This window comes from Denticeps clupeoides, chromosome 19 (assembly GCF_900700375.1).
Source record: "Denticeps clupeoides chromosome 19, fDenClu1.1, whole genome shotgun sequence".
Classification (NCBI taxonomy): domain Eukaryota; kingdom Metazoa; phylum Chordata; class Actinopteri; order Clupeiformes; family Denticipitidae; genus Denticeps; species Denticeps clupeoides.
In genome coordinates, this window is record NC_041725.1 from 11,416,446 (window position 1) to 11,700,390 (window position 283,945).

Consider the following 283,945-nt stretch of genomic DNA (forward strand, 5'->3'; position numbering starts at 1 on the left):
ATTGTTACTGATAATGGGCCTCCGTAAATTCTACGTAAAAAAAACGAATCATTTCCTAACTTTTGAACAGTATTTTACTTTATTCTTTCCTGCAACTCTCTATATGTACCACTCCAATCGATCATTGATTTCTGGGATTAGCATGCTCCTAAAGATTTTGAGGTTAGATTTTTTTGTATTTTTGCTACTCAACGTGTATGGAAATCGATGGTGTGATCTGTTTTTTTTTTTTCTGTCTTCCCTTCCACAGACCACCTCCCTCCTGCCCTCAGCGCTGTGGGGGTGTCAAAGAGTTTCCACACGGCAGCTCACGCCTCCAACACCGGCCTGCTGCATCACGACTTTTCATGCACATCTGAAGAAGCGCTTTCGCGCAGCAACCCTCAGCATGGTAGCTGCCATGCGCTGGAGGTCATGATGCTGGCCGCGTCTGTTTTAGGAGCATCTTGTGCGCCACAGGCAGCCCACTCTGGTAACGCGAGCCGGGGCTTTGACAAGAGCCTGATCCCGAACGCGCCAGGCACCGTTCTCCGCGTTTCCGTTGAGGAGGAGCCGCCGCGTTCCAGCTTCCGGATGCGAGTGGGCCAGCAGCACATGTTATCTGTCACCCACCTCTCCTGCAAGGCTGCTCGTGCCAGCCAGGGCCTGCCGCCGGCTCATTAAACTCTCTGTCACCACGCAGCCCCGGAACGGGGGGGGCGCTGCGGCTTGGGATGGCTGCGCCTAACTTGTTTATCGTTGGATTACAGTCGAGCGCTCCCAAGCACGTTCTCCAGAGGGCTGTTATAAGATTCTCGAGGAGTGCCAGGCTGAATTAGGGTCACGGCGCCGCCACGTCCCACTCCTCGCACATCCACCGACACATCCATTCTCCCCACACAGGGGACAGGGTTTTATCATCAATTTGGGGCTGACTATGGACCAGCAGGAATCTATACCACATGGTTAATTTTCTGATGAATGGTAATGGATGCGTTTAATGGCCGAGGCATCTTTTTTCACCATGATCTGCTGAACTTGCACCATACAAGCATATTTGCCGCATTATTATTACAACCTTCGCTGTTTAAGGGACAGACTCCCAAGTACAGATGAATGGCTTAATGGTTTATGCACAGCGCAGGACTGAAACCGGTTGCTTTAGTGACTTTTGGATATAATGAGCCAGAAGAGCCAGTATTACAGGCGACGTTGGAAAGAAGAACATTAATCACCCTGCTTTCCGTGCCTCACAAGCGAACGCTGAGAATTAACTGGTGACATAATGACATGTGGGCACTTGAGATTTGCTGGGAATTTTGTCGGACAGGAACGTGCTCGGTGCAAATTCCGTGCCTCCTGGAGGTCGGCCACGGAGCAGAAGACTGTGAAAGTGAATGGGGACGGAGGTCTGAAGACAATGTAGGAAAAAATAAATCAGAGATAATAAAATCGCCTCTGGCCACAAGGTTTCCAGAACAGACAGTTTACATGATGCGATACTGCCACCTGGCGGCGAGGGTGTAACTGCACGTCTCGATTCGTCAGCGATCTGTTACAAGCCTTGAGAAGAAACGTTGTCAGCGCCTTCACACTCGACTGGGTGTGAATATAACACCAAAGTGTCCCGTGGAGGAATCAGCAGAGGCGAAAGGTTCACCATATGCTGCACTTTTTCCGTGCCCTTCCTCATGACGTCGCACCCTTCATGCTGATGCCAGACCTCAGCCGCCCCTGCGATGGGCTGCAGCTTGTGGTGTGGTGTGAGTGTGCAGAAAGATGCAGAAACATTTGCATTCCCTTGACGTGAGGAGCTGCACAGAGGCATCGGCTGCGATAAAACCTTGCCAATAAATCCCAGTTAGCGGCCCACAGAGCTGGCGGAGAATGAATCATATTTACATAACAGGTGTCTTTAGTGAGAGCGACGGGGTTATTACAATCCCAGCGACGAGCAAACGGAAGCAGGGGACGGTTCATTTTCGCGGAGCCAAAAAAAACTGATCTCAGATTTTGTTTTGTCATTGTGAGACACTGCAGCGCAGCACACGGTGACACAATGAAACGTGTCCTCTGCTTTTAACCATCAGCCTTGGTGAGCAGTGGGCAGCCATGACAGGGGAATCCCAAACCGCCAAGGGGACCTCAGTGGCACCTTGGCGGTTCGGGATTTGAACACTACGAGTTACGAGTCAGTTTCCTTACCCGCTAGGCCACCACTGTAATCGTACGAGCCTCATGCAGGATAACTGTGGTGATATAGAATCCCTGCATATTGATAGATATACAAAGTTGTGGTGGCCAGTGGTGGCCTAGCGGTTAAGGAAGCGGCCCCGTAATCAGAAGGTTGCCGGTTGGAATCGTGATCCGCCATGGTGCCACTGAGGTGCCACTGAACAAAGCCCCGTCCCCAAACACTGCTCCCCGGGCGCCTGTCATGGCTGCCCACTGTTCACCAAGGGTGATGGTTAAAAGCAAAGGACACATTTCATTGTGTCACCGTGTGCTGGTGTTACACAATCACTTCACTTTCACTTTCAAAACATGATTTACTGCATGAAATTAAGTAATAAGATTAGACTTGGGGGAAAAAAATATTTTGCAAATATTGTAATATTCCCATCAGTCACAACATTAAAACCACTGTTAGGCGAATACACTCAATAACACTAAAGCAAAAGTTGGTGTCAAGGTTTATGTGTTGGGAGCAGCAGCAACTGTAGAGCGTTAATATTTCACTGCAAGACACAAATGGGACAGAACAGGCTTGATGGGCAGGATTGCCTACATAATATCAAGCAGGGGTTTTTAATGTTTTATGGACTAAAACACTAAAAAACAGTCTGCATTATTAAAGAAAGTGCTTGGACTAGTAACAGCATAATGGAGAAAGTTGCATTTTAGAAACTTAAAATATGAAAAAAAATTTAATGAACTAAAATTAAATTCACAGAATGTGTTTGTGTGATAAAAATACTTCACATATAAAATGGCATTGGTGAAAAAATGTGACATACGTCTGTCATTTTTATTTCTCCATATTTCATACATATTTTGATGTTTTTAAAGAAATCCTTTTCATCAGACAATCGTAGTCAATCTTTTAAAGCACAATACACCTCCTGTTACCAAAGTGTCCGGTTTCTTATGGTAGAGAAACATCAAGGGGTGCAAAGACAGCAATATCAGCCTCCTGTATTGATAGGCATCTGCACAGCAGTGTCTTCAGAAACCACGTGACATTGAAACCTTTCACTAAATGCCTGCAGTAAGTATGGAGTTGCTTCTGCAACCGTTACGTCTCGTCCCAGCTCCTGGCTGAGGGATGTCACGCCTTTACCCACAATCCCGCAGGGCACAATCTTCTCAAACCAGGACAGGTCAGTATTACAGTTCAATGCCAGGCCATGGGATGTTATGTACCTTCCACAATGGATACCTGCAAAATGCAAAGCAAATAAAGTGAATTCAGTGGTAACTAAAAAGTAAAAGTGAAAGTGATTGTCGTTGTGAGACACGGTGACACAACGAAAGGTGTCCTCTGCTTTTAACCATCACCCTTGGTGAGCAGTGGACAGCCATGACAGGCGCTCGTGGAGCAGCGTGTGGGGACGGTGCTTTGCTCAGTGGCACCTTGGCGGTTTGGGATTCAAACCGGCAACCTTCTGATTACGGGACCGTTAGGCAACCACATCGCATCACTGTGTGATGATACATAAATATGCTAAAGCTTCCAGTTCGAAATAACAATTTGGCAATTATTAGAATAGTTAGATATGACTGGATGCTCGCTCACCTATTGCACAAATTTTGCTGTCTCCCACCCAGACTCCCGTGTCCGGCGACGTGGAAGCGTCGAGGCCGAACATGCTGCAGAGGCCGATGACGGTCTGCTCAAGCTCACCCACGTACCACCTCACACTCTTCTTAAAGCAGGCCAGGCTGAGAACGGGGTAACACACCAACTGTCCCGGGCCGTGGAAGGTGATCAGGCCGCCGCGGTCGGTGCGGAAGAAGTCCGCGCCCAGCAGCTTCAGCCGCAGCTCCTCCTCGGGCGGGTAGGGCTGCTGCCGGATCCCGGTCGTGTACACGGGCCGGTGCTCGCAGAGCAGCAGCGTGTTCGGGAACCTCGACGACGCCTCCAGGTGTCGACGGACGCACTGGCGCTGGATCTCCAAAGCGCGGCCGTAGGAGACGCGTCCTAAGTTCACCACCCGGACCGTAGTCTTTCCGGCGGCCATCTTCACTGCTACGAACACCGAGGCGTGTGTAAAAAATAGCAGTTATTGCAGCGATCGCTCCACATTTTTGTTATTGGGAAGGCGGCGTTGGTGGCCTCCTTCCCCACCTGTCATAACTTAATGGTAAACGTTTTACTACGACGTGGTAACGTTCAGTCATTCCGACCGCGTTCTGGACGAAGAGAGGACGTTTAAAGATCAGCGGAATGGGCGCTGACATATTGATAGAGGCGAACAGTTCTTCTTCTCTGGCTGTATATCGCGAGATTTATTTTTGCTCTCTAACTTGTCGCCACCTGCTGGACAGGAGACAAACCTCACCTATGCTGGACAGGCGATAATTTATTCTAGTTGTCCAGAGCAATCAGAGCAAAAAAAAATTATTATCCCTGTAACTACTGATTCTAAGTGGGGTTTGAACCTGGGTCTTCTGGTTCATAGAATACGACCGCCCTACTACTAGACTACTACTACCAATAAGATTCAGATATAATTATCAAATGACAGGACATCAGCCTCAAAAAAAGTCAAGTGAACAATAAAGACAACGCTGCTTTTCCCCTATTATTTATTCACACTGTTTTATGTATTGCTTGTAATATTCCTATGTTTTTTAGTATACAAGTCATTATATTTCATGAAAAAGTACATGAAATGAGTTTGAATAGTAAAATTCCCACTACCATAGCTGACAGTTAACAATGACAACATAGGTATGTCTGGATGCAATGTTTCTTTTTAAATAATCTTTTTTTTTTTAGAATACAAAATTGTTTTATATCAGGACTAAAGGACTTTAATCTTTTGAATTCTAGTGTATTAGTCATTGGTATTAGATGTAAAGATACAATAACACACATATCTTTGAATTTGAATACTGCTTTTATTAAATAGCTGCATGGTGTTCATGGAGTTCAAAACAAAATTGCAAACTCTCTTTTTGGATCCTTATGCCTGTGGAATTACATTACTGTCATACCCTTTTCTCTGGATTCCAAATGTAGGAGCTTCTTCTGTCTGTTTTAGAAATCAGGTGAAACTAATTTCCTGGCTTCTTTATTCCATCACTGTCACATGGTGGCAATGACAGACAGACCTTTGAATTAAGGCAGATGGTATTAAATTAGTTTAAACATGACGTGGCCCGCTCATCTGACTCTGTTGTGCATAATCACATTTAGGAACTGAACGTTGCTGCGTATAACACAGAAACACAGGAGTGTGTCTTCTTTTATCAAAGCAAGCTCTCACTTAAAAACCTTGGCATCTCAGACTTCGTGGCATTGCGGGAATTCTACGGAACGTGAAACATCAGAGGTTTATCATGTCTCGTCCATATTTTCTCTTCTTCATGCTTTTGGGCTTTATATTCTTAACTGGTAAGTTTATTCGTGGTCATTTTAATATTTTTGAATTTGTAATCATGTGCCTGTTTTAGACTGCACTCGGCCTACCTGATCTTCTACTTGCATGGCAGATGCCGCAGCTATGTTTCCCTGGGGCTGCGCAAATTACAGTGGCGTGTGTCGATCCCACTGCCTGCCGACAGAACTTATGTTTGGTCCATACGGCTGTGAAAAGGGGTTCGTGTAAGTCTACCTTAACAGTAACCTTAGGTCTGGATCAGCTCCAGTACTGTTTATGAACATTTTTTCAATTTCTTATTTCAGATGCTGCGTTTCAAAAATTTAATGGAAAGGAAGGAACGGACAACCAAGACTTTAATCTTCATCACAGCGATATCACTACAGAAGAAATGCAGCCTCCACCCGTCATCCACCATTGCCGTTCTTGTTATTTTGTGCGCCCTCTCTGCTGATCTAAATATTCATACATTCTTGGCATTTTGGAATTCATTAATATCTTCAAATGTTTATCCTTTTAAATATCATACCTAAATATTTTGGCCTAGCTTTTGAATTAAGTAAATTAGATTATGTCAGCATTGCTAACTGTGTGTTAATGTAGTTAATGGACATTTAGACGTGTGTGGAAGCTCGGAAGGGTATCAAAATAAACTTCAGCAATTTAAGTAGTAATTAATCATGAATACTTATTGTACTTTATTAATAAACAACCGCTAACTCATAAAAAATGAATTATTTTCCCTCCATGATGATTCAGTTGATTGAAGAAGATTCTGTGATTAAGACATAATACAAGTTCAAGGTACTAATCAGCTGGATTAATATAAATCAATGAAGAACAATTACTTCTATAGTATTATATGGGATCATCCCGATTGGGATTTCTTGCCACACAACATGGCATTTTAGCCATAGATTATTGATTTTCATCCACTGGAAATTAACATGTCGAATACTTCACTGTCCATAGAATTTAATTGAAAATAAACGTATTTTGCTGCCACCGTCTAATGCAACTAGAAGGACAAAGCAAAGTGTGTTTGATGAATGTCTCCTCTTTTCCTTCATGGCTGCTTTGTTCGCCGTTGTCACCATCAAAATCCGATTAATTTGATGCTCATTAACACGAGTGAATGGGGAGAGCGTTGAGGAGAGAAGCTGCCATGACAGCAGAATCTCCCTGGTTTAGAGTTGACTTTTTTTTTTATTACATGATTGTAATTTTTTTTTGTAATGTAAAAAATAGACTGATAGTCAAATATAGAATTTATGATTTTTTTTTTCACCTGACCCCTGACCCCCGACCCCCATTCATTCCTCCGCTGGGCGGGGTTTGTTTTCAAAACTACGCGCAGGGAGAAACCAACGAAAATGGCGGCCGTGGGGTCCGCCAAATCCGTCGGCGGCTTAGCACCGAGGGCCAAAAGCGGGCCCGCCGCGGCGCCGCGGCCGCCCAGCATGGACGACGTGCGGTGCCCGGTGTGCGCGGACATCCTGCTGGAGCCCGTGACCATGCCGTGCGGCCACTCGGCGTGTCTGCATTGTTTCGAGCGCAGTTCGTGCTGCCCCCGCTGTCGGCTGCGGGTGTCCAGCTGGGCCCGTAAGCGGTCCCGGGAGAAGGGCCTTGTGAACGCCGAGCTGTGGGACGTGGTCCGGAGGAGCTACCCGGAGAAATGCCAGCGGCGGCTGGAGCAGCGCGACGGGCAGGCCGCGGGCGAAGGTGGGCGACTTTACTCTGACAGCTAGCGCCCGTTCCTCCGCCCTCCTCCGCTTACGCGTCGCTAGTAAAAGTAACTGCGCCTTCGTTACTATTTGTGACGTCCCGAAGCGCCGCTACGCCGCCGGCGTGTAGTAAGAATGCGCGGAGAGTTGTACTAGTTACGGTACTAGTCGCGTCGTCGCCCCGCTCTTCCCTCCGGGAGGGTGGCTGGCCCGGGCATGTCCGCTGACGCGGGCGACAAGTTTGTAGGTGACTGCCACACTACTGCGTTGACCGTGGTGGGGAAGGGGGGTATTTGTTGTTTGCGTCTGTCACGTCTGTTTTGAGTTTTTTTTTTTTTTTTTTTTTTTTTTTTTTTGCCTCATGTTTCTTTTTTTCCCCCTCAAACAGAAGTATTTCGTTCCCCGGTTCAAATCCGCAAGCAGGAGTTTGAAAAACAAAAGATGAAGGTGAGATTTTTTTTTTTTATATAGTGGCATATGTATTAACGTGCATTAATTATGAATGGTTTGTTTATTGATCATTATTAAAAATTAACGTCTCTTTGAGTAGGTAAGACTGCATTGTCTGCGTTGCAAGAAGGCCCTGTCCACACGAAAACGATTTTCTCCAAAACGAAAAAAAAAAACAAAAAACCCTATGTCCACACTGAGCTTTATCTGAAAGGAGGCAGGGAATATCCTGAATGCTGTTTTAATGCCCCTCCACACCTCTTGGTGGCGCTGTAACTCCCCACTCGCGCGTCTACTTCTAGTTCCGCAGTGTGTCGAACTGGCAGAGCACGTCTGCAGCCTTGCCTTTTCATTAGAGAGGATTTCTTGTAGTTGCTTTATGAGGTTCTGCAGCCAGCCATGAACGTGTTATCCACCTTTGTTGTATGTATGACGCTCGGGGTTATAGGTCAGGTTGGAGGTTTGCTCCCCCAGTGAGGTACGTGGCACTAATACGGCCGCTCTGCAGTCCACATGGAGATGCGGAAAAGAGAAATTTGCTCTGGAACCCGTTTCAGAAAATAACCGTTCTGGGCCCCTGAAACACGGTCTCGAGTGGACGCAAGGCCAGATCGAAACGTTTTCACGTGGACTGCGTTATGTTGTTTTTCAGGTGGTGACCAGTGAGGAGAAAGAGGACAAGAAAGATAAAAGAAGAGTTCTCCTTCAAAGAAAAGGAGAATGCAGTGCTCATAAACACTTCCAGGATCCTGTATGTCTTCACTCATTTTTATGAGTTTAGATCTAGAAGCTGAATGTGTACAGTCAGGAAAGACATTTTTAATCCCAACAGAATATTCATAAAGGAAAAAACCCACCATGTAATGGATTGTGGAATTGACATCAGTGAGTCTGGAAATATGTCGTTCTTTTCAGTTGTATGGAGTGCTGTCAGACTCTGAGAACGAGGAGCCTATTGGAAGGAGGACCAGGCACGTGTCTGCATTTGTTCGTAAAACAAGAAGCTCTCCAGCATTCGTTCGAGGGTATGGTCACTTGTTTATGTGATGTGTTCATATCAGCTACAGCTACTTTTTTTCTACAGCCATTACATTTAAAAAAAGACTATCAACAGTACCATCAAAAGTGGGCGTTTTCTCTTCTAAACAGTTCACTTTTTTTAAACGGCGTTATTAATCACAATACTTAGTGCTGAGTAAGTAATTGGTCTTTGTGTGTAAACCACAGCACTGATTAATTGATTAACCTTGTGATCGTGCAATATAACGTGCTACAGAAGTTTTGTTTCGCATCAGACTACAGAAGACCGTGCTGCAAAGAAGCCGCAGCTGCACCGACTCGGAGGAGATCAGAGGGAAGGTGCAGAGTTTTCCACAGCTGCCGGTGCTGGACAAGGTGGGACTTGCAGCAGCGTTGTTTCAGTATTCCCATATTTGCAGGTTTTAATAACTTTGCTGCTTTTTTTTTTTTCCCCCTTTCCTAACAGTCGAGCGCTTCATACAGCTTAAATGCGGGAATTTTGCTGTCGTCCGAGAACAGCCGGTCGCTCTCGGCACCGGTCCTCGTCTCCGAGCGCAGGCATCACTGGCGGAGTGTCCTGGCTTTTTCCACCCCATTCCTGGCACCCCAGTCCAAAGCTGAGCGCTCCATTAGCCCCGAGAGCAATGACAGCATCTCGGAGGAGCTGAACCACTTCAAGCCCATTGTTTGTTCGCCTTGCACCCCTCCAAAGAGGCTGCCGGACGGACGTGTGATGGAGCCCACCATCGTGAAGTCCACCCCTCGGAATCTGACCCGCTGCCTTCAGAAACACACCAGCTACGAGGCCAGCCCAACCATCCTTCAGAAGTGGAGGCAGATTGAGGTGGACCGACAGCTTATTACAGTGACCTCGAAGGGGACGGTCACCAGTCCCTTGGCTGAGGACCTTAGCCTCAAACCAAACCTCCTGGAAGGGGAGGACGTCCATAAACTCTGCAGCTGTGGTTTAAGGAAAAAAAACGTGGCAGGGAGCTTGTGCACGTGTGGTGGAAAGGTGAAGAAAAATGTTTCAAACAACAAGCGCAAGTTAATATTCGATGCGTTTGTTGGCGAGACGGGACTCCCGCTTAGGTCGGCGGACGATTCGTCAACGTTACGTGCGGATGAAATCAGTAATGAATGTGTACGCAGAAGGCAGTTGGAGGAGCATGCTGGGATGAAAGCTCCTTCTGACCCTGCATCATGTGAGCAGAACACACCAGTACCTAATGATGGCTTTGCAGAAACTAGACATGGCAATCAAAGACTGACAGACGCACAGGGCCACGCCCAGAACAGACCTACCTCACAGAGGGGTAAGAAGAGGAGCCAGAAGACAAAACATCTAGTGCAGGCAGAGAGGACGAAAAGGGTCAGATCGGAGGAGCAGGAGAGCATCAGTTTTGGGGAGGTTGGCCTGTATGTGCAACGGCTACACCAGGAAAGAGAGGACCGTGAGATGGCGCTGAAGCTCCAGAGACAGTTTGATAGGGAATATCAGAACATGGACAGGCAAAAATCAACTTCAGACCAAAACAGGGACGGCAGGACTCAACAGAATCCGCGCAGATCTGGAAGAATCTCTAGAAAGGTGGAGCACTTTAAATATAACAGCTAAGAAGACTCTTAGACGAGTGACTCTCTAGTCATTTTGCTTTTTTTTTCTCCTTTTTATTCTGAAATTAATTTACTGTTCACACTGTTGCTGAAAGAAAAACAGGGCAGCATTGCGTAGCGTAGTTATCTATTGGAATATCATCCTTTAAAATCACATTCCGTATTATGGTGCTTGGCATGTTGCAAGATGTACATTCACTGACATGACACCAAATATATCTTCTGCATTTTGAGCTGGTTTGAAGCAGCCTTCAGGTTGAGCAAACCTGAATTTGACCTTCAGATGCAGCCTCAGAAGGATGTGGCATAGCTAGTGCCTGGTGTGATTCGCATGGTGTGGTCAAATTCCCTTTTTTAAAAGAAAAAAAAATATCTCATGAGAATGAAATACTTGGTACAACTGTGTTACACTTTTATGCAGAATTATATTTGCATGTCTTGAAACAACATGGAGGTTTCTTGAGGATCATAGCAAGACGACGTAATGTTGCTGAAACTTTATTACATTTGTAGCCTGTTTGTATGCCAGTTTTTGGAGACAAAGCCCTTCTGTGGTGTTTTGCACAAACTATCTTGCCAAATAAGACGACACACAGAGCGTTAGAATTTGTGCTTTTATGTTTGTTTTTTTTTTCTCCTTCATTTGATTTATGCAATACTGTTTCACTGTACTTTTAGCAATAGGCTGAATATACTGTCTGAATAACCTGTCCAATCCAGATGTTCAGGGTGGCACTTACTACGTACACAAAGTCCTGGGTCTTCATTCAGGCAAGAATTTCTGAACATGCTTTTTATGTTCTCAATAATTATCTCAGATATATTGCAAGCTTTAACTTTCACATTGTTCATAGCGGAAACTATACTGTGTGTCATGGCGAACAGGAAAATGAAGTACGATGCTTAATGTTGCTTAAAGAGGTCGCTCTTTTTAGCCAATCAGAAGTTTCAAAGGGCTACTTTTTTCATGTGAGAGTTTATTTTTATAACCATAGATTACTATATTTTCTAAACCACAAATGCCAAAAAGGAGCAATAGGCATGTACAGTATCTATAAATTACCTAGCTGGGTTGAAGTATGGCATACATTTATTGATATGCACAGTGTATATGCATATGCGTGCATACTTACCATGTTTCCCTTTTTTAGATTAGGGCCATAATATAGTGGCAAAGGCAGTTCTTAGTTTCTGTGCCAACCTGACCCTTCTTCTCTGTTATACCTTCTGTCTTGGCTGTCTTTTCTTTATATTACATGTTGAATTTATCCAATGTGTGGTTAAATCTTACTGGTTTTATGCAGTACTGTACATGAACTTTTTTTATTTTTTTTAAACAATTCAGTGGTGAAGGATCTGTTTTTAAAGTTTCTTTTTTAAAAGCACTTGGCTTGTCAAGTGTTGAGTAATTCTGGCATGTAAATTGTATTTATCAAAAGTATTTGGAAAGGTTAATGTTTAAGACCCAATATAGAGTTATGTGAGAGTATATATGTTTTTATTTATAATTCTTTAACACTTGAAGTTGATGTAATATGACCTTAATTTAGGACTTAAAAATATTTCTGGCTTGATATATACTAATTTTTATTATTTTGTGAGGCATGGTAAGACATGTTGCACTTCAAATTATGCTATTATGCAATGTACTTCAAAAGAATCATGTTTTCCCCCCCAGGTTTGCCTAACCTTGTCAATCAACACGTTCTTTACAGTTATCACTGGTGATCCTTTCAAATAAAGCTGTTGTTTGTTATGTTGCCATTGTTCAGTTCTTAAGTAATCAGATATTCTCATGGCTGTCAGATAAAATTAGGGCATTTCACCTGCAGTAACTCTGGTAACATCAGAAGTCTGGGAGCTTTACAAAAGGGGTTTCCATAGTAGAGCAACTGCACGCAAACCTCCCGTCACCAAGATCAATGCCAAGATCAGAAGTGAAGTTGCGTAAAGCATGCCTCCACTTTACTCCGGAGCAGTGGGGATGTGGGCTTACAGTGTGAGTTGGAAGAATATGACCTGCCTGGTGGAGGAGGAAATTGTATAGGGTCCCTTATTTCCAGCGTAGGGATTTCTTTATGCTTCAGCATACCGAGACATTTTAGACTATTCTTTGCTTCCAGTTTTGTGGAAACTTGAACCAGAGGCCTTGCCCGAATCCCACTGGAGACTTGTGGGGTTAGCAGAAAACATTTTGTGATTAAGTACTTTGGTATTCGTGAGCAAAAAAACAGTACAGGCCAAAAGTTATGACACACCTTCTCCTTCATTGTGTTTTCTTTATTTTCATGACCATTTACATTGGTAGATTCTCACTGAAAGTATGAAAACTATGAATGAACACGTGGAGAAAAAGGTGAAATAACTGAAAACATGTTTTATATTCTGGTTTCTTCAAAATAGCCGCCCTTTGCTCTGATTACTGCTTTGCACACTCTTGGCGTTCTCTTGGTTTCAAGAGGTCGTCACCTGAAATGGTTTTCCAACAGTCTTGAAGGAGTTCCCAGAGGTGTTTAGCACTTGTTGGGGTCCAGCTCACCCCAAACCATCTCGACTGGGTTCAGGTCCGGTGACTGTGGAGGTCAGGTCTCCACTTTTTGTTAAGTACATAACTCCACATGTGTTCATTCATAGTTTTGATGCCTTCAGTGAGAATCTACCAATGTAAATGGTCATGAAAAAAGAAAACACATGTGAATGAGAAGGTGTGTCCTGTATATGTAAAATTAAGAAGCAGAAGTCTTCTGACTCACGCGTCTTAAACAGCCGAGGAATGATTTACATTTCCGCAAATACAAATTTGGGGAGACCGTCATGGGGCTCGTGTTTTCGAGCCCGCTGTGCGAGTGTTGCTTAAGTGTTGGCTGTTGCACAGTCGCGAACGAAACGAACCACTTGGGCTTCAACGTAATGCCGCCAAATACGTAAATTCAAAGCGAAGGTGCTTTTTACAGGACGTGCGTACGCGCGGCTGCGCCTCTGCTGATTGGACGGTTAAAACGTGGCGCTGGCCAATCACGTCGTCCCAGGTCACAGCAAACCACCAGGAAGAAAAGATGGCGGCGAGGAACGGGAAGAGTGGTTTGCTGGAAAAAGTAAGATTATTGTCGTTTGTAACTCGTCGTCGGGTTTTTAGCGTTTCCGCGTTTGCCGTAAAATTCTCCACCCCTGATGCATCTCGGGCTCTTGTCTTGTTGGCCGTACCGCACCGGATAACGGCCATTGCCCGCATCGCGCTGGGGGGGGAACTTGGCCGAAGACGTGTAGCTAACCAGCGGCTGTTAACGTGCCGCCGGCGTGGAGGTCCGGATGGAGCGTCCGTAACGCGACGGCGCGTCAGCCCGATTAGCGTCGCGTTACCTGCCCGTCGCATCCGGCCGCTTCTTCCCGGCAACAGCGTGCGTGATTGTGCTGCTCTGTTTTGCAGTGGAGGATTGACGAAAAACCTGTGAAGGTGGACAAATGGGATGGTGCAGCTGTGAAGAATTCCCTGGATGATGCAGCCAAAAAGGTCAGCAGTTGTCTGCATCCATGCATCTAGTTGCACAATTGCAGAAATTAGACTACTATTCAAAACCTTCGATTCGAACCACTATGGTCACCTGTAGGTTTGGCAAGCCGAACCTTTAGCAGCAAAACATGTAAACATATACATTTGTGCTTCATTATTTTTTCACATTCACACTTTTTCACACATTTGTTCCTTTGTTCACAGGTTCTCTTGGAGAAATATGGCTACATGGAGAACTTCAGGCTTGTCGATGGCCGTCTCTTCATTTGCACAGTGTCCTGTGTTTTTGCCATTGTAGCTTTAATATGGGACTATCTTCATCCATTCCCTGAGTCTAAGCCGGTCCTGGCTTGTTGTGTTGTTTCATATCCTTTGCTGCATTATGTTTAATGCTTCTGTGCCTTCATATTTGTTATCAGTTCCATATTGTTCTTTAGGTCTAACCTTTTGCACTGGTGCAAACAAAAGTTAGGTGCACCAAATATGCAACGGCATCACATTTAACAACAGTTTTACAGGCTCACTTGTTTTTTGAAGCACAATTCTGCAAGAAAGGTCACTACTTAAAGTGCTTCACTGAGCTGAAATTAAATCAAGTTAAATGAAATAGAAAGAAAATCGAGATTAAAAGTGCAAGTTTTTTAAGGGCTTGAACTTTAATATCATCTCAGCCTGATGATCTGTTGCTGAAAGGCATCGGGGAGCGGGAACGTGTCTGTGTCTTGAACCACAGGGAGTTTATGGAGAATTTTTTTTCATCTGAATGCCTGATCGTGCCGCTGTAACCTCTGTGGATTTTTTTTTTTTTTTTTTGTCTCTAGAGCCCTGTTCTTGAATGTTTTGTTTTCCCTTCCTTAACGGAGCCTCACATATTTTATCATGATGGGCATTCTTACGCTCTACACATCTTACAAAGAGAAGAACATCTTTCTGGTTGCTCTTCAGAAGGACCCGGCCGGCATGGACCCAGACCACATCTGGCAGCTCTCCTCCAGTCTTAAAAGGTGTGCACGCTTTCTCTGCTCAGAAACATGTTCTCTTGACAACATAATGCGTTAATTCATGTCCTGGTATAGCCTTTTGAAACTGATATGGCTATCAAGTGGCGAGACCTGATAATTACCCCACTTTGACCCACTATATGATAATATTTTCTCACATAAACCTTCATATAGCCTGCCAACTCATTTTTTTGTTTGTTTTTGTTGTGGGTCTCATGGGCTTTCATCTGGGGTCACCCTGAAAACTGTTCTTTGTGAGATGCCCGGACTAGAGCCTATAATGGCCTGTGAAGTTGTCCTGGCCAGTCACATGTGATTGGCAGTCATGGGTGCAGGGTAGAACACTAAGATTGTGGATGAAATTGACACATGCATAGTAATCATCGTCATTTTTAAATTTGCACCTCTTTTCAGGTTTGATGACCAGTACATGTTGAGGGTCTCCTTCAGGGATGGCAAAACTAAACGGTCGCGAGAGAGTGAGTTTACGAAGTCTGTGGGGGTGTTCTTCGATGAGAATGGAACGCTGGTGATGGACCAGTATGAGAAGTGTGTCTCAAAGCTTCACGACAGCCTGATAACAGAAAAGAAAATGAAATAGTAAGCATCCGAAGTTGATTGATGGTACCAGCTTCACTCTAGGACGATACATGGTTTGTGAAACCGGAGCAGGTCTGTTTCTGAGTTTAAGTTGTTTCATTTGCATAAAAGTCTGCAAAAGTGCATTTTGGTTGCTTTGTTTCTTATTGCTTTTATTTAATTTCTGTTCTTTTTATTTGACCAGTGCTTATATTTAAAAAGCTTAGTTTCAATCTGTGAATGTGAAACTGAACCCAATGCAATTCCTGCCAGACGCTTTCATGTCTGGGGACAAGAAGAGCTGAGTTCAGCCAGCATTGGATTGTTCTAAAAACAAGCATCATAGCCGACGCCCTCCACTGCCGGCTCATTCAGAAGAGAGACGCTCTCCTGAGTCCTGTAGTATTAAAGTGTTACAGCGATACTTATGGGAAGATTTCATTTTAAATTGACCCAAAACAGCATTTTTTTTTTGGTCACCAATGAATGCAACGCCTTATAAAGAAAGTGAGTTTTGTGTTTTCTTATGATTTTTGTTGTAAGAGCCTTATAAAATTTGACAGCCCCTCCCCCCCTTTGTGTGCATTTCGCTATATTTAAAGAGTAAGCAGCTGTAAAAGGGACTGGATCTATACACGTCCAACACTCTCCTCCCCATGCGTCTTTTGATACATCTAATTTTTATTCTTGTAAAAGGTTACGAAGATGGTTTGGAACAGTTAGCCACACTCAGGAGTGCATGACCATAAGTTTTCCAGTATTCGGGGGTGTAATACGCAGGCCGCAGGTTCTTAATCATGGAACTTATTTTGTAACTGGTAGCACCTATATGCCTGCATACGGTTTTCTCTCTCTCTCTCTCTCTCTCTTTTTTAAATTTTTTTTTCCCTTCTGTGCAGTGTTCAAATTAGTTCGTTAGAGGACTCTTGCAAATTCTTTGTAGACTTTTGGCTTATGCTACTCTTATTGTATGTGCCTGTTCCCAAAAAAAGGTCTAATAAAAAAATGGCATTTTTACATCTGGTGTGCTTTCCTGTTTTAAATATAAGTAGACAAATTATATATATTTTTATTATTACTGTTTATTGCATGTAATTTTTCGTTTGTGTGATTATATATAAAAACAGACACCAAGTTCCTGTAGGAGTAAGTTTAGCTAAAATCTCCTTAACGGATTAACGTGCACGCAATCTAATTTGGCTAATGCTCTAACACTTTACCCTTTGCAGAAGCGAGGAATTCCCTGTGAGGGTGCAGTTCAACATGCTGCATGTGACGTGTGCAGATAAATATGCCCGCCACGTTCATCCACACCCCCCTGCCCTCCCTCTGGACATCACGGGTTGGCTGGGCTTGGGTGAACTGCAGATGTTATTGTGGAGACTGAGAACAAAACTCCCGTAAACAGGTCTGCGTGTTTGTGTGTGAGCGTGGAGGGGGGGGGTGATGCTCCATTGTGGCTGTGTCACGCTGTGCTGACCCAATTGCAGAGGTACAAAGATGGGAGCGATAAACCAGAAGACAATGCAGCGAGCGGCTGAGCTCGTGCCTGTTTATGGATGCCATGTCTGGCTTCACCGTTATGTCTTTTTTTTTTTTTTTTTAAACCCCACTCAAGGCAGGGCTAGATATCATGAAATGCCTGTTAGAATTTTCAGGACAGTATTGGAAATATTGGATGCCATGCAATCTGTTTAAATTTGTTCTGCAAAGGGCTTAGATTTTTTTGTCACTGCACCTTCTTTTGTCAAGCAAAAATCCGCCGTTATCTATTGTTATGCAGCCATGTTGATATCACATCACAAATGTTTCTCAAGTTTCTGAATATTTAGAATCAAGCACTGTTTGATTAATTGAACTAGTGCTGTCATGTAACAAGTTTTTTTTTTTTTTTTGTATTTTGTCCTGTAGCTGTACAGTCAACCGACACAAGGACATCAATCACTGACATTTATCTAGTAGTGACATGTATTTAATATCTACATGTTAGGGAATATGGACTGAACTGCACATTAAGAACACGAGCAAGATCATTCAAGACAGCCACACACACACCCCAAGAAAACTGTTGTTAAAATGTTTTAATGAGTTTTCTAATATAAAAGTACAGTAAAAGTGTTAATGTGGCACAAATTGATATGAGACGTAACACAGCAAAAATAGATAAGAGTAACATTTTGAAAAATCATATTTCACAAGGGAACAAATCAGTCATGAGCGGCGGCAACGGTTAAAACCGCATCGCACAGCATCTGTGAATATAGTAAAATGGAGAAAGCTGTAAGTGTGAAGAACTCAAAACACGCTGCAACGTGATGTCATGTCAGGCGGTGTGTTGTAAAAAGAGGGTGATGTACCTGTATCTGCGAGGGCAGCCATGGTAACCGACCATGTACTCCTGGGCGTAGCAGTACTTCCTGCAAAGGCCCCTGTACCCACAGGTCCATACCTGTACCTCTGTGTCGGTGGCTAGAGTAACACAGAATGGATGAGTGGTCAGTAATCAAAGAGTATGCACATCACACACACACACACACACACATCTGGCTGTGTTAACGTCAGCAGACGATGAGCTGCACACTACCTCCTCCAGCTGTCAGCAGCAGCAGAAAGAAGACCACCAATCCAAGTCCCCCCATGTTGTTTCTGAAACTGGGGGGGCCAGCCAGGACCAGCCTGCATTTATACTGTATTTCAAGCCCAAAGGGGGAGGGGTCAGTGCGGGTGAGTGAGCAAATTCAAAAAGCAACCCCTTACAAAATCCCACCAAATTATGAAAGCTATTTTGTTCTTATTTTGTATAACTTAACACCTAAATTAGGAGAGAACACGAGAACAAGTTTCTTTTTACTAACATTAATGAATGTAAAAGCATTTAAAAACATTTTTAAAGACGTTTAATTACTGTTAAAAGTTGGGGTTGGAAATACAGATATTGCATGTACTTTTATTGTCATACAGCATTGAGTGTGATCTCAGATCACTTCAATGATCTGAGATTAAATAAATTCATTGTTATTAATGCGTTATAACAACAATTTTATGTAATGGAAATGTTCAAATTGACCTTTTGTTTACATTTCAGCTACAAACGAAATAATGTTTCTTTGGCACCTGATGCTAATTGTGACATTTAAAAAAAAAGTGCATGTGTGTGACACAGACAAACAGAGCTACATAAACCGGGACACAGGCAGTGCAAGAGAAACAATTTAACAAAAACATAAAGACAAACAGTGAGACAGACAGTGCTAAAATATATCAGAAATGAATGATATAGGTGCAAAGTAAAAATAGTGCAATAATAGATAATATTACTCAGTATAAGAGAAGTAGTGCGAGTGTGTGTCAGTCCAGAGTGGACAGAGTGTTCAGGTGTCTGATGGCCTGTGGGATGAAGCTGTTGCAGAGTCTGGCAGTGAGGGCCCGAATGGTTCGGTACCTTTTCCCAGATGGTAGGAGGGTGAAGAGTGCATGTGAGGGGTGTGTAGGGTCCTTCACAATGCTGGTGGCATTCCAGATGCACCGTGTATGGTACATGTTCATCGTGGAGGGAAGAGAGATCATCTCAGCTATCTTCACTATGCGCTGTAGGGACTTGCGGTCCAATGCGGTACAGACTGCCCCATTTTGGAATAAATGTCACAGGGTTCTAAAAAATACTGAATGCTATCGGCCATAGCAAGCCCTATCAGCACTGTTATTTTTTTATATGAATACTGGTAAAGGGGTCGTATCACAGTTTTAAATCAGACAAGAATACCTGAGAGCAATCTTATGTTGGCTTGAATTGATTGTTGAAAAAATATACATATTTTTTTAAATATTCTGTGCCGTTTGTTACCATATTCTTGCGTGCCGCTGAATTCAAGTTCAGAAAAAAAAGCTGGGGAGAACGCAGAAGTGGGCCGGGACCAGAACTCTTGCAGTTACACCGAATAGTCGCGGGGAGGAGCAGTGAGCACAAAATCAAGCCCGAGAATGAGAATAAGGCCTCGGTTAACCTCGAGAACCGTGAGCTTGAGACGTTTTACCTTTTTTTAAAAAAAAAAAAAAAAAGTTTTTAAATCAGTCGTGTTATTTAACAAAGAAATAAAAATGAAAAACATTAATAACAGCCACGTGGCTTCGAACTTGGCCGCAGTTAACGCCGCGGCCGGTCCCTCCTCTGCCGTGACGTCACCGCGTATGAACGCCGCGCGCAGGTCGCTGGCGTGTAAACAATAACAGCGCCAGATGAGCGAGGCGACCGGACCGCGCTGAAGGAAATGGCATGTCTCATGGCGGCCTTCTCAGCCAACAACACCACCGTGACCAACTCCATCATCATGGTGAGAGAATGTCACGCTTTGACTGCGCGGGTTAATTCGCGAGTCAGCTCCGCGGTGCGCTGCGAGTGACCTCGAGTAGCCTCAACGTCTGCGTCCGAATTTCACTGCAATATTCGTAATTAAAAAAAAAAATCCGCTAAATCCGTCGACATATTATCGAAAATAGCCATTCATGAATTTTTACTTTTAATTGTGAAAATGTCCTTAATTCTGCTATTTGAAATGGCGCGTTAGGCATTCATTTCGTTTTCGTAAAATACTCATTAAAACTACACTGTGCCTAATGCCATCGTTTGTTTTTAATACACGAGATTCTTAAACGCAATGAACATGCTTTCACTGTTTTTTTAATTTATCCATGTCTATAAATATAAATAGATAAAGCTGACATAAAGCTGAGCACTCGTGCATGTGCAGGGATTTTAAATTCAATTTGAAATATACATGCATGTCTGATGTCAGTACAGCGTGTCCGATAGTAACCCCGTCTGCTTCTGTGGAAAGAAACGGATTAGATGATCCCTTTATATATTTAGAAGACACTTTAACAAGAGATTCAAGTTTACCACAAACAAACAGAATATCTCAATTCTGACCACAGGAATGGAGTTTTACTTGAGTAAAATGTATTCTATAAATCAGCATATAGTTGTTTTACTCAATTGGCATAACATTGGCAAAATACATTTGGAACGGGAATCCATGCTAAACCTTTTCCACCAGAACACCAACGGACCTCCAGATCTCATGCTGGACCCCAGGACTGTGTGCGTTTCCATTGACGAGGCGGTGTCCCATCATGTGGGCGGCCAGCAGACACCGCTGCTGCATGGACACCTCAAGAAAGTGGAGAACACTCTAACGGAAGCCCAGCGGTTTTCCTATTTGCCACGCCGCCCGGCAGTCAACATTGAGTTCAAAGACCTGTCATACTCCGTTCCAGAGGGACCGTGGTGGAGGAAGAAAGGTAAGCACATCAAATATTACTCACTTCAATCTAGTTTATGGTCTATCAGCTCACTGCAAACGGTAGACTTTCACATGCTCACACTTGCATTAGTTATATTTATCAAAAGCGTATATGCCATGTGGCTGCAGAAGATTAAACACTGTCCCTGTAAACACAAGGCAGCCATCATTTGTTAGATGAGGAACATCTTTGTCAGTAACATGCTGTTTCAAACTTTGTTTCAAACAGCTGTTTCAAACTTATCTATCTGATTCATACAATGTGAATAAACAGTCGGCTGTGCTAGGATTAATGAAGACGTCCTCAATGTGGAAATAGTTGGTGGTCCAGAGAAAAAAAAAAAAAAAAACAACAACACAACTACACTTCACCCATTAGCACACTGTCCTCAAGAGACCCCTGTTCTTATCACACCTTTCATCTAACAGCTTACATTTTAGGAATTTCTCTCTTTGGAGATGCCTTCTGGGTATTAGATACAGTAGAGGAAAACTCTTTACCGAGGTAATCACACACTGTGTGCAGATTGGGTTTGTCTTGCTGAATTGTATTATTTAATTGTTGTGGATCATGGAAGGATTGTCCATGCCCATGAGAAGACTTTATTCGTCAGCCAGAACTGAATGGCATCCATCGCTTGCTCAGGTACCCGTAAAAGTATGTGCTGAATTTGGGTTCTATGTTGACGTAAGAGAACAGCTGGCTGCCCTCTCTTCACTGGAGGCTACTCCATCACTGCTTGGTTCATTAGAACATCCATCTGGAAGATTCTTCACACTTTGCAGTCCTCCATTTTTGTTTTGACCTCTTCGCCCCCTTGTTCCTCTCAGTGTTCATTTTTTTCTCCTCGATGTCCCATCCTGTGCCAAGCCACTGAAGCTCCTTAGGTTTGGGACACCCTGAGTCTCCCAAAGCAGATTTGCTCCTGGCCGCAGTGCTGCTCCAGCTATCATCAGGCAGGGCGCAAGGGAAGAGTGTGGCTGCGCCATACCAAGGATTAAATTGGACAGACGGCTGTTCGGTTTGCTGCTGCTGCTGTTGTTGTTTTTTGTTGCTATATTAAGCTACCGCCGCACAGTTTGCCTGGTTCATGTCCTGCAGCCTGTAGCACGGATCGAGACTTGACAGAGAGACTTGAGGAGCTGTTCTTGGTGCAAGTGCTGAATATACAGCCCGCCCCCATTGGTTCTGCTCGCTTATTTCGTTTTTGGCCAAAGATTTATTTTTTTTTGCTCATCATGTAAAATTAGCCACAATGATGTTGCTTTATTTTTTGCACCGATAGTCACATTTCTCATGCTCTGCTACACTTATCTGCCGAAATGCAAATTTACTCACCAATGCCACGATTTTAGTTGCACCCTCACAATGCCTTCATTTGTGTGTTCCACAAATTTCAGGATAACAATCTTTGCAAAAAGTCACGCGGGAAGGTAACAGGATCTAAAACCTGGCACTACTTTAATCCAGCTGTGATTCGGCTCCCAATGTTAATCAGCACAGAACCGTGCTTGTTAAAGATGCATGAGCAAGCTCTCCTGTGCTCCCTCACCGTAGGTGTCCGTTCTTATGACATGAAAAGGTTGGCCATCAAACTTTTTTTTTTATTATTGTAATTTGCCCTTCCCTAAAACAGGCGCTTCCAAAGGTTTAACTGCATGCATTATGAATGCCGTGGAACAAACAACGCTGCGGGCTGCCCTGACTCAAAAACAAATGACTCTGCCCCAAAAAAAATGAATAGAGCCAGCGTGGATTCACATGACAAGACACATGGGTCCAATGGGTCTGATACATGCTAAGTATGACATGAAAATCACAACACAACATTACTTCTCAAAGATTAATAACAGTCATTATCACCTAACATGCTTTATGTGAATAAACAACATAGGTAATGGGACAACATTTGTTCGCTTTAGAATTTATTTCATTATACTAATTGTACGTTTTACTTATTTTTTTGTGTGGCATGGTTTTTCCGTATTGCATATCGCAAATTGTCCCTTTTGACTTTCACCTCATCATTGTATTAATTGCAACTGAGCTGTCACTTCCAAAGGCACCCCGGTGGCCAATTGTCTCTGGGCCGCCTGCAATTGAAACCAGGCTGCCCAATAAATCTTTGTAATCCATACTTAGAGCGATGCAACAAGGTCTCCTCTCTCTCCTGAGCCGCTTCGCTGCAGCAGGAGCCAGGCTGGACGCACAGCGCTCAGCCGGTTACTGTCGGTCAACAAACTAGAGTAACCCCAGCAGCGAGGGGGCGGGGCTGCCATGTGAGGATGGAGCCGAGGAGCTGCGCAGTCTGTGAGAGGCTGCATGAAACAGAGGTGCTGTGCAGCATCAACGAATGAAATGGATTAATTTTTTTCTGGAAGCTGCCGAGGGTGTCTGTATCTCAGAGACAAGCGGCGATGACATGCATTGCGTTGCCTCCTGTATTAGACATTGACGCAAATCCGTACATACTGGAAAAATAAAGTCCAGTTGCCATGACTCTACTTTCAGACAAATTCACCTGGATGACTGAGAATCTTCACAGACAGTTGGAGTAAATTTGAATCTGCGTGACTGCTGTCACTGTTTGCCGAATGACCCAAAGCAACCATGTGCCATTCGTCAGCGATTTGACCCATCCCTGCAGCCCATCTGTCTAATGACCAGGAGTGGGTATCGCTCTCAAGCCATTAAATAGACATGTGGTCAGCATGACCGATGCGCCACATGACTTTTGCCTTGTGTGAATCCAAAATTGACCCATTTTTTTTTCTAAATATTATCCAGCTTATCCTGGATAATTGCTGAACTAAATATTTTTTTTGTTAATCTCAGAACATTCAAATGAGATGTAACATATGAAAGGTACGAAAGAGATGTATTATATGTAAAAGTCCATCAGAGGTGGTCCATAGCAACCTAGCAATCCAGACAGTGGTCTTCATAAGGTGTGTATCTGGAGTGTGTAGGCCTCTGTTGTTGTTGTTTTATTTATTTATTTATTGCTGTGAAGCTATTTGTGTCCCTGTGTTTCTGCGGTGTCCTTTTAGAGCCAAGCAGAGGATTATCATGCAGGGACTTACAGCCATAAGCTGATGTTCCCTGCCATAACTTCAAATAGCCTTTTTAGTAAGTTTGTGTATTGGCTACACTTTCTGGCACTTAACAGAATTTGCAGCACTAAATCTTGAAGGGAAAACCTGGCACAACATTTTGAATTTCTGCCTAATGAGAAAGAGCAGAAAAATCCTTGTGCTAAGGTGTCTGAAGTGTGGCAACTGCTGGTCTACAAAGTGACACCTATGTCCCCTCGATGCCTCCCAAATTCACTTTCCATTGCTTGATAACTGTCAGATGTGTGTGCATGTCTGGCAGGGTGGTAAGTGGAGACTTGACCAGTGTCCTTGGATAAGCCCACTGTTTAGCAATAGAGAACCAGCCTGTGGAAGATGCATGTCTCAGCTGCCAGAATGTGTCTCCTGTTACCACAGAAGGAGGCCAGACAACTCATGCACCTTCCCCATGATTTCATCCGACTCAGTAAAGATGGCTTTTTCCCCGGGGGCCGAGCATCGTGGAGACCCCAGGCAGCAGCTGCCATGTGCAGCGCAGTCTGACAGAAGGACTCAGCACTGCAAGCGCCCAGGACCAATCCCCCTGACACGGATCCAGGGGCAAAGTCGTCCAGGAAAGTGTGCAGGGGTCCCGCTTGTCACCAAGACTCTTCTGTTTTATTTTGTGGCTGCCAGTGCTGATTACACTCCTCGGCTGTGCATGGTGAACCCAAAAACTTTCCTTAGAGGGAAGGTCATGATGAATATCAGTGTGTACTGCTTCATAGCTGCAGCACCGAGATAAGGCCCAGCGCCCCAGGATGGTTTAGGCCATGCTGTAACATAAAGGAAACATGACAGTGTTCTGCTGCAGGGTCTTCAGTTAAAAAAAAAGAAAAGTAAAGACTCATAGGGTTCAAAATTATGCAACACAAACACTCTCAGTTGACAAACATTTGATTAACCATCTTTGATAATATTTGATAATACATCTACCTTTAGAATTTGGTGCAAAAAATTATAGTAATATACATTAATAAACAATACATAAACAGTCAGTTAATAAAAAATTATAATCTGCCATAAAAAAATGGTTAAAATGGTTGAAACCTAATTTCACTTGTTCCAGGATTAAATAATTAGTTTCAGTAATATTATTTAAGAGACAAAAGTATTTAAATTACCTTATAGGGTGGCATGTTGTTTAGTAATGTGACCTCACAGCTCCAAGGTTGTGAATTAAAATCCTGGATTGGACTTTGTGTGTGTGGAGTTTCATGCTCACCCCATTTTGCCACAGGTGTCACCCGGGTTCTCCGGTGTGTGTGCGAATGGTGTGTGTGTCACCTGCCCTGGGTGAGTCCCCACCCTGCTCAACTCAATCTGTACACTATAACTGATTATTTATTGCAGGCCTCTTAGCACTGGAATTCATTCCTGTATATTTAGCCAGAATAATCTTAAATAGTACAGGTTAAATAGGGAAAACCTAAATTAAAACTCTTGTTTCACCCTCCACCATTAAACTTAGGACAGGTATTGGTCACAGAAAATTAAGGCACAGATGCCTGGATGTTTGCCTGTGTTGTGATGGCTGTAGAAGCAGCTTCATGCAACATTAAAGGCTTCTTTTGCTACATTTGCTGGAATCATAGATTTTGACCCAGTTCTTGTAGTTATGTGTCAATACTATTTTAAATCTGTTCTAAGATGCTGACATTATACTAATGAATTGTCGCTGTATCATTCTACAATTATATTTCTATAAATAATTTTTACATTGATTTGAGATTTTAGTTAATTCTAGCTTTTGGTTTTGAAACACCAATCATTAATAACATTATGACAAGCCAATGAATATTGAATAGGTTGCTCTGACCCATTGAAGCATGGGCTTCACTAAACCTCTGAAGGTATGATGGGAATGGGGGTTCATTCATAAATCTGACTTGTTTTCCCAACACATGCCAGAAAAGACGATATTGACATCTGGAGAGTTTGAAGGCCAAGACAACTTCTGAAACCTGTTGCTGTTTTCCTCAAACCATTTTTGCTGTATGATAGATATTCAGTCAACAAGGCTTCCATGGGGGGTGTACTTTGTCAGCAACAATGTTTGGGTAGTTGTACGTGTCACCTTCTTCCACTGCCCAGTGGTCCTGCTTTGTTTATATATATAATTATGTCACACACACACACCCACATGCACTACAATTTGACCACCCTTAGTAAGCAGTGGGCATCCATGACAGAGGCTTTGAAAGACAGTGTGTGGGGGTGGTACCTTGTTCAAGGGTACCTTAATTGAACCTCAGGATTTGAATCTGCACCCTTTCAGTTTCGAGACCCCCTCCTTACCTTCTAGGCCACCACTGGCCCACAGAGGACAGATTTCAATTCTTAAGCATGAAATAATGGCAAAACATGAAGCTGCTGTGCAACGTGCAGAGTTTAAGCAGAATCTTTTGACTTTATCAGACCTGGAAGTCACTTCTGCTGAGATCTTGCATGATCTGATCAGGATTCACTGAGTTAGGCTCCGCTATCAGTGGGGTTTAATCTGAGGGAGAATCCTGTACAGATCCATCCAAGGCTGGCAGCCTGACATCTCTTCATCTTTGCCAGCGGCAGCAGGAAAGCTTGATCCTCTCTGGGCATCTCCAAACACCACAGTGCTCTGTGGTGACCCTCACGCCGATGCTCCCTCTCTTTCCCTGACTTCACCTTTGTCTTATTGACTCCTTCTGCCCTTTCCTCACTGTTACAAGGCTGAGCTTTGATTCTAATTCTGTAGTGCAGTATACAATATAATGATGCTGTGAAAAACATTGTGTCATCCCAAAAATCTAGAACAGATTTCTTTAAAAGATGACAAGTTTGCCCTCTGCTTTAACCGACAGGAAGTCAGTTAATGTCTCATGTAGACTGAACCGCATGTGGGAGAATAACCTCTGCTTTTTTTTGTTGAGGCTTGGTTTAAAGAGGTCGCACGTGAGTTTCAGTTATCTCTGCCTATGTACTCACGGCCCATTATCTATCAGTTGCGTACACATTTTTTGCAAGTTAAATCCCCTACTGTTCATCTGGATAACATTTACATGAGCACCATCTTTAACTCCAGATTACATAATAATATTTTTACCTGCAAATACACTAGGCTACTAGAGTGCATCGTGCTTTCCCCGAGAGGAAAATCCGCACTTCTGCGGCACGCTTCAGGAAAGGAGGACAGGGAAGGTCGGAGGTATTTGTGTATCGCTCTGACAGATTATAACTGAAAATCCAATTAAGTTGGCAGCCACTGCAATCAACTGGATTAACACGCTTCTACCATTAGATAAATAACAGGTTACCATCGGACATCTCTGTTGGGGCTGTTTGTCTTTTTCAATAACAGTCTTTTGCATTGCATATGTCGGTCTGTTTTTGGCCTCTCACATCTGTTTAGAGCAAATGTTGAGACAGTGAAGCGACTGGTAATGCACACAGGAATGCTTTATCCAAATGGACAAAGGAAGAGGAGGAGGAAGGGCAAAATCATAGGTTCTGCTGTGGTTCCAATCCCTGGGAATTGGTGATGCATGAGAAGGCCTTTGGACAGACTGGGTCACAGAAGGGTGAGAGCTGGATTGTGGTGTAACAGGCACACCAGCAAGCAAGCACATTCATCCAGAAAGACAAAAGGAAATGCAAGACACAAGTGCCCACCTTTCTCTCCAGAACACAAAGGTGCCTTTATGTGCAAAGGTGGGACCAGGGAATAGTTTGAGCAGGTACTCTGTGGGGCCGAGGGACGGAGGGGAACCAGGTCTCCATTTAATGTTCTCCCACTTTTGTCTTCGGTTGGGTTTCAGGTTACAAGACCCTGTTGAAAGGGATCTCTGGGAACTTCACCAGTGGGGCCCTGGTGGCCATCATGGGACCCTCAGGAGCCGGAAAGTCTACTCTGATGAATATCTTGGCGGGGTACAGGTGTGTGTCTGCGATGAAGCTAAACTCTCCCTGCTGACAGGTTGTGTCTGTGCCATAAGGGCAGAGTGCTCTGAGAAGGTATGGAAGCTTCTGATATGTTCTGTTGCCACTCAGTGCAACAGATGTAGTAATTTATTTAAGCTTGATATTATTAACACATCATAAATGACCCTATTTGTTGCATTTATGTCAAAAGCTAGATGCTGTTAATCAGTCTCATTATTCACATTGCTTCTCTTGAGCACTTGCTCGCTTATAATGCTTGTTTCTATGGAAACCTTCTATTCACCTAATAAAAAAATAGGCAGCACCAAACCTTTTGTCTTTGCGTGAAATCGCTGTATCATGCAGAACCACAACTGATATGTAACAGGCTTTTCAACCTTACACACAAATGAGCTGCTAATGCAGCTTTGGCAAATCAACTAATCTGAAGAGTATTAATGGACAGAATTCAATTTGAAATCATCTTCACCTTCTTCTCAGGGAGACTGGGATGAAAGGCGAGATTCTGATCAATGGACAGCACCGGGATCTTCGTTCCTTCCGGAAAGTATCATGCTACATCATGCAGGATGATATGCTCCTGCCCCACCTCACTGTGCAAGAAGCCATGATGGTGAGGTGGTCCCAGTGTTAACACATGTGACAGTTATTGTAAGGTTTTTCTGAGACTACCATGATAATATACCTATTAGTCACAACATTAATACCATTGAGAAGTAAAGTTAGTAATACTGCTTAACTTTTTAAAGTGGAACCAGACAATCAGTTTGATGAATTATGTGGGAAGATCTGTCAGATCTTTAAGCAAAAATGGACAAGTGTGAGGATTTGAGAGAGGCCAATACAGCATGTACTGATATGCAGTGGTTAGTACCTACCAAAAATGGGCTGTGAAGGCTAGTCTGTTTGGTCTGATCCAAAAAAAGACCTTGATGATGTCAATGACAGAACCTTCTGAAAGCATCTGAAATGGGTATGTGTACATCAATACTGGACCGTGAAAAGGGGCCTAGTCTGATGATGTCACCTGGATTTTCACTTCAGTCTATCATCTGATATGTTGCAAAATGGATTGATTATTGGAGACCCCACCTCACAACTAATATCTTTGTAATCAGATACCTTAGGATGCATTGTGGGATAGATTAGTTGTGGGTTCAGAGCGATTTTAGTGAAAGAAGGATGAGCAAACCAGTGATTTTATTGTTGCTGCTGATATAAGAGGGTTTGCTCTCAGCCTAAATCTCTAACTCTACCTCCCTCAGGTGTCGGCTAATCTCAAACTCCAAGAAAAGGAGGAGGGCAGGAGAGAGATGGTAAGGGTGCGCCATGGGAACACCATTCCTTTCCCAGCTCTGGTCGGTTACCTTAACCCACAGACCATTGTGTGCTGCTGTCAATGGAAACTAGGTCTTTCTGGCGTTTTCTTTTGTGGCCTTCTGTTAAAAAAAGAACTTCCTTGTGTGCGAATAGAACTTTTCTAATGCGAAAAGGTGTGTCTCCTGTGGTGAAAGCTTCTATGTTGACTTCAATACATCAATGCACTTCCTTATCTTAATAAAAAATTATGCATCAGAACTGGTATATTTGTGTGTTGTAGGTAAGCGAGATATTAACTGCACTGGGCCTACTCGACTGTGCCAAAACACGCACATCCAACCTGTCTGGCGGACAGAGGAAGCGCCTGGCCATCGCTCTTGAACTCATCAACAACCCACCCGTCATGTTTTTTGATGAGCCCACCAGGTGAACAAACCACATGCCGCACATTAACATTTGCCTTGGTGACTAGAACTGTGATTTTGTATAGATGGACAGGTCAAAGGGTTTATGTAATCACATGATATCATTATGTGCAAAGAAGCATGTTTATGTCATAAAAATACCCACAGATTATTCCACAAGTGATCTAAATTTACTGATGGTGGATTACTTCCATAGATAAAACAAATCGAAAAGAGAACTCCAGGCACATAGTTGATGTGCCAGGCGCATAGTTGATGTATGGTGTAGTAGTGGAATCACAGTAATCAGTAAACGGTCCTTTTCCTTCAGTGGCTTCTCATGTTACCCACAGGGACCGCCTCACCATGTAAAGCCGCACACTCTCTCCCGGGCTCCATAACCCATGGGAACGCAAAATTAAAATTCATTTTCACTCCTTCTAAAAATGCTCCAGTGCCTTGTGGTATATGGGGTGTAATTACTATACTTTCAGTGAGGGCCACACCTGTGTTCCTTTACATAATTGTAATTTTGGTTTAGCTGTTGATAATATTATATTATATAATAATTCTATTTATTTATGTTGAAAAACAGGAGGCACAATGCATTCACTGTGCAAAGATGTAAAACTATATATTATTATGTGCAGAGGTGGTCTGGCGGTTAAGGAAGCGGCCCCGTAATCAGAAGGTTGCCGGTTCGAATCAAGGTGCCACTGAGCAAAGCACCGTCCCCACACACTGCTCCTCGGGCGCCTGTCATGGCTGCCAATTGGTTAAATGCAGAGGACATGTTTCGTTGTGTGTCACTGTGTAATGTGCTGTGTATCTCAATGACAATCACTTCACTTTCACTTTTTCACTGCACATCACTTTCACTTTCATATGTATTAATTATTCATTATGCAATACATAATAACTAAATTAAACTAAAATATCTAAACTGCATAGCCAAGCTACTTTTCTGATGTGGTGATCAAAGATATAAATATCTCAAAATTTATTTTATATTTTAAAAATTCATGGTTCAAACAACACAATATTTGTGTTGTTTGATTAATTAGGCATTGTACAACAGGGGTTGCTTTAGTCAAGCCCAATCCCCTGACAACCTTTAAGAAAGGTGCTTTGAATCCATCATTATCCCCATTGCTATCCACCTCTCTCAGCTTACCAACACTATGCTCAGCCTGGCTCACCAGACAGACTCCTAATCTATATGATTTTTTTTTTACATCCTAACAGATGAACTGAAATTAACAATGAAATTACAATCCAGTGAAAACAAAACCAGTTTTTCTAAGATGTAAGCAATTTTGTTAGTGATTTACCTAATTTCCTTATTTTCAATGAACAGTGATGTTATGTGTGGAGAGAAAGAGAATCGGTTAACTTATTGTTCTCTGAGCAGCAATTCAAACTTGTTTGCCAACTTTTGCTTATAGGAGATTAGTTGGGAGAACTGTGACACCTTGGTGACCCTGGACCAGTCATAATAAGAACCCAACCAGTTCTTCTAGATAGCGATAGTTTTTCTCAAATCAAATTATTGGCACTTTCACCATAATCATTTTAAATAGTCTCTTTCTGAACAGCTACTTTTTGGAAGATGAAAAACCTTTCACTAAAAAAAGTTTCACTACTGCATACAATTTACTGTACTGTAAATAACTAATGTATAATGAAAGTGAAGTGATTGTTATTGTGATACACAGCACATGGTGCACACAATGAAATGTGTCCTCTGCATTTAACCCATCAGCTTTAGCGAGTAGTGGGTAGCCATGACAGGCGCCCGGGGAGCAGTGTGTGAGGACAGATCGGGATTCAAACCAATGGTTATTACACATATTTATGTTATGTTGTGTGTGTATATACATGGGTGAAAGTGAGAAAGTGAAGTGATTGTCATTTTTAAACCTCAGCCATACAGCACAGCACACAATGAAATGTGGGGTCTGATTACAGGTCTGATTCTTTATCCGCTAGGCCAACCACTGCCCTAATATGTGATATATGGGTTGATGCCTCTGAGCTTTTTATCTGATTCATGATTCAGATACTATTTTGCTCCCTGCAGTGGTTTGGACAGCTCCTCCTGTTTCCAGGTAGTCTCCCTGATGAAAGCTCTTGCCCAGGGCGGCCGCACAGTCATCTGCACCATCCACCAGCCCAGTGCCAAACTCTTCGAGCTCTTTGATAAGGTAATGTGTGAGCAAAGCACCCGGCTGTGAACTGTGAAAAAAATTTTGGGGGGGAATTTGTCTGAATACTGTTGCGGTTTTGCAGCTCTACGTTCTGAGCCATGGACAGTGCATCTACAGGGGAAAAGTGTCTAACTTGGTCCCGTACCTCAGGGACCTTGGACTCAACTGCCCGACATATCACAACCCAGCAGATTTTGGTAAGAAAACACTTTAAAAATCATTGACACTTTTTGATTTAAAGGTTGCTAATGCTTATCATGTCCCTGTTCCTGCTACCCTCAGTGATGGAGGTGGCTGCTGGCGAGTACGGTGACCAAACCGCCAGACTGGTCAAAGCAGTTCAAGAAAAGAACTGTGAAAAGGACTACAAAACTGAAATGAACGGGAACGGACCACTCAGTCCCTTCCTGTGGCACAGGCCCTCTGATGAGGTACAAAACCGGGCCTTTGTGACAAGCCCCCAATGCCCATGTCTATTAATCTGCTACTATTAATCTGCTGCTTTTCACTCAACAGTCTTATTTTTTGCAAACATCTTGCCTTCACAGGACTCCTCATCTACAGAGGGCTGCCACAGTTTTTCAGCAAGCTGCCTGACTCAGTTCTGCATCCTTTTTAAGAGAACGTTCCTCAGCATCATGAGAGATTCGGTGAGGAGGATAGAGTGCCACCTAGTGGCAGCAAGTGGAAATGCTCACCAGATAGTAAAAAAACTGATATTAAATATAGATTTATTTTTGTTTATTGACAGGTACTTACACATCTGCGGATCACTTCTCATATTGGTATCGGAATCCTGATTGGACTCTTGTATCTGGGCATTGGAAACGAAGCCAAGAAAGTGCTCAGCAACTCTGGCTTTCTGTTCTTCTCCATGCTATTCCTCATGTTTGCTGCCCTCATGCCTACTGTGTTAACCTGTGAGTGGGCACCCCGACCTTCATCCAGTAGCACAGATATTACAGCTCCATAGCCATGGTACTATTTCAGTGTTGAGAAAAAATGAGTTTTTCCTTTGTCTCTACATCAGTTCCTCTTGAGATGGGAGTGTTTCTGAGGGAACACTTGAACTACTGGTACAGTCTGAAGGCTTACTATCTTGCAAAGACTATGGCTGATGTTCCCTTTCAGGTAATATATACATATGTATGCATATGTATGTTTGCAAAGTACGATTCACATGACTGCTAAATTTTGGACACTCAAAGGGGATTATCATTTGGGTCAAAATAACATTCCCCTGATTTAGACAAATCCCGCAATATTATTGTAGATTCTGGCCATTTTTTCATGCAACAATAACAGTAATATTTATTTCTTATTTAGCCCAAAATCGATTTGTCTCAATGGGCTTTGACAGGCCCCACAGTTGACACCCCCACACTTTATGCAATTTTACATAAACCCTTTGACCTGTCAATCTATAAAAAATTACAGTTCTTGTCACCAAGGCAAATGTTATGCAGGAAAAACTCTCATGGAGGAGAAAAAAAATTAGAAACCTTATGAAGGAATGAGTCAGAGAGGAAGACCCTTCCAAAGTAGAGTGACCCTGCAGTAGGTGTCAGAGCAGGTTTGGTATTGATTTGGTCAAGAGAACAGTATCAGCTTCACAGTATTTTCCCAATTATTTCACCTCAAATTCCATTTAGTTGTTCTTAAAAGCTTGCCTGGTTAAACAAGGTTATTATTTACCCAGTTTATTATAAAACAATCCAGTGGGGACTATGCGTGATGTACAAGTGACCCACACAGGATAAAAACATTTCAACGTAAAGATTTCCATTTTTTTTCTTTACAGATAGTGTTTCCAGTGGCGTACTGCAGCATCGTGTACTGGATGACGTCTCAGCCATCTGATGCAGTGCGCTTCATACTCTTCCTGGCTCTGGGGACACTGACGTCCTTAGTGGCCCAGTCGCTGGGGTTATTGATTGGCGCTGCGTCCACGTCGTTACAGGTGAACTCAGCCTGTTTTCTACAAATTCTCTCAGCATATATTCTGACAAGTTAGATCATTTGCTTTCTGGGCAAGATTGGCATTTGACACCAAAGTAAATCCTGATATTACAGCATTACAACATCTTGCCAAGCTACACGTTTTCACCGAAGTATAAAGTGTTTTTTTTTTTTTAGGTCGCCACATTTGTGGGTCCAGTTACAGCTATACCTGTACTTCTATTTTCTGGCTTTTTTGTCAGTTTTGACACCATTCCGTATTACCTTCAGTGGATCTCATACATTTCTTATGTCAGGCAAGTGTTTAAAGTCGTAGCCTGTTTTTTTATTTCACTCTTAGTGTTCATAGTGTTCGTTACAGTTATCTCAACAGTGTTTCCTTCTTTTAGGTATGGTTTTGAGGGGGTCATCTTGTCAATCTATGGTCTGGACAGGGAAGACCTCCACTGTGACAAGGATGAAACCTGTCACTTCCAGAAATCCGAGGCCATTTTGAAAGAGCTAGATGTGGAGAATGCCAAGCTGTACCTAGACTTCATTGTGTTGGGCATCTTCTTTGTGTCACTCCGTCTCATTGCCTACTTTGTTCTCCGCTACAAAATCAACGCTGAAAGGTAGACGTGGACGATAAGGAGCGTGAGGAGTGTCTGGATTCAAGTTGACATGGTTGTGGAGAGGACTGCAGGGCCCAAGCCAGTGGCACTCAAGCCCTAAACTGTGAAAAAGGCAACAATATTTAAAGAACCAGCTTTTGTCTTTAGTAGAAAGAGGTTCTGGAGAGCACCTTTTGTGGTGTAAATGACACCCACATTCAGCTAGGAAAGCTCATAGGAGAAGACGGTTGTTTGTGTCACTTTGGGTGACCCAGTAATTTTTTTCTGCTGGCCTGTTGAAATCCCAGCGATCACCATGCACTGTCCCCCAGTCAGGACACAGGGCACGTTCATGTTTAACTCTTCGCATGTCTTCAACTATGTAGGTGACAGAAGTGCAAACTGGGCAACTGGCTGAGGGGGTTTTCCATGGGGACCAATAGGACAGAGATGCACAGGTATTCTCCACATCTATTGTGCTTACTGGGGTGCTGTCATTGTGTTGCTGCCTCTCTTTCAAGATGACTGAAGGGTGACAGCAGCAGTGCGCTTGAATAGCCTTGCAGGGCTTCAGTGGAGAAAGAGCTGGTCTCCTCTTCATGGGTCTAGCTAGGTTTTTTTTAGGTTGCCTCAGCGTGTAGGATGGCACAGGACATTAGCCTATAAAAGGACGAAAGGAAGCATTGTCCTCAGTGGGTCCATGTTACAGCTGCTTCACATGTGAGCACGTTGGGAACTCTGCTCCCGTACGCAGTGCATGAATCCCACTGTTACAGGCTGTGAATGTATTAGTGCCGCTTATCATTGACTGGATTCACTGGTTACACACCACTTCGTACCTTTCACAGGTATGTGTAGAATCACGCTGTAGCCCAAATTTCAGATTTTACATGATGTTGTTTGAATTCATATCAACAGGATGACCGAACAGGAACGCATTTTTATGAATTTGGGGTGCAGATGAAGGGCTCAGCTTTTTGTATTTGGTCAGTTTTTTGATTAAATTATACGAACTTGTGGCAGCTTGTCCATATTCATGGCTTTCATTTGTTTACCTAAAAGGAAAATGCACACTGGCCAGACTTGTAAACCTCGAGTGCAGACAGATTCATCACCAAAGGAACTGTGTTATTAAGAAAGGAAATTACAACTCTGCATGTGGTCTAGAAAATAAAGAAAATTCAACCTAATCTCCATAATAACCAAATTTCTGGCAATGGTTTATAGCTTTGGTCAGAAATATTTCCTTAATATGTGTTTTGTTAAAATTATTTCTGTGCTTCACACTGCCTTCTGTTCCCGGTGAAAAAACTTTACAGTCCACATGGGTCTTAGCCAAAGGATTTCAACCATTCTTCGCACTGACTCATGTTTGCACTCTGTTTATCTGGATGAAACCTTGAGGCATGCAAGTCTGTTTCAGATTATTTCAGCTTTTCAAAAGTACGACAATGAGCATTGGTCATTTATTGGGGGCACTGATTCATAAATGTGATGCAAAAACATGACAATGCAGGTGAGCTGTTAACTTATTTTATAAACCCCTAGCAATGTAATCTCATGTAGCTCAGTTCAGGTCCAATAAGCAAACATCAATGCAATCATTTAGTGTGCTTCAGTTAAATATAATTTATTTTGTATGTAATGTGCTGCAATATTGCCTAAAATATGTCATGCTATACTATAATGTTAGGCCCCTGATCCTACATGTGAAAACATTTGCTGTGTTATCTGAGAGTTAAGCTATCATTTCAGTGTTATGAAGATAAAGAGTACTCTTACTCCTGAGGACCTTCAAGTGGATGTGGAACATATTAATGCCATGTAAAAATACTTTTATGTGTTGTCGGGTAGATACATTTCACTGACTGATTTACATAGGAGACAGGGCATTATAATAATTATTATTATTCACTTTTTTTGTACTTTTTCCCCTTAGTTTTACTGGGTATTCACCCAATGGATCATTTTAATTTCCGGTGTTTTACTGTATATAGCATATTCATTTTAGAAAGTGTTACGTGTTAAACTTGGCAGACCAACTAATAAAATGTGATATTTTCCAATAATTTGTATCGAATAATTTTTTTTACCAATGATATTTTGTAGAATGAGGGTTGATGTTGTCCTGTGTGGACATATCTGGAAATTGCAGCATCATATGTTGCTCCCAAAATATGTACATATAACTTGCTTTAATGAAGCATCAAAGCTGAAATGCACAAACTATTAAAGTTCAAATGTACAAGGGGCTGGATACAACACTGATTCCTGCACCAGAATTGCCTCATCTGTTCAACAGGGCCTGATTCTCATCAACATCATTATTACATTTACATATATGGCATTTAGCAAACGCCCTTATCCAGAGCGACTAACGATGGTTACAGGGACAGTCCCCCTGGAGACACTAAGGGTTAAGTGTCTGGCTCAGGGGCACAATGGTAGTAAGTGGGATTTGAACCTGGATCTTCTGGTTCATAGCCTAAACTTACAAATAACCTGGTTTTCAGTCATTATTAGAACGTTCCGCTCTCGCCCAACGTCTAGAATTAAAACTACATCTCCCAGCATGCAAGGTTGGCCTTCTGTCCGATGCAGAATTCCGTCCGACTGGTTACAAAACTGAAAAAAGGATGTCCGTAGACGTCGCTAAGTCGCAGTTTAGTTTAAATAAAATCCGTAAATTGGGAAATACACGCGCGTGTAACCTACACCGCAGGAGCAATTAACTTTTAGCGTTCGGAACGCCGGAACGAACGGCGATATCCGGAATAGCGGCGGCCGCCAGCTGCCCGCCCGCCCGCGCATCGGCGACCGCTGGCCGCGTCGCGGAGAGACGGCGCGGCGGCGTGTGGATGTAGCTGGAGGGGGTCCGGGGATGTTGGGTTATGTGTGGCCCCGGCGGCGGGTCCTGTCCGTGGTCGCCGTCCAGGTGCCGGGTGGCTCGCAGTCCGCGTCCGTGACCGGAGGTCCGCGTGATCACCGCGGCCGCTCGGCTTATTGCCGCGGACAGTTGGGCAGCCTGCGAGTGACCTCGTCGGGACGGACCAGATGGGATTGAGTAGCTTAGCGCGCTAAATTACTGCGTCTTTGTCACTTGCCACCGACTCGTCGCCGAGGGTAAAGCGCGGCCGAAGACGAAGTCGTGCGTTAACTTATTATATAGACTTATATATCATTTTCTTTCTGGAAAAATCCGCCGTCATGGGGGAGAAGAGTGACCTGAACGCAAACCTGTGTTGTCATGCAACTGGAGATCCTCAGGTGGACACAGCGGTTTACCAGTGGATGACCTGGGACAGGGTAGGCGGCTTGTTTTGGGGTGATTTCTGTGATTTCTGCGACATTCTGCACCATCTGTTCGCGTTGGTCCAGGTTGTCGCACAAGTTAGGAGAGGCCATCAAAGTTTCTGTGTCAGGGTGATAAGGAAATATACGACCACGGCTTATTGTCTTAACCTCCCCATATTACTATTATCTGCAACATCTGGTTAGAGAACATAAACTGCCGCCATGCAGAATTTTGATGGAGTGCCTGTTATTTAGTGTGTAGTTATGGACCGTTTTATATTTACTGCTTATTTTTCATGGCTACTATCTCTGCTTCAGCCACGTTTATGATCTCAATAGTCCTCAGTCAAGATATCAGCCGCGATGTACATTGCACCACGCACCATGTACATTAAGCGTGCAAGCACCCATGCACCTGCACACTTTTGTATTTTGATAACGGCAGAAATAAATGAAACGGCATATTTACAATCATCAACTTGATTCCTAATGCTTATTAGCATTGGAAAATATTTAATGCATTTGGTACCAGATTGGGGACTGTGAAGGGGACAATTCTTCTTTTTTTTTTTTTTTTTAATCTGCCTGTGAATGTTTACTCATGCACGAGGTTGTGAGCCACTGGAGCTGGCTGACCTCTCCCACTTAAATGTCAGAGTCACCAGAAACAGGCCTTCACATGCACCGTGCTATTCTTCATTAGTGCAGCTCAGTGTTCATTTGCCGGGCGAGTGACGCCTGTGAAGCAGAAATACAACGTGAAATTCACTGGAATCTGCCCAGATATCAATGATCAATGATATATTATATTATATTATCCCCGGATGAGACTGTTCAGAAACGTTTCAGATCAGAAACCAAGCGTTTGTAATTTCACACCCTTTAAATAATTCATTGGCTAGAAGCTAAAATAGGTCTATATTCTCTCTCGTCCGCCTCCCCACCGTTTAAGATCCATTTTTGTGCCTGATTTCCCCGCAGAATCCTCAGACACGGGCCCAGATCGAGTCTCTGGTTAAAGCGGGCCATGTGGAGGAGCTGAGGAGGAGGCTGTGCTCCAGGATGTCATTCGGCACGGCAGGCCTGCGGGCGGCCATGGGTGCTGGCTTTGCCCGAATCAATGACCTCACAATCATCCAGTCCACTCAGGTGAGCTGCGTACGGTTTGATACGAGAAATTCAATATACACGGGTAATTGTAAGGGAAGGTCGGGGTTGGGTCTGGGAGTGAGAAGATGGGCCGTTCTAAAATGGTCGCAGAATTACATTAATAATGAACAGTCTTCCTGTGTCTACTGAGATTAATGTAATGTTTTGCTTTAGTCGTTTACTAAAGACTTGCTTTATGATCACAAAATCTTTGTACCATATTGAATTTGATTCTAGATCCATCCTGTAGTAGCACAGTCCCAGTTCAAGATTATTATTTATCTTCTTTTTTTTTTTTACTCCATAGTTGGCAATTCACTGCTCTGCTGCTCTACAGTCACGGTGAGCCATTTGTAATGAACGCACTGTGTTTGTTCATCTTTCACAGGGCATGTACAAGTACTTGGCCAAGTTCTTTCCAGATCTGGGCAGCAGAGGCCTGGTGGTCGGCTACGACACTCGAGCGCAGGAGACCTGCGGCTGCAGCAGTGAGCGGTAACCCACCACGCGCAGATTCTTTCCCTTTAACCTTAAAAAAAAGAGAAGTCTGTACCCTTAATGGGGACGGGTCCACATTAATTCTAAAATGCATGCATATTTTTTTTATACTACATTTGTGCATGGGATCCACTGTGATTTTTAGAGTTTCTAAAATGGACACAGTTGGCCCACCATCACCAGTGTTTGTATTTTAGACAGCGAGTCGCTCTTGTTTTGTGTTGCTTATCGTTTTTTCCTTTCGACCTCCAGACTTGCAAGGCTGACTGCAGCTGTTATGCTCTGTAAAGACGTTCCAGTTTATCTGTTTTCTACATACGTGCCCACCCCCTTCGTGGTGAGCTTTTACTTTCGCAATGATTTCCCGTTAATTACACTTGTGTAAGGGATCCATCTCCCACCCGGTGTTCCTGTGTTTGTGGTTAATGTAAAAAGCGATTTTACGTTTTCTAGCCCTATGCTGTGAAGAAGCTGGGTGCTGCTGCAGGGATCATGGTCACTGCTTCTCACAACCCTAAAGAAGATAATGGCTACAAAGTAAGCAACATGTCTCCCACTTTTTAACCTAACGTTATGCAGTTTAGTAACCTTTTAGTCCTGAATGCTTTTTCTGTTCATCCTAAAGGTCTATTGGAACAACGGAGCGCAGATCTCCTCACCACATGATAAGGAGATTCTCAGATGCATTGAAGAGAGCGTCGAACCCTGGCCGGACTCCTGGAATGAGAAGCTTCCGGACAGCAGCGCTCTGAGGAGCGATCCTCTACAAGAAATCTGTCACCTTTACATGGAGGAGCTCAGCTCTCTCTGCTTCCACAGGTACACAAATCGTGCCTCTGCTGAGTACCGAAAAAGTGAACCTTTATGCCCCTCATGTACTGAATTTAGAGTGACAGTGATGAAAACATATTTGTTTTGGCTATGAAAGGATTTGCAATTGTGACTTCTAAGAAATTACTATAGTTTTTCTTATGCATAACCACTCCTGAACCAGAAGACTTACTGAATATAAGTCACTCTGGATAAGGAAGTCTGATAAATGCCATGAAGGATAATGTACTTTGCATCGTTGGGAGGCCAGGTGGCGCTGATGTCAAGCAAGAACTTTGTTTAATTGGGCAGCTTTTTCGGAGAATGTTCTCTTGGCGGGTGGGCTATGCCGCTGGTGGAGAATGTCTAACACACCAAACCCAACCGCCCCACTTTTGAAGCCACTGTGAAGTTTGTACCCTCGCTGTTTGATGCATTCATGATCAATCTAAATATTTAGTTCATTAAATTGGTTTCCCCACCCTTCTTTTCCAGAGAGTTAAATTCCAAGACTTCGCTGAAGTTTGTCCATTCCTCCTTCCACGGCGTTGGCCACAGATATGTCCAGCAGGCCTTTAAGGTGTTCGGCTTTCCTCAACCCATTCCAGTGCCTGAGCAGAAGGATCCAGATCCGAACTTCTCCACAGTCAGCTGTCCAAATCCAGAGGAGGGCGAGTCGGTCCTGGTGAGTAAGTGTTTTAATGCGCCATTGATGACAGTGTGGTGGTAGTAGCCTAGTGGGTAACACACTCGCCTATGAAGCAGAAGACCCGGGTTCAAATCCCGCTTACTACCATTGTGTCCCTGAGCAAGACACTTAACCCTGAGTTGCTCCAGGGGGGGGACTGTCCCTGTAACTACTGATTGTAAGTCACTCTGGATAAGGGCGTCTGATAAATGCTGTAAATGGCTGAACATTGCTTATCCTGAGTGTCTTACAGAATAGAGAGAGATGTGACTTGTTGCCCCTAATCAGAATATAATATGTAATTATCTCTGCGCTCCATTGTCCTGTATAATTTTGCTGTTGTAGGAGCTTTCCCTTCGACTTGCTGAAAAAGAAGGGGCTCGGGTCGTGGTGGCGACTGATCCTGATGCTGATCGCTTGGCCGTTGCAGAGCAGTATGACAAGTATGACTTTTGGTCTTATGTCGTGTATCTTTTGAAGCAGTCCAACACATGAGACAATATTACAGCTACTTAAAAGCACGGTAAACCATATTGAGCTGCATGGATCTGTGAATGTTTCACAGTAGTACATCAACATTTGCACACAGTGCGTTTCCAGGTATATCAAAGTCTGAATTGCGCTGATTTAAAGTGTAACATCGACTCAGTTTTATAGATCGGTCTAGGTGAAGACTCAATTGTCATTGTTTAGTAAGTAGTTCATGTCATGTGTAATTGCATTTTGAATTCACGCGTTTGTCGTAAAACAATAACCATAGCAACTGTAGCCAAACCAGAACAGGCTTTTTATTGGCAAGAATAAGAACCTAGCTGAAAGAGTCTAGTTGGCATCAGTGACTCTTTATGTACTGTATTTTACATCCTAGCATGAAAGGTTTTTGTATGGAAAGATTCTAGTTTTGTTTTTCACCGTGTCAAGGTGCAAGTGGAAAGTGTTCACTGGGAATGAACTGGCAGCGCTTCTCGGCTGGTGGATGCTGTATAACTGGAAGGAGACACACCCAGAGTTCAAGAAAGTATACATGCTGGCCACCACTGTGTCCTCCAAAATCCTCCAGACCATTGCAAGGACAGAGGGTTTTCACTTTGAGGTTAAACCAATAATTGAAAGCACTTATATTGTTCAACGGAAACTGTCATGTAGATATGCCCAAGTTTGTGGCAGAGTTCAAATTCATCGTTTTCTCCTTAGGAAACGTTACCCGGATTCAAATGGATTGGTAATAAAATTTGTGACCTGACTAAAACGGGCCATGAAGTCATTTTTTCTTTTGAGGAATCTATTGGTAAGCCAAATTCTTCGACTCGATTTTATTTGATAAGGACAAAAATATGTAGCGTTAAATATTCCGTCTGAAGGGGAAACATATTAGTAAAGTTGGTGGTAGTCTGAGCAGTTGCGTTGTAATGTGTGTGGCTGCAGGGTTCCTGTGTGGGAGCATGGTCCCAGATAAAGACGGCGTGAGCGCGGCTGTGGTCGTCGCTGAAATGGCCGCATACCTCGAGAACAAAAACCTAACCCTGAACCAGCAACTGAAGAACATCTATGAGAAGTGAGCCTCAAAATTGTACTTCAGATGTTTTCAGATGAATTATGGAATATATCGGTATTAATTTCCTCCCCTCCCCAGCTATGGTTACCATATTTCTAAAACCTCCTATGTCATCTGCAATGACCCACCTACTGTGAAGAGAATATTCAGCCGCCTGCGCAATTTTGGGGGTGAGAACCTCTACCCTATATTGTGTGGGGGATACAACATTGTTCAAGTAAGGGATGCAACCACAGGATATGACAACAATCAACCTGACCAGAAGAGTGTAAGTGTGCCACAATTTATTTTATTAAATTGTTTTGTGTACTTGTTTATGATTTGATCATTTGGCCCTAGAATTGTTCTCCTTGCTTTTTCTCATAGGTTCTTCCAGTGACAAAAAGCAGCCAAATGGTCACCTTCACTCTGCAGAATGGCATTGTTGCCACCCTGAGAACCAGTGGAACGGAACCGAAGATTAAGTACTACACCGAATTCTGTGCACCGCCTGGAGAGAGGTCAGTGTCTCGTCTGTGCAATCAATATTTTGTGCATTCAGTAAAGCAGTATTTCATAATCGGCAACACGAACTCACAAAATATTCTGCTCTCCAAGTACCACCATTTATAATGAGTGAGTGAGTGAGGATATTACTTCTAATACACTGATGACATTAAGCACAACAACTGCACTGCAGTTAAACACACAGCAGCTGTGAATGTTATATAATAATATTAATATTAATCTCAGTATCCAAGCATGCCACAAGATGGAGCCCAAGTACCATAACCCATCCTTTGAAATCTGGTTTTATAATCATGAAGCACCTTTGACATGCTTCACGTACAATTATTCCTAGTCTGCAGTAATATAATTTGTATGTTAAAGCACATTTTGTAGTAAAACCCAGTTGTGGGTGTGGTACACATCTCATAATGTATATTTTCTTGTGGGTTTCCAGTGACATCTCGAGTTTGGAGGAAGAGCTGAAAAGAGTTACAGCTGCTCTTGTGGAGGAGTTTCTTGAACCCGACAAGAACAACCTGATTCCAAGGAGTGTCTAGCTGTTCATTCACTCTGACATGTGGGACCCTTGTTTTTCCACCTCCTTTTGTTTCAGTGCTGTGTCCATGAAGCCTGTGATCACCTGTGGATGTATCTCTCACTGTGAATTCCTTTTGAAAGGCTCCTCATATTACAAAGTGGTCTTGGCAAAGACGTACTGGTTAAACTTGAACACTTTTCGTTTTTCCTTTCAAAGATGCCCCTTCTTTATTGAGCAGATTATGCTGCAAATGTTTTACTATGGGTTTTTTTTTTTGGCGTACACAAGCACATTCTGAGTCTATTTCAACTGGATCTCATTCTTGATAAATGCTATCAGTGTAGACGAGAAGACTAGTCTTCTTCTCTCTCTTCTTTCATATACCTACTGGTTATGAATGATACTCTAATGAGCCTCAGATGACAATCAGAAGACCTTAAACCTGGAACTGCAGCGTGTCTCCAGTTCTAAACTCAAACGGTTGTACCTTACTTTAGTCTTATTTGGTTTAAGGCCTGTTTATGGTTACATCCCCCCCCAGTCCATAATGGTAAGAAGCAATGGGCATGTTGGATGATGGCTGGATTGAGCTGTGTTCATACGCTGCTGTAAGAACTACCGTTCAGAGCATAAACCAAAGCTGTTCTGCATACTGTGTGCTGGAAAACAAATCTGATTAGTTACTCCCCTCTTAACTCCATTGAAATATTGTCTCTAGGTTTTATTGCTATTTCTTTTGCGGTGCTTTTCTGAATATATTTCTTGAAAGATGTTTGTATTTGTTGTAAAATATACCTTTTGGCATTGTTAGAAACCGTATTCACAAGCAAAAGGTTACTATACAGTGCAAAATGACTGCTACCAAATGACCTATTTATGAAAGGCTTTGCTAACTGTAATGCAGTTATTCAACTTTATTTTGGAATTGTTTTATGCTATGCTATGGACATGTACTTATTTTCTTTCATAAATACAATTAACAAGCAAAGGAGCTCTCAAATGCAACATTGAAATGCATTTGGCAAGTCCTGGGAAAAAAAATATTTCTGAATTAATATTTCAAAATTACAAGTATATCTATTTTTAAAATTGAGGATCAAAATTCACTGGGACTGAGCAGTTTGTTTGCCAAAATCTTTTTTGTCAGCTTAAGTCTTATTTGTTTTAACTGAATATTGGTTAAGACCGTCATTATAAAAATATATGATTATTAGAGCACTTATTTTTGGGATATATTTTTGGAGTAAAAAGAAAAAGATGTTCTTGGTTCATTTTGGAAAAAGGTGGTTGATTTATTTAATACATATTTGCAGCCTTTTTCTCCATTTGTCATAAGGCAGATGACATGCCAAAACAGTTGTTTATTCATTATGTTTTACCCCAGGATTAAAACAAGCTGCATTTCTTGCTTTGTGTTACATTTTAGTATTTTTTTTTTCCTCACACTCACTTACTGATTGACATCGCTGGTTTGCTTGTATGCTAATCTGGGCACTTGCAATAGGCGACTGCCAACCATATATCATTTAGCAAATCAGAAAAAAATGGTGGTCAAGTTTTTTGGGGGGTGTAATAAGAATGCAATTAATATTGGATTGGAATATTGGAACAGGGGAGCCAGAAGAATAAACTGCTGGGCCAGTGCGTTCTGTGCCATGAGGGCCTAGCTGAAGAGCACATCAAGCACTGAGGTAGTGATAGAAAGAGTAGGTCTGCCCTCGGCCGAATCTAAGCAAATATGCACAATCCTAGCGTAAAATAAAACAATGAAAAGCCCACAAAGGATGTGAGCCGCAATGTGGTCCACTACTCCACACCAGATTTGCCACAGAGGTTGTGCATCCTTGCTTCAGTATGGATGAAACATCTTGCCAGTGCAGGAGCCGCAAATTGGTATAATGGCAATAGCTGTAGGTCCAGGAGCAACAGCGCAAGGGTTCACAATGGTGTGATCACATAAAGTTCATAAATTACCACGTTGCAATTCTAAGCCATTAATTTGTGACTTCAAACCTCACCGATGTGTAAATGGCATACACTTGAGTCAGGCACCCGTGGTATGTAATAACCTGCACACCGGATAGAAGGTCCTGCAGGAGAGACCATCTTCTATTCCCAATAGACAGAACACACCAGATATGAAGATGAGTCGTCCATATTCAGTGGTAAAACAATTTTAAGATGTCCTGTGAAAAGCATATCATCCATTCGAGAAAAGCGAAAGATCCATTCCAACCATATGAATGGTGAATGTTATCTGCTCCATTTATTAAGGGTTTTGTGGAGTGGAACCAATGTTATGGAGTGTGTTGTTAGGGGGAGGGATTGGTCGAGAAGATGGTGGCATGAGAGACACGAGCTAATAGAAGTATGTGGCTGTTTGAGTTCCCCAGTCTGTTATTAAAGGACCAGAAAAGTGAGTGAAGGACTGAAATATTTTACTCACCACCCATCAGCCAGAGAACCCACCTTTGGAGCAGACTGGTAATCAGGTCTGGTATCCCACACAAACATTTTTTATATTATACAAGCATGAAGTCAAAGGAATTGTCTGCAGACCACCAAGACAGGATTGTCTCAAGGGACAAATATGGGGAAGCTTACAGAAAGAATGCTTTGAAGATCCCAATGAGCATATCCATTAGTGGAGGAAGTTCAAAACCACCATGACTCTTCTAGATCTGTCCGGCCTCCTAAACTGAGCAATGACGGGAGAAGGGCCTTAGCAGATTAAGAAACCAATGGTCACTCTGTCAGAGCTCCAGAGGTCATTTTTGGACAGAGGAGAACCTTCTAGAAGGACAAACCACCAGTCATGTCTGTATAGTAGTGTCCAGAGGAAGCCACTCCTTAGTAAAAGGCACCTGAAGGACTCTGAGACCATGAGAAACTAACTACTCTGGTGTTTGGTATAAATGCCAGGAGTCATGTTTTTAGGAAACCAGGCACCATGCCAATCCCTACCGTGGTGGCAGCATCATGCTGTGTGGATGTTTTTCAGCTGCAGGAACTGGGTGACTAGTCAGCATTGAGGGATAAACAGGGAGTGCAGGATTATTAGGCAAGTTGTATTTTTGAGGAATAATTTTATTATTGAACAACAACCATGTTCTCAATGAACCCAAAAAACTCATATCAAAGCTGAATGTTTTTGGAAGTAGTTTGTTTATTTTTAGCTATTTTAGGGGGATATCTGTGTGTACATGTGACTATTACTGTGCATAATTATTAGGCAACTTATAATTATTAGGCAAATATATACCCATTTCAATTATTTATTTTTACCAGTGAAACCAATATAACATCTCCACATTCACAAATATACATTTCTGACATTCAAAAACAAAACAAAAACAAAACAGCGACCAATATAGCCACCTTTCTTTGCAAGGACACTCAAAAGCCTGCCATCCAGGGATTCTGTCAGTGTTTTGATCTGTTCACCATCAACATTGCGTGCAGCAGCAACCACAGCCTCCCAGACACTGTTCAGAGAGGTGTACTGTTTTCCCTCCTTGTAAATCTCACATTTGATGATGGACCACAGGATCTCAATGGGGTTCAGATCAAGTGAACAAGGAGGCCATGTCATTAGTTTTTCTTCTTTTATACCCTTTCTTGCCAGCCATGCTGTGGAGTACTTGGACGCGTGTGATGGAGCATTGCGTGTGATGGAGCACTGCTTGAAGAAGGTGTCTTCCAGAAACTAGCAGTAGGACTGAGAGTTGAGCTTGACTCCAACCTCAACCCGAAAAGTCCCCACAAGCTCATCTTTGATGATACCAGCCCAAACCAGTACTCCACCTCCACCTTGCTGGCGTCTGAGTCGGACTGGAGCTCTCTGCCCTTTACCAATCCAGCCACGGGCCCATTCATCTGGCCCATCAAGACTCACTCTCATGTCATCAGTCCATAAAACCTTAGAAAAATCAGTCTTGAGATATTTCTTGGCCCAGTCTTGACGTCTCAGCTTGTGTGTCTTGTGTCTTGGCCATGTCTCTGAGTATTGCACACCTTGTGCTTTTGGGCACTCCAGTGATGTTGCAGCTCTGAAATATGGCCAAACTGGTGGCAAGTGGCATCTTGGCAGCTGCACGCTTGACTTTTCTCAGTTCATGGGCAGTTATTTTGCGCCTATGTTTTTTCCCACACGCTTCATGCGACCCTGTTGACTATTTTGAATGAAACGCTTGATTGTTCGATGATCACGCTTCAGAAGCTTTGCAATTTTAATGGTGCTTCATCCCTCTGCAAGATATCTCACTATTTTTTACTTTTCTGAGCCTGTCAAGTCCTTCTTTTGACCCATTTTGCCAAAGGAAAGGAAGTTGCCTAATAATTATGCACACCTGATATAGGGTGTTGATGTCATTAGACCACACCCCTTCTCATTACAGAGATGCACATCACCTAATATGCTTAATTGGTAGTAGGCCTTTGAGCCTATACAGCTTGGAAACATGCATGAAGAGGATGATGTGGACAAAATACTAATTTGCCTAATAATTCTGCACTCCCTGTATGACTGCAGCAATGTACAGAGAAATCCTGGATGAAAACCTGCTCCAGAGCACTCTTGAACTCAGACTCAGAACTCATCTTTCAGAAGGAAATGACCCTAAGCACATAACATCAAAGGAGTGGCTTCAGGTAAATTGAATTTCCTTGAGTTGGCCCATCCAGCCTGAAGCTTGAGAGGTGCTGCAATGAGAGATGGGTGAAACTGGCCAAGAATAGGTGTGCCAACCTTGTGGCATCATATTCAAAAAGACTTGAGGCTGTAATTGCTGCTAAAGGTGCATGTGATTTGTCAGTTTTTTTATTTTTAATATATTTGGCAAAACCTCAGGTATCGTTTTTCACGTCTTTATGGGTAATGTGTAGAATGAATGTAAAAAATGAATTTAGTCCATTTTGGAATAAGGTTGTAACATAACAAAATGGAAAAAGTGATGCACATTGAATACTTTCCAGATGCACTGTACAAATCAGGCTTTCCCCTGATATAGATATATGTACAACTCTGTGCAGGTCTGAAAGGTTCGTGCAGTCAAACAGAAGTACAGAATCTGCATTATGGAAAAAATTCCTTCTACAACATCAGGAAACCTACATCCACATGCAATGCACATGTACGCACACACCTTCAGTGAGAATCTACCAATGTAAATGGTCATGAAAATTAAGAAAACACATTGAACGAGAAGGTGTTTCCAAATTTTTGACCTGTACTGTATGTATTCCATATATTAATTGGTTAACCGGAGGTGGCAGGACAAGAAACTGCGGGGCCAGGGTGTTCTGGGTGCTCAGAGGTTTCGATTGTGAGCAAAATGAACATCACCAGCAAATGTGGTAGGCAGGTCTGCGTGAACTTATTTCTGGCCTTAACGGAATCTACACAAATGTGTGCAATCTTGATGTAGGACCACAAGATTAAGAGAGCCTGTGAGATGTAGTGATCAAACGGCATATGGTACCGGGCCACTGTTGCACAAATATGCCACTGTAACCACATATTTGTGTACCAGTTATACAATGCCACCGTCTGCCGCTGCTTCTGTTCATTCTCTCCGAGGCACTGAATCAAGCGTCCAGACCACCTTCAGAGTCCAACAAAGAGACCACCAGAGGGATCCTGGTCCCTGTTTATAAGCTGCTGATGAGACAACTCAGCATGAAAGGGTCAAGTGTGGGGGTGTCAAAGCCCAAAAGCCCATACTGTGTGTGATTATGGCCTATATGAAAAATAAATGTTGTTATAATGATTACTTCATAAATGAGAGTTATCGAGATAAACTATATCATTTTGTTGTTTTCCAGTTCCTGCTTCCAGACAATCTGAAATCAGAATGTTCTTCTCATCAAATATACGTTGAAGTGTCATTTTGAAGTCTGCCACATCAGACACTTCAGTCTCTTCATCAGGCTGCACTCTGCATTTTAAACCATTCAGCCTCCCCAAGAGCTTCATGGAAGAGGAAGTCCGTGCCCTCAAAGGTGTGCTAATTAAACCAGCAAGGAAAAAACAGAAAGCACATAACACAAGAATAAACCTAAACAGTTAGTGAACATGGAACAAAAAAACACAGTCCCTTCTTTTACTAAATAATGCTGTGCACGGGTTCCAAAATAAACTTAAAAGCTGGGATACTTCAAGAAAAATTAGGCCCTTGGTCATAAAAAGACAAAAATGGCCTAAATTAACTACATCTAGGAAAAGCAAAACAAATAATGTGATTGAACTGAATGCAATGCTTTAATAAATAGCTTAACACATATTTCTATGTAGCCCTTGCAGAGCAGAACGGCAAGAGCAACAGATAAACTGAATACCCATATACTTCATTTACATGCACAATTCACACAATTATCAGACAATTAAAAACAAGATAATTCTTCATCATCATAACAAATTTTTATTTCATGAAACATTATCTTCTACATCACTGAAATGGAACAACTGCTGTCAAAAATCAACAAATTGTAGTGAGCAGTTCATGCACATGACTTGAACTGCTAAATATGCTATTTTATATTTTATGATTACACTAATTATACAATAAAATCTTAAATGGAATGTTTATAATATATAATCCTAAAATGAAACAAAACTTAATAAGACAAATTCAGGTTAAATATTTAACATTTTTTACAAACATATGACAAACATTTTTTACAAACTTCATCTACTATTTTAAGTAAGCAAGTTAACAAGTTCAACAAGTTCAAACCTAGATGCATTTATATTAGTATTACAAGACAAAGAGCGATTGAGATGAAAATAATTAACAAACTTACAAGGACATGGGGACAACAGTATACAATAATACAAATTTAGGCCTTCCCTTAATTTTTCCCTTCATTTAAGAGCATTAGTTTTAAACCTGAACATTCTCAGAATTCTATTGCGAATTGGTCCTAAATTTATTCCATAAATAATAGGATTCAGCAGAGGAGGCACAACGAGAAACTCAACAGCCAGGATGTTGCGGAAAGCCTGTGGAATCTGTTTGGAGCCATAGCGGGCGTACAAGACATCAAAAACCAACGAAATGGTAAAATTAATTAGGGTGACCAAATGCGGAAGGCACGTCTGGATGAACTTCCTTCGCTCTGTCTGAGATCTCATGCACGCTTTGATGATGTGCACGTATGAAATGATGACCATGATTGATTGTGAAACATGATACACTATCAAGACGTAGCCGTACAAGTTGTTAATAGTGGTGTCCACGCAGGAGAGTTTGACAACAGCCCAGTTAGCACAGTAAATCTTGTCAATGTCTCGACCACAAAGCGGAAGCCTGGCGGTCAGAACTACACCGATAGTTGTTTCTATGTGGGAGAAGATCCATGAGAACAAAATCAGTCTTTTCACCTTCTTCAGAGTCATGATGGAATGGTACTGTAGCGGCTTACAAATGGCAACATATCGATCGTAAGCCATCATTGCCAGGGTGGTGAATTCACAAAACGCATAACTGTAGTTTGTAAGTATTTGTAAGAAACAACCAACATGTGAAATAACATGAACGTCAGACAACAGATCGGCGAGGAGTTTAGGGTAGAAGCTTGTAGCGCCATATATTCCGTTGATGAAGAGACTACACACAAAGATATACATCGGCTCGTGCAACACCTTGTCCAGAAGAATGACAGCAGTCAGACCTAAATTCACAAAGACGGTGAAAACGTAAAGCATGAGAGAAAAGCTGAAGTAGAGCTGTTTGTTTGTTGCTGTGTCATTCAGTCCATTAAGAACAAAGAAAAAATTCTCAGTAGTGTTCAACATTGGAAGTAAGATGTTCTTCAATAATAATTAAAACAAATGCTCAAGCCAAGAAAAAAAAAACAAGAAAAGCCAAAAAAAACCCTCAAGATGCATGAAGTTCTTTCATCATCTTACAGGGCATGGTGCCATTGTCTATCTTCTGCATCTCTGCTTCAACAGCTCTGCCATTTATAAGCGTTCTTCTGAATCACGTAGAAGCCCTGGGAGATTTATCAAGGTAGTTCCCCTCCCAGTGACTGAGCAATTATCCCACAGAGAATATAGAATTAGAAAAATATGTCCTGATGTTTTATTTTAAAATATCGAACCTACATTACTATTCCAAATGCAACATTGTTTTGAGAACAGCTGCATAAAACGCTGTTTGTGTTTCTCATCTCTTCAGCATCTATATTCTAATGAACGTCTATATTTAAAGAACAATTTATAACCCCTGATTCTTCAGTTGGGTCACAAGTGCTGCGGCCTATCCTGGAACTTCAGAAACAAGGCAGCAGGTAAACGACAATCTTTTAAATCAAGATGTAATCAAATCAATTAATTTAATGTGAAAAAATACTATGAAAAGATAAGATGTAAGATAAATTAAGATGATCCTTTATTAGTCCCACAAGTGGGAAATTTACATTGTCACGGCAGGAAGTGGACAGGACAAGATAAGAGCAGCAAAAGACAATAGCACAGACACTATGTCGACTGTATAAAATGAAAGTTCACTGTACGTATAAGCAAATAAATAACCCTAGAATAGCATAAATAAAAGTTGAGTTGTAAAAAAAAAAAATATGTCGGTACATACATTAAAAATATATATTTGTAAGATTTTACATATGTACAGAGTGGGTAGATATACACTTATTGCACTTGAGAGAAGTGGAGATGGTGTACTGGATGTGTGTGTGGTCAGCTGTTGTAAAGCCTGACAGCGGTTGGCAGGAAAGACCTTCTGAATCTCCGTCCCACATCGTGGGTGCCGCAGCCTGCCACTGAAGGAGCTGCTCAGTTCTGTCATTTGTCACATACATAGTTCGACTTAGTTTTTTTTTTGGACTTTGTCATACGCGATATGATATGCAGTGAAATGCTTTTAGCGACTGCTACAGACCACAGTATTGCAAATGTTGCAAGTATACAATGAAAACCAATATACAAATATTGCAGACATAACCAAATATTACACTTTTATGTCTTTAACATAAAATATGTGTAACAGGTAGGGTGAGGGTGTGCAAATTAGTTAAAGTCAATGTATGTGTGTGTGTGTGTGTGTGTGTGTGTGTGTGTGTGTGTGTGTGTGTGTGTGTGTGTGTGTATATATATATATATATATATATTCAGTGTGTGTGTGTGTGTGTGTGTGTGTGTGTGTGTGTGTGTGTGTGTGTGTATATATATATATATATATATATATATATATATATATATAAAGTCAATGTGTGTGTGTGTGTGTGTGTGTGTATATATATATATATATACACACACACACACACACACACACACACACGCACATTGACTTTAACTAATTTGCACACCCTCACCCTACCATATATATATATATATATCCTCCACTGGGTCCAGAGGGCATCCTAGACCAGAGCTGGCCCTCTGAAATGGCCTGTTCAGTCTCTTTTTATCCCCAGCAGAGATGCTACCTTCCCAGCAGACCACCTCGTAAAAGATGGCTGAAGCCACCACAGAGTCATAAAAGGTCTTCAAGAGTGGGCCCAAAAGACCTGAACCTCTGCAGCAGGTACAGCCTGCTCTGCCCTTTCCTGTACAGGGCATCAGAGTTGTTAGTCCAGTCCAGTTTATTGTTCAGATGAGCACCAAGGTACCTTTAGCTCTCCACAGCCTCAATGTCCATACCCTGGATGTTTATTGGTTGTAGTGGAAGATGTTTGTGCCTGTGGAAGTCTAACACCAGCTCCTTGGTCTTTCAAGCGTTGATGAAAGTGAAGTGATTGTCACACGTGATACACAGCAGCACAGCACACAGTGCACACAGATCTGGAGGTAGTTCTGATGGCACCAATCCACAAAGTCCATGTTCAGTTCTATGTAGTCCTTGTCATCCGCATTTGTGATGAGGCCAACTATTGCATTCATCAGAGAACTTCTGTAGGAAGCAGTGGTGAAATAATCAAAACATTCACATTTTGTCTATGAACTGGTCTGTTGAAAGCTAGAAAAACGTGCAAGCCATTCATAAAAACGAGTTAATTAACTTTTTATAAATTTATTTCTATTGAACAATACATTATACACATTTTCATTCTATGAAATGATTATTAGAGCTGCCTACAAACTATGACATAGTCCAATGTGGGGAAAAAAGCTCAGACAGGGAGTGATAGGAAGATGATCTGTTCATTTTTTTAAAGAAAACAGTGACAGGATAGTGACAGGATATTATTCAGAGCAAATCTCTTTGGTTCTCTCAATTGTTCTGTGACATGGTACTGTGCTTGTTTTCATATTTTTATCTGGCAGCACTCGTTTTTCAGACGCAGCACACACACTATAGCCGCGTGTCTCTATTAAAAAATAATGTAAATGCACATGTAAAAGATGTCATCTGAATTGGCCCCAAAACTTTTCACTGACTGACAACATTTTTATGTATTTGATAACATAGAAATGAATCTCAACAATCAACTGTCACGCTGGTTGGACATGACTAGGCAGTAGGAATGATGGATGGAAATGACATCACGAAACAATGACCAGACCACAAACAGATACGAACTGGGAAGCTTTATACAATCATATACAGATGAACACAATCAGGAAAACAATCCGGATTCCAGACCCGGAGTTACCCCTTCCAGACCGGATCATGACAGCAACAGCTATAAGTTGCATTATATATAATATGTTGCTCACTGTGGGACCACTGTGAGATTTTATCAGTTGTGTCATTAACTGATTTCTCAACTCATATTGATTACCCAAGACAAAAAAAAAAGATTTTGATGGATTTTCCAGTATTAAACTGTGCAACTGTGCATAAACTGGATTGTTCCATCACCTCAGGACTGCAACCTTCCAGCTATGGGCAAACTAAGGGCAGATTCTAGAGCTGAGAAGGTTCCTGCATGGAACATGCACAGAATTCCAGGGTGTAGTTTCTAGTGTTGCTGTGATGTAGCTCAGTCCTCCCATTTAATACAAACATTAACCAATTAAGGTACCCTTTTTCCTGATTAAATGTTCATCTCGTATTAGTTCACTGGAAACGAAATGGAAATGTTTCATAACACCACATTTTACTGTGATCACACCACTTATGAGAATAAGATTTGCCAGTCAAAAGTTTCAACTCATCTAAAATACGGAGATTGAAATACAGAAATAACCATTTTATGGTTGACAGTCAAAGTCACAATCACTACATTGTCAGAAGTTTGAAATGAGGATTAACTATGGTTTTGCTGACTGGTATGAGGCTGCCTGGACTGCAGATGACAAACCAAAATCCAGAAAATAACTAGATGCCACCATTATTGGCAGAATTAATCATTATTATTTATTAAAGCCTTTGGAGGCACTTTGAGTTGCACTACATTGCAGAAATAAAACCGACATTTTAATAATACCCAGATTTGATTCATACAACATTGTTACATGAATTAAAATGCAATTTAATCATTGATTGTTTAGGGATGTTCCTTCCCCTGCTTGCTCATGATGATTTATTTTCAAACAATTTCCAGTGTGGTAGTTGAGCAGGAGTATAGATTCACATGGAAAATATTTATGCATTAAATGCATTTAGATACATTTTCAATGTCAACAACATGCATTTAAACAAATATATTATATGTAATAAATTATGTAATAATCTGTTTTTAAAAATGCTTTTAAAAATGTATATTATTGCTGTTCTGCATAAAACATGATTTCATTTTAGACGTTTTATTTTGTACCTGCACAATTTCAGTATTTTGCTTCGAATCTGACTTAAAGCCATCCCATAGATGACAGGGTTTAGAAGGGGAGGAACAACCAGAAATTCCACCGAGAGAATGTTCTGCAGAACCAGCAGACTCTGCCTGGCGCCGTGCCGGGCGTACAGACTGTCAAACATCACGGATGCAGTGAAGTTAATCAAGGAAATTAAATGGGGCACGCACGTTTGCATGAACTTGTTTCGCTGCGCCTCAGACTTCACCACTTCCCTGATGATGTGGAAGTAGGAAATGATGATCAGTGTGGCCTGAGAAACATGGTAGAACATCAGAATGTATCCATACAGATTGTTTACTGTTGTGTCTACACAGGAAAGCTTGACCACAGCCCAGTTGGAACAGTAAAGCCTTTCGATGTCTTTGCCACACATGGGAAGCCTGAGTGTCAGTATTAGTCCAATAGTGGTCTCCAGAACAGGAAAGAGCCAAGTGAGTAAAATTAGTTTCCCCACCTTCCAAGGCGTCATGAAGGAGCGGTAATTCAGGGGTTTGCAAATAGCAACATAACGGTCATGAGCCATTACTGATAAACTTGTCAACTCTGCAAATGTGTAACTGTAAATGACAAATATTTGTGCCAGACACTCTGCATACGAGACAACATTTAGTTCAGACCACATGTCTGCAAGGAACTTTGTGTAGAAACAGCTTGCACCATATATTCCATTAACACAGAGATTACATATAAACATGTACATGGGTTCGTGGAGCGCTTTGTCCAAAAAAATGATCACAATTACAATTAAATTCACAAGAATGGTGAACATGTAAAAGGAGAATACAAAGGCAAAGAGTATATGTTTGGAGGCAAATGTTTCATTCAGCCCATGCAGCACAAACCCAAAGGAGCTGGAATAATTCATCCCGTCCTGCCTTTCAGATGGAGCTCATGAGTGTCCTGTTTCAAATAAAAAAGGAGCATCAGCTCATTTCAAATATCATCTTCAAAGCTAAAAGAAAATGTTCTTTCTTCGATGACACTTCATGCATTCAGTTCATCTCGCTTTGCCGGTTGATTTTCTCCTGTGCGAGAAAATGTTCAAGAAGGATGCAAACCCTTCTTCATATTTATATCTGTCTCGGAGCCATCTGAGATTTGTCAAGCTGCCATTCTTTAGGGGCCGACCAAATACAATGATGGGTAGTCTGCTTGCTAATTAGAGACTGGAATTGGAGTTGTTGCAATGTGGAATATATCCACACGGTGGCTCTTCATTTTGTATTGTGCTCTCCACACATCCACACTGCTCCTACTGGAGAGGAAGGGGGTCAGTGTAGCCCTGGTGGTTTTAATGCAATATGTGGCCATGCAATTTAAGTAGAGTGGTGAATAAAATGATAGGCCTTGCCGCTTAGTCCACTGACAGGTTTTAGGTGTCCCAGGACACTACGTGCAGGACATTTTTTAAATTTGCATGCAAAATTTGTGATCATATTTCTTATATTCTTTTCTTATATTCTTCTGAGGTTAGGTGATCTTCAGTAAATTATATCAATCAGTTATCACTATTTACATAACTACTAGTAACAGCCTGTTCACATTTAATTTTACCATTAAAAATAAAACAACAAATTCATTTGTTCACTTAATTTACATAAATATCAGGACATCTGTAAAATATGTCAGTTAACCTACAAGTGATTTTCAACAGATGAAATTAAAGATAATCCAAGATTAACAGATAAAACACAATCAAATCCCAGTTTGATTGTGGCAAACTCTTAGAAGTTTTTTTTTTACACCCTGTGAATTTTGGAGTCACATTGAAATCTTTTTAAAACCCTGTGCAAATGTAAATGTGAATATGCCAGTAATTTAATTTTGAAAAAAAAATCAAGTGTACAGATGGAGAAAATATTGAAAACAGCAAATATTTCCCTACACACACGTTGTTCAATAAACATAACAAAATTCTGAAGCTGCTTTGATAAATCAATATTTATTAAATTAACAATGCTGGACTGTGCATATAAATTCTTAATTGATAAATGTATAGTGTCCCTGCATTATGTTACCATTCACTCCAGACAAGTGAAAATAGGTGAAGTGAAGTGAACTGAAGTATAGTACAACCTCCAAGTGTTTTGAATATAGAGTAATTCCTTATTTGGAGCTGAACAACGACTGAGAAATTTGGCTTCACTTAGGTCCGTCACTAAAGAACAGGACAAACAAAACATATTCTACTACACCTTTCTTTTATTTCCATATTTTTGCTCTTTTGAGATGCACAATGTTGAAATACAGTTATTCCGTACTTGTGTACAATGGCAAATCATTTGCAAGAATTAATAAACACCACATGTACAGCATTTAAACAATTGAAACAGCAGTCCAATGTTTTGACATATTTTAGACATCTAGTGCATATATTGCATTCATGGGATTATGGGGTTGTATCACTTTTTAACCATTTATGTAGATGGCTTTAAAAAAATCAGTCAAAATATTGCAGTTCTTGGTTCACGCAGAATAGTCATGGAAGTCTTCAGCTTTTTGCTATTCCATAATTTTTATAAAACACCTTCAACACCACATTTCTTACTTTAGTCAGCTGGAGTCCATATATGAGAGGATTTATCAGTGGAGGAATGACCAGGAACTCTATTGCCATGAAATTCTTCAGGTTCTGTGGCAAATTCCGTGATCCGTATCGGGTGTACAACAGGTCAAACAACAGGGCGATTGTGACATTGCATAAAACAAGGACATGTGGAACACACGTCTGCATGAACTTACTTTTGTCACCATTTGACCTCCAACATGTTCTGATTAATCTGAAGTATGTATACAAAATATAAAGAAAGCAGGAAAAATATGCAAGCATCAAAGTGTATCCCATAACATTCGTAACAGTGGATGGAAAACAGGACAGCTTTACAATAGACCAGTTCTCGCAATAGAGCTTGTCAATGTGGAATCCGCATAAAATTAATGTTGAGCTTATTATAACAATAATGGATATACTGCAAAGTGGAACAATCCAACACACAAGCAACAATTTGGCAGCTTTCTGACTCGTCATTATGGTGTGATACTCCAACGGTCTACATATAGCCACATACCTGTCATAAGCCATGGCTGTTAAAATAATGTAATCACACTGAACTGAAGAGTAAATGACCATTATTTGAAGAAGACACCCAGAGTATGAGATTGTATACAGACCAGACAACAAATCTGCCAAGAACTTTGGATAGAAGCCTGTGGTGCTGTAGACACCATTAATGCATAAGTTGCAAAGGAAAATGTACATCGGCTCGTGGAGACTTTTCTCTAAGATAACCGTCAGTACCAGGGTAATGTTAATAAACACAATGAGGAAATAGCAAACCAGGCACACTGAAAAAACGAGGTGCCTGTATTGCATTGTCTCATTAAATCCAGAAAGGGTAAAAAGAACATCAGAAGATGAATTCACCATTTTGGACCGGATCTGTAAACACTGAAATCTCTCATACAGGCCCAATCTGCATGTTGCTCAATGACAAAGCTGTTAAGAAAGCCAAGAATACAGCATTAAAAAAATAGTAGTTTAAGCAAACACAGCTATAATATCTAATATACACATGCAAGCTGAAGAGGTCTTACTCAGTGCAGTACAGCACATGTCATTTTGGCAGGGAGGCTCACAAGGCCATTTATATAATCCTACTATGCTTGGAGGATTGGGATCAAGCGTATGCAAAGATAAATCCCAGGTGGTGCTCCTGCCCCTAGATAGACAGATATATTTTTGTTTTTTTATTTTCTAATTTTGCCCCATAACATTGTGTTGTAATAACTGATAACTTCCTTCGAACTGTAATTCCTTGACTTCAACCCGATTCATGTCCACACTTGACCCAGCCGCTGTTGTCAAGTTTTGAATTTGTTTTTGAGGCTAGAAATGTATGCTGATATTAAGTATTCTGCAAACCGGGCCTAATTTGGTGGCTCTAAGTCAGACAAAGAGCTACAATTTTTCAGCATTATAGTTAAAAAAAATTACATTAAAATGACATTATATTACACTACAGTAATCTGCATCATGCAATGATATAAAATTAAAATGTATCTGCAGTAAGAGCAGATTAATTTTACAGCTGAAATACAGTTTCTTGCAATTGTGCTGTCAGTTGGTTTGATTCGTTCAGTGCCTTATTCAATCATTATTAATTTATTATTTTTTAACAAGCAGTGGTTGGTCTAGCAGCAGAAACAGAGAGAGATGGAGATAATGAGACAAACGTAATTCTCCAAAAGGCTAAGACGAAGAAATATTACAAAGTGATTGGCCAAATTGTGAAAACAATGGGATATGAAACGCCATACATCCAGGGGGCTTCACCTAGGCCCACACCTGGTCCATCCTCCTTAACGGCTACCTGGTGGTCGAGCCCTGTCAGGGACCTCCTCCTTGGGGCCCTGTGTGGCTGTGGCTTCGCCACCTGGTGGGAGAAAAGAAGGAAAGTGTGGGGCGACACACTGACACAATGTGTAGGAGTGGGTGGCGGACAGTGACGACTCCGCTGGAATACCAGGTGTGTATGGAGAGCTGGTATCATTGGCTGCCGGAAAGAGTAGTGGACACTCTTTGCAGAGTGCCGGGGCACTATTTCTGCGCTGCTGTCCTGCTGGGGAACATCTGGTCTCCCCCTTCCCTTTTCCACCAGCTTACCCCAGCACAGCACTGCCTTCTTCCTCATCGTCAGCCTCACTCTCTCCTTTAAGCACCTTTACGGATGGCAGCAATCTCTTTGATTACGGGGTTCGACAATCCACCATGGCTCACCTCGCTGCAGCACAACACTCTCCCTGGGCTGGCCGTCACACACTAGCAGTGTTGAGAAGATTACGTTGGAAACTACAAGTTACCGTATTTAAAATGTAATAGTAGTGTAATTTTTTCCATTACTATATAAAAGTAATGTAACTAATTGCATGTGATTACTTTCTGATTACTATGAATGAAAATTCGTAACTGATAACAATTTTGAAATTTTGTAATTTGGCAGCATTTACCTTATATAGCAGTACTAAACAATGACTACTGCCAAGCTCCTTTCAAAAGAATAACATTATCATAATTTATCAATTTAATTAAGACAATATAATAACAGCCACCACAAGATCAGACTTCAAGCGGGTGTGTTTTTTTGTAAACCACTGATAAATCAAATATTCAAGAGCATTGAATATTAAGAGCATTTGAGAGCACTGAACAATAACTTTATGGTTGGTTGGGGTCCACTGCTCATCTCACCTCTGTCACCTCTGCCACCCCACCGCTGGACCAACAGGGGACCAAAGGGAAGCAGGCGCCAGGTTTAAAGCTCCAGCAGCCATCTCACAAGCTCATTATTGTTTTTCCTTGTTGTAGTAAGTGTACCAGGACAGAAAAAAACTCATACCGACTGATTGCCCCTGACTCTTCTCTTTGGATTGCCCTCACCGGAATCTGTCTTGGTTCTCATGTTGCCAACAGATTGCTTCATCCCTGACTATTCTGACTCCGACACACGTGCCTCCACTTGACTATTCTTCAGCCTGCCATCTTCTTCTACAACCAAGCCAAGGATGTCCCAGAGCCCTGTGCATCTCTCCCACCATGGATCAACAGCCTGAATGGGCCCGTGCTCTGGAACGCGCTCATTCACAATCCCCTCCCCACGTTCCTTACCTGCTGCATCTCCCCAGCATTAGCTGGGTCTGCATGTGCCCATTCACAATATCTCCTGCGTACTCTGGTAAGATTAATTAAACCACTCTGTCTAAATACATTTACATTTACATTTACGGCATTTGGCAGACGCCCTTAACCAGAGCGACTTACAACGTGCTTAAGTTACCATCGATGAAGAGATCAATTCCGGTTCACTAGGACCCCAACTATGAATACATCTATTTTATTCACTCTGTTGTAGATTCTGTACACAAAGTTCGACAACAAGAAAATTACAATTTAATCGAAATATTCTTTAAAGTGGAAGGTCTTGAGCTGTCGTTTGAAGGTGCTCAGTGACTGAGCTGTTCTGACCTCGAGGGGAAGTTCATTCCACCACCAAAGGGCCAAGACGGAGAAGAGTCTAGATGAATGTCTTCCTCATACCTTCAGAGATGGAGGGACCAGGCGAGCAGTACTGGAGGCTCGGAGTAAACGAGGTGCAGTGCGAGGTGTAATAAGGGCTGTGAGGTAGGATGGTGCTACTCCATGTTTGGCTTTGTAGGCCAGCATCAGCTACTGGGAGCCAGTGGAGGGAACGTAGCAGAGGGGCGGTGTGGGAGAATTTGGGAAGGTTGAAGATTAGTCATGCTGCTGCATTTTGTAGTAGTTGTAGAGGTCGGATGGTACATAGTGGTAGACCAGCTAGAAGGGAGTTACAGTAATCCAGTCTAGAGATTACTAAGGACTGAACCAGTAGTTGGGTGGCCTGGGTTGACAGACAAGGGCAGATTCGTCTGATATTGTAGAGAAGGAATCTACATGAGCGTTTATCAGCATTTATCAGAGTGGTTTAATTAATTACAGCATTTATCAGACACCCTTATCCAGAGCGACTTACAATCAGTAGTTACAGCGACAGTCTCCCTGGAGCAACTTAGGGTTAAGTGTCTTGCTCAGGGACACAATGGTAGTAAGAGGGATTTGAACCTGGGTCTTCTGGTTCATAGGCGAGTCTGTTACCCACTAGACTACTACCACCCTACTACCACCCTATATCTCTTTACTTTATAATGGCAGGTGCTCATCTGTTATTGTGGATCTGTGCTTTGACTTGCAATCAAGTTTAAGGCTCACTTTCTAAGGTTAGGATATGTTTGTTCAAGCAGTAGGTTCCAGAAGTCTCCATTCATGCCAGGTGCCCTGGATTTCATCTCAATGTCATTTTGCTGTGTGATAATCTGATTCTTAACAGAGCTATCCAAGTGGGATATTGATATTGATGGATGCAACAAGATTCTGATGTTCCCCATAATGTGCCAGTGTTTGCCCTGATGTGTGGTGTTCTTCCTGCATGTGTGGAAAGTTCCACAGGTCACAACATCCCACCAGACAGCAGTTGTAGTCGCTTTTAAATGCATGCACAGAACTGACCATGTTGATTATCTGCCAATCCTTGCCCTGCAGCTCTATATTAAGATCACTGAGAAGTTCATTAAGATCTCTCAGAAAAGCTAGATACAAAAGGTTGTTCCCTAGCTGTGCATATTCGTATTGGAAAGTTTCAGGGTTTTTTATTTCAGGCAGCAACTCTGTTCAACTCAAGCGGCACTACTAGCCAACCATTGGTGGAGCACCATCCGCTGCGATGGAAAGTGTGGAGAGTCTTCACCTCTGTTGTTTCCTTTTAATTGTAAAATGTTCAACAGCTCTTCTTTGGCACTTAAATATCCAAAAACCATTTGGATGAACACACAAAGCTTTGCCACATTTAACAGATTCATCAAAACAGCAAAGAAACACTCACATGTGTCAATGCCCTCTGCCAATCCCTCGTATTGGTGTGTAATGTGTCCCAAGATAACTGCACATCCATTCATGATCTGTTCTGTTTTTAAAGCCATTAAACAGTGCACCTGTAGCAAGAATGTGGCTATCCTATCAGCTTGGTAAAAATTGACTGCTGTGCTGCTAACTGACTTTTCAGTTCTTGCACTTTTAGAATTTAAATTTGATGAAACAAAAAATGATCCCCTTTCCATTCTGATATGTGTTGAAATCATCAGTACATGATTAAATGCACAAAAATGATGTCACTTTTACTTTATTATGTCACTTTTACTTTAAATGCCCTTTCAACAGCTAAAAACATATGTTAGAATAAGAATATATATCGCTTTCTTTCGTTGTACTTATTACAATGACAATAAAGATATTCTAATTCTGATTCTCTACATTATATTACTCTTTATGTGTAAAGTAGAGGTGCCTATAATGATGTTAATTTTATCTGTGTATTACAATAAAACTGATGGCCCGAACTACTAAACCATTAATGAACTACCCTTCCTTTGCTTACAATCCCCATAAACTCCAGTCAAAACCCAACAATTATAATACTTTTTTAGAATTGTTGTAACAGAAGTGAATGTACATACATTACGTTTAAGTCAATATTCAATAAAGTTACAGTCAAATAATGTAGACATCCACATTCAGACCATCTACATTTCAGTGGACAGTATAATGATTGACCATTGAGACCTTCCTGAAAAGGTCCTGAGTTTTGCGCATTGATATTCAGACATTCACGTATTTCACATATTTTCAGGTAGAAGGCATTTGGGAAACTGATGTAGCATGCAAGTTAGAGCTGTTCACTGCATTTCATTACCCCCCCATACCGTATAATGTGGGGTATCGATGATGCTGCTGAAGATATTTTCATGATACCTTAGAAGCAGTACAAATGAAAAGTAAAGAAAGAAAGAAAATATTTCAGATATTCATGCACTGATTTAATATAATTAATTTGATACATGTTGCTTCAGATTTTTGACATGCTATGTGGATCACATCATGAACATATTTTGATGCCATTTTGCCTTGCTCTCAGTGGTTCCTCTAGTGCATTTCCTTATGTGGACAAATCAGTTTCTTAAGCCTAGTACTCAACTCTTGCAGTTTCAAGCCGTATATTATCGGGTTGAGTAGAGGAGGAATTACTACACCTTGAATAGACAGGAACATGCGATAAAGGTGGGGTACTTCTGAGTCCAGTCTAGTTTGCACCATCTCAAAAGTGCAGTTAATTGTGTAAATCATGAAAACCAACACATGCGGCAGGCACGTCTGAATTGCTTTTCTTCTCAGTTCAGGAGAACTTTTAATGACAACTAGAACAATCTGAACATAAGAGAATATTACAAACATCACTGCAGGACCAACCATTAAGGCTAAAACAAGCAAGCCAAATATGGTATTGGCATTGGTGTTTGTACAGCCCAGTTTGACAACTGAGTAATTATCACAGTACAGTCTGTTAAGGGTTAATTTGCACAACGAAACACTATTTGACAGCATGACACCAATAAAATTGCAAACTGAAGGTACAGACCAGGAGCAAAGCAGCAGCTTTCCTACAGTGTGCATGTTCACAATGGTCACATATTGCAGGGGTTTACAAATGGACACATACCTGTCATAAGCCATAGCAGTCAACAGCGTAAACTCTGATACAGCAAATGTGTAAACCAAGAAGGACTGTAATTTACACGCCGGATAAGAAATGAGCTGCTTTTCCGAAAGTAAATCTACCAGAAACTTGGGATAGAAAGCAGTAGTTCCCCAAAGGGCATTAAAACACAAGCATGCGATGAAAATGTACATTGGTTCGTGCAAACTCCTGTGGATGTAGATGATCGAAACAGTGACTGCATTACAGCAAATGATGAAACTGTACAGCACAAATGTTATGACAAAATATAAATATCTGTACTTATTTAATTCGACAAATCCATCAAGAGTCAGGTATGACATATGTGATCCATTCTCCATTTCTGTGCTACAGAATGAACTAGAAAATACAAAATTATTTCAGAAAATGACCAACATGATTTCAGCAAAAAAAGTCTGTGTGTATTTAAGGAACCCACCCACTGAGAAGATATTACCTGACATTCATTCCTTACATTCTGAATTATGAGCTCTGATGTTGGCTCAGCTTTTATATCTTTCCCGACAGGATGGGCATCCTTTAGAGGCCTCATCAAAATTCACAAAAAAAGAAATTTTAATATCCATTGAGGCAAATATGCAAATTAAGGCACATGGGTGTGTTTGTACAAGCCTAAACTACGCAGGCTGTCTCACGGGGTAGTAAGTGATTTATTGCTCAAGTTTAAAGTGAGAATACATTAAAATACTAGTACTGAGAAGTGCAAGAAAGCTTCATTTTACCATTCTGTTTTTATGTTTAAGATTTATTTTTGGGTGATGTTTCATGGATCTTTCAAAAGTACAAAAAAAAAGCTTTTTATTGGTATTTGTGGAGAATCTGAATTTCAAGAAGAAAACACCCATCAAAATGTGAAATAATTGTCATTGTGATAGACTGCAGCACAGCCCACAATGACATGTGTCCTCTCTTTCTAACCATCACCCTTGGTGAGCAGTTGGCAGCCATGACAGGCGCCTGTGGAGAAGTGTGTGGGGACGGTGCTTTACTCAGTGAATCGGGATTCAAACCTACAACCTTCTGATTACAGGGCCACTTCCTTAACCGCTAGGCCACCACTGCCCCCGCACTACTACACCACCGGTGGATGGATTATGCTTTTGGCACAGGGAATGTGCCACTGGGTAAGGGGTTTCAAACAAGTACCTGAACATTTGGAAAATCTCACCATAACAGATATGAATCAGTCCCTCACTGGTTCAAACCCCACTTTCTCTGAGAAAACAGGGAGTGTCCCTACCATAAGTCATTCTGGATAGGGGTCTGCTAAAAGCTGTAAATGTAAATGTATTTTAATAAAAAAGGATGAGTCCTAAAACTAGGTAATGATTCAAAGCACTGATTCTACAAGAATTTTTTTTGCCAAGGCCCTCAGAGTCTGCCGACCCAGGCACAACTGAGAATCTTCTGAGAACTTTTTATTTTGTATTTTGTGCCCGTAACCCACTTGTTATTCATCCCTGCCAACTTGTGGCTCAGGTTTGATTAGCTGTATGACCTATCAAACAGAGCTTTGTCCACTAAGGCCAGATGGTTTGCATCATTTCACTAGCTGTAAGATCATTAACCAATGCAACAGAGTCAGTCATTCACTAAATGTTGGACCTAAGGCCTCTAAATGATGCAATACTGTAAACATGTTTTTCAAATAATGAGCTAATGGAAAACATGTTTAGCTTTCATTACCCTTTTTAGCTAATGAGCTTTTTTCATGTCCTCTGCTTGACACATGAGGTCAGTTTACCACGTCTCAGTGGGGACATCAAGCTGTGCAGCCATGTCATCAGGACCATTTTAATTAAGTCCCTCTGGTCATGAGGTCAACCAAATCCTGTGTGGTTAAATTAACTGATGAGGGTTGTTGACTTGACACGTGTTGTTTAGCTCTATATTTGAATCCAACATTTTTCAATCAATCATTTTTCTGCCTTTGACTAAGCAATGGCATTCAAATGTTTCATTATTGTAATTGATCATTTTGAATGTCTAAGTTTTATGTGCATTCCAACATGTGTGTGTATAGGAGCTGCACAGTTCTTAAAACATATATTGAAAAATGCATATAGATCGAATTGATACTTATTTATTTTGACCAGATTATGAGTTCACTGAGCACATCTACACTAAAGTGCTGTTCATAAAGAAACACAGCAAAAGGTTAAATAATACAAGTAATTGTAGAGTTCAGAAAACCAGCAAGACAAGATTTACCCATTTGGTGAGCCATACATATCAACGTCCCCTTTTCCTGTGTTTGTCCCATATTCCGAGCCAACTCTCCGGCGGTTCTCCTATTTTTTTATTTTACAAGGAATTACAATGTCATTCACAACCAAATATAAGTACATATATATAGTATAAGTGTTACAACAAAATATAAATATCTGTACATTTTTAATTCATAATATCCATCCATCAAATTAAATCCATACTCCATTGTTGTTAAGGTGCATGGAAGGTAAATGACATTATTTTACCATGAGCTCTGAATACACACACACCCACACACACAGATAACCAGAAATGTTCCAGTTACACCAGCAGAGAGTTGATGTCTTGGAGTTTATGTGTCTTGCAGGGGAGGTGTTTGGGGCTGGGGGCGAGATTGGGGCATCATGCACAATTGTGCAAAATGTACATGTACTTAGATTTTGCCAAGTGTGTCAAGGTTAAATCAGTATTTTTTGTGACAATTACATTGACATTTCACGTTCGTGCAATTTGGCACGAACAAGTTTATCTGGCCTTTCTCAGGTCAGAAACACAATGGTTTGAAATGAGGTTTTAATCTTGAGGTCCTCTGGATTGTGTTTTACTCACTAGGCCCGATCAGCGGCAAAACTTCCAGTTTCTAGGGAAATTGAAACTGTAAAAATTAGTAAGTAAAGGTGTGGTTTGTTAATTGTAGTGGTGAGGTTGTACTTTTATATTCTTTTTCAAGCATGTAATAGAACCTGCAGTGATCATCAGGCACTAGAAGTTACTTTAAATGCAGGCTCTTAATATTGTTCATGACGAGGGTGGCAGTAGTGGTCTGCTGTCTAAGGAAACATGTGGGTTTCAAAATGTGGGTTCAAGTAGTGAGCTGAGGTACTGTCCCCCCACACTGCTCGCCGGGTGCAGGTCACATTGATTGCAATGGGTGAGGGGTCAAATACAGAGGATAAATTTCACATCACTTTCACTTTTTATTCCTGTAGCACAGAAGAATCCATCATCATAATGTGTTCATAATCTGTTGCAAAGCTGTGTTCATTTTTTTATATTCTACATATGTGAATTATATATAGGATGTTGATGTTACGATATATGAGTGATGACAGATTCAACTTATATTCAACTTAAACTTATAACTTTTAACTGTGGTGAAGATAGTTTCCAAATTATGTAATCCTGTTTTTCAGCTTTCATAAGCCCTGCAGCTCGGTTTGTTACATCTAGGTGACCTTGATTCATGGTACCAAAATTATTTTTAATTACCTCCCTCTGGTCATGAGGTCAAGCAATTCCTACGAGGTTGTTATTTAGGTTTTTATTTTTAAAAATTGCATTCAACAACATAGTATACAAACAACACGACGTTGAATCATAAAATTTAATGCAGTATGAAAATGAAATATCCCAGATCAGATAAACATCTACATATGAGCTTTGGACATCAGTTGACTAAACATCCTTCCCCAGTCAATCTTCTCCCCTGTGAAAAATGGAACATTAAGTGCGTGAGTGGCCATCAGTGGCCAGACCACAAGGGAAAAGAAGACTATCGCTTTTTATTCAGCAGGGATTACATTAAGGACAATAACATTTTCTTTCTCAAATGGGCTGTGGTGTTGAGGACAACTGAGGTCATATTTACTATGCTCATCAATTAGAAACAGAGGGTTACTAACTCAATATTGGTTCTGTCAATTACCCGTTGCCATAAGCAGCACAAATTCTAAAATCATTGCAGCAGGGGAGTAAAAACATTATCACCTCAATTAATAATTATACTATATTTGATACAAAAATGAATAAATGCATTATTGTGAAGAAAAATAATTAGTTTAATATTTTGGCTGGGAGCGGGCCTGATATGTTTAAGTGAGTAAAACCGTAAGGGCAACAGGATAAATGTAGATGAACGACAGTGTGGACAGAAAGTGAACCCTAGACTGAAATGGAGTTCAAAATGGGAGGACAAGCAATGTTATGTTGTGATTTGCTAATCATTGTCAATCACTCTAAATCAACCGTGGCAGCTTTGGCCCAGTGGGTGGGTGACCACCTGTCATGTCTAGGCCGTGGAGGTCGTCTCTTTGGTCTCCTTGGCACTGAACGTGCTGGAGAGCATAAGGAGACTTCCTCCACTTCTCCTCTGCATTGGGGGATTTGTTCTATCACATTTGTATCTTGGCTCAGGCCTTTGTCTTTCTAGTCTAGCTCCTCAGTTAATGTTTCTCCACAGCAGAATGGTTCTAATTGGGAAATTAAATTGGGTGAGCATTTTAAACATATGAGTATCGGAGGTTATGAAGGTTTGCAGAAACAGCAACAGGACCTGCCATAAAACAACGGCTTTCATCATGACATCTACTCACTGTCACAAACCCAAAGTGTACATCCTCACAGGCTGACCATAAAACAAATTATGGTCAAGACGTCTATACAAATAGACATCCATGGCCAGAAGAAACATGCATATATACAACGTGTCACTATAGCAACCAACATCTAGTGGTTAATTATGTATGCAATAAACAATAAAATCCGTTTATAAGCCGAATTTTTACCGCTTTCATCACATTGTTTTTCATTTTTATTTTATTTGTGAAATGCTCTGGCATATTAGAGGCTATAGGCACATGTGCATGTCTACAATATAACTTTTATTAGCAGAACACAACTTAAAGTAGCACAGCAAGAGCAAAAGGCGATACAGACCAATGCGAGAGTCACAGACAGACCAGACAGGGAGGGCAAGATCCACTCAGGTCACATCCACTTTATTTCACTTGTAGTGTTTTTAGCACTTCACAAACAGCTGCATTTTGGTGGAAAGTCACATTTGAATTTATTGTATAATGATGTAGTGATTTGACCATTTTATTAGCTTGCACCAGGTATATTTAAACTCTAATCAAATCTGATCAATAGATTATAAAAATATTAAATTCTGTCTTTTACACAGACAGATCATTTAGACCTTTTAGTTTCTTCATTAGTTTTGTATTATACACGTTGGAATTATGCATCACATCTATTATATATCAATTATATTGTAAATGTTAAATAATTTTGCCAAAAGATTTTGGCTTCCCAAAAATATAATTATTCTTTGATAGTAAAGTAAATAATATAGCTAGATCAATTACATTTGCATTTCACATCCAAGCAAATAATTTAAAACTTTCATTTTGGTCAAAGCAAGTCACACAAAGGTTTGTCAGAATAAAAAAAATTAGCTCATCATTTATTGACATTGCATTTATTGATACTGAATATAAATGAGACAAGGATACATTCATGTGAGAAAATGGTGAACTGTTACAAATAAAAACATGTCTGTTCAAATATATTTCAAATCTAATAAAATATTTTTCACTTTATGCAAAACATATTTTTGGCAGAATGACAGATTAAGACATACTGCAACCTTTAAAAACGTGGTGGTCACATCTAGGCCGCACAACTGAAAATCCTTTTATCTGGGGTCACTGGAGACCTAAATTTCAGTATTTCAGAAGTAAGTGAAAAGACCTTCCTTCGTATGATTTTACACATGCTTTTCCTTATATCCTGAGTATTGATGCCATAGATCACAGGGTGCAGGAGAGGGGGTATCAGAATGAAGTGTAAAGACATTAGTACATTAATCTCCTTGGGCATGTAGTAGTTAATTCTGTTGTAGCCAACGGAGAAAAAAACTGCAGAGGAAAAGTTAATGAAGGTTATTAAGTGAGGTGCACACGTTTTTAACGCGGTCATCTGTGCTTTCTCAGACACTCTGTAACTCACCATTAAAATCCTAACATAGGACAGAATCACAGAGATGAAGGGGAAAATGGCAAGAAGAAATACAAGGAAGAGACCATATATGTTGCCTACGTTACTTTTTGCGCAAGACAGGTTCACAAATGCTAAATTATCACAAAAGAGTTTGTCAATGGTGTACCTGCAAAGGGGCAATTTTGAGGTGAGAAAGACTTGCAGCGAAAGACAGATTATGGGGATTAGGTATGCCACAGCAAGAAGGATTCTGACTTTATTTGGAGTCATGATGATGTGGTACTGGAGTGGCTTGCAGATAGAAACGTATCGGTCGTAGGCCATGGCGGCCAGGATGGCGTAGACGCAACACGCGTAGATGTTGATGGCCAGCACCTGCAGTAAACAGCCCTCGGGAGAGATCTCCTTCATATCTTTGATAAGGTTCTCCATGATCTTTGGACAGACAGCAGAACTTCCGACCAGGCCATTAAACGCCAGATTGAGTAAAAATATATACATAGGTTTATGAAGCGCAGAATCTAGCCATATTACCAGCATAATTGCCGCATTTGAAATGAGTGTGGCAATATAGACCAGGAGAGTGACAAAAAACACTCCATAATTCTCAGGACCCGGAGAACCGTAAGCAGTGAAAATCAAACTGTAATTGTGAGAAGACATTAGTCCTGTGAAAGAAACAGACAAGATATAAATATGTACTGATTGGTTTACAAATCATACATCTCAGATTAAACCAAAAAAATGTTTAAAATAACACAAAAATATTTTAAACAGTTTAAAATAGTGTGTTACAGAGACTGACTCTTACCTTGTGTGAGACTGTAGAAGTTCGTAATGATACCCAATGATGATGGGTCGTATAAATATATCTCCTCAAGTCATCATTTGACGTATAGTGGCTGGAAAACAACAGATTTTTTTTCTTCGACGTCATTCCCTCTGGGATAAATCAGCCTGAGACAACTGGTCAGCGCTGCATTGCTACAGCTTTTTTCCAGAAATAACAACTGTGTACTTGACTTTGTTATATCATATGCTACTTATGTGTTTATTCAAGTACAAAAAGACTGATATTAATGTTGTTTTTATTGCATGATTGGCACATTACACATCGCATATGGCGCCAGCTGCTCTCAGCAGTGAAGATATTTTTTCATGGTGTCGAGTCTGAAATAATGCATGACCTGTTTTCCTAGTGCTATGTAAAATGAAAGGAATGTTCACATGAGTCAAAACAATAAAGATAACAAGCATGCAGTTTTTCTACTGATTAATGCACATTCAGAAGCCCTATCTGACGCCTTTCCATGCCCACAGACGATGAAATGCGCATCCTCCATATACAGTGTCCTATAAAAGACTGTCACGGCTGGCCACCGCTGGGCACTCGGCCAGCGCCAGTCCGCCTGACAACGGCGCCCTGATCACGTAGAGCTGCCGCTGATTAGGCGTCCGTAATTATGTCCCTGTAAAAGGACAGAAGTGGTCCCTGTACTTTACCATTCTGATTTGTTTCAGTTCCTGGCCTTACGCCACACACCTTAGGGTTTGTTTGAGTTTGTCCTTTTTCGGCCCTTGTGCCAGTTTCCTTTGCTGTTAATAAATCCCTTTTTCTTTCTTCCGTAAATCCTCAGCCTTGAGTCGAGACGAAGACACACCCAGCAGGTGAAGCACCTTCATATTGTCATGTCTCTAGACACGTATAATAGATCAAGTTTACAATGGGAATATTTTAATCAACCAGAAAACAAAAACATGGCAAGGCAATAACTATAAAAGAAACATCATCCAATGACACACAGCACCTCATATTGACAGAAAAAAGACACAATTGTTGTCATTTTTGAAGATTTATTGACAAAGAAAAACTGAAATATCACATGGTCCTAAGTAATCAGACTCTTTGCTGTGATGCTGTCCATTTCTTCTGATCATCCTTGAGATGGTTCTACACGTACATTTGAGTCCAGTTGTGTTTTATTATACTTATTGGACTTGATTATGAAAACAACACCCCTGTGTGATAAGATAAGACCTCACAGCTCACAATGCACGTCAGAGCAAATGAGGATCATGAGGTCAAAGGAACTTCCTGAAGAGCTCAGAGAATTGTGACAAAGTGCAGATCTGTCAAAGGTTACAAAACATTCTGCTGTACTAAAGGTCCCTAAGAGCACAGTGCTTGAATGGAAGATGTTTGGGACAAACAAACCCTTCCTAGAGCTGGCCGTCTGGCCAAATTGCGATATTAGGGGAGAAGAGACTTGGTGAGAGAGGTAAAGAAGAACTCAAAGATCACTGTGACTGAACTCCAGAATTGAAGTTGGGAGATGGAGAAAGTTGTAGAAAGTCAATCATCACTGCAGCCCTTCACCAGACAGCAGTGGTGGAATGTAACGAAGTATCTGTACTTCGTTACTGTACTTAAGTACATTTTTACGTATCTGTACTTTACTTAAGTAAAAATAATAATGCATACTTTTTATTTTACTCCACTACATTTTGCGGCAATTATCTGTACTTTCTACTCCACTACATTTCTACAATTTATGCCGTTACTCGTTACATTTTATGAACACAATTTCCTCAAAATCTTGCATGAAAAAATAGTTCGCCTATCGCGTTCTGGCGTTGTTTGCCATTTCCTACCAATCCAGCTTTATTATCTCCAATGATGGTAGACCGGTTTGATAAACATATAGAGGTAAGCTATGCTATGGTATGCTATGCTTTTGGGTATGTTATGACATGTTATGATACTATTATCTAGCGAAATGCATGCTGACATACAGAAATAGTATAAAAATCACGCCAGTGTAGCTTCATTATTTTTTTAACACGGTGGTAGGATAAAACTGGTTTATTAGCTCAGAGAAGATAGCTTAATGTCTTTGCTAGTATAATGTCCAGCTCAGTGTTGCGCCAGTTCACACTGAAAAAGAACTAGTTTACGTTCATAGTTCATTTTTTAAAATTTTGAACCAAGTTCACAGCTCAAAAAATGAACTAGTTCACGTTCGTTCTTTATTTTTATTTTTTTTCGGACTCGAAGCACCAGCCATGCTAGCCTGTAATCAGCAAGCTTTAAAACGTGAGCGGCGTTCAGTCTCTCCAGAGTGTAAACTAGGAAAAATAGGAACGCGTTCATTGAATTCGTTCATGCACAACACTGGTCCAGCTTGGCTGGAAGGTGCTTTCGCCTGTTTCACAACCAGTAGTCATCTCTGACTAGAGATGTGATCACAATAGACCAACACTCCTGTATTTCCTGGGTTTCTCACATATTTCAGGATCCCCTCCAATTTGGTTTTGTATTCACTTAAATACAATCTCTTGTAATGATAAGGTTTATATACATAGTTTAACACAGTAAATAGGCATAATAATATACTAGACTGTGCTATTTACTTTGTTACCACTGGTGTTTGGTTACTGTTGTGTTTCCCTTTTACTGCACTTAACAGAAATGTTGAATAGTTTTGTAAGTACATAAATGATTTAAATATATATCATGTCCTAATTGGTTTATCTTAATGGTATATTAGTGGGTAATACCTTGTCATCCACATAATTCTAAGGTACACACAGTATTGCAGAGTGCACGCACAATAAGCACACCAAACTTTCCAATACACATATACTGTATAATTGCTTGTGATTATTACGAGCAATGACATCAGTACAGGCATAAGTCAGTTTATGTACTATGCTTTTACAAAATGGCACACCCCAGATGTTGAGACATACCATTGTGTGAGTACTTTTACTTAAAAAAATACTTTAAAGTAAATTTAAAAGTAATTACTTAGGACTTTTACTTAAGTAAGATTGTTGATGTTGTTGATTTTCTGTTCTGATGAGACCAAGACTGAACTTTTTGGCCTTATTTCTAAGCGGAATGTGTGGATAAAACCAGGCACTGATCATTACCTGTCCAATACAAACCCAACAGTGAAGCATGGTGGTGGAAGCAGTTTTGCAGCTTCAGGGACAGGACAACTAGTTGCAATCAAGGGGAAGATGAATGCGGCCAAGTACAGCAATATCCTGGACAAAAACCTTCTCCAGAGTGCTCAGGACCTCAGACTGGGCCAAGAGTTTACCTTCCAAGACAATGACTCTGAGAACACAGCTAAAATAATGAAGCAGTGGCTTCACCACAATTCTGTGACTGTTCTTGAATGGCCCAGCCATTGTTGCATATTTCCCATAAAGACTCCTGGCTATGTTAGATCACTGAGCAAAGGGTCACTGAGCAAATATCACCATGTGATATTTCAGTTTTTTGTTAATAAATCTGCCAAAATGTCAACAATTCTGTGTTTTTCTGTCAATGTGGGGTGCTGTGTGTACATTGTGTGCTTGTGCATACAAATATTGCACCAGACCAACATTGTTGCATTTTATTTCTTTATTTACACATCAGAGGAATTTCATTTTGTCAGGATTGACGGCACCTGGCTCTTATCACCTGTGCCCAATCTGGACAGTCTATAAAAGACTGGAACTCCACCCCTTCTGGAGTTCCGACATTTTCTTGAACTTTACTTTGCAACTGTGTACATATTTTTGAGTTCTGGCAATCGCCACACACCTGCGGGTTTGAGTTGATTTCGCTTTATTCCCCATTTTTGGCCACCGCAAAAAATGTATTTATTGTTTATTTATAATAAAACGCCTTTCCCAGAATGTCCCGCCTCTGCGCTTCCTTCCCCCATCAGCTCACCGGCGTGACAGAATGTCGGAGCTCTACACAAAAGTGCAGAGGAAGAAAACAGAGGAGAAGAAGTGCCACGATTGACGCAGCCCGGCGTGTGGAAAGCGATGCCAGGGGAGAGACGGATGATGGAGGAGCGCTTTCTCCCCGAGGAGACATGGTACGTGGCGCCGCGTGATGACGTCACCCCCTGGGAGAATCCGCAATACCCGGGAAGCGGCAACTTCGGCAGGTGAGTGGGCGGAGCAAAGACGATGGTGTCGGCAGCAGCGACGAAGTGACGTGGGCAGCGAGCTCAGAGGATGCAACCCCACTTTCAGGGGTGTGAGAAGTGAGCTTCTCAGCAGCATTCCTCCAGCGAGGAGGTGGGGGGGCTCCAGCCCAAATGGCCAGAGTACATTTACATTTACGGCATTTATCAGACGCCCTTATCCAGAGCGACTTACAATCAGTAGTTACAGGGACAGTCCCCCTGGAGCAACTTGGGGTTAAGTGTCTTGCTCAGGGACACAATGGTAGTAAGCGGGATTTGAACCTGGGTCTTCTGGTTCATAGGCGAGTGTGTTACCCACTAGGCTACTACCACCCTGTGGTACTGCCCATGGGAAGTGATCGTGACCTGGGTCCAGGGTGGATGACCCTCAGAGTCACCTGTGGGAGGACACGGATGACGAAAGTGACGATGACGTGGATTTTCTTTGGGCGGTTGGGGCCGGGATGGCTCCACCCATCATGCGCGTCTGAGATCGGCGCGACGTCCGTGACGACCCACGTGACTTCCAGGGGTATGAGGAACGAGGGAGAAAAGGACGATGACGAGAGTGACGAAGACGCGAAATGGGCTCCGCCCAGCGTGCCCGTCCCAGATCGTCACCAGGTCCGTGGAGAACCACATCCCTCCTGGCAGTGTGAGGACAGCTGGTGGAAGAGGGCGACGGGAGGTCGCCAGCCAGCAACTGCACTGCCGGGACTGCCTCGCGGAGAATACGCCTTCCCAGCTCTGGTCGCCGACCCGCCTTCCCTCTGCCCGGACATTCCCCAGCTGAATGGCAATGCATCACCAGCATCCCCGCCTGCTGGAGAAGATGTCCATCACCCTCCACGCCACACGCCCACCACCATCTCCAGCTGCGCGCCCAGCCCCATGTGGGACCTACCAATGTTATGTCCCTTCAGTGTGGCAGCAGGTACATGGCAGTCTTTTCTAACATCTGTGGCGTGTACTTTGCTGCTCTTCCCTCCCTCTCAGACACGGATAAGATCACCACCATCCTCGCGTGTCTGACTGGGTCAGCATGGGGCTGGGGCGCAGCCCTATGGCAGCAGGGAGAGACAGACTGAATGGGTTTTCAGGACTTCCTGGAGAGACTGAGGGTGGAGTTTGATCGGCCAGAGCCTTTCCGGCTAGGGATCGAACTCTGCCCCTCCACCACATCCAGCGGCAGTCAGGATCCGGGGCAAGAAGACCCAGCACTGGCGGACGTCGAGAAGGTTGCACCTCCCAAGATCCTGGCTGTGCCATCTGAGGAGTTCCCAGAGAGGGAGCCAGATGACCCTCTCTTCTGTTTGGCTCTGTCTGTGTGTGTGTGTGCATAGCATTTGTGTCCATATATAGCCCCCACTTCCCCTCTTTTTGTCCATCAGATGGCGACCTAGCCGCGGAGCCGAACCCCAGGGAGGAGGTTCCTGACCCAAATGTGATGGTCCAAGGCGAGGTGGACAAGCCCCAATGTACACCTAAGTCCAGCCGGGGGGGGGGTGCTCCCCCAAAGAAATTGGGGGAGCTTTCAGGTTTTTCAGGTTGGGGGCTCCTCCTGAGGGGAGGGTGAGTGGGGAAGCAATGGAGCTGGGTCCTCCAGTAGCCGGTGAGTAGGGGGGCCAGGCATGGGTCTGCGTTCGCCTCCAGAGGGGTGGAGTGACATAGAGCCCCCTGCTTGTCCCAATGGACGCAGAAGGGGCTAGCCGGATGGTCTGGCAATGCGCCCCCCTTGGCACCAGGGGCGTGAAGTGAGAGGGGCTGCACATGCCAAGAAGGCACCAGCCTGGGGTGCCTGGAATGGTCGCCGGAGGCTCCAGGACCGCCTCCCTGTGCGGTGCATGGAGGGAAGCTGGCCGCTCTGCCAGCAGGGACATGCAGCGAGAGGGGCTGCATGGTCCCAGAAGGCACCAGCCTAGGGTGCCGTATGTTGCCGAAGGCTCCGGGACAATCTCCCTGCACGGTGCAGGGGATGACACAAGACATGTCAGAGGGGACGTGAGGAGACAGGGCCCGCGCATACCCAGATGGATTGGCCCTGATTATTGTGTGTAGGTCCGAGGGTCCGGGGCTGACCATGCATGACCATGCCAGGAAGCCAGGCCGAGGGGCTGGGGCTGCCATGCGGGACCATGCCGGGGAGCCAGGCCGAGGGTCCAGGGACGCCACGCTGGGGAGAGAGCCCGAGGGACAGGGGCCGCCACGCCTGACCACGCCGGGGAGCCAGCCCGAGGGACCAGGTCCTCCAAGGGGAGGATACAGCAGGGCAGAAGCCCTGTGGTTGCCGCCATCCGCCCAGCCGCCTCCACTGGTGGTACTGCTGGGGCTCCGAGGACGTAGCCCTTGGAGGGGGGGCTCTGTCAGGATTGACGGCACCTGGTCTTATCACCTGTGCCTTAGCCGGACAGCCTATAAAAGACTGGAACTCCGCCCCTTCTGGAGCTCCAACATTTTCGTGAACTTTACTTTGCAACAGTGTACGTGTTAGTCTTTTGAGTTCTGGCAATGGCCACATGCCTGCGGGTTTGTTTGAGTTGATTCCCCTTTATTCCCCATTTTAGGCCACCGGCAAAATGTTTATTTATTGTTTATTTTATTGTTTATTTATAATAAAACCCCTTTCCCAGCATGTCCCGCCTCTGCGCTTCCTTCCCCCGTCAGCTCGCTGGCGTGACACATTTTAACACCTTTTCAGAAACTTGCTCTGTGATGAGAATTGAGCAAACACATTTAACATTATTATTATTAATATTATTACTGATGACCTCATCCTCAATCTGCAGAAAAAAATCTGGTTTATTCATGCAGGCATTATAGAAATATTACAGCTTCCCCTTTCCTTTATAAACAGACAATCTGTATTTTTGGGAAGGCCTTGCACAAGATTTTTTTTTTGTATCGTTGTATAGTTGTATTGAAACAGAAACAGTTTAAATCATATAATTGTGTATACATTATGAATATTTTAGCCCTTGACTAAAACTATGGTGCCAATCCTAACTGAAAAAAACCCCAACCCTTACCACTTTATTATCTCCACCAAACTTTTCTTTATCTGCACAATTCAGCCAGTCAAAGGACCATGGAATACTAAGAAGGGAAGAATTATTGCAAAGGTGGAATCCTACGACTACCTGACTCATGTGCTGACCCACAAGGATCTCTTCTTCATGACTGAGAGCTTCTTGTTGTATGAAAGTCTTGAATACTATTATTAACATACTATTACCCAATAATGTCTCTACATAAAAATGCTATTTGCAGTTATTAAAGCACTATGCCACTTGTAGCTGTTTACAGTGATTTTATGATGGTGCTGGGAAAGGGAATTAAAGTGCTTTGGTGACGTGATTTTGTTGGCATGTCTGTTGATGTTGTGGTCACGTTTTTTCTGTTTGTGATATTTCAGTGTCACCTAGTGCCAGATCTGTTACACTGCAGGTTGGAAGATTGGAAAAGTTATTACAAAGAACATTTGCAAATGAAGAACCTTGGAAATTAGTAAATATGGTAAATGTGTGTATATTTACGTGCTTTTTAAATAACATTTGTAAAAACATAAATTAATTATACATCTATCAGTAGTGGCACAGTGAGTATTTTTTTATCTCATTTCTAAAATGCTAAAAAGAGCTTAATCAGACACATATATTAGTTTATTGAAAATGATGCAAGCTTGTGGAATCTGATCTTTTAATACACAGTTTTATATTTTACAGCTATATTTGCAAGCACTATTTAGCACAAACACCTAATGGATGCTGTACTATAAGTTTCATCCTGAGGGTGGCACTATAGCAGAAAGGGTGTCTTCTGTTCAAGATAATATCTGTTTTGCTGATATTAGAACATATGCATTTTCTGATAATTGCATATGTATCTTTAATCTATTTCAGATATATTTATAAACCTTATAGTATACTAAAATATAATTTAAATCTTAAGTACAATCCAAAATATCCACGAAAATATGTACTGTTGCTGTTTGGCCTTGTTCTGGAACGCAAACCGTTAGCACCAGAGATGCCACAACAAAGAGGACCGGCACGAAGCACAGCAAGGCACCTTTACCAGGCCTGGCATGGCTTTCTCAATGAGCTGAGGGTGGCAGCCTGATCACCTGATCAGCAAGTCTACAGCGAGGAAGGAAAAGTGTATCTGACCATTAAGCGGGACTAAACCCCATCAAAATCAAGAAAACTAAAGATGAGGAGAACAGAAGGCAATGAATCACACTTGAATGACAAAACCATAATGAATTAATGAGGGAAGAACAAAATGTCCAGAGCTAAACTCTGTAGACATCAACACAGGACAGGAATAGATGTAAATTTGAAGATGCTATGGCTAAGTTTATAGATGATATAACTAAGGACTTTACACCGGTACAAGGTTTACATCAACCCTTTTACTAATTTTGTAAATCACAATAAATCTTTGTAAATTTTTTGTATATTACATCGTCAGGGAAAAATGATTTGAACCCCTGCTGATTTTGTAAGTTTTCAAACTGATCATTCTATAATTTGAATGGTATGTTTATTTGAACAGTGAGAAACAGAACAATAAAAAATAATCCAGAAATTATGTTAATCCAAAAGAGTTCGAAAATAAAATAAGACTTTGATCCCTTTGCAAAATGGGCTTTGATACTTCATGCTGAAACCTTTGTTGGCATTCACAGACGTCAGACATTTTTTGTAGTTGGCTGCAAGGTTTGCACATATCTCTTTGAAGTGGGAACCTTCAGCTCCCTCCACAGATTTTCTATTGGATTAAAGATCTGGATACTGACTCGGTCACTCCAAGACCTTAATAAGCGTCTTCTTGAGCCGATCATTTGTTGCCTTGGCCGTGTATTTTGGATCATTGCAGGAATATCCACCCACGACCCACTTTCAATCCCCTGGCTGAGGGAAGGAGGTTGTCATCCAAGATTTGATGGTACATGGCCCCATCCATCCTCCTCATTCATCCAGTTGTCCTTGGAAGAAAACCACCCCCAAAAGTATAATGTTTCCACCTCCATGTTTGATGTTCTTGGAATCCAAGGCAGTATTTCTCCTCCTAAATTGTAAGTGTAAGTGAAGTGATTGTCCTCTGCATTTAGGGTGGTAGTAGCCTAGTGGGTAACACAGAAGACCCAGGTTCAAATCCCACTTACTACCATTGTATCACTGAGCAAGACACTTAACCCTGAGTTGCTCCAGGGAGACTGTCCCTGTAACTACTGATTGTAAGTCGCTCTGGATAAGGGCGTCTGATAAATGCTGTAAATGTAACCCATCACCCTGAGTGAGCAGTGGGCAGCCATGACAGGCGCCCGGGGAGCAGTGTGTGGGGACGGTGCTTTGCTCAGTGGCACCTCAGTGGCACCTTGGCGGATCAGGATTCGAACAGGTAACCTTCTGATTACAAGGACGCTTCCTTAACCGCTAGGCCACCACTGATTGATGCCATTTTAATATTATCGGACCACAACGCTTACACCCAGTCCTCCTCTGAATCATCTAGAAGTTCAGTGGCACTGGAGGGTTTCGTCTTTCACAGCGAAGTGTGTTACCAACTGTTTTCTTGGTGACTATGGTCCCAGCTACCTTGAGATCATTGGTAAGTTCTTTCCAAGTAGTTCTGGGCTGGTTCTCATTATTGAAACTCCACATGGTGAGATCTTGCGTGGAGACTTAGGGAGATCGGCAGTTACTTTATGGTTCTACTATTTGTTTCTTACCCAGGTGCTTGGTCTTTGGTCTCGGCCATGGTGCAGATTATGGAATTTTTTTTGGTTCTATGGACTGTTGTCTTTTATACAGGTTATACAGTTGAGAAGCTCCCAATGTCAGCTTGTTACCAGGGATCAACTGGGATCCCCTACTGATTAATAGGGAATCAAATACTTCTAATTCACAAAAATGCATATTAATTTATAATAAAAAAAATGTGTATGCATTATTTTGGATTATTTGGGTTATTGTTCTGTCACTGCTCAAATAAACAAACCATTAAATTGATAGACTTGATCAGTTCTTTGTAGGTGGGCAAAAGTACAAAATCAGAAGGGGTTCTAATTATTTCCCCTGACTGTATTTACAAGTTGAATATCTACTTTGGGCAAATCGAGTAAATTTTGGAACGACTTGTGCAATGAAACCATGTCAGTTGTCAGTTTCTCATTAGAATCCTGTTATTCTAATGCAGGTATAAAAGCAGCAGAAAAGTTCAACTGTTCAATGGTACAGCATTCAAGTCAACATTTGTATAAAAGAACGATATGCTTAGTTATTAAACATAGTGAATTTATTTCAGTCAGAACAAAACAATTAAAAACACAGAGCCACTTAAAATGACATCTGACATGACATCTCTTTAAAAAAGCTCAACGCATCAAAGCTCACTGGCCTCCTGCCAGCTTCTGGAACAGCTGCACCGAGCATCCAACAGTCAGGAATCGGTCAGAATCTGTGGAGCAGCGAACCCACGCAGGACTATGGGTTTGCATGGTTACGTAGCGGGAGGTTACATCGCATGTCGATGGTGAGACTAAAAACTTGAGACAGCACACATCAATACACAACACACACACACGCCTGAGGAAATCCCAAAAAATACAAATAAAACGAGGGGATTTATGTGCTCCAACCTTTATGTGCTCAGCACTTTTGTGCATTAGCCAGACATGTAAACAAACTAGAAGAATTATTGTTGTAAAAAAAGAAATAGAAATAAATATATAAAATCACATAAATGGTTTAAAATACAGTGCAGGGCAAATATGTATTTGGACTACAGTGCACAACACTTGTCGTTATTTTAGAGACAATTGTCTCTTCGGTAGCAGCGTTTAAAAATTAAAACATTGTTAAAATGCTTTTAAAATCTCTGCTTTTTGGTGTATTGTCATACTGAACACTGACAAGCAAGCACTGTCATGAAAAAACAAATATTAAAAAAAAAAAAAAAGAAATGAAAACTCAAATTTTCCAAACTTGCACTTTTTCAGCAACCACACACCAGTTGGAATGGTCCAGGCAGGAGTAGAGGACGTGAAGCTCCTCCACGTGGTTCTCGACCAGCTCTGCCAGCTCCCCCTGTTTGAACACGTGGTAATAGCGCAGGCAGGAGTCGCTCATCTTCTCTCTACTCCACCCGACCTCACCGCTTCCCTCCACACACGCTGAGCTGCCCTGCCTGTGCTCTTCATGGCGCTCCACAGCTCCATCCTCTGCACCTTCAGACTCCGACCAGTTCCTCTGGTAGGAGACCAGGTCGGGGAGAGCTATGGTTGAGCACTCCTCTACCAGCGAGACGGGGTGGACCTCTTTCTTTGTCCCGCAGGCCCCATGCAGGTCAGACGAAGAGTCGAAGACGTCCTCCTCCAGGCTACTCCTGGAAGAGAAGAGGTTCGACACCTGCCTCATGAGCCTTCCACCTTTAACCCTAGGACCAGGCGTACAGCCATCCTTCTCCTCGGCTGGGGTGCATAAAGAGCTCAGCTCTCTGGAAGAAGAGCGCGACAAAGCCAGACTCCCGAAGTCCAGCACAGAGTCCAGAGACCTGGAGAAGAACCACAGTTTCTGGCTGCTCTGCTGGGGGCTTCCCGTGGCCTCGCCTTCGTCCAGCATCGACGACGTGCTCTTCACCTTCCTGTGCTTGTCACCGTCCTCGCTGACGCTAGGCGCGGCGCGCCGCCCGCTCCTGCGGCCGGCCTGGTCCGGCGTCGGGGAGGAGGGAGGGTTCGGGTTCCAGGGAACAAAAACGTCCTGCTTCTCGAACCTGCGCCTCTTCTGCTCCATGGCCCACACGTAGATCATGACGCGGCCTCCCACGCGCAGCGTGCGCGCCATCTCCTTTATTGCTCGAACCCGCCGCTCTTTGGTGGACAAGTGATGGATAACTGTGAAACAAGACAAGAACGGATTTTCATTTTAAAACATTCCTGACACCATCTGACCCAGATAGACTTGTTTTTCAGGAGCCGCTAAATCTCATAACGGTTACGCGAGCGATTCCCCGAAGCCTCACAGCGTTGCCAGGTGACCCGGCACAGGAGCAGCCCCCCCCCCCCAAAAAAAAAACTACATCTGACTGCTGTAACCTGGTAACGCACCTCCTTTTTCCACCCCAAGCACCCTTCATTAACAGGATACGAAGAGTGATTCACCGTGACAAAAGGTCTGACTGCACGAGTACATGATTACGTGTAAAAAAACGGGTTAATTACGGCGCAAATCTAGAGTTTGGGCTCATTTTTTTATTCCTCCATGACAATAGTTACTAAAGTGTGTCTGAGGTGGTTATGCTGAAAAAAAAAAAAAAAAAAAAACGTGTTAAGCTGGTCAAACTCGCTGGTCCACCAGGTTTTACCCCCTGAACCTGGTCATGCTGCTTGTCTTCAGCAGGAGGGTGTTTTACCAGCCAGTCGTCACTCGAGAGCCGTCCCCTGCCGCACGACCGCTGATCACGACCGTTTCACAGGTTCGCCTTTATTGATAAATCAATACTCCATACCAATGTATTGATAGTGCATCACCAAAGGAGGCGTCACAATAAATTGCTGTATGGATTAGTTGCCCCACCCCCACCCCACACGTGACCCTACGTGCGGTAAAAGTAACTGTGTTTTTGCGCGAACTACCTGAAATGGAAAGGACCGCATCGAAGCAGCCGTCTCTGTACGGTAAGCGCAGCCCGTCGCACAGCTGCACTTCGTGTCCTTGGCACCAGGCGTAGTCGACCAGCGGGCGGCAGACATCGCACCCGAGCTTGAACGCGCTTTCGTTGATGTGCAGGTACTTTCCGTTGCCGCAGCCTGCAGGAGACGGTGTGAAAGGGAACGTTTTTAAAAAAAAAAAATAAAAAATTATATATATATATATATATATATATATATATATATATTTTTTTTTTTTTTTTTTTTTTTTTTTTTTTATAAGTAAAGCCTGGTGAGGGTGCAGCGGGCGGCTTAATGAACAGCTTGTTGCTGGTTTGATGCCAAACTGCCGAGGCATAATTCAGTTTCATTTTATTCCATTTCTTCGCCGCATTTAAACTCCAAGCGGCGCCAGTAATGAAAAAGCACGAAGTGCGAAGCTCTCGGCAACACGACGCCACAAACAGAAGCACTGCTGGTACATTTCGCTCCCACTGGTTAAGCATTTAAGCTCCGACCCCACCCGCCCATCCATCTCCTAAACCTACTGTCCATCTTCGAAATCTAGGCGAGGTGGACGGTGGAGCCACATGACCTGCAGGTTTCTGGACCTCTACGAAACGCACCAACCGCAACATATGAACACGGATGAGTGAAGTTTGATGAATTGTTTGATTCAGATATGTGGGTGGTGACATGGGGGCCACTGTGCTGTATAAAAACCTATGCTCGACGTTACGGGGATGTACCCAAGCGAAAGGTCAAGGGTGGCAGAGGTTTGTTCAGCGAATTGAGTCCGGGGATCTGACTCTGGGGGCGGTACTCCGGTTCCGCGTCGTGCTCCTGATTGCCCTGTGGCGTGTTAAGAAACGTATGCCCGTTGGATCATGGCATCTTGTTATGTACTGGTCTGCTATCGCGTTATGTGTATTAAGCCGCGTGAAGGCGTCCATTCCTGTACCACGTTCCCGCAACACTGATCCACGTTAAATCTGTCCGCCCACTTTACATTTACAGCATTTATCAGACGCCCTTATCCAGAGCGACTTACAATCAGTAGTTACAGGGACAGTCTCCCTGGAGCAACTTAAGGTTAAGTGTCTTGCTCAGGGACACAATGGTAGTAAGTGGGGTTTGAACCTGGGTCTTCTGGTTCACAGGCGAGTGTCTTACCCACTAGGCTACTACCCACTTCAAACGGTCTTCACATCATATTCATATCCAGAAATGACTAAACTAACATTTTAGATTGTACCAAAGTAGTACAATGGGGGGGGGGTTTAACACATTCCGTCTGGAACCAAAATATCTGTATTCATAGGTACAAGAGTTCTTGAAAATATGGACTTACCCACATCAGCCACGATGCTGCCTGGCCCTTGCTCCAGCAGGAACTGCCGCACCTTCGGCCACGCCTTGTAGCGGCTGTCGTTGAAGTAGGGCGCGATCTTCTCGTAGACGCTGTGCACGTGGTCCCTTTCCAGCTGGTTCGCGGCCTCCTCCATCTTCCGGCCGGACCCCGAGTCAGCCCGGTGGCAGGGCGGGTCACTCTAGCGAGAGCGCAGTATTTACTGCTGGCGGGCCACCCATGAGCGGTGACAGCCGTGACCGATACTGACCCGTCCGGGTCACGTGAGGCGAGTTTCAGAGCACGGAAGACAGATGTTCCAGACCTGGGAGATCAAGGCACATCAAACAGAGCTAATTAGCACCGCCATGTATACGGCGATCCGGTGGCACAGCGGCGCTGCATAAATCACCTCCTCATTTCACAGACAACAGAATCGCAGCATCAAGTGAGCTGGTCAAGGACGAAGCTCTCGAGCGTTAGACCGATGTGAAAGGCAGCGGCATGAAGCTCCGGCGAAGGCGGCCGGATGCTTCAAAGCTACTCTGCCCGGGCTGGACCAATCGACCGGATCCAAACGGCAGGAAGTCAATCCAATCAATACTGCCGCCAGACCCCGAACTTAAATATGCGGACCGGCCCGTGGAATTTCATCACGGGGTGAAGCCATGGAAACCGAGGGGGTTGATGTGTGCACAAGCTCGGGACAGTGAAGAAAGAAATGTAAAAAAATAAAGATCTTATTAAATGCATGATGTCTTTATCCGGACCTGCCTGTTCCGGTCTGACCGATGAGGACTTGTCCCTTGGGCGATGTGTCAGTACGGCCCGAAACAGGCCTGTGGGTCTTGTCCTTGTAACAGAGTGCATTAAAGGCCGCCACGCCGTCCACTGCCACAAATAAGTACAGACACACCGGAGCGTTTGGCGCGGACCTCCGACATTTAAATTCCTGAATCCTGTATTCAAATCCTGCAGCAAACCGTCCGTCCCGGCGGATCGTCCCAGAGATCCTTTAATACGGCGGCTATTTTTGGACCACGATCATTGTGTGTACAGGGAACAGAAACCTTACGTAACGTCCACACTGTACGGTCAGCCCGGTAAAAAACAGCCCAGACATTCATCACACAGCGGGGATTATGTAATCAGACATGATGCTCGTGGCAGCGGCCTAACACGCGAGGAGGCAAAAGGATGGGTCACAAAAGCCATCGCCTTACGTTCTTGATGATGTTCTAATGTTCTAGATGGCGACCAGACACCCACATCTATGGTGCATGAGGACAGAAGACCAACTCAAATGGCTGATATTTAAACACACACACACACACACACACACACACACACACACACACAGATATTTGCTACAAACGTGTGTTTAAAGGCTTAAAGGGCATTCGGGGATTTACAAGTAAATATGAGTGTGCTTCAGTATTAAGGTGAGATGGTACAGTCCTGTCTACTGTAACAGACAGAACTTGCTACCATTTTCACCGCCATGGCCGATTTCTGCTGCAGCGGAAACTCGAACTCTAATAAACCTGGACGTGCAGCCGCTTCCTAAACACGGAGGCGCCTGAGGGATGTAAAGATGACCAGACGTGGACCAGACCCGGACCAGACGTGGTCCAGACGCGGTCCAGACGTGGACCAGACGCGGTCCGGCCGTGGACCAGACGCGGTCCAGACGTGGACCAGACCCGGACCAGACGTGGACCAGACCCGGACCAGACGCGGTCCTGACGTGGACCAGACCCGGACCAGACGTGGACCAGACGTGGACCAGACCCGGTCCTGACGTGGACCAGACGTGGACCAGACGCGGTCCTGACGTGGACCAGACCCGGACCAGACGCGCGCGCGCGCTGAATCCGAACTTGCATCGCGCGTGACCGAGACGCGAACACTTACCCCGCATGGCCAGCTTTTCGCAAAAGTTTTTTTTTCCACGCACTCAGCCGCCGTTGCCCTGAGCCGCGAGTTGACCAATGAGAGACATTAAATCTGAAGGGAAACGCCAATCAACGACGCGAGCACCCGGTGCGAGATACCGACGGCGTCGGCTTCGCCCGTCGCCGGCAGCTCGGGAACCGGCCAGGCGGCTGCCATGGACGCGGAAGGACGGGCGCGGGGCACTTTCTTTCTTCCGATCGTTCTTTCCACGGCGGGGAAGCGAGGAGCGAAAGATGTGCGGAAAAAAGCCTAACGCGTCTGCACACGCGCCAATGCTATTGGCCGGCGGCGTCACGTGACCCCGTCATAATAGAACGTTCCATGACACGAGTGCAGAATATTAATTTCCTCCACGTTCCGCTCTGTAAACACCATTATAGAAAACAGTATGTGTGTGTGTGTGTCACCCACAGCCCCATCTTTGTTTGGGAGACAGGACTGTCAGGATTGTTTTGTCCCGGGGTTCCCTTGGAGATTTTTATTAGAGATGCTGTTATCTGGGAATTTGGAGATGTGTGCTACGGTTATTGCTCTACAGATGTGATTACAGGAAGGAGTCTTAAGCCAAGTGAACAAAGTGTGTGTGTGTGTGTGTGTGTGTGTGTGTGTGTGTGTGTGTGTGTGTGTGTGTGTGTATATATATATATATATATATATATATATATATATGTGTGTGTTATGTACTTAACAAAAGAAACCATTTCAGGTGACGACCTCTTGAAGCTCATCGAGAGAATGGCATGAGTGTGCAAAGCAGTAACCAGAGCAAAGGGCGGCTATTTTGAAGAAACTAGAATATAAAAGATGTTTTCAGTTATTTAAGTACATAACTCCGCGTGTTGATTCATAGTTTTGATGCCTTCAGTGAGAATCTACCAATGTAAATGGTCATGAAAATAAAGAAAACACATTGAACACATTTGGCCTGTACTGTATGTGTATTTATATGTGTGTGTATATATATATATAATGTCTGTATATTTAAGTTTTAATTCCAGCTTTAATTTGATTGAAACAACAAACAACTAAATGTTACCCCTTATAATCAGTTACTTAAAAAAAAACTAAAAACAATCCATAGCATAGCAATTTCTGGTTACTACAATAGTTAGTTTAAATGTCTATTGATTAGCAAATTCCGATTCGCGTTACATGGTACAGTGCCATGATTTACAGCATATTCATGAGCTCTAAAGCAGCAAAGCAGCTCTCAGTCCTGCATAAAGGGGTCAAGTTACACAATCGAACCTCTTTGTCAGTTGTGTGGAAGCCATCTTAAATATAGTGAATGGAAGACCCTGCTTTTGATATATGAACTAAAATTTACAGCATTTTCACCCCAACAGACATTTGCTCCTTTGAATAATGAGTGAACATGTCGTTCCTTCCAATTAAATCTGTGTTGCAAACACAGATTTCCTCAAAATACCCAGGCAAGTGCATATTTATATAGAATACTTTATTGTTTCAGCAGACTGAAAAAGAAAAACTGATTTGAGATTAATTTGCATTTTATTCCAACGCACAGCCAATATTAAAACAAATGCTCGTCCTTGTACCTTGCTTGCTATCCATCTCAAAATACTGATAAAAATCAATACTGAGCTGTAAAATGTAACAAAGACTTGATTTCCATCTTCAACAGGTGTATGGGTTTTTTTTAAGTTTTTTTTTTCCCCAGCAGAGGCACATTTGCTCATGCATAATATTATGCACACAGGAGTACACAAATGAAAAGGTTTAAAGTGGAAATAATAAAAGGACAGACAAATAAAAAAAGAACTACAAAATGGTTTCATGTTTTCACAGTACAGAATGATACATAAAAAACACTTGACAGGTACAGTACTGCTAAAAGTCAATTCGCTCAGCTGGTGCCTTTTTAAAACTGGAGGATAAAAGCTATACAGTCGCCACCCTAAACTTGGGAGGGGAAAAAAAAAAAAAAAGGACCCAGACTATTTACATTTCTTTAAATTGGTTAAGATCAACAGAGCTGGCATACATAACAATGCAAAATGAACCACAAGTCATGGTTGATGTGACTTGTGTGTGTGTGTGTGTGGAAGGGGGCAAAAGCGTACGACAAAAAGACAGCAAAGTACAGCTGAAGCAGATGCATGGTTCGGTCAAGTCCCATATCGTCTCCCCTCGGCACAGGGGGGCTTTCTGCAGACCATACCAAACAGGGCGTTTCCTCATTGTCACTGAATTGAGCTCTCTCATCTTCTGTCTCTCCGCGTGGTCTTCCGCCGGACCTGCAAATACAGAGGAAAAAGACGGATTTGGGGGCGAGCGGCACAAACCGACTCCAAATCCCAGCGGTTGTAAACTGAGCTGGCCTTACTTTAGGTGAGCTGTTTTGGCTCTTGTCTTCCTGCTCCTCCTCCTCCTCCACGTTCTCCTGGGACGTTTCGGCTTCCTCATCAGACTCTTGGTTGGATGCTCTGGAGCGCCCGCCACTAATAGAGGGAATACAATTTAATAAATAATACCCCCCTAAAAAAAATGCCTTAACGATCAGTATGCACAAGCATTGCACAGATCTTAATGAGGCTGGATTAATCTGACTTGACTCCAGCAATGACAAAAACGACAAGAGAAATGTATTTACTTTGCTGCATTTCATGTTTGCAATGATGCCCTCCTTTTGTCATGGGTCATGCCTGCTCATTTATTATGTTTTATATATAAAAATGTGTATATATATATATATATATAACCTTTTACTTTTATTACTTTCATATTTTATTCATTTTCAACTGTGTAGTTCTGAAGAAAATCCAGTTAATGCCAATAGACTGGTTGTTTCAAAAGGTCAATGAGTAATTATATAATTTTATAATTACATAACATGATTTACATTTTGGCAAAAATAACACTCATTTGTTTTTGGCAAAATTGAGCAGCCCTAGTGCTGAAACATGTGTTCCCAGTAAAGGTTGCCAAATCCTCTGAACATATCCCTGAGAACTCGAAGGCAAAAGATACATTTAAAATGAGGGATAATGAATGAACGTTAAAGCAATGTATTTAATATAAATAAATGAATGTTGCTGTAATGATTCTGGAATAGCGTTCAAGATTAACACAATATTTTGTCAAAGTGAACAGCTTACAGAATTAATCCATGTGTTCCACTCCATACAAAAGAAGTGCTTTGCACTCGATGCATTTTATTTCCCTGACTCCGCCTTGTTCATGCGGCAGAATTGAACATCATTTTTTAGCATGTAGTAAGGCCCTTTGATATTGTATCATGTACATTGGATTTGCATGTATTTGACATGTTCTAAAGTTTTGTAAAATGCAGAATGACTGCATTCTATAATATGTTGAGCACTGGTACTGACTTTTTCTGTTCTCGTTCCTAAATGGTTGAATTCAAATTTTATTCAATTATAAAAATGAGGAGGCAACAATCACACACATGCAACAAATGAGAAACATACACAGGTTTCTTAGCTGGCGGCGGGTTTTTGGGAGGTCGTCCTCTTCTTTTCTGCGGCGTGCTTTCGACTGCTTCGTCTGCTTCCTCAGCTCTGTAATGAGAAATGTTTGGGTTGAGAGAGAAACCAGCTACTCTGACGGACCATAAAACCAGCTGATTCTGAAGCGGACAGCAGAGGAGGCGGTTTTTGATCTACACGAGCGTTGCTGATGTAACAATTACTACAGACGGGTGACAAGTTTACAAGCAAACAAAGTATTTCCAATTACATTTGGGAAGTACAAACTAGCAGAAGAGCTTTAATTTGACATTTCAGTCTCGATTTCTCTGTTATTCAGTAATGACAGGCCATATTTTAAAACCAGCCAGTAATGCAGAATTCCAATCGTGCAGAATTATGCAGAATTCTGAATTGATTTCCCCCTGTTTGGCTAACTCACCTGGACACAGCCCTCCGTCCCCTGCCTGGCCTTCCAGGTTTGGCCTTGACCTCTGTGTTCTCACTGCTGGCATCTTCATCTTCCTCCTCTTCCTCTTCCTGATCCTCCTCCACATCCTCTTCCGGGGGAGGGGCAGCCTTTTTGCGACCCCTCCTGCCCTTGGGAGCAGTGTCTTCTTTTGGTGCGGCAGATTTTGGCGGCCGTCCTCGGCGCCCCTTCTTGGGCGGGCTGTTTTGTTCGTCCTCCATCTCCATGGTGGCTTCGGCGAGGCTGCTGTCCTCGGTCCACGACTCCTCAGGCTCCTCCATGCTGGTGTTGGCTGCCTTCTTGCGGCCCCGCTTAGGTTTGGAGTCCTGTGATTTGTCCTCCTGGTTTGAAGCGGGACCGCGCTTGCGCCCTCTGGGCTTGTCCATGTCAGTCTTTGTGGTGATGTCCTCGTTCTCACTCTGGTCCACTTCTGTGTTGTCTAGCCTGGAAGGATTCATAAACCAGTGTCAGAGATCAATTTGCATGGCGCTTGATATAGTTCCTCTTTAGTAGAGCATCTGCAGGGACGAACCTTCCTTTGCTGCGGCCAGGGGAGCTGGGGTTGGAGTTACTGCTGGCGTTGCTGTTGGTCTCCATCCGTGACAGTTTGGTCTGCAGTTTTCCCGTAGCTGAGAGGGGTTTGTTGACAGCTCCCAGGACATTTGCAGCTTTGGGCTGTTCAAACCGGCAAACAAGTATAAAGGAATTCAGACATAAACTATTTTGCACAAGTAAGCTTTTGGGGAGGAGAAATAAAATTACCTTTCCTGGCGTGAAAAAAGACTTCATTTCTGGTGGAAGGTAATTTTTTGTGTTACTGAAGTTCTGGAAAATATAAAAACAGAGTATTAGGAAGCAGGATATTACAGTTACTGTACAATAGTAAGGGATGGTGTTAAAAATGGCTGAATCACTACCTTGTCTGGCTGCGTGAAGTAACGAGCTGGTAGGACGGGATCCTTTGGCGACTCCAGACTGTACGTGGTACTCTTGGAGATGACTATGTTCATGGCCACGTCACAAACAGTGTACAGTTTCTAAGGATACAGTTAGTTAATTAATTCATATCATGAAGAGATGCATTTGTTCATCCATAGATGGACAAGTTGTTAATGTTTAGTACATACTTCATTAATCTTGGCATCGTCCGGAGCTTGACCATCTTTCGTTTGTTTGATATTCTCGACCATTTTCCTTATGAACGCATGGCTGTTATTCTCATTCTTAGCCATAAGAATTTCCAAAACAAACCATAAGGACCTGTTTGAAGGACAATGACATGCACAATTGCTCATTCACATTTCAGTGTGTGTGTGTTAGGTCAATTAACCATTGAGAGGAGACTGTACTCACTCTTTAATGTCTTTGAGCTGTTCGAGGTCCTGCACCTTCACATAGTCAGGGTCATGGACCAGCAAATGTATGGCGTATGGCACCACATACTCTGGCAATAGCGAGATCAGCTTTTCTAATAGGAGATAAAACAAAGTCGTTAGTACATGGCATTATGGAATAGAATAGAATGCATGTACAGTGAGATATTAGTGTACAATAGAATTAATCCAGGCTGACCTCCATGCATTGGTGTGGCATGAAAATAAAACATTTCTAATACAAACACCTTAAACACATTTGTGTGCCAGCCTTTTAAAAATATATAATGCTTATATTATTTATTGGTGAAAATAATCCTTAAAAACACACAGACACGCGCATATTCTCACCACTGACAGCTGCATGCTGCTTCAGGTACTCCCTCCGCAGATTGATGTTTTTGACCAGGCACTGACGGGCATGTGCCCGCCGCTCCTTCACTGGGTCTTTGGCACACAGGGAAAACACGGCCAGGTATTCCAGGGGCAAGCGCAGCCGACACAGGCCTTTATGGAGCTTCTGAGCGAAGGCCTGACGTACCTGATAACACTCATCCTAACATAAAAAAAATAAAATAAAATTCCCGCATAAAATAAACCATTTTTGTGACCTGGTTTTACATTTGAACTAGTGCCTTCTCAAGCACTGTGATGTTAAAATGAAGAAATCAGGAACCATGGCAACCTGATTAACTAAGAGCAAAAGCCATTATCTTCTAATGGCCTTTAGGACAAGGGAAAACATATCCATTTATATTAACGTCTAATAAACACTATATTAAGCATGGCTGCAAGCTCCTCTTACATTGATGACGAGAGCGCAGAGTTGATACTGCTCCAGGGTGATTATCTCATGGTAGCAGGGCTCCTGGGCCAGTCGGAGAATTGCACAGCCGGCCGCCAGGCGCAGGCGAGACATGTCTGGTTTTCTGCATGGACAAAGATCATTTCTGAGAACTACCACAATCAATCACAATTTGACTTCTTATTAGTGTTTCCACAGTGCCAAATGGCAAGAATTAAAAAAAAAATAATAATAATTAATTACCCCATCTTTCCCTGCTCTGTGAGGTCTCCATCGCTGTTAAGGATGGCTGTTAGCATTCTCAGCGTGGACGTACCAGATTTACTCTGGTTGTTCTTCACTCCAAGAAGCCAGCGCACCATAAGCTTAATGCCCTGGATCTGAACACAAACACAAAAATGGTAGCTCAGCCAGAGTTGCAGAAAGACAAGATGAACAGTCATTCAAAATCCTGTCCTACCTTTGCCAGCGTTTCGGGAGAAACCTCATCATCTGGAACCCATAACTTGGTTGTTTTCTTGCCGGGAGTCTGTTTGACGCACATAAACATCATGAATATCCGCTTCCATGCAGGAGGCATACAGACAAACAAGCCAGTCAAATAACTGCACAGTGCTGCAGAAGGGATATTAAAATGTCACCTCAACATAAATCAAACAGGAGAAGGTGCGTATGCCCACTCTAACTCAGAGCCCCAGCCAAAACCAAACCTCACCCGGTCGTTCATGAGCAGGTCCTTGACTATGAAGTTTGCCACCAGAGATTTCAGCGGCCCCGCAAACTGTTCTGGTGCCAACATGGCCAAATGTCCCAGAGTAGTAAGAGGTGTGGTAAGTGCTTCCATGTTGTCAGAGTCCAATGTCTTGTGTAAAGGCTGTAGCCAATGCAAAAAAAAAAAAAAAACAAGAGAATGAAAACAGATGTAAACTGCTATCAGTCTTCAAACATCGTTTTAGTTCTCTGATGCTTTAAAAAAAATAATTACCTCAAATATCTGTGCAAAATGTGTGTCTCTGTTGGAAAACATTGCATGGATACAATGGATGGCATATTTGGCCTGTCGAGGAGGGCCTTTCTTGGCCTTGTGCTGTAGTACGGGCAGTAAGACTCTAGGGGGCAGTAAGAGAAAAAGAGAAAAATTATGCACAATCCCGGCACTTTTGCTGATTGAAGCATTTTTGTTTCAAGTTGCAGGCTCATGCTACAAAGAATACACACTTATTGAATAATTGAATGTGGCTTAGGGACAGTCACTACTTCTTCACTGTTAATAATGCACATTGAGAGACTCACGATTTGATGTGTGGGAAGCTCTCCTCTAGTTTCCCCCCGGTGTTCTTAAAGATTTGCAGGGCGGCTTCAGCAACCTTCTCATCATCCATCTTTAAACAGCCCAGCAAAGACTCAAACGTCTCGGCCGAGTGGAAGGACACAGGGTGGGTGAAGGACAGTACCTGTAACCAATGGAAGGTCCATAAATACTTAAAAGATATTATAGATTTCCCACATTCTGCCTGTCACAATATAATAAATTTACTATGCGTCTGTATGAGGCGCCCCCCTAGGCCACATAACAAGAAAAGCTCACACATACACTACTTTATACACACTGTATGCTTCAAAAATGGAATGTGTGATGTGACCAATAAACGACGTGAACGTGTGCGCAGCAGAAGTAGTATGTGGCTGAAAAAAAAAGTGGTGTGTGCAAGGTAATAGTATAATGAGGACTGTACAGAGAGCACTGCCATTGGCCAGCCCACCCGGTTGGTCCCTGCCCACGGTTCTGGATATCCAGACAGCACAGCCACAGCTGATTCTACCATCGTGGGAAAATAGCAGGAAGCACTCGAGAGGAAGCACCAAGTCAAGCCATTAATTTAATTATATATGTGAATACGGTGTAGGGCAAGACAGGTACTATTGGTAATATTTCTAATAGTTTACAGAGATCAATACATACAGATTTCTTATAACGCTCATTTCTAAAATAGATTTCCTGACTGTAAGCCTCACTGAACTTCCCGTATTAAGGGTAATGCAGCCCGCCTAGCGGCATTTAAAGTGAAATACGCAGTCACTGTGTTGTCTGGATGTCCAAAGCTGGGCTGGCCAATAGAAATGCTCTCTGCATGGTCCTCATTATAATATTAGCTCTCACACACCCTTTTCTTTGCAAACATATTACTTCTGCTACGCAAGCATTCACATAATTTATCGTGCACATCACACATTTTTGAAGGATATAGTGTGCATGAATATAGTGAGTATAAAGTAGCGCATGTGTGAGCTTGTTGTGTAGATACGTGAGAAAGTGCTCTATGTGCAAACTTGTTGTTTAGATGTGTGAGGAAAAGTGGTGTACGTGCGAGCTTTTCTTGATTTATGGCCTCGTCTCTCTGGTCTCCCTTAAACCCACAAACGTTCACGAGTCCTCTTATTATACTGAGACGTGGCTTTACCTTCAGCAGCTCTAGCCCCGCACGAATGGCTTGCTCAGTCGGCACGCCTTCATCTTCATCATCGGCTGTTCCTTCGATGGACTTGTTAACTTGTTTGATAAGGGCACTGGGGCATGAGGGATTGGGGGGGGGAGTGTTGAGATAAGTAGGGCATACAGGCAGTCTGTGCCCACATAACCTTAAAAAGACAGTAACCCACAAAAACAGTACCTGATGGACTCGGTGTCGATGTGCACAGGAGCAATTCTTTCCAGCAGAAACTTCACCATCTCCAGGAAAGGGTTGCTGGGTTGTTTTGGGCTACTGAGCTTCTTTGTGATATCTCGCTGTGGGAAGACACACACACATACATATATATATAGGTTAAAAAAAAAAAAAAGGCACATCAGGTGCATGATGCTTTGTTCTTTTTGAACATTAGGACGTTCGTACCACACAGCCCTCAGCCTGTTTGCAGGAGCAGGCTGGGCTGACCAGCGTCTCCAACTGCTTCCGGATTTTCTCATCCTCCTCCAGCACCTGGGCCAACTTCTTCACAAAGTCCTGTGCCTTCCCAGGGTCTGGCAGATTCCCTGTTTAATAAAAGAAAACAGACTTTAAAAAAGCTGATTGTCCAAAAACTAGGGTTCAAAGTAAGCTTCGTCTAAAGTGTAACCAAGGACAGGATAAAACAGCGCCACACAGACTTTATTAGAAAAATTATCTGAAAAAAAGGGAGACGCACTTGTGATTACCATGACCTTTGAGAATACCGCCTTGTTGTACGACTCCGACTGAAAAAGAGAAGGGGAAAAAAAAAATGTTTTCATCAAAACTAAAAGAAATCTTTGCATGCATGGCTGGTGAGCTCTGCAGTGTGGATGCTAACGAATGACCTCAGGGAGGCTTTTCAATGATTGGCTACTTGCTGTAATGATTCAGTCAATGACTTACCTTGGGCTGTTTCACCAGATCCAGCAGGTCTTTTACATTATGCCTCAGCATGTTCTGGCACTTCCACATCTCATTTAGAGCTCTGCGACACAAATGTTATCAACGAAATCATTAATATTATGTCCAACAGGAGGACATATACATACAGGCAATGATTTACTTTGCTTACTTGACTGCATTTTGGTCTAGAGTGGCATACAGGTAATAGAGACACTTCATCCGTTCTGTCGTCTCCAGGTTGTGAGGGACCATGTACTGAGCAAAGATTCTCTCAACGAGCAACCTGTCAGGAAAACACATCTCTTATTCCATGAAAATCGCAGAACACTGAACAGCTCCAAACTAAATCCAAACAGGCTTTTCTCTATTCACTAAAACGTTCTAGTGTAGTCATGAAATTAGTGCACTGCTGATGCTCCCATTATAAAACTGTTCCCACATCAGTAATGAGGCACAACAAAAGCACTATTATCATCTGCCGTGGATTTAATAGGCATTACAAATGTTGTGTAGACCCTTATATATATATATATATTTAATTTAAAAAAAAATTTTTTTTAATTACTTTTTATTTTAAGGAAAGCACTTGCCTCACACAGAGAGAGCACATCGTAATAAAACTGGATGGCTACAGTGCTTCTCAAAAAATGCTCCATTGGGGACACACCGAACGGACATCATTTTCACCAGAATGTATTAGAAAAAAAAAAAATTATTCTGTGTGAACCCGACCTGGATTTGAGGCTCCCTAAACTTCATTTAACACGGTTAACACCACAGGGGTGTTTTGTTCAAGGTGTACAGATCCAGCATATGTGTGCAGCAGACTGATGAGGTCAGACACTGGCATCATCCCCATCAACATCATCATTTTAATCCTCACTACATCATCACTGCTGCTGCTTTTAAACTGCTGCACAATCTTACTGCACTTATTCACCAAACCAGATACGGAAGAGGAGCCATGATTATTCCATAATGTCACACCGAGTGGGGGTTTCAGGGGGGGATAAATAAGAGAAGAGTGAAAATAAATAAATAAATAAATAAATGGGAACCACATCTCCAACAGTGCTGCCTGCAAAGCTCACCCACCTGTCGTCAATGCTGTTCTGGTAGTAAATGTGTAGTAACTTGTCCTTGATCCAGGAGATCTGCTTGGCTGCCTCCTTCCCTCCCTCACCTTGCAGGCAGTATTTTTTGTAGATCTGAGCCAGACCCATCATGGCCTCTTTGCGCACCCTCCACTGAAATGGCATGAACGGTCAAAAAGGGAATTAGAGAGGAGCAGCATTTAAGTGTATAGCAATAACAGTCCTGTGCATTTGTTTGCATTGGACTGAAACCTAAGCAGGTTTATATTCAACGTAATTATTGTTAACTATAAGAGAGGGGAAAAAAAATTACACGAAATCCCATCAAAATATATTGTATATTTTTGCAGACCATTTCAGTGAGCCCTGGGATCACATGCTGAGTTAATAAATGTGCTGCTGAAGCTAATGTGGAGTTAATGCTCCACGAAAGCCAGCCGTGTATTGCACACCGAGATGAGTTTATGACAAACCATTCATACGTGCATGCCAAATTCAATTACGTTTTCCAGCAAAACCTGTCTGACAATGTCAGAATGTAAAGAAATGAAAGTTCTAGTTCAATTTCCTCCTCCTTTTGGTGGGGGAGGGGGAACTGGGCATATTGTCCATGATGGAACGTAACCTGCTATCTTGATCTAAGAGTAGAATGAGAAATTATAAAACGCTTTTCCTAGTACACATATTCTATTATGTAGTGACGCACTTTAACACAAAGACATACATCACGTCTGGGAAAACTGTATTATATAACAACTGATGGATTTGAGCACAACATTTCCATTTTCACTGAGGCATAAAACTGGAGCAGGAAAAAAAACTACACACTGACAGTTTAATTTAAAGTATTCTTACACAGAAATGATTTGCAGAACGAAAGACTGCATAGTTAAAGAATTATTGCCATTAGTAGAGAAATGTTAAAATGTTAAGAGGTTAAAAGAAAATCCCAAGTGCTCCATTTTTAAACCATGAAACCCGAATCAGACATTATCGTTCACCGCCAGAAAACAGCGTGACATTTCCATCACACTATTATTCGGTGCAGTTTTGACGCAGAGCAGGTGGCTTATGAATCGCTCAGAATATCTCTGAGGCCCTCGTGCCTCGCCGTGATTTTACCGCCGGCGCAATAAATTGAGGAGGTGCCTAGCAGACTTCTGGCAGCATCTTTCAGTAAAAACGCCTCAAAGATGCAATCTGATGTCTATTTCCACACACAGGTCTGCATAAATCTTCATACTTTACTGGGTCTCAGGAAAAACTGAATATGTAAACCGCATCACAGAAGCAAGGCGCTGAATCTAAAACAAGTGCGTGACTGCTCGGAAAACGGTGAAACCGCCTGCACGCCATGACGTCTGCTCCGTAGAAAATACTCATAGGCAGTCAACATTAATCAATCAATTAATTAATTAAAAAGAAAGAAATATGTATTTTGACAGACACATACTCTCTTGTCTAGTGTCCTCTCCCTCACAAAGTTCAGCAGCTGATCATTCACCAAGGACAGGTCTTTTTTGCAAGCGGTCACAATGGACACGATCACATCATGTCTGATTGCCTCTTCGGGATCATGTGACCTCACTTTCAGGTATTCTACAAACCAAGAAAAAAAATCTCTTTCAGTTACATACAACAAAATCTCTCGTGAACCTCTTTACATTAGGATAATGTTTGGTCATTATAATCGAGATACCTGTGAGGTCCTTTGCGAGATCAGGGTGGTTCATTAAGCAATGACTGGCAAATTTCACACATTCCAGGCGGATGGGAACATGAATATCATTAAACCTAAAGTAAAGTAAAAAAAAAAAGTAAAATATCAAAAATGCCTCCTATAATGCTTAAACAAAACCAGGAAGAGGAAAAAAAACATTAAAGCGATAATCTTTATGTTAAAAGTTTCTCTCAGGAATTCCTAACACACATTTTTATAACAAACATTCATTATATCTATTCAGCACCTTATTTGGGATATTAATTGAGTCAAGGGGCTCTATTCAAGTATTGAGTTATTTTCAAATCACAACCACAAAACACGTAGGTGTTTTCCAAGCCATGCGGCATGCACAAAGGTTGTAGGCGACATCGTTGTGGGTGGAGTGGGGTATTGTGTAATTTCCAATCAATAAGATGTAATGCTTTTGTAAAGACTTTTGCCAACCGCTACCTGCAGTTTGAATTTTCTATCATATTTCATGATCATTTGATCATTTCAGTCTACATGCCTTTAATTACCTTTCATTCAATTATTTCATATTCATTACAAAGTTCCTGAAAATATTATTTTGCCACTTTTCTGAAATAAGGGAACATTGGGAACATTGGCAGTTTTGTTTGAAGTTGGTATGAAATACAGCTTGCACACAGTATACCCCTATCCTTACGTGGATGGTCACTGCAGGTTTTATAAGACCCATACAGTGCAGTGGTGACATTTCCATACTACATTCCCTCCAAAATCACTTAAGATTAAAGAAAATACATTTCATTTGAACACGTGATTCATATTATACCTTCCAAGATAACACTGCCAAAGGGGTTTGTTTTGTGTTGCCAGTTCAGAATCCTTTGCTCCAAACATCTTGGCCAAAAGCTTCACAACTTGAAGACGCTCGTCATTGTCATTGCTCTGAATACCAAAGATGGAATAGAAAGTAAAATCACATTTTCAACAAATGTATAATATTTATAAGAGAGGAGACAGTAAAACAAACCGCAGACTGAGGCTTATACCAACTACAGGCAACAGAACTGTCTACCACAGAGAATGACAGCACCTTGAGTTTGAACTCCAACTGTGGGAGAACAGACAGCAGGAGATGGCTGTCAATGTTGTACAGCTCCAGGATTAAGTCAAAGACGTGTTCTGACAGGTCGCTCACTGAAGTCTTTCCCAGCATCAGAACCTGGTTGAAAAACTAAAGAGGAAGAAACGTCACACATCCACGGACTGCCGCGAGCAACAGCTCTCTGCAGAGTTCTGAGCCGTTTCCCACACAGCATTTCACAGTGAACTAACTTCAACCACCAGGACACGAGATCTAAAATAATGACACTCTCTTTTGCTTTACACTGGGTTTAATGAGCACTGCGGGGAATACGCCCGAAGGTGTGAACGGCGCGTGTTCCGTGGGGTTTAATGATTAATGTGCCCGGGCGGAATGCAGTGCTTCACAATCAGGCAATGAGACACTCAATCAATGCTCACATCACCGTGGTGCAGTCGGTACCATATCTGTATATTTTTCTGTACGGAAATCTACCACCGAAGAGAGGAAAGAAGAAAAAATAAAATAAAATAATAACTCACATTGGTAATGTAGGGCTCTATCGCCTGAGCAGTCCTCTTCAGTAGTGCTTTGGCCAAGTCATATGCTTGCTTATTTAAATTCTGTGCGGTCAAAGACAAGGCGTCGGTTATCTGGAAAAATCTCTCTGATGAACCAATTTCCTCGTAAATCCCAGCCAAACTTGCAGAAGGAATTGTCCTGTGTACCTTATGTGCTGGGACGAGGTTCACCAAAACGGTATCCAGCAGCTCTTGAGAGACCGAGTCGCCCTCGCAGATAATGGAGCTCATGAGGTCCACCATGTGCATATGAACCTTCTGGTTATGCCCATTGCTAAAAAGGAAAATAAATGTTTTTATTATTAATGAATAACACATTCTGAATCAAATAACACCACAGCATCCAACGTCAGTACTACTAAAAAAAAATAATCTCATCATTATTCTGCACACAAAAGGAAAAAGGGGACACACAGGAAACCCTTCTTTTTCCAACCAGGGTCGGGTTTTAAGAGGTAACTTGCATTCATCTTTACAGCAATAAGCCCCTCCCACCAGGGACCCAACAGCATCAGCGCCATCTGATCGGGCCGAGGAAAATAATATAGCTGGCAGGCGAGGGGATGACAGCTCATTAGAACATAATAAATAGCTGGCTGCTTTCATTTAAATACAGCAGCTATACACTTGTGGGCAGCGGCGCCACGCTACGCACAGATGCACACATCCGACATCTTCGTGGCGCCCGCATGCATCCCGTTTTTTTGCACGGCCTACTTGTGAAAGATAAAAAATTTATATATGTACACTTACTTAATCACTTGGAACAGGGTTCTGTAAAGCTGCGTGAAGATCTCATTACTGTCTTCCAATTCAAAGCAGATGTTGTAAGATTTCACCCAAGCAATATTCTGTTGGGGAAAACGAACGAATGAGGAGAGGAAAAAGGTGACATCCAAAACCAATGATGTCACTCAGCACACACCTCAAGAAGGTAGAAGTATCGATTGAACTGGGCACTTTTGGTGTCCTCCAGTCCTTTCAGCTGCCGCGTAATGAACATGAAAATGTCCTGTAACATATTCAAATAGATAGAAGTTATGTGGGTGGAGGAAAGTTGTAAAAAATTATTCTATTTTACCTTGAGCTTATCAGGTGACGTGTAGGGTGCCTCTGGGGCATAGATACGGAAGATGTCCGCAAGGCAACAGGCCACCAAGAGTCTCACATCCTTGTCGGGATGCTTGAGAAAGAAGTCGGAGGCAAGGTGCAGGGCCAGGTTGAGGTAGAGCTCTTTCTCTTCCTCGGAGTCCTGGTCCATATCCATGAAGGTCTTTACCACCATCTGCACAAACGAGGTGCATCTTTTAAACTTGCGCTCATTTACATCAGTGCTGCATGGAAACCGAGCGGTCTTTCCAAATCCCTTACAGGGTTCTTACACATTTTTACAAAACTATTTCCATGACTTCTCAATAACTCTTAGGCAAATTTTCATGACCAGATGTTCTCGGAAATCTCGGAAAGAGGAAAAAAAACGTCAAATTTATGACAGAGTCGAGCATAGATCATCAGCTGTAATCTCCATGAGGAGACACATGATCGTACTTCACTACATGAAGCCAGAGTTCAATGACTTTATATGTTTATTTTGTATTCCAAAAATGTTCAAGACCTGGAAAATTCCATGACTTTTAAATGAGCGTAAAAACTCGGTCTGTAAATAGAAATCTGAATGCGCTTCGGTTAAATACGTATTCCGTCATTTTGCTGTAAACAAAAAATGGAAGTTGTTTTAGTTGATTTTCCTGTCATTGGGTCTCTCACCTTCAGCCTCCGCACCATCTCCTCTTTGGAGATTTTATCAGAGATCTCCTTCACCCCCGGAGGGTAGGTGATCTTGCCGTCGGTGGCTCGATTCTTGGAGTGAGCCATGCTCTCCGCTCAGTGTTCCCACTTAAAAAGACAGAAAGCAGCAGGGATGCGTCATTCAAACGCACAAAAACAACACTCGGCACTGTCGGAAATCAAAATCAACACATCACGCTATGGGAAAATATTACAGCCATGCGTGCAGGTGTTGAAGCGCTCAGCCATTGCTCGTACAGAGTCGGAAGGAGAATAAACCTGAAAGGATTCATTTGCAGCCTGACAACTCTCTTTATCGCAGCGGCCGGCTGCTGCCACGGCACACCAGGAAATACGGCGTAATTACACAATTCAGCACCAGTACACAGACAGTTCACTCTGCAGTATTCCAAGGGCGGCAATGTTAAAGTGGTCATTTCTTCAAAAAGGCAGCGATATAAAAAAAAAAAAAAAAAAAGTCAAAATGCATTTTCCATTGGCTAATTTAATAAAGGGTGGGGGGTGGGGGGGGTTAAACTGTGGTCAGATATTTAATAAAAATGAGCTCTAATTGCCTACATTACGTCATGTGCGATTCAGGATTCTCGTGAACACTGGGAAACAATAACCAGCCTAGAATTAATGACCTCACATCATATCAGTTTTTTTCAACCATTTTTGACTATTTTATTAGGACCGTAATAACTTCCAATTCCAATTCCTAAAAGCACTCGGGCAGCGGTCACTGTTCTTGAAAAACAACTTTAATAAATGTTCCGATTCAGGACAAAGCCAATGAGAACAACTGGATTACCGGGAAACACTTCCCAACCACGCAACGCCAAGTCTCATCCGATGCCAGGTTTAGCTCATCACGAACAAATAAATGTCCCCACTGGATAAAATTTATTTCTCTTCTACATACGTATCCAGAGCGACAATCGGTAGAGACTCTGGAGACACTCAGGGTTATGTGTCCTTCTCAGGGACACCATGGTAGCGAGTGGGCTTCGAACCTGGGTCCATTGCGAGAGTGTTTTACCCATTTTTACTATCGTTACCACTTAATGTGTCTGGAGTTGAGGTATCTCCGAAGGTAGAGACTCAACTGATACGACGATGGTATGAAGCTACAAAACAGAAACGACTCCAGTGGGTGTCAACACACACACACACACACACACACACACACACAGGACGTTTTTATCCGTGTGTGTGAGTGTTTTTATCGTGTGTGAGTGTGTGGCCGCAGAAGCCCCAACGCCCACCTGCCCTGCCCTCGGAGTTCAGCGCCGGACCCCCGTCTTTACCCACATTCCCACCGAGCGGTCGCTGCGGGGAGTCGCGACATGACAGCGACACCGACGCGGGCCACTTGTTTGTCGAAACCGGGACGGAAATAAAGCGGAGCGTGACAGCCGCTGGCCGAACAATAGCCGGGCGCGTTTGACAACTCGCGGCTCGCTGCCCCCTTCTTCCCCCCCGCCAGCAGTCGCGAACCGGGCACGACTCCGCGGTCTTAAAAAAAAACAAAAAAAAACACGAACCCGTATATCCACGGAGGGTGTCCGGGCGAACAGAAAGCGGCGACCCGGCCCCCGCGGACGAACTGGCGCCGACGGCGAGGACGCAGCGCGGGAGACGCGGGGCAGCGCTCCGGTCCAACCCGTCGCGTCTCGCCGAGAACATTCGGCCACATTAACCCGCCGCTAGTTAGCCGTAGCCAGCGGCTAGTTAGCGGGCGAGCGTGGCCGCTGCTAGTCAGCCCGCGGGGCGAGTAGTTATAACCAGCGGCACGGTCGGCTACCGCTAGTTAGCACTGGGGGGTTCTACGCTCGGCAACGCGCTCCCGTCTGAATGAAAACAGGTACCCACGTTTATCGCGGGGGGAGCCAAAAACCGCCCCACGCTGCCGCGTCCCACGCGAAAAAACGCGCGTCGATTTGCCCCCACGGCGCTCCGGACGACTCGCCCGCGCGGGGAACGTGTCACGGGTTCGCGGGCAGCCGGAGGATGGACATCGCTGGTACAGTAATGCTAGCTGGCTACACGGCTAGCTTCCCCCCCCCTCAAATAAAAAAAAAAAAAAAAAAGAAGCGAGTCCTGCGCATCGGATCTGCCATCAATGCCGCGTTTTTATCCGCGGCCACAACTCGCGCCGGGTCGGCGACGCCGGCCGCTGTCAATTCGAACGCGAATTGTCAATAATCGGTACCTTATTTGATGAAGTGCCGCCAATCGCCTCTTTTGCCACTTATGATCCTCCTTTCGGCTTCAAAATGGCGCCAATTTGTCCCTGGCTGCACCAATCCAGCCCCGCTTCGTAAAAGCGGCACAACACTGACTCCTGCAGGCATGTACCGCCAGCCCGCGTCCGCCGATCCGTGCGCAGGATCAACGCCACGTTTTACACTCCAAAATGTATTCATGTAAAAATTTTATTGCGTCAAAACACTGTCCATGAGAGAGAGAGAAAAAAATAGATATATACACATTTACATTTTACACATACAGAATCTATCCAGAAAAATACAAAATGCTATTTAATGAAAAAAAAAAAAAAAAAAATCAACCAATAATAAAATCCTGCGAGATCAAACGATTGTGTGTTACTGTAAACGTATTGTTATCAAGCTGGTCGGTGGTTCAGTCTTGGTCGGTTTTAGTAATCCTGCCACCTCGGGTCCTGCTGCCTGGGGGGACGATCCGGGCTCTTGTGAGGAGGTTTACACGAGTTCAGCACAATGTCCACTGTCATGGGCGCCTCAAAGCACTCGAGCATTTTTGCTATTTTGTCCCTGGGGACGCCATGCGTGTTCCTCCTAATAAGCAAAGGTACGAATGAGATTACAAAACCATACCTCCTTCATATTTCATGCTCATGTGTATGCAGTTTATACGCCAAATGCCTCAAATGTAAATATACTAACATGTTTCAGCAAGCATAATTAAATATCTTACCTTTCCAACTCAATTGGATCACACTTCCAGCTAGTTTCTGGCTCGTAGAAACAGACATTATATCCTGTTTCTAAAGCCTTGGGAAATGCAAAAATACAGCAATCACATTCACGAATGAGCACATTCAGCAGCTACTTTTTAATATTCCCTGTAGCTTGGAATTTTCCATGTCTGTTGGGCATACTGTACTCACAGTCTCAACGTAGGGCTTCATTTCCCAGGCATGAATGTTGGTGTTGTCTATAATAACAGGGGATCGGCCTTCACACATTGCTTCTCGTGCTAAAAAAAAAAAAAACACGTAAAAAGCCAAAAGCTTTGAGAATTACACAAAAAATAATACTGGTTTTCACAAAGTTAATATCCAAAAACCCATTTCCACTGTATTTCAGCCCTGCCACAAAAGGACCTGCTGCGATCATTTCAGTGATCCTCCCGTTAACACAAGTGAGAGTGTAGAGGAGCACAAGGCTGGAGATCATTCTGTCATGCTGACTGAGTTAGAATAGCAGACTGGAGGCTTTAAAAAGGAGGGTGATGGAGGATGGCCTGGTGTCAAGAAGGGCCACAAGGAAGCCACTTCTCTCCAAGAAAAACATCAAGGACAGACTGATATTCTGTAAAAAGTACAGGGATTGGGCTGCTGAGGTCTGGCGTAATGTCATTTCCTCTGATTTGGCCCAGAAGTTGATTGAGAGCATGTCAGGGCAAATTGCAGAGGTCTTCAAAAAACAATGCAAATACTGACCCTTTGCATGAACTTGATGTAATTGTCAATAAAAGCCTTAAATTATACGTGTATTATTTAATTATATTATACTAAAATGTTTGTAATTATACTTAATAAACAACAGAAACAACTGATTAAAAAAAAGATCTAAAAACACTGGAGCAGCAAAAAAGTGAAGTGAAGTCATTGTCATTGTGATACACTGCAGCACAGCACATGGTGACACAACTAAATGTGTCCTCTGCTGGCGCCCGGGGAGCAGTGTGCGGGGATCGGCGGATCGGGATTCGAACCGGCAACCTCCTGAATATGGGGCCGCTTCCTTAACCGCTAGGTCACCACTGCCCCAGTATTTATGTCATTCTCAAAACTTTTGCAAACAAATTAACACGACTGCGATCAGCAAATATGACCTCATGTTTCATCACTGTCCCATTCGGCCCCATATTGTAATACCTCGATTGTGATTCCAGTCATGGGCCTGTCCAAGGAAGCGTGGGTCATAGTGGTAGCCGTCCTCTCGGAAAAAGTAGTCGTCCGTGCTTAGGATCAGCCCGCTGGGACCGGAGGACAGCAGTTGTCTGTGACGGCACCAGATGTGGCGCAATAGAGAATTTTTTTCATTAGTACAGCTCACAGTTACATGTATAAACCTATGACAATGGGTTCTCCTTCAAACTCACGTGGCCAAAGTCGACTTCCCAGACCCAGGAGCTCCTCTCATCAGGATTAAAAGGAAGTCGTCACGGTATCCTGATTCGCGGTGATAATGCTGAGGCGCTTCAGCGTTCGGGCTCCAGTCAGAGCACGTCTGACCACCATGCTGAGGCCTTTCGTAACCACTATCATACGGGTCTCTGTAGCCATCAAAGTAGCCCTGGTAGAAGTCATCTACCGCCATGTAGTAGTTTTCATTATGGCTGCCATGACTCGGTGGGTACTGGTAGTCTCCCAGCCGTCGCCAGTCCCTGATGTCCCTTTCCCTACTGAAGTCCCACGGTCCAAACTGATGGGGAAAAGGTGTGTCCCTGGGAGGAGGTGGCACGTAATTTGCATATCTGTCAAAGAAAAACCCGTGAGGTCTTGTGTGTGAGGGGACATCAAAAGAGGACCAATGGTCCCCAGGGTGAGGATACGGGCCCCACTGTGAGTCACGTTGAAAACGTGGCCTCGTGTGTCCGGTGTTCCTACGCTGATCCACAGCTGAAGGGCGTCCATGGCGAGACCCGCTCTCTTGGTTACCGACACGTCCCCTGTCCTCACTAGATTCCAGCTTTTTGTCCCCATCGTCATTGCGACTGTCTACGCCATCTTCACCGTCAATCCGTTCGAGCTCTTTATAAAACTCGCTCAACTCATCTTCAATGTGATCTGGTTTACACAGGGGACCAATGAAGGCCGTGCTGCTGACGCCTATCTCTTTAAGTGCAGCGTGTTTGGTCTGACCATCTCCACCTGGACCTTCTGAAGTGGCGACCGGACTCGGCCCCTCACTTCCAGCCCCCGCGGACCCCGGATCGGTCAGCGCACATTCCGACTCGCGTGTTTTGCCGTAGGTGCTGCGTGTGTTCGTTGCATACGGTACACCGACCAAATCCTGCTCCGATTCCGACGGTTTCCGTCTTTTCAGAGGCGGCTCTTCTACATGTCCACTGTCGCGTGGATTAGTAGAAGCGTCAGCATCAGCATGTGGCATCTAGAAACGGGAAACTGTGCAGATTTACTAAAACGCACGCACCGCTTGCGCGAATGTTGCTAAGCTCGGCTAACCGTCACGCTTTGGCAAGTGTGATTTATAAAATCCAGCCGCCGTGCTACGTAACGGCTGCAACCAACCTCTGTGCTCTAAAATCTATTCTCTGCACAAAGACGAAAAGCGAGAGGAACATTACTTGTGGTCAGAAGGCCTCTGTGCTATGTGATCACCATAATCTCGTAGCGATCGGGACACACATGTCGGCCATAACAACGTCACCGTTGATCCGACGCTGCGAGCTGCTTCTTCGGTCTTAAACCAAAACGAACCACGGGGAAATAAAACCACTATCGCCCCCTACTGTCGGTAGACGGCCGGTGCGTCAAAAAAAAAAAAGGCCCGAATCTAATAAAACTAGTAAAACAAATTACTCGAATACGTGCATAACTTTCTGAATCCTTAAAATTATTTTATTCATGCATTTATTTCTGAATATTTAAAATGGTCCCTTAGATTATAAAGGTGAGGATTTTTATTTGGGAACAAACTCACATTTACAATGCTTTGATTTGCCTGTAGCTTGGTGTAAGAGTTCCACTCTTTTACAATTTTAAAATGCTCATTTACAATATTTATTGATGCATACTGGCTGGAACAGGTTTCAATCAAGAAACAAATGCACATTTTAGCAATGTTCTCTACATTGTAACATATATATATATATATATAAACAGCAACTATAAAAGCGACTTCTTTACATTTATATACAGCATTTATGAATGACACATTAATTGGATGTCGTAGACCTGTCCTTTTCACGAAGTCCATCCAACAAAGCCTGTGTGTCAATCATGGCCAGCTCCTCGTCGTTCACCCACTCATCCCGAACAGGAGGGGTGACAGCAGAGCGTGGGGCTGCGGTAGAACAGGCCGGCTCAGACCTCCTAGGTGGATGAAATGTCTTATTTATCCGTGGAGAGGCCAGTGCTCCCAGTGGGTTGAGTGGAGGAGGGGAAGGAATACGGGACAGGTACTCTAGACCTCTCTTTCTCTTCAGGCTTTTTTGGTCTTTGCCTTCAGAGGTGCTGCCTGACTGAGGTGTTCTTTTGATGAGAGGGGTCAAGAAACCAGAGTTGTGCATTGGCTGTTGTGGTGTAACCTGTCATAGAAAAAAAAAAAAAAAAAATCACATAAAACATGCTGATTATTTAATACAACTGCTCAATATATATTATTTACTTGAAATAATGTCTCACATCAGGCCTTCCATATGGTCTAAGTTCTGCTTTCCAACTAGGTGTTTTTGGTGATACCATGGACCTTAAACCATCTGAGGATAACAGGCTGAAGAGCTTTTCCTCTGCGGTCTTAATGAAGTGTTCTTGACGCTGCGGAATTTTTAATATTGAAATCAGATGCACACACACACTTTTATGCTACTAGAAAAAAAAACAAATGACAGTACCAGGACAAAATTCCGCAGATAGGCCAGCCTTTCCTGAAGATGCGTGTCCTTGGAGTTTGCAGAAAACAGAGTGAGGTCTCCAGCATACAGTGCCGGTATGGGTGCTGAGACCCGTCTGATCTGCGCATTCTTTAAAGCCAACATGACCTGGGGCTTCACCATGTCCTCAACAGCAAGGTGGGGCAAAGTGCTGCAGCAGCGAACAGACACAAAGTCCATCTTCTCATCAGCCAGATACAGCACTGGTGATGGACCTGTGTGAAGAGCATGGGTCACTTTCAGAAATTAAGTTATTCTAAGATAAGATGGTCTTTTACTAGTCCCAAAAGTGGGGAATTGTCTGGGCAGGAAGTGTCACAACCAAAGAAATTAATGTAGAAAGTATAGATAAGAAGCAATGTGTACCATGTTGGTCAACAATGGAAATGACACATCCCACAATATCGACTTCGGAACAAGGAGAACAGAAGGCTGGATTCTGCAAAGCTTTAAATAACACACACACTCGTGCAGTGAAAAGCTCTTGCAGCCTTTCAGGCAGCACCTACAAGAAAACGATATAAAACACACATTTAAGGTTGGACAAGGTATATAAAGAGTTGCTCTAAATTAATCACTTTTATTGTTTGTTAATTCGTATTATACCTATACAGAATAACCTCCCATTAATATTTATCTATGGAAGTGAAACAAGGCAAAACCTAAAAAGCGTTATGCTTAATTTCTGTGACCACTAACATCATATTCAGGCAGCATCTGACCACTTTTAAACAACGTAATATGGCCATGTATTTACTGCAACACATCCCAGATCTCATGTAGATGTGAACAGTAGGCACCTGTGTGTGCTGGAACTGAGTCTTTTTGGTTGTGCTGAGCTGGAGGGCAGCGCTACCAGCTCGTTTCCTGCCCTCCGACGTGGACAGATGGTAGGCTTTGTATCTCTTGCCTTCCTTAAGCAGTGAGCGCAGCTCCAATGACGGTCGCCATATGTTTAAAATGTACACTGAGGATAAAATATGCATATTTCTTATTGTTTAAAAAAAAATGAATACGTCAACAACGAGAACAGTACGTTTACCACTGTTGCTCTGGGCGTCTCCACAGTCACAGACGCACAGCTTCCAAACAGGGTTGACCTCTCTGTTGGGGCAGCTGCCTTCACCATCTTGGGCGTCCATCAGTGCTTGCCTGAAGAGTTCCTGGAGCCGAGCCTGCTTTCTCTCTTCCAGAGAGCGCCGGTAGTTTGCCAGGGCCGCTAGCTGCTGCTCGCTCAGACGAGCCTACAGAAAAATAAATAACCTTCAAATGTTAATACACTTTCCCCTCTACCCACTGAAAAATCCCCCCCAAAAAAATCTATTCATATTGGATTCACATTTCTTAATAATCTGCGACAGTAGTAATAAAATGAGTTTATTTGTGGTAATAATAATAAGATTGACTCGAATAAGATTGATGAAGTGCACCCAAAACAAAACCCGTAATCCGGGCGTTAAATTTAATGAGATCCTAACCCCAGGGACGCACGCAGCTACGACGCGTTTGGCTTTGAATTCGTACCTCGGTGTTAACCGGGTCGCCCTCCGTGGCCTCATGCAGCTCCTCGCCATCCTGCAGGCTTTCAATCTCGCGCCGGCTGAGACTCCTCCTGGGGCCACTCGACTTGGCCTTCCCTGAAAAACAGCTCTGCCTTGAGCTACTGAAACCCAACAGCGGTGCAGACGTTACAGAAGTTTACACATACCGCTTTCTTTTTTCTCAAACTGCTCCTGAACCTGCGCAAAAAGTACTTCCATCACTTTGTGCTTTTTATCCTCATGCCTCCTGACCTCTTTCTCCTCTGCACGTTCGTTACGGAAAATAAAGGTCCCGTTTGGCGTCTTTTCCATCCACTGTTCAAAGGAAAAAAAAAACAAATATATATTCTTTTACTTTACTGCTACAAACCCACAGGGAGTGGAAGATCATGCATGTGGAGGCCTAATGGACCTGGGTAGGGTAGCTTCTTAGCACGAGGATGTCCACACAGCCCACCGGACCCCCATTACTATACAGGGTGGACAGCGGGAGTTGGAAAGGGCGGGGGTCACGGTAAAACCCCAGCTTGCTGTCCCACCGGGCATGCCTTGTGCCGTTTGCTGATATCTGGATACGTAAACAGCATTAAAAAAAAAAAATTAAAAAATTGCCACACGACTTAATAATTGCATGCGTATCATCACCTTCAGCATTAGGGAATCTGGCGCCTCCAGTGGAGAACAGGCCTCGTGAGACCCCACCAACTCTGCTCCGTGGATCACCAACTTCCCCCCGACCGGCAGACGGCCCTTGCTCAGCGCGGCGGTAAGGGGCGTGTCCAGGAGACCTCTGATAGCGTACCAGCCGTCAGTGAGCCAGATGACCCCTGCCGCAGACTGCGTCCTGGGATCAGTGTTCCGTTCTGATACACCACAGCCCTCCGAGACAATGCCACACACACACAGCACCAGAGTCTTGGCCGGGGTATCATCTCTCTCCATGATCTTCCTCAGAGCCGGTCTCTTACTGTTGTCAATCTCCACATCATACCTTGCACACAAGTGGCAAAAAGTGAATTAAACACATTTATTCATGCATTATTAAAAAAAATTATTATCATTATCAATTATTAATTAATCTCATTAAACATTTGCATGCCGAATGGCTCTGGTACCTGTACTTGAGCTGCAGGAGCACCTGCTCTGGAGTCAGACAAAGGCTGCCCATCTCCATGGGAAAGGCTCTTTCCATCGATGCCCTTTTCCACACGATCCAGCGGTAGTGGTTGTGAACCCAGACATCACTGATCAGCTTAGGGTCAACGCCAGGCGTGTCACACAGTGCTCTGAATGGGCAATCGTGGCACGATGGAGTTAAACAGAAGGCTGATTTCCCAGCTCGGCTTTCTAAACTGTAGAGTACCTGTAGAATTCTTCTTTGCCCACAGTTTTGTTGACGTCCGGGACCAGCCAGCCTCCATCTGCCAGCTGAATGGACCCAGTCTCGGCAAACAGCTCGGCTTTGAAGAAGTCGTCACACCGAAAGCGGAAGTGCTCAGCATTTGAAGAGGTGATTCTGGAAACGTGGCGGTGCACGCCGTACTTATACAACTGAAAACAGAGAAGGTTCAAAATACTGGCCGGCCTGTACAGACTATTTCAATGCCTTAAAACGAGAAAGAAAAACTTCTATTTACTAATAACACTACATACATCTTCCTCTGTGTACTGGGCCGGGCACTTATGCCCGACGGCGTCCAACAATGACACCCGGGCCAGCCCAGGTGTTTTAGCGAGAAAGAGGCTTCCTGGTAGAGGTCTGACAGTCTGTCGGTTCTTCTTTCTTATTCGCATGTCCTGGAGGTCTCTGGCCAGCTGCACAACATCCTCAGAAGCTGTAAACAGAAGCTATTAAAATGACCTGTACGGTTGGAAGTTGTGATGCCAGGTATTTTCAGAATTCATCCGATTCCTACCGGATTGTCTGGGAGACTCAGGACTCATTACGACGCTCTTGTCATCCGAGCCGCTCAAAACCTGCAGTTCGGAACCCTCACTGGTTCGAGGGACTATCTCGTCATTAACAGCAGGGAAGGAAGAGCTTGCATCCGTACAAGTTTTTGAGTTACAGTCGCGCTGGTTTAATGGACGCTCAGCTGGATTCTTTTTGAATGGAGGAACAAATAAACTGGCCGCTCTCCGCGTTTCCTGTTTGGGACGGTCCATCTGGGCACCGGTCTTTGAATGCTTGTGAAAAGGGGGCACAAACACTGGCATTCGTGGCGTAGACGGCTTGCCTGGCCTCGATTTTGCCTCAGGGGCAGCAGACAGCGATTTATCAATCACGCGTGCCGGCACAGTCCTACAGGTCGGACGGAAACAGTACGTTATGTGAAATACATTTTTTATGCTGAATTCAAGTCCAGTCCTACCTGTTCGGGTGCGTGATGTTTGGTTGCAGCGGCACTTTGTGCCTGAAGACTCTCCTGTCTTGCATCACACCTGATAAAAGTAAAAAAAAAAACTACTTGCTTCGGGTACATTTGAAATGAATCTGACTGAATTCTATGCAAATTCCAACTGACCACTGGGACAGGTTTTTGCTGGGTTGAGAGCACGTCTTTCTGAAGAATCCGTGGTCCTGTCAAATTCTGCCAGGAGACGTCGTTTTAGAGGCGGGTGGTCTGACAAAGTTCAAGAATGTTTCTGAACAATCCAATGAGGGGGAAAAAAAAAAACAACAACCAAGAGTGAATACCATGTAGACTACTTACTGTCACTTAAAATCCATTTCCCTTGTCCCCTCTTCATTACAGCATCCTTGTTCATGGGACTTTCATCAGACGTGACCTCGCAGAGCTCATGAAGGTCTTCATCCTCCAGCAGGGCTTTGGTACATGCCATGGCTTCCTGCTGAAGGTACTTCTGTTGGGTGATGGTGCACCCACTCAGACCAAGAGCTTTAAAGTCATTCAGAGACGATTCACCTTGAAATGATCCGGATGGAAATAAAGTCTTTGCTCTCTTTGTCTCTTGTAAGACAGCTCCAGGTCCTTCATGTTGATTGGATGGTAGTCCTGGCTTGACACTCTCATGAGCCTCATTTTTAGGCATCTTGAGAAGAGGTTCATCGCTGCAGTCCATAAACTTGTCAACAGCATTCTGCAAAGCCTCCTTGGATACAGGGACACCTTTCCCACTCACTGTGCCGTATCCAAAACTGCTCAATTCAGGTCTATAGGCCAGATGTTTTCTGCTTGGATCCTGGCTTTTCTGGGCATCAGGTTCAACCGAATCATCAAAAACACCTTTTGCCTCCTCTGAGACGAACACCTCTTTAGCGCTGGCTGTGGAGAAACCAAATCCTCTCTCGAGCATATTCTGTTCTTTGTCGAACCTACATTCATCCAGAAGAGTCCTGGCCTTCTGCAGCGCCGATTCGGATACGGACACCCTCTTTCCGCTCGCAGTGCTGAAGCCACAGCTCTTTCCTTGTCCAGCACGGCCCGTTTCAGAACTGCTACTTGCCCCTTTCAGAGCTCGTTCCCCATTTTCTCCAGACGAAGCCTCCCGCTTCCTGCAGGCGTCTGTGTTGGACCTTGCACTTGCGCTCGCTTTGCTCCGATTCGTCTGAGCTGAAGGGAAGCCCCCGCTCAAAAACGGACCAGAGCAAATGGAGTCATGGTCACCGACTTCACTCATCAGGCTCCTTGCTTTCATCAGGGCCTCTTCTGACACCAGCACCCTTTTACCCCCCGCTGTGGTGAAACCGCATCTCCTCATCCCAGGATCACAAAGACTTGGTTGGACATTCAGTTCTGATCCAAAGTCGCCACAGTCTTTGAAACCAGCCTTGGCTTGCTGGAGGGCTTTTGTTGAAACAGCTACTCCTTTGCCACTTGCTGTCTTAAATCCCTCAACACCGATCAGCCGCGAATCTCGAACCAACTTATTTGCACAGGTTCCCACAAATCTGTCGTCACGACAACTATAACCTTCCAGTAATCCTCCCGTAGACTTTTTACCATTTGCTGTAAGAAGGCCACGTTCATTTTGGACCCCTAAAACATCTGTTTGGGGTGCAGGAAGTGAGTCGATGGTTTCCTGAGAAGCACTGGTCACCATGGCACATCTACGAATGTGTTCATTATCTCTGGACTGGTCGTCAAGGCCAGCATCTTCAAAGTCACAGTCCCCCAGAAGCCGTTTGGCTTTTAGAAGTGCAGACTGTGACATGCGTATCTTCTTCCCCGCAGCGGTGCTGAAGCCATGGCAACTCTGGACGGACTCGGGCCCGAAGCCAGGGTTTATAGCTTCGTCGTAGAGAGCTTGCTGTATTCCACCTGCCTCAAACTCAACACAGTAATTGTCCATCGGGGACCCAGTGTGGTCGGGGACATTGCATGCCTCCCGACCTTTGATCACCGCGCCGCTCCTCGTGTTCAACGTTTCTGCGCCGCCTGTGTGTTTTTCATCCAGATCTGAGAAAATGTCTCTTGCTTTCATGACGTTTTCCTCTGAAGTATGTACTGCTTTCATCGGAGCGCTTTTAAAACCCACAGATTTTGTGGCGTCCCCGGTATCCCTCAAACATCTGGATGAACTGCAGCCATCAGAGCTTTTATCTCTTTCACTGGTGTGGTCTGAAAGAGACATGTGTTTGTCTGCAGTGTTCATCTTGACTTGGCTCCGCTTCTCGACGTTGGAACTAAAACTGTCGTCAAAATTGATGTCGGCTAGAAATTCAGGGTCCCATTCGTCTTGGCTCTCTGAACTAAACTTCGCATTCTTGGCTTGCGTGAAATCAAATTGGCTGCCAGCTTCTTCTAAGAGGCTGCAGAGCTCTGTGACATCTGCCCTCTGCGACGCAGTCAGGGTGCAAGGGGGTTCAAGGTCTTGTTTAAGAAAAGACGGTGAGCGAGATGGTGACACATGGTCCTCATTTTCCAGGTCCTTAAACATCTCTTTTGCCTTCTGAATGTGAACAGAGGACAGGGTAATTTTCCTATTGGAAGCGGTCTTAAAAGCACACCCGTACGGCGAATGTGATGAGGACACTCCCTCAGGTGTGGTTTTGTTCTTTCTTTCTGGAATTCCGTCAGTCTGACAATCCGAGTTCCGTTCTGTTGGTTCCAGAGTCTTGCTTACGTCATTCTTACCACGAGTCTCTATGACCGCACTGCCGCCAACGTACTCATCTAACGAAGCTCTCGCCCTCGTCACTGCCTCCCGGGGCACAGGTATGATCTTGTCACTTGCGGTTTTAAACCCAGAATGGGACTGAACCTCAGGAGCTTTGCCACCGTTTGAAAAAGTGCGTGATCCTGATGTACTGTAGATATGAGATAAAGCAGCTGATGCAAGGTTAGGCGTTTCAGTCTTGCCTCCTGCGTCGACTGCTTCGGGCAGACTTGTCAGCTCTCCCTTTCCAGCATTATGAAGGTCAAGTTCCTTTTTAATGGTGCAGTTTTTGGCCTCATATGCCACTTTTTTGTTCTGTTTTGATACAGCACCACATACGCGATCCTCAGCAGCTTCACAACTTTTGAGTGACCTCTTTAAGATGGACTCCTGGCTGAAGTCTTCAGCAAACGCCCTGCAAAGCTGCGTCATGTCCACATCATGGTCCCTACTCAGGTACTGCGATGGGACTGTCTGAGATGTACCTCCTTGCTCTCTACTTTTTTTTTCCGTAGAAACTGCAGCGTGTTCCACTCCTTTTGAAAGAGGTGTGCTCTTGTGAGGCAATTTTCTATTTTCTGCCAAGATTAAACATTTAAGAGTAATTATGCAACACAAGGTTCATGTACCGTGTTCACTTGGACCAATTAAGAAAGATAAGGGAAAATCTTACCAGGGGTTGAAGCTGATGGGTTGTCACATACTGTCTCTCTGGTAGGATGAGCCTTTTGTAAAGAATACACAAACTTCCTTGGTTTCTTGGAGAGAGACAGTGCAAGTGAGCTCTCCTGTGACATGAGAATATGCTCTGGTTTGGTGTTTGGACAAGTTTTCTGTCCATCATGGCTGAAGCTCATGCTCTGTCCTACATTCGTAGGTTCTACAGTGACCCCATTCAGAAGGACAGACTCTTTCAGTGACATCTGACCCACATAAGAGTCTGAAATCTGAGAAATACTTAACGGAGACCACTGGGTCATCCCACAGTCTTTAGCTCTCAGAGGGCTTTTGGTTTTTGAAGGGACAGTAGTGTCACCATGGATATCCTCAGCAGCTGCATCTAAGTCTGTCTGACTTTCACTGGTTGCAGGTGGAGTGGGTGGATTCCGTCTCTTTATCCTCTCTCTGCTTCTCACTCTTCTCAGCGTGGAATTGCTGTTACTGAATAAGAAAGAAAGCACATCCTCTGCCCCATCTAGGACATTTTCCACCGTGTTACGGACTTCTCCGTCTTCAATGGCAGCCGGTACCTTCTGCTTCCATCCACCCCTGATCTCTTCAAATGAGACATTTAGAGGGCATTCAGTCTCTCCTCCCAGACCACCTACATACGTTTCTGATTCAAGTGAGAAATATAAAAAATTCATACTATTCGTAATATGCACTGACCTTGTTATTAAATGGGGGGGGGGGGGGGGAAACACTCTTACCATCATGTTTCACAGTAGATCTGTCGTTTTGTCTTGATTCAGTTTTGCTTTCACTGTCCATTAAAACGGATGGGAAAAGGCGGCGTACAAACTAGAGAGCAAGACTCATGTTAATGATATATTCAGTTCTGGCCATTAATGAATAAAGAATAAAAAAATATAACAGTAGCATTGAATGTCACTCACAATAACATGCTTCTCTGAGGTTATACTGGCTGGATGAGTCTGTTCCACTTTTTTGCCTATTTTTTTTTTCAATACAATATTAAACACAAAAATTTAGTCTGAAATTTTAATAGTCTGAAGAGTCAACTATAAAAAACATTGACTGGTACTTACACAAAAGTACAGTAGGTGACAGCAGTGATGGTGTGTTGAGAGAACTTGTCCATGAGATATCGGGATTCATATCTGCACCAAGACTTTCAGAAATGCGTTTGGCCGACTGATCCTTGCATAAAAAAAAAACGTTATTATTTTTTCCAGCATATTTAACCTGTTCTACTAATATATACACACACACACAATTCTATATATTTTACCATTGTGGTGGCTGGTGTGTCAGGTAGTTCTGCAATTAAGAGGCAACAAAATGATCAAAAATATATATTTAAAAAAAAAAAAAAGAAAAAAAGCCACAGAAAGAGATACCTTACCATGACCCTTCTTTGCCTGTGGTCTGCAGAGGTCACAAAACGGGTCGCTGCATTTAAAAAAAGCATCACATTACAATATGTTTTTAACGTACAGTTAAATTTGCATTAAAGACTCCTGTACCCTTCTTTGTCAAACCTGATAAAACATGGGCTGGAGTCCGTCCATGGTGACTTTTCTGATAAAAAAATAATAATAATTAAATAGGTTTTAAATATTTAGGCATGATAGCACATTAATTCGGGGAAAATTGAAATTTGTCAGAAATGAGGCTAGATGAACCTGTTTGAGAAGGAGAAGTCTGTTGGACTTGGTGCAAGTTATCGTCTGTCTGTCTCCTGAAGATTTTAGGTGTAGAAAACATCTGGCTGTCCGGCGTTGGCCTTCCCAGTAACGGTTCCGAGTGGATTCCTTGTGCACAGGGTGCTCCGGTGCCGTGGTCTTCTTCGTTCCCATCACACCCATTATCTTCAGCAGCTTTGGCGGTGAGCTCCTCAAACCAGTCAGGATTCAATGGCCCCAGTTCTGGAGGACAGGGTGAAGAACTCCATTAAAAAAAACACTAGCCATGTACTGCCAACATTATCGCGGCTGAGACCTCATACCGTCTTCAACGTCCTGCACGAACTCTTCAAACATGTCGACAATTTCTCGGCAATCTGCTGCTTCTTCTTGGACTGAAAATCCCGTTCACACACAAGCAAGTTTGACAGTGTTAAAAAGTAACGTGCAGCTGTCGTGCCCGTCGATGGCAGCAGTAAACATGGTGTTGGTTTTGCTATCAAGGACCAACACGGGAAGGAATCAAACGTCAGACCTTACCTTACGAAAGCACCGTGTCATGTCGCCAAATCATTCGTAACGCACATAAATAACCTATATTCAGACCAAAGAACACTCGAACGACGTCAGCGTGTTTCTGATTTAATAATTGCCGCCATCCTTGACTTGCTAACGTGCTTGTTTTTCTGTTCTTCGTGACCAGAGCCTCCTTGAACACGTCCCGCCAGACAGACACGTGATGCGGGCAAAAGCGCTCATTGGCTGAAGTGGCAAAGAGGGAGGGACTTGAAGCGGAAAGGCTGTATCCCAAATATCTACCAGTCCACTGAATAGCGCATAAAGCACGATGGTCTTGCATGTAGGAAGATCCCTTATAGCGAGCGCTCTCCCTCTTTTCTCGCTATGCACACAGACTTATTTCAAGATACATGACTATAATATATTATAGATGTCAGTTCATAGGATGTTCTCTCAAGAAAAGACAGTAGGTGTGACAATTGTCAAATGTACTGTTTTGTGGTACTTAAATACATGCACTGTAAACAGCCGTCCATACATTTTTATTGTAACATCATTTTAAACAACACAAATGAAAGAACACAAAAGTAACATTATTTACAAAATATCAGAATTTCCTATTTGGATTATGTGCATATGTTACATGCACAACATAAAAATAAACTCTTATAAGCATCAGCAATAAACTATTTACAATTGTAACATTCATTTAAAATAGAGTGTATCTTTTTATATCCATAAATATTTTTTAAAGTACATGTATTTGCATGCTTGGCAATTAAACAGATGGAACACTTTCTTTTCCTTCTATAAAACAATTTTTAAAGCATGACTTCATAAATAAATCTATAACAAGCCAGAAAAAAGACAGTAAGAGGCAAAATCAGTAAAATTACAAGAAATACACATAAAAATGTGTGAGTCATCCTGAACTTTCAGACGGTACATTTGCAGCACGTTTAAGTAGCTCTGTGTGTATATGCATAACTTAATGCACTGCAGTGTTTCACTGATGGTAGTCTAGAATATATATATATATATATAAATTCAGCATCATATTCTCTACGATTTCAGTTCTTCAAGTAGCCAAAAGCACTGCGGTTCAATAACATTCTTTCAACAATACAGTAAAGGTTCACTTGCATGAACCATTGCACGTTTTCCCTTGACATTTAATAGAACAGACATCTGAGAAAGATGAGTTAATTTAACTTTGGTATGTCCTTGTTATGAATGGAAGTCTTTAATCTTGTTATCCTTACATTTTAGTGCAATAAAAGCCAAAGGTCAATTGCTATTGCAGTTTCACATTTCCATTCATCTCTGCTGTATTGCTTTTGGTTGCAGTGGTGGCCTAGCGGTTAAGAAAACGGCCCCGTAATCAGAAGGTTGCTGAGTTGAATCCCGATCCGCCAAGGTGCCACTGAGCAAAGCACCATCCCCACACACTGCTCCCCGGGTGCCTGTCATGGCTGCCCACTGCTCATTAAGGGTGACGGTTAAAAGCAGAGGACACATTTCGTTCACTTCACTTTCACCTAACATTGAGTAACAGGAATTTACATTCTGATAACACTGTCTCTATGTCAGGACAGGGATTGGTGCCTCCAGGTCTGCTGAAAGAGCTTAAGGAGTATGCATCAAGGACAGCAGCATGCCAGGTCAGGAGAAGACCGGGGCTGGGATAGGGCGAGAGAATGTTCTATCAACAGTTCTATCAAAGACTAATGCCAGACACACTGGAGTCTGGGAGGAAGGCTGTAATGGCCCTGTAACCCTTGGCTCTCCGGATCATATCCCGTATCTCGCCATTGAGTTCCATTAACTTGACGCAGATTTCTGACAGGTCTTTATTGGAGCCCACCAAGGCAAAAGTTCCCGTCTGGCCAAGAGTCTGGTGCCGGAAGTAGATGTTGAGTAACGTCTGGACCTCATCCTCAGAGGAACTGCCAAAGATGTCACTGGGCCACATTTCCCTGTATGCCATAAAACACCACAATCATTAGCATATTGCATATCAAAACAAATTGCAGCAACATTAGAGTCTGCAGCCCTCTGACCTGCACTCCCGTATGTAGCAAATGGCTGTAGAGAACTCGTTGTTCTTCAGACTCTCCAGGATAGCCTGCACAGCAGCCTCAGAGGAGCTGAAGGTAGGCTCTGAAGAGGGACTCTCCTCGCCAGCTTTTGACCTTGATGCTGTCCTTAAGCTGTTCTTCAGATCACTCAGTTCTTTTGACATGTTCAACAGCTGAGAGCGAGGCAAAAACAGTCAAATTGAGCAGAAATCAAGTAAATTAAAAGTATACTTTACTATTGTCTATATTCACTTACCTCAGGCACAGAGCTTATTGCATGGACCTGACCAATCAGCTTACAGTAAGACTGAAAAAGTAGCAGCAACTGAAAGTGGAGTTTGTACAGTCGCTGACACAGCTCCAGTTGCTGGAAAAGAACATACAAATACATTTAAACAAACTGAGAATATGACCTTCACTGGGTACCCTTCAGTGATTTATCATAATACTGCTCTTTGTTAACAGATGACACAATGCCATGATTATGCAAATTAGGCAAGGAATGTAAATAACATGCTATTTACGTATACATGCTTAAGTAGTGATGTATGTTTGTAACCATTAAAGAGCTCAATATGTACATTTTGAGCCTCATCATAAATTTAAAAATAAAGTTCATGAGACCTTCTTGACGTTATTTTAAAATCTAAGATATAGAAGGATTTAGCCATTTTTGACTTACTGCAAGAGATTCCATTTGCTACAGAGCAGGCATTTCACAAGACAAGAGAGAAGTGAGAGGAAGAGAACTTTGAAAAACCAATGGAAAGCATGCACCCGTTAGCAAGCCATTCTAGATCAGTCTTAGCGATGATTTGTTTAATTAATGCATGCAGGACGGTGAAGTGTGTCATGAGCCAGGCAGCAGGACAGCATTGCTTTTTTAATTTTTAATAATGCAGTCACTCTGCTGGGATGTCAAAAGACGTCATTTCCTCCTTTTTCCTTGTTTCCTTTACAGTCCTTTGTTAAAGCAAGAACACAAGTCAGGTGGTCTGTTCTATGGCAAGTTTTATTTTGCACCTCGCCGAACTGCAGCGCAGGTAATCTAGGATGCTGCAGCATTTTATTTCTCCTTATTTCTTCTCAGTCATGCTAATGGCTAATGGCCTTGTGCTATTATCCGTAAACTTGAATTACAGGCGAGATTCTTGTTGCCTGACTATCAGGAAAGAAATGAAGGGAGTAAAGGAGTTTGTTGACTTCGCTAGGTTGATTTAAAATCAATAGCGTAAATCTAATAACCCAGCAGAGTTCGGAGGTCACATTGAACACTGGAATGAGAAGGTCAATGTGTGGCAAAAAAAAAAAATGCTGAGACACAGGCCCAAAGCTTGAAGGTTGAAGAGATAGTTTAGAAGTATGAAAGTATTTCACTCACAGAGCTACCACAGAGTAATCGAAAGAGGCAGAAATTGTAAAAGAGCAATTGAAATGGAATCTGAAATAACTAATAAATAATAACATCAGTTTCACTCACAAATGAACACAAAGATGTGTGGTATTACACTGACCCCACAACCAACACTAAGTTTTTGTATGTGCGTTACTTTTAACGTGGGCACAAAAATTAGTCAATATTAGTCAGTTAGCTTAGCATCTAAAGGAGTGAAGCATGCACTGATGCAACATCGTCTCTCACTGCTACTCTAGAAATATAGGGTAAGGATCATTTAGTGGTTTGATCAAGGGCCTACTCAAGCAGCGAGAGGATTTCATACCTTTTCCTCATTCTCTACTGGCTGGCAGATGATGACTCCATCCCCAGAGTCTCGTGGGAAGGTGGCCTTGCAGCTACGCAGCCACTGGGGGAAAAGACAGAGAATGACGTGTTTTACAAAATGACAGAGAAACATCGGCATGGACACTGCGGGACAGTTTATTCATGACATACAGATATGGCTGCTTCCTTTTTGTTGTTGTAAGTGTCAAGGTACTCTTGCAGCTCCAAGACGCTGAACTTCATCTTTTCCAGGAGGCCATAAGAAATTATCTGCATAAAGGCAAACAAACATTGATCCTATTTAATATCTCTAATGTGACCAGAATCAACCAATCAACCAAACTCATTTTATGTAAGCAGACTGTTGCGTATTTATGTACATATTATGTTGTTGTATTTAAGATACTCACTGTATCTGCATCTATGAACAGTGTGGGACATTCAGAGCAGGATGTCAGCATCTGTGAAGACTTCACAAACTTAGACCCAATCCCACGTAGACTGTCCCCAAGGTAACCAGCAGCATCACAGGTTAAAGAGCAGAACTTGCTCTGAATACTCTGTAGAATTATCAAATGAAAAAATACACACGTTACAGGTTACCAAATAATTCAGCAACCTAATAATTCAGTAAATAATTGTACTATGCAGCATCATTAACCACTTTGTAGACAAATCTTTATGTCTACATGAAAGGGTACTGTTTATGTTCAACTTGCTTTAAAATGCTTTAAATGCTTTAAAATGCTTTAAATGCTTTAAATGCTTTACCTGAAAGAGTGAGGCGAACACATGGAAGGTGTAGACGGCACAGGATCCATCTGAGTCAGAAACCAGCTGGTTGATGTGGCTACGCCAGGCCTCCTCAGCATCATCGCATGCGGCTGGCTGAAATGCAGCCAGGATGGCTGAGAAGAAGGGAGACGGCGGTGGAGAGGTGCGCGACTCCAACAATTCCTCTCTGTCCTCGTCCATAGGGCTGGAGTGACCCACAAAACTGCAACCAAAACATTTTAAGTGGTTTTGTATACGGAAAACATTAATTCAAAATTGTAATAAATGAAAATATGCAACAAAATTTGTTTGTCACATAAATTAACCACACAAACCTGGGAAGACAGTTAGGCATGAAGTCCAGCCCCCCGTCATCCTCAGTTGGAACCAAGTCCAGAGCAAAACTGTCACTGCTGTCAAACACGGGTGGCAACTCACTAACAGACAAAGAGATGTCTTCCTCATGGATTATGTTCTCTTCATCATCTGCTGACATTTCAGTCTGTGAGAAGAGGAAGGGAAATGTCTCATTTTAGAGTGAGTGGAGACTTAACTTCTGATATCTTCTGAGCTGCAGGATCCAATAATTCATCAGCACATTCAAAATCACGTCTAACATTTACCATGAAAAACCAAACGTAATACACTGACCTTTTCAACGAACAAAGACAGTCCATGTGCAGGTTACTTTAGATAATACTTTTGTCCTTGATTTTTTTCAAGTGATTAAATTTGGTCAATTTGAAGTTTTCTTTAAAGTAGCAATATGTAGAGATTCTTTAGTGTTTTGTGTTCTCATAGCTTGCATGCTGTTGTCCCTGCCACCCAAGAAGAGTTTCTACATATTGCTTGTATGAAATACCCCAGCATCAACCATCCCATAGAAGTCACAGAAGTAATTTAAGTTAGGTTTCAAATGAAAAACAGAGATTTCTCAATGGAAAAAGTCTTGGTGTAAAAGTCATGCATTTATCCATCAGTATATGCTATCAGGAAAAGTTTGAAGCAGCATCATTTTGTTAATAGCAATCAACAATCAACCCAACACCAGCCCAACATACTCAGCACAGGACAGGGCAGGACAGGACAGGACAGGAGAGAAATTAAAGACAATTCTATTTTGCAGCACTGGTGAAGAATTCGAATACTGCATTGCGACAGGAATAAGCGCGTCCCCATATGCGTGACACCTGGAACCCCATATTCACCCGCTGGTTCGAGTCTCCAGGCTGTGAGAGCTCGAAGCTGGGCGTTCGGCTGTGCAAGCAGGGCAGCTCTGCCGAGGTTGTGTCAAAGGATGTGGACAACGAGTCCATGTTAGTGAGCTCCTCGGTGGGAGAGAGATTGACAGTCTGCAACAAAACACATACACACACCCTCCCAATCAGTCCAGCCTACTCTCAAATAATAATTAGAAGCAATTAGACATGCAGTCTACAGAGCCAGCGCGGACCGCCTAATGAAAAGCATTCAGGAGGCTGCTTTTAAAATAGTAGTGCAGTGCTGCATGTTTGCTGCCGTGAGTTTATGCTGATTAATGATTTTAACAATCAGGAAACTGTTCTGGAGAAGCAGCAAAACGGTGTGAAAGCTAGGAATCAGCATTAAGGTGGCAGTATTTATTCTCTGTGCTCAAGCTGAACACTCAAGATTAAGGCTTGGATTTTCTGAATTTGTCTGTACTAATAAAAAGCAGAACATTTGTATTTTTTACTGGGAAACCCGTGACTGCTGCAGACTTACAAGACGTGAGTGCGAGAGGATCTGACTGACTGTGAGAGAGTCTTCTTCAGACGACTCATCCGAGTCTTCGTTCGTGATCTTGCTCAGGCTGGGTGTGCTGCTTGACAGCTTGCTGTCCTCCAAAGGCTGGAGGTCGCACTTGTCCAGCGTGTCCATGGAGCGTCTCCGGGCTCCCCAGTTAAAGCTATCCACTGTCTCACCCTGTGAGGAGAACACAACCTTGAACTGCCTGGCACTGGGTACCGCACCCAGCTCCTCCCTCACACATGCACTGAAGGTCAAGGTGACCATTTGTCAACTCAAGCACTTCATGCTGTCTAAACCAAAGCCAGTTTTACAAAACAAAAATGTTAAAACACCATAGCTAGGAGGATTGTGGAACTGATGAAATGAACTGATGGTAATTTAGAGGAAAAATGTTTTGAATGAGTTTTTGAAAGCTGAAGAATTAATAGCAAAATTGCAATGCCTTACCATGGATTAAAAAATGGACTGAAGTTGCATAAATACAATACACATGACTATTAAGCACTTCATTGTGTAATTATCCTTGTGATAACAGTAATTTGAATTCTTATACAGTATGTAGTTGACAAGGAAAGGGACTTTAAATTCATTAAGCAAATGAGAATGATGTGATGAAAGGTTAACAAAAAACCACAAACAAGGGACCCTTCAATTTGTTTAAAAAAATTATAACTAAGAAATGATATTGCTTTGGTATGGCTTGAATTCAGAAATGGTAAGAGAATGTAGACTCAGTCTAAAAATATATTGATAAGCAATAATTAAATCACAAAGGCCTGGGTCTGTTTTTATTTTCAGAGCCAAATGTCCTTTTAATCATGAAAGGAAGCCGGACCTTGATCTGTCTACTTTCACATTCCTCCTAGGCTCCACAGCAAAATTTCAAACAAACAATTTCCTGTGGTGTCTGGCTTAAAACAAGTATCTAATAAATACTTTTACCGATTTTACTGTTAATTTTACATTTCAATTTCCAGATGTTTAAATTATAAATATTGTTATGATAATTTAGAAAAATAAGAGAAAAATGTGCTTCTTGTTTAATTTAATTTTTTACTTTATTTAACCCATTATCGTGAGATTTTGTCATGATGGCTGGATGGATGTATGATTTATTGTCTCATGATCACGTATATCAATATCATGGAAAAAATATTTCTTATGTACTGATCCAGAAATAATATCATTAGAGAAAATAGGATGAATAAAAGCTCCTGTTGTTTAGCCCAACACACATGCTACACATAAGAAAACGTGCATGCAGTAATCAGGGTGTAATATGTTCAGCTTCTGTTGAATGAAATGCAAATGGTACTACAAAACGGTCTCTCTGCTTTGAAGCAGCATAATTAAGATGTGCTGAAAAAAATCTGTACTATTTGAGTCACTGAGTATCAAACTAAGAACACTACTGAGGTGTCAGAGGGTAAGTACTTTGATATTGATAATCTACTCACTTACATATTCACTCACTCACTATCCAGCCACCTTATCGGCCTATATGCCGTGGGGCACACATACCATTCACCCGCACACCAACACCTATGGGCAATTTAGAGTCACCAATACCCAGTGTGCATGCCTTTGGATGGTGGGGAAGGCATGCAAACTCTGCACTCACAAAGCCAGAGCCTGGATTTGAACTCACAGAGGTGTGAGTTACACTAAAGAGAAAGTATACCCTCTGAGCATCATGGTGTGATAAAAATGATAGCAAAGACTAGGATTCAACCAAACAAATGTGAGCATGCGTACAGTTATCACTTTTTGCAGCTACACTACAGTTCTCTTCACTGTATAGGCGCATTAACACTGCAAAATTGCTGGACTCACCTGTAGCTCCTAGGTGGCACAGACAAAAACAAAGAAGGGAAAGCACATTACAAGAGGAGTGACACAGGCAGACCAGAAACAGAAGTCATGAAATTGAGATTTCTTAAGTAGTTTTACAGTGGCTCATAAGGGCCTTCTTGCTTAGAAACTAAGTGAACAATGCTTTTTGCATTAATATCCTCAGAGATATTCTGAACAAAATTCTCACCTCTCCATCCTCCAGCTCCACATCCAGAAAGTCAAAATCCCGGAAAACACGGAACTGTTGCTCAGAGGTGGTGTCGTCCATGTTGTCCAGGTCTCGTGTGCCGTCCTCTGATGGGACTAAGCTTGGCTGGTGCTCTATGAGGTCCAGCTCCCCACAAGAGGAGAAGATCACCTGAGATTTTAGAATGTCAAACATGTATTACCCTGAGACAATCATGTCATCATGATGAACAGAAATATTTTCCATAAAATGTATAGAACATAAATAGCACTTAATAAACGATAATTATGAAATACTTTAGTGTATACTTTGTAGTGTAATAAATACTTTTGGACAAAACTCTTTTTTAAATCAACATTTTATAAACTAGTTTCACAGCTTCTGTTGATGGTAAAAAATGACATATCACTGCTAAATATCTTTAATTGTATGCACCACCTCAACAGTAAACATGTTACTATATTCAATGTCTTTATGATTTTAATACAGTCTGGGCTTCCACGAAATCCCTTTGGATGATAATTGTACTGATTACAGTCAATATCAAGTTAGGAAGTAATGCTTTACTTACGGAAGGGTTTTTTGTGAGTCCAACCTCTTGTCCACACAAAGATAATACATTCACAAGCTTCTCTCGCGTTCTCTTCTGCAAAGAGGGACAGTTCAGATTCATGAGCAGGGCTTCAACAGAATGTTCAACATTAATATGCTGTCATATTAATGTATCTAGTCTACAATGGAGAATGAATGCTACACAATCCAGACTCAATAAGAGCTGTGGCACTCAGTGTCTGCTTAGTGTCTCACAGCTAAAAATACACACTGTACAAAGCCCTACGGAGACCAAGACATTCTGGAATCAGTAATGGAACTGCTCTTATCCTGGACTCACTTGTGATGACTGTGGCCTCTTCCAGCTGACAGGCACCAGCACGTTGTTGGAGGTGGAGCCTGAGGAAGTAGAGGAACTGCATGTCACAGCGATCGTTCTGCTCTTCCCATCCCGCCCTGGGGAGCCATGCAGGTCATCGTATCGTCTGCCGATCACTGGGGTCTGTCGGTAGGAACACATGGGAACATCCACCAAGCATGAGTAATTTGCAGCAGAGGTACAAACGGCATCCACAGGCCAACGTTTTCAGCAGTGTCCCGTAACTTTTCATGTTTAAGCCAGCTGTGTTGTCAGGCTGAGGCTAATGGTTTGAAAGCTTCATCTATTTTTCATCAGCTGCTGGGTGGCTGTAAGAGTTTTCCCATCAGGGGCTTGTCTTCATAGACAAGAGCTAGCGAGGAACGGGCTGTCAGGCCAGCTTTTATTAAATCCACCTGCAGTGAAATTGCACAAATTCTTCCTGTTCATGGAAACAAGCCCAGTCTAAAAATAACATGAAGGTATCTGACAAGAACTGCGCGCTCATGCTTTCCAAGAAGCTGCAAGACGGCTGCTGTTTTGTCGTCTCTACCCCCTGAACTCTCACTGGTCAAGATACAAAGGGGAGGGTGGGATGTAGACGGCCTGACATCATTTCCTGGAATTCATAAACCACACAAATAGCTCACTGTTTTTTTCCCACACGTCCACCACCCAGTATGGCTATGGAATTTAGCGCAGCCTTATTGTTTTAGCCAGTGTTCACTGTTTGAGGTTGTAAGAAAAATATTGGCGATAAAGAGAAAGCAAAATCTTTTCCTTCTTAAAGGAAAGTGCAACCGGCTCACAAAAACCTACTTGGATAAAACCAATGCTGCTAAAATGCATGAAAACTGGACCAAATACGAAATGAAATAGTAAAAAGACAAAACAAAGTTCCCTACAGCAAATGAAAAGAATGCAGCAGGGTGATAACAGAGCTCTTACCTCCGAGATGTCAAAGTGGAAATCCAGTGTTTTCCCTGGCAGGGCCTTAGAGCAGCTGTCCCACACTCGATGCGTATCCAGGTGGGAGAGGTGGCCCTGTTGGTGAGACGGCAAGACCAGGCTGGCAGAGCGAGACACAACTAGCTTCAGGATGTTCAAGGCTTCCTTCCAGTGTACGGTCTGAAATTCACACACACACGCAAACACACATAAACACACAGAGACTTGCACTATTTAATGTGGACTGACATACCACCTTCAGCCAGTCAAAAGGAGGCACTTACTCTGAGGCCAGGCTGCCCACATTGCAGAGAGAACAGAGGGATATGGCCAGCAGCCAAGCAGGCAGACTGTTTATACAGTCCTCTTTTGGGTGTGCCTTTGAATTTACTGCAAGGACGCGAATATGTGCTCTCTTCCAGAACAAGGGGTTGAGGAGTAGAAAAACAGCCAGAAGTAATAAAGATTCTGGCATTTGCACAACCTTTTACAGAAGTAGTTCATTTTAGTTTAATTCAAGGGCAGTATCTAAGGCTATTTAAGGGCTATTTAGGTCTATCATGGAAGAGCCTTCAAATAAATTTTGTATATATACAAGTATATTAGCCTATAAATGCTTCTTACTTGGACAAACTTCTCTATTGTCTTCATCACTTCCATGTTAAATGGCTTTGCTTGCATGGTACTGAGGTCCATGTGGCTGAGGAGGCTGTAGATAATTTGTAGAAGTGTTTGCTGCATGCTGGGGAGACCTTTCTCCAACAACTGTTAGCACAACAAGGAGGCAAACATGTTAGTAATGATTGTAAGTAAAAATTGGAACAAGATAAGGCGAAGTACACACACCTCCGCCATGTAGGTCACCATGTTGAAGGTGATGTCCGGAAAGGCCTCATGTAGATAACGACAGACTACGTTCACCCAAGAAAAGTAGTCCCGAGTGTAGGAGTGTGTTTTGTAAAGCATCATTACATGGGCAAGGTTGGCCAATTTTGGGTTCTTCTCTTCAACACACATCTTAAAAATGAGATGCATGCATGTTATATATCATAATGTAATTCAATAGACAGTATTAAGTCATGTTTTTTGGATGGTCAAAAAGCAAACCTGTGCTATTTTTTCAGCCACATCTTTGCAAAACTGAGAAGGGCTGTCAAAGTTCTGTACAAGATGGGGAAGGAGACATAAAACATTCAGTGGGAAACCTACAATAACACAAAAAAAGAAATGGTTAGTCCTCAAAATGAAATCCAGATGACTTCTGGACATTTTTGATACTCAGCAAACATACCACTTCCAATATGCATCTCAAGCACTTCACTATTAATCAGATTTTTTTCTGGGAACCCATTTTTACCTATGGCCTGAGATGTGTCCACCACTGGAACCCGAGAGACTGGCGTGAGCTGGCAGAATAGCTGCAGGGTGAGGTCGGTGGTGGTAACTGATGTGAAGCCCTTCAGCAGCAGCAGCTGGAGTCCAGAGAAGCTGCTCCACTTCAGCTGTGTCAGCAGCTTCTCCAGCTTGTCCCTGTTCTCCTGTTTGTCCAGAGAAACATGAGCTAGCAGTTTGTTCAGCAGCCGCAGGGACATCTGGTACTCAAACTCAAAGTCAGACTCCATCAATGACACTGCTGCCCAGAAGATGGTGGCAAGCAAGTTGCTAGGGTGGTTGATGCTGGATGGGTCATTGACGCTGTCCCTGGAAGTCATGGGGCTGTGAGTCTTAGACAGGCCACCCTGGTGGGTACAGGCATGGATCCTGTCCAGTGTGGCACTACGTGGAACTTCTGAAGACCTGTCAACTACCCCAAACTTCTTAGGAACAGAGTAACTTCTCTGATGCCGGCTACGTTCATATGTTCCCGAACCAGTGATCAGGTTTAGTTGCCCTGTACTCTTTCTGTTAGATGTAAGCTTCCCATTGGCCAGGAAGTCTGGGGAGGTTGCCCTGAATGATTAAAAAAAATTGTATTTATGATTAGAAAAACAGAATTCATGAATTTGATGGGCCAAGAGAAATACAAAACATCGGACCTACCGTGTCAGGATGACCATTAGATCATTGTTTTTCAGTAATTCTACCAAGTTGTCCACTACAGATTCCAGAGTGAGAAGCACCTCCATCACATAGCCCTAAAAATGTAAAAATAAAAGACTAAGCTGCAGCAAACAGGACAAAAGCCTATGAGTGCATCTGAGCCACAAGAATGACACACGTGCATGCTCAAGATAAAAAAAAAAAACTAAATGCACACACAGTCTTACCAGCACCTCATCCCCATGCTTTCCCGCCACCTCCGCCACGCGAAGGAGCATATCAAAGACAACGTGTGTTGAAACTTACAGCCACAAGGCTACAAATAAAACTCCCTCACCTCAGATGAAACAAAGAGCGGTACCTGCACTTCTTCCCCATGTTCCCCGACTACTTCCACCAAGCGTGAGAGCAGGTCGGACAAAGCACGGGCAGACAGGGGCTGGCGCAGGGCCCTGAAGATCTGGAAGGAGCGTCCAGCATAGTGACGAGAGGAGCTGCACAGAGCTGTCTGCATGGCCACATCACTAAGCTGCTGCTCTAGGTGGAAGTCTTCAAACACCATTCAGAGGCATTAGGAGCAGACAGTCAGCATTTTTTTTAAATGGTCATTCGTGAGAAAACACGAAACAACAGTACCAAGTGCTGCATTGTCGTACATGGTGCTCACCTGATTTTGACTCCTTAAACACAGACACAACATGCAGCAGGAAGTTAGTTAACTGCTCTGTGCTTCTTAGGTTCTGGTTCTTGGGTGTGATGTCCTCGTGGCACCACAAGGGCCCATAAGATCTACAACAGCATGTCATAATTACAATATTTACAGATCACAGAGTCTTACAGGTTCCATTCAGTGACAAGTGTGCTTACTGATACTACACATTAGCCCAGTACATCCCAGTCCTATTCCTGGAGTTGGTAGTAGCCTAGTGCGTAACACACTCACAAATGAATCAAAAGTCACAGGTTCAAAACCCACTTAATTCCATTGTGTCCTTGATCTTGAGTGTCTCAAGGGGGACTGTCCCTGTAACTACTGATTATAAGTTGCTTAGGATAAATTCCAAAGTGACTTATAATTCTTAAATTCTCCAAATCAGAAAAAGTTGGGACAGGGTGGAAAATGTGAGTTAAAAAAAAGAAAGCAGTAATTCACAAATTTCCCTTAACTTTTATTTCAGTGCAGACAGTGTGGTCAACATCATTTGATTTGTAAATAAACATCCTTTCTTTCCATTCAGGCTTGCAACACATTCCAAAAAAAGTTGGGATGGGGGCAATTCAGGGATAGTAATGAGTTATAATAACTGAATAATGTGATTTGAAACTGGTGATGTTAACAGGTGATTGCAATCATCATCGAGGAAAGGCCTACTTCTTTAGGAGCAAAGATGGGCAGAGGATCGCCAGTTTGCCACCAAGTGCAGGCAAAAAACTTTGAAATGATGAAGAAAAATGTTTCTCAAAGAAAGATAGGAAGAGATTTGGGCATTCCTCCCTCTGAAAAGAATCAGGCAATCTGGAGAAATTACTGTGTGCAAGGGCGCAAGTGATATAAGTGGGCTCAGGACTACTCACTCTCAAGCACTACAGTACGTAGTTACATTAGGAAATGCAAGCTAAAACTGTACTGTGCCAAAAGGAAGCCCTACATAATGTGTATTGTGGTCAGACAAATCGTTTTTTCACATCTTTTTTGGAAGACATGGACAGCGTGTGCTGCAGACCAAATAGGAAAAGTCCAAAATCCAAGTCCAAAAGCCAGGGTCTGTCATGGTATGGGGTTGTGTCAGGTCCTTTGGCGATGGCCAAATTCAGAGAAGTATATCTCAGTTTTGGAGGACGATGTCTTTTCCAGGGACACCCATGCTTATTTCAGCAAGACAATGCCAAACCACATACTGTGCGCATAACAAAGGTATGGCTGCGTAAGAAGAGGGTGCGGATGCTTGGCTGGCCTGCCTGCAGCCCTGATATGTCTGCTGTAGAGAATGTTTGCCGCATTTTAAAATGAAAAATGCATCAACGAAGACCCCGTACTGTTGCGCACCTAAAACGTTGTTTGAAGGAAGAATGTGACAAACTAACACCAGCAACACTTAGTCACTTGATTTCTTCAATGCCTAAACATCAAGTGTTGTTAAAAGACAGGGGAACTGTACAAAGTTGTAAATGCTGTACTGTCCCAACTGTTTCTGTAATGTGTTGCAAGCCTGAATGGCAGGAATGGATATTTATTTACAAATCAAATTAAGTTGACAAGAAAAAAACATGAATTATTTTGTTTTCATACTGTCTGCAATGAAATACAATTTGAGGAAAGCTTATTACTTGCTTTTTTCTTTTTTTTAATTCACATTTTCCACCCTGTCCCAACTTTTTCTGATTTGGGGTTGTAAATGTAAGGGGACAGGCTGGAATAAAAAAAATGTCAGCGGGGCATCCAGGACCAAGATTTGGAAGCCTTTTGACTGTATTAACAGCCACAGCCACAAGGTGGCATATGTTGTTTCCTGCCTATTCAAACTGCACATTCCTAAGATAATAAGCATTTCCATTTTTTTTTTATTCATCTAATTAGACAGAAGAGGTTTGTATACTAGCAGTGCATGGCGTTACCTGGTGGTGAGGAACTCTATGAGTTTATTGGTCTTCTCATCTACTTCAGTGGATGTCTCCAGTTCATCTACTTCCTGAGTGATTTGGGGTAGGTTGCTACTGCTGCCACCCAAGCTGAGGCTGGACGAGGTGGATGAAGAGCTGAGGCCAGAGTCTGGCACTGGAGACACTTGGCACTCCCGGAGGAAGTCCACGCCTCCTGCAGAGAAGCAGAGAACACTGAGAACAGAAGAGTGACACCCTGTTACGCCCTGTAAAAATATTTTGTATTAAAAGTCTATTAGCCTATTATTTTTTAAAGAAATACATTTTTGTATTAATGATTAAAAAACTTTTTTGTTGTTTTTTGGGGTCCATGTTGACATGTGGTGTTGTAAGAACCCTCCCCCACACACCAAATCTCAGCCCACGCAGATGGTCCTTTTTGGGCAAGATGGCAGAAAAAATGCTCAAAGGAATGCTTTAATCAAAACCTTCCATGTTCTCTGTACATACCATTATTTTTGGAAAGACTTCCACATTTTCTTTTCAGATAAGCACTGCACAGCACTGAAAAGAATCTGGGCTTAAGGCATTCCAAAGTAAAAACCGATATGTGAAATAGCAGAGCCAACGTTTTTAAGACTTTAAGCTTAATTTATTAATAAGTAAAGAACAAGGAAATTTTTTAAATACATCTCCCTACAATATAAATGTCAGTGCATGTCAGAACATCACAGTAAAAAAAAGGAAATCTTATCTGAAATGAAACAGCAGGCAAGTTTATGCCCTGTAGGAAGGACAGCTCCTTTCTCTGTTCACCTGTGTAGAAGAACTCGGGCTGGAAGGTTGGTTTTATGGTCAGGGTCTTGCTGCTAGTGAGCTCTCGGTTTTGCAGCAGGACAGAGGCGATGACCTGGAAGCTGCTGCTGCAGGACAGTGTGATGAGCAGGTGGAGCAGGAGACGTTTGCTGTGTTCAAACACTTCCGGTCGATAGTGATCCATGCCTGCTCAGAATCAAACAGACAATGGTGTGCTGATGTTTTTCTGAATAGGGGTTATTGCTGCGCATGAATGATTATCATTTTTGTGTGTGAGTGTGTGTGTGTGCGCCTACTTACCAAGAAAGAGAGCATGCAGAATCAGGGGCAGGTGAAGGGCCCAGTCCTCCCTCACACTGTGGTCAACTACTAACTCGGTCATGAAGATCACTGCAATGTTACACCTATTCAGAGAGAAACACATGGGACAGAATCACAATTATCAAGGTCTTTTTACTTTTCTTACTCACTTATCTTATTAATTTTGGGGGAAATTGCAGAAAGTGTCCATACTAAATAATGCTTCACAAAAAAGACAGCTATGTGCTCTATTTTGTTCTTCAAAGAAATCCTGCTGGAATTTTAATAACGCTATCAAATATATTTTATCACCGGCCTCACAACTGCAACATGAAAAGGAACACCTGCAGGGATTAGAAGATAATGATCCCTTCCTCATCAACAAGCCTATTCATGAGATTGAAATGTTCAGTTTGATGGCCTGTTTGTCTGTAATGCTGTGAACATGTTCTCTTACAGCTCACTGAATCCCACACATGTCGGCCTGAACAGTTATATAAGATTATGATATAGGCGGAGGCGGTTTATGTTAGGTGCTGGGAGCTGGGGAAAGCAGGCTGTTGACTTTCCAGTCTCAGCTCCCTGCTCTTTTCTTAATAGAAGTGTTGACTCACCGGTGTAGTGGTCCTCTGGGGGTAATGGTCTCAGGCAGGTAGTCGACCAGTGGTGCCCAGCATCCTCCATTAACAGGCATGGGCAGAGGCATTGGCTGATTGGTCTCCAAAACATTCAAAAGCCAGCCAGCATAAGGGGGTAAAGGTTCATCTGGATATTAAGCAAAATAGGTACACAACCGTCTGAGATGCACCCTCTATCAGAGCTCACAGATATCAAAATACTGCAATCCCTGGCATGCAAAATCACACAAACACACATGGCAACACAGTTAAAGTGTTCAATTGAGAAATTCTGTATCCGTTCTTTGCGCAATATTATGCATAATTCAACTCAAAGCACATCTCTGTCATCACTAATAGCAGGCATGCCTTAGTACTGAGGTTTCTGCTCTACAAAGTAAGCACAGGGAGTTTTTGGAGACAGTTTCTAGCCCTGTGGTGTGTAACAAAAGCTCTTTTTGGGTCACTGGCAGCAGCTGAGATGCTCTTTGGCCAAGACTCCCACGTGTTTCCATTGCAGTCCTCCCACAGTAGTTCTCAGAGCTTGAAGCTACAATTTCACTGCTTATTCATTATTGTTAAGCTTGACTACCTCAGTACTTATCCATCAGCATCACACATAACTGCCATTTCATTTTGCACGTGAGTGAGTGCTTGAAGTAAATCTGTGTTTGACTCACTTTTTTCCTCATCGTAGGAGCCACCTGAGCTGTTGCTGTAGCGGGACTCTAGGCGGTTGTGAGCCCGCATGATGCAGCTGAGCCTGCGGCAGCACATGACAGTATTAATCTAACTGTTATTATTAGACGTGATAAATCTCAGTGGCGGCGGAGCTCCTACCTGTCCTCATTCTCCTTAGCGGCTTTCACTTCGCCCATGTGGGGGAAACTCTCCTGACCTGCAATAACAGTGTTGCTGCTGGATGTTGTGCCTTAAAATTCAAATGGAAATTGAAAGTCAAAATTAGGTGTTATGAAAGGAAAGCCTTCTTTATTAATTTAGATGTAATTTAGAATGAATGTCTAGTCCCAAACCTTGCAACCCTGCAAATGCAATGTTGCATCTAAGCCTATCATTACCTGACATGGTGGTGGCTGTGGCAACCTTGGTTCCAGCAGCAAAGCGGTAGAATGGAGGGTTGTCACAGTGCAGCACCACGGGATTGACTGGATCTGTTTGCTGAAGTTCAAACAGGAGCTCCTCCATGGTTTGCAAAGTGTTGTGCCGACAGAGATAAATCAACACTTTCTTAATCTGTTGAAAAAAAACCCATGAACATATATATATGATGTGTTGCATAATCAGTACATATAAATTCAAAATGTGAAATATATTGGCCCATGACCATATCAGATCTTTGCCGTGGTCCATTCATCTCACACTCACGTAGGGCAGAAGAGTAGTGTCACTGCTGACGCCACACAGGCTGATGAGGAACTGGAGAGTGGTTCTAAGGTTGTTACGCCATTTGTTGTTGCTGACCAGTGCATTCCAGGCATTCTCCATTTCTGGACCAGGAATATCATCTCCATACTAACACAGATGTACACATAGGCAGGTTATTTAATATATTTTATAGAACACTGAACTGCAATTCAATATAATAAACAACAATGTTTTAATAATATTTAAAAATTACAGATTAATTGCAGGAATCTCTTCCAGTACCTTAGCAGTCATGAACATGAGGTTGTTGAGCACCAATGAGGTGGCTTGCATGGATCCCCAGCCTGTTCCCCTTAGGTGATGGGATGCCCCTGCATGGTCAAGGCGCCCTTTATATTCTTCATCAGGTGTGGAGGGGCCAGAGATGGAGGGCAGTAGTCCACTGTCCACCAGCTCGATGTTACTCAGCCAGGGCAAAAGGTAAGTGAGCATTATCTGTCTTCCATTGGAATGAGTTGTAGGGAACCTCTGGCTGATCTCTACAGGTGAGACAAACAAATATTTTAATTTAAAGCTGACACTATGAAAGTAACATATCCATCTTTGGAGTTTTTAGTTAATTGTACAATGTGTTGTTTTTCTGTCTTTTCTTTCTTTACGTAACTATAAAAATCATAAATATTTCATTTTTTTCCCCGTGAGCAACATGATCTGGCATGAGATCATAGTTCACAGTTGCCATGGTAATAAGTGAGTCTGAATTACTTCTGGAATTAAGTGAGTGGGAGGCCATGGAACAAAAATGTGCAAACACACAGCAAAGAAAAAGGAGCGAAAGGAAAATGAGAGATAAGAGACGACTGGAATCATAACACAGACACACACCTGAAAACAGAGGCAGTGTGAGCTCTGGGTACATTCTGGCAAGCTGGCTGGACAGCTGTGATAGAGACACACTGTACAGTGGGGGAAGGGGACCGTGGGTGCCATACAAGATACTGCTGGGTTTCTGCTCAGCAACCTTTTTGGAATACACAGCCAGCTTTCCTTCAAGAATCTGTCAAACAAGCAACAGTGTTTAGTGTAGGACATGCTGAAATAACAATTGTAAAAGAACGTAAAAGAACATTAATTTCTCACCCGCATTAGCTGCATTGAAATTTCATAAACATCTCTGTTGGTGTCAGAGGCTTTAAAGAGAATCAAATTAAGTAATGTGACAATGTCACAGGGGTAGTTTCTGTAGGAAAAAGATCAAATAAAAACATGTTCTTAGACTTTTGTCCATGACTATAAAAGTGTATGATGAGGAAGGGGGTCTCAGTGATAAACAGGTTTTAATCAATGTTGATTATGCACAATATGCATAGAAGTCTTCACTCAATGTATTTGTCAAAGCTAAATCCTGCATAAATGGATGTTATGACATTCTATATAGGCAAAAATGAATATTCAGTCTGAGGTTTCGAATGTAAAGTGCATAGTATGCTTTGATGCTTTTAAAAATACTGATTTGCAGTACCTGCTTCCATAGACAGCAGCTATGGCTTTGAAGCACCCGGAAGCTAACTGGCATGAGCCTGTGAAGCAGCGGTCTACAGCCCAGTTAAACAGGTTCACTTGGTCTGGGTTCAGTTCCAGCAGCAGAACCACCACCTCACAGCCCAGCTGATGCACCTTTGTCATTGCGTGTTAACAAAAAACAAGATAAAGAGACAAAAGCAATAGTAAGAATAGCAAAACTCTGGAGTCATGGAATTGTTCTACACATGCACCATTAATCAGCAAGTGGGAAAAAGGATTAAATGTACTCTTGACATGCATGGCTTGTAATGGTCATTCTGAATCAAGATATCTTTCCATAACTAGGCACTGTGAATCATTTCTGGGAACACTGCCTCGCAATTAGACCAGAATAAGCTGGCAGAACAATGTAAACACGAACGTTAAATACAGAGGCCCGGTTCTGCAAAGAAGAGAGAATGATACACTATCGACACACAGTGCCAGCTTTTTCATCTGGCACAAGGCCCGGTTATAACATTAAACACATCTATATGAGGTCAGCTAGCAGCCTGTTGTCCTTGGCAACACTTGAACACAGTGCTGCTTGGGACATCGGTCCAAGTCTTCACTTTTCAAAGTGAGCAAAGCTCTGGAAGTTTATTTGGGACATCTCTTTGTCAAAACTGAGCAGCATGATGAATCCCTGGCAACATACCCGTAAATCCAGGCAGGCTAGGATATTATCCAGCCACTTATAGAGGTACCCGTCTGGAGAGAGACCCACATTGTCAAAAACAGGCCCACAGCACAGCACTGCAGACATGGCCTAAAATGACAAAAAAAAAGTTTTTTTTTTTATTATTAAACAGTTCTCTGAAATGGAAGTGCCATAACCATACCATATATCATAAATCCAATGCCCAGTCCATTGTGAGGCCACATAAATATTTACACAATTCAAAAACCATACATTATCCATGATTTTCATCCACATTTGTATATGGACTGAGAGAATTAGCTACATTATTAAATGATACCACTTTTACTGTGGTGGCTCCAGTGAACCTGTCAGTCATGCAGTGTAGTAGTTTGTTAAGTGGGAACAATGTCAACATATTCTGGACCCGCCTGGAAATTTCCAGGCTGTTTCATGCTCAGATCTGCACACACCCACCAGACACCTTTTGTTTGCAGATGGCACCACTGACTTCATGGGCTGAGAGGGCTTCCTCACGCCTTGACCAATGCAAAGCAAACAAGGAATGTACGCTGGACTCCTATTTATCCTGACATTTCAAGGTCTGTTTACTGCTTCTGTGCCACAGCTACAAATGACTGGTATGCAGTGACTGCATTTAAACCAGGGTTAACATTTAGCAGAAGAGAGTGGGCTTATTAATGCCTGTGACCAGGGTAAATTACATTGGATTAAGCTTCTGCAAATGCCCTTACTTTACCTTAGAGCTCAGAAAAGAAAATGTAGCTTTCAATTTTAGGTGTGCCATTTAGTATAAATGGGTTAGACATAATCAGGTTACTGATGGCTGGCTGCTGGTCATTTGGTACCTTGAGAGCACAGTACTGGTATCTGGTTATCTGGTGGTTCCTGTCACTGTAGCGGTCGAGTGGGGTGAACATGACACTGAACGGACCAGCCCACTGGCTAAAGAGGATGAAGAGGTGATGTCGAAGGCTCTGCTGTGGGAAGAGGAAGCGCCGATGGTGCACTGAGAGAGACAAAGTGGGCATAAATTAAAAAGAGCTTATTCAATCTCTAAATATTTTACTAGATTGCTCGAAATAGAAAGTAGTTTCTTTGGGGATAGTCTGGGGATAATGAAATCTTGATGCATTAAGAGCTTGAGCCAAAAAATGAATAATCCACCTCCCTTGTTTTTGTTCTGTTCATGGGCTCTGCTATTTTTGGTGGAAAACTGACACCAGTCAGTGCTTCTTGAATTTAACAGGGAAAACCTTCTAAATCCTAGTTAATCATATCAGCCCAACCCTCCAAGTAAATGGTGTAAGGTACAGGTAAAGATTTATTTATGATTGAAAAATGAGTAATGCAGGAGTGAGAAGTGAGAATTGTATATGTTTGTGATTTACCAGGCACACACTGGATGAAATTGGCCACCATGGCACTGAAATGGGCTCGGATGTCTTTGAGGATCTCTAGATCCTTATCATTCTCAGCTTCCAGCAGCATCCGTGTGAGATCCACGTACTCCAGGAAGAGAGCTCCCAAGGCCAGAGAGTCACGTTCCAGGGCACCATTAGTGCTGCCAGAGAGAGAAGGGTGAAAAAAACGGTCTTCATCTGCGTACATGTGATTGATACATGAAAAGGAATGACACACAAACCTGTCGCTGATGACACCTGAGTCAGCCAGCAACTCAAAGATCCTCAGCAGCTGCAGCCTGAGCAGGTCTCTCCTCTCCCGTCGTTTCTTATTCTGAGGCAGACAGAGATGAAAGTCCCATGAGCTACTGACACCTCAGCAAAGAAACTCTCAATGAAAAATGCAGATTTACCTCAGGTCTCCTTTCCAGGGCCTCCTTCATCAGGGGGTGAAGTTCTTCTATGAGCTCCCTGAAGGTAGATAACAGTTTATATTATTTTATCACAAAAAAAGACAAAACCAAAAGTAAAAAACTGACAAACAGTCTGACAATCTGTTTTAATCCTCTCTGAATTCTCACAAAAATAGGTAAATGTAATTACATTAGACACTATTGCAGTTTACAATGCCACCTCTGGCTTTTTAGAAGCCATTGTCCTGATGCAGTTGATATTCAATTTGTGAAATTTGAAACTGTATGTAAACAGACAGATGTCAAATGCTGAACCATTGGTGAATAACTGAATGTTAAAATTAATATCCAACAGCAGTACCTGAAGATAAGGGAGTTAGTGCGTCCAAATCCCAGAACAAGAGATTCTGTGATCTCAATGCTCTCTGCCCTCATTAAAGGAACCAGCTGTTTCAAGAGCCAGGCCACAGATGGAGTTCCGATCACCTGATAAAGTACAGCATGGATTTTTTTTACTCAGTTGTTTCTTTTTTAACCTATTAGACTAGTAAAACTTGATATGATCAGTATCAGTATAGAGAAAATCAGGATCAAAATAACAAATGTAGGTAAACATTCCACACTCTTTCTGTTTTGATAAAAATTTTATCAAAAATAAAGGATACATATGTTCTTCCTAAATATCAAGTCAAATGAATCAAACAAGTAAAACCTTATTGTCACAGCTGATGCTGCCATCCGATGAAGATGTCATAATTTCAGGAGTAGAAGCTCTTAGGTGCCCTGGGCTCATGATGCTGGGTTTGGCAACTCCAAAGCACAGAATTAAGTAGTTCCTCCACAGAGTCGCATAGTTGTCCCCAGTGCCTGCTATGCTGGTCTTCTTTGCATTGGCTGGGTTGCTGTTACATTCAATAGGAGAACGGATTTCAGGTCACATGAATTGAATGTTTAGAAAATAAATCCTGTAAAGAATGCAAAGAAATCCTGGTGTCAGTGTATTCACAAGCCGTACTCACTTGGGGTCTACCAGTGGTATGAGGAGCTGGAGTCGGGTGAAGGCGTAAGGCCATGCATAGCTGAGGGCTGTCGGGCAGTGTTTGGGCAAGTGTTCCTGCCGCAGGAAACTATAGAGGCACAAGACCCAGGGGTCCTTTACAGACTGGGCGAAGATCCACACGTGTGAGGGGCTTCGGACGTCATAGTGGCTGTTCACCAGCACTGCACTCCACTCCACCAGCCACTGCAGGTCAATGTGATGCCCGACTGGTAACATGGCCTGAGAAGAAGAGGTCAGTGGTAAAGAGGGTGAAAGGTTAAGCCACTAGATCACACAGAGGTAATAGGTGGGAATAATATAAAAACAAAATTGTATATCTCAAATTTCAAAGCTATTAAAAAACTGGTCAAGTCACAAATATCTGACACATTTATGAAATGTGCACATTGTGGCTAACAGTGAGGGCCTTCAGTTTTCTCCCAGAGAGAACTCAAGACACTAAACTGCAAAATTAGACAGTGAGAAGCACCCACCGAATCAGAAACAGACACGTGGACAAAGCTCTCCAGCACCACTGAGCTGAGCTGGTCCATTACATCGATCATTGGTCTGTCATCATCCTGCAGAACATTCAGTCCATTAAACAATACTCAAAACCAATATACAACAGCAATATTGGACTATTGCAGCCAATTTTTCTAGGGACAATAAGAATCAAAGGACAATTAAGCCACTGGGGGCAGTGGAAGATTAGAGAATAAGAAAGTGATCTTGTAACTGAAGGTTGCAGGTTCAAATCCTGAATCGCCAAGGTGCCACTGAGGTCCCCTTTTTCACTGTGTGCACCGTGTGTTGTGCTTGCTATGTAAGCAATGACAAAGAGTGACATAACTACCACTGCAGTACCCGTATCATTATTACCTCCACTTGTCCGATGATGAGGAAGAGGAAGCGAATCTCCTTGAGGATGGCAACAGCTACTTTCCTTGTGGCGACTGCCGATGAGCAGAGCAGCAGCAGGGCGAGCCCCTCTATGGCATGCAGAGCTGCAGAATGTGGGCAGCGCTCTGCTGAGAGTCTCTGGCTGGAACCTGACTGCATTAGCTGCAACATAAAGTATATACATGATCGGTAAACATTTCCTTACAGTCCCAAATTGCCACAACATTAAATTACTGTCGGGTGAAATGAGGTGACACTGATATTCTCATTACAATGGTACCGGTAGAAACCGGTAGGTGAAGAACAACGTGGTTGACTTTTTTTTTTTTTTTGGTTCATGTGGACGGTCTGGTGTGTGTGCAGCAATTATCTGGGGAAGTGTAGTGGGAATGCTTTGGGAAACATGACAAAGAGATAAAGTGTTGACCTCCACCAAACCCTACAAATCTCAATCCAATTGAATATCTGTGTGAAGGATTTGGAAGACCTCCAATGCTTGGTCCACCGTGCTGCACATTGTTATATTATCTATTATCTGAATTGTTTTACCACAGAGGCTGTCTCATGTGTCTAAACTCTCAAATATGTAATTATACACCTTTTTGTATGAAAAAAAGTGTTGTACCTCAGCAGAGCAGATATTTGCAGTGTCATAGGCTTTGCCCGAGTTTTGTAAAGCTAGCTTCCACTGAGTGAGGAGCTGCAACAGCAGTTTCAGGGAGCTGTCGAGCAGGCTCTGGTGGGTGTCATGCACCTCCCGGAGCAAGAAGTTGGCAAAACCAAATAAGACCTCATCCCTCCAGTCATAGAAGTCCACCAGCAAGCTCTGCAATGAATTCTGGGCGATGAGTCTCAGTTCATCATCCATATGGATAGTAAGCCTGGAAGGAATGACAAATTCCATAAATAAAATGTATAACTAAGTTTGACATAATAGTGATTTTTGCATATATAGCATTAGCTCAAACTTTATTTGGTTCAGTTGTCCATGAATGAGGGTCTAATATCTGCAAATGAGATAAGCTTTCACAGGTGAAAGAAAGATCAAATTCAGACTGGCCCTGCTGAAGACCTAATGGCTTAAACATGAGGAATTGCATCTAATTATCTAAATCCCCACAGGTCATATTGCACACAACCAGGCATTTCAAATTGGTCTGGGAAGAATCACATTACCAGGGTTTTTGGAAAATGTGATTGGTCGATTTATGCGACTGAGCTTCTCGCTCACACACATACACACACTCACCGAGCAAGCAGGTCTATAAGCTCTGGCTTGGACATGCCATCTGGTAGGATGCGGGGAATGGCAGCCACACACGTCCTGAACAGGTCAATTTTTGGTTTCCTCTCACCCCTACAATTCCCAAATTAATATTGAGTATACAGAAGACAAAATTTGTATAGCAAACTAAATAGAGGCAAATACCTCTCAAAATACAGTCAAAGCAATCAAAAAATTTTTGTATTTTTACAAAATACATACGTGATCATGTCCTCTGGCTCTTTATTGAGCATCTGCACACTGGTCATCATCATGCAACGGCCCACTTCTTTATCCAGATGTCTTAATACATTGTCTATAGCCTTCCTAACTTGGGAGTAGTACAGAGACATCCCTATAAAAGAAAAAAAAAACATTACATTTACGTGGCATTTACAGGGACAGTCCCCCTGGAGCAACTTAGGGTTAAGTGTCTTGCTCAGGGACACAATGGGGTCTTCTGGTTCATAGGCGAGTGTGTTACCCACTAGGCTACTACCACCCATAGTCAAAAACAATCCTAAAGCACGTTTTGGTATTTTCTCTGTCCTGTGACTCACCAATTACTTTTGCCTCTTCATCAGTCAGTGTCTTGCTCAGGTAGGTCTTTTTCACCCTAAGAGTGTTGCCAGAGGGCAGGGTTGCTCCAGTGTTGGGCATGGGGGGCTCACCATCCTTCTGCTGCAGCTTATCAGCGATTACCAGGAATGCTCTGAGGCCTATGTTCATCCTCTGGAGATCAAACCCCAACAAAACCAAAGTTAGAACACATCTAAATGTGTTCATACTATTACAAAAAAATGCTGATGAGGGTTCAGAAATCAAAAAAGAAAAGTCATTGGACTGTACCTCTGGATTAAGACTAAAGGCTTTTGCAGGCTTTCCAACACACAGCAGGTCAAAAATGATCTCTTTCATTGCAAAATCAAGTCTTTCCTGTGAGATTAAAATATAATGAACATCAGTTAATATGGCATTTTCTGTGTGTGAGTGGTTTCTATGATTTAAAGAGTTAATTTCTTTGAAGATGAACAATGTCCTCAGAATATTTACACTGTATTGTTTCTACAGTTTGTATTTGGCTTAGAGAGAAAGACTGTTTCCTGTTTACCTGTGCAATAAACTGAATGATCTTGACAAAGATATTTAGGGGCATGTCTCTGGGAACCACACTGCGTGACCCCTTGGGAAACAGTGTGGTAACAATAGTGTTGAGACGACTGCAAGGAGGAAAAATAAAGTCAGCTATATTCCATCAAAGTGAGAAAATCTAACATGTCTAGCATGGGCAGTGACACACATACACTAATAGTTGTCCCATTTCTTTTAAAGTGTCTAATTTTAAGACCAGCTTATTTTGAGGCTAATTAAAATTTGTCCCAAACCCCCCGTGATTTAAGATGAGTTCGTGGCCTACAGTGCTGGTAAAACGGCAAACCATATGTGCCTGAGATACTGCACTTTAATCCCCACTTTTGCATTAAAAATCCCATGACACCTCCAATTCATTTAATTCATTTCACATCCAGTCCCAGGACAAGGCCACGCTGGGCTCACCCGGCAGGCTGTGGCACAACCTCCAAAAGAACATATTCCCAGTGGAGTCATGACAACCACCCACAACCCCACATCCTCCCTTGCGAATGGCACAGTCAACAATTAGGCAACAGAGAGGGAGAAGCCTACTGCTCACTGTAATGGGTCTGTTTTTGTTTATGTGTATTTCAGATAGAAACTTAAGGGCAGAGCCGTACACAGGGATGGTTGTGGTTAAAGAGTGACATATTCAAATGCACTTATTCGCACCCTCTGAATTAAGAAAGATACTATTCATATCCTGTAGTTTTTATGTAAACAGACTTCCTGCAGGTCTTGCCGTATACAGCTCCCGGGGGGGATTCTGACATGTTCCTTGTGGTTTTGAGCTAAAAAAACAACCCTGGCTAAACTGCTGCAGGGTTCACGTATATTTCAGCCATATAGCACATAGTTATTCATTCATAGTGGTAATGCAAATCTGAAACACATACCCTTGTGTTGCTGTGTTGCTTTCACACTTAATCCTAATCATGTATACCCAGAGAAGACGGTAGAGAGACTCCAAGGCAACCCTGGCCATTTTCGGGTCCTTACTCTGCAATTAGACATGCACCATTATACATTATACCATTCAACTGTTAAGCAGAAAACAACTCAAGCCTTTTATGCATATTCGTTTGATTTATGTATTTATTACCAAATTATATTTACCTTAAGATTGGAGAGGCAATTACTGAGGAAAACATGCCATCTGTTGAGGAAGAACTGCTTTTGGCTTACACACAGCAAACATGTCACCAATGGGTACAGAGCCTAGGAAGAAGAAGTCAGTGATTTACCAAATGTATAATATTATTCTAACCATCATAATATTCATTATGCTCTTATTATTACATTTAACCACTGTGTGCGATTAGCCTTGAACCATGATTACTAGTGTCAAGATGGTGGCTCAGGTGGAAACCAAATTACCGTTCACACCTCATATAACTGATTTACTGTCCGTGACGGCAACATGTCATTTCTCAAGAGCTGTCCGGATATTAAATGAGCCACTTTACAAGTGATATTGCACAGGGTTGACCTTGACTGGCTTTTTGCTGAAGGTCTTCTCTGCAGTGTTTGCCACAGAAACTCCAGAAGAGAAAGACTATACAAAGTGGGAGTTATGCCCATGGTGACTAACCAGAGAGTGCTTTTTCCTGGTGGACAAGTCCAAGGTTGTCTCATATAGGCTCTCCACAAAGTTCCTCAGACAAGGCACGTTTACCTCGTTTTTCACAGCCTAAGTATTCAGAACAGAGCCTTAAGATTAGAGCTGACTAAGAGGTTACGGGACACATATTGATCTCAGTTATGTTCAGCACAATACAAAACAAGACTTACTGCTGCAACCGGAACCAAAATTTCCACAAAAAGTCCAGCCAGGGCATGCTTTATATCTTTGTCCTTAACTTCCAGGAAATACTGTGCACATTCCTGTAATAAAGAGAAGCACATCATTGCTAAATACAGGGTGTCTTGTTTCTTCCTACTGACACTGTAATCTATATTGTTTACCACGAGATGACAAGTTTAGCTGTCTGACCAAAGGAAACTAAGAGCAAAGAATAAAATGACAATAAAGTATGCAGAAATCATATTTTAGGCTATAGAAAGGGGTTCCTTTTTTTACCTGCATGAACTGAAAAGAAGCCTCAAAATCTTCCACTGGGTACATTTTAACACGGAAGAACTTGACCCCCATGATGAGGCTGACAGTGCTTTGGACTACGTAGGGGTTCTGCTCTTTCTGCCTGAGCTCCTTCAGCTCTGTCAAGAACTTCATTTTAACTACAGGAAACCTGAGGCACAAAATGGCAATTTAGAGTTAAAAATGTACATGGCATGTCATTCCACCTAATCTGTCACACTTTGTCTCATTAATTATTCATGGGAAATATTGGGACAGAAAAATCAAACAGGTAAGTTAAAACCAAATTGTTAAAGACCAAAGCACTTGTTAATGCAGGTCAGCGAATGGTTGAAAAGCATTAAAACATTTAATCAGGATGTGCCATGTAATCCTGTTTGAGGGCACAATATGCTGCTCTTCCTAGCCTATTATACCATACACATTGCATAATCCTGTAAAAGACCTTCAAATAAACTTGCTTTCAAACACAATTTCTGATGAGACCTAAGATAGACAAACACTTGATGGAATTTATCCATATGAATTTGTACATGTAAACATATTATCAATGAAGAGTTGGATCTCTAGCACAATCTCTTTTAACAGAATGCTGACTTTGGCAAACAATGCATGTGGTATTTAAGCAGTAAAACTACTGCTTTAACCCCTTTAATGTAAAAGTCATTTAAAACCCTTTACACAGATATTAACATTTAAATCTAACTGCTCAATCACACAATGGAAGAGAATCTGAGCCACACCATGTCCCATGGCCTCTGTGACCACAACCATGCTCCTAAGGTGTCAAACACAGCAGGAAATAAAGCAGATGCTGACACAAGGAGAAGGGAATGCAGGGTGCTTAGCATCCTGGTTCTGTTTTAGGATGTGTCCATTGCTCCTACGATCTGGAAATCTCAAATAAACAATAATATGATTTCCACTCCTAGTATGGACAGAGCTCCTATGTCTATCCCATGACTTCCTGGCAGTCTAGAGAGCCTATTTTACACTGAGTAGTGCAGCATGGTGAGATGCATTTATAAAGTCATGATTGTGGATAATTGCACAGCTGTATAGGGGGCAGGAATTTACACATAACTGACTGGCCACAAGAATATCACATGCCAGGACATGCGTCATCCTGCAGATCTTATTGTCTGCATTTCCCAGTCGCACTTTGATGTTTCATCAGAGCACTTTCACAAAGCACATTGAATTTGTCTACTTTTAAACCGGAATTTTTATTTATTTATTTATTTTTATTATATTGATTTACACTGATGAATTTTACGCAGGATTGGAACAGGACTTTTCAACCTGCCAAAAAATGTATTAAAAACTAAGGGTTTTCATTCGCATTTATGTAAATTACATCCTTAATCCTTAAATTGGAGAAGTAGGGAGAACAATATCACACAAAAAGTACATATGTAGTATGTAGGTTTTAACTTACTTTGCTTGGGCTAAGACTCCAATGACCTCTGCATAAAGATCTGCTACAATGTGCATGTTTCCAGTGTTGGGACCATGGTACCTAACGGAACAGAGCATTGTTTCAGAGGCAAACTGGGACAAGAGACCGAACTAACATTAAGAAAAGTTGAAGAATTGATTGGGAAGGCCTGGCTCTTACCCTTCTTTGTATTTAAAGTGCTTAAATGCCAAGTTAATGACTTCATGGACTAGACCATCAAGATCAGGGTGTAGAGGCATCTAGTCATGGGAGCAGAAAATCGTGGGAAGAGTTATACTTGTTACTGTTATGATGACACAAAAAGTGACAGCTGAACAAACAGACACTTCCCTGCAAAGCAAAATATTGCTTAAGTACCACACACTCAGTATGTCTGAGGACACGACACATGCAGGGCCTGTCAAAGCCAATTGAGACATACTGTATGTGATTTTGGGCTATATAAGAAATAAATGTTGTTGTTGTTGTTGATATTGATATCAAAGTGCAAATACCTGCTTTAAAACTTCTACTAGGACAAGAGAGAAAATGAAGTCGATGGCCAAATCTCGCCTCTCAAGCAGATAATCTCTCTGCTGCTCATCACTGAAAGGCATGGTGAGATTAAGTTAGATAAACCTGATCCTGCCAGGAACAGATTAAAACTCATTTCTATGGTTTTGCATCACATAAATGAATGGAAAAACAGGTATTACATTATTGGTAATATTTGGGAACCTTTGCAATGAAAACATTACAGCGCTCTTATAACCTCATTTCACCACACATCACTCTTACTTTTTTGACTTTGTGTTAGCTCTTGGTCTGTATTCATGAGACTCATCCTCCATCCCGTTCTGCCTCTTGTACCAGTCAAACAGTGTGCGCAGGATGGACGGCAGGCAGTATTCTGCCAGCGAACTCATTGCACTGATCAACTGCAAACACAAGCACATTCATCCATTCTAATCATCACCCCCCCAAAAAAAACTTGTGAACAGTAAAATAAAGTTTGCACCAAAACAAAACCTTCACATTTCTTGTTAGAAAAAAAACAAATCAAAGTTAGATGGGTGCCTGGATGGAGTGAAAAGAGAGGAAAAAAGCCAACAAAAGAGACAAAGGGTGAGGGAGGAAAGAGAACTAAGAGGATACTGTGCAAAAGATTGCAAGGGGTGAAGACAGAAGTGTAAAGGGGGTGTGCTGGGCCTGTGCAGTAGGACAAGATGCCCGGGGGTGGCCTCCGTCTCTGCAGGAAGGAAAGGCGGGACAGGGACGTGGCCCAAGCCCTGAGCACACAGGAAGGGAGGGGAGCCTGGGTGGACCTGGGGAACACTGCGGCCCCTTCATTCAGCACTAGGGTCCAATAAGAATCCTGGCTCTGTGCGCCTGATGAAAGGCCACAAACTCAACACACAAATGCACCCCTGTCACTCTGAATGGGCAGTCTCTCTGGCCCAGCCAAACCTACTGCGCACACCTCTGCCTAAGCAGGAGTACTGAGGAGTACTGAGGAGTACTGAGCTCTTGGTTTGTAGCTTGGCCTGTGCTGAAAAGTCCTGTTAGTTTCAAATATTAAGTTTTCCTGCATGCACAGTGTTGCTACTGTTTCCTGTTCCATTTTGATTTCAGAGAAATAAGAAGCTTATAACAAACAAATGAACCCAAATCAGACTCATAATATTCAGCTATCTCAGTGTAGGTTGAAAGCAAAAACCTCATACTTCACTATTCTTTGTTATCTGAACTGCTACTTAAACTAAAACAGAAATATGAGGTGTAATGGTGAGTAAACAAGCTCAAATGGTATCCAAATATGATATAGTACCCCAATTACCTGGTCAAACTGTGGATCCTCACCCCTCTGAAGAGACTTGGTTAATGGCTTCTCCTAAAAAATGCCAATCAAATCAATAATATACATATGGGATACAGAACCGTGTATCTTATAGTTTTCTTGTTTTACGTAACAATACCCTTTAGCAATACCCGTCACTTTATATTCTGTATTGTGCGGTGATGACAATAAAATTTACTTTGACCATTTAGTCATAAGCCATGTACCCTAAGACCATCCTGAACTAATCAAACATAACATAGCATTTATGATATAATAACAATATTCCAAACAACAAATATCAATGACATTTACAACATAAATGTGTGATATTACATTTTGTTACATGGTACTTATATAAATATAGTGTAACAAGGACCTTTAAAGTAATGTGTGACCTCATTTTTGCCTCTTGAAAAAGTCACATGGTATTGCACACTGAAGTATTTTTGGATGGTGTCCAGTGAGTTGATGTATCTGATGTCAGGACACCCTTGTCCATGATATTGCAGTGATCCATTAACAACAGTCCGTCCAACTGTCATCTGAGCTCATTCATTCTCCTCATCTGACCTCTTTACAAATCTTTACACATTTTTGTATATAATGGATAAGGTCTTTTAAGTAAGTAACGTTCATCATTAATGAACTTCAATCAGATGTGCACACATTCAGGGCACTGGCATTTCAACCATTCAAAACATCTAAAGAAAAGCTGATCTATAACATCAGGAAAATGGGAAGGAATTCCATTCAGCTGATAAATGTGACACCTTCTTTTCCACAAGCCTTATTTTTAACCCGAAAGAGAGACCCATGTTCTAAAAACAGTCGACAGATTAATTGGCCAATAAAATACGAGTCCCTTTTTTTTAGAAGTGATTTACTGTGCTGACCCTAATGTGTAAATAAGATCTCACCAGCTTTTTCACCGGACAATCCTGCGGGATGTCTTTTCCATTGGGCGAGACATCATTATTGATGACAGATCATTATTGATGTTTCCACACATGCAACCACACATGCCCCTAAATCAAAGTTAACAGCAGATATATTTTAGATGGTACGGGTCCTTTGCAGATGCTTGTTTGTAGGAAGTTAAACTGCAGTTCAGATAAGCAGTGAAATCTCTCAGAGACTCCCTTCAAGCTGCTCGGACACCAACATCTTGTTACCAATACACTAGAAGTTCATTAGTGAGAATGCCCATTCTTACCATTATCTGAAATTAAAGAATACCAGAATTCTGACAGAGATCTAATAATGAATATACAATTAGACTTTAAAGCACTTTCCTTGGAGTGTTTATCTGGGCCATACTCGAATATTCCTAACACCTGTTAACACCCTTGGGCTGTGCATGTTAACACAGAGTGCTGACGTCATCTGACAGTTTTACGGTGTGGCTGGCAAACAGCTTTATTTCAACAATATCTGAACTATTGAACTGATGTATCCCAATGCACTTCAATATATCTGTTCAAAAACGTCCTAAATGGGTTTCCAATTTTACATAGTTTTAACAACAGCAGTGGATAAACTACAACCACCATTCACCTACATGCTCAAAGCATACACGTAAATATCTGATGTGTATATAAAAAGCTCAGACTACAAGGGTTAAACAAGGTTAACAGGTTGATGTCATTTCACCACTTACCAGAGGTTCAGCCATGATGATGCGTATCTTGCGTTCGGAGAGCGTGGTGAAACTGACAAACAGGCTCTTGAGGATGTATTCGCCTGGCTTGCTCTCGGGGTCAATACTGATGGGCATCATGGCTGGGAGACCCTTCTCTCCCAGAGCGCAGTAAACCGGCGGGATTGGAGGCTTGCTGTAGCCCGGAGATGCTGAGGATGCACATAGTAAAACGGGGAGTTAGACCTGCGGTTTCCTTTAGAATCTGATGTTACTAAACATTAGCGAATACGAGATTACAAATCTTCCATTGTGCATGCTAGAAGTTTAAACACTCATTTATGATGGGCTGAAAGAGTTAGACAGCATTAAATCTGCTGAGTAATTCTCAGACAAGACTCGCTCTACTCTCTCAGTTTATGGGCACTGCAATCAGATGGCAGCAACGCGGCAACAGCTGAGACAGCTGTCTATTGCACAAACATGCGTCTCCGGCAAGTACCAATATTAATACCGGTATAGTCACTTCAAAGGGCATACTACCATATTTTTAATACACTAAAAAGTACAGAGAGTCCAAACAAATGATCAGACACTGTTCCGCTCCTCGGGTAGCACACTAAGAAGTTCTACACTTCTCAGATCAGGTCAAAATACAGATGGGGCCAAAGATGAGGGGCATTCATCCATCTCCTGCACCTCCGGAGCGTATGAAACTTTCTGCTCTGCCTGCATAACCTGGCACATCCACTGGCCTGGCACAACACTAACCTAACCAGCCCCGAAACGCACCTACCCAAGTCCTTGATCAGGCTGACAACACTTGCTTTGCTCCAGCAAAATACAGTCCCGTCCATGCTGACGAGGTAGGGTATCCAGAGACTGTCAGAGAAAAAAGCAATGTTTCCCTCTTAACCATTCCTTAAGGATCCCAAGGAGTCTTCTGTGAAGTCAGTATTTCCATGATGGACTGAAGCAACAAGGGTTTGTGAGAAAAGTGGTTGGGCAGGAGAGTAGTCACAAGTCCACGTGCGCCCAGTTCGCTTTGCACTGCCTTATGATCGAGCAAGTGGCTTCCAAGAGTGAAGGTCAGCAGGATTTTTAGCCACGGCATAGCCGAGTGACGAGGTCCTGACATGTTATGGTGGCATAGCTGTACTACTATATTTATCCCTGGATACACAATATACTAAGACACCCCCCCCTGCCTTCTCCTGTAACTCCCCCTATTCTCCCAATGCATTCATTTCAAACTATTTAATGCTGTACAGAGACTCTTGCACATACATTCTAACCACCATCAGTGGGAGATCGACTCAAAAATAAAACATTACTTTACATGCATTTACAGACTTACAGACAAGGAATATGGGACAGTGGGAGAGGTAAAGGTGCTACCTAAAAGGTGCTACCTACCTGAAATGAAGAAAAAAATGAATGAATTTCCCGAAGGAAATTGCTTATGCTACAACTGCACAAAGAGAAAGACTTACAATGTACATACAATGTATGTACAAGACATACAAGTGCACAGAGAGAGACAGACATACATTTATGAGTATAAATACAAATTAAAATAAGCCTTTAAAAATAAGTATGCAGTAATGGCTCAAGCAGCATTGCACATTATGTAAGAGTTAAAAGTTAAGAATCAATAAGAAGAATATTGCACATTAGCAGAAGAATCATATTGTATATTGTTAGCATGCTAACAGTAAATTTTTTTGCTGCAACATCATGCAAATAGATTATTTCCTCAACATTTGCTGATGAAAGTAGTTTTTGGTAGTTTAAAAAAGGTCCTTACTCGTGAAAGAACTGCAACGAAAAGTTGATGAATATGCTTGATGAAAGTGATAACAGCGTGTGCAAGGGTGCGTTTATCTCATTCTGTTCACTGGATGTCACACTGGAGCTGAGGGAGGCAGTCGCTAGAGCCACAAGCCCTTTGGCTCGCTCCGGCCCTGGGCGGAGGATTAGGGCTGAGGCGCTACATGTGACTCTGCAAACAAGAGGCCTGCTCAGATGCGGCGGCCATTACATCATCGCTGCCTTCAGAGTGGAGGTGCTCCCCAGGGGACAATATGACCAGCATAACAACGCCTCTCTCCCGCGCTTTCTCACAAACACACTCATGTGTCATCGCCTCTGACATCAGGGAACAGATAGCCATGGGAAAAACATCAATCTCAAGCAATGTTAAAAATAAAGGGCACTGATGATGACTTTGGCAGAAAAGGCAGTAGGGGGAAATACTGAATGGGCTGAAAGGGTAATACCAAACACACAGATAGCATCCCACATTTATTGTACATTTATTCTGAAATTTGGGACAAGGAAACAATTGTCTACTTAGCTGACGCTCTTACATACAACAGCAAAAGGGTCAGCGATACAGACAGGATGGTGGGTTAAATATCTTTCTCAGACAGACAATGGTAACAAGACACACATAGAAGCATATTTTTTTTGTCCCCTAGGCTACTATAACCCTACTTGATGTGGGATTTTGTATTTAACTTGTATAGGGTTAAGGTTAGTTTAACAAATGAAGTGATTACATAATCCTATAAATGCATACAATGCACATTCCATACAATCCCACCAATTAAAATAGTTGTTGATTATGATAATGGTATTATTGCATTTCTACTAAGCTTTCTATTTATCACTGTATGCATTATAAATCATCATATTTACACCTAAATAAAATAAAAGTACACCTTTTACATTAGAAAACTAGCCCTACTAAACGTAAGTACAGTGAGCAGCACACTAATAAATTATACAGAGTCTTCTCATCATTCAGAGTAATCACACGACACGTTCTTCTTTCACTGCAAAACCCTCAGTAATCTGATTGGCTGAGAGCAGACTACCCTTAAGCCCTGTGAGAGAGAAGCAAGGGAGAGAGAAAGAGAGAACGAGAGAGCCTAGCAAAGAGGTTTACAAAGCCCATTCTGTCTGTTCACGAGTCAGAGCTGAACATCGGTTGCTAAAAGGCCCCCCCATGACCCCCCATCCCCACACACACGCACACATATAACAAACAAATACACACGTCCCTCAGGGCACTGGTATGTCCTTTGTTCAACTTGCTGCCTCGCTTCACATAAGCATGGGCTGACAATGCTGCACCACGTCTATGCAAACTGTTAGAATGAGCCCCAAACTGCATCAACTAACATTTTAAAACCACATGCAAGTATAGGAAAAAAACATAGACAACAAACACACAACCTAAACCAAGGCCGATGGTCAAATCTGGTTCTAGAAGAGTCCTGCTGAGAACGAAACTCTGCACCCTGTAGCTCTTCCATTTAGAGAACTCTGACTGTACGGGATGTTCAAGGAAGCATTGCTTAACCGCAGCGCACTGCAATAGCACCGAAATCTACAACAGCATGAGAGTGGAGCTCAAAGGAGCCACAGCACGAGAAGGAGAGGAAAAAAAGTAGTTGGACGAGCACGTGCAGGACAACAACAAACCCGGGCTCTGGTCCTAGCCAGTGAGAGTTCGCCGCTCGGTACCAGCCCCCCTGCGTCCCCAATACTCACAGCTGCTCCACGACCTGAGCAGAGACTTGATGCTGATCTCGAAGAAGCCCGAGTCCTGCTGGCTGGCCATGGTGGCCCAGGCGCGGGGATGCTGGCACCGCTGCTGCCTCTGCTGCTGCCCGCACACCAGTGCGACAGACACGGGCAGAAGGAGGGAACGCCTCACCCCCCCCCCCCCCCCCCCCCCCCTCCTCCTGCTGCGTCCCTGGCTGTCAGCCTTCTCTCCCTCTCTTTCTGGCTCTCTCCGTTTCCCGAAAGCTGTGCGGGCAGCGCGTGGCGATATGAGCTTTAAATAACCGAGCGGAGGCTGAGAGCGCAGGGACCAATCCTCTTAGCAGAGGGCAGTTAATAATAACCGCTGTTCGTCCCGGAGCGGCACGCTGTCCCCTCTGAGAGGGACGGCAGGTTCGGGGGCCAACGTGTGAGACCAGCCGAACACCACAGGAGAGAAGAGCAGTGACAAAGAGGGGTCTGATCTTAGCGTGGGCACCAGGGACGCTGGGCCTTCACCAAAGGGCCTTGACCCATGCCACTTAACCTTGCAATCCTGTCCCACTGCCGTACCCATACACAACAAAATTACTCTGGAATCTGTTTGCCTCAACCTTTTCCTGCTTTACCCAGCTGAACCTGAAACCCGTGCCCTGCCACTCCCCAGAGTGTAAAACAATATCTGAAAAATGCAAACTGAAAAGAGTGTATAAAAGAAGAAGAAGAAGAAGAAAGAAATATGAGACGTAGCATAGGAAGGACAACACAGTCAGGGATGTTTCATTTTTGTGCTGTTGGCACTGGCTCTGATTTCAGGGGGAAACACGAGCTCTTCCTGTGCCGGTGCACACGTGTGCATTCACCCCCTGCTTACACCATGTTTACTTCATGCCATAAGCTGCCGCTGGACTTAATAGGGAAGATTATGGGCAGCGTCAGACAGCCTTCAGTACGCTCAATGTTGATTTCAAAACTGTTTACTGGATGCAGAGACAAGCACCAATTCGAAAGAAAAAAGAAATTCTAGCAACACTATTTCTTTTGTATTTAATAAGGAAATCTGACTTATGAGAGGATGTATTTAATTTTGCTTGGCTACACATTAAAAAATTAAACCAAAGAATGCGTGCATTTGACAACTGAACTGAACATTTTTGGGTTGTGTGTCTGAGTGCACGTTCGCCCCTCACCATGAGTCCTTTTTGGGCAAGACTCCTGAATCCATGCAGGTCCAAAATGTCCTGCCCTGGCCACAGTCAAATCTGCACTCTCTCTTTTCCACGGGCCACTCGTGAGCTATAATCCACTCAGCCCCCCCATTCCTCAACCAGCAGACACTTGAGCTTCATTACATAACGGACTCAATCATTTGCATCCTAAAGCTGTATTCGAGGGAAAAAAAATTTATTGTAAAAAAACAACAAAAACAATGGATTAGATCTGAAAATCATCTTGTGCCAAATAAGAATTGATAATTTAGTTGTCATGTACTAAAAAGATAAGTAAATTAGTAGACTCCATAAACAGCCAGTTCATAATACATTGGTTCAGTTCAGGTCATGTTCTGGTTTCGTAACATGGGACAAGCTCTGTATTAAAATATGAATTAACAATCAAATAAAATGGTTCCTTAAAGACCAGAACACCTCTGGTGTAATTTGGCATCTCCACATATGCGATTCCCAGGCTGAATCATTTCAGAGCATTTTAATCAGACCATAAACAGGAAAAGGCTTAAGTGTGGGTTAACTGCTGGAAAACGCCCAGTTACCGAGAATTCTTGCAGCTGGGTCCTGAACCCTGACATGACAATCGTGACCCTGTACCTTGGCATGGATATCACTGGGGCACTCATGGGTTCCAGGGCTTCATGCCCAAATGAATGATTTCCACCAAAAAAGTACATTTATCATTATGAAGAACAGTACATCTTGTCTGAATGTGGCAAATTAAGTTCCACGAGGCATTTATTTGCCTGACAAACACACTGGCAATAAGACAAAAACCAAATCCTCTGTTGCAACATCTCTTCTTCACTATTAGACATAAAGTAGGAGTGTAGGCGCATGCCTCTTTCATGTCACATTAAGTGCTCATTAAGAGCATTTTCAGGCTCTGCTGAAGGGCAGGAATGTGAGGCATGTCTAATTCTGCCATCTCTGTGGAGTGTCCCCTGTCCTCTCAGCCTCCCTCACATCCTTCTCCTTTCCTCACACACACAGACACTATGTAAGCACTGTAGGTGTCACTCTCTCTCTGAGGTATGCACCATAATGTACCACACATACACACCCAAACACCCAAGTCTCCGCTAAAACATACCTATGTCAAAAATCTAAGAACTAAGAAAAACTATCATTCATTTTAAGATTCATATCCTGTATATTAAATGTATCAAGTAAATTCACATTTAAATTAAATAAGGAGAAGCAAGTGGTTTTGCTGAGGCAGCACAATGCTGACTATTTGAAACATTGCTATAAAGTGAGACATTTCACAACATGGTGAGACAATTGCATTATGGACATTGCCTTACTTAAAATACATGTTAAATACTTGTGTTGTTAAAACTTATACTAAAAATCAATGAGCTGCTATTCAGTCTAGCAGCCAAGAGTAAGAGTAATTCAGCATGAATTAGTAGCAAAATGTTGTCCAGGTATGAAATATGACATAAACGTGGGTTAGAACTACACCTACATGCAAGAATGGTGGGCCGTTTCCTGCTGCGAATCTTTTTGAACTTTCTTTGGAAGTCATCGGGACCAAAGACATCCGAACTTGTAATTTTATCCAAGGCAACTTCGTCCTGGGCTCTGGAGCGCTCTGTCCCGTTCCCCATCAGACCCCTGGGAGAGGACCTGAACGAAGACATCCTGGAATGGCTAAAAAACCCCACTTCAACCCCGGGTTTTACTCCTTGGCATGCTTTGTGCTTCTCCTCCCCTTTCCTCTGCTCGCTGAACGTCTGCAGAGGGAAGATGCAGGCTGGCCACACAGCTCCGGCTCTGAGCGTGCTGTAGCCCAAACACTTGTTGGGGCAGTTTAGCGAGTTACTGTGACACGCGTGATCTAGACAGGTGTTGGATTACTGGGTCGTCCCGGTGCTCCGGGAAAAGGAAAAGGAGGAGCGGGGGGAAACTGCGGCCGATCAAGAGGAAGCACCAGAACCACGCTGGGCGAGCCACTCGGTGGAAATCCCGCTCGCAACGAGGGGTGCAGCTCTCGAACGGCTTCCTTCAGCCTGATGAGGTCCGTGCGGTGCCAGCTGATCTCCGACCGTCCTCTCGCTGATCAAGAACTGAGTCTGGTGCGGAACAGTGGGGTTTCTGCACTCCGCCTCCCCGCCTCGCACTCTGGAGGGGCTGTCAGGGTGATGCAAATCACCTGGGAGTCACCATTCACATGGACATCCGGGGACGGCACACTCGGCTAAAACGTCAGCGCCGAGGAGAACCTTGGATCTTTTGTAGCTCTGCGTTTGTGCATGTGCGAGGCCAAAATGGCACACACCTTATGTGAACAAGTTTTTCCAGGGCTGGAGCAGAACAAACACACTGGGCGTACACTGGCTACAAAGGCGTTTTCTGTTTTACAGAAATAACCAAGCTCTGCTGCAGTGCGTATTAATGAATAAATATGTGTCATTTCAGCCTGAAGCCTGTGATGTGGTGCAGTGCAATAAAAAGATTACTGCAGTGTGCACACTTTCAATACACACCTTCAGACGCGGCGGTTTAGAAGCATAAAAGCGCCTCTGTGAAGAGATACAACGCACTGCAGGCTGCAAACGGCTCATTACAATACAACTACAGCTACTGCTGCTGCTAGTGCTACTAATAATAAATAATAACAAATGCGATTTGTTCTGAAAGCGTAATAAAATGGATACTAGAGGCATTATTATCTAAGATTTCATCATCAAATCACAGCAATAAACCGGCAGGGATCTTGCCAGCCCACTGCGCGGTTATACGTCAGGAAGCAGCAGAACCTGCAGGTTCAAATTAGGACTGAAAAAATGACCAAAATTGCTATATATTATGTTATAAAATGAATGCAGATAAACAATGGAATATGATGGCTTACACAGACATAAATCTTATGCAACTCCTTGTTAGAGTAAAATATAGGTACAATTGAAAACACTGTCATTCTGGCGGTATGGTTCCAAAATGTGTCAACGACAAGTCCACCACTAGCACTCGTGATCCGCTGTTCCGTCCCAACATTTCACTGCCTTGTTGTACCCTGATTACCCTTTTTCTGGTTTACCTGTTAATGAACCTGTTTACGCTTGCCAGTAGTATCCAGGCCTTGGCTGTCCACTCTCAGGATGACCCTTAGTTGACTCTTACTTTGCTTTGACCTCTGTGCTGTGTGTTTGTCTGTTGTTGTGCCTAAACATGGGGTGGTAGTAGCCTAGTGGGCAACACACTCACCTATGAACCAGAAGACCACAGGTTCAAACCCCACTTACTACCATTGTGCCCCAGAGCAAGACACTTAACCTCTCCGTCTGTTAAATGACATAAATGTAAAATGTAAATGGAGAATATGTTGTGCCGTTCAGTTATGACAGATGTGTTATTTGAAAACAGACAAATTGCCATATATTTAATCCACAATAATAATTAACAAGCTTATCAAGTTGCATTAAATGAAGAAAATGTTAGCACACAGTTCTAAAATACCTCCTTCTTCACCCGTTAACATTAAGTTACTGAGAAATACAGGGAGTTGCCGTGCATTTGTGAAACAATAACATGGGGTTCCTTTCAGTTTTCCTTAGTCCCGAGGTTTTAACACTTTCATATTTTTATTTTTTAATGAAGACAGGACACGTTATTCTTTGTTGAGAGAATAAATATCTCTCATCTATTGAGAGATATATCAGTAAACTAAACTTCACTATTCTAAACTGTTCTTATCAGGTTGTATTTGGCCAACTTTTCTAAAAAAAAAAAAAAACCCTATAGACATCTGGACTCCCATCTTGTTTACCCCATGCCATGTCAATGTTTATATATTTTTAATATGCAGGAAGTGTGGATAATACCACAGATTTGCTGTACACAGCCTGAACAGTGAGATAACAAGCCCAAAACCAATTCGAAATGCTATGTTTGAAAATGCAAATATGAAATAGCATATAATTTTCACTGGTCTGTTTTCTGTTTTAAAGGAAGGCATGGAAAAATTTTACATAAGGGCCCTTCATATATTTATATATATCATCATCACCATGCTGAAAACTATAAACTGAATTCAGCATTAAAAGTAATTAATCTGAGACATAAATATTAAAAGAAAGGGTTGACCTATAAGTTTCCTTTTGGCTTCTCCTGTTAGGGGACACTGCTGCATGCCAACCGGTCTGGTTGCCTCACAAAAATTCGGTAAAAGGTTTTACGCCGGATGCCCTTCCTAAAGCGACCTTCCCCATTTGCCCGGTCTTGGGATCGGCACCAAGAAGGCATAGAAACGTAACATGCATCCCAAGTGGCTGGGTTTGACCTATAAGTTTGTAATCAGAGGACCCAGAACACTAAAATGACGGCCCAATAGCACCATCTAAAGGCCAAATAGATAACCAAAAACACCAGGATGCCCCAAAAATATGTTATTCAATTTCTGTCTCAAACGAAACTGACATGAAAAGGAACTTCAACGCCATTGTAACTTGTAAACATAACTAGGTAGCAACAAGCCTCAAAAAATCAACCAAGCACAAATGCATAAAAATGCACAATGAATATGTGATATGAAAAAAAATCTTCCACATCATTTGGAAAAATGCATAATTTCTAAACCCCATAGAAAAAAGAGGGGTAGATTTAGACACCATCTAAAATTCAGGGGAGGTCTCTTGAGGAACCAGGGAAGAGAAGGACATTAAGTCCAGCGAAACCAACACCTCCGGGCACTGAAAGAATTCAACAAGCTGTTGCCATGGTGAGAAGCATTCGGGTTTGAACAGGCAGAGCACAGCCTGGTGAATAATTGATGCGCATCTATTATTAGTAAAAACTCATTTAAAGTTAATTTTGGTGGCACAGGCTTTACTTTTGGACTTTTTAGTGAGAGAAACTTGAAAAGAGCTGCACCTCCAATGACTCCAGTAGACCATGTTCACTACGGAGATCACTGTTGCTTTTTTGAACTAATGGGAATGAGGAGCAGAGAAATAATTGGCATTTTATTCATAGTGGAATTCTAAACACAACAGTGCACTTTCACCAGTCTGCACAGGTATGGTAATGAAGTGGTATGAAGTTGGTCCCCAACTTCAACTGAACAGGGTCACCTGCTTCCCAGCACTGCGGCTATCAGGACAGTGAGCAGCTCGGGATTTCACACGCGTACACTCCACACAATAGAGCCCTGTGACACAAAAATGATGCTTTGTTAAGCCTTACGTCAAAAGTCGCGGGCCACTTGTACGAGAATAAAGTGGCAAGTAAGACTAGTGCCAGGCCACATCAGGATGTCACGGTCCGGGCTGTGAGGCTGGGACAATAATGGGCTCTTTCACTTCCCCAGCCAGAGGTCCTGTCCTCATCTTGCACCTGTCCCCTTCACTGCCTGTCAGCCATCAGTGGGCGGAGCATCGACAAAACGCAAATGAAACTGAGACAGAGAGAGGCTGACAAAAAGAGAGAGAGAGAGAGAGAGCGCTGGGCAAGGCCGATCCAGATCCATTGCATCCAACGGCCACGTATCCAGTTACAGAGAGGCGATTATGTTCGTTGGCACCATGCGCTGATATGGATAACAGGCCCTTGTTGTCTGCCTCTTTTGGAGAGGAAAAGGAAATTGGCGGGTCCCGAACACTTGCTTGGTGCCACCTGTCTCAGGTTACACAAAAGGAAAGGCCTGTTTGAATTGGATCGTGTCAGGCAATTGAATAGCCATGCCTTTTATGCGTCGTGACAGACAGATTAGGCTTTGGCCTCACAATGGGACTTGACCGATGGAAAGGTGCCGGCAATATTAGCCTAGCCAGCACTCAACGGGGTGTTCCAACAATTACGAATGATTAAACACATGATTAACATTATCATCAACGTTTTCTGACACTTCCTGGTTTCAGGATGAGCGTGCAAAACGCTGAAGTAGAAACAGGTCACGTGCGCAAAGGAAAAACAAGGCAATATTTTGACTGAAAGCAGTCCATTAAAGGCCAGACACACCTCCAGGCTACCTGGAGTCGAAATGTTGCGTTTAAAGATTAACTTTAAACACTGCGCTTCTTAGGTCAGGCGGACTTTTTCTTTCTTTCTTTCTTTCCTTTTTTTTTAGTAAATTCAGATCACTGCGCCCAGTTTTAATTTGGCTAACCCAGTTGGATCTGTTCCCAATAAAAAATGAGCTCGACGTCTGACACTCGTTATTTTTTAACACCATTGGCGTCATTGCAACTTATTTTTTTACATTTTTTTTTTACCGACGCTACTCTCTGCGCAGAGAAATTCTATTTATGAAACAGCGCGGCGCTGAAACATCACCGAGCCGGTCCTCTTCCCTACCGCCAACTTGAGTAATAAAGGCACAAGGCGAATGACAAACCAGGACAGTACTGTCAAATTGCAACTACACATATATAAATGCAGGAGATAAAGCTGATTTTGTTTACCGTGCTTTGACGACTCTCGTCCTTCAGTGACCCCACATGTCCGTCAAAAAAAAAAAACAAAGTTTCCCAGCTGCAAAAAGGCTTTATTGTATATTATCTTTTAGGTCTTGAACTTGTCCGTGTTTACACCGACGCGCTCTCCATCAGCCTCGCGCTGCTGCTGACGAGTGGGCGCAGGCTCCGCCCCTAGCAACGCCGCGCGCATCCCCGCCCCCGCGTCGGCGTGCATCTGGCCCGTGCTCATCAATATGCGGCAATAACATGCAAATACCGGCACGTCGGCGAACAGTGGATTTCACACTGGAAAAATTGCATCCATAAATTGCATCCATGTAATATATACACACACACACACATATGTATTATTTTTATATATAATATTTTATATTTTTTCATACATTCCAGAAACATGGCATGCAATGTATCCAAATATCTTTAAGGCTAATTAAAAATATATATATTTAAATATATACACACACACACACACACACACATACACGTATGTATGATATGACTTTTTTTCTTTATTTTCATGACCATTTACATTGGTAGATTCTCACTGAAGGCATCAAAACTATGAATGAACACATGTGGAGTTATGTACTTAACAAAAAGTGGAGACCTGGCCTCCACAGTCACCAGACCTGAACCCAATCCAGATGGTTTGGGGTGAGCTGGACCGCAGAGTGAAGGCAAAGGGGCCAACAAGTGCTAAACACCTCTGGGAACTCCTTCAAGACTGTTGGAAAACCATTTCAGGTGACGACCTCTTGAAGCTCATCGAGAGAATGCCAAGAGTGTGCAAAGCAGTAATCAGAGCAAAGGGTGGCTAAGAGGTGGTAGTAGCCTAGTGGGTAAGACACTCGCCTGTGAACCAGAAGACCCGGGTTCAAATCCCGCTTACTACCATTGTGTCCCTGAGCAACCTTAGTTGCTCCAGGGAGACTGTCCTGGTAAAATACTGACTGTAAGTCGCTCTGGATAAGGGCGTCTGATAAATGCTGTAAATGTATTTTGGGTGGCTATTAAACTAGAAGAAAACATGTTTTCAGTTATTTCACCTTTTTTTGTTGAGTACATAACTCCACATGTGTTCATTCATAGTTTTGATGCCTTCAGTGAGAATCTACCAATGGTCATGAAAATAAAGAAAAAAAGTCATATCATACATACGTGTATGTGTGTGTGTGTGTGTGTATATATTTAAATATATATATTTTTAATTAGCCTTAAAGATATTTGGATACATTGCATGCCATGTTTCTGGAATGTGTGAAAAAATATAAAATATTATATATAAAAATAATACATGTGTGTGTGTGTATGTATGTATATGTGTGTGTGTATATATATATATATATATATATATATATATATATATATAGAGAGAGAGAGAGAGAGAGAGAGAGAGAGAGAGAGAGAGAGAGAGAGAGAGAGAGAGAGCGAGCATACGTTCCAAAATATATATATGTGTGTGTGTGTTTGTGTGTGTAAGAACACGGATATACAATTATAAATGAAGAATTTTAAAGATTATGTCGCCATCTACTGGTCCCACATGGACACACATAGATATACTTACATATTCACACACACAACCTTGATATAAACTGGCACTCAAAATTATGATTGGATCAAGTGCCATTCGGTCACTTTGTGGCAAAGTTTAACCTGTATCAGTTGATAGCACAAAGATTTCAACATATTCCAGTTTACATATTAATCTTACAGTATTACAGTGTGTCAGACACCAATGATGCACAAAAGATGAGTTGGACATAGGATTGTGCCACAAAGCTAGAATGGTTACAGATACTAAAAACTGATCTCATTGTACGCTTTAACTAAATTTCCTAGTATTTGCCCCTAAAATTTTTTATTTAATACTTAAGAGCTGAAGGGTGCAATTTGAGTCGTTTTGTACACACAGCCCTTATCAGGGCTCTTAGTTTGTAAACTCAATATTTTATAGAAATCGAACGAGAATTGCTGGTTTCTTCCTCTTGTAAGTCGTTTTGGATAAAAGAGTCTGCTAAATAAAGTAAAGTAAAGTAAAGTAAAGTAAAAGTAAAGCATGTTGAACAAAAAGGGTCCCCCATTTCCCTCTTGCAATAAATGAGTTCACAACCTGGATGCATTCGTTATGAAAAATTTATTTTTTGTCAGTCAGGTAACACTATTATGTGCAATAAAAGTTTCTAAATTATATATGCTCAACAATTCTCATTGCAGTTATATTGGGTTTTGTCCTCAACATGACATAAACAATGTCTACAATGTACTGTTTCTGTCCATTGTATAGTAACTGGAACCGTTAATATACAAAGTAACCTCTTAGGCCTTCATCATTACAGAAGACAATTAGTGTGGGGGTAAAGTTTATATCTAGATTGTAGACCTAGCTGTGTTGATAAGTGTAATATCCTAACTGGCAGGTGTTTCTTGAAATTGGATGGTACCTGGCTATTGTACAGGACTATAAAACGCTACATTTGCCATGGCTTCATGTAAGTTGTTATTTATTAATCTTGGCATGTTCCAAATGTAGTTCAGGTCTAAATGGCCTTTCCCATCTGCAAAGCAGTAGGAAAAATGGATTGTCTGCCTGGGCATTCATATCTCACAGAGAATGTTTGATGCCTTTTGTTACAGTTTTCTTTCGTTGCAGTCTTATTTCTGTGACTGGCTGATAGGAATATTAAAAAAAAAAATGATTAAAAAAGGATTCTTCTGTCAGCAGTTCCAGATATATTATGTCTTTGGTCAAACAACACCAAGTTCATTTGCAATTCATGTCCATGTCTGAGACGGATGTTTTTGGGATATAGCTCTGGTTGCCGCAATCTGGCCGAGAGTTGTCCATGTAGATAACAGAACTGGTCAGACTTTTGCGGTCTTTTTTGAGGAGCACTTGCCTCTGCCATCGACACAGCAGCAGCTCCACCTGCTCCCGAAAGAAGCTTGTGGTCAGAGTGTAGAGGATCGGGTTCAAGGCACTGTTGATCGGAAGGATGAAGATGACTACCCAGGAGGTAATGGTTCCTGCGTGAAGAAGGAATTCATTGAAATGAGGGCAGAACCGTTCCTGTGAATGATATTACTTTAGTGTGAAAAGTCATTAACAAAATAATTGACCTGAATAACAATTTATTAACAATTTGTAAATTTGATGAGCTGATTATTTCAAATGAATGATTAAAGCAGTCACAGACCTGGAATTTCTACTTCCATTAGTGAGAGGAGTTTGACAAGGAATATTGGGATCCAACAGAGGGCATCAGAGACCACAATAAAGAAAAAGCGATTTGCCACGGCCACATCTTTGTGTAGTCTGTTGCGCAGGTCTGTGGCATTGATGCTTGTCTTGTAGATTGAGTAGAACATACTGGAATAGGAGACGACAATAACCAAGAAAGCCACTAGATTGAGTCCTATAAACAGCAAAAGAGGGAGAGGTGTCGTGGATTACAGATTTTAAATACATGTAATTACAAGTACATGCAGTTTCATTAATGCATGGAAATCTATTGTCCAATTGACCTTAGCAATAGCAATATTTTAACATAAAGATAACTGTTTCCAAAAACTCTGTTGTGGTTAGTTAACTAACCCATTAGCTAGAAATCTTACCCTTTTCACATAAAAGGCCATGCTTTGGATGATTTCAGACACTCCAATGGGAAAAATAACTTTCTCTGTAACTTCAAAAATTCTCAGGAAGATATTTTCATGGCATAATGTCATGTGCACTATGGTGCCAATCAAGAATGCTTCAGTTAAAGCATCCTTCTGTATGTTCAGATTGATTATCACCATGGCCCTGGAATGTCTGCATGGGGTATTAGGAGAACAGTGGGAACCAGAGGAGGAAGGGAAGAGTAGGACGCTGCTGTACACTTGCATGTGTGGTGTGAATACAGGAGAGGTATAACATTTTCCAGAATTAGGTAGAGCTGTCAATCATCCCTGTAGTCTCCTCCCATGTCATTAAGGTTTGACAATAATGACAATTAAATCCTTGTCTTTAACCATTTGTTTCAACAAACCCACAATACATACCTGAAGTTACATTAGTGAAACTCCCCATGTGCTACTTATATTAGAGTGCCACAAAAAATGGGTCCCAAGCCATGATTTTTAAAATGTAAAGTATTTAGGACAAATCTAGCTGTTAGCTACTGTCAGCTAGTGCTGAACCTGAACGGAACAAACTCTGTTCACAGAATTACATCTTAGAACTCACAGCTCCTGCCTCATTAGCAGTCTGACTTTCATGTGATGTTTTTAAGGACACACTGTGGCAAGCATACCCAAAAAGATGCCAGTGGAGTAGCCCTTTGCTGCAGGCTTCTCCATCTGGTCTGAGTGCAGTGGGAAGCAGACACCATTGCGGCCATAGTAGTTGCCAAAGAGGTCCTCATTGAGGAGAGGCACCATGGCAATGGACAGACCCAGCAGCCAGATGGTCACCAGAATGGCGAAGGTCTGAGTCCTACCGGGACGTAGGTTTCTAAAAGGGAAGACAATGACCAGGAACTTCTCCAGTGTTAGGTACGTGAGGAGGAGGACGGACACCTCGGATGACACCATGGCCAGGACGCCAATGACACGGCACTCCAAGCTCTCCATCCACAGCTGGGCATTCTTGTTGTACTCGCCACGGAACTTGATGTCGAGAACGCCCACAAAAAACAAGTAGACTCCCATCAAGCAGTCTGCACCTAGAGCAGGAGATGAAATGTCATATCCAGATCACATGACATTGTTTATGCTGTTCATGCACAACATTTTAACATATTTGTAGCAGAGTGCAGTATGCACACTCCTGTTATGTATAAAGTATGCATGTTCTGCATTCAGCACACTACTGGGTCATTCCTGACCATGTAATATGAACACTATCCAAACCTTACTTCTTTTATACCAAAAATTGTTCTAGCATTAAAAAAGATTCAATAATGCAATACTGCCATGCCTACTAATGTTGTCAAAAAATCAATTCTCAAATCCAAACATTTAGTATCGATTTTGATTACAATTAGCACTGGTGATGTCAGACGACAACAATCTTCAACAGGCATTGCAGCAGGCAGCCCCTCCTCCAGCTACATGGAGGACCCGGTGTTTACATGAGAGACACTTTAAACATAATTCTGCAGCACCAAGCTTGCTAGAAAATGTAAAAAGCAAGAGCACGGTCTGGAAGTATTTTGGATATCAACCAAATGAATGGGGGAAACCCAATGACGTGGACAAGCATGTTTGCAAGATGTGCTTCAAAGCATGACAGGTTTAGCAAAGCATTTAAAATATTCATCACTCCAAATTACGTGCAAAGTTTCGAGAGGGGAGTGAAGTTGCCGTTCAAACGTAATATGAATATTTTAATTGCCTCTGTCAAGCAAACTGTTGAAATAAGTTAACTATATTTTTCACTTTTGCAGCATGAGTACCAAGGAGTGCTTTTCTTTGACTCATTAACATTATCTGTAGCTGTCACTAAAATATCATTCATTTTAACTCACTTTTCCAAAGAATATCAATGTATTTATAAAAGCCAAGAATGCTGAACTGGCTTCTATTCCATAGGACAGGACTGAGAGATCAGTGAATAGGGATGGGAGTGGGATCAGGGCCTGGATTGATTTAGTTGGTGATGCAGATAGAATGCGATTCCCATGAGCTGCCAAGGGATCTGCAATGTTGACAGTGTTACAGATTTTCTGTCCAAAGATGACAGTGCTTGGTGACCAAATGTCAGCCTTTAGAACATCAAACCCTGGTCGCCTGGGGAGGAGAAAAGGTATCAGATTCCTCTTGAGTCCAAGACTACAACAGATAATTGTTTGTCATCCGTCTTTCATGCAGTGACATGAGGGCACGCAGGGGGCAAATGAGCATCAAATACAGAAATAACTGGTTGGTGTACACACACCAGTAGTATCATGGGTCATGACTGTATAAAAAGAAATATTTATGTCCATGTGCATGTGTATGTGTCTGTAGATGCCAGAAACTCATTACCATTTGTGTTGCTGCTGACTACTCTGATTCTGGTAGGCAATTTATGTCAAGCAAGCGCAATGCACTCGCTACAGGTGCACTTTGTTAGGTGACATCTTGTACCCCCTTACTTAGAGGTCAAGGTCAGACCACATGGTATCTGCTGACTGGATATTTTAGCCAGATGACCCATCTCTTCCCAGCAGTAATAACTGATTGGATAAAACCACACCAATCCAGATAATGTGCTCCTACCATCACAACGGATTATGAGTCTGCGTCCTAATCTGCTAGGCCAACACTGACCCAGTGGTACAGAAATCAGGAATGGGGTACATGTTTTAACATAATCTAGAAGATACATATCCTGATCTTCAGACACCCCAGGAGCATGTTCTAGCATTCTGAATGCTGTATTTGGAGAATGTTTGCATCCTGACACTTACAGCACAGGACTTTGATGCATACGGCATGCAGGTTGTTCTCAGCACGGATGACAGTGCGCATGCCGATGACAAAGATGTTCCCAAAGCAGGTGATGAATGCCATCACCCATACAGACACTCTTAGGATTGTGTTTGCCAGCAGGTCCTCAAAGGACGATATCCCATCTGTGTTGGGCTTACATTTCCGTACATGTGGGGCATAGGAGCAGTACTGAAATTTCTTGAAGTATCTAAAAAAAAAAAGACAGAAATAAGATTATTGTTATCTGCTAACATTTTTTTATCAAACATTACATTGCTTCATTACACAACAGTTAGCTAGGAGTTGCCGTGCTCTGAGACAGAGTATGAACAAGTATTTATTGTGTTAATTTGCAATTATAGATAATATTTGACTGTCTCTCCCATTAAGGTCTTGACCTCAATAAAGTTAGCAATGGGTCCTGTATTTAACAGACATTCATAGAACTTCACTGGATTTTTTTCTAACTCATTAAACAAAAACCTTGAAATCTCCTCTTTCACAAAGTCATGTATGTCTGTGAACTTACACACACGTGTTGATTTTTGAAATGCTGCAGCCAAAAAATTGTGAAAATGCTAAACAATTCAGCCACCCTTCCACTCTCTGAGCTTTAGACTGCATGCAACATTTCAAAATAAGCCTAACCCCGAATGTAAACCTAACTCTATTAACTAAGTGTGAAAGTGCATGATGTACATGGATTTATACATGTAGTTTGACCCGAAGATAAAAGGCACCATATTAATGTATATTAAATAGTGGTGGGCCGTTATCGCCGTTAAAGTGCTGCGTTAACGTGAGACTCTTATCGGGCGATAAAAAAAATATCGCCGTTAATCTATTCACAAAGTTGGGTTGGGAGCTGGGTCTATACTACGCAAGCTATTGTGCCAGAGTTAAATGGTTACACTAGATTTATAAGTATATTTCTTCTTTCTTGTGTCTTTTATTTTCTTATTTTCTAAAGACTTTTATTTTGTTTTTGAGACCCGGTTTAGTTCTCTTGGACACATGGCGTGAGTTGTGAGAGGTGCGTGGGGTTTGTTCTGAAAGTTATTTCTTTCATTTTAATTTATGTACATATTAGGAATATGTACAGGAATATGAACATTAACTTTATGTTAATGTTCAGTTCTCTTGGACACATGGCGTGAGTTGTGAGAGTAGAGAGAGGTGCAGAAAGACGCAATGTTCTGACGCGACCTTGCTTTTTGTACAGAATACACTTTGCACAGAAAATCTCTTGGGTGTCAGCTCATCATTTGTGGTTCAAGAAAAGAAATCAAAAAGTTACACAACGCAGAAGAAGAACCGCTACACTAAGATGACTTTCACCTTGATATTTTAGCGCGGATGTATACCTAGCCGATTTGCACTGTAGGGGGCGAGAACGAGCTTTCTCAAGCAGTTTGTGATGCATTTGGGAAACAGGAGATGAGCCCCTGGTCTAATGCGCCACCTGTCTTGAGAAACCCGTTCTAAAAGACTTACTTTTAGTCATTATTTGGGTAGCACACATATTCTGAATGCCTTCGGCAGAATTCAAATGAGCCATTTTAATCTAGATTAATCTATAGTAATTCCAAGATTACAGTGAGATTAATCTAGATTAAGAAAATTAATCTATGACCACCTCTAATATTAAATCTTTCCATTTTGGAACTTTTATTTTGAAATATTGCATACTGTCAAAAGTGCAGTGAGTGCCTTAAATAGGAAGCTTTTACTTAGAAAAAAAGTTTTCTAGGTTTTTGTTTAACAGGAAATACAGCAAAGATCTGTGAATGTCTGTCAAATACAGGACCCACTGCTAACTTTTTCTCAGGTGTCATGATTGTGACAGCAGGTCAGATGTTGTACCAGTTCATTTTAACAAGCTGCTCCTCCTCCTTGCGCTCTGTGCTCTCGTCTATTTTCCAAAAATAATGCATCCTGTTTATACCATGCAGTTCTACTTCAATTCTTACATGTGTGAGAGGTTTTCCATTGGCCGGAACATCCTTATCTGTATATCTGGGATTTCAATTCCCTCCAGGACCCTTGGGGAGAGTTTAACATTCATTAGTTTTATGACTTTTAATCTCCAATGTATTCCTGTCTGTCCAATCTGCAGTACCCACTGGGATGTTCGAGATGGTGAGCTTTTGTAAACAGCACTCTGTACCAGACTACTCACCACTCTAACATTATTTCACTTTATCAGAAAGCAACACGTTCAAATCATCCTGATTTGAACATGCAAATTGGGCTCTAATGAAATATGCAAATGTCCTAAAGTGTACTGCATGACATTAATTCTGCAAATAAACCAAGTATCTCTTAAGAGTCATTGAAACATAAACAAAGCGACTGAAGCCTTACCAAATGAGTGATGACAGACAAGCTTTTACTCACAGTGACTGCAGCTGCACAAGGTGGTCAAACTGGCCAGGCTGAATGTGTCTTAATGGGTTCTCCGATATATTTCTGCAATTGAGGGAAAAAAAGGCCAATTTGAACAGGGTACCACAGTGCTATGAAAGAGACATTATTCATCACACTGGCAGCACTTTAAAAAACTCATCAGTGCTAGTACTCACAGAATTTGCAGAGACTGTAAGCCACCAAAAATGTTCAAGGGTAACTCATTAATCCTGTTGTTTGACAGGTCCCTGCAAAATACAAAATAGAAAAAGATTTTTTGAAGTGAATTATGACTTTTGAAGTGAATTTTGACTCTGAAGTCAAACTTTCACTGTGTGGCACTTACAGTTCTCCTAACACGTGGAGAGGTTGAAAGGTGTTCTTTGGGAGCACATTAATTTGATTGGCCCGTAATGATCTAGAAAAAGAAAGTGTCTTAAACACTGTATCAAGTTGTCGCAATGTCAAACTGTACAAAGTGTTGAATATTTTTTTTTATCTTTGATTACTCTGCAGGCAAAAATTGCCCCCAAAAAACTCACATGTGAATAAAATGTATTTCTTTTTGGTAACAGTGTGAACAGCAGAAATCCATTGAGTGTGGATTTGGACATTTTTTTTTGCATAGTTTTTGCATATCTCAACTGTATCCAACATTCAATACATAAATATTACATACTGCAAGTGATAAAAAAATGATATGTGTGGTAACCCTTTCGCAACTATCCACATTGGTTGCTATAGTAATGGCGTCATGCCGGAACACCAGAATGGAACAGCGTCTCTTTTTTTCCAGGCAGCAATGTGAATCCGCGACACAGAGTCTTGCACATAATGAGATAGCAGCTGAGGAGGGCTGCCTAGGCTGCTTCATTTCATGGAATCACTGTCTGGTGGAGGTGGACAGTGAGTCTGACCATGGACTTTTCACAAAGGGCACGTTTCATGTTTCTGTCTTCTGTATGTATGGTTTAACTGTATTAAGAGGCAGTATCAAATTGGTGTTTTTGGCTGTTCAGACTCTTCTGATGGGATTACAGATATCAGGCATAGATCAGATTTGGACCATCAGTGTGATCACAGCAAGAGTCCTACAGAAAAGACACAGACAGATGGTGCCTGCGATTGGAATTAAATCTGAAACCATTCACGTCAGTTTCTTTCTCCTAATCCTTCTGATCATCTAATCAACAAAGGTAAAACAGTGCTGATCTTCTGTCCATGTGGGTCAGATCACAACCATAACCAGTCCATACTGGAATCTGATGTTGGCCAGTAAACCTGAATCTGAGCAGTAGAATTTTGCTCTTAGGCGTGTAATGTTAAATTACCCTTTGACCTAAATAGCATTAAGGAAAAGTTGCTTTGTTATCTTACAATGCTAGTCATGACATATGTATTAGATTCAACATACTAATGCAGGTCACCAATAATTTTGGTAAAAAAAAGTTGGACTTGATACTCTAATATTTACAGTGAGTGTAGTTCATCTCATGCATGTTCTCACATCCGTACTCACAGCACAGTTAGTTTGTTGCACAAGACCAGTGTAGAGATGTTCAAAGTCTGGATGTGGTTCCGTTCAAAGTCTCTGATCAGCAGGGGATGGGTTGAACAGCATAGTGAACACATCACAGTCAGCCACTGAGTACACCTTTCCAAAAACCTCTCTTAAAACCTGCAGTATTGAAGTATAATCTCATGCAAATGTAGACATAACAAATGCACAATTTGGGCACAGTGGTGGCCTGGTAACATGAAAAAGCTGTAACTGTGTAGATGACAAGCGACATTTAGCGCCAGGGAGAGCACACCGAACATACCTAACTCTAACTTAGGTAACAGCGAATATCTGTACAATGCACCCAGACCTGTGCCAGTTACATTAAAGCAACATATGTGCATACGTTTTTGTGCTCAGTTTTGGTGTTATGGGCACCTGAGTTTTACTTTTTTATTATTTTTTTTAAAATGCTGCATTCCCTCAGCTCCTCTGGGTCTCTCTCATCATATCATACATATCAACATCAACATATCTCATGGGATATGGCTTAAAAAGCTGTCTGTAGTAGCAGATGTGCTTAGCAGATGTGCTGTACTTACAACCAGCTGAGAGCAGGCATATGAGCACAGAGTCTTGCTGGAGGAAGTTGATGTATGGATGTGTTCACCATGGACCTGCACAGGCCAGCATTTTGTTAGAACCTGCAGGCCCTCAAGCCAATCTATAGAGGTATGTTTCTATAGTCTGTGCAGCTATTTATATTTCATTCCCACTGACTGGTGGGAATAGTGCAATATGATATAGAATGATGAGTAAGCAGAATGAAACTACGAGAAATTTAAAGTCTTTTTCCATAATATGAGACAGCGCTGTTTCTATCTCGATCACAGAGACAGACTGTTCTTGGACTCTATCTGAATAATTTTAGTGGTCATATTGTTAGACATTTTTTCAGCAATAATGAAAGTCATCTTTGTTCTGTCTGATATTCAACTGTAATGCCATATATAATTCTACAGGCTTTTTTTTCTATGCTGTAAAATGTAAAATTCAAACTTAATTCCACACTGATGGCCAACAACGAATGCATAACTCATGCAACAAAGTGCTTCTTCAAACAGCTTATGAATTATGCATCAGCATGCGATTAAAAGCTGTTATAGAGACACTTACAGGAAAAACAGGGACCTGAGTCCAACAAATGTCTCTTCTGTGATCATCTTCAGTGGATTGTCATCCAGAATCCTGTGATCAGACACACAACAAACATAGCATACAAGCTGAGGAGGGGCATACTTTGTAGAATAGCAGCAACGAGCAACCCTTTTCAGAGCCACCAGCTTGTGCATTTTATATAAATGTTGGGACCGTTTAAAAGCATCAGGCTGCCAGTGCCTTCCCAGCGCTGCGGTGTGGAGCCAGGAAGAGAATTCAAGCCATGCCATCTTATTAGGATGTGTTACACCTTACTATGGTGCCAGAATTAGCAGTTGCTTTTAAGGTGATACTCATACTGCCTAACCACAGCATTATAAACCTGCTTTTTACAAGAGGGAACAATTTTCATTCATTCATAATACTCATATTTTTTATGCATCAGAATTATGATGGCATGTCATTATGTAAATTGTTTTATTTTAGATTGAATAAATACATATGGACAGATACTTCTATGCAGACATGCATTCATAAAAGCAAAACCACATGAGCAGGCTTCATTGTGCGCAACAAGTAAAACCATACAGAGATATTAGCAGATGCGGCATGTGCCAGCTACCTGTGGGTGTGCAGTTGTTTGTACTCACAGCCAGCGTAATTTGTGCAGATCGCTGAACACCCCGGGCCTTAACAGAGTGATGCAGTTCTGGCTGAGAGACCTGAAGTAAAACGGACAGGAGCCTGTTTCATGTCAAATGAAGCTTTTCACAAACTGCTGCCAAGGAAAGGACAACCATAATTACGTAATTTTTACAATGTGTATGCAGAGCTAGAGAGTCAAGAGGATATCCCAAATTGTACTGCAGACATGATTTGTGTGGCAAGATAAATCGTTTGACCAGAAGCTCTAAAATTCATGAATTTGGACATGGTTCAGATTGCTTCTTCTCTTTCTACTGCACTTCAGACCTCGTAGCTTATGACATCTTATTTTGGATAATTTCATTCAGTTTTTGACGGTTCACGAACAATGCTGTCTGCTGATTACTGATTACAAACTGTATAGCCCATAAATAACATTTCACTAATGCATTCTATTTGGAAAAACACCATTTTAACTTCGTTATGCATTTTTAACAAAACACTGTCAGTTTGGCCAGATATGCATCACAAAAAATACTTGACTGACCCTGTAAGATAAAAAAGCGGACAATTTATGTTCTTTCTGAAAAGCTTTTCAGGCTTGCAAGTTGAATTGTGTGGAAAGTGCTTTGGTAACAAATAACAAATCAATTTTGAGTTATTGCCCTTGCAAAAAAATTCAGTTTGGTCCAGTTCTATATTTAGTCTTATACTTCTCTCATCGCTCTGATGCACAGAACATCATGAACATGGACTAATATGCATGGACAGGGTTCTGATTCATGGAGTATGTAGTTTGGGAGCCTGAGACTTGACTCCAGGTCAGAAAAAACATGAATGCGTAATGCATGCAGTGGAGGGCAAGGTACGTGAGGAGGAAGGTATTCCAAGGAATCCACTCACAGTTTTTGGAGTTTGTACAATCCCACAAAAGCACCAGTGGAGATCGAATTTATGCAGTTGTCCTGCAGAAATCTAAAAGCCAACACACGTTCAAACATTTTTGAAAACATTTTCAGTATTATTGAAAGATTAACATTCATTTCTTTATTTTTTCTAAAAATAATTGCAAACAGAAGATACATTATTGAGGTCCTTTCAGGGCACATGGAACTCTATTTAAGTAAACAATAAAATGTATTTTTCATACAACACACCACACATAAATGTCTCTATAAGGATTGTCATAGAATGGCAATATTTTGTTCACTGATTTGAAGAATATTTTGTATTTTTTTAAATCTTTGAAATGTGCACATTTGTCTCCACAAGTTATTTGCAGAGACTGACCTTTACACTCCCTACGATCTAACATGCATGGACTGGATACTGAATCATGAAGTCTGTAGTTTGGGAGCCTGAGACTTGACTCCAGGTCAGAGAAAAAGATCATACATGAATGCGTAATGCATGCAGTGGAGGGCAATTCCAAGGAATCCACTCACAGTAGTAGCCTAGTGGGTAACACACTCGCCTATGAACCAGAAGACCCAGGTTCAAATCCCACTTACTACCATGAGCAAGACACTTAAGCCTGAGTGTCTCCAGGGGGACTGTCCCCCCTGATTGTAAGTCGCTCTGGATAAGGGCGTCTGATAAATGCTGTAAATGTAAAATGTACAATCAATTCTGCATCACGTTTCTTATCAGTGCATCCTGCTTAAACTATACAAAGCGTATGCGCATTCTGAGTAAACACATTCCAGTTCTTTCATTCTAGTGTCATGCATGCTGATTTCCGAATGGTGTTCAAATTAAACCCCCCCTCCTTGAATAAATCAAGACGACTACAAAAGTGTGTGAAGAGCTTGCTGGCACTCTCTGAAGAGTCAACACACCTTAGAACAAATGAGTAGTTAATTAAACCCATTTAAGATTAATTTGAGTGAATCCAGCATCCAACAACAAATACTGCCATTTCATAGTTCGATAGGTAACATTGAGTACAGTTCACCAAACATAACAAATGATTTTAGACAAGACCTAAATTTCGGACCAATGAATCCATTTCGCACCAATGAGTCAATGCAGCCGAGAGCTGGTGATGAAAATTTTCTTTTTCTAGACTACTGATTAAACTGAATTAAACCACACATAAAGTCAGACAGTGGCATTCGACAGACATGGGAGGTGGATTGTCGGAACTAAGTTATTTTCTGCCAAAAATCCCAACCATTGCATCCAGAACTGGCTTAAATTGAGCCCAATTTGGTACATTTGACAAAGGGTGGGGACCAACCCACACACCAATCACTCACACTCTCGCACCATCAATTTAGTCACCAATCCAAGTAGAGGGAGAATTGATGTCAAGTATTCCTTAATGTTTACAGTACTTTTTAGTATAAAATCTACCATTTTGGAGAATGTGGAAGTGATCCCATAAAAACCCAAGTTCTTGTGGCTTTAAGGTTTTAAGTCTGAGATAAATAAGCCAAAACAGATGAGTCTGTGAGATGGCAGCCTCTAACTGTTTTACTTACAGCCTCTGTAGCTCTGTGTACATGGAGAAGACATCTTCAGCAAGTGTTCTGATCTCATTGCTCTTCAAGGATCTGTTGGATTATTCAAAAAAGAGAGCAGTCCAGAAATGTCTGTACTAGTGTTTCATGAGACCATACATTTTATGAAGAACACATGCATAGTGAAAACTAATAAGCCCTGTCTGTGAAAGGAAGGTATTTTAGTGTGTGATGGTTGTAGGTTTTTCGTGCGAGGCTGGTATTTGATCTACAATGCTCAGCAGATTTGAAACAAATCCCAAGAAAACATGCTGGTGTTTCCATCATCTGCACAAAGATTCAACGTTCATGCTTCCGTGAGCAGACCAACATGAATTGACAGTGAGTGCTGCATACAAGGACGTCACGTTTGTTGATATTGGCGGCACGGCTTTCAGATGCACTCGTACACAGTTGAGATCGGTTTCTGTGCATTGGCAGACATCTGGATAGTGCTGCAAAGCTGAAAGAAAAGGCACAAACAGAGAGTGCGATAGCCACCTTGTCTTTGGGTCAAAAAACTCACTTCTTCTGCAAGTCAAAGTTCTTCACTTTATGCTCTGTGTCTATTTTTCATGTGTTTGTATCCGCTATTGCCACTAATCATGCAGGCCCATGGCCTTTAATAATAGAACAGCAGAATGGGGTGGGGTTCTTACAGCAGTCGCTAGTGACGTCTCTGGGGTTTTCTCTCTTAACAGTTCTGTCAAAGAAATCTGCCCAGCCACTGTTATCCCCTGCAAAAAAATAACAGGAAACTCAGTTCCCAGCCAGCAGGCTGGTAAGTAATGGACTGGGGATACACACATGCACACAAACAGACATATTCAAACAACTGCCGACTATAGTCAGACAAACATTCACCTAGCAGCGTGGGCTGGACTCTCTATACAAACCGACCTCAAATGCAACCCCAGTTATTCACCGATCCACATTACTGAACATGAGGCGAGATTAATTAGTCTTCTGGTGCCATCAGCGTGTCAGCAGAGCCTCCTGTGCACTATCACTTCTCCCTCCCACACACTACGCGTGTGTATGTGGATGCTCATTATTGTGCACTCACACAATAATGAGCAGCAAGCTCGAATGTACACAACCAGGGTCTAAGGTTATGCTAAGACCATAGATCATTATAATACACCATAATAATAACTGTGGTTTCCAAGGACAACTGAACCTGCACCACCCTGCCACAATGACCCCCAATTCCCAGGTCTACTGAAAGGGCCATGTTTGATTCTGAATGACACAAGAAAATGACCTCTCACCACAGTTGTCCTCGTCTGCTCCATTTGGACAGTCCTGCTGGCCATTGCAGTGGAGAACCTGTGGCAGGCACATGCTGAGATTTCCACACGGAAAAAGACCCAAAGGACAGTCATCAAAGGCTTCCCTGCTGGAACCCATGGCACCAGCTGAGGAAAATACAGCATATTATAAATGTCCCAAACAGTTCAGTTTGTTTCTTTAATGTCAGCAGAGCTGGTAAGCAATGAGTTACATTTACTCTGTTACATTTACTTTAGTAAATTCTAAGAGTAGGTTTACAACACCATACTTTCCATTCATTTGTTAATAAGAAACTCTACACTTACTTCAGTACATTCAGTACATTGGGCAACAATATCAACAATAATCACATGACACCATTTCACCAATCAGACATAGCCATGAAGTCACATGACCACACACAATATGGGGTGGCATAGCAGCACAAAACTCCTCACACAGCACATAATACAGAATCCCAATCATTCATATAGAAACTTTAAGTGTTTGTAAAGGTTTTATCAAATGGTGCCATTAGCTAAGTAGACCAACATACTAACGTTATCATTTAGCTGTTTTATTTAATTTCTCAAGGCTAACACATATAATAAGCATATATATATATATATGTGTGTGTGTGTGTGTGTGTGTGTGTGTGTTTCTATATGAATTTTATATATATATATAAAAACTAAGACTACTCTATATATATATTAGAGGTGGGCATAGATTAATTTTCTTAATCTAGATTAATCTCACTGTAATCTTGGAATTAATCTACAAAATTAATCTACATGAATATAGATTAATCTAGATTAAAATGGCTCATCTGAATTCTGCCGAAGGCATTCAGAATATGTGTGCTACCCAAATAATGACTAAAAGTAAGTCTTTGAGAACGGGTTTCTCAAGCCAGGTGGGGCATTAGACCAGGGGCTCATCTCCTGTTTCCAAAATGCATCACAAACTGCTTGAGAAAGCTGTTCTACTATGATAATTGGTGATGAAAATAAATTATGTTCAATAAGATGTACTTGTGTTTACCAACTGTTTATTCAGTTAAATAGCTGCATCCATGTTAGCACGTCACGTTTGATGTGGTAATTTCACAGTTTGAAGACTCGTTCTCGCCCCCTACAGTGCAATTCGGCTAGGTATATCAAGGTGAAAGTCATCAAAGTGTAGCGGTTCTTCTTCTACGTTGTGTAACTTTTTGATTTTGTTTCTTGAACCACAAATGATGAGCTGACACCCAAGAGATTTTCTGTGCAAAGTGTATTCTGTACAAAAAGCAAGGTCGCGTCAGAACATCGCATCACACATCGCGTCTTTCTGCACCTCTCTCTCTCACAACTCACGGCATGTGTCAAAGAGAACTGAACATTAACATAAAGCATTCACAATTTACAATACTGCATACCTGTAGAAAAAGCAAGGTCGCGTCAGAACATTGCGTCACACATAATTTCTAAAAACTTCAACAGTTACTTCAGTACTTGAGTGGTCTAATCACTACAGACTTTTGTAATCTCACTTAAGTATTTTTTTTAGATAACTAGGTATTATTGGATACTATTCTTAGTAACTCAACTTTTTCTTGAGTTAAATTTTGCTACTCTACCTCTAAATGCCTGAAAAGACACTTCTGGATTACACAAGATTTACTTATGAGTAGATTGTGGACACTGCAGATATGGAAGGCTTAGAAAACTTGGGAATGTTGTTTAGGCAGAATATTTGGAATACATTTTAGAAAGTTCATACTTGTGTAAGTGAAATACGGTTTCAAAAACCATGAATTTATTTATTCTAATGTAATTTAAACAAGTTCTGAGTTCTGTTGTCAGCGCTTGCTAAATGGTGCTGTCTTCCAACTGAATTCTAGCAGCACCAAATCAAACTCATTACATGGGCTGTACTTGCCAAATTGTCTCTAAGTACACACAGTACCAATTCCCCATCACGAGTACGGGGAGAAGAGGCTTTGGGGACATGTGATCCCTTTTGTGATTTTCCTAACACCCAAAAGAGGCATTCGTAAAATGAGCAAAGCCAAATATGCTGGAGCACCGATGAACTCCGCTGTCCCGTGTGTCTTTGCTTAGTACTGCCTTCATTACAGATGGATGAAATACTGGGTGACAGAGGTTTAGAGAGAATTATTTCACTGACATGATTTCCCAGAGGCCAGTCTTCTATCTGGAAGCAACACAGCTGCTGTCACCACATCACCTCTATAGAGAAGACTGTCTCCCAGTTCCACAGATCTCCTGTTTATTGGTTTTGATTGTTTTTTGCTGATTTATTGAGCAGTTTCAGAATCCGGCCTGGGGTGACTACTCGGGAGGATTCGGGGGGGTAATTTCAATGATAATGATGACCAGACTCAAGACTCTCTCTCTCTCTCTCTATATATATATATATGTATATGTGTGTGTGTGTGTGTGTGTATATATATATATATATATATATATATGTGTATATATGTCACTTTCAATGCATTTTACATGAAGAGGGCGCAAACCATACAGGGTTGATCCTCATCTCTACAAATTATAATTATGGCAGTCATATCAAAATAAAACAATATCTTCCAGCAATATTAGACCTAGTTTTGTGCTTTTTCAGTGCTTGATGAAAGTTTTTTTTTTGTGTGTGTGAAACTCTTGTCAATGTCCATTCTCACAAAGATAAATTCTTAAATAAAGATAAAATAATTAATTAAATAGGAATTCACATGGACAATATCTATGCACTGTTACCATAAAACAGAATCACACCATAAAACACCTTGTAAACATAGTTGTCATGAAAACATGCTGTTAATGTTTAACAAAAATATTAAACCAGATGCAACTAAATTTATTCTAAATTATTATAGCAGAAGGAATTACATTCTCATTCTTATATTCTTATAATTTAATATTCATGCAAATTCTGAATACAAACCTCATTTCATCATGGTTTAAAGAAACTGCATATATCACAATTGTAACAAATGAAAGCATGTCTTAATATTGTCTTAATTTGGATTACTCTATCCTGCCAATTTCTTCCACAGATGTCTAACTTTCTAGAGATTTGCAGAAAAAAAAAAAATTATTATAATGCCTCCTAAACGAGGAGAATTAATTTGGGAGTGAGCAGAGTCATTTTTTACTATGACCCAGGGCACATCTTATGCAAATCAGATCCTAATGGAGGAAAAGAATAAAGTCACATTTATTGCCATCGTCCTCATTTCAGTGAGCACTTAAATTACCAACTGTGCAAAATTGTTGGAATTTTCATGTGAGAAGCTTTGGGACCGTGAGGCCTGAAACATGTAAATGCAAAAAAGCATTAAATAAAGATGAAGTGCAGATGATTTTAGTGTATGAAGGGTAGGGTAGTCCAGATACAGTGGGTACAGGGGTTTAGACACACTTAATAAAGAACCTGCACAAAGCAGATTGATATTTTCTTGACATTGTGTCTTCGCTTCACAACCTTGCAAGGCTATCTATCTGTCTGTCTGTCTGTGTGTCAAATAATAGAATATTGTATAATAATAATTAAAGACTGTCATGTTGTCAAGTATTAATAGGCTTTTCAGCATTTTGGGTGGGTATCTGAACTGTTCTTCTGAACTAATAAAAAGCTAACTATTATTAATAATGTAGTGCATAATGTCACATGAAAAAAATCTAATTTGTGGTGTGTAAAAATGTAAAAGGAAAAATGTATAGCAACTGTATGTGGTCCTATACCCTACATACATGAACAATATAATTGTGTGGTAACTGTGCTCTAACTGTGTGATACTTGTGCAGTAACTGTGCTGTAATTGTGTGTTATTTGTGTGGTAACTGTGTGTTACTTGTGTGGTAACTATGCTGTAATATTGTGTTCCTTGTTTTCTAACTGTGCTGTAATTGTGTGTTATTTGAATGGTATCTATGATGTAATAGTATGTTATTTGTGTGGTACCTGTGCTGTAATAGTGTGTTATTTGTGTGGCAACTATGCTGTAATTGTGTGTTATTGGTGTGGTAACTGTGCTGTAACTGTGTGTTACTTGTGTGGTAACTGTGCTGTAATTATGTGTTATTTGTGTGGTAATTGTTCTGTACTTTACTTTATTTGGCAGACGCTTTTATCCAAAGCGACTTACAATGGGAAGACACCAGCAACAATGGGAAGACACCAACTGTGTGTTACTTGTGTGGTAACTGTGCTGTAAATGTGTTTTATTTGTGTGGTAAAAGTGCTGTCATTTTGTGTTATTTGTGTGGTAACTGTGTGTGACTGTGTTGTAACTGTGTGTTACTTGTGTGGTAACTGTGATGTAATTGTGTTTTATTTGTGTGGTAAAAGTGCTGTAATGTTGTGTTATTTGTGTGGTAACTGTTCTGTAATATTGTGGTAACTGTGTGTGACTGTGTTGTAACGGTGAGTTACTTGTGTGGTAACTGTGCTGTAATTGTGTTTTATTTGTGTGGCAACTGTGATGTAATTGTGTGGTATCTGTGCTGTAACTGTGTGTTATTTGTGTGGTAACTGTGCTGTAATATTGTGTTACTTGTGTGGTAACTGTGCTGTAATTATGTGTTACTTGTGTGGTAACTATGCTGTAATTGTGTTATTGGTGTGGTAACTGTGTGCTACTTGTGTGGTAAGTGTGTTGTAATTATGTGTTACTTGTCTGGTAACTATGCTGTAATTGTGTTATTGGTGTGGTAACTGTGTGCTACTTGTGTGGTAAGTGTGTTGTAATTATGTGTTACTTGTGTGGTAACTATGCTGTAATTGTGTTATTGGTGTGGTAACTGTGTGCTACTTGTGTGGTAACTGTGCTGTAATTATGTGTTACTTGTGTGGTAACTATGCTGTAATTGTGTTATTGGTGTGGTAACTGTGTGCTACTTGTGTGGTAACTGTGCTGTAATTATGTGTTACTTGTGTGGTAACTATGCTGTAATTGTGTTATTGGTGTGGCAACTGTGATGTAATTGTGTGGTATCTGTGGTGTAACTGTGTGTTATTTGTGTGGTAACTGTGCTGTAATATTGTGTTACTTGTGTGGTAACTGTGCTGTAATTATGTGTTACTTGTGTGGTAACTATGCTGTAATTGTGTTATTGGTGTGGTAACTGTGTGCTACTTGTGTGGTAACTGTGCTGTAATTATGTGTTACTTGTGTGGTAACTATGCTGTAATTGTGTTATTGGTGTGGCAACTGTGATGTAATTGTGTGGTATCTGTGGTGTAACTGTGTGTTATTTGTGTGGTAACTGTGCTGTAATATTGTGTTACTTGTGTGGTAACTGTGCTGTAATTATGTGTTACTTGTGTGGTAACTATGCTGTAATTGTGTTATTGGTGTGGTAACTGTGCTGTAATATTGTGTTACTTGTGTGGTAACTATGCTGTAATTGTGTTATTGGTGTGGTAACTGTGTGCTACTTGTGTGGTAACTGTGCTGTAATTATGTGTTACTTGTGTGGTAACTATGCTGTAATTGTGTTATTGGTGTGGTAACTGTGTGTTATTTGTGTGGTAACTGTGCTGTAATTATGTGTTACTTGTGTGGTAACTATGCTGTAATTGTGTTATTGGTGTGGTAACTGTGTGCTACTTGTGTGGTAACTGTGCTGTAATTGTGTGTTATTTGTGTGGTAACTATGCTGTAATTCGCTGAAACTCGACTTAAAGCAACAATTATCACTGTTTTGGACAAAAGACGCGTCTTACCGGTGGTGGTGAGTGACAGGCAGACGTGCAGGGTGACGAGCGTCTCCCGCAGCCCGGCGCGCGCGTGTCGCATGGTGCCGCGTCCGGGACGTCGCTTCTCCCCTCACACGCCGGCGATGGCAGGAGCGGAAGGGTCCGGTCCGTCCATCCAGGCTCCGAGTCGTACTCACGTCAACCTCGCGCGGGAGCAACAAACAAACAAACAAACAAACAAACAAACAAAAACGCGCGCGAATTAATTAAGCAACTTGTAGGCGCGCCCGCGGTGGAGGCTGGCGCGCGACTGGGACGGATTCTGTACCGCAGCCGGGAAGGACTTTTCCTCAGCTGGGAGGGGGACACACTCTTCATCCCACCCAGAATATTTCAACAACACCTAGCTGTACCACTATGGCTTTTTTTTTTTTTTTTTTGTCCCCGACCAATATGCTCTAATATTATACAATAATTGTGGGGAATTCTGGGGGTGTGGGTATTGGACCTCTTCTTTTAGTTTTATTTGCTTCGGGTCTGAGTTCGGGATTTCACTCCCCTCAGTGGGAATTTGTGAGAATGTGAAAGACACCAAATTCCATGTGTTAATTCGCGAATCTGTGGTTTCTGAACAGCACTGAGCGCATGCGCACACAGGTATGGCGGAGCAGGCAGCCCGCGTCTCACTTCTACCGGCTACTGCTGAAGACAACGTAGTTTTACTTGCATACTACAAAAGTCTCCCGTGATCTTCATTTTCTCCTGCAGGGTTCCCCGTAATTTCAACGCAATGCCGAAACAGGCTGATTAATGGCGTTGTAGTGACTGGATAATAACGAGGAGCTGACTGTGGTCCTGATTACTGGACTGTGGAGGGGGCAGAATCCACTCCAAGGAAATAATTGGCTTAAAGAAACCTACACTTCCAACATTTTTACAGCCAGTGGCACTACATCTTCACGTGCACAAGGCATTCTATGCTAATGTCATAGTCCGCTTTAAACTAAAACTATAAATGTAAACTAAACTATAAATTAAAGATACCGTATTGGCAGCGGGACTGAGCTACAGTGTATACTCCATCACCGATATATGAATTGGTCTCTGGTGAGACTTTGAAATGGCTTTAGGCAACATTTGACACCATGGTCTGAATTTAATTCCGAATCCAAATTGCATCGAGAAAGATCATGAGCTTTGAAGTGAGGGACTCTTTGATGATATGTGACATGTGGTGGGCTCTCATGCTTCTGTAGCCTATGTGTAAGCAGAAGGGAGAGTCTGTTTTTCATCTTATTCTATTTCAGGAACATCTAAGCCATGAAATCTGAGCTCAGGGCTGGACACGAGACCTGCATGCATCTTAGAGCAGCCGTGACCATTTTATAGTGCACAACAATGCAGTCAACAATCGATCAGTTGTCAGCGGGTTCCAAAAAAATACCATAAAACATGTTGGGGTTTATGTTTCATGAACGTCATGTTTCAAAATGATATGCCACCACACTCAAAATAAATATGAAAAAGACATAAAAAAAGAGTACACTGTACACTATCACTGTACACCTATATGCATTTTTTACATTATAGAACAAAACTGAAGGCATGTAACATTATACAATAAACAAAAGAAAAACGCAAACAAGGCAAAAAGTTGAGCAGTCTGTGACTGCAGCATTCCACACGCTTGGCTTCACTCCACCACCTTAAGTTAGACAACGGGGACGGATTCCAACAGACCTGAAGGGCTATGCTGAACACTTCACTCATGTGAACGAGCATGCAATGAAGCGGCTTTTGATGATGACAGTAGTGAACAAAGCAGCCATTAATGTAATAAGAGGTGACACACATACGTACAGTACAGACCAAAAGTTTGGACACACCTTCTCTTTCAATGTGTTTTCTTTATTTTCATGACCATTTAGATTCTCACTGAAGGCATCTAAACTATGAATGAACACATGTGGAGTTATGTACTTAACAAAAAGTGGGGACCTGGCCACCACAGTCACCGGACCTGAGCCCAGTCGAGATGGTTTGGGGTGAGCTGGACCGCAGAGTGAAGGCAAAGGGGCCAACAAGTGCTAAACACCTCTGGAAACTCCTTCAAGACTGTTGGAAAACCATTTCAGGTGATGACCTCTTGAAGCTTATTGAGAGAATGCCAAGAGTGTACAAAGTAGTAAGAACAAAACAGGGAACAAAACAGGGATTTAATGACAATATAAGAGACATAGTAGGGAACACTCACTGGGTGACAAAACTAATGCAGACTACAGACATTCAGGATACATTTATACTAACAGACAGGTGATAACACTTTGGAAATCAAGTCATGAAAACCTCGTCTGGAATGCCAGGAAACTGTTTGGGTCGTTACATTCACGTGTGTATGGGTGTGTGTATGTACATATATACAGCAAACATGTACAGTATAAATAAAGTGCATGGGGAAAGTGGGAGTGGTTAAGTGTCAGAGTGTGTACTGTCAAACACGCCCATGGATGAAACTGTAAGAAACTGTCTCTGCTTGTTGTAGGTGTCCTGGTGGGATGATCTACTCTCTGCAGAGCTTTGCAGTTGTAGGTAGTGCTGTTTCCATTCCAGGCCATGATGCTCTCAGTTACAAAAAGTCCTGAGGATGCGGGGTGCTCATGCCAGACCTCAGTCCCATGAGAAAGGCGAGGCGCTGCAGGTCTGTGTGAACTATACATGTGAGGTCCGGTCATCTGCGCTCCCAGATGTTCTCTCTCCACAGGAGCACAGTAGATGATGATTTGGATGTGTGCTCCTCTCTGCTTCCTTGGACTCTGCGATGCTGAGGGTGAGGTTCTCCTGACGCGAGTGTTATCAGGGGACAGACCCCCTCACTGCATGCCATCTCATGTCATGTCGCGTCATCTCCAAACATCACAATGATGCTGGATGCTAGTGGCCAAGCAGAGAAGAGTAGAGTGAGAAGAGTACACTCAGCACACACCCCCGGAGAACGCCGCTTCTTAGTGTGAGGCTCTCTTATGGTGGTTGCCAGTTATTTACTGATTTGGGTATAAGGATGATGATGGCCGACAGACAGACTGAGTATGAAACTGAAGATGTTCATAAAAACTTCATCCAGCTGAGCCGTACATGACCTGACCACTTTTTAGTTATTTAAACAGTAAATTGTTCTTTACACCAAACCCCCCCTTTTTTTTTCTTCACCTGATAAAAATATGATGTGCAAGGTTTTACCCTCTCAAGATAAATTATGAAATACTATGTTCCTCATGGCAGGAATTTCTCTTTTGATGATTACTAAAGACATATCTTCATCTGTCCACATAACGTGCAAAGGTTTATTCATTTACATTTACATTTACATTTACATTTACGGCATTTGGCAGACGCCCTTATCCAGAGCGACTTACAACGTGCTTAAGTTACCATCGATGAAGAGATCAATTCCGGTTCACTAGGACCCCAACTATGAATACATCTATTTAATTCACTCTGTTGTAGATTCTGTACACAAAGTTCAACAACAAGAAAATTACAATTTAATCTAAATATTCTTTAAAGAGGAAGGTCTTGAGCTGTCATTTGATCAACAATTTATGTGTCATGTTTTGAATTGAGATGGGGGAGGAGACACAGAAGCAGGACATTATGGAACTCAAAATGATTTTTATAAAAGTAAACAAATATGGCACAAGGACCAAACTGAGAGTAAAGGTGAGTACGTAACAGTCCACTTTAATTTCGCAGCACCTACTGGGTGTTGCTGTTATTTCAAGATGTCATAATGTTGGGATTATAAAACAGATTAAATATAGGCTGGGTCCTATTGATGCATTTTGTAAGACATTGTAAGTGGATTACTTGTGTACAAAACAATGGGATAAAATTCCACTGTCTATCATTCTGCACCAGGCTTTTAAACCGGTAATCAGAAAGTTCTCTGTCAGCGTCTGGTATGGTCCACTGGTGTGATACAGAGTCTGCTCTTAAAAAAAACAAAACAGTTCAGATACTGATGGCGTGCTGTATGCTAATCTTATATATCTCCATTGCAGCGCCGTTAAAAGAGCTTCATCTCTGTTCAGAGTCACCTCAACCGAATGATTCCATGGTTCTGGGGCTCTAACTACTAATAAGGCTGTGCCAGGAACAAACCTAAACTACATGGCTGGTGCTTCCTTCGATATGCAACATGTCTATCTGTCCTTTTGAAGCGTTCAATAAACTAACCTGCGCTTGCGTCCTACCCTTTTGCGGCAAGACAGAACTTTTTGTATGTGATTCGGTCTGTGTCGATACACAGTGCACCTGGACATCCCATGACTGTGACTTCAACATCAACAGTCTTAAACTCTGAAGAGCCTACAATGACCTCCAGGCAACCCCCGATTTCATCAATTCCGCTTTTGCCCATTATTCTTATTCACAAAGTGACAATAAGATGGAAACCGGTTATGCAATTCTACACGTGGCAAGAACTCAGAACAGTGGTGTAGTGTGACAGTGTGATTGGTGTCTCTGTGTTCACTTTTTCCTGTGATGATGTGACTTGATGATGGGAACGTTTTAGAAAATGAAAGATGGCAAGAGCCCCTGGAACATTTTTTTTTATTTGCACATATCCACCAAAGGACTTTATTTTAATTTGTTAAATTATTTAGCAAATTAGCTACTCATTTAATGTGTGTATAGAAAGTACACAACACATTGCACAGAAAAATAGATTAGAGAGTTGAGGATCATACACTGTGTTCCCACCTTTATCATGACAAACAATCCCACAGGGCTGTAATTTTTTGATTTGCTTTTTGGATTATTCTTGAAGATATTTTGGCAGTGCAGCAACCCCTGGACCATTGCTGTCCCTTTGCAATTTAGACAATGTGTCTTTGATTATGAGTCAGGAATGACTTTGTAATCCCATCCAGATTTAAAGACATCAATTTTCCCCCAAGCCATACCAATTTTTTTTTTAAAGTCTTTTCTATTTTTAGTTTTTCTTTAGGCCGTATTTATTCAAATGTACATTGTCCTCACTGTTTACTGCACCAAGCACCACATCCTTTTCATTATCCATGAATCAATATGAATCAATATGTAAAAAAAAAGGGGGTTGAACCACACTTCGTTGTGATGCAGGGGATTCAACCTGCATCCAGCAAGCCCATATAAGGGCTTCCTCTTCCGGTCCTTGTTGGCTTGCACTGTCTGTGGATCCTTGTGTATTGCTTTGCCTTCCGTAGATTTTGTGTGATTCAGGCAATGATTGGAGTGTGTTTTCTTTACACTACACTAGCAGCCCAACCCCCAGAATCTTCTACATGCACAGGGTGGTAGTAGCCTAGTGGGTAACACACTCGCCTATGAACCAGAAGACCCGGGTTCGAATCCCACTTACTACCATTGTGTCCCTGAGCAAGACACTTAACTGTAAATGTATGTAAATGGGTGGGACAGAAAAGCCAAGGACGAATTGTGCCGTTCAATTCAACGGGAGGGTCGGAGAAGGAGGGTGGTGTTATAATCTGTATACCTTTATAATCTTCTGCTCTTCTGCTTTTGGCTCAAGGTCATGGTTTGTGCAACACAATGGTAGCTAAATACAATATTCTCATACCGCAAATACGAACCAGTGGAAACCCTGTATTTAACACCATTAATAATCCATCAGTTCATTAAAATGTAAATAATCACAAAATACCTGTATTTATGAGTGCAGTTGAACTCCGTTACCCTTGATTTCTGAATATAACTAATTTTGCTAATCTTTAGCATTCAGGTCTGAAAGCAGCATGGTTTAAAAAAAAAACACTATGCAAATACAAGTATTATTTCCAGGCAGACAGAATTTATGTTTCTGGGAACTTAAGTGTGTGATTTATGCATTTTGCTCCATTCATCTTGACCAGCTCTCACATTGGGTGATTCATATTTTTGTCATTTTAGGATTTTTGGTTTTATTTTTTAAGTGTAATAAAGTTAATAAATTCATAAAAAAATGATTTCTTGAATTTATGTTTTGGATAAGTCTCATAATTTGGGGAGCATAAAACATTTTGGTTGGCTAGGATTCATTTCCCAACCTTCCTTTAAATCCTGCGCTGCGCCCTGAGGCCCAGCACGAACATGCTCGCCCCAAGATGCAGGTTAGACTGCGCTGTACTCATCATGTTCTATCTGGGAGAGCTTCTCGTGAAATTCCACATACACCAGATTTACGGCACAAGAAGGACTTCTGCGGAAAAACGTCTGCTCGCTTCACTCCACGAGTTTTATGTTGAAGGAAAACATGAGGTAGATCGCCTGACAGATTTACGTAGTTATACCACTTATTCGCTCGGTTTATAACGAGCACACTGCAGCGTGTCACGTTGAGATGACACGCTGCTACAGCGTGTGTAAATCACACGCTCTTTATGACCAACAAATCACTCAACCTGTTTTCCACCAGCTGCTTTTTAATCTGTAGCTGTTTTTGTCTAATTTACAGCGGCCTCCTCACATGCCCTCAAGACGCTCGGTTCATATGGAGATGTTAAATGTTTAAAGTCAGTCAGCCATTTTTTCTCTCGACAACGTTCAACATGCCTGTTTGCTACGGGCCTCTGGGTGAACGGTCCTTCAAGTCAGCATCTGCAAAACATAATCCCTGACAGACACCACCAGCTAATACTCAAACCGGGGATCACATTTTACTATCAGATTTTAGGATGGGATTGGGAAGTCTTAACCAAGGGGAGTTTTAATGTTGCTTTTGATGATGCCCCTGGGCATCCATAACCCTTTCATGAACTATCTTTCAGGGCAACATGCATTTACAGAGTTTATTATGCATTTAAATGCACATGACACCATAAGTAACCATGTCAGTTCTTTTAAAAATGTATTAAATAAGCCTAAAGGAAGAAGCTTTCACCCACATTCTGGAAAAAGTTGGGATGTTCTATAAATTTGAAACAGTTTCAAATTAGGTGATATTTGATACATTTTAAAACTATGCCTGCTACAGCTCCAAAACAAGTTGGCATTAGGGCAACTAATGACTGAAAAAATTAAGAAAATTATTTTTAAATAATTAAAAAAAGGATTCAGCTGGGAGAACATCTAGTAACATCATAAATTAATTGATATTAGGTCTTTAACATGATTATCTACACAAGGGATGTCTCAGTGAGGCTGGATCTTTCCAAATAGTGAAAAAGTGAGTAAAATGATTGTGGAAAACTTTTAAAAACATAACATCAAAGATCTTGTAAGTATATTCATCTGCACGGCATCACATCATAATAAAATACAGACAAAGTGGAGTGTGAAGATGACATTGGTCTTAGGGCCCTCAGATGACACTGCATCACTCATCTGCATGATTGGCTCAGGAATTCTCCAGAAACCACCGTCGGTAAACACAATCCACCGTGCCATGTGCAGCTGCCATCTAAAATGTGTTATATTGGAACATGGTCAGACGAGTCAAAATTTGACATTCTTGTAGATCATCACAGGCTAGAGGAATAAAACCTTCCAGCATGAGAACTTCCAAACCACAACAACATGGCTTCATCGGAGAAGAGACAGATCTTTCACTTATAGAGAACATTTGGTGCATCATTAAACAAAAAATATGTCTAAGATGAGGTCTTCAGCAGCTGGAAATCCACATCAATTGCAAATTTCAACACAAAACCTCCAGAAACTAAAACTTCAAGAAGAGATGGTAGACTGTGGTAAACATGCCACTGTACCAAGTATTTTGAGACATCTAGCAAGCATCAAATTTCAAATGAACTAATTTTGTATATTTCTCAGTTCTTATATTTTGTTATTTGTTATCTGTATTCATTGTAAATAAGTTTACATTTACAGAATTTATCAGACGCCCTTATCCAGAGCGTCTGACAATCAGTAGTTACAGTGTCCCCTGGAGACACTCAGTGTTAAGTGTCTTGCTCAGGGACACAATGGTAGTAAGTGGGGTTTGAACCTGGGTCTTCTGGTTCATAGGCGAGTGTGTGTTACCCACTAGGCTACTACCAGCCAGGGGGGTGGTGGGCCACCCAGTGTGCTGCTACTACCAAGTTTAAATTTACTTTTACATTTACAAGTTCAAGTTAAAGCTGAGTTTTATTGTCATTTCAGCTACATACATGTTAGACACTACATAGTGAAACGAAACAACATTTCTCCTAAAATTATATTATGTAACATTGTGAAGTGCACAGAAAAATTGGCTACATGAAGTGCAAATAGGGGAGTCAGACAGTGCGAACTTGATGATGTGGTTGGAGCTGTGCATGGCTGCACAGTGGTGGGTAAGCAGGGTGAACAGCATTGGACTGAGCACACAGCCCTGAGGAGCTCCAGTGCTCAATGTGGTGGCGCTGGAGATGCTGTTCCCGATCCGGACAGACTGAGGTCTCTCAGTCAGGAAGTCCATGATCCAGTTGCAGAGGGAGGTGTTCAGGCCCAGCAGGCTCTATGTACTGCATTCGTGCGAATGTACCCTTATTGTCCAGGTGGTGGTGATAGCATTGTTTGTGGAGCCATTCAGACGATATAAAAATTGCAGTGGGACCAGGGTGGAGGGCAGCAAGGTCTTGGTATGTTTCATGACCAGCTTCTCGAAGCACTTCATAATGGGTGTAAGTGCAACAGGACAGTAGTCATTGAGACACAACACTGAAGACTTCTTTGGCATGGGCATGATGGTGGTGGCCTTGAGACACGTGGTGGTGCTCAGTGAGATGTTGAAGATCCAATCTGTTTTCTCTGGCTTTTTGTTAAAGTCCTAGACACTCATTTTATCACAGAGTGATAAACACAGACACAGACGGTGTTAAATTCACCCTAGTTAGGCTGTCCGAGTTAGGGTACCGGGCCACTGTAGCACCAATATACCACTATTACCAAATATTTCAGTATCGTTCGTACAGTGCAACCGTCTGCCGCTGCTTCTGTTTGTTTTCTCCGAGACACGGAATCAAGCACCCAGACTACTGGCAGACTCCAGTGAAGAGACCAGCAGATAAATCCTGGTTCCTGACAACTGCTAAACAAGGACATAGCATGAAACGAACCAGAGGGTCACCACAGCCACCATCACCGTTACAACTACAGCTTCAGGGATCTTCAAGTGGACCAGTAGCATCATTATGGACACATAATCTAGACCATGACACTGGACTACATTCTGGACTTCTCCAACCCTACAACTGTAGGACTTATTATTATATTGTACAAATCATCCCCAACCCTGCACTGACACCTTTTGCAGGCTCACTCTACCCAGGAAGGGCGTCCCTCTCTGTATCACTCCTTCCCAAGGTTTCTTCCTTTTTTTTTTTTTCTCTCTTTTTTTTTCTGTGGAGTTTTTCCTTGTGTGCAGAAGGGTCAAGTGTGGGGGGTGTCAACTGTAGGGCCTGTCAAAGCCCATTGAGACATACTGTATGTGATTTTGGGCTATATAAGAAATAAATGTTGTTGTTGTTAATGTTGGTGAGAACATCTGCCAGCTGGTCAGCACATTCTCTGAGCATCTTCCAGAAGAGCATGTCCCTCGAAGGAGGGTTGCATGTCCTCATAGTCATGTTGTTTTGTTTGTCGAACCGTACTGGTTTGATCTTGTGGAGATGGACTTGGAGACTGTAATGTCATCAGTGCATTTGCTGTTGTAGCTGTTGACTGATGTCGTGTTGATGTACATTTGCCAGTCAGTGCATTCACAACAGCCTTGAAGAGAAGAGATGGCTCCTGCTGACCAGGTTCTCACCTGCTTCAGAAGAATTTTTTTTTGCGTCTTACGAGCGGTCTGTATGGTCCATTTAGCATAATAGGGATGTGGTCTGATTGAGCATGATGGGGGCGGGGCTCCGCCCATTACACGCCCCTCTTGAACTGCCTTGAGATTCGCAGGGTTGAACAGTTGTTCAGGGTGTGCATTCTGTAGTCTGCTAAAAGCTCCGTACAGCACGCAGAGCCCCTCCTTCGCATCAGTGCTGGGTGGTACGTACACTCCTATCATGAACACAGAGGTGAATTCTGGTGGTAAATAAAAAGGTCTGCATCTCACGGGATAAGGTTTTTATTATATCAGCCAAACAGAGTCTTTATATCAAAATATTACATTACATAGAGTTGTGATACTGAAGAGATAAAAAAATGTTCATCTTTGAAAAGAAATAATAATAATATAAATATGACTAAAGAAAAGCAGCAAAAAGGCCTCCACAACTTCCTTGTAGCTTCAGACCTTTAACTGTTCATGATTCACATTTTACGAAAACACAAGCAGTCGTGCTCATCGTGACCAGGACCACGACCTTCCAGACGCTCATACAATAACACTTCTCTCACACACACCCACACGTGAATGTCTGTTTCTATAATTCCTCCTTGAAGTCATTTTGAGGTCCTGTGCTTTCTCCATCGTCTCTCAGCCACTTGTGGAAGACGGCAATGGGGTCAATGTTCCAATGCTTATGAAAGGAAATTGGAATTTGATGAGAAAGAAAGTCTCTTGAATAATCCTCGGGACGTGCCTACAGACAATTAGAAGATTATCAAATTAATGAAAATATCATCATTTCACAGGCACATGATTTTGTCAACAATCTTCTAGGGTATCATTTAATTAAAATGACTGCACGGGGATGGTCTATAGATCATAAAATAGGTTCATATGTGTGTGTGTGTGTGTGTGTGTGTGTGTGTGTGTGTATATATATATATATATATATATATATAGAGAGAGAGAGAGAGAGAGAGAGAGAGAGAGAGAGAGAGAGAGAGAGAGGGTGGTAGTGGCCTAGTGGGTAACACACTCACCTGTGAACCAGAATACCCAGGTTCAAATCCCACTTACTACCATCATGTCCCTGAGCAAGACACTACTCCAGGGAGACTGTCCCTGTAACTACTGATTGTAAGTCGCTCTGGATAAGGGCGTCTGATAAATGCTGTAAATGTTATGGAATGTTAATTTTATGTTCTTCACTTGATCAGTCAGCTCCACCTAGTGCTTCTTCCTTACATGACAGTTAAATGACAGATAAAAGGCAGCATGTTACCTGGTGGAACAGGGGACTGTGTGTAACAGGAACCTTGAGTGCGTTGAGGCACATCCCCAGCACCATGTCATCGGGAGCGTCGTTGCTGTAGCACTTACAGCCGCTCCGCAGGATCCTGAGAACAGCCTCGTGGCTGAACACCATCCTTAAAAAGAACAGATGTACCCTGTGAGGTTTAGATCAGACTGATGATGGTGCAGAACCACATTATCACATTTATTAGATATGAGCAAGCGTGTCAGCCTGACAAAGCGGGAGGATGCAAAATATAATTCATCAGCCGTGCCAGTGCACCGTGCATCTTGATTGTGTCAGAAGAACTCGTGGCTATGAACAGGAACGTATCATAATGATGACTAAAGCCCCTGCCGAGGGGATGCACATGACAGTGTATTTCTTGGTGCCGGTCCTGAGACCAGGGAAATGGGGAGGGTTGAAATAAGAAGGGCACGCGGTGGAAAAACTTTTTGCCTGACCGGTTGATCAGCTGTGGCAACCCATAATGGGAGAAGCCAACAGAAGAAGCAGACATGAGCTTTCACTACAGTCTACCAGTACAAAAATATGTCTGACACTAATATTCTTTGCACATCAGGTCACAAACCTTTCTTAAACTGCAGAATAACTATAAATGTTGATCTAGACATTAAATTTGTTAGAGCTTGTCATGCTGAAAACTCTGAAACTCACCCTCCCCCACCAGTGATGTAACTGTAGCCCCCCTGGCTGAGCCCATAGCCATACCGTTCACCCAAGCACACCGGCTCTTTAGGATCATAGCACCCCAGCAGTGCTTGTAGCCTTGGGAGACTGTGTAGATCAAGGAAAATATAGGAAAAAATGAGGTAGGACATGAGGTAAGAACATTTTTTTACAATAGGACCAAATCCATGGTATCATGCATTAATACATTTTTATGTGATGGCAAAATGTAATCTGCAAAAATCACCTTGGAGTGGATTATCCCACTTACAAATCATACGGGACCTTTCTTATTTATATATTTAACCTCCTCCAACCTCCTCTGGTCTGATACTTGTTTGATACTGAAAGCCTTCACACATTTTATCTTCTCGCACAGATTACTTTTAGATTACTATTTTTTACTATTTATTTACAATTTTTACATTAAGATTACTATTTAACGCCATTACTATCCCAGCAGGTTACCATTGATACAGGAGATTAAATGGCTAAAGTATGTCTTTTTGCCAAAGTCAAGTATTCTCCAGGACACAAAACACACAGAAATACAGTTACAGCACATCGAAGTAAATTGAATATAGTCTTCATGCTAAGCATACCTGATGAGAGTGTCATCATCTACAATTAACAACCAATTCGTCTTTGGCACAGCATCACTCACATATCTCTCGAGGATTGCAAATGTTTTCCCGCAGTGGCCTGCAAGTCAAAAAGAATTGATTTATAGTATATTAAAAGAAAATCTTATGAAAGAAATGGTAAAAAAAAATAATATATATATATATATATATATATATATACACACACACACACACACACACACACACACACACACACACACACACACACACACACACACACACACACACACAATTTTAGGAGGAGAAAATATAGTAGTCTGACCCAGGGAGATATGACAGGGAATAAAAAAAAAAAAAAAACCTGAGGAGAGAAAAATGTGAAGGTACAAAAGTGTAGAAAGTTGAGATGATTCAATGGAGAGGTCCACAATGACTAATGTGGTTTGACCGCAACTGACAGAACACGAGAAATTGGAAATGTGGGACTGTGCTGTGGAACAGAATGTGCAGTATCTCTCCGTAGGGAGAAAAAAAAATGGGATTCCAGCGTAACGGCGAACTGATGTGCTACACACCGTGTAATAGAACGCACATCTCGAAGCCCATAGGCCTCTTATATGAAAATTGCCTTTAAGGACTGTCTCATTATTTACAAGATGAAGCTGTAATAGAGAGTACAGTTTCGTGTGCATGTGTGGATCTGGGAATTACTCATTTTGCCCGGCTAATTTCTTTGGGACTGGATTGGACTAGTTCTCAGTGTTAAAGGTGTCTGAGGGAAGGGAAACAGACAGGATGAGGTAAATCACAGCCATTAACGAATTTGATTCGACAGTGGTTTCATCTAAAATCCTTCAGCACCAAAAACCATCACTTCACTTGATATTTCCATTTATATTCCATATTTATATTTCCATGTAAAATCACTTTATATGGAAATCCAGCCTTTTTCCCCACCAGCCAACCGAAGTGCAAAGGGAAGACCCCCCCCCCCCATACACCTGCAGACTGTGGGTTAAAACGATATCGATTGCGTTGTCTGGTGTGCAGTAGGGCATATAAAAACTGCCCTGAAGCTTGTTGCCATTAAGGTGGCGAGGGAAGTTACTGTAACAGCAAGGCCTCTATTACCCAAATGTCAACGGAAAATTAAGCCGTGCTCCGTGTAACGCTTGTTCTACGGACAACGTGGAGAGGTTGCGTGTACAGGTGGAATGAGATCTCTGAGTAGGCATCCTTCCATCCTACCCCAAAATATGAATGCCTGTGAACCTGTGTCATTCCAATCTTTAATTGACACTTACTGAAGAATCATCCTCTTAACCACCACTAAAGTCCTTTATCTTAAGTAATTCTCAAGGCTTCAGTCACTGTGCAGACACTTCAAAGCCCAAATAGAATTCGGGAATCGAGATTCCACACAGATATCCTGTTCTGAAAGGCAAGGAGCTGCTCCTGCCTTTTATTCAGACAGAGATTACACTTTTCAGTCACGGACAAGACATTCAATTAGTGAGCTCATGAATAAACAGCCAGGAAAAACAGGCACTTGATGTGCCCAAAGCCTGGAGCTACATCCAACTCACTTAGAGGGAGATGGAAAGAATCAGCTAATGGCTGCTTTCCGTGATGGTGCAACCGATATGATGTTGTAACAGACTGAATAATGGCCGAGGACCCCGTATTTGTAATGGTGGCTGGACATTTATGACATTACGTCCACTGCAAATAAAGTGCATGTATATTAATCCAGTTTGGCTGAGCCATTTTTGAAATTAAAAAGCATTTTATTTAAATGTCTGGTACCAGGGCATTCTGATACGGTGTAACATGATTCCATGACTCGGCTCCGAAATCCTCTACCAAGTAGTCGTACCTGTCCTCTCTACAAATCCCGAATCCTGAACTCCTTCCTGTCCTACTGTTCTGTCCTGTATTGTGCCTTAAACGCGAACGACAACATCAGTGTGGTGTTGCGGCTCACGCCGGTCCACGTTCGCAGATTCTCGTTCTGATTCCGGTTGCCGTGACATACGGGTTTTAATGCATCCACCATTTATTGACCCAAACCCTAGAGGCATTCCTTCCTTCTCATTCTTTTAAACTCGATATCTTTTCATTCTGATTTGAACATCTTACTGGAATTTCTACTAATTTGGTCCAAATGTTCACTTGGACACAAAGACTGGGTTTATTAAATTTTGGTTGTCAAAGGTGAAGTAGAACATTTCCATGAAGTTCATGATCTAATAGTCTCAAGAGAGACCATGCATTATCATGCAAGTCCACTGTCAGAGGTAAATATTTTGTTGTTGGTGCCTGTTCACCAAATTGAGCCATGTGACATAAGGGTTAGTTTAATGAAACAGCATTCTACAGATATCCTAATGTAAGATAAAAACTAAACTTTGCTTGCTAGTGAGGGGAGTGTGGAACCAGACTTTAATTGTTCACTTGAAGAGTGTGTTTGATGTTTCACACTCCTGGTGTGAGGACTTGTTAAAAACACAGCAACAGTTGAGATAAAGGCAGCCAAAGGCATGAAGACGACCTACCCCTGTCTGTATTGGGGACCCCGAGGTTGACTGTTGGAATGGTTGGGTCGGCAAAATCGCTGTAGTACTCGAGCAGGAGAGCTTGTTTCTCCCAAGTCCGTTTCACCACAGGAACTGCAGGACAGGAGCAAAACTTGTCAGCTTTGTGTGAATTTGTGCACTGCGCACAACTCAGCAGTTCAAAACAAAGGACAATTTACCAATCGCTCATGCTGCCTCATCACTAGACATTTATGTAAAAAGAAAAAAATTCTCCTACCATCAAGAGCTCCTTATTTACTCTAAAGGTAATGATGAAATTTTATAGCTGGGATGAAAGTCCTCTGCCACGCTGCAGTAATACTTTGCTTATCAGTTACTTCGAATTGGAGTCCGTTACAAGCCTGTGAGAGGCCTAATGATCAAACACAAGTGCCACTTAACCATAATCATTATTTTATCAGTGCAATTCAGAATTTTGAAGAACGACCAGTGCTGGTTTTAAAATGACCTCTAAACACCTTCCAGTGTGTCTTTCTGAAGATAATTAGTAGATAATTACAGTAATCAGAACAGTTAGATGAAGGGGACATGCCAGCTTGGATGCGATGGGGAAGTTTTTAGGAGATTCAAACCACTTCACTTGATCTGTCTCATTAGACTTTTAATAAAACCTGCATAATAACCACCCAGACCTGCCATAAAACCCTGAAACAATGTGGCTTCTGCTGGATGTAAAAGCCCACCAAGAACAGGGAATGCAAGTGTTGAAAAAAGTAAAGTCCAAAGCACCACTGTGTAAGAAACCAGAACCAGTACTTTTCTCATATGAGAACAACATTTTGGTTCTCAAAACATCTCAGAAGATACAGGGTATTTCGTACATTTAAAGACCTTTTTAAGGCCACTTTGTAAGATCCTGAATTGGAGTCGTCAACTACATTTGTCCAAGGGCCAACGTTTTTCTCCGAAGACATTGTGATGGCCAGATGCTCTAGGCTATTCCTGATTCAGTAATATCAGAGTAATTTTTTATATAACGAGAACTCCCACTCTCAGAACATTTGGCAAGTGCAGAATTTAGCCATCAAGTTCCATAAATGTACATTAATTTTCCATCGGGGTGCTGGATGGAAAGCTCTGGTTAAACTGCTAATATGCATACCTGAAAAAGACCCACTTTTTTAGACAGTATTTTTAAGACCTTTAAATTTGGAGGCCCAGGCGACACAGGCTTGGTCCTCAATCCATTCCTGAACAATATGTAATATCCTGATAAAATAACCCAATCATATGAATTTGCTATGTAGTTTCTTCGACAGGTAAATAATGGTCATGCACTCAGTGGATCACATGCTGCTTTTCTGACATTCATTTTTTTTTTTTTTAAGTGAAGTGATTGTCACATGTGATACACAGCAGCACAGCACACGATGCACACAGTGAAATTTGTCCTCTGCATTTTACCCATCACCCTGAGTGAGCAGTGGGCAGCCATGACAAGCGCCCGGGGAGAAGTGCTTTGCTCAGTGGCACCTCAGTGGCACCTTGGCAGATCGGGAATCGAATCGGCAACCTTCTGATTACAGGGCCGCTTCCTTAACCGCTAGGCCACCACTGGCCCATATCTACATTTAAATGTAGATATGGGTAAACATGGATATGGCAAGCTCTGCTTTCAGAAATCTCTGCTAGAGCAGCTTTTCTGCAGTAGCAGATGGGCTAGCCTCTCCTGCCAGCCAACTGCTTGATGGGGGCTGTTTGCTTCTTGTCAAACACACAAAGGTTCCCCGGCATGTTTTCTCACCCCATTTTCCCAACTGCTGCTGAACAGAAAACATGAAAAGTCCTTTTAGTCCAGCCGAAGATAAACAGCACCCCTGAATGTGTGGAAACATGTAAACAACATTTACCTCTGTCCGCGTGGAACTTCCTGCATGTTTTGACGGCAACAAAGACGTCCTCTTTCTGGACAGGCTTCCCCTGAGAGTTTAAAGGGATAAATGTAGTCAGCGCTCGGTTCCCAGCAGCAATCACTAAGTGGTGTCTGCTTAAAGCCAGCTAGAAACGTGGGGATGCTGTTCATTTTGAGCGGAAAGTAAACCCAATGCAGATAGTGTTTGACAATGGCTATGGGTGTGAGTGCTTGTGGGAGGTACAGCACACCCCCCAGAACAGCCCTCTATTCATTATGTAAAGATTTTGACTTTTATACATGATTCTAAACGAACGTCAATTTGGAAAGCGGAGAAGAGAAAAGAGCCAAGATGAGAGGTACGGGGTACCCACGCATGAAGGCAGGTGGCGGCCGAGGGTCGTGGCGCAGCGCTCGGCGCCGGGGGCGTCCTGGGGTAACGTGCAGAGCTCCGGGACCGCGGTCAGCTGGGGCCCTCTCCCGTTCTCCCAGATGTACAACGCGATCTGAAACACCAGGGGGCTGTATCAGCGGCCGCTAATGAGCTGCAACATCGGCCTTCCCCGCACAGGGCCAGTGTGGCCGCGAGACTCCACGGCGACTCAACAATTACTGTATTAATTAAGGGAGATGATTGGCCTGGCACACCAGCTCTGTGAGGAAGAAATTCCCCAGGCTAATTAAAAGTAACATGCACTAGTATTTACATGCTTGGAGGGGGAAATATTTTTTTAATCATTTCTTTCCCAGTTATTAATTCAAATACAAGTCTTTATTTACATAAATAAAACACAGGGACAAAAGTAATTTGCCAACCATATCAACGTAAAAAAAAACATTCATAACTCCAACAGTATTTTTTTTTTATCCTGTACCTTCAAAAATTACTCATATGACATTTTTACATTACATCACCTCAAATGGGGTTGTGCGAGGACCTTGCCAAAGCATTTTAAAACATTTCTTTGTCTGCAAGAAGAACGAGGCAGATGTCTCGATGAACAACTAATAACATTCATTTCACAGCCAAACGATCTGTCATTTTCCTGTAATTATGTTTCTTTCAGTCATGCCAGTGATGCAGCCAGCCACCTGCAAACCACTGAGATGGACCTGTGTGTGCAGCTCTTCCTGTTGACCCATGTCACCTTGTTCACTGTCATTGCTGGACCATAGGACATTATTTCACAAAACTAGTGTGTTACCATCCTAGGGTAAAGCAGTTCTGACCAAAGGAGGATGGGTTCTCCTAGCTGTCACAAGTAGCGTCTCCTTACCAATAGCATCACACTAGGAAATTGGAAAGAGGAGCGCAAAGCTTGAAGGTTTTTCATGTGGAATGATTAACATTCAGACAGGTTTTGGCAAGAAGGTCATTCACGGAATGGAGTAAAAGTTTCCTCATTTAGGGAAGATATAAAAATATGGATTATGGATGTCCTGAGCGGCAGGGCCTTGGAAACGCTTTATAACACTTTCCACAGTGACAGCCATCAGCACACATGATGGGCTTCATCCTCGATTTACTTCCAGAATCAAAGTCAGATGCCATTGGTCTATCTGCCAGAAATGAATCCCAGCTGTAAGACAACCTCATTGTGGCACTGCATGCAGGAGAGAGCTGCAAGTGACAAACCAAAGCAAAGAAGATCAAATGAAACACACATTCAAAGGACACCAAAGGAAATAAGACCTTAATCAGCCATAATATTAACACCACCGACATTATATACAGCAGTCCCCATTTTTGGGGAGTGGTTGGGGCCTAGCGGTTAAGGAAGAGGCCCCGTAATCAGAAGGTTGCCAATTCTAATCCGAAACCACCAAGGTGCCACTTAGGTGCCACTGAGCAAAGCACTTTCCCCACCCACTGCTCCCGGGCACCTGTCATGGCTGCCCACTGCTCACTAAGGGTGATGGGTTAAATGTTTCATTGTGTGTGCCATGTGCTGTGCTGTGTTTCACAATGACAATCACTTCACTTTCAATTTACCCTCAAAACGCCCCTCTGTGTATGTTGGTGTAGATCCTGCAAGTTTCAAGGATCAGACTTGTTTTTCCAGCAATCCAAATGCACCATTGGATTGCGAGCTGGAAAATATGGGGCTATTTGAAACACCTGATGTTGTGTTCTTTAAACTGTTCTTGAACCATTTATATTGATCTTGGTTCAGAACAATATGTCATCCACATGGCCCAAGTTTTCTTGAATGTAAAGCTCTGTTTAGCATGGACAGCTGCAGAAACAATGTGCTCAACAAAGTGGGCTTTGCAGAAGACGACTAACTTTGACATTATAAAGGTTACATTTCTGAAAAAAAAATCCTCCATAAACCCTATATATCAACGTTTTACACTGAATTATTGGTCATTAGATGATAATCTTTCATAGGCATTACTGTGAAACATTTCTCTGAACTTGGAAAATCATCACTGTAAACTGTTCATACTGTTTTATGGATCAGTCTCCAACTTGCCAGGGTGAGAGATGTGATGCCTTCCATGAATGCAGATAGGTGTCAAAAAAGCAGCCTTGCACTTGGGGCAAGCATAAACTAACAAAAGACACAGATGGAGCAGACAGAGAAACTGAGACAGGTCTATTTTTCTTCTGATGGAGGGGACTTAAGGATGCAGGATGCAGGAAAAAAACCTTTTCAAGAAAAGCAGCAAAGTCATACGGACAAGAGGTACCTAAGCCTGCAGTGTGACAATGTATCTAAAGGCAGAAAGTAGGAAGGACCCTGTGCATCAGAACAGCAGGATGTGCTATGAATTTTAAGTAGCGTAAAGTCTCAACCGAGTGAGCATTCCTAAAAAACGATGAATGAGGGACAATAACAAAAAACAAGATAAATGAGTAAATACATTTAAAGATCTATGCTACACTGTCTGCTGTATTACAGATTTGACAAATGAAAAGACAAAAGACATCTCTGCTTTTCCTTCATTGTACGTATGAAGCACAAAGTAGGCCAGCACCCGAGTTTCTTAGAGAATAACTTGGGATATATCTTGACAAAAAGTCTATAATTCACTTTTAAGAGCATTAGAGCTTTTAAGAACTTTAAACAGTACAATCTCGAGAGACATCTTAAAAGAGAGTCAGTCAATAACTCACCGCAAAAGCCTAGTTTATGCGAGTTAGTTTTCTTTTTCCTTTAGGATCTAGCTGTCATGATAAGAAATGGCTGCAATGCGACTAAACATTTCTGACAGGCAATGAGCACAGGTACTATCAAGGCCTGCTGGGGATAGACGTATATATTACCTCAGTCTCACATGACAAAGCAACATCATTCTAATGTTATGGAAGCACCTTAACATCAATATACTGATGTAAATAAATGTGATGTGTGGGTGTGTGCCTACTCCCTTATTAGTCTGTGATATAAATCATTTCCATGTAATGCTCGGTTCTGTGGAATGCTATGAGGAAAAAATACATCAATAATGAATAAGAAAATGTCATGAATTATTTAAAACGGGAAATTAAAACATCATTAATTCCATATGACATTAATTATAAACATTGGAAATAAAAACACTATTAATTAATAAAATATTTTGTATTGAAATATTTCACTATTAGTTTAATTTTATTTATTTAATAATGAATTGCTTCTATCGGCAAGTCTGACCCATCAAACAAAGTGGGCGGGACTAAGAGACACTTTCTAACCTATTGTAGCACCCATGGATGTTAGAAAAGACACAGGCTAGATCAGCATTCACAACATTTAAATACTGTTCATAAAAAAGGCTAATAGACAGATCCAGTCAAAACAATCACTTGATCAAAAACATTTTTGTCAGAGTCAAAAAAATGATTATATGATTATAAGATTCATGTACTTTTTAATAAACAGAGGTACTGCATGGTATTTAGAGTTTGTGCAATTTTTCCTTAAATTACACCCTAATACTTCTCATCACAGGATGAAATTGATATGAGAAAATGTCTCAGTCACGTTCCATAACTACTCCATAACCTCACTAAGGTCTGAGCCGGGATTCAAATTCACAACCTCGGAGGTGTGCGGCCATGTCGTTCACCGCTGCATCACCATGCAGCCAAAGAAAATGAGTTTGCAAAGCATTTAATTATGTAATTTTATCCCATTTTAATGTTTACTGCCAGCATTAACTAGTTTACAAAATTATACAGTTAATGTTGAATATTTCCATTAAGTGCCCTCGGAAATTTTAATTACTAAGCGCCGATGCAAACTCCTGGCCTGAAAGCTTGTACAGCTAAACAAACGAAATTCAATTCTGCAAGCAAAAAGTACACTTCGAGTTTTGAGAAGATTTTCTTATATCCACATAAACATGCACACATGATTTATATTCAGGAAGTAATTGAATTTTATCCATTATAAATGTTCCAGTCACATAAATGAGTATGGGTGGCATACTAATATAATAAATGGTGCCTGGTTTTGCCGACAGCTGCATTCATCTTTCCTCGCCAGATTGGCTTCTCCACGGTCACACATTGAGCCGTTCTGAACACCACATTTACAGTGCAATTTTTTTTTATTACAGTTTAATATGTGCCTTTTGACATATTGATTATGGTGTTATTCAAGCAAATATATAGAAATCTTACCTCATGTTTCAGGTCAATGGTGAAGTCAGACTTCAGCGGCTCGTTTTTTACTTTGTTGGTCAGGCTGAAAATTGGTCAGGAAAATCAATCATTAAACCACTGTAACCTGCACTGAAACAACAGATCTGGAAAGCCTTTTATGAACTCGACAAACATATGATTATGTTATAACGCTATGGAGATCTCTGATGAGAATTCTATCTCACTGAAGCTCAAGTCATTAATCTGACCGATTTACAAGTGGAATGCTCAGGGCCCAGGATGCAGTGAAGTCCGGGTACTTGAAGATCGATGGGTTTTCAGCAAAAGCATAATGATGGATGATGGTGGATTCTTCATCATGGAGAGGCTTGCCAAGGAACCACTCCTGAGAAGAGGGCATGTTGACATAATCAGTACCCTTAGCATCCATTAGTGTCATTATATTTTCTTGTTGTGAGACTGCATTAGATTATAAGGGGATATTTTGTTTTGATTTGAATAATTTATAATTAATCAGTTTCACTAAACTGATAAAGTACAAACCCAACCGAAACAACCAAGCACCACATAAACACAATATAAACACCAAGTGCAAATGCAATAGGTTATTATCAAGCAATAATCGACTACTAATAGCATATTACAATTACAGTTTATAAACCCTGTTTGACAAAATATAATATTAGACTTGACAAATTAAACATTATGTATTCAATGCCTGTATTAAGAAAGTTACTTACAATTCTAAAATTTGATTTGTAGCTACACCCATGTCACCTTATTTCAAATTCATATAAATTTATATTTATATCTATATCCATCTATATAAGTGCCATACTACAGCACAAATAAAGTTTACTAAATGTTGATCTCAAAGCACATTAGTAAGGCAGTTTGTAGTTTCAGGAAATCTTAATGTTCTCAGGCTTCAGTCCTGTTTTAGAGTTGGATGAACGTTTGCCCTAGGCACTGGAACATTCATAGACAGAACAAGTATTTATAAGCCCCACTGACAGTGACTGATTTTTAAAAGTTAAAAGAAAACCCCACTGCAGTTGGTGAAGTGAATTTCTTTCTGCAACAAGCCAAGATGTGACCTAGGAGGCACATAAGAAAGCAACAAAATATGGAAAAACTGAAATATGGACAGTTAGGATTTATTGGGTAAACCTGAATTGAGCCAAAAACCCTCCAACTGTTGGATTATCTTAAGTATCTTGGCACTGAACTTAATAAGTTAAAAAACAACATTTAAATGGTCTGGAACATCCTCTTATATTAAAAAACACATATCAGACACCAGAAGGTTAACTGGCCAGATGGCAATAAATCATTATTACTAATTCATTGCCACTCAAAAGTGTGATGAAAACACAAAGGTGGATGAAGAATAAAAGACATACATACACACACCACAGCAGAGGGTCCCTCTGACCCTAAAAAGGTTCAGTCTCTGTGCAAGCGTGTAGGCATTTGAGTGCAGAAAAAAACAGATGTGGGGGTATTCTTTTACACGAAGCATGGAATAAAAGGATGCTGAATTGCACTCACTTTCCTCCTGTCAAAATGATCAAGGACTTGAAGGAGCTTGGCCACCTGCACGCTGGTCTCCTCCTCGAGGAAAACGATCCAGGAGGAGTTCTTCCCAAACAAGGACGACAGGCTTCGAAAAGCAAACACAAGATCAGATCAGTGTTTGCAAAATTCTGGAAGGATTACTCATTGTTGGACAGACGCTCTGAACCTGTATATCTCTGCTAAGGATTGAACGTCAGTCCTCCACCCAGACTTTATCTTTTGGTTTTTGCTATGCTAAAACAACAGAGATCCAGATCTGGTAACTCCTCTGATCTGTGAGATCATCAGAAAAGCATTTTCCCCCCCACCACGTGTAACAGTGCGGGCTGACTTACTGAGGCATCAGGGGAAGAATGCTCCAGTCGCCCTCATTGTCTGACAGACTGTGAAGAAGCAGTACCGCAGGTGGGCTCTGAAAGAAGTGAACACACCATTAAATCCCAGATATGCACAGGCATGCTGTTGTTATGCTACAGCTAACAGACGGCCAGAAAGACAACTCTACAATCAGCTGTCAGGTATGTGGGAAAGACAAACCTTATAGGTGCTGTTTTTGAACTGGTGCTAAGTGCAAGGCTACCGTACACTACACTACACAAGTTTGGGGCTTGATCTCTGGTGCTTATCATATCATATCTTAAAGAAAATAATTATTTTATAGTTATTTATGTCACCCACAACACAATATTTAATGATATTTTTATGAACAGAGGTAAAAATGGAAGGATCTTAATGATTTACAGCTCTCATGGACAGCTCTCATATTTAAGCAATTTCCTTCGGGATTAATAAAGTTTTCTGATTCTTCTCATGCACCCGTCAATACGTGACATGCACATGAAACATCATGAAAGATCATGTTTCGTTGTTGTTTAGTGTATTCATTTATGTAAAACTGAGGACGCCTGCACTTATTGCCAGTTTGAAAATACTGCCCTAAAGGTGCACCCAAGGATAATATTTCTCTCCAAAGTAAGCATGGTATGCTGACTTATCTCATACTGTATGTGTTAAAAGAAAATTGCATTGCGCTGGTATCAGTTCGGCCCGGGGCTGGGTATAATGAATGTATGAGCCTGGCACAAGGCCGTGAGTAATAGCTCTGGCAAACACAAACAATGGAAAAACTGACACTCAAGGCTACCGAGGAGTGCCTGGTCACGTTATCGTCGACTGGTACTGCTTCACTTTCGGGTCATGCTGAAGCGGGCCCATGAATTTTAAGCGAGCACGATGCCCTTTTAGACTGGCTGTGAGTCAGATTGATCTTCTGGGGAACCATGGGTTTTGAATCAAGGGTCAGACGGGACGTGGGGTGTTCACAAGCTATTTACAACTCCTCGCCTGATTGCAAATGTGCAAAAGATGTGGAAAGAGCATGTATGTGGGGTTTCATAAATCAACTCTTCTTCACAGCTCTGATGAATTGAAAAGTGAAGCACATACAGGATTAATAAACTCTCCTAAGCTACTGACATTAAACATAATAACCATGTAATATGGTTTTCTGACTAACAGACCCTTTCCCTAAAAAAAAAAAAAAAAAAAAACATTCACAATGAATGGACATTTTACAAAATCCCACATCCTCTTCATTTTGATAGGCCAGGGAGAGAGAGGTAAACTTGTCATGTCTTTTTTTTAACTGCACACAATGTAAAAAGGATGCTGAGTGTTGTTTATGCAGAGCTTTGCAGGGTTTGGTGAAAAAATTTGAAAATCATTCCTGGCCTATATGTGCCACTGCTGTCATGGTCGCCAACGCAACAGAAAAGAAGAACATGATGGTCAAATGTCAGGTGCTTAATTGGCTTTATTGAACCAGACCATTTCACCCTACACAGATTTCTATGATGACCATCTCAAGTTTTTTTTTTTACATGTCTCTTCAGCACTGTGAGGGTGAATGTCCACACCCTGGCACCACACTGCACTGATTACACTGGAAGGGTGTGGGTCAGTGAGACGCACATATTGCACCAGGGACATTGGCCGCATGATGGGATTTTACACTCTCGTTTCCTGATGAAAATCATGGCCAGAAGCTCATTGCATACAGATATACGGAGGAGGACTGCAAAATAGCAAGGAGAAAGAGGACAGCGATGAACAAATGTTCCTGTGTCAAAGGAACAAAGTACCTGGTCTCTGCTAACTTGTAGTGCTATAAAATCAATGCATATTTTATATATACATTTACATTTACGGCATTTATCAGACGCCCTTATCCAGAGCGACTTACAATCAGTAGATACAGGGACAGTTACAATCTGTAGTTACAGGTAAGTGGGATTTGAACCTGGGTCTTCTGGTTCATAGGCGAGTGTGTTACCCACTAGTAACTTCCTAAGTGGAGAGTTTGATTTCACAGAAGCGTGATTGACTTGGAGATATATTGTGTTATTTTAGTGTTCTTTTTTGGGCAGTGTGTCAGTGTGTCTCATGTTATACTTGCAATAGTTTTTATAATACTGATGTGCTGTCACCACATGCTAAATATTAATGCAACATTTAATGATAATGGTTTTAAAAATTGACGTCTGTATCATGACAGGAGCATACTAAACAGTCACATGGAATAATATAGAGAGAAATCAGACATTCTGGTTTACTTTGAGGTAAAATTGCATTTTTAATCATAGGATTTCACTCATGATTAAATAACAATAGAGACTTTTGAAGAGCTTGTGCATTGTGTTGTCTACGAGAAATTCTATGATGTAACTATGAAACACTTGACAAAAGAATAAGTATAAAACAAACATGAAAGCCATGTGGATGAAAGAGACCTATAAAAACAGCAGGTGTTTAAATAGCATTTGTAATTTTTGGTATTTATGCACAATTAATATTTTTTAACAAAGCAGTTAATAATTCGGACTTACCTATCACCTATTACAACAAAGAAAATGAGAAAGGAAGCCACCAAGAACCGTCATGTTCTTATAAGGGGATATAACAGAGAGAAGAGAGAAAGAGACATCACAGATTCGACCCATAGACACACACAGCTCTGCCTCACACAGCTCTTTGATTAGTAATGTCATCGCTGATGTCCCTCTCATTAGCACCTTCATTATCCTTGATGATTAGGCCAACAGACTGGATGTCCAGTGCCAGTCCTTTATCTAGACATTTTTGTTTCTGACTTTAAGTGAATTTGAAGTAACAGTTAGCGGCACCTGTTCAATTTCTGAAAAATATCCTTTATCTATTTTTACAACGATGTCCTTTAAAGTGCAGAATCCCAGCCTCAAGTTGTGGATTGGTGCTGACACCTTGTGGTTCCAGGCATACATTGCAAACACACTTAAATGTGTGTGTGCATGTGTGTTGGTGTTTTTTTTATATTTATTGAAGAGCACTTAGGGGCCTCACATTTGTAAAATAAAAAAAAATCCTGTCAAACCCCCTCTCAACGCTCAACAAAATATCACATGCCTCTCCTGCTCCCCACTGCTCCTTTTAAACAGGGGGACATTATACACCAGCCTGATTGAGAATCAGCTTTCCTGCCAAAATCCTAATTATAATCAGTATAAAATCTGATTTCAATTTTTCCAAAAAGAAAATGGCACCATACACCCCCTGAATCATGTGAGAAAGGGTGCAGCGTGACTCACCTGAGGCACTATACTTTATAACTCAGAAATCCACAACCTACAACAGCCATTAACACTTGATTACCCCATTCAACCTGTTATCTCTAGCCTCAGCCAAGCAGCATGATTAGTGATCTCACAAAACCTCCCATCAGACCCAAACTAAGTCGGCTGAAGCCAATGGAGCGAGGAGCAGATCAGAGCCGAAAAAAAGCCTCTCACATCAAATCAGTTAATATCAACATATATGGGCACCCAGTCACAAGCTCTGACCTGCAGCCAATTAAAGAAGCATGGCAGGAGGATAGGTTCCGGTTGGATTAGTGACTGGGAACTGTGCTTGTACAGTTCCTGCGTACCTGTCCTAGGCTCTCCGCCTGTTCCAGCAGGCTGGTTCTGCGGATCTCAGCCTGTTGAGCGTGGAAGGAGTTCCTCTGACTTTGGATGACAAACACCACCTCCTTCAGATCTGAAAAGAGACAGCACAGAGATCACGTGATGCCATTTTCTGCTGGTGTTTAATCAATAAGATAGTGGCCAGTACAATCTGCCAATAATTGATTTCCAACAACAATTTCACAATGACAACATTCACTACAATATCACTACTTTACATAGAGTAAATTGTAGATTAAAAGGAACATATTTCTGCAGGTAGAGCTGTTTAATAAACATCTACAGGTTCCACTGGAAGGGTGAAATATTTGCATTCATATGGTCATATGGAGAAAAATGAGCAGAACAGCAAACAGATGGGTTTCATAATGTAGGGCATTATTGAGATCATCTGAAAATTCAGAAAAATCCTATTTAGGGCTTGTTGCCCAGCTCTGTGCCCCCAGGACTTGTTGGATCACGTCCTACTCCTGCCTGCAGGGATGAATTTGGCCCCTGTTCAGACATCCTCGCTAGAGACCGGCCTCATCAAGCAAACAATATTGACCAAAAAATTGTAATTCTAGCTTGTTTTGATGTTACTTGATATTAACTTCACCTTTCCAACAAAACGCATTATGCATAGGCTTATAATACCACATCAGGTTAATGATTTGAAAAATTAGTGCACATCATAAAGGGAAATATATATTTATATATTTATGAATAAAAAAGAAACAACCAAGGTTGGACATAATAATATGTGGATCAACAATTGCAATAAAACTTATTTCTGCTTTAATTTTCAGACATACAGTATCTCTGAATATACTTCCACACACTGGATTAATGAATTGATTTCTATCTCCCTGGTGTCCTGCAGATGCCCATCTCCTCCCTTATTCCTATGTTCTCTGTGCTTGTAATTCCCTTTGTCCATGTCATCAAATGCAATCTCTTTCATCGTTTTCATATCAGCATTGTAATTCCTGTATTGCGCTGGCTGGATGTTGTGCTCAGTTAGCACCAGAAAAAAATGTGGTCACAGCCATCAAAATCTCCACCAGGACTACAATTAATAGTGGGTCCTCAGACTAATTCTGTCCAACGAGTCTGAGGCATTTTGAAAGATTCATGGCCCACTGACTTGTGCTGGCAGCATAATAAGAAAAGTGCTGAGCAAGCGGACTGCACAGCTGCCCACTTATGGCTGTATGGCATGAGTGCGCTGTATATTACCCACCTTGCACAACAGCATACAGGGTCAGGTAATTCTGAAGGGGGAAGGTTCCAGGCTACACTTTCCATGCATTTCACTGAACAGCTATTCCCAATTGTGTAGTCAAGGAGCCATACAAAACAGGATTCAGGTCAAGTGTAACTGCATAAAGGTAAGTTAATTGACAATTCAGGGTCAATATTAATTACTGAACACATGTGTCTACTACCATTATTCAAACAATTATGCTTATTTTTCTCAAATAATGTTTTTTTTTTTTTATTGCACACACGTTTCACTCAATTTGTGCAAAACCTCATACATATCACATACAGTCAATTTCATACCAATACACCCTTTCCGCCATCAGGTCAGAATTCCAATTTTCAGACACTTACATTTCATGACACACACGCACACATCCTTTACTTGTGAAATTGATGCTGTCAGGTAGGTCTCCACAAGACAGAGCAATATTGCCTCATGGACCCAAAACGTTGCCATGCTGGAGGTCTGCCATGTTGAAAATTGTCAAAAACACTAGGATTCATGGCTGTGTGTGGAAGACTTTGACACTGTCCACTGAACGGACCCGGCACAAAAGCCAGAAAGTGGGCCTAATTGCTTCACCCTTCACCACACACTTATCTTATCACACTGTTTTGGCCAAACGATCCCCCTGGTGCAGTCGATACACTAAGGCGCAGTTCCAGGCTTGACTGTTACACTTCTCTGAAAGCAATTTGTGCCATATATAGACTTTGTAATAACAATTTCCCATCTGACTATCAATTATTTTGAAGTAATGACTTCACTGCTTTTTTACGGTAAACTGATGTGAGACAGAATCAAGTAGTTTAGTTGCTGTTGTTACAGAATGGCTTGCTGATAATGCACTCAATAAAATGGTATATACATGTTTTTAGGTACGTATGTAATTATGTATTTATTTATTTATTTATTATGACTTACATTTTGATACTGATGTAAAACCTCAATACCAATATTAGGATCACATATCATTGTTGTCATAATAGTGTAGAACTGGAACATAATCTATCAATTAAAAGACAAAACCTTTAATTGACTGTTGATTATATATTTTACCTGAGGTCTGACAGGAACAGGTCCAGTTTTCTTTACATGGAGATTTTAGTCATATAAAGAAAATTTGTAGTGCTAACTAAGTAGCATTATGACATTACAGTACTCCTGGTCATAATGTAGAATGTGACACAGTCCGTAATTATGAGATATTATATTATATGAGATATGGTTTCTACCTTGGAAAAATATTACACATCATGGTAGAAATGTGCTTTGAATGTGATTTTCTCATGTCGTCAGTATGATGGACACCTTGAGGGAGCCTTTTGCATTTTCTGACTGAAACCCATAGAAAACAATTGGTTTCAGTGCGCAGTGCCAGGTTTGGTCAGCAACCAGCTTATCAGTGGAGAGATGCAAATCCGCAGAGAAAAGTGAAAGCGTACACAATTTGTTCCAAAGAAAAATGTTAAACTTTATTTCAATTCATTATAATTATGGAATTTTTTGCAATAAAGGGTCAAAATAAAGGGCCAAAATTAGCATTCATTCAGTGCTTTAGAAGAAATTTCATGGAATCAAGAGCTTAAAATATTCAATATTATATTAATATTATTTTTAGGCCATATCGCAAAGCTCTACTTTCAGCTTAAACTATTATGAAGCATTGTGCGTTTATGTTTTCGCAGCAATTAATTTATAAAGTAACCCTGGATATATTAATCAGCATCTATCTGAAATGGCCATGTGCTTATCACATATCCTATTTGCAGCAGCTGACTGGGCAGCATTTTCAATCAGTTTTTCAAAATGTGGTTCTGCAGATCAAGAAAGGGATTTCATTTGTTCTCTATGTGACTAAAAAGAGGTGAAAAGGACAGTGAGTTCACATTCTAAGAAAATAACCCCTTTTATAATGTCCACTTAACATAAATCTTATGAACATCAGCCATCTGAAAGAGACTGCACAGAGCTTGTATTAAACCCTATTAACTCCAGATGACCACAGAGTAATGAGGTTTCAATCAGTCTATTAAAGTTAGATCAAATTTGAGCATGGGCAGCATGGGCAGCTGCCCAGGGTGGCATCTTGTAATGAACAGCACAGGTTACAATTGGTCTTCTGTCTCCCACACGTTCCACCAGTTATATCATGCTGCCCTGTTTAGTCATGTCACAAGCTTGTTTGCAGGCTTCGACTTGGCATCTATTTTGCATGTGTGCATCCAAAACAGACAGATCAAAGATGTTTACATCCCATGCTGACATCATGGGATGTCAACATTACATAACAGACAACTTTTTCAATGTCTAGGACATGTATCAGTGTCAGGATCCAGGCCGGAAGGGGCTACTCTGGGTCTGGAATTCGGACCGTAGTTTCATGTTCGTCCTGTGTTATTAAGTTTTCTGATTTTGTTCCCCTGTGTCTGATTGTATAAAGCTGCCCTGTTTGTGTCTTTTAGTTTTTACCATTTAAGTCCTTATATGCTGCTGTGCAATGAATTTCAATTGGCCTAGGTGCAGAACCTCATGTAGATGTCCAAACAACTGAGCCACTGAGCATCTTCAGATGATGATGAAGATCTGCCTCTTTAAGAGGTACTTAGATTAGCCCACATAAACTACAAATAAAAAGTGAACGCATAGCAGAATTAACTTATTAGCAGAAATTTGTAAATTTCTGCCAAATGTAAATTCTGTTCTATTTTACATACTACACGTTACTACTCATACACTCACTTTCCATTGCTGCTTAGTCCTGAGCCAACAGCCATGCTTCTGTGCTGCCTCAAAAATGATAAAATAGAACTATCCACATATTTTACATACTATACTTTTTTCATATGCACTGTGACACACACCTACATGGCCGGGGCAAAGGCAGATTAAACTCCACCTTAACGTTCTCCAGTGATTTTTATGCTACCCAGCAGTAGCTGAGTACAGAGCATCTCTCCAGCAGCTGTGGAGGTCCATTTCCACACTCAAGGTAAAGATGCACATTCATCAAAATGCCTAAGCCCTGACTGCTGCGTACAAAGACACGCTCAACACGACCCTGCGCTCATAAAAGAGGAAGGGGGGAAAAAAGACCCTAGAGAAAGATAAACACCCCAAAGACAGGCGGGAGATGAAGCTGCAGGTGAGTGGAGGGGAGAGGAGGGCAAATGAGCTCCAGAAAGGCTGAAGTTAGAGCCGGTGTGGCCAGTGGCACTCGTTTTAATGAGCCTCTGCATCCTTTGGTGGGTCCTCAAACAAACATGGAGGCGCTAAGCCAATTCATTCTTGCGTGCCACACTTCCAGACATTTTAATTAGCTGTTTAAGTATTTGCAGAGAATGTAGCCATAAAACAAGCATTGGGGCACCATAAATTATGATTACCAGCGGGAGTCTTTGCATAAAGCTTTTTTAAATTGCACCGAGTGGAGCCCGTTCATTTTTCACAAACACAAACAAGTCGGGGCTACCCTCCCCCTGGGAGAATTTCTGTTAGACACAGACAGAGAGAGAGAGGGGGGGGAGACAAGGAAAAAGAAAAATGCTGACGTTGGCGGGAGTCACACTCATGGTCTCAGCTTTAGCTGCAGCTTGCAAACTTCATGTTTCGGTGCACCGCTGGGATATTAGTGAGGAGGTAAGTGACATTGTGTAGCATGATTTTTACTCATCCCCCACTTTGTTCAACATCAAGAAACCAATATTGACTCAAAAGTGAAAGTGAAAAGTGAAGTGATTGTCATACACTGCTGCACAAGCACATGGTGACACAACGAAATGTGTCCTCTGCTTTTAACCATCACCCTTGGTGAGCAGTGGGCACAGTGGGCAGCCATGACAGGCGCCCTGGGAGCAGTGTGTGGGGGTGGTGCTTTGCTCAGTGGCACCTTCGAACCGGCAACCTTCTGATTACAGGGCTGCTTCCTTAACTGCTAGGCCACCACCGCCAAGTGTTACCATCTCATTTCTGGGATGTGGAGCTGCGTGTGCATGATGCCGTCATCAAACGACTTGTCAACTTGACTGACTTTTTTTGACGGGTAAGTCAATCTGGAAAAAAAAACAAAAAACTGATGTTGTTAATGCCCTAGTACGACCCACTACGTTAAAGCAAGAATCCCCACAAATGCCTGGATATTTTACATCTGACAGTTGTTTAGCTCCAGAATCTGCTCAGCTACTTCGATTTTTTAAGAACTGTCTGTTTACGGTTTTAATGTTGGTTGATCACTGTACATTGTGAACATTATTGTTACCATGATTGTATTATTTTCGAGGCTTGGTACATCAGGAAGTGTGAGCATGTGAAGGAGTGAGAGGATGTCCCAAGATTTTAAGGTACAACTCCCCTACCCTCCAAACCTTCCCTGATCCTCTGATACCACACAGTACAGAAATAATAACAGAGGAGTGCGGGCATCTGATAAGCGCCTGCCCGCCTCCCATTGTACGGAGATAACACTGCCAAGACGTTGCGCCAAAAGGAGACAGTAGGGTAAAAAAAGAAACTAATTAAGTGTGAATTTACTGCAGTGGCCTCCACGCTAATGGCTTTCGATTAATCACCAAAGAGGAAATGGTATTCGGGAAAAAGGAGATATCCTGTGACACACTCCTGCCCTGTCCTTCCCTAATCTCAATCTTGTCCGCTCCTCATGCATTCTGCAGATAATATACGTTATTTGCAGTATAAAATATAGAACCCGAGCTGAAAAAGCACACTTTTTATGTCCCCTAGCTGGCTGATGCTAGCCATTGCCAGGGCAAAGGCGTGAATCGATAAATCCATTGAATTATAAGGCAGCATTTTTTTTGGAGCAGCACCTCAGGTGCCAAAGTCACCACAAAGCACTTCTCAATGACAAACAGAAGGGGTTTCACTGCGGTCTCTACAAGCTTTCTTGGCCAAGAGGCATTCTCATGATACACTGAGAAGGAGAAAAAAAAAAAAAGAGCATGAGTGAGACAGAGACAAAGGAAGCCAACAAAGACCGTGCGATGAAATAAGTGTTGTCTGATTACGGATCCAGGAAGTTCGAGAGTCCACAACGCCATTGCCATCTACTCTGCCACTCAGTATTCTGCATAAGCAAAGCCGCTAGATAAAAGGACTGTATCTACCCTCAGAAATATTGCTCTGAACGAGGCACAGGAGAATTCAGGAACCGCCTCCTCATATGCTTCTCCCATACAAAGCGTGCTCCCTCCACCGCCATATTTCCCCTTCCCCTTGGTTTGACGGCACCCCGCCTCTGAACAATGGCAGGTGTGCATTTGCGTGTTTCTGTGCGCTGACAGAAGACAAAGTGACTTCTGCACTTTTCAGTAGTACAGCAGAGAGTTTGAAAAAGGGGATATTTTTACTTCAGCCCCAGAGTGAGCCTTTGGGTGTGTCTTTTGCCTAGCATGCACATATGGTAATGTGAATCTTTTGCATAAGAAAGTACGTGTGAGTGCATTGTGTGGGAATGGTGACCCCCTGATGTGCACTACCACTTCTGAAGTGTTCTTAGCTGCCTGAGTGACACACTCAAAACCTTTTCATCTCCGCTAATCCATGTGTGTTTTTGAAGTTGATTTATATGGTTAAAAGCTGTTTTCTGTGTTTTTATTGCATTAAATGCAATAAAAACGTCTACCATTCACTAGTGCAGAACCTAAACCATGGAAAATCACACATTTACTTTTACATTATAGCAATATCATAGGGTCGTATTACACATGTTAGTGTCAGGTCTGGTGTACAGGTTATATGGCAACTACATGATATTACATTTTGTTACACTGTGTTCAACAGTTCATAAAGATATAAGCCAACTACTGTTACAGAAGTGCAATATATTTTCATTATGAAAAATATCATTACATATAATATATATAACTTTATAGCAGCATTGGCATTTGCAGCTAAACTAAAATCAACTAAAACAAGTTGTTTAAAAGAACTTACTTACTTTATTCTTTGCATATGAAATATGGTTGTTTACTAAACAGATGACTGATTCTATGCAAAAATTTTACATCCCTAATTTTCACAGAACATTTTCCTTTCAGAACTGTGCAGCACTGGACGCTGTGCTAATGATGTTTGTGTGCACCAACTGTAATGCATTAAAAACAGGAGACACTGAGGATGCATGTTTGTACTGTCAGCCGACTGGCACAAACACATGAAAACACTCTCCATAGAGGCGGGCCAGAGCGAGTGAGCAGTCACCCCTGGGCAATCCTTCTGTGTATGTCAGAATGACAGAGAAGGTGGGGGTTTCTGTGTTCCAGCCACCAAATGGCCATCAAAACCCGAGTTCCTCCAACGTGGGCATGAATAATAACATCAGCCGTTAGCACTTTAAATGTCATTAAATATGGATAGATTGACAGTTGATGTTTTAATTGAGGTTTTAATTAGGGATGTACCTAATTTTTCTTGGCTGATTGCATTTTCAGTTTTATTTTATTTTTTATTATTTGGCCAAAAAGCAAATAAAAAATAAATATCTAATTTTATTTTCACATTTGTTGAACTTACACATTTAAAATAAAGCTGAATAAATAATTAGACAAATAATTTAAATAATAATAGACTCTCCTATGACCCGCTATGAGAGACAGTTACTATGCACAGTCTGTGAGAGAAAGGTTGAATTGTAGTTTGGCACATCGGAAGTTTTGTGAAAGAGGTTGAATACTGCAAGTGCACAAGAGACACCGAGAGATTATAACATTGCACAGCTGCCGTGAAGGGTGAAAGTAGGTTTAAGTCTAAGAAGATAATCTTCAAGCTGGATCACTCACACACTGCTCATGCTGAGGCATAGATATTCTAGCAAAATAAAAATGTCTCTTGACCATATGATAGCATTATCATTCCAAATGTAGCAGCTGGATTCCCTTAACTTGTAAATGTACAGTACAGGGCAAAAGTTTGGACACACCTTCTCATTGTGTTTTCTTTATTTTCATGACCATTTACATTGGTAGATTCTCACTGAAGGCATCAAAACTATGAATGAACACATGTGGAGTTATGTACTTAACAAAAAGTGGAGACCTGGCCTCCACAGTCACCGGACCTGAACCCAATCGAGATGGTTTGGGGTGAGCTGGACCGCAGAGTGAAGGCAAAGGGGCCAACAAGTGCTAAACACCTCTGGGAACTCCTTCAAGACTGTTGGAGAACCATTTCAGGTGACGACATCTTGAAGTTCATTGAGAGAATGCCAAGAGTGTGCAAAGCAGTAATCAGAGCAAAGGGCGGCTATTTTGAAGACACTAGAATATAAAACATGTTTTCAGTTATTTCACCTTTTTTTTGTTAAGTACATAACTCCACATGTGTTCATTCATCGTTTTAATGCCTTCAGTGAGAATCTAACAATGTAAATGGTCATGAAAATAAAGAAAACACATTGAATAAGAAGGTGTGTCCAAACCTTTGGCCTGTACTGTACATAAAGCCCACTTTACATGTGTGTACATGTTTCTTGATACATGGCCTAGGGCAGAGGTCGGCAACCTTTAACATTCAAAGGGCCATTTGTACCTGTTTTCTACAAAAAAAGAAAACACTGTGGAGCCGCAAATTCTTTTTGACATGTCAAATGAAGATAACAGTTGATATGTATTATTTTTACTTTTATGCTATGTATAAAAAACTAGGCTAATGGTTTGTTTGTGAAATATTATTTATGCGAAGAAAATATTACGTGGGCCAACGTATGCCAAGCATTAAACGCTGAATATTGCAAACAACTGTTTACTCACCCCAAGAGGCGTGAACAAACTGATTAACAGCTCTGGTGGGGGTGGCCAAGTGGGTTGGCAGCCATATACTCATATAAGGCATTTATGGCATTTGAGGGACACAAAAACACATTGCATGTTAATGTTACAAAATCACTACTTAAAAGTAAAAACGGATAAAAATAAAATACACTTTATTAATTTATTTGTTAACTGAAAAAATTATTTATAGTTATTATGTGGTGGGATTGTGATAATAATCACTGTGGGACATACTGCTGCACCCCTAATCCCTAGTAATAATATATTTAGACTACTTAACATTTAATATCTTATTTGCATGTATATTCCAATTTATTCATTTATCCATCATTAAATGAACTATGATACTGCTATGATACTGCCCCACAAGAGGGAATATAAAATCTAAAGGTTGTTTCCATGTGCACCATCATACTCAGAGCACTCCATCTACTGGTACTACTTTAAATGACAGTGATTGGAATAAAATGTACTCGCCATCTACAATGGCTCATTTTTCTAATTTTTGGAAAAACGGAAGGCACAGGACTATGAAATAAAAATGAGAGGTTATGTAATGAACAACAACAACAAAAAAAGCAAAAAAGCCAAAGCATGGAGCGTCTCTTTACCACCTTAAGTTAGACAACGTGGACAGTCCGGAAGGCTGTAAATAACAAATGTGATGTGAGCAAAGCAATCATGAAATTAAAAAGATGCGACAGATTCATCAAGCATACTTTGCTTTCTAAAACTAAATATGACCTAAATCTTGGTCTTCATAACGTCACAGAGTAGGTGCGTCCAAACATTTGAGTGGTAGTGTAAAGAATTTCTCCTTACAACTGTGGTACACTTTGCTGTGTGGCAGGGTGTATTCACCTTGCTGCAAGAGGTCATCTGCAAGCAGTAATCAGGGAATAATACTTCCGTAAAGCGGTGTACTGTCCAACAGTGGGTCCACGCGACAGGATTTGTAGTTTCAATCACTGATTACAAATGATACCTCCACCAATGCATTCATAAAACCTACCTCATGAAACCTCTGCCCAAAACTGATTTGGAGCAATGACTAGGCAATTGGTGCTGCATCCAAAGCCACCCAGGCAAGGCGGAAGGTTTTTGAGAGGGAGGAAAGCAGAGGAAAGACAATAGAGAGAATGGTGTGTAAATCAATTGGGCGGGTGGCGGGGACAGCAGCCATGGTGACAAATGACAGGCTGGCATTCGCAGGATGATAGAACTCTGCAAATAAGGCCATTAGCCTGTTGAGCCGAGAACAATAAAATTGTCACTGTGGATGCACAGCCCTTCTCCACGAGCTTTCAAGACAGACGAGGGGGAATGTCACCACAGATTTCCGCATGCTGTGAGGCCCTCTTTTCTCCCAACCCTCCCCACTCTGTGATTATTTGCATGACCTTCTTGGTCAAACCATTCAGGTTTCAAACCTGGACATTTAAATGAAAAACAGCTCTGATCTCTGTGACAGAAGCATTACAGACAGACCGAACCACAGCTAAATCGTCTGTTCTTATCCAACTAGAAGTGTACAGAAGGTCACAGCTGGGAGCAGATCCTTCTCATTTAGAGCTCCGCAGTTGTGGAACAGCTTGCCGGTCAGTGTTGGGGACTCAGACACAGTCTCGGTGTTTAAATCTAAACCGAAAACACATCTGTTTTCTCTGGCCTTCTGTTAAAGTCGACCTTATCACAGTCAACCTGTTAAGCACAGACGGTGTTAAATTCACCTTAGTTAGGCTGTCCTAGTTAGGGTACCGGGCCACTGTTGCACAAATATACCACTATAACCACATACTGTATTTCAGTATCAGTCGTACAATGCCACCGTCTGCCGCTGCTTCTGTTTGTTCTCACCGAGACACTGAATCAAGCTCACAGACTACTGGCAGACTCCAGTGAAGAGACCAGCAGATATATCCAGGTTCCTGACAAATGCTCAATGAGGAAACGGATCTGTAATCGGAAGGTTGCCGGTTCAAATCTCAAACCACAAAGGTGCACACTGCTCCCTGGGTGCCTTTCATGGCTGCCCACTGCTCACTAATGTGATGGGTTAAATGCAGAGGACACATTTCGTGTGCTGTGCTGCAGTGTTTCACAATGACAACCATTCACATTTACTCAGACAATTGGACACATCAAGATACAATTCTTTTGATTCGATTTGAGCCTGACCCAGTCTAAAGGAACTGCATTTGAAGAAATAAAGTTGCAATTGCGATTTTTTTATATGTGGTGAAAAAAAAAGGGCTTCCAAACACGTGCATGGTCACATGACTTTCCAGTATACAAGGTCTCACGTGAAGGTGCATGATGAGTTTAACAAAAAACAGTTTTCTGTATGCAAAGATGTTTTAAAGGTCCCTTATTATGAAAATGTAACATTATTAGTTGTTCCCCTTCCCCTATCCTGTCCATGGTATTGCATGCCATTGCATTGCAGTTGCTCTGTGATTGGATGTAAAAATGAGCACAAATGTATTTTTTTAGTTCATTCATGCATGACTCTGAAGAATCAGTAGGTTAATAATATTTTTTTCATTCACACAGGAAGTGTTGATGACATAATTACTGCGAATGCCTGCTCACTTCTTTAGGCTGCTTTCCTCCTCGTCCCGCCTCTCTCATCCTCATTAGCATTGAAATCTCAGACACTGAAATCTCATTGTGGGACTGGCTAAAAGTGAATTTAATTCTGGATGACGGCTGAATTTAGGAAAGAAACGTCATATAATATTAGGGGACCACTAAGACCTTTATAAAAGCAAAAAAAAAGTCATACTAAGGGACCTTTAAATTTCATTAAAAAAAGTTTTTTTTTCTCAAAATTATTGGATTTCTAGTTATGGTATCACAGTGGTGCGGGGCAGGGAGGACACAAACGCATGTTTCAACACAAAAACAAGGAAAACCTGACCATAAATGCCAGGACCAGTTCGGTCCAGTTCAGTGACATGTTGCTTGCTGTTTCCATAATACCATTTATATTTTTTAGATCGCAATTGCATTTCCCCATACTGACCTCAGTAATTGCAATATGATTTTTTCCCCCTACTGCCAGCACTGTGGTGTATATCCCCTTACTTCTTCTTTATGATGAACTCTATTGATCCTTCTGTAGCCCCTGACTTGATTGTTGTTCCTCTGTAAGTCGCTTTGGATAAAAGCATCTGCCAAATGTAATGTAATGTAATGGTTGTGCAGCTCTCCTCCGTGAGCCTTCAAGAGAGATGAGGAGATATGTCACCCCAGCCCCCCCCCTCGTCCTGGTGCTTATTGCGCTGCTCTGGAACCTGCTGTGCTTCAGTGGTTCGCATCATTGCCCTCCTGTAGTCTAAGGTGTTTCTCAAGCTCTCAGCTCTCCTGGCATCGATGGAGAGTGTTCTGACGAGACCAAACCAACCATGACTGCCAGAGAGAACCCACCCACTGAAATAATAATTCCTCAAGGCGCAACAGCGGGGTCTTTTCTTCTTCTTTGTCCAGACGAAGCAAAGAAACTGTCCACGGCAACCAGCAGTGGAAAAAATACAAATAAATGAGAATTCGCAGAAGGTCTGCTGTGTGCCTGGGCATAGAAGAGACTAAAATTATATCACGCCAGACCCGTCCTCTTCATATACATGTTGCTGTTTTAATTGCTTGGCCCAGGGATCAATAGACAGTGTAGCGTGCTTAACTTTCAGCATACAGCCAGAAAGGTCAGCTTCAAAAATACTGTTTAATGATTCCCAGGCAGAAAAGGCGAGCAAAGAAAAGGCAGAAGCAAATGAGAATGTGGAGGGAATGGGGATGGAAGGGGAAAAAACAGATAAAGAGATGAATATATTCACAGAAGACAGGGAAAGAGGAGCGAGCAAGGATTGATGTGGGCAGAGGAAGAGGACGGGTGCGAGCGTGCAAGAGAAAGAGTCAGGAGGTGAGCGAGAAAAGACACAATTCTCACAGAAGGAGGAAAAAGGAAAAAAAAAAAAAAAAAGCTTCATTGCGATTCTTAGCCAGTAATGCACAGAGCGTAGCCTGCTGGACTCTCCAGCAGAAGACGGGCTATGAGGGGCCGCCAGCCAGTTTAATCAAATTCATTACAAATACTGCAGCCCGCATCCCAATGGACAGCTCCGCTAAGGACTGATGAGTGTTGAAGGCCGTTTTAAACCCCCCTTCTTCACATCAATAATTCACGATCTAAAGGAATTCCAGATTCCAGACCCTAGTATCCTGTTTGCATGATCGTGATGCTTAAAAACACCCCAGGACAAGCACTTAAGCACACATTCCTCTGTATCGCTGCTATTAATTTTTTTTGGGTTAATGCTCAAGAGCAGAGCATTTGGTAGTTCTGAAAAAAAAAAACATGAAAAAAATGTGGGTCATCTAGGTTTAGAAGCAGACTGAGAATTCGGTGGGTGGAAGGTGGTGGAAGCTTTTTCCTTCCCTTTCCTTTTTTCCATTCTCTGAGCGCAGCACACTGCCGGGCACTTTTGACAAGTGCTCCCACAGTACCGTGATGAAGATGTATAGTCGGCTGAAATGTGTTTGACTACCTTACGACGCGACACATATTGCAGGGAAAAGCCTGTTTTTTTTGGTGTGTGCCTTTGTCAGCTCCCACTCAGCAATCTCCCAGGGATCAATTGTGGAGATCTTCTAATGACTTGGTGCTGGGCCAGAAGTAAATATGATGTTATGCACGCACTGTTCTAAATTAATTCTGTACTCTTGATCAGATTGTGAAGCCAACCGATTCTGAGCTCGGCTCAATGCGCGCACGTCGAGGTGTGTTTATTTATAGACTAATTTGCTCTCCATTCCTTATCAAACATCACCCCATCTGACTCACCTAGAGATCTGGATCTCACCATACATGCATTAAAAATCATTTATACACTTATTATACACACATGTAAGTATGGAACTGGGAGAATCATCAAATCTCAAAATTTTTGTAATGAAACTTTCTTGAATATTTTAGACATCTTTTTTCCTTTTGTAACTGATTATATACATATGATGAACTGATGCACATTTACACAGCTATTAAAATCACAATTCCTTTACAGCAGGGACATTAAATTGACATTATATTACAAAAGCTTTAAGTTTCCATTACATTTACAACCCCCTTTAATTCCAAAAGAAAGCCAACTTATTGAATTGGTGGATGTCAGACGAGATTATGAAATACATGCACAATAATTTTTATAATGGACATAAAAAGTAACAATATCATTATTCAAAATGAGAGGGCCTCCCAGCCATTCAGGAGGACATGGCTTTGTTGGACAGATACCATTTTACTACTGCTGTTTCTGTCTGTCAGAGGTATGAGGCTTGGGAAAGTGGCTGTGATCAAGAATAATGCGATTCCGGTCCAGCCTTTTGTGCCGAGAAGTGTTCAAAGGCCGAAAGTCAGCCTTTTCCTTTTTAAATGGCCCAGAGGGACAGATCACGACTGACCAATGATTTTCACTACGCAGATGCCCTGGTGCTTCAAGATCAATTCTGGCATATATCATCCAGACCAAGGAAAAGAATGCTGATTGTCTTTGGGCATTTACTGGCCCATCAGTGTTACAAAAGAGGGCATTTTCTGCTCACATTTAGCTATTTCTGTGGTGACCCAGTTGAACAGGAATTTTGTGTTGTGCAGTTTCTCATGACTCCCACAGATGATGCCCTCCGAGGTCTAAGCATTCGCTCCAAATAGCTCAGAAAGCTAAATAAATAGGTAGTGTTTGCCATTGTATGGAGGAGAAATACCGTTTGAGCTCATACAATTTCTTCTAAGAGTTACTCATCCTCAGAAAAAAAACAAGAGAAAGAGAGGGAATGAGGACAAAGCATTTTAACTGATCAAATGCATGCTGATTAATGCGGTGACTTGACTGCTACCTCCATTCCCCTCCTGGTTTGGAATTCTCATTCGGTCAGGAGGGGGGGAGTCTCTCAGACGGCGCTTCCTTCGGTTAAGAGTGCACACAAAGACTCATTTCATATTCACTGATAATTAACTGTGCAAACTAAACTGACTAACTGTTTATCTGCTTTTATCTTGGCGAAATGTCTGTGAGTGTCACCCGGGTGGCCTGGCTACAGGGCTGTTTGTGGCGAGAGTAAGTGCACTTAGCCGTTCTGAAGTAAAGTGCCTCTGATCTGTTCATTTCGATGAGTGTCATGGCGGATTAGGCCAGCCTAATTTGCACCGAACACACACTGCAGTGCAAACAGTGGCCCAAATTAATTAGCACTGCCATCGAAAAAAAGACACAGTGGCTCCTTCCACAAAGTCTCTGCAAAACATTAATGAAAAAGCAACTCGCGCCGCCATCAAACTGGGTTTCGATCGATTTGGACGTAAAGAAAGGTTGTAGAAAGGCATGGACTCACCTAGATGAGTTTCAGCATCGTGGGTCTGAAACAAAAAGAAACAGAGAAAGAGAACGACTTGGTGATCTTGGCAAATAAATAATCATTAAAAGCCCTTTTAGAGGCTTCCCATTCCAGACTATAATGGGGTCCCACCAGTACCCTGTGTGGCACAGTGAAGTGTAGGCAGAAGAGAGAACGCACTTTTACGGTCATATGGGAATTCCTTTGTTTTTCCTGCAGAGGTTTGTCATTCCAGTGCATTTCCAAACGCTAATGACTGCGGAAAAAAAAAATCCTCTGGGCTATTTGAACTAATAATGCATGATTCACCATGTCATTAGCTTTTCCTAATTGAGGGTTTTTGGGGATTTTGTGCCAGGAGCAGATCGTCTCTTTCCCCTGCGGAGGTCTGAGAGGGAGTGCTTCCAGCATACCACTGAGAGACTGGGGAGGGGGGAAAAAAATCAATCACCATTTCAGGAACTTTGGAGAAACCCTGCTTTTTGCCCTCATATATTGAGAACTTCATCTTTGGGAAAGAAAGGGAGTCGAGAGCGCTGGCACTATCTGGCGCTTCCACCTCCGCCGCACAGTGCAGTATTAATAGATAATGAGAGAGAGACGCCGGATGTTTTTGATTTATGAGTACCTCTAGACTAACAATTACTCCACCGCCGAACTCCAGCAGCCCTTGGAGGGCCCAATTTAAACAAGTCGTAAATCCACACGCACCCGGGCGTGGCAGGCTATTACACCTCAACAGGAGGGACCCCCTGACTCCCATTGTTCGGGTCAATCGCCGACCATCATGACCATCACAAAAATGCCACCGGATATAAAATAATAAATCTACCGCGATACAGCCACCTCCACCTCCTTCAAACTTAACTTATTCTCTTGATACCTGGAGCATCTTTCACAAATACCATGAGTGAGTGAGGTTTTCTGAAATTCGTCAGAAGTTTTTGTTGTAAATTTCCAATGCCCTTCCTCTCAAATCAATGCTATAGTAAAAAAAAAATCATAATTAGAATTATATCACTAGCCCTAGTGGTGTTGCAGGATGTAGCATGGATTTTACCACAGGCAACGTGCTACATAATTAAACATCTTATCAGACAAGAATTCGTGCTTCACCTCCGGAAGCCAGATGGTGCTTTAAGCTGCACATGCTTCATGGCACCTCACTAAAAGGGGGACAGGCCATTGTCCTTTGCTGCGCTGCACTCAAAAACATGAAGCTGTTAGCCTCGCACACCAGCAGGAGTCATATTCTGCTCCTTCGGGGGGGGGGGACTCTGGCACTAACAACACCCACCGCACCCTGCCCCACTCCACGCCAGCCCTCCCAGCCTGGGCGCTGACAGTGCTCATTTGCTCTTTCTCCTCCATTCCTACCATTTCCCAAGTGGAGGAGAAATGGCAAATTATTGCTCTGTCTCCCAGTGGTCACTCTCTCTCTCTCTCTTTCTCTCCCAATTCTCTCCTCTGCTCCCACCCTTTAAGTGTGTGTGTGTGTGTCTGGCCTCACAGTTTGAAGCACGCCCGCTGCTAGTGGAGAGGTCTAAGGAAGGAGCAAAAATGCACTCCCCTCTCCATTGGAATCTAAAACAAACCCAACACAATAAAGAAGAATGCCGTGCAATACAACCCAGCAAGCTTGACCCCATCGAACCCAAGCAGCCAATATCCTGCACTCGCCAAGGCACATGCACTGCACTAACATCATCAAAAGCACATTTTCTCATCAGACAGCCATTGCAAAAGAATTTGCTGTTTCTTTCTCACCACAATCTGAAAATAATTGTCCAATTTCATCACGGCAAGACTACGACAATACGGTCTAAGTCAGAGATCATTATCGCAGCAGCGGCTTGTCCAAAACGTCCAGACTTCTAACAACAACCACATTACTCCAGATTTAGCTTCACCGTGTTGGCATTCGGCCCAGTGTCAAGTCCATTTTTCTTTATTCATGAATCACTACATGATCAAGTCTCTTTAAGTATTTCAGATTCACTTGGGAGATTGAAGGTCTTTCAGATGTTCAACTTTTGATTAATAAAATATACACACACACATAGATAATAGTTGTCAATCCAAGAAAAAAAATATTTTCACTTTCTGTTTCATTTCCAGTGTAATCCCACACAATTTCATTCCTCTAAGTTTAGAACCCAAAGCAATAAAGCTCAGATGGGGGCGAGTTGGTGGGGGGGGCAGCACTCAGCAGCACTCAGAAAGGAAGGAAGAGACGTCGGAGTTCGTCAAGGATTACTGAACCTGCACATTCACTGCATCCTCAAACCTATTAAACGACATCTCAGCGGTGCCTCGAAGGCACATCATATTGCTGGTGGAGGCAAAATAAAGGGGGACGCTGTCTAATTGCTTATAGATTTTCCTGGGAGGGAGAGTCGCTTTCTGTAACGTGTTGCTCGCTGTAAGCAAGACTGCTCGCAAATTGTTCAGTTCACGTCCATCTGCATCTCCATCCGGTGAGAGCCAGGCCTTTCTACTTAGTGCAGCTCACAGCTTCTTTCGCTTGAGCTGTGTGTTCCACCTGCATGCCCAAAAGCGGCTGATGAAACAGGGCCAGCGCTTAATCCATCTTGACGTGTGGTCTTCAGCCATCCTAATCAAAATCGGCCAAGTAAGACCTTGTAAACACAGATCACGTCCAGTTCAAAACTCTTGACGGATGAAACTGCTTTTCTGGGAGGCACGTAAATCTAAAACTTTAGCTGTAACTCCCCCTAAACAGTGTTGGTAGGAGAAATTTGGCATAACCCAATGACCACCATTGTGCAGCATCATGGGCTGTCTCAAGGTCAATCAGAATGGACACAAAAGGTCAATCACAGCCTGGACTTAATTGCTTCCAGAGCAGAGTTTTAAGAGACACCATCTGAGATTTTTATTATTTTTTTTTGCTAATCTCTCTGAATTCGACTAATTTTATCCCCTGGATGATGTAATCATGACTACCTGCCCCCATCTCTGTCTATGAACACACCTAAGGCATTTGTGCTTCACTGGCCCTGCCGTGTCATGTTAGCCTTTGGTTCACAGATCCTTTCAGGACTGTTCCCTGTCCTTTGCACGTGCCGTGCCAGAAATGAGAGAGTCTACTGACTTGTGCAGCCAGAAACCACAAATTTCTATGGCCATTTGTATTTTGTATATTATCACCATAGCCAGTCCTAGATTCAGACGTTTAACTTAATTAATTACCAGTTTAATTTTACAACAGTGTGCAGAGCTGCTCTGCTACGCAGTGTGCATACCATGCTCTGGAAGAACATTTTTGTCCTGATTTCATTTGCGAATCAATTGCAAATCACCAATATTCTATTATCAAACTACATTAATTGGTAGAAGAGTAGCAAAAAGTAATTAAAAGTGATATTATTAGATAATAAAAATGTCATATTATTTTTATTACTTTTATGATTTGTTTATTTTAATAATAAATTTAGTGCTTTATCCACAACCTTTTCTTAAACATTTATTTTGCTTATCAATTCTTTGTTAAAGAAATCCATCCACAAAGCACAAAGTCAAAGAGAAATCAGCAAAAACTGTGGAGAACTGCAGAAGCAACAGCATTTTGAGAATTAATGTGTCCCTTGTGCCTTTTCTCTTTCACTCAGAATAACAATGAAAGAGACAAACATCCCTTCACATGCTGAACCAGGACGTATGCAGGATGCATTGTGCCCCTGAGGGCAATTGATTGAACAGCGGTAGCTCTTTATGCTGTCTTGACCTGTTGTCCCATCTCCCTTTGTGATGCGGCGCACCAGTCTGGCTGCCTCATTTCATTCCCGACACGTATTTGAGATTAGCAGGGGGAAAAAAGTGTTATGGGACGTGATATAGATTTTCATGTATAGATGACAGAGTAGCATAGAAAATTACCAATGACCAACAGACATAAACGAACATAGAGACATGGACAAGTAAGGGGTATAGCTGCATGAGCCACCAGAATCACTCCAGCATTACTTTAGGTTCCTACAGGTTCTCAGTTCTCTACTCTACTGGAGGGATGGACATCAGGTTTCCAAAATAAATGTAATGCACATTAGATGTCTTGGTGATGGTGGTGTACAGCATCATCACTAATTGTCTAAAGTGTTGCTTTCACAGTGTTCTGTTGTGAGGTGATCCGCTGACTGAAGGTCATATAATATGATTTTTATCTTTCTCATTTTCATCAAGCATTCAGGGTGCTGTGGACAGAGGACAGAATAGAACCGATAAAGCTGAATACTCAGAAATGTTGCACTGATCTCTTACATTTGTTAAATTTGTTAGTGTAAAAGTACAGAAATATAGTTGCATTCTGGAATACTGTCCAAGCAAACTGTTTAACAATATCTTAATAATTAATAATAATGAATAACTCTAGCTACACCTACCATAGAACATTACAGGCTTAAAATTTGCACAACCATTCTTATACAGAACACAGTAATTTCACCACCATTAGCATGGTATCTGTAATTATCGCATTCCACATTTACAGATCCCTGTATACCATGCAGCTAGCATAAGAGAGTCTGTGAAGACACACAGCAGGGCAGTGGTGGCCTAGCGAGTAAGAAAGCGGACCCCTAATTGGAAGGATGTGGGTTCGAACTCCGAACCGCCCAGGTGCCACTGAGGTCACTGAAAAGTAGAGCGCACATTTCATTGTGTGCATCGTGTACTGTGCTGCAGTGTTTCACAATCACTTCACTTTCACTTCACAATATTATCTCACAATGACAAATCATTGTCGTGGATTGTGGTCATCTTCAGGATCAATCATTATCTTAGTGACTTCAGTGGGCTCCCAGAGGAGTGTTAGGAGTTAAAAGTGAGTTGGGGGTGTGAGTTTTTTTGTCTATTTATTTCAGTAGATATAGTTATTTATAAACAGCACAAACAAATTCCACAACTTGTACAATAACACTTACACACATCCTTGCACATTGTTGTTGTTTTTCTACTCTGTACTTGAGAGACACCATCTACCGGAATCAAATTCCTTGTATGTGCTTGCACTTACTTGGCCAATAAAATTTACGCTTATTTTGCTTGGAAACATGACCTTTGAATGAACTGTGTTCACACAGTTGCTTGGCATGGATGTACATTTGTTACAGCAACTGTTATCGATGTGAAGTGAAGCCACATTTCTGATCTCTGAACAGGAGGATAGAGCCACACCGTGAGTCCATCTTCGTTAAATACCCTTTCAGATTACTAGATGGGAAAGCAGTCCTGAAATCCACGTGATTTATTTACTTTTGTGGACATTGGCTGAAATTCATTTAGTAAAACTTACTTCATTCTTTGATTAACACTAACATTAGAACCAATTATGCTTTAACTTACTGACTGATACTCCAATGATTGCTCATTTAGAACCCTTTTAGAGTCCTCTCTCTGTACCCTGTTTTCCGTTTTCTTAATCACATATTTAACTCTTAACAATTATAACAAGAATGAAAGATGTGCATTTTCTCACTCAAATAAGGACTGGCTGGCTTTCGCTGGGCATACAGTTATATGGAAGGCTTTTGTTATAGGAGATCATAGGGTATGCAGTGCAGCTCTAACTTCAATACATTTCCACAGAACTGCACTGCTGCACTCACCAGCAGCAACGTCACGCACGTCGTTTCCGTTCAAAGACTTCTTTTAAATGCCTGTGCAACATAATGCATACTTTATGGATGTGTCAAAGTCATCTTAGTCATCCTATAAAAAATATAGGATAAACAATACATAAGAGACAACAGGAAGGCTTTGAATTACAAAACATCGATCACGCTCCCTTCGCAGAATGCAAAGAGGCACATTGTGCGCCTTGAACCTGTCCTGATGCTTTAGCCTTAGCGGCTGATCGTTGCGCTGCGAGAGGGCTTTTGCCAGAGTGCCTTTTCTGCTTTATAGCATGTTAAACTGATAACAGCCAGATCAAAAAGCGATTACATAAACTGCGAAGCCAACATCGGGGGAGGCTGAAAAGGCTGACATGAGTGAATGGGGGGGAGAAAACCTTCCAGGGCGTGCATGATGCTCTCTCAGCATCTTAGCTGAAATGCCTAATGTCAGATGTTCTCAGCCCCACTTTACAATTACTGCAACTGAACTGGGTTCATATTTTATTGAGCGGTGAGCAATGTGTGTGACTGGAGCGAAACGGCAGCCTCTGACATGCCGGGTGAGAGTGGAAACTGCGTGGATGTGCGCTGCTGAGTAGACAAGGCTGAAGGTTTTGAGCTCAAAGAAAAAAAGTCATTGATCAGCTCATTAACAGGGAGGGGAGAGAACAAAAAAGCAACGAAGTTGTACAAGAAATGAAGCTTCATTAGGATGGCAAGCCTTGAGAAATGGGACGCCCAGGGGCCATTGGGCGATCACAGCAGGTGCTTCTGCACCTGATTATGGAGTCCCGATCCATCCCAGCTGAAACCAGTTAGGCTTGATGGACCAGGACTACATAAGAACCCAGTAGGTGCTGCCACATTAAGGTGGACATTACTTACCTTTGTGTTGCTCCTGTCGTTCTGGACACCCACACACAAACCTTTGGGCCAGTTTATGTTTTTCCTTTTCAGCCATCATGCCTGATTTGATTTCTGTTTGTCAGAACATGCCCCGCTTCTGTGCCTCCCTTCCCTTCATGCCTCAAGTCGTGAAAGAATATGGAAGCCCACAGCGAAGCAAGCGAAGTAAGCGGAGGAGAAAACGAAGAAGAGTAGGGCAGAGTGATGAGTGGATTGGCGAACACGGTGCCATCCGTGTAATGGGGCCGTGCCATGGTGAATGCTCAGGTGGAGCGTGAGTAGCCCCAGCATGGACTGCAGCACCCGGAAGTGGGTCGACCTGTGGATAAGCGGGTGGGAGGAGCAGGACGATGCTGAGGTCAGCGTCGAAGAAGAGTGGAAGCACGACATGAAGTTCGCATACACAATCATGGACGTGCTGACCAGCAAGGAACTCTGCGCCATCCTCAACCGCACCCAGGTTGGGAGGGATGAGGCCAACGCTGATGTCAGCGATGATGGCGTAGAGTGGGGGTGGAATGACGCAGGGTATGCTCCCCCCACCACGTACACGCTGACACGTCAAGATCCCTGCGTCTCCCCCCCACACTTCCTGGTGTATGAAGGAGAGAGAGGGGGGGACAGCGAGGGGGAGGAAGAAGGCTGTGTGGGGGTAAGCTGTTGGAAGAGGGTGACTGTGCTGCTGGTCCTACCTCGCTATGAACTCACCTCTCCAGCTCCAGTCGTGGACTCACCAACCCTACTGCCAGCCAGATGGCATGGCAGTAACAGCGCCCATTTACATTTACATTTAAGGCATTTATCAGACGCCCTTATCTAGAGTGACTTACAATCAGTAGTTACAGGGACAGTCCCCCTGGAGCAATTTTAGAGTTAAGTGTCTTGCTCAGGGACACAATGGTGGGATTTGAACCCGGGTCTTCTGGTTCATAGGCAAGTGTGCGGTAGGCTACTACCACCCTGGCCTGCTGCAGAGAGTGTCCCTCTTTCCCGCCATCTACCAATACCAGCTACTCGCACACGCCCCCCAACATCTCCAGCCGCGCCGGCAGAGCCATCAGTGGTCGCCATCCACCTCCAGAACACGCCCACCACCACCTGCAGTAATGCGCACAGCCCACTGCAGGCCAAGACGAATGTGCCTGCCATCCGCCGGCCTCCCACACCAGTGCAGAGAAGCCGCCCTCCGGTGTCGCCAAATAACGTGGCTGCCCAGGGTTCCCGACTCTCACTTTTCTGAAAGGGCTCTGGTCCCCCTGGATACCAGTGTGGAGGACGGGACAGTCAGGAAGAGGGCCTGCTCGTCCCAACAGATGCAGACGGTGCTGTGGCAGGGGATGCAAGGGACCCGAGGGTGCCGACCAGAGGGTGCCGCCATGCGGTATGGTACACGGACTCCGGCCTGGTTTGATTTTTTTTGTTTATATTAACTATTCTTTGTCAGAACATGCCTCGCTTCTGCGCCTCCATTCCGTTCTGGCCCCAAGTCATGACAAGAAATGTGTAAAAAGCGTGAGAATTAGAAAAGATGCAAAGAAAAAAAAAATTGCAAGGAATTGCAAGGTGATAACGGTCAAAATTATTGATTAATTCTTACCTTTAAGGCATCTTTTCCCAAGTCTCCTTTTACAGTGTTGAAAAGCACTGAAAGAAATGAGAAAAATATAATGTTAAGTTGCTATTATAGCCAAGCAATGAGCCTCATCAGTGAAAATTAGGACTGATGCAAATGGAAAGGTTAGTTACTGGCCAATCTGTAACTCATTCAGGGGTGCAGATTCAGTTTGAGTTGGCGGACAGGGCTTATGTTGAGACTGGTCTTCGTAGCAGCTAACTCGCCTAGGAAAATTTGTAATTAGAGCTCAGGTCGCGGTCCAATTACATTGGCATTGATCCACAGGAAAGAGGAGCTTCTCGAAAGGATTTCCAATCGATACGTTGCATCAAAAGCAAGCTGGCCTGAGATGAAGTTCCATAGCAGTCGATTTGCACACATGCAGCTACAGTCCTCTGGAGAAGCAGGGTTTTTTCGTTCAGGGGGTTAGGTTTTATACCAGACGCTAACTCTTTTTGAACACTGAGCGTTCATCAGACAGATTTCTACTGAGAAACTACTTTATAAAACACTGAGCTACTAAGAGACATACATACACACATTCAGTACACACAGTTGCAAGCATGTACAAAAGCATGTACAAAAAATATCTTTCATGATTAATCCGGTAATTTTTCAGCGGGACTCCAGCATATATGGATCATAAAACTTTAATTGCAGTTGAACCATGAAACATTTCCACACTGGCTAAGGTCAGCGATAAGATACCTGTATTATTCACCAACTGCATGGCAGAACTGTTATTAAATTATTGAGCACCATGCAAATTACACCACTAATGTATGAAGCCTCTAGCTGTACTCCACATTACGAGCAAGGCGATGAGACATAATGAGATAAGGGAGAATATTTCTTAGGGCGATAACAGAACTTTCATTGTACAGACTATATATAAATTTAACAGCCAGTGAACAGACGAAAATATATTTAAGAACTAAATTTGCTTTTTTGCAACCAGTCCTCATTTAAAACAGAAGTTGGCTCAGATTAAAGTGAACAAATTGAATGTTTACTGCACCTAAGAGGTATTTCATGCCACTCTGTTAATGAAACTACATATTTTCACTGTTTTTTCCTGATTAATGACTTTAATTAATTAACACAGGAGAGGAACTCTGTTTGAAGGCTGGGTTCCTCTCCTGTGTTATAACAAAAGCTGCTGGTCCAAAGCCTGGGGAGGGCATCTGGCATAAAACTTTTGCCAGGTCAATTGTTTAGACAATGGCACCTCAGTGGTACCTTCCTTAACCCCTAGGCCACCACTGCTCTGGTCTGCCAATGAAGTGCTACTTGTTCTGAGTTGTTAAGCTAATGATATTTACAGATCTGGTCCTAGTGAACGAGAATTGCTGGTGTCTTCCCATTGTAAGTCGCTTTGGATAAAAGCGTCTGCCAAATAAAGTAAAGTAAAGTAAAGTAAAGTAGTGAAAAAAAATTTGGGATTTCAATGATAAATATTTTAAAGCACTTATGTAAGTCATTCTGGACAAGAGTGTCTGCCAAATGGTATAAATGCAAATATCATAAAAAATATTCAGATTTTAAGTATATTTCTAGATGCTATTCTTATATTATAATGCTATTCTTATATTATTCTTATTATATTTAAGAGACCCATTTTAAGTGTGCTATTAAACACTACAACTTCATGAAAGAACAAACTATTTAAAAGCACAATGGCAAATTATAAGGTGCGCTATAAACATTCTCTGTTAATTCTACGGTCAAAAAATACAAAGACAGACTGTGTCCTCATCTGGTCTGTCAGGAAGTATAAAAAATGTAGAATTTTCTTAAAAAGCCAGCTTCCTGAAGGAATACATCCAAGTTCACTCGCCATTCTGCCGCATCTGTCTTAAACTCTCCATCTTTTTCATAAGGGCCCCAGGAGAACGATGGGCCGCCAAAAGACAGGGAGAAAAGCCATTTGCTGTCACTCCCTGCCATGAGCACTGCTGTGAGGGCTGTACTTTCTCAGCTCCTTAATTAGCTCCGCTGCTCTCCACAAAGTCACCACACGTGAAAACGAGAAGCGGGTCTTCCTCAAGATCCCACTCTGGCCTCTGAAATGAAACATGCACAAGCAGCAAAAACCAGTGACCTAGTTGGTAGCGCAGCCTGAAATCTCTGAACTATTTGTTCAACATATTAAAGGCGTCTCATCAAACAACAGGCACTGCCAGGCATAAAGTGTTCATTAGTTGCGCAAAAATAAAAAAGCCCCTCCTTGCTTCAATTTTCTTCTCTAAAATTCTCTTCCAAACTAGATGTTGGAAGAGAATGAAGTCATTCTTACAGCCAGCTTTATAGGACCTCGGGGGAAGCTGCCAGCTTGCACAGCCTTAATCAAGCAATTCGATTGGCTGGTAAAATGTTTCAAACAGGAATCTCCCAATTGTACTGGGCATCCAGGAAATATGCGAGACAAACTATGAGAAGTTCCTGAGTGAAGATACATACCTAGATACCTAGAATCTAATGAAGTTCATTAAAACTATTAAGATATTTCCCAGGTGATTTCACATTTGTTATATTGGGGGTGGGGGGTGGGGGGCACACCTTGCTTGTACCAGGCTGGACCCCCTTTTGCCTTCAGAACTGCCTTAATCCTTCGTGGCATAGATTCAACAAGGTCCTGGAAACATTCCTCTGAGATTTTGGTCCATATTGACAGGAGAGCATCATGCAGCTGCTGCAGATTTGTCTCTGCACATCCATGATGCGAATCTCCCGTTCCACCACATCCAAAAGGTGCTCTACTGGATTGAGATCTGGTGACTGTGGAGGCCATTTGAGTACAGTGAACTCATTGTCATATTCAAGAAACCAGTTGGAGATGATTCGAGCTTTATCACATGGTGCATTATCCTGCTGGAAGAAGCCATCAGAAGTTGGGTACACTGTGGTCATAAAGGGATGGACATGGTCAGCAACAATACTCAGGTAGGCTGTGGCCTTGCAATGATGAGTATTAAATTAGTATTAAAGGACCCAAAGTGTGTCAAGAAAATCTCCCCCATACATCACCACCAGCCTGAACCGTTGATACAAGGCAGGATGAATCCCTGCTTTCATGTTGTTGATGCCAAATTCTGACCCTACAAACCGAATGTCACAGCAAAAACCGACTCATCAGACCAGGCAACATTTTTCCAATCTTGTATTGTCCAATTTCGGTGAGCCTGCATGAATTGTAGCCTCAGTTTCCTGTTCTTAGCTGACAGGAGTGGCACCCGGTGTGGTCTTCTCTGTATTGACCATTCTCTGTAAACCCTAGAGATGGTTGTGACAATCCCAGAAGATCAGCAGTTTCTGAAATACTCAGACCAGCCTGTCTGGCACCAACAACCATGCCACGTTCAAAGTCACTTAAATCACCATTCTTCCTGATTCTGAAGCTCGGTTTGAACTGCAGAGGTTCGTCTTGACCATGTCAACATGCCTAAACACATTGAGTTGCCACCATTGGCTGATAAGTAATTTGCATCTCCGAGCAGTTGGACAGGTGTGCCTAATAAAGTGGCCAGTGAGTGTAGATTTCCTTAAAACTCAAGTTTGCTCTTTTGAAAAATGGACTGATAAAGCAGTGTAGTAATTCAGTGTACTTTTATTTATAGCATTAACAGCAAATGGCTCCTGAAATCCAACTTTTCTCATCCATTAAAGGTCATAGCTGCAAGTGTGTCTACAGTAATGGACAAATATAATAATATATAAGTTATGACGGAACTGCAGAACTCACACTGCTAGGATACCATCCTCCATAACTCCCCACGGCTCTCCATCCCAGGCCAAATCCTCATACTGGCTGAGGCAGATAAGAGGACTGAAATGGGAATAGTCCTGGAGCCAAAGTGATTTCATGGCATCCCAGCTCGCAGCTCTGTATAACCTCAGCTTCTTTTACCCCATTTTTTCCCTCCCTCTTCACCTTATGGATCTGTGCATTCGTATGTAACCGCTGCCACCAGTTCACTTAGTTCCTCATGGATTATAGTCCAGCACAGGTTCCAGCGAGAAACTGTGATTTATCACCTCGGGGAAACTAATTCCACGAATGTCAGGGATGAGCTGTATACTTTCCTTCTCAAAACAAAGATCACGGAAGCTATTAGAAAACCATTTGCATTGAGCACACCTCGAGAGAGCAGCACTCGCTCACCACAAAGTCACGGTCCAAAAGAATCAAAGAAAGAAAGGCTTCAGGCCTATTAGGATGCCGAAGCGTATTGTGGTGGCATTAGAGGTTACTGCAGGCATTATGAATTATGAATGCACTGCATAAGTGCAACAGTTTAACCCAGTTCCATGCTTTTATTACACAGTTTTCAGTGGTTTAGGTGAAACGACCAACAGAACAGCGCTGATGCTGTGCGACTTTCGCACCTGCGCAAACAGAGAAAGTAGGGCAGGTTCCACCTGCAATTAATACCAAATTCCACATCAAGCCTGCAATGCCTGTTTTCATTACTTTAAAGTGCTAATGCAGAAAGAGGTTTTTTTTGGGTGAGTAAGCAATGCCGGCGTCTGCAGAGAAAATCCATATAGTACACAACCAGGTTGCTTTTATTTAAAAAAGAATTACTTTTTTTTTCTCATTTCACTTTTTGCTTCTCTCGGACAGTGACCAATAGAGAAATGTCACATCTTGATATTAAACCTTCAGCATTTCTTTTTTTTTTTTTTTTGCGCTGTTGGTATATTTGTGGCCCCAGGGGTTCCACGAGCATCACATGTTCCGTGCATTCAGTAGCAGTAACCCTGACATGAACAAATGAAGGGACCTCAGGGACCTGGAGGTGGCGCAGAATTCAGCCACCGGGCTGAATCACACAGAGCCTGTACTGAAGCTGAACGTGTTTCAGGTTTTATCATCATAAATTCACCAACGTGGCCCATTCTTTTCAAAATGCTGATTTTAATATTGAAGATCTAATAATCAAAACCATTTCTGCACTAACGGTCTGATCTCCTGTTCAAAAGACACAATACTAAAGGGCGCAAGTTTAATTAATGAGAAACCCTGCTTTTATCTATACTGCCCTCTATATATACCGCCTAATAGATGTTGGATGGAAAAAATAAATAAATATAAAACCTTGGTTTCAATTACAAAACAAACAGCAAATCCCTCCCTGTGACACAAATGGGAAATTTTCCTTCTGCACCCCCAGGCTATGTGTGAGCTACTTAAACCACTACAAGACAGTTTTCTGGGGAAGGAGCAGGTCTAATTCTGGGAGGTAATGCACAAAAAAAAGCATAATTTAACACGCACGCATGCCCACACACACACACACACACACACACACACACACACACATATATATACATATGTATGTGTATATGTATGTATGTATGTTTGGTAGTGGTTTAAGCAGGTAGTGTGTGTGCCAGAAAATAGTCTGCTACTGAAAAAAAAGAAAAAGAAACTGTTTTATTATATTATTAATGAGATGCAAGATTGGAGAAGACAGTTTTGTGCTATTATAAAATTTTACGTCGACATTTTCGAGGCCTTCTACCTTCTTTCCAACATCTCTCTTAGTTATGATGCAATAACTTCTGGTAGCTGGATAACTGGCGCGTTATTGCCTGTCTAGAACTCAATTCATGGACGCATTGCAAGCCGTACATCTGCCTGCCATCTTCCAGATGATGTGGCTTTTGGGAAAGCACTGAAAAAAACGAGAATAAACGCAACCTTGGTCGAATAATATTTCGAAAAAAAAAAAAAGAACCCCGCAAGACCGTGTTAATGGTCAGGTTCAGAGATTTGAATTCTTCAGGTGGTCTGCGGTCCGCGATGCCACCCGGCAGGTGTTACCGAGTCGTTTTACTGTAATTACGACTGTTCGGCAGCCGGAAGACGAAATATTTCTAGGACTGTGACGAAGGAGCGACGGCTCTTTGGCGTCTTTAGCGGCTGGCGGGCAGCTGCTGTACAACTTTAGAACAGTAAAAAAAAATAAAATAAATTAAAACACGACACGCAGCCCGGTCCCTCGCCAGCAGGGTGGCGACATGTTCCAAATACACAGGGGGTGACACAGACAACCCGACAGTACATTAAAATATGATAGAATAAAAAACGCGCGGATAACTTCCCTCTCGCGGAACGCACTACTAATAGCTTTGTTAGCTCTCACTTCGCCGGAGCTTTTCGTTCGGCTAGAAACGCGCTTCTCTGTCGGCTTGACACGTAAAAGTTGAACCGCGGTCTGCCCCGGGCGACCAAAAAGATCAGCCTTTGGTCGCCGGAAAAAAAAAAAACTTCAAAAAAGACAAGAACCGTAAATACTTACTGGACGTGCAAACGACGAGGAGCACAGTCACTCTATATCCGACACGAGACGCCCAGGGAAGCATAATGGCAGCAAGCGGCCGCCAAAGTGCAGGATCTTTTGCAGCCGGAGCAGCCGATTTGACCGCGTTTCAGCGCGAACTGTCGTAACTATTCGGGAGTGCGAACCATTGTAAAGAGGGCGACAACGCTGCCTTCCCGACTGGCGACGCCACGGGTGGCGGAGCCGCGACCTCTCGCGGCCGCTCCGGGAACTGCATGTGCGCCCGGGTGGCGCATTTGTTTACATGTCACGTATTCCTGTTGTTGTCCTGCACGTTACTTGGCATTCAGACCGAATCGCACGGAACATCGTGCTTACAGTAGCTGTATAATCAATCAGTCAGATTGTTATTGGAATCAGTTCAGCGTAATGCCGTGAATAGATGCGTCATAAATATATTATTAAAGCAAATATCAAATGCCACTGCTGCAATATATAGAAATGGGTGTTTTAACTGATCGATGTTATATAGCACTTATACGTACAGTACATGCCAAAAGTTTGGACACAACTTCTCATTCAATGTGTTTTATTTATTTTCATGATAATTTACATGGTAGATTCTCACTGAAGGCATCAAAACTATGAAGGGTGAAGGCAAAGGGGCCAACGAGTGCTAAACACCTCTGGGAACTCCTTCAAGACTGTTGGAAAACCATTTCAGGTGACGACCTCTTGAAGCTCATCGAGAGAATGCGAAGAGAGTGCAAAGCAGTAATCAGAGCAAAGGGTTGCTATTTTGAAGAAACTAGAATATAAAACATGTTTTCAGCTATTTCGACTTTTTTGTTAAGTACATAACTCCACATGTGTTCATTCATAGTTTTGATGCCTTCAGTGAGAATCTACCAATGTAAATGATCAGGAAAATAAAGAAAACACATTGAATGAGAAGGTGTGTCCAAACATTTGGCCTGTACTGTATGATATTTACACATATTTTCTCATATGCGAATGGCTGCATGGAAAACTGTGGAAGTGCGGCTCCGGCGAAGCTCTCTGGAAAGTTCGAATGCATCCACTATAAGCGGCACAAAAATACAAGGCTTGTGATTCTTGAAAGAGTATTGGAACATTCTTCACCCCACAGAGGCGTCGTGTTATTTGGCACCAGGAGCAAGACCAAGTGAGCCTCCATAGCGTGGCTTTTTATAACCCTCGTTTGTATTTTGCGGATTCCGAAAAAGTTCTGCACTTTACGGCGCATACCGACTAACTCCTCGATAGATGGTAACAAATTCAGGGAGCACTGTGTTCTACTTCAACAGGCCCTGATGTCCAAGCGGAAAAAATAATCCCATTTGCCATATAATTTAGTGCCGCTATGTGATGGCAGAGTGTGGGTCAAGGTACACATTTTCTTTTTTTTTTCGTAATTTTTTGCAAAGAAAGTGCAAGATGGCTATACAGAATCTGCCCTGTAACGTAGCCCAGTCAGTTTCCACCTGACATTTTGATTGCCTGAGAGGAATCTTGGGAAAGACAATATCCCACGATCATAACAAGCACGATTCAAGCGGCTGCTTCCGTCCAGGGCCATGCAAGGGGCCAGTGAGGCAGCAGCATTACGAATCAAATTCGTCCTACGGATCCACCACCGCATCCCCAGCTGATGCCGCAAACAGGAAGTCATCGGTTGGCTAATCTGAAAGTCACAGCCTCTGACTGGAATGTGTCGGCAGCAGTTTAGCACAGAGCGGGTGACGTCCATGATTCTGGCCAAGATGAGAGAAACTGCTGAGGCCAGCCTGTGGGGAAAAAAATTTACGGAATGTGTCATTTCTGTAAGTTCCCCAACACTTTGAGAACTTTTCAGCAATTTTTTATAGCCTGTAATGCTGTACAGGAAATGCTACCAACATGTGGACTTCATGATAAGTGGATGTTTGTACCCAGAAGTTAAAATCCTTTGTAGTGTGCTGGTATAAACTATATATTTTTTTTGAGATTTGTGTGTTTTCTTGTCATGCCAATGATTTTATCATGTAAACTCTTCCTTCTTCTCTGATCCAGAACGAAGGTCTGTGCTGAGTGCTGCCAAGATTGCTGGCTTAAAATGCCTCAGGCATGATGAATGACACCACAGCAGGTAAGCCACTAATCGATTAGTCTTTTGGCAAGCTGGTCTATTTATTACTCAAAGCAGCACTGACATGCCCTCGATGTCACTCCTCCACAGTGGCTCTGAATTACAGCATATACCTATAAGACCTGCCAGCCCTGGAAGAGAAGCCCTGGCTGGTGGTGTTCGTGGATATGGGTCACTCGGCCTTGCAGGTGTCTGTGTGTGCATTCGACAAGGGAAAGCTGAAGGTAAAAGAAGAATGTCCATGATTGTGACCCTTAAACAGTATATGTAGGAGTGCAGATGGTCAGCCCGTCCTTTTGATCCTGTGATCTCCTGAGTTGGAATCTGCAGTAAAATCCAAAAGGATCTATCTATTTGAGATTCCCCACTGTTTTAAACTGAGTATTTATTTTAATTTCAGCATTATTGTATTGGCAGGTTCTGTCCACTTCATTTGATCCATGTTTGGGTGACAGGGATCTTGATGAAAGACTTGTGGAGCATTACCGTGTCAACCTCAAGTCCAAGTACAACCCGGATGTGAACTCCCAAGGCCGGGCCTTCATGCGAGAATGAAAAGCTTAAAAAAATCCACAGAAAATCCCTTGCAGTAGTGAATGTTTTGTGGCTGAGAAGGATGTTTGTGTGAAGATTACAAGGTATGAGGTCAGAGAAGAGAGTGAGACTCCTGTATCATTATTATTATTGTTCTTTTGTTAATATTTTGTTAATATTGTGCTTCGGACAGTTTTTCTAGAATAAATTGCAGCAACACTATGTTATTCACACCGGGCAAAATTCGAGGAGATCTGTGCCGACCTAATTGAACACGTTTAGAACAGGCCCATGCCAGTTAGTGACATCCACGCCGCTGAGATTGTCGGAGCAGCTTCGCTCATCCCAGCCGTGAAGGCGCAGATCAGCAAATTCTTCCAAAAGGATGTCAGCACCACACTGAACGCTGACGAAGCTGAAGCCAGAGGATGTGCTCTGCAGGTAAGCTTGATAAATGCCACTCACCGACATGATTACTTAGACCAGACATGAACGCAGAGGAGGGCACACGAATGCACGTTCAACGAAACAAGTTCCTTTTTCCGCAGGGTGCCATACTTTGCCCTTCATTCCGGGTGAGAGAGTTTTCCATCAGCGATGTCAGCCCTTTCCCAGTCTCGATCTCCCGGAGCAACAAAGAATGTGAAGACAAATCGGAAGCTGCAGCTCCCGGCCTGGAAAACACTGCTTTGCTTGATCCTTGAAGACTTTGTCAAATTTTGACATATGTTGATGCTCTCAGATCTGAAGCATTTTTTTGTTTTTCTCATCCCTCCAGGTGCGAAGAGATATTTGGCAAGAATCAACCATCTGTGTGCTCCAAAATCTTTACCTTTTTGTGCGGTAAATTTTTTTATGCCTTATCCTGAGGCAAAGATTGGTAAGTATCTGTCAGTGATGACTTGATTTGCTCTTTACATGCCCACATAGTTTATATATGTGCATTGGGAGTGAACGCTCAATACTGCTTCAGTAAGGGGAGTTCAAGGTGCAGAAGGTGCAGCCTCAGAAGGACGGCGAGATGTCAGATGGTCAAGGTGAATGTGCTGTCGATTGCAGATGGGACTGTGAATGTTACCTCTGCTTTGGTGATGAAGGTCACAGCAGATGGTCTGCAGGCAGACACTGAGGAAGACGAAGAGACTGCCTGGCATGATTTTCATGATGAAATGATTTCTGAGGTACGGTGCTTTGTCTTTCTTGTTCTGATTATGTCCTTGAATGCTGTATGTATTCTCATTGTTTGTAATCAGCATTGATTTTGCTGTTAGGCATTTGCAATTTTATATATGTGATCAGTTTCTCAATGCTTAGTGGCAGTATTTGTGTATTTTATGTATTTATATATTAAATAATAAGATGTGTTTTAGATGAACATGCATAAGAAGCTAAGAAATGCCAATTTCCCTCTAAACTGTTCGATCCTAAGACCTGGATTTCCAGATTCTTTGGAAGCTGTCTAATTCAGTGACTGCCTGATCAGCAAGGTTTATGAAAACTGTATTATGATACTCTTATGCTGATTTTTTCCAAGTAACTAGGTCCTTCAGGGGATTATAGGATGGAGAAATGTTAATGGCTTCTGCTCTGGATGACAGTGAGAATTTACACTTGACCTCAAAAGCCCACACACTCAAACATACACCAGTTATGCAAAATACTACATGAACATACACTTACTGCTGCATGTTTACTAGTGTTGTAGTCAAGACCACCTAAGCCGAGACCAAGACCAAGACATCACATAACTCAGATCAACTGTAGAAAAAAGCCATTGCTGTTAAGTGTCAGTACTTGTTAAGTCTAATTCATGTTATATTTCCAATTATATTGTCCATATGTCTCTCATTTAAAATCTCCCACAAATGTCATAGTTATGAGGAATGATTAAAAATAATATTCTCAGCAATCCACTCATATAACAATTTTATCAGACCTTGTCAAGGGAAAGAGATGGGACGTTCAGTTTGGATAAAAGCGTCTGCCATAAAGTAATGTAAAGTACCAAAAAGATTTTCATATTAAGTCTCGTATACCAGGAACAGAGGCCTCGGGTAAGCTATGAATGTGGCTCTCTAAAAACTTACACACACTTCATGATGGAGCATACTCAATTTTCATTTTGGAATGTCATACAATGAAATTATTGGTGCTCGTGCACATAGACATGGGATTGTAATCAGCCAGACTCTTTTTCTGTGCATACTGAAAGACAACAGGCTCGGCCGAACGGAAAGCCTAAACAAGCTTAGGTCACATTATTGACTTCATCCAGGAACAATTACGAATCATAATAGGCGAGTTGGATTCTGAGGGGTCAGCATACAGGCATAAACGGAGAGAGTACTTCTCAAGGGGACCTAATTATATTTGGCACATTCATTCAAAAAGTTAAAACATTTTTGCAGTGTGTATTAATGGGTGTACCAACAGCAATTTGTCTGAATTCTTACAAAACAAGAAGTTATCCAAGAGTTATTGGGGGCTATTTTATAGAAGCGTACGAAATGTTACTTGTGCACACAGAATAACAACTTATGCACAGACGAAACATTTTTACCATTTCATGGTACTTAGTAGTGAGTGATCTATCTGCTTGCAAAAAAAACTAAATATCTCCTTTTGAACAAAATAAGATATTATGCAAGTTTTTCCTCATAATTTCACAAGGAACGCAGGTGTTCACGAAATCCAGACAAGAGGAAGGAACAGGAATAGACAATAGACGATCTAACTAGAATTGAGGTGAGCTGAGTTGTGGCTGGTTAATGGTCACATGAGTGAGACAAGACCAAGACCAAATAGCATCAAGACCAAGACAAAACCAAGACCAAATAGTGTTGAGACAAAAGACAAGGCCGAGACCAAATAGCATTGAGACCAAGGCAAGACAGGGACCAAATAGCAAATAACATCAAGACTAAGACAAACCGAGACCAAATAGCATCGAGACCAAGACAAGACCGAGACTAAATAGCATTGAGACCAATACAAGACCGAAACTAAATAGCGTCGAGACTGAGACCAAATACTGTCGAGACCAAGACAAGGCTGAGACCAAATAATGTTGAGATCAAGACAAGACCGAGACCAAATAGCGTCGAGACCAACTCAAGAACAAGACCAAATAGCATTGAAACCAAAAAAATGCTCTTGAAAACTTAATTAATGTTCACTGATTTGATTACAAGCATGAAAACTATACAGTAATTGGCCATCATGTGGTGGCCAGAAATTCTCCACTGTAAAATGCCACTCTGGCTTCAATGCCACAAGCTGTGTGCTGCCTGCATCAGTGGAAAATGCTTCTTTTCATTACTGCTGTTAGCACATAGATGTTGAATAATTCATATACATTGCAGCTATTGATGTGCTCTGTAAATGATCGATGAAATGTCACGCCATGAATCAGAAATTTCAGTTATGGGCTTGAGATCAAAGCCTAGGTTATCTTGCTGTTTTAATTTTGCCCATGGTCCTAAATATAAAAATTTGCCCTGTTGAAAAAGAGCAGATCCATGCTCATTCGCAAAGTGTGAGAGGGCTCCATCTCTCACTTACAGAATGAGTAACTGTGTATTTCTGCTAATGTGCAGTTGTTTGCAGAAATACTATGGCGGGTGTGTGCTGCCATTAAAATGCAAGATATGTTTCTGCAGCTTAGTGGCGAGTTTCAGAGTTGACCTCCTCAGGTTAAAAAGCCAAAGGTTAAGGTGAAACATGTGAGACTGCCTGTTGAATTACAAACCAGCTTGGAGAGGAACTTCTTAACAATTACATTGAGAAAGAGTTGTGTATGTGTGTTTGGACACACCTTCTCATTCAATGTGTTTTCTTTATTTTCATGACCATTTACATTGGTAGATTCTCACTGAAGGCATCAAAACTATCAATGAACAAAAAGTGGAGACCTGGCCTTCACAGTCACTGGAAGTCCTTCAAGACTGTTGGAAAACCATTTCAGGTGACGACCTCTTGAAGACCAACTCAAGAGTGTAAAGCAGTAAAAGGGCGGCTATTTTGAAGAAACTAGAATATAAAACATGTTTTCAGTTTTTTCACCTTTTTTCCCACATGCGTTCATTCATAGTTTTGATGCCTTCAGTGAGAATCTACCAATGTAAATGGTCATGAAAATAAAGAAAACTCATTGAATTAGAAGGTGTGTCGAAACTTTTGACCTGTACTGAATGTATTTATATGTGTGTGTGTGTGTGTGTGTGTGTGTGTGTGTGTGTGTGTGTGTGTGTGGTGTGTGTGTGTGTGTGTGTGTGTGTGTGTGTGTGTGTGTGTGTGTGTGTGTGTGTGTGTGTGTGTATATATTATATATATATATATATATATATATATATATGTGTGTGTATTTGTGTGTGTTCATGTGTGCGTGTGTGTATGTGAATATTAAGAGGTCGTTTTATATGTATAGACTCAGCTTTCCTGAATGACTGTATCTGGGTAGAATTTCTTATAAGGTTTTGTTTTTTGCATAGGGAAATTACAAATTAAAAGCAGTTTTATCATTCCTGTTTTTTAAACAGGGCAGAATGATCGTACAGGATCAGTTGGAGAAGGACTGTTGACTGTGACTGAGAATTTGGCATTATGATGAGGGTGAAGATGAGAACAAACATACCTATGTGAATAGACTGTCTGAAATTCTGGTAAGTATTTCATCTTCATTAATTAAAAGAATAAAAATGAACAATACTTAGTATTTTTCATTTAGTTATCTGGCCATTTGCCTGTATGTGCTGTGCTTTGCATTAAATAAATATTCCAGAGTAAAATTACAATGGAGTGCACTTTTCTGGCCATGTTTTTTTTTTTGTTTTTTGAGATTTTGTGGCATAAATATTCTGGAGCATTTATCAGAAAGCTAACATTCAAAAAGCCATTTTAGACCACTGGTGCAAAGTGAACTGACGCAGCCTTACATGCTGGTATGAAACAAGCTGTATTATCTGCCCTACAGACGCTTGGCAGGCCTGTACAAATCCGATATCAGGAATCCGAGACAAGGCCTTAGCTGTTTGGAGAGCTCTGGAGACAATTACAGAACTACATTAAGACTGTGGAGGAGTACAGCAATGGGCTAAGCATTCAAATATGAGCTGAATGATAATACTGAAGGTTTGCGTACAAGACATCCAGGAGTGGTTTACTAGAATGAGGAAAGCACAAGAGATACTCTGTCTGAGTTAGGACCCAACTGTTCACTCCACTGATATCCATGCAAAGTTATAGGTGAGGATAAAGCTTTCCAAACCACAGGTCAAATACTATTAAATATTAATAAAATATTGTGTTGTGATTTTGTATAGTGAGTGGGGCCATGTATTCCAAATTCCAAATTGCATAAATGTACTATGCAATTAAATATTTTTATAGATACCCTAATTATTATACACCTTATCTTATGCAGTGTAACATTGTACTTGTCACATGATATCATTATTTTTAGGGTGTAGTACCTGGCCCTACATCACATTCAAATGGTGTATGAGTTCCCTAGCTAATCATTGATATTCTCTGTGCTGCTGTGTTGACTTTTCCAATCGACCATGAGCTGCAGAATATGTGCAAAGAAGTTCTTAGCAAACCCAGGCCCAGGGTGGAATCGCCTGTGAGTGAAAAGGTACAAACTGAAGATTATGACAAGAGCACTTTGTTGGAGGACTAGGAAGTTGAAGAGAGAGATCTATTTTAATGGGGGTGAGCCCAGAGCTGACATTGATCTTAATAAAGCAACATGAAACATGTGCCTTTTTAACAGCAGAACTTATACTTAGAGAAGAATATTATAATCAGACAAAGTGTTAAAATAAATTATTTACCCTAAGGCTTTATTTTCAAATGATACGTTTTTTTCTTTTTCATTGTACTGTATGGTCTGGGTGAATCCTGTGTACTTCGTTTCATTAATAAATGAACAAGATTCTTTTGGTTGAGCTGTTTTTTTATTTTTGTGTTTTATAAGCATAAATGCTTCGTTCTACTGAACAGTAGAATATAATTAATTAAAAGATCTAATTAAAATTCCCAAAACATTAGGAGACAATAGTTCTCCTCAAAGCCTCCTTTGAATGTCTATTCCATCTTCCAGCTCATCCCACACAACTGGGCTGGTCGTGGTGCAGATTTCATTAGGATTCTGCCGGCTCGTCCTGCACAGACCCGGGTATAACAGGGTCACTTCCAGAGAGGGGAAGATCAGGACGCTTGCAGGTAGATGAGACATCATCGATATCAAAGCACTTCAAAGTGGCACAGGCCTTGGGACTGCCATGGTGGAGGAGCTTGTTAGCATGTTTGAATATTTCATGACGGAGCCTAAAATGAAAGAGATAGAAAACCCCAATTTGTTGTAAGGAATTCAGTTTGGTGGCAAGTAAGAGCCCACCTTGTCTTTTGTATAAAGGGAAAGAATATGTATATATATATATACACACACACACACACACACACACACACACACACGCACACACACACCAATTTGATGATAACATGCCAGAACCCACCGCTTCCCAGGCTGGGCAGGAAGAAAGGCGCTGCTAATCTCCCTTTCAATGTCTCCATCACTGATGCACAGCGGAGGATGCCTGAGCTTACTCTGTCTATCTTCATCCAACTGCAACTGCACCTCAAGAGCAGCAGTTGAGATCAGAAAATGAAACAGAATTTAAAAGAAAATAACCTGGGAAAGTAAACAAAAAATAAATAAGTAAGCAAAAAATGTTAAGATCAAGCAATTTTTTACTACTTCGCTGGTTGTCAGTCGAAGTGCCTCGTCAGTGGGTGGGTCATCTGTTTCATCCTGGTCGCTGCACCCTGCTTTATCCCTCTCTCTGTCCAGAACTGAGTGAGTGGGCATGCTTAAAGGGTCAACCAGGACCTCATAGGGCACTCCAGGATGTTTCCAGGAGGACGGTGTGTGAACGCTCCACCTGTCCAGTTGCCCGAAGGTCCCTGTGTTAAAGTTTGGGATGAAATACATCATGTCTTGTCACTCTTTAAAAACCCATAGCCCACAGTGGAACCTGCTAACAAGAGACCCTGTGTAAAGAGGAAAGCAGCTCAAGATAATGAGCTTCATATCTTGATAATTGGATACGAGCCTATAAACTCTCCGTTGCGAGACCACAGGCGCACAGTGCAGTCGGTGGAGGATGTCAGCAGCACTTGGTCACTGTCCACAATCTGTAAACTGTAAACACACCCAATTATAAAGTGCACGTGGGCCCGGGGATAAGAAAGCGTGACCTGTTGCCACTTCTTACACATACCCAGTAATACTCTTGATGTGAGCACGCCAGCAATTAGTTGCTAAAAAAAGGAAATTCATATTGTGTTCAGTTTCCATGACATCCTTACGGCATGTTTTAAGGAAATGTTCATACTTTTTGGTGCTTTTTGTATCGGTCTGAGGGCAAATGACGTAATTTCGTAGATGTAGATGTAGCCCCCTTGATCTGCAGCATAAAGCATGCTGTCATCTGCACTCACAGCCAATTTTGTGATCTGCTGTTTGAATTTAGACTTAAATACAAAATGAATAATTAGTATTTTGCAATAAGGAGAAAGAAACACTCATGTGGTAATTAATCAAATTTAAATATAAATTACAATTCAATACAAAACTATTACATAATGGAGATTAAGCTTTTCATTACTTTCTTTGTTTATTAGTTATGTTTTTTCTACATTATTTATAGTTTTTCACATACTTTTCACATACACTGTACAGTAGGGTGGTAGTAGCCTAGTGGGTAACACACTCGCCTGTGAACCAGGAGACCCAGGTTTAAAATCCCACTTACTACCATTGTGTCCCTGAGCAAGACACTTAATCCTAAATTGCTACAGGGGGACTGTCCCTGTAACTACTGATTCTAAGTCGCTCTGGATAAGGGCGTCTGATAAATGCCGTAAATGTAAATGTAAATGTAAAATGTAAATACTTTTAAACATTTTTAAAAAGTTACAGTTAAATAACTGTTTAAATTGTTCAATAATGATCCGATGTTTCCAAGGTCAATGGGTTATTATTTAAAGAGTCTAAGCTAAAATTGACCAGCCCGAGCACATACACACACCAGATACTCACACACTCAAACATGCCAATGAATCTCCCTCCGTTCAAAATATTCCACCAAAATATGCAGCCTGATTGAAGGAAGGAAAATGTAGATTGCTTGATCGTCATCTATGTTATTCATCTATATCGTCATGTGAGCCTGGAGTACCGTGTGGACCTGAAGATATGAGACAGGCAGCAGATGAGAATTCGTCCCGCAGAGTCCTTGTCTTCAGGAAGACCATGCTCTGAACACTTCTCTCCACGCCTGGCAAATCACATTTTATGCAAATGTACATTCCTTATACATTACAGGATAATGCATGAACAGGGACTATTTACACTAAACATAATGTTATCTCTATGTTTGTGATAATGTATGGGAGATTAAGAATAACAGTGCTTCCTTGTAGACATTTATTAGAGCATAATAAAGGTATTACACCTTTGAATAGTACCTTGACCATTGTCACCTCCATCCTTTGGCAGAGGGGTGAGAAAGCGACAGTGAATGTGCCCAGATACCAGATTCCACACTATGATCTCTCCATCGTAGCTGCTCGTAGCAAGAAGAGCAGGCGGGCACTTTGCAATGCACAGAATGTCTTCCCTATGGCCTTTCTTCTGTTAAAAGGGAATTAAAAACAATGACCTACCGAAATGACAAAAGATGAAATGTGGCATGCTGTGCAAGATTCACCAGGTCATCACGCCATGATGGCTGAGGCTTCTGGATGTGATGTGAGTCCTCGGGTGAATCCTAAAATGTGCAAAAAAGATAATTATTCCTTTTGGTTTGATTGTGAATGAAGTGTTTCTAGCATACAGAGCATACAGATTCCTGAATTAACGTGTTAACATTGTGTCATGAAAAATCATGTTTTTTTTCACATACACCCTACACTGATGGGCTTATATAAATCTGTGAAAAGTTTCCGACTGAGATCCAAAAATAGGTCATCAAAGGCTGCTCTTCTAAGGTTAACGTCTGGCAAGCGTTTTCACACCCACACATGATAATAAGATAACATTTAAGATGCGAAGATGATTCACATTTTGCATTTACCTTTCATATTCCAGCTTCAAAGCTTGACTTCTTGTTCTCACAGCTCATTTAAAAACTTTTGTTCTGTGACAACCCCATATTGTCGGATGCTCTTAACACTGAATCTGATCCCTTCTCACCACTTGGGTTTTCAGTAAATACTGTGTTTCGGTCAGAAGTGACTGAATGGTTTAAGGAATTTAAACATCTGAGGAAAAGAATACGCTTGTCCTAATGTAGAATTTTTTTTTTGGTACTCAATTCAACACACGCTGCCTGGTTTGGAATAAGAATGTTTTCCAGAAGTGTGCCAGAATCACTAATGTTAGTGAAGTCGGGAGAAATGATGACTTCTGGGATTTTGGATGTTATTGACCTTGCCCTGCCATACTCACAAGATAAATATCAACCTTCCTTCCCCAACCAACAGACATCACAAACCTGTCAAGGCAAGACAAGAATTATATTTCAGCTGGTTTGTGTGTCCGACACAAATAAACTCATTGATCAAATAAACTCACGCGTTGTTGTGCACTTTAAGGTACGTGCAGTCACATATATCAGGACATTCACCGTCTGAAGAAGCAACATGAACATATGAATACACATTTCAATCCACTTATATATATACAACCAAACACATTTAAGAAATGAACTGGTTTGACCTCTTCTGAGAATTTTGAGGCATTGGCCGTTATTGAAGTTCCAGATTTTAAGGCACCCATCTCTACCTCCTGTAACAAGCCTAATGAGATAAAGCAGGGATGAGCTCCTGATGAAGATCAGGTCAACATTTGAACAGCAGCATTCAGACCATACCTCCTTCCTTTGGAGTCAAAGGTCAAACAAGTTATTGCACAATGGCCATGGGCTTCTCCAAACTCAAACTGCTGCATTCCCGTATCAAAGTCCCATACTTTGACCACCTGACACGAAAAACATAGCATTAATGTCCTGAGAAAGAATTTCACCATGTCATTTCGAAGAAAAAGAATGATTTACCGATCCTTCAGTGCCGCTCACCACCTGACGAAACTCCTCACTGTAACCACAGCACAACACTGGTTCTTTGTGAGACACCGTTGAGTTGCCATGTGGCTGTGGTCTGTGAAGGCGAAGGGCAACATTAATCTGGGATCAGAGCATATCTCGGTATCACGGTGCCAGAATAAGAGAAGTGAGCCATAATCACATTCATCACAGATTAAAAGCAAACACACTTTCCACCTGTTCCTGCTCGCAGCCTCTCCCCCGGGATGGATTCAAATCCACCAACTGCTTTCTGATTTAAATTTCATGAAAGCACAGACGTCTGAAGGAAGCCATGAAATATTTAGCTAGAGTTGTGGTGAAGTCACCTTGTCCTGAGGGTCAGCCGAGCCACTGAGTCGGTTGCAACGTAGAGGCTCTTCAGCAGCGGAGAATACAGGCATGCTGAGATGTCCCCATGGATGAGACTGGCCTTCGGGTGTGCTGTGAACAGGCACGTCTGATCCATTATGTCCCATATCTGAAATTGTTTTTCATCTTTAGCATTAGAGCAGACGCTACTGTCTGTGGACTGCAGCGGTGCTGTGCTGTGCTGTGCTAAGTGGGAATATTCTGGGTTGAAGAATTACTGAAGGAGTAACTGAACCACAGTGAAGGTTACGTTTTCAGCGTGACTTCCCTGTCTGCAGGAACACATAAAACCTCGGAGGAACACCATATCATGCTGTGAATTCACACATTTAGGAAAACTCTGCAGATGACAGGTCTGTATTCAAGGTGGGATGCAGTTGGCCAACACAGTTGTTCTGGAGTAACTGAAATATAGCCAGACTAGTGAGAAATTTGCATATGGTATGGTGCCTTACTGTTCAATACCGTCTGAGCGCCTTTTAAGTTTAAATATGATTAATTCTTGAAATTGATTATTTTAGACATCTCCAATCCAACTGAAAATTGGACATAAACATAAACACTGTTGAATATGTTTAAAATCTAACACTTGCCTTGACTGTCTTGTCTGTGGAGACAGAGAAAATTTTACTGTCTTCTGAAGAGATGGAGAGATAGCAGATTGGTGTACAGTGTCCCTTCAGCAAACCAGTAGGCTTTCTTGTAGAGAGGGTTGAAAAAATAGTGAATAATGCAGCAACAATACAATACAGCATAGATCTACACATCAGAGAATTACTGCGGGCCAACATTAGTATGAAATTAACTAATTCTTTTCAATATGCAGTTATCTCATCCACGGAGGTTATGTTGTCAGTGTTAAAAAAATTTTTTTTATAGTGGATCAATGTAACAGGCAGTAAATTCAAAAGAGAGGAAAGACCAGTCAGTGTTAGGAAGGCAACAGCTCCACCTCTCAATCCATATTAATGGACTGTATTTCTCTGGGGATGTATACATGCTGTCAAACTTAATGCAAAAAATAAACACCTTGGAGCAATTGTCCTAATAGTTTACAAAGAACAGTGGTTCGGTGGTTCAGACATACACTACCAGTGAAACGTTTGGACACTCCTACTCATTTATCGGTCTTGAGTTGTGTCCATTATAAAACAAAACTGAAGACAAGGCATAAAGTTCAACGTGCTCTCCAAATCAGGGAGCTTTGATGGCAGCATCTCACACTCTTGGCTTCTCTCCACCACCTTAAGTTAGACTATGGGGATGGTTTCCAACAGTCCTAAAGGTTTATACTGAACAGTTTCTTAACATTCAGTTAATTAGCATGAATGGGTTTTTGCTGATGGCAATATCAAACAAAAGAGGCGATAGATTAAAACAGATTAATTGAACATACTTTGCATTCTCTACAAAAAATACTAAATATGTTTCTTTCATTGGATTGTTCAAAATGGCCTTCATCTTAGTTTCCATAACTGCCACAGAGTAAGTGCATCTAAACTTTTGACTAGTAGTGTATTTAGTGGTTCTTCTCACACATTCTTTGGATCTCCATCTTAAAGTGCTCTTCTATGTTGTTGCCACTTTAAAACCAGATTTTAACATAAAGCATCTCACCCTGGCACATACGGGTTCCACATGCGTATGAGTCTGTCCATGCCACCTGTGACCAGGAGGTTGTGTTTCCTACAAAGGTCAAATGTCATCACCCCTTTGTGGACGACGAAAATGGTTCGGTCACAGGCTGCTCTTGGTTGTGGAGAGCCCACCCCAGGATGCACCTTCTTGGTCTTCCCCTCATGACAGACTTCTTTGATCTCCCTCAGCTGCTGTTCAATATTCATTGATGGAAGGACACACCCTGATGCATAACAGAGTGACATCTCAGGGGCACCAGATTTTGTTTTTTTTTTTAACTGTAAATAACTAACTGTAAGTGATCAGTGCACATGCGCGCGTGCGCGCACACACACACACACACACACACACACACACACACAACTGGACAGACTGATGACTCACAGCCATTAAACCTGCCTGTCCTTCTGGGTAGCAGCATGTTATTCAAATCAGATTAAGTGGGATTTCATTACTCTGAAGGCTGTGACAGATACCACTGCACATTAAATACACTGGATAAATGTCTCTTTCAGCACTCAGCATCAGCATTTGAAGAAAAGGACACGGGATGTCCACAGAATGTTTGTATTCCAGTGAGGAAAAATATAATTTCTTCTATAAACGTAAAACTGTGCCTAAATTCAAGAAGCAGAAGTAAATTCAGAGAATGGACAGAACGTAGAGAATTACCAATAACCAGGGCAGAGGCTTCATGGTTTGATGAGGACACAATAGCTCTAAAGTTTTGAAAGTATTTCATCTGTAAAGAAGACCATGATCATATATCAGTATGACAAATAGCTGCCAGAGACAATACAACGATTCGGGAAGAAGAGTATTAAAAAACAATAAGAATAAAAATCACCTTTGTCACCCAATCCTCATGGACCTTCCATCGAATATAAGTAATATTTGCAGCGTGCACTGCACTGTCCATTCCTATGTTAGGCACGTTTTCAGTTTTTGCCATTTTCTTCCATGTCCTGCAAATAAATGCAGGGAGGGAGAGTAGCATGAATCAACCATCCTAAGATGATTACACATGTTGCCTTTCATAAAACCTCCATCATGAAGAAATGTTAGCACTGCCGCACCATGTGAACACTGCTGACCACAAATACCACGCTTGAATTGTAATTTGATTGTAATATGGCACAGTGTTGGCAAATTGCATCAGAGATGGGTGCTTTGATAATTCACGTGATCTTTTGAGCGGGAATCAGGGCGGCTTGTCGACATTTTTGTGTATGCATAATTAATTATTGCATTCCATGAGCAGATGATTGTAAAACTCAGGGCAGGTTTTTTTTTTTTTACCTGAGCGTCTCCCCGACGGATGTCATTAGTATGATGTTCACACATCCCTAAGATGCCAAAAGCCTCATAATTAATCAGGCGGATGACATTTAATGAACTTTCCTCATCATTTAATTGCATCTGTTGTCATTAGGAACAGGCTTTACCTGTGTGTCTCCGTACAGAATGGTGCACTCGTCTTGCCCGGTGTAGCTATGGAGATTGAAAGGGGAAATTACTATGAGGTCACAGCTGAGCCTGGCACAGCAAAAACCAACATTAGTATGTTTACCAGAGGCTTACCAATAGTCTAAAACAAGTGGCACGGTCTCTAGTGAGTTCACTTGGCAGTAAGGCTCAAGTGAGGACATTTCATAAAACTGGATCTCTCTGTCTCTATGGAAGAACACGCAGTGTGAAGCAGCAAGGCATTTAACTGTGATGAGCAAAGGCAGCGAATAAAAGTGAACACAGATTTGCAAATTAACTGGACTTCTAGCGGTATAAAGCACGTTCTGGTACCCTGTGCCAACGATGAGCTTATTGTACTGTGGCATTGTAGTGAAGTCTGTGGCCCACTTGGGCTTCCTGTTCACTGGCCTCTCATACTGAGACAAGGAAAGAAAAATTGTTATGCCATTGCTGACAGTTCATTCTTTTGGTATGTAATATATATATATATATACACACAGGCTATCAGTTCCTAACAAATATTAAGGGGCCAATGCAAAATTAGCATGAAATTAAAGGTACATTTGTGGTCTATGCAATTTATTATCAACCAGTGCATGGCTTTTATGGAAATGTACCTTTGTTTTGCACTCTGCAATAACAGGCCACAAGAACCCAAATGTCTATACATTTCAAATCATGTTTTTACGGCAAGACTCCCCCTTTTAAGTACCAATTTAAAGTTTCAGTTTAGACTGTTTGTGCAGAAACTGTTGTTACACAGTGTGCACCATAGGGACATTAAAAAATAAACCTACAAACACTTTCTTGCTCTTCTTGATTTGGAGCTCAGGGCTCCAGTAATTGACAGCCCCGTCCTCGCACACTGTGACGAGTGTCCCATCAGCGGTGCCGTGGATCCTCAGGATGGGCTCCCCGTGGTTCAGGGCCTTGACACTGGCGGGCAGTGCGAAGGACATCTGCTTGCTGCGCAGCACCGACTCTTCCTTTTCTGTGTACTCCAGCTGCATGTAGGTGCAGAACTCCTCCTGTGGGATGAAGCACAAATTGTTACAAAGCAGGGTTAAAAAAAAAGCTTCACAAATTCAATATCAGTATCTGCCCTTTGATTATCTGTAGTGCACATTCAATTCACAATTTGTTTAAGGAATCACAAACATAATTCAAGAAATTATCCTAGGATTGGGATCACTGTGTGAGTGTGAAAGTCCATGAGAAAGCACACACACATGCACACACACAATAATCAATCTTATGTGCAAACAGTTACAATTTATGTGGCTTGATAGAAAATGCTTGCATTATTCATACCCATTCCACCCGGTCTTTTCCTGAGTAATCAATCTTCATAAAAAGCTCCTGGATCTGCGCGTCACTCTGTGATATTTAAAAAGCAAAGGATTAAGAACTAAAGTGATCATCCAGAGGGCTGGAAACAGGGGCTACTAGCATATTAACATGTTACTTAAGCTTGAAGAGGCTCTGCTCATCTAAGTCGATCAAAGCTGCCATAAACCTGCCTGTAGGACCTCAGGAATGGACACTCGTTTTTTTAACAGTTTCATTGCAGGTCTTATAAACACACAGGGGAAACTGAGGTCTTATCAAAAGATCTGCCATTGAGTACTGGTCCATACTTGCAGGTGCCATTTTATAGTCTAAAGGTAAACAAAGCAGAAGAATCTCAATAAATATGTAAATGTTCTTTTTAAGACCCTCATCCAAGGAGTTATTATTCTATTGAGTCTAGAATTACCATAATAATTAAATAAATAATACCATAAAATCAGCCTAGAATGGGGTGGACAAATTTGAGAAATGTAGAATCTTAATTACTTACTATATAATGTAAATTCAAACATCTGTTCACAACTTGCTTGAAAGTTAAAAAATCCAGTGATCCCACGCCACCCATTTGCAATTCCTGATGCAAAAAAATATTTAAACAGTATAAAATTCTGTTAATTTGATATTAATCAATTTGAAACATTTTGTATTAATGAATGTACCTCAAAAGCTAATTTGAGCTCCTTGAGATTTTCAAGGGACACTCTCTGTTCAATCTATATGGAAATAGATTATGAAAAAGAATATGAGTGAAACATAGTAACAAGCATCGCACCAAATGTAATTAATTGAAACACATGCACTTATAAGGCATTTTTTAAATCTAAATGTAAATATTGAAGCACACTTATGTGCTTATATTTTACAGGTATTAAAGCTACACAGCTCTCAGCATGAATGGTAAAGGTGACAGATGATCTTGAGGGCAGAGACACCTTCACGTCATACAACTCATGCAGTTCCACACTTACCAACCAGTTAATGAACTCTGAGCGCTTGGAGGAAAAAAAGTGAGAAGTCACTGGGAAGTCAGTTTTACACTTCATATCAATGAGCTACCCCAGAGCTGTAATCACAAGCAGCTTGATGGATAGTGGCAGGGACTGACAGGAATACCTGACAGTGCCCTTCAAATGCAGACACAGCGGGGATGTGACACATCATGCCACCTATATTAATGGAACCCCTTGGATTTGACACTGTCTCCTAGCAACACAGAACCTTAATCTACAGTGGCTCTTTGATCGAGCATTAATACATTTTTTAATACAATTTTTGTGTTAAAAAAATTACAATGTACATGTAAACTCATGCACGAATGTGTGTGTCCTTGTATATATATGTATATATATGTGTGTGTGTGTGTGTGTGTGTGTGTGTGTAAACACACTCACACACACACACACACACACACATATTTTTTCTTTTAACTGGTGGTCTTTAAAGGCGATTACTAAAACTGCCATGATGTTAACAGCACTTTACCTTATAATTGTGAATACATATCTACATTATATTGCCATTTCAACTTCATCTTATTGCATTACTTGTATGCTGCACAATGACAATAAAATATCTTCTAGCCCATGCACATGCATATTCAACATTTTCCATGCAGTTTGATTCAACACATTTGTGGAACATTTTGAGCATATTTTAATATTCAGGGGATACATGGCACAATATAATGTCATGCCATTGGGGTGAATGGCATACCATAAATGGGGGTTTATTACACAGAACAAGATCAGGCAGGGATACAAGACAGGCACAAAAGGTCAGCTGACTAAACCAGGATATTAGGAAACACAAGCACAGCGAAACTCCAGCCTGAATTGTGGAGCCAAAGTGCGCCCTCCGGATTCAGTCCCTTCAGTTAGTCCCCCTTCAGTCAGAATAAAGGGCTTGTTAAAAAAATAAATTGATGAAATTATGTTGAATAAACCTTTTGATTGAGACAAACTCATTTTGATGCAGGTGCTTTCTTTAGTGAAATTACAGGCATGCCTCTAAGTGGACAGAGTACATATGCACCATCAATCTCAGCCATTGCTAGATTACTCATATTTCCACTTATCCAGAGCCATATGAGAATGAAAGAAACTCATTCAGAACCCTTGATTTGAAATGTCATTCCTGGCACAGGCACCAATCTTCCTTCCAGAGCATTCCTGATCCAATTTGACTGGAGGTACATTTTCTGCCAGTAGAGGCTATGACTGAGAAATGGGCAAACTGGATCCTGACACCACAGTGACACCCTCAGGATATGCACAGTAGCACTTCCGGCTCTAAAGAGTTGCCAGTCACTCTTTGATCCAGGCTACATAAACACTGATGCCTCGCTGATCCTCGGCTCTAATCTTGAGAGCTTACACTTATTACTTTTTTCACAGAAGAGATAAACCCAAAACCATTATTTACAAATCCTCACAAGCTGTAAGCCAACAAGAACTGACAACAAATCCTTCAGAAGTCCAATGCCATTAAATGTGTACTCTAAATATACTCAGCAAGGGGTATAATTTGTCTTAATAATGTGAATTATTAACCAAAAATAAACAAAGAAAACAACCTACCTTTAGCTTATGGATACCATTAAAGGGATCAGTGCTGTAGCTCTGTTGGCCACTGAGCTTTTTGATGTCACCCAGGGTAAGGGTGTGTCTACGATGCTCCAGCTTCAGCAGTTCCTTTTCCAGCCACTCCGGAGACAACTTTTGGACATTTGGACCTCTCTGGTCTAAAGCAGATGCCCCTTCTTCTGGTTCCCCATGTCCCAAGACCCTTGTCCTCAACAGATCAGCATTCCCAGTTGCAGGCTCCACTTCAAAGAAGCTAGTGAGAATGTATTCTTCATGAGTACACAGAATCAGACAGTGCAAACTACAGAAATAATAAGCTGCATCAGAGCAATTGGAAGCGCTGAGCAAAGAGAGATTCATTGATCTAAAGAGCATAACCACAGTTTCAGGCTTGCAGTTTCAGGACAAGCTTTATTTTATTTATTGCACCTTAACATATACCTAAACCTAACCTTAACCCTTAACTTCACCCTTATGAATTGAAGTACTCTTTAAAATGCAAAGTCAACTGAATTAATTAATTTCTCTTGTCACAAGTAAAAACATTTATGTCAGATGCCTATAACTAAATGTTTCCACCGGCCCTGGCAATTGGAGCAATAATACAACATTATCATTCTGCAAAATATTTTTTTCTCATATATTTTGTAAAACGACTCTTAATACAATAATCAGAATGATTGATACGATACGTGCACAAACTCACTGCTTTGCCAAGTGCGTGTTGCCAAGGGCATGTGCACAGTGCACAGTGCACTCTGGACACCCACACTGTTGGTTTGAAAAAAAAAAAGATGTACTGTGTGAAATAAAATCCAAAAGCAACATTTTGTGATACTTGCTGCCACTGTATTGATTTAATGCTGTATAGCTGTAGAAAAATATTTTATTTCTCAGTCTCACATCCCTAATGCACATAGGATGGAGAATGATTACTGTCGCTCCCTTGAGGCTGGTAAACACATCTAGCCGTCCCTGCACTGAAAACTGTCTACTGAAGCAATTACTTTCTATTAGCTCAAGGACAGAGCAGGCAGCAGGCATAACATGATTAGAATTCGGAGAAATTTGTTTATCTGAGCATAAATTAATTACACTTCGGGAGCGTCGAGCACAGTGTGCGGTCGGACACCTTCTCGGAAGCGCAGCTAACCCCACGTCTCCAGGACAACCGCAAACAGTAACGGAGCCGCGGGGAGCTTCTCCTGCTGGGGGGGGACAGTGCGCAGAGGAATAGCCTGCAAGTGTGTTGCCAAGGCCCGGGCTGTGCGGCGAGATTAGAGCGTGGCGCTATGCAGCAAAGGTAACAAACTTGTCTCTGGAAATGTGCCCAAACCCAGAATGGGTAACTTGTGGTAAATAGCATCTGTAAAAATGTCCCTGTTACGGTCGGAGCAAGATACCTGAGTGTGGCTTTAGCCTCTATTTTGCCCACAGCCGACGTGGCACGGCAGCTCTTGTCCAGGGGCATCTCCCAGGGTAATTTGTGCGTCTGCGTTTGCCAGCGTTGGATTTTGATGCCAGGAGAGACAGCCTGTTGGGCTTCTGCAGGTCTCCTGTTACCTGACACCCTCAACATCAAACCTGAATGTGATAGGTGGCTCCTAAGCAACCAGGAGGTCATTGTTTGCACAGAGACATCCACTGGCTCAGTGTAAGGAACATGTAGTCATGCAGTCTTCTAATGTAAAAAAAGAAAAACATTTATTACCGAAAATGCTTTATATTAAAAACAAATGTACCAACTATTCCTCTTATCAAGGTCAGGGGAAAAGGAAAGATGAACCCTATTCTAACAATCTTAAGGTGCAAGATGGGTCCAGTCCCCAAAGTGCAATACCACTGCAGGGTTACAAGTCCCATCCCAGGGTCAACCTGAGATCATTCATTTAGAAGAATTACAAACTCCATAGGGCATCAATTCCAAACCTCGTCCTTTCATTGTTTGGAGGTAACAAATTACGACGCATTCCAACATCTGCTATAAAATTTATATTTAAATGAATAAAAGCTGGCAAAATTGCTCCCTGTGCACTGCTTTAATTAAAATATATTATGGTAGAACATAATCGGCGTGAGGATCATATTTATAGCTTGAGGCAGAACGCCACGTGCTTTGGGGTGTAATTTAACTGAAAAAAAATTGTATTGATCAAAATTTGTTGCAGTATCACTTATGCACAGAAAATGCATCACATTATAAAAATCCAGCTATTCTACAGCCTTTTCCAAACCATTAGCAATTATTATAATTAATGTTTGTAAGGGTTAAAAGATCAAATGCCAAGACTTTTTATTTCATGATCTTTGTTTCTTTGAATTTTTGTCTTTGGCTTAATGTTGTGGCACCGGCTGCACGGAGCGAGGATGACTACCTTCACCATAAACATCCTGAATTCATTCCTCAGTAGCTGCCAACCGTTTCCCTTGCCACTGACTATGCCTCACGCTGCCTCTTGCTACGTTCCCGACCACTCTCAGGAACTTGGTTAAGGAAGTGGCCCATTAATCAGAAGGTTGCCGGTTCGAATCCTGATCGGCCGATGTGCCACTGAGCACGGCACCGTCCCTTCACACTGCTCCCCGGGCGCCATTCGTGGCTGCCCACTAATGGGTTAAACGCAAACGCACTTCACTCTCACAGATTACACCTGCCTGTTTTTGGCCATCCCTCATCTGTTTTGGATCCTGCTGTTCTCGAAGACAATTCTTGAGCCAGCCCGTCTCCTGTTCACTCCAGCCACGGTAAAGGCTTTGCCTTTTCCTCCAACGTGCGCTCCTGATGCTGCCGTGTGGCCCACTGAAATGCTGTCAGTTCCCGCTCCTCTGCTCCCCGTCTTCCGCAAGCCCTCACGCTCTTCCAGCGTCCCCAACCACAAGAGACAAGTCCATGTCCCCCTTTTCACTTGCCTGACACTAATGCACAACATGCACACAGACCACGCCATGCTGCCGTCCACTTCAGCTCAGAAAGGACAAGTGAGGAGTTGACCCAGGAGGACATCTTTTAGTTGACCAGGAGACTGCTTTATCTGTGGAGGAAATAACAGGAAGGAAGCAGTCCAAAATTCCAAAACAACTTATTTGATAAGCTGTGTATTCATTAAACTGCCATCATGCAGTCATAGTTCCTTCAGATAAGATTCTGCTTCTGAGGCGACCCTGGCCACCCTGAAGACATGCTGGGGCGAGTTGTTTGGCAACAGTATTTGCCTGCCTTTAATGCGACTGTGACCCCGTGGTGTGAACGAGAAAAGAACAGATGGGAGATGTGCACTGTGCTGATTAAAAGCCTGCAAGGCATGGCTGACGTGCTTGACAGCAATGGCTCAACTGTACCTTTGTAGGCGTGACAGGGGTCTTCTTCATAAAAGGAACCATAGCCCAGCTAACTGGGATAAATAATATTTTTAGATTTATTTGCGGCAACAGCATTTGTTTTAATTAACTATTCAGTAAATTGATATGACATGACCAAGATGGTAAAAGGCCCAAAGTCAAAGCAATTGATGATGTAAATACACTGTAGAAATACACTGAGAATGGCTTTTATTTTGAATAGAATTATATGATGGTAGCATATAGGATACAAGTAGTTTATAGGCAGAGAGGCACTAAAAGGATCTAACACAACAATACTTAAAATTGACCTATATACACAAAACAGGCTAAAAGTTTGGACAGAGTGAAGGCAAAGGGGCCAACAAGTGCTAAACACCTCTGGGAACTCCTTCAAGACTGTTGGAGAACCATTTCAGGTGACGACCTCTTGAAGCTCATCGAGAGAATGCCAAGAGTGTGAAAAGCAGTAATCAGAGCAAAGGGTGGCAATTTTGAAGCTGGGAGTATAAAGTAAAGTAAAGTAAAGTAAAGTAAAGTAAAGAAAAGTAAAGAAAACATATTGAATGAGAAGGTGTGTTCTAACTTTTGGCCTGTACTGTGTGTGTGTGTATATATATATACAGAAATATGTTTTCCCAACAGGCTTGTTTTATCAGACAGTTAAATAATAAAAAGAAAACAGAAATAATAAAAGTATTCCAACTTTAAATGTTACCAGTCCGTTAAAGGTGTAAATAATAGCATAGTTATCTGTCAATAAACACATTAATTACACATGCATTCGTGTTCATTAAAAAAGGTTTGTTTCCTGCAGTCCTCCGGCTCGGCACCTCGCGTTTTTGAGGGTTCAGCGCCCCTCAGCGGAGAACCGCGTCTGAACTTGAACTTGAACAACACACAAGAGAACCAACTCTCTGTTCTCCCCAAATAAAATGTGTACTGGAGGATGGAAATGCGCGAAAGAAATATGGCGCTTTTAAACCTTTGCTTTTATTGTATATATACGGATGCGACGTGAACTTTTGATACGTTTTGTTTTTACCATGTCACTACGAACTCGATGTTATGCACGCTAAACGCTAGGTTTGCATCGTACGCCCGATTAAAGTCACACTGATACATAAAAAAAAAACATCTAAAAGCAACAAAACTCCATGAAGCAAAACGATGCGAATTCGGAGTCCGAGTCGCAGCATCAGCATCAAGCATCGGCGCTGTCACCGGTCCCCCCCAAAAAAATCGTACCAGCGCGCCTTCCGAAGAACGGGTGACGCGGCCCCGGACGCGGCCAACCGGCGGCCGCCCGCGACCCGGACCGTGGGGCGCCGGAGGCGAATCAGGCGGGCCGGGGAGTTGGCGGCAGCCAATCGCGTCGCCCCCTCGGCCGCGTTTCGCCTAAGCAGGCTGAGCTGCGTGCGCCTCCGGAGTCCGCGTAATAGCGTTGTGTCGGTGCCCATTATCTGTCCGGAGAAAGAGCGCCTGCTACGGGTACGTTCGTTCGGACGTTTCTTAATATTTTCCCAAAAGTGACGGAAAAAAACGCGGCGCTTCGTTGCGGGCGGAGTGGGTCACTTTTGTTCATTTTTAGAGGACAGACTGGCCAAAAATTCATCCTCAGTGTACATGCCTTTGTTGGATTACTAGTAAATCTTAGCCGCCCGTGTAGCTTCTGACGGGGGGAAATTAAAATTTTTTTAGTGACAAAAAAAGAGCAAACAAATCCACATTTTCCCCCCTTATACGACTCCAATTATGTGCGGCTTGTGACGGGGAAGAGTTATCTTGTTTCGAGTGACTTGGCGTTATCCCGTTCGGGCAGCAGCCCAGCCTGTGACCGAGCCAGGCTAGCAGCACGGCTCTGTCGGGAAGCTAGCCAGCTAACCGGCTAGCGTTCGTTCTGGACGGGGAGATTTTTTTTTTGCCAAGTCGTTCCGTTCGTACGTTGAAACTGTGCGAATCAAGCGAAATGTTCTGTTCGGTCAGTCTCGTCCAGAACCAGCCCCGTGGCGGTTCGGAGGCGCGGCGAAAGCTCAGCGCTGCCCGTCTGTGCGGAGGGGGGCGGGTGTGCGCTGCGAGCGATATTTCCTTTAAAAAGAAAACATACACGCATGTGTCCTTTTTTAATTTTATTTAAGATAAGATCGTTTTAGATCATTTTATGATTCTCGACATGCACTCCGTCGCGGGGACCGTGGAGCGGCGCGGCGCCCGGCCTCCACGGCCTCGCTGTGGGCTGCGCGGCTGCAGCAGACATAAAGAAAAGGAGCCATGTTGGAGAGCGGGGCTGCTAGCATTAGCCCGCCTAGCTCCCGTCGACGGCCATTCGGAGCTTCTCCTCTGCGCACTAAACGCGAAGCCCATTGCGAACGGCAAGCTAACTGGCTAGCTTATACAGCGACAATACTGAGGCGCGGTTCGCGAAAATAGGCAGAGAAGCGGCGAATTCGTTGTACTTTCCGACTCGAAATTACCCAGGAATGTGGGTGGGGACAAATGAGGGGGACTTTCTCTCATGAGGACGGCTTTCTCAAAATGGAAGGAAAAATGTTATTGTTGTAATCTCGGCGCCGAAGCCCTTAACCGAAGCCCATTGGAAATAATGGTTACAAATGGCGTTTAGCGAGCGACCCGGAGCAAACGTTTAGATCTTATTTCAGATCAACCGTAGCCCAGATTTAACACAGATTTAGTAAGAAAAAAAATTAATTCATGTTAACAAAGGGTGAATTTGACGTCATATTTGCTGAACGTAAATTAAATATTGCCAGTCCAGTTTGCACGTTTCTTTTATTACATGTGACGTTTTTTCTCCTTCAATGTAAAGATTTGCTGTTTTTTTTTTTTTTTTTTTTTTTTTTTTTTTTCCTTACCCTCAATTTAGAATAAGAATTCAAGATGGGTAAAGATCCAAAGAAGCCCAGAGGCAAGATGTCCTCCTATGCCTACTTTGTGCAGACCTGCAGGGAGGAACACAAGAAGAAACACCCTGATGCTTCTGTCAACTTCTCTGAATTCTCCAAAAAATGCTCTGAGAGGTGGAAGGTGTGGTGTTGCGAATCCCAAATTAATAATACTGTTATAATTAACTGTTTATTGTACACATAACGTGAGGAAAATCTGCTTCTTTTGTTGTAGACTATGTCTGCCAAGGAAAAGGGCAAATTTGAGGACATGGCTAAACAAGACAAGGTTCGCTATGAAAGAGAAATGAAGAATTACATCCCACCCAAGGGCGAGAAGAAGAGGCGTTTCAAGGATCCCAACGCCCCCAAAAGACCACCGTAAGAGCCCCGCCTTTCGTGTTCAGTATTGCAATAATTGAAAGCAGGTTTTGTTTGTGTAACTCTGTATGTAAATTTTTTTTTTCCTCACCCAGGTCTGCATTCTTCATCTTCTGCTCTGACTTCCGTCCAAAGATCAAGGGCGAGAACCCTGGACTGTCTATTGGGGACATTGCAAAGAAACTGGGCGAGATGTGGAACAGCTCATCTGCTGAAGTTAAGCAACCTTATGAAAAGAAGGCTGCGAAACTGAAGGAGAAATATGATAAGGTTACATTTGCATCTCCTATTCGAATAATGTTTTTTTTTCCCCGATCTTCATCAAGAGATCCAACTAATTGTCATTTAACTTTTCCTATTATTCATATATTTGTTTTCCTTACGTGATAGGATATTGCTGCATACCGCACTAAGGGAATTGCAGGGTTGTCCACAAAGTGTGATGACGATGAGGAGGAAGAGGATGAAGAGGAGGAGGAAGATGATGATGAAGAAGATGATGAGTAGATTAGCTACTGATAGCCCGGATTCCTGTTGATGCCATTAAAACCCAATTGTACACACTTCACCAGGATCAAGACGTGTTAGGCTGTGTATATGAAAGGTTTTTAAGATGTACAGTGTTATTCTCCTTTTGTAAAGTTAACACTATGTGTCTTCAGTCCTGTTTTTATTTCTTAGTGGTAGTTCATGTGTGGAGCAGTTTAGGGAAAGGTTTTAAACAACGTGGAAGTAGCTAACTGTTTCCTCAAAGGTGCACAGCACAATATTTGGTGTATGTAGACTGGTAGTGTATTATCACATGTTCTTTTATTTTTTGTATTTGCCATTGTTATGTCCTTTAACTGTACTTTGAATACCACTCTAATTACAAGAATGCAGCTCTTTTGTTGACATTCAAGAATGTGTCTCAAATAAATTTCTCTTTTTTTAAAAAAGGTTTTTCTGCTATTTATCTTTTTAATTAAAACCTTTACGTTCTAAAAATTAAGGGGAGCGAGGACAAAATGATAGCTGATAAGCTATACTTACTGGTATATTTTAAACTTCAGTTGTGATAGTGGACCTTACACGCATTGCCATAGCTTAGTTGTACATTATTTTGGTTCTGCATCTGTCATTCCTGAGTGGTTTTTACCCACAGAAATGTCAAAAAGGGCAATTAAATGATAGGAATTAAGTGAGAATGTGTTGGTGTGCCTGGCTTCACGCAGTCTGGATTTGGTTGCTGCATTTACACCCATTGACAGATATAATTTGCATAATTATGTTATCCTCATAGTTATTAAATAGGAAACAATGTAAAAATGTGTGCCTCCGTCTCCTTTCCTGACATAATTATCTGATGGATTTTTATTTTACAGCTTATTTGGTTTCTGGTTAAATTTCCAGGGTGAATAATAAAAGTTTTTCTTTGTAGTAGTTCTTTGTCTCTTCCACCAGAGAGGGCTCTTGTCATAGAAGCCTGGTTTTACCTTAGTGTCAAAACACAGGGACTAAATACTTCTCTTAAACACCATTCAAATGAGCTTCTATATTACATTTTAGAAATGGCACTTCAGGTAAATTAGAATTTTGTAAAAGGAGCTCTTAGATTCTTGGCTGAAATTTTATTAAATTAGAAAACCCTTCACAGCACACGGTGCTTCTAACCATCGGCCTTAGTGAGCAGTGGGCAGCCATGACGGCAACAATCGGATTATGGGTCTGCTTCCTTACCTGCTAGGTCACTGCTGCCCCACTGTTGTATACTCTTTTTTTTAATGTATTGGAGGTAGCATGTAATAGTACACTAGAGCAGAGTATCTGTCCCTTCTATGTTATAACTAGTTCACGGTGAAGGGTCACACCCCTTCACTTTTCCCATATTTTGTTACAGCCTTGTATAGTTGAGTATACATACAGTAAAGGGCCGAAAGTTTGAACACACTTGCTCATTCAATGTGTTTTCTTTATGTTCATGAACATTTAGATTGGTAGATTCTCACTGAAGGCATTAAAACTATGAATGAACACATGTGGAGTTATGTACTTAACAAAAAAAGGTGAAATAACTGAAAACATGTTTTATATTCTAGTGTCTTCAAAATAGCCGCCCTTTGCTCTGATTACTGCTTTGCACTCTTGGCATTCTCTCGATGAGCTTCAAGAGGTCGTCACCTGAAATGGTTTTCCAACAGTCTTGAAGGAGTTCCCAGAGGTGTTTAGCACTTGTTGGCCCCTTTGCCTTCACTCTGCGGTCCAGCTCACCCCAAACCATCTCGATTGGGTTCAGGTCCGGTGACTGTGGAGGCCAGGTCTCCACTTTTTATGAAGTACTTAACTCCACTTGTGTTCATTCATAGTTTTGATGCCTTCAGTGAGAATCTACCAATGTAAATGGTCATGAAAATAAAGAAAACACCTTGAATGAGAAGGTGTGTCCAAAAAAATGTTCATTGATGGTGAGTAAAGTCAGAATGTGTTTTCATACATTTTAAAGTAAAAGTAAAAAAATTTAAATGTTGAAACACAATAGTTAGATAAGTATTCCCACCCAGAATGGGGAACATATTTAATCAGAGCCCCCAACCTGAACTGAAACATTTTCTACTGCACTTTCTGTATAAAACAGGACTTTTTCTGTCATGACGCTGCTACAAATGTCCCATTTATTTTTATTGCTGTCCTAGATGAAAAATCTGTTCTGCATACTTTGCACTGCTCAGCTACTGGAGGACGGTGCTCTGTTTTGTGCTGCTCTTGTCCAACTTTTGTTCTGTTCAGCTCTTGTGTTGCACCGTGGCCCTGGAGGAACGTTGTTTTATTATGTATTGTGTCCATACGATAGAGCGACAATAAAAACCTAGTGCTGAAAATTGAGCTGAGGTGCCTCCTTAAGATACTTCTGCAATTGAAATGTAGATGGTTGAACATGATTTGGAATGATGCACACATATCTGCATGAGGTCATACAGTCGGCAGTACATGACAGTGGCTTCAGGAGCAGTCTGCAAATGTCCTTCAGAGGCTCAGCCACGTCTCTGGACTCATCTCTGGGATCACAGCAGAGTGAATTTATGAACTGCAGGGAAGAAACTTGCGGAGCCATAACAAAGGAGACTTGACGCTGTGAATACTGCCAAAGGTGTTTCAACAAAATATTAAGCCATGGGTACGAGTTCTTATGAAACACTGGATTAACAAGATTTTGGCAAAAAAACACAAAATGGCACGTCTTTCCAAAAAGCTGTCTTTGCCTTGTCAATATGCTGTGTGTAGATCCCTGAGTAAAAACTTTACTTAAATCTATTTTAGAATAAATCTGTAACGTAAATACACAAAAAAACTAAGGGGTGTGAAAACTTTCTGTTGGCATGTACAGCTGAATGGGGAAAGAAAAGCTCAGTGGAAAATCAAGCCAGGCTGGGGGTAAACACTGTCTCACCGCTCATTCAGTGCAGATTAATATTCTGCAGCCATTATTCCTGCTTTGATGGGCATCTTTCATAGGCTTTCTTTTGGGTGAGTGCCGCGTTGGCTTTTAATGAAAGCACATCTGAAACGGGTCGGAGGGGGGTAGATGCACCCCATGGCTGCCAGGGAAAATATTTAAATAGACTATTGTGACCACAGTGAGTGTAGTGACCAAGCTCCTGGCATTAGCCCAGGAGAGGGGGACACACAGAGAGTGAAAGAGAGAGAAAAAGAACACAATTTAGGGACATTTGGAAACTACTGGAAAGCACTAAATGGTTTCTTGTTTGTGGGATGTGCCAGTGGCCGTTTTTTTAACAGAAGCCCTGAGTGCACCATGCTCGAGACTTGCACCCAACAATCCTGATGTCTGTCTTTTTCCACAGCTCCCCTCTGTGTCCACTTTTCAGGATGAGATGCAAGGACTTTCCCATTGCAGCACTCTGAAGAACCAGTTTTGCAGGGATGCATTGATGGTTGGATTTCAGTCACCATGTCCACTTGTGGATTTAGCTTGTTTCTCGTCTTTTTATTGGTAAGTAGTATAAAAACATATCATAGGGAAATAACTGTTACAGTAAAGGAGATTCGTCAAGAGATTCTTTTTTTGTTATTTGAATGACCATTTTTATGCTTTATATTGACACTGTGTAACATTTTTAATGTCAATAATTCCTATATTGTGATATTTATTTAAACCAAGACCTTGCCTTCCTTGTCGTGAGGGATGTAGGTCCCACTTGTATTGGGGTGGGGAGGTCATGGGAATAATGATCCATTCAGGTCGGTTGAAAAGCCGTGTGAAAGGGAGATCCGAGGAAAAGAGGGTAGACAAATGCAAGGCTTTGGATTAAGGTATAGGGTTTCTTCGCTGGGAGAAGGTCACTTACAAAAAGGTCTTTGTGAGTGTTTTGTGATGGACTTGGTAAGTGTCATGTGCACCATCACACTTATTTGTTTATTCATTCACTTACGCACTCATTCACTAATTTATTTCAGCTAGTTTTAAATAATAGTCCTGTAATATCACAAAGAAAATGGTTCATTTATTTATTTGTATAGTATGTTATATATAACTCTATGGTCATTTCTTGTATGCAATGGTTTAAGAAGCCATCACACTGATCATTAATATTTTTAATTGAACAGAGCCTCAGCAACTTGTTTGCAGAAATAATGGCATCTATAAATTCACCAGATGGTGAACAAGACAAAAGTCGTTTGGAGATATCCCTAATTTCAGAAACGTTGCACAAACTGGGACAAGAGGGAAGAGGGCAGAGTCGACTGTCCTTTTCTGAGCAAGTGTACTCATTTGAGGTAAAAGAAGACACAGAACCAGGTACTTTTTATGGTTTATTCTCTGCAGTTGCCAGAATGCATGTTGACTGAATGCATGGAATATGAATATTCCACCATTTGGATTATTTGGTCAGTTCTGTTTTGGTTTGCCTTGGATGGAAGCAATATTCCAGAAAAATCCAATAACAACACGTTTTGTTTCTCAAAGTGTAGCATAACGGTCACCATGCTGAACATAATTGACTAATTATGTGCAAGTCATATTTTGCATATCTTTTCACTGCTGCTGATTCGCTCATTTCTTTACAGGTAAAATTGTGGGATATGTACAGCTTTCTCAGGTTGACGGAAAAACCTCTGTTGTGTACTCTGTGCTTGAAGATGATGGAGATGGCCTTTTCCTTATCAATCCTTCCTCTGGAGAGTTCCTATTGTCCCGTGCCCTGGATTTTGAAACAGAGCAGTTGTACATCCTTACTGCTGCTGGCCAGTATGGGAAGGCTCCGTTTACAAAGGTCAGGGTGATCTTCAATGTGGTGGATGTTAATGACAACCCACCTATTTTTGGGCAGGATGCGTATTCAGTTACTGTGCCTGAAGATGCATCGGCAAAGACATGCTTCTTTAATCTGAACATGTCAGATGCAGACCAAGGTCAGTGTGGGATGTGCGGCATGGCTCAAACCAGGGGGATTCGGAAAATGTGATTTACCACACAAGCATACATTTGTCTCTTGTTTTAATATAATAGGTCTTAATGGAGAAGTGACCACGGCAGTGATCTTGGGGGACGAGGAGACCACATTTTCTTTAGGTCTTCAAGGTGACCTGTGCCTGGCTGGGAAATTGGACAGGGAGAAACTTTCAGCCTATTTTCTAACCATCCAGGCTTGTGACCGTCCCTTGGCTCCGGATGTACGTCTGTGTGCAAACAGCACCATAACCATCCATGTTGAGGACGTGAATGACAATGCCCCTGCGTTCATCTCCACCAACAGGCTCTTTATCCCAGAGGACAAACCGCTCCATTCTGTTGTCATGGTTGTGGAGGTGGAAGATAAGGACTCAGGAGCCAATGCTGATGTTGTCTATAGCTTGGAGAATTTATCCGGGCACACCTTCAGGATCAATAGCAGAAGTGGTGCGGTTTACTTACAAGAGCAGCTGGACAGGGAACTCGATGATTTTTTGTTTTTTGCCGTAACAGTGAGGGATTTAGGAAAGCCCCAATTGTCGAGCACTATGAACGTCACGGTATTTGTCGAGGATGCAAATGACAACGACCCTGAATTCACACAACGTTTTTTTAACCTTACAATACTGGAAAATATCCCAAGGGGGACAAGCATCCTGCAAGTCACAGCTCATGACCGTGACTTTGGGAAAAACGGGCAGATTCGCTACTTCCTATCCCAAGGTCTGTTTGTGGTGGACTCTGTACTTGGTGTTCTCTCAGTAATGGGCAGAATTGATCGGGAAAGAGACCCTTTCCATACGCTCACTGTTGTAGCTGTGGACCAGGGAGACATTGCGCGATCCTCTACAGCCATTGTTAACGTTTCCGTCAGTGATGTAAATGACTGGACTCCTGTCTTTGATGCCTCAAACCTGACGTTCCATGTTCTGGAGAATGGTGTAGATTCTCAAGTTTCATTTCAGGTAAAATAATGAAGGACGTTTCCATCGTGATTTAAAAATTTCCTGTTCTTCTTCCAGTTATTAATTACTGTGTCATTTGTAGGTGTCTGCAGTGGATAATGACTTTGGTGCAAACAGTCAGCTAACATATTTCTTAGAGAATGGAAATGAGGAGGAACATTTTTATCTCCATCCAAATGGAACGTTTAAAATTCTGCATGATCTAGACAGAGAACTGACACCTCAACACACATTAAAAATCATCGCTGTTGACTCTGGTAATTTAACAGAGATTTTGGTGAAATTAGATTTTACAGTTGACTGTTAGGCTTATGCGAATCAAATTAAATCCTAAATATGTACCTTTTTAAGGGTTACCGCCATTAACAGGGACAGGGACTATAATTATTGAGATTGATGATGTGAATGACAATAAGCCAGTATTCAAGGATGAGGAAGTCACAACATTTGTGCCAGAGAATGGCCATGTTGGAGCAGTTTTTGCAACAATGCTTGCTTCTGATGAGGATGATGGGTTGAATGCTCAAATAAGGTATGATTTTGGATTAGTATAGGGGCAAAATGTTTATATACATTCATCACATTTTACATAAAACAATGGTATTTTATCCAGTGATAGAAATTGAAAATAATCCTGTATCCATCAGTTACTAGCATTTGTCATTTTACAGGTACTCACTTGTGAACACAAAAACACCTTTTGGCATCAATGAGAGCTGTGGAGATCTGTTCACAACTGATGTTCTGGACAGAGAAACTGTAGACTCGTACACACTGATTGTGCTTGCAAGTGATGGTCATGCAACACACCCCCTCTCCAGTTCAGCTACAGTCATTGTGCTGGTTGAGGATGTGAATGATGAAAGTCCCCAGTTTCTCTATGCACCATACGTGGCAAATATTCCTGCTGACACGGCTGAAGGTAAATTATTCACACTTGTATATAAACATTTTTAGATTCAGATACATTTTAGTGCATGTATTATTTTTTTAATTATTATTATGATAGTGATTTAGCATTATTTAGCAATTTGCTTTTAATGTCTGTCTTACAGGATCCATTGTCTGTGGAGTAACAGCTGTAGATGCAGATATAGGCCTGAATGCCAAGCTCACATTTTCTCTGGATGGACAGCATTCTGACCTATTCTTTATCAACCCACTGAGTGGCGCTGTGTTCAACACTGAGAGCCTCGGGGGGATGGGTGAAGTCACAATCACTGTGGTGGTAAAAGACATGGGCGACGATCCAAAGATGGACAGCACAACTATTACAATAAGGCCTCAGAGAACCTCCGATTTCCCTGTGATTACTGTGGATGTGAAAAAGAGTTTGCTGTCCGAGGATGAAGAGGTTGGCACCCTTGTTGCTGTGGTCAGTGCTGAACAATACAGAGTCGGTCCAGTATCTTTTTATTTGGTATCTGGCAACTCAGAGGAGGAATTTGACCTTAATGAACAAAGTGGTTCACTAACAGTGCAAAATCCTTTGGATTATGAGACAAACAAGGAATTCAATCTCTTGTTGGAGGCCAGAGATGGAGGCTTCCCACCTTTTTCCTCTTATGCTGAAGTTCACATCAACATCAGCGACATCAATGATAACTACCCTGTATTTAATCAAAGTGAATACATGTGCAAAGTTTTTGAGAATTTGCCCGAAAGTTTGGTTTGTGACGTTTTAGCTATTGATGCAGATTCTGGAAGTTATGGACAGGTGTTGTATTATATCACTGAAGGTAATTTGGATGAGGCCTTCATTATTGACATAAATACAGGCATTCTTAGAACAGCAAAGAGCTTAGATAGAGAAACAACAGCCAATTATAATCTGACCATTGAGGCAAGAGATGCAAATGATCATCGGCATACAAGTACTGCGTTGGTGTTCATATGCATTCTGGACATGAATGACCATGCACCACGGTTCACCCAAATCTTCCTAACAGAGATCCCAGAAGATGCTCCAGTCGGATATACAATCATACAGATCACTGCTGCTGATGAGGACGTTGGTGTCAATGCTCTTATCACCTACATGTTACTCAGCAAGGAAGAGGAGCTTCCATTTAAAATCGACAAAACAAAAGGAACCATAGTAGTTGCACACTCTCTAGATAGAGAGACACGGGACCATTACATTGTGACAGTTAATGCGAACGATTCTTCATGGAGTGTCAGTACAGATGTAACGATAGACATTTCAGATGCAAATGACAACGTGCCTGTCTTTTCTGAACCTACATACTCGGTCACTATCACTGAAACCAAAGCACGTGAGGTATTTGTAATGAAATTGGCTGCCACAGACAGTGACCTTGGACCAAACAGCCAAATTCTATACTTTATTGAGCCCCCCAGTGAGGTGTTTTTGGTGAATGCAACTACTGGGGACGTTTTAACCAAACAGGCTGTTACACTCCTTGGCACGGAAGACCAAACACATGACTTTACAGTCATTGCATCAGACTGTGGCATTGTGCCTTTGTCTAGCAATGTGACTGTGACAGTGACCTTTGTGAAGCAAAATTATTTCCCACCCTCTTTTCTTCCTTTTAGTGCCTTTGTGCCAGTCCCTTTCAACATGGATGTGGGAACAGAGGTGCTCCAGTTGTTAGCTGTTGATCCAGACCTTCCTAGCCAGAACAATAGCATTGAATTTAGTGTTACTGCTGGAAATGCATCCTCTTACTTTGAAATAGATTTGGACAATGGGACAGTTTTTCTGATGAGAAAACTTAAGCACAGCTTGAATGCCTATATAATGCTACAAGTCACAGCTAAAGACAAGGGCTTTCCTTCATTTTCAACCGAGGCTGAAATTTATTTTATAGTCATAAATGAAAATCAGCACACGCCATATTTTCCTGAAACGTTTATCACATTTTATGTTCCTGAGGATTTGCGTCCTGGGTCAATTATTGGAAGAGTAGAGGCAGCAGACCTTGATGAAGGACTAAATTCTCAATTGCTTTATTATCTATCAGATGAAAATGAATCATTCTTTGTTGAGCACAATTCAGGACTGATTACTCTTCTCAAACAACTAGATTTTGAGAAAGAAGCAATTCATCATCTCAGGGTGATTGCCAAAGACAGTGCATTTTTTTCCAGAACAGGAAGCATTAACATCACAATCAACATTACAGATGTGAATGATAACCCACCAATCTTCACTTCCCATGAATATTTTATGGCAGTTACAGAGAATTCAGCGATTGGAACAGTCATCGGTCACATTCAAGCTCTTGATGACGATTCGGGTGCAAATGGCCAGATTGTATACAGCCTGACATCAGGACATCTAGATGTGTTTTCTCTGGAATCCCAGGATGGTACTATAACATCTCTGAAAATGTTCAATTTTGAGCAAGAACGGAGTTTTGAGCTGAGTGTCAAGGCATCCAACCCTGGATTTCATCACCTCCACACTACAGCTCATGTTGTTATTGACATCCTAGGAATAAACGAGTTCACCCCTGAATTTCAGAAACATGAGTACAAATTTTCTGTAACGGACAGTTCACCCATTGGCACCGAGGTTGGAAAAGTTTTGGCCACAGACCAGGATTTTGGCCTTGATGGACATGTATTTTACTTGCTTGTTGGTCAAAGCAGAAAGGCAGGCTTCGAAATCAATCAGCTTACTGGAACTATTTACTCATCCAAAGATTTAAGGAACTGGGGCAATAATCATGCACTTTTAAAAGTCCTTGCAAAAAACCAAGGTAGCATTAGTGGCTTTGATGTTGATGAAGCGATTGTGCATGTACAGATTATTGATGCCAATGATCCTCCTAAATTTCACTCAGACCTCTACTCTGTAGTGGTGCCTGAAGATGCAGTAATTGGAACTTCCATTGTCAAGGTAACTGCAGAAGACCAAGATGTGATGATTTCATGGAGTCGTTTTTCATACAACATTAAGAGTGGCAATAACAACAGCTCTTTCTCAATAAATCGTGTTAGTGGGGTTATATTTGTTAATAATCCCCTTGACAGAGAAAAATGGGCCTTTTTCAATCTTACCGTCATTGCTGTCGATGAGGCTATTCCCCCAGCAACAGGGACTACAAGTGTAGTGGTGACCCTTACAGATGTCAATGACAACGCCCCAGTGTTAATGCCTAACGAAGGTTTTGTGAGAGAGAACCAGCCTCATGGTACTGTGGTTGCCACTCTATATGCAGAGGATGATGATATACCTCCCAATCAAGGTCCATTCACATACTGGCTTACATCTTCCACAGGAAAACCTTTTTCTCTGACGTCTGATGGTGTCCTTTTCACCTTAAGGCCACTGGATCGTGAAGTTAACTCTGTTTTCCACCTGACAGTAGCAGTCCAGGATGCTGGTGTGCCTCCTCTATTGTCAACAGCAACATTCCTTGTGAAGGTTCTTGATGAAAATGACAACCCTCCAACTCAAAGAAATGTCTATATTGAGGTGAAATATTTTGGCAAGTCTTTCCCAGGTGGCTTTATTGGCAATGTTAGACCAGACGATCAAGATGAATCTGACATCTTCAACTGTAGCATTAAAAACGGGCCCCAAAGGTTCAGGTTTCCTTTTGGAATGTGTGATTTGTGGTCCTACCCATATCAAGGAGAAGCAACCTACAATATCACCATTGAAGCAAGTGATGATCTTCATCCACCAGTGAACAACAGTGTTCATGTAAATTACAAAGGCTTCTCAAATGATTCTTTGAACAACAGTGTACTTTTCTACATCTTATCATCATCAATTGACAGTTTTTTGTCCCTAAAGTATTTGAAGTTTGTTAAAGCTCTGGACAGTCTTTTTAACATACAAGCATCTAAAACCCATGTCTATGGAATCAAACTCTTGGACAATACAATCCTTCTGTTGGCTGCAGTCAAAAGCTACAATGGACAGTATCTGAGTGGGGAACTAGCCAGTAGCATCTCAGGCATGCACAAGAAGTTACTGGAGGCCCAGAGCAACGTAACCATATTGCAGATTACTAGTGATCCATGCACTATGAACCCCTGTCACAATGGGGCCACTTGCCATAAACACATTCACATAGGACATGTCTTTGTTGTCTTGGAGAGCACAGCTGTAATATTTGTATCTCCCCAAAATGAAATTTTTACTTGTTTGTGTCCAACCGGATTCACAGGTCTGAAGTGTGATGTAGACATTGATGAATGCGACCAGGATCCATGCAACAATGATGGTGTCTGTGTCAATTACATGGGGGGATTTTCTTGCCAATGTCTTAAAGGCTTTTCAGGGCTTCACTGCTCTGTTGTTGCGGATGAGTGCCAAACGGTTGCCTGCCAAAATGGAGGAACCTGTTTAAGCACAGAGGGTGAATTTCATTGTGTCTGCAGACTTGGATATGAAGGTAATTGAAAAAAGATTCTCCAACACATTCAAATAGAAACTCTCTACAAAACAATATCCTGGAATAGAATTTTAAACATAAAATAATTCTCTGAGATACAATATATATATATATATATATATATATATATATATATATATATATATATATATATATATATATATATATATATTATATATATATATATATATATATATATATATATATATATATATATTGTATCTCAGAGAATATATATATATGCAGTACAGGCCAAAAGTTTGGACACACCTTCTCATTCAATGTGTTTTTGTCAGGATTGACTGCAGCTGGGCTCATCACCTGTACCCAATCCTGACAGTGCATAAAAGCCAGAGATTTCCCCCCCTTCGGAAGCTCCGGCATTTTCGTGAACTTGACTTTGCAACCGTGTATGTGTTTGCATTTTGAGTTCTGGCAATCGCCACATGGATCCACGTCACTTCCAGGGGTGTAAGCGACGACAGCGGCGGCGTTCCTCCAGCGAGGAGGTGGGCAGGCTCCAGCCCGAATGGCCAGAGTACTGCCCATGGGAGTTGATCGCACCATGGGTCCAGGATGTCCGCAGGGTGGACGACCCTCGGAGTCACCGGTGGGAGGACACGGATGACGAAAGCGATGATGACGTGGATTTTCGGTGGGCGGTCGGTGCCGGGATGGCTCCGCCCAGCGCGTGCATCTGAGATTGTCGCAGCGTCCGTGAAGACTCCTGTGACTTCCGGGGGTACGAGGTTGACACGGACGATGACCAGGATGATGCCAGTTGGGCGGTGGGTGCCGTGATGGCTCCGCCCATCGTGCCCGTCCGGGATCATCACAAGGTCCGTGGAGACCCGTGTCCCTCCCAGCAGTGTGAGGACAGCTGATGGAAGAGGGCGACGGGAGGTCGCCAGCCTGCAACTGCGCTGCCGGGACTGCCTCGCAGGGAATCCGCCTCTCCAGCTCCGGTCGCCGACCCGCCTTCCCCAGCGGAATGGCAGCGCAGCACCAGCGCCCACGCCTGCTGGAGAGGACGTCCATCCCCCTCCACGCCACACACCCACCACCATCTCCAGCGACGTGCCCAGCCCTGTGTGGGACAGCCCAATGTTCCCGGGACCCTTCAGTGGGGCAGCAGACACGCAGATGAGATCACCACCATCTGTGACCCAAGTGTGTCTGCTTGGGTCAGCATGGGGCTGGAGCGCAGCCCTCTGGCAGCAGGGAGAGACCGACAGGAGTTTTCGAGAGACTGAGGGCGGAGTTTGATCGGCCAGAGCCTGAGCCAGGGATCGAACACTGCCCCTCCACCACATCCAGCGCCAGTCAGGATCCGGGGACGAGAAGGTCGCGCCTCCCGAGATCCTGGCTGTGCCCCCTGAGGAGGTCCCGGCGTGCCCAGAGAGGGAGCCAGATGAGAGCCTGTCTGTCTCTGTCTGTGTGTGTGCATGGCATTTGTGTCCGTATGTCGCCCCCACTTCTCCTCTTTGTGTCCACCAGATGGCGATCCAGCAGCGGAGCCAAACCCCAGGGAGGGAGTTCATAACCTGGCTGCACTGGGCCATGACAAGGTGGACGAGCCCCAAGGTACCCCTAAGTCCCGCCGGGGGGTGCTCCCCCAAAGAATTTTTTGGCGGGGTGCAGTTCAGGTTGGGGGCTCCTCCTGAGGGGAGGGTAGGTGGGGAAGCGATTGAGCTGGGTCCTCCGGTAGCCGGTGAGGAGGGCGGGCCAGGCATGGGCCTGCGTCCGCCTCCAGAGGGGTGGAGCGCCATAGAGCCCCCTGGTAGGCATGAGGACCCAGCTGGGACAGGCAGGAAGAAGGCCTGCTTGTCGCAGAAGGGGCTAGCTGGATGGTCTGGCAATGCCCCCCCTTGGCACCAGGGCCGTGCAGCGAGAAGGGCTGCATGGTCCCAGAAGGCACCAGCCTGGGGTGTCTGGAACGGTCGCTGGAGGCTCCGGGACCACCTCCCTGCGTGGTGCAGGGAAAGACGCAAGACGGATCAGAGGGGACATGCAGAGACAGGGCCTGCACATACCCGGATGGATCGGCCCTGATTTTTGTGTGCAGGTCCGAGGGTCCGGGGCAGCCATGCGGGACCACGCAGGGGGCCAGGCCGATGGACCGGGGCCGCCATGCGGGACCACGTCGGGGAGCCAGGCCGAGGGACCGGGGCCGCCATATGGGACCACGCCGGGGAGCCAGCCAGAGGGTCCGGAGCCGCCATGTGGGACCACGCCGGGGAGCCAGCCTGAGGGTGCAGAGCCGCCATGCCTGATCATGCTGGGGAGCCAGGCCGAGGGTCCGGGGATGCCATGCGGGACCACGCCAGGAAGCCAGCCCGAGGGTCCAGGGCCGCCACGTGGGACTACACCGGGGAGCCAGGCCGAGGGTCCGGGGTCGCCACACGGGACCACGCCGGGAGCCAGGCCGAGGGTCGGGGGCCACCACGCCTGATCATGCCGGGGAGCCAGGCCGAGGGACCGGGTCCTCCAAGAGAAGGATACAGCAGGACCGCCGTCCGCCCCGCCGCCTCCACTGATGGTACTGCTGGGGCTCTGAGGACATAGCCCTTGGAGGGGCTCATCATCTGTACCCAATCCTGACAGCGCATAAAAGCTGGAGATTTCCGCCCCTTCTAAAGCTCCAGCATTTTCGTGAACTTGACTTTGCAACCGTGTATGTGTTTGTATTTTTAGTTCTGGCAATCGCCACACGCCTGTCGCTTAGTTTAAGTTATTCCCCTTTATTTGCATTTATTTATTGTTTATTTGTAATAAAACCCCTTCCCAGCATGTCCTGCCTCTGCACTTCCCTCCCCTGTCAGCATGCAGTGTGACAGTTTTATTTATTTTCATGACCATTTACATTGGTA

General features: G+C 42.2%; 19 protein-coding genes, 2 long non-coding RNA genes and 2 pseudogenes across 50 annotated transcripts in view; 8 read left to right on the top strand and 15 right to left on the bottom strand.

The window, feature by feature from the left end:
- Positions 1 to 2,974: 2,974 nt before the first annotated feature.
- lipt2 (lipoyl(octanoyl) transferase 2) lies at positions 2,975 to 4,467 on the bottom strand. Its single transcript, XM_028962132.1, has 2 exons — positions 3,776 to 4,467; positions 2,975 to 3,418 (listed from the first exon to the last, which is right to left on the bottom strand). Exons 1-2 carry the CDS (start codon positions 4,218 to 4,220, stop codon positions 3,165 to 3,167), a joined length of 699 nt encoding a protein of 232 aa, XP_028817965.1. The 5' UTR covers positions 4,221 to 4,467; the 3' UTR covers positions 2,975 to 3,164.
- A 953-nt stretch (positions 4,468 to 5,420) lies between these two features.
- On the top strand, positions 5,421 to 6,263 carry LOC114769266 (uncharacterized). The gene is made up of 3 exons (XR_003743200.1): positions 5,421 to 5,599; positions 5,698 to 5,809; positions 5,891 to 6,263. It is a non-coding gene; the product is annotated as an uncharacterized LOC114769266 (long non-coding RNA).
- Positions 6,264 to 6,919: 656 nt separating this feature from the next.
- rnf169 (ring finger protein 169) lies at positions 6,920 to 12,156 on the top strand. Its single transcript, XM_028962009.1, has 6 exons — positions 6,920 to 7,307; positions 7,698 to 7,756; positions 8,412 to 8,510; positions 8,675 to 8,784; positions 9,055 to 9,154; positions 9,246 to 12,156. The coding sequence occupies exons 1-6, from the start codon at positions 6,959 to 6,961 to the stop codon at positions 10,395 to 10,397; spliced, it is 1,869 nt and encodes a 622-aa protein (XP_028817842.1). The 5' UTR covers positions 6,920 to 6,958; the 3' UTR covers positions 10,398 to 12,156.
- Positions 12,157 to 13,452: 1,296 nt separating this feature from the next.
- Positions 13,453 to 16,506, top strand: spcs2 (signal peptidase complex subunit 2). The gene is made up of 5 exons (XM_028961484.1): positions 13,453 to 13,491; positions 13,824 to 13,907; positions 14,112 to 14,272; positions 14,777 to 14,911; positions 15,323 to 16,506. The coding sequence occupies exons 1-5, from the start codon at positions 13,453 to 13,455 to the stop codon at positions 15,507 to 15,509; spliced, it is 606 nt and encodes a 201-aa protein (XP_028817317.1). The 3' UTR covers positions 15,510 to 16,506.
- On the bottom strand, positions 14,703 to 18,081 carry LOC114768942 (uncharacterized). Its single transcript, XR_003743164.1, has 3 exons — positions 18,072 to 18,081; positions 17,845 to 17,956; positions 14,703 to 15,482 (listed from the first exon to the last, which is right to left on the bottom strand). It is a non-coding gene; the product is annotated as an uncharacterized LOC114768942 (long non-coding RNA).
- A 1,582-nt stretch (positions 18,082 to 19,663) lies between these two features.
- Positions 19,664 to 36,371, top strand: abcg1 (ATP-binding cassette, sub-family G (WHITE), member 1). Its single transcript, XM_028961483.1, has 15 exons — positions 19,664 to 19,818; positions 20,542 to 20,785; positions 27,696 to 27,813; positions 28,300 to 28,432; positions 29,085 to 29,135; positions 29,420 to 29,565; positions 31,624 to 31,747; positions 31,833 to 31,947; positions 32,033 to 32,181; positions 32,299 to 32,400; positions 32,502 to 32,670; positions 32,781 to 32,881; positions 33,552 to 33,710; positions 33,887 to 34,005; positions 34,099 to 36,371. Exons 1-15 carry the CDS (start codon positions 19,756 to 19,758, stop codon positions 34,325 to 34,327), a joined length of 2,022 nt encoding a protein of 673 aa, XP_028817316.1. The 5' UTR covers positions 19,664 to 19,755; the 3' UTR covers positions 34,328 to 36,371.
- A 550-nt stretch (positions 36,372 to 36,921) lies between these two features.
- On the top strand, positions 36,922 to 44,731 carry LOC114769170 (glucose 1,6-bisphosphate synthase-like). 2 transcript variants are annotated; one of them, XM_028961952.1, is made up of 14 exons: positions 36,922 to 37,608; positions 38,578 to 38,745; positions 39,134 to 39,240; positions 39,496 to 39,580; positions 39,697 to 39,780; positions 39,869 to 40,062; positions 40,549 to 40,738; positions 41,087 to 41,184; positions 41,663 to 41,834; positions 41,936 to 42,029; positions 42,167 to 42,296; positions 42,375 to 42,564; positions 42,663 to 42,796; positions 43,240 to 44,731. In XM_028961952.1, exons 1-14 carry the CDS (start codon positions 37,510 to 37,512, stop codon positions 43,340 to 43,342), a joined length of 1,848 nt encoding a protein of 615 aa, XP_028817785.1. In that variant the 5' UTR covers positions 36,922 to 37,509; the 3' UTR covers positions 43,343 to 44,731. The 2 variants fall into 2 exon arrangements, with proteins under 2 accessions (XP_028817785.1, XP_028817786.1); XM_028961953.1 differs by lacking the exon at positions 36,922 to 37,608 and having other exon boundaries at positions 38,611 to 38,745; positions 39,053 to 39,240.
- A 5,365-nt stretch (positions 44,732 to 50,096) lies between these two features.
- On the bottom strand, positions 50,097 to 51,118 carry LOC114769486 (olfactory receptor 8I2-like). The gene has a single exon (XM_028962545.1). It carries the CDS (start codon positions 51,116 to 51,118, stop codon positions 50,186 to 50,188), a length of 933 nt encoding a protein of 310 aa, XP_028818378.1. The 3' UTR covers positions 50,097 to 50,185.
- Positions 51,119 to 53,423: 2,305 nt separating this feature from the next.
- Positions 53,424 to 55,906, bottom strand: LOC114769628 (olfactory receptor 52K2-like; annotated as a pseudogene).
- Positions 55,907 to 57,484: 1,578 nt separating this feature from the next.
- On the bottom strand, positions 57,485 to 58,517 carry LOC114769476 (olfactory receptor 11H6-like). Its single transcript, XM_028962514.1, has one exon. It carries the CDS (start codon positions 58,509 to 58,511, stop codon positions 57,576 to 57,578), a length of 936 nt encoding a protein of 311 aa, XP_028818347.1. The 5' UTR covers positions 58,512 to 58,517; the 3' UTR covers positions 57,485 to 57,575.
- A 5,047-nt stretch (positions 58,518 to 63,564) lies between these two features.
- Positions 63,565 to 64,568, bottom strand: LOC114769661 (olfactory receptor 6N2-like). Its single transcript, XM_028962868.1, has one exon. It carries the CDS (start codon positions 64,566 to 64,568, stop codon positions 63,636 to 63,638), a length of 933 nt encoding a protein of 310 aa, XP_028818701.1. The 3' UTR covers positions 63,565 to 63,635.
- Positions 64,569 to 69,847: 5,279 nt separating this feature from the next.
- On the bottom strand, positions 69,848 to 70,902 carry LOC114769663 (olfactory receptor 52E4-like). The gene has a single exon (XM_028962869.1). The coding sequence runs from the start codon at positions 70,900 to 70,902 to the stop codon at positions 69,910 to 69,912; it is 993 nt and encodes a 330-aa protein (XP_028818702.1). The 3' UTR covers positions 69,848 to 69,909.
- A 10,592-nt stretch (positions 70,903 to 81,494) lies between these two features.
- LOC114769403 (probable tRNA methyltransferase 9B) lies at positions 81,495 to 87,442 on the bottom strand. The gene is made up of 4 exons (XM_028962379.1): positions 87,128 to 87,442; positions 85,217 to 85,538; positions 83,851 to 84,024; positions 81,495 to 83,109 (listed from the first exon to the last, which is right to left on the bottom strand). The coding sequence occupies exons 2-4, from the start codon at positions 85,368 to 85,370 to the stop codon at positions 82,187 to 82,189; spliced, it is 1,251 nt and encodes a 416-aa protein (XP_028818212.1). The 5' UTR covers positions 85,371 to 85,538; positions 87,128 to 87,442; the 3' UTR covers positions 81,495 to 82,186.
- Positions 87,443 to 88,662: 1,220 nt separating this feature from the next.
- On the bottom strand, positions 88,663 to 105,233 carry LOC114769226 (sister chromatid cohesion protein PDS5 homolog B-like). 3 transcript variants are annotated; one of them, XM_028962054.1, is made up of 34 exons: positions 105,113 to 105,233; positions 102,877 to 103,005; positions 102,191 to 102,394; positions 102,035 to 102,121; positions 101,863 to 101,960; positions 101,257 to 101,383; positions 101,071 to 101,151; positions 100,538 to 100,678; positions 100,274 to 100,389; positions 99,454 to 99,548; positions 99,208 to 99,353; positions 97,756 to 97,907; positions 96,830 to 96,943; positions 96,661 to 96,742; positions 96,452 to 96,500; positions 96,160 to 96,299; positions 95,938 to 96,053; positions 95,728 to 95,833; positions 94,559 to 94,719; positions 94,251 to 94,374; positions 93,981 to 94,139; positions 93,726 to 93,794; positions 93,509 to 93,645; positions 93,266 to 93,389; positions 92,812 to 93,016; positions 92,441 to 92,555; positions 92,215 to 92,347; positions 92,005 to 92,124; positions 91,850 to 91,912; positions 91,620 to 91,762; positions 91,061 to 91,531; positions 90,622 to 90,711; positions 89,517 to 89,631; positions 88,663 to 89,427 (listed from the first exon to the last, which is right to left on the bottom strand). In XM_028962054.1, exons 2-34 carry the CDS (start codon positions 102,982 to 102,984, stop codon positions 89,392 to 89,394), a joined length of 4,227 nt encoding a protein of 1,408 aa, XP_028817887.1. In that variant the 5' UTR covers positions 102,985 to 103,005; positions 105,113 to 105,233; the 3' UTR covers positions 88,663 to 89,391. The 3 variants fall into 3 exon arrangements, with proteins under 3 accessions (XP_028817887.1, XP_028817888.1, XP_028817889.1); XM_028962055.1 differs by lacking the exon at positions 105,113 to 105,233 and adding an exon at positions 104,773 to 104,915; XM_028962056.1 differs by lacking the exon at positions 105,113 to 105,233 and adding an exon at positions 103,113 to 103,344.
- A 203-nt stretch (positions 105,234 to 105,436) lies between these two features.
- LOC114769227 (NEDD4-binding protein 2-like 2) lies at positions 105,437 to 108,588 on the bottom strand. 2 transcript variants are annotated; one of them, XM_028962059.1, is made up of 6 exons: positions 108,481 to 108,588; positions 107,272 to 108,284; positions 107,045 to 107,169; positions 106,052 to 106,140; positions 105,859 to 105,935; positions 105,437 to 105,719 (listed from the first exon to the last, which is right to left on the bottom strand). In XM_028962059.1, exons 2-6 carry the CDS (start codon positions 108,282 to 108,284, stop codon positions 105,560 to 105,562), a joined length of 1,464 nt encoding a protein of 487 aa, XP_028817892.1. In that variant the 5' UTR covers positions 108,481 to 108,588; the 3' UTR covers positions 105,437 to 105,559. The 2 variants fall into 2 exon arrangements, with proteins under 2 accessions (XP_028817892.1, XP_028817890.1); XM_028962057.1 differs by having other exon boundaries at positions 107,272 to 108,585.
- A 206-nt stretch (positions 108,589 to 108,794) lies between these two features.
- Positions 108,795 to 119,549, bottom strand: brca2 (BRCA2 DNA repair associated). Of its 3 annotated transcripts, none has more exons than XM_028962976.1 (27): positions 119,357 to 119,549; positions 119,140 to 119,211; positions 118,817 to 119,059; positions 118,673 to 118,712; positions 118,537 to 118,559; positions 118,423 to 118,451; positions 118,220 to 118,331; positions 118,067 to 118,122; positions 117,881 to 117,971; positions 117,124 to 117,786; positions 114,044 to 117,028; positions 113,855 to 113,953; positions 113,702 to 113,771; positions 113,246 to 113,631; positions 112,983 to 113,164; positions 112,693 to 112,880; positions 112,445 to 112,615; positions 111,975 to 112,320; positions 111,742 to 111,897; positions 111,497 to 111,644; positions 111,313 to 111,425; positions 110,831 to 111,032; positions 110,589 to 110,755; positions 110,155 to 110,293; positions 109,750 to 110,003; positions 109,541 to 109,672; positions 108,795 to 109,443 (listed from the first exon to the last, which is right to left on the bottom strand). In XM_028962976.1, the coding sequence occupies exons 2-27, from the start codon at positions 119,171 to 119,173 to the stop codon at positions 109,072 to 109,074; spliced, it is 7,401 nt and encodes a 2,466-aa protein (XP_028818809.1). In that variant the 5' UTR covers positions 119,174 to 119,211; positions 119,357 to 119,549; the 3' UTR covers positions 108,795 to 109,071. The 3 variants fall into 3 exon arrangements, with proteins under 3 accessions (XP_028818809.1, XP_028818808.1, XP_028818807.1); XM_028962975.1 differs by having other exon boundaries at positions 117,124 to 117,774; positions 118,537 to 118,583; XM_028962974.1 differs by having other exon boundaries at positions 118,537 to 118,583.
- Positions 119,550 to 119,860: 311 nt separating this feature from the next.
- Positions 119,861 to 164,062, bottom strand: frya (furry homolog a (Drosophila)). 11 transcript variants are annotated; one of them, XM_028961317.1, is made up of 63 exons: positions 163,917 to 164,062; positions 152,753 to 152,943; positions 151,093 to 151,146; positions 150,054 to 150,193; positions 149,771 to 149,861; positions 149,436 to 149,515; positions 149,256 to 149,336; positions 147,800 to 147,968; positions 147,511 to 147,603; positions 147,311 to 147,409; positions 146,836 to 146,937; positions 146,616 to 146,719; positions 145,697 to 145,805; positions 145,435 to 145,521; positions 145,146 to 145,317; positions 144,808 to 144,940; positions 144,571 to 144,678; positions 143,947 to 144,202; positions 143,301 to 143,483; positions 142,913 to 142,999; positions 142,399 to 142,658; positions 142,092 to 142,281; positions 141,741 to 141,865; positions 141,380 to 141,437; positions 141,209 to 141,300; positions 140,955 to 141,127; positions 140,412 to 140,572; positions 139,561 to 139,671; positions 138,862 to 139,016; positions 138,480 to 138,579; positions 138,225 to 138,396; positions 137,622 to 137,878; positions 137,340 to 137,486; positions 137,033 to 137,207; positions 136,794 to 136,884; positions 136,634 to 136,716; positions 135,951 to 136,101; positions 135,337 to 135,440; positions 135,037 to 135,222; positions 134,236 to 134,434; positions 132,287 to 132,408; positions 131,981 to 132,168; positions 131,620 to 131,714; positions 130,937 to 131,529; positions 130,687 to 130,784; positions 130,426 to 130,596; positions 130,204 to 130,344; positions 129,580 to 129,759; positions 128,614 to 128,775; positions 128,293 to 128,367; positions 127,722 to 127,892; positions 127,514 to 127,522; positions 125,654 to 125,854; positions 125,119 to 125,262; positions 124,246 to 124,412; positions 123,908 to 124,133; positions 123,547 to 123,696; positions 123,308 to 123,406; positions 123,135 to 123,218; positions 122,096 to 122,113; positions 121,670 to 121,780; positions 121,396 to 121,586; positions 119,861 to 121,311 (listed from the first exon to the last, which is right to left on the bottom strand). In XM_028961317.1, exons 2-63 carry the CDS (start codon positions 152,870 to 152,872, stop codon positions 121,053 to 121,055), a joined length of 8,913 nt encoding a protein of 2,970 aa, XP_028817150.1. In that variant the 5' UTR covers positions 152,873 to 152,943; positions 163,917 to 164,062; the 3' UTR covers positions 119,861 to 121,052. The 11 variants fall into 11 exon arrangements, with proteins under 11 accessions (XP_028817150.1, XP_028817142.1, XP_028817141.1 ...); XM_028961309.1 differs by lacking the exon at positions 163,917 to 164,062 and adding an exon at positions 158,981 to 159,261 and having other exon boundaries at positions 134,236 to 134,431; XM_028961308.1 differs by lacking the exon at positions 163,917 to 164,062 and adding an exon at positions 158,981 to 159,258.
- Positions 164,063 to 166,082: 2,020 nt separating this feature from the next.
- rxfp2b (relaxin family peptide receptor 2b) lies at positions 166,083 to 185,857 on the bottom strand. The gene is made up of 18 exons (XM_028961838.1): positions 185,604 to 185,857; positions 179,870 to 180,016; positions 179,258 to 179,335; positions 178,956 to 179,061; positions 178,581 to 178,652; positions 177,001 to 177,072; positions 176,103 to 176,174; positions 175,471 to 175,542; positions 174,897 to 174,971; positions 174,313 to 174,384; positions 173,140 to 173,211; positions 172,970 to 173,041; positions 172,785 to 172,856; positions 172,358 to 172,429; positions 170,366 to 170,595; positions 168,227 to 168,637; positions 167,129 to 167,347; positions 166,083 to 166,958 (listed from the first exon to the last, which is right to left on the bottom strand). Exons 1-18 carry the CDS (start codon positions 185,674 to 185,676, stop codon positions 166,696 to 166,698), a joined length of 2,250 nt encoding a protein of 749 aa, XP_028817671.1. The 5' UTR covers positions 185,677 to 185,857; the 3' UTR covers positions 166,083 to 166,695.
- A 9,784-nt stretch (positions 185,858 to 195,641) lies between these two features.
- Positions 195,642 to 242,646, bottom strand: b3glcta (beta 3-glucosyltransferase a). 2 transcript variants are annotated; one of them, XM_028961331.1, is made up of 15 exons: positions 242,436 to 242,646; positions 236,113 to 236,159; positions 227,971 to 227,995; positions 212,511 to 212,620; positions 208,885 to 208,961; positions 208,523 to 208,634; positions 207,220 to 207,356; positions 206,990 to 207,053; positions 202,752 to 202,883; positions 202,376 to 202,445; positions 200,484 to 200,597; positions 197,947 to 198,046; positions 197,333 to 197,452; positions 196,643 to 196,787; positions 195,642 to 196,114 (listed from the first exon to the last, which is right to left on the bottom strand). In XM_028961331.1, exons 1-15 carry the CDS (start codon positions 242,497 to 242,499, stop codon positions 195,956 to 195,958), a joined length of 1,476 nt encoding a protein of 491 aa, XP_028817164.1. In that variant the 5' UTR covers positions 242,500 to 242,646; the 3' UTR covers positions 195,642 to 195,955. The 2 variants fall into 2 exon arrangements, with proteins under 2 accessions (XP_028817164.1, XP_028817165.1); XM_028961332.1 differs by lacking the exons at positions 227,971 to 227,995; positions 236,113 to 236,159; positions 242,436 to 242,646 and adding an exon at positions 221,560 to 221,980.
- Positions 242,647 to 244,147: 1,501 nt separating this feature from the next.
- LOC114769629 (heat shock protein 105 kDa-like) lies at positions 244,148 to 250,299 on the top strand (annotated as a pseudogene).
- Positions 250,300 to 250,989: 690 nt separating this feature from the next.
- wdr95 (WD40 repeat domain 95) lies at positions 250,990 to 264,326 on the bottom strand. 11 transcript variants are annotated; one of them, XM_028961327.1, is made up of 31 exons: positions 264,064 to 264,326; positions 262,655 to 262,913; positions 261,047 to 261,070; positions 260,738 to 260,791; positions 260,569 to 260,652; positions 260,040 to 260,105; positions 259,526 to 259,756; positions 259,059 to 259,144; positions 258,840 to 258,932; positions 258,704 to 258,749; positions 258,558 to 258,604; positions 258,106 to 258,223; positions 257,931 to 258,000; positions 257,238 to 257,481; positions 256,214 to 256,319; positions 255,578 to 255,729; positions 255,222 to 255,324; positions 255,039 to 255,145; positions 254,885 to 254,964; positions 254,741 to 254,795; positions 254,615 to 254,660; positions 253,875 to 253,934; positions 253,633 to 253,798; positions 253,344 to 253,442; positions 253,205 to 253,263; positions 252,498 to 252,636; positions 252,384 to 252,423; positions 252,216 to 252,304; positions 251,861 to 252,066; positions 251,619 to 251,740; positions 250,990 to 251,430 (listed from the first exon to the last, which is right to left on the bottom strand). In XM_028961327.1, the coding sequence occupies exons 1-31, from the start codon at positions 264,282 to 264,284 to the stop codon at positions 251,244 to 251,246; spliced, it is 3,459 nt and encodes a 1,152-aa protein (XP_028817160.1). In that variant the 5' UTR covers positions 264,285 to 264,326; the 3' UTR covers positions 250,990 to 251,243. The 11 variants fall into 11 exon arrangements, 10 of the variants coding, with proteins under 10 accessions (XP_028817160.1, XP_028817156.1, XP_028817158.1 ...); XM_028961323.1 differs by having other exon boundaries at positions 250,991 to 251,430; positions 253,633 to 253,795; positions 258,840 to 259,144; XM_028961325.1 differs by having other exon boundaries at positions 250,991 to 251,430; positions 253,353 to 253,442; positions 258,840 to 259,144.
- Positions 264,327 to 267,331: 3,005 nt separating this feature from the next.
- On the top strand, positions 267,332 to 270,221 carry hmgb1b (high mobility group box 1b). 2 transcript variants are annotated; one of them, XM_028961696.1, is made up of 5 exons: positions 267,332 to 267,490; positions 268,884 to 269,044; positions 269,138 to 269,283; positions 269,379 to 269,553; positions 269,674 to 270,221. In XM_028961696.1, exons 2-5 carry the CDS (start codon positions 268,898 to 268,900, stop codon positions 269,788 to 269,790), a joined length of 585 nt encoding a protein of 194 aa, XP_028817529.1. In that variant the 5' UTR covers positions 267,332 to 267,490; positions 268,884 to 268,897; the 3' UTR covers positions 269,791 to 270,221. The 2 variants fall into 2 exon arrangements, with proteins under 2 accessions (XP_028817529.1, XP_028817530.1); XM_028961697.1 differs by lacking the exon at positions 267,332 to 267,490 and adding an exon at positions 268,032 to 268,371.
- Positions 270,222 to 273,092: 2,871 nt separating this feature from the next.
- The window catches only part of LOC114769234 (protocadherin Fat 4), a 15,194-nt gene continuing 4,341 nt past the window's right edge, over positions 273,093 to 283,945 (top strand). Inside the window, exons 1-8 of one of the 2 annotated variants that reach the window (XM_028962069.1) lie at positions 273,093 to 273,274; positions 273,889 to 274,081; positions 274,351 to 274,695; positions 274,793 to 275,700; positions 275,783 to 275,957; positions 276,052 to 276,232; positions 276,372 to 276,622; positions 276,756 to 281,075. In XM_028962069.1, coding sequence (XP_028817902.1) covers positions 273,233 to 273,274; positions 273,889 to 274,081; positions 274,351 to 274,695; positions 274,793 to 275,700; positions 275,783 to 275,957; positions 276,052 to 276,232; positions 276,372 to 276,622; positions 276,756 to 281,075 — 6,415 coding nt within the window. In that variant the 5' untranslated portion in view covers positions 273,093 to 273,232. Of the gene's footprint in view, positions 273,275 to 273,588; positions 273,665 to 273,888; positions 274,082 to 274,350; positions 274,696 to 274,792; positions 275,701 to 275,782; positions 275,958 to 276,051; positions 276,233 to 276,371; positions 276,623 to 276,755; positions 281,076 to 283,945 lie in introns of those variants that run through there. The other variant, XM_028962070.1, reaches the window with a different exon arrangement.

Bases quoted from the DNA above. Each gene is read 5' to 3' on its own strand.
- lipt2 (XM_028962132.1), bottom strand. From the start codon at position 4,220: ATGGCCGCCGGAAAGACTACGGTCCGGGTGGTGAACTTAGGACGCGTC. The intron at 3,419-3,775 runs GTGAGCGAGCAT...TGCATTTTGCAG, and splicing joins CAGCAAAATTTGTGCAATAG to GTATCCATTGTGGAAGGTAC.
- rnf169 (XM_028962009.1), top strand. From the start codon at position 6,959: ATGGCGGCCGTGGGGTCCGCCAAATCCGTCGGCGGCTTAGCACCGAGG. The intron at 7,757-8,411 runs GTGAGATTTTTT...GTTGTTTTTCAG, and splicing joins TTGAAAAACAAAAGATGAAG to GTGGTGACCAGTGAGGAGAA. The intron at 9,155-9,245 runs GTGGGACTTGCA...CTTTCCTAACAG, and splicing joins AGCTGCCGGTGCTGGACAAG to TCGAGCGCTTCATACAGCTT.
- spcs2 (XM_028961484.1), top strand. From the start codon at position 13,453: ATGGCGGCGAGGAACGGGAAGAGTGGTTTGCTGGAAAAA. The intron at 13,908-14,111 runs GTCAGCAGTTGT...CTTTGTTCACAG, and splicing joins TGGATGATGCAGCCAAAAAG to GTTCTCTTGGAGAAATATGG. The intron at 14,273-14,776 runs ATATCCTTTGCT...ACGGAGCCTCAC, and splicing joins CTGGCTTGTTGTGTTGTTTC to ATATTTTATCATGATGGGCA.
- abcg1 (XM_028961483.1), top strand. From the start codon at position 19,756: ATGGCATGTCTCATGGCGGCCTTCTCAGCCAACAACACCACCGTGACC. The intron at 29,136-29,419 runs GTAAGGGTGCGC...TGTGTGTTGTAG, and splicing joins AGGAGGGCAGGAGAGAGATG to GTAAGCGAGATATTAACTGC. The intron at 32,401-32,501 runs GTGAGGAGGATA...GTTTATTGACAG, and splicing joins TCAGCATCATGAGAGATTCG to GTACTTACACATCTGCGGAT.
- LOC114769170 (XM_028961952.1), top strand. From the start codon at position 37,510: ATGGGGGAGAAGAGTGACCTGAACGCAAACCTGTGTTGTCATGCAACT. The intron at 41,835-41,935 runs GTTAAACCAATA...TTTTCTCCTTAG, and splicing joins CAGAGGGTTTTCACTTTGAG to GAAACGTTACCCGGATTCAA. The intron at 42,797-43,239 runs GTCAGTGTCTCG...GTGGGTTTCCAG, and splicing joins TGTGCACCGCCTGGAGAGAG to TGACATCTCGAGTTTGGAGG.
- LOC114769486 (XM_028962545.1), bottom strand. From the start codon at position 51,118: ATGTTGAACACTACTGAGAATTTTTTCTTTGTTCTTAATGGACTGAAT.
- LOC114769476 (XM_028962514.1), bottom strand. From the start codon at position 58,511: ATGGTGAATTCATCTTCTGATGTTCTTTTTACCCTTTCTGGATTTAAT.
- LOC114769661 (XM_028962868.1), bottom strand. From the start codon at position 64,568: ATGGAGAATGGATCACATATGTCATACCTGACTCTTGATGGATTTGTC.
- LOC114769663 (XM_028962869.1), bottom strand. From the start codon at position 70,902: ATGTCTTCTCACAATTACAGTTTGATTTTCACTGCTTACGGTTCTCCG.
- LOC114769403 (XM_028962379.1), bottom strand. From the start codon at position 85,370: ATGGAGGAGGCCGCGAACCAGCTGGAAAGGGACCACGTGCACAGCGTC. The intron at 84,025-85,216 runs GTAAGTCCATAT...CGTCTCCTGCAG, and splicing joins CAGCATCGTGGCTGATGTGG to GCTGCGGCAACGGAAAGTAC. The intron at 83,110-83,850 runs GTAGTTCGCGCA...CTTGTTTCACAG, and splicing joins TGCGGTCCTTTCCATTTCAG to TTATCCATCACTTGTCCACC.
- LOC114769226 (XM_028962054.1), bottom strand. From the start codon at position 102,984: ATGGCTCACTCCAAGAATCGAGCCACCGACGGCAAGATCACCTACCCT. The intron at 95,834-95,937 runs GTACTGTTTTTG...CTCATGCCCCAG, and splicing joins ATCGACACCGAGTCCATCAG to TGCCCTTATCAAACAAGTTA. The intron at 92,556-92,811 runs GTGAGAATATGC...ATCTCCTATTAG, and splicing joins GCAGCATGCAGCTGTCAGTG to AAAAGCTGATCTCGCTATTG.
- LOC114769227 (XM_028962059.1), bottom strand. From the start codon at position 108,284: ATGCCACATGCTGATGCTGACGCTTCTACTAATCCACGCGACAGTGGA. The intron at 106,141-107,044 runs GTATTACAATAT...TTTTTTTTTTAG, and splicing joins TGACTGGAATCACAATCGAG to CACGAGAAGCAATGTGTGAA. The intron at 105,720-105,858 runs GTAAGATATTTA...TTTGCTTATTAG, and splicing joins GATCCAATTGAGTTGGAAAG to GAGGAACACGCATGGCGTCC.
- brca2 (XM_028962974.1), bottom strand. From the start codon at position 119,173: ATGTTTGAAGAGTTCGTGCAGGACGTTGAAGACG. The intron at 118,332-118,422 runs GTAAAATATATA...TTTTTATGCAAG, and splicing joins ACACACCAGCCACCACAATG to GATCAGTCGGCCAAACGCAT. The intron at 112,616-112,692 runs GTACTCTACAGT...TTGCCCATTCAG, and splicing joins GGCAAAGAAGAATTCTACAG to AGCACTGTGTGACACGCCTG.
- frya (XM_028961308.1), bottom strand. From the start codon at position 159,155: ATGTCTTCGTTCAGGTCCTCTCCCAGGGGTCTGATGGGGAACGGGACA. The intron at 151,147-152,752 runs GTAAGTGGTGAA...GGCATTTTTTAG, and splicing joins TCATCATGGCTGAACCTCTG to GAGAAGCCATTAACCAAGTC. The intron at 128,368-128,613 runs GTGAGTCCAGGA...CCCTCTTTGCAG, and splicing joins AGAGGCCACAGTCATCACAA to AAGAGAACGCGAGAGAAGCT.
- rxfp2b (XM_028961838.1), bottom strand. From the start codon at position 185,676: ATGCGACACGCGCGCGCCGGGCTGCGGGAGACGCTCGTCACCCTGCAC. The intron at 172,857-172,969 runs GTGAGTACTAGC...CCTCAATTGCAG, and splicing joins TTACAGTCTCTGCAAATTCT to AAATATATCGGAGAACCCAT. The intron at 172,430-172,784 runs GTGAGTAAAAGC...ACTCTCCCCAAG, and splicing joins CTTGTGCAGCTGCAGTCACT to GGTCCTGGAGGGAATTGAAA.
- b3glcta (XM_028961331.1), bottom strand. From the start codon at position 242,499: ATGCTTCCCTGGGCGTCTCGTGTCGGATATAGAGTGACTGTGCTCCTC. The intron at 236,160-242,435 runs GTAAGTATTTAC...CATTTCTTTCAG, and splicing joins CCTCGTCGTTTGCACGTCCA to TGCTTTTCAACACTGTAAAA. The intron at 198,047-200,483 runs GTAGGTCGTCTT...TTTGACTTGCAG, and splicing joins GGTCCCCAATACAGACAGGG to GCCACTGCGGGAAAACATTT.
- wdr95 (XM_028961321.1), bottom strand. From the start codon at position 264,284: ATGACCTCCTGGTTGCTTAGGAGCCACCTATCACATTCAGGTTTGATG. The intron at 252,424-252,497 runs GTATGAACATTT...TCCTTTTTTTAG, and splicing joins GATACAAAAAGCACCAAAAA to CAACTAATTGCTGGCGTGCT. The intron at 252,305-252,383 runs GTATGTGTAAGA...GTGTGTTTACAG, and splicing joins CACATCAAGAGTATTACTGG to TTTACAGATTGTGGACAGTG.
- hmgb1b (XM_028961696.1), top strand. From the start codon at position 268,898: ATGGGTAAAGATCCAAAGAAGCCCAGAGGCAAGATGTCCTCCTATGCC. The intron at 269,045-269,137 runs GTGTGGTGTTGC...CTTTTGTTGTAG, and splicing joins AATGCTCTGAGAGGTGGAAG to ACTATGTCTGCCAAGGAAAA. The intron at 269,284-269,378 runs GTAAGAGCCCCG...TTCCTCACCCAG, and splicing joins AACGCCCCCAAAAGACCACC to GTCTGCATTCTTCATCTTCT.